At 42.4% G+C, this 272,157-nt stretch overlaps 1 protein-coding gene and 1 long non-coding RNA gene across 4 annotated transcripts; one reads left to right on the top strand and one right to left on the bottom strand.

The window, feature by feature from the left end:
- Positions 1 to 35,256: 35,256 nt before the first annotated feature.
- Positions 35,257 to 44,559, bottom strand: LOC133381248 (uncharacterized). The gene is made up of 3 exons (XR_009761650.1): positions 44,487 to 44,559; positions 40,486 to 40,637; positions 35,257 to 35,446 (listed from the first exon to the last, which is right to left on the bottom strand). It is a non-coding gene; the product is annotated as an uncharacterized LOC133381248 (long non-coding RNA).
- Positions 44,560 to 93,043: 48,484 nt separating this feature from the next.
- On the top strand, positions 93,044 to 223,224 carry SLC44A1 (solute carrier family 44 member 1). 3 transcript variants are annotated; one of them, XM_061633159.1, is made up of 19 exons: positions 93,048 to 93,496; positions 103,350 to 103,721; positions 104,698 to 104,786; positions 107,497 to 107,563; positions 135,211 to 135,300; positions 137,738 to 137,880; positions 158,308 to 158,444; positions 175,125 to 175,218; positions 183,078 to 183,247; positions 186,410 to 186,499; positions 194,033 to 194,172; positions 196,710 to 196,896; positions 198,281 to 198,446; positions 201,729 to 201,885; positions 202,864 to 202,947; positions 204,386 to 204,523; positions 208,717 to 208,953; positions 210,387 to 210,467; positions 218,673 to 223,224. In XM_061633159.1, the coding sequence occupies exons 4-19, from the start codon at positions 107,522 to 107,524 to the stop codon at positions 218,688 to 218,690; spliced, it is 1,974 nt and encodes a 657-aa protein (XP_061489143.1). In that variant the 5' UTR covers positions 93,048 to 93,496; positions 103,350 to 103,721; positions 104,698 to 104,786; positions 107,497 to 107,521; the 3' UTR covers positions 218,691 to 223,224. The 3 variants fall into 3 exon arrangements, with proteins under 3 accessions (XP_061489127.1, XP_061489135.1, XP_061489143.1); XM_061633143.1 differs by lacking the exon at positions 218,673 to 223,224 and having other exon boundaries at positions 93,044 to 93,496; positions 210,387 to 210,674; XM_061633151.1 differs by lacking the exons at positions 103,350 to 103,721; positions 104,698 to 104,786; positions 107,497 to 107,563; positions 218,673 to 223,224 and having other exon boundaries at positions 93,045 to 93,496; positions 210,387 to 210,674.
- The last annotated feature ends 48,933 nt before the right edge of the window (positions 223,225 to 272,157 follow it).

The following is a 272,157-nucleotide window of genomic DNA, read 5'->3' as shown; positions in this document are numbered from 1 at the left end:
AAGGGATTGTGTGCAGCAGGGGTTCGTTAACCTGACATTTTGTGACACTAACAACATGGCGGCTGACATAATGACCAAGCCGTTGTGTGAGGAGAAATTTGGCAAACTGGTGACAAGGCTTGGAATGAGTTGAAAGTTTGATTGAATAAAGTTCTAGCTAAATGTACAGAGATGTTTTGAACTGTACTGAAATGTAAGCTGTATTGCAAGATGTATTGGAGAAATGTATTGTTGTTATTGTTGTAATGAGTTACAGACATGATGGGAAAAAGGGGGAATTGTTGACCATTGAACCACACTGTCACTGAGTCTGTTTTCCATCAAGTCTGAAAAACTGTAGCTAGGGGGAGTTATGTCTTTGCCCAGTCTGGGAACGGACTGCCAAGGCCGTTGCTATGGTAACCATCGCGCTAGACGGGGAAAAGTTCTAGCAGCTATCTGTGTTAAGCTGAGTTCTTCTGTGTATTGCCTCTGAACTGAGAGGTTGTCTTCTGTGTTTACCTTTGGAGAGAGAGGTACCAGAAGGGGGGTGACTGAAGAAACTCTACATGTATTTACACTTAAGCCTTTGGCCATAATGTCTTAATAAAGACTCTTAACATGATCTAATACTCTGAAGAAGTTTCTTGCTCAACTTAACTCCAACGTAATGTATGCTGTTTCACGCAACAACGCACACACGTCAACAGGTTACCCAATCAAAAAATGAGATGAGATTAGTTTGGCAGGATTTGTTCTTCATAAATCCATGTTGGCTCCTAGTAATCACTGCATTGCTTTCAAGGTGCTTACAGATTGACTGCTTTATAATCTGCTCCAGAATTTTTTCAGATTGATGTTAGGCTGACTGGTCTGTAGTTCCCTGGTTCCTCCTTCTTGCCCTTTTTGAAGATAGGGACAACATTAGCTCTCCTCCAGTCATCCGGCACTTCACCAGTCCTCCATGATTTCGCAAAGATAATAGACAGCAGCTCTGAGAGTTCTTCAACCAGTTCCTTCAATACTCTAGGACAGCCTTTCCCAACCAGTGTGCCTCCAGATGTTGCTGGACTACAATTCCCATCTTTCCTGACCATTGACAATGCTGGCTGAGGCTGATGGGAGTTGTGGTCCAACAACATCTGGAGGCACACTGGTAGGAAAGGCTGCTCTAGGATGCAGTTTATCAGGCCCTGGAGATTTGAACTCGTTCAAATTGATTAGGTATTCCTTGACCATTTGTCTATCAATCTCAAGCTCCAATCCTGCCCCTTCTACTTCATGTTTCCCTTTTTTGGGAGAAGACTGAGCCAATTGAGCACTTTTGCCTTTTCTTTGTCATCTGTTGTCATTTTGCCATCTCATTGAGTAGCTGTGCCACCATTTCTTTTCTCTGTCTTTTACTATGGACGTATATGAAGAAAGCTTTTTTGTTGCTTTTAGCATCCCCCGCTAGCCTCAGCTCATTCTCAGCTTTAGCCTTCCTGACACCATCCCGGCAATTCCGTGATACCTGCCTGTACTCTTCCTTTGTGACCTGGCCTTCTTTCCACTTCCTGTATGTGTCCATTTTTGTTTTCAGGTCATCTCTAAGTTTTTTGTGAAGCCACATTGGCTTCTGTTGTTTCCTTTTTGGAATTTTTTCCTTGTTGGAATTGCTTGCCATTGTGCTTTTAGAATTACCTTTTTTAGAAACTCCCACCCATCTTGGACTCCTTTTCTCATTAGGGTGGCTTGCCATGGAACCGTACTTACAATTGTTCTGCGTTTATTAAAATCAGCTTTCCTGAAGTCCAGGGTGCACATATGGCTACTCTCAGCTTTCACTTCTGTTAAAATCAAGAATTCAAGTATGGTGTGGTCACTTTCCCCCAGAGTTCCCTGTAACTGCCACTTCATCCACCAAATCATCTCTATTGGTTAGAATCAAGTCAAAGATAGCTGATCCTCTGGTTGCTTCCTCCACTTTCTGTAGGAGGAAGTTATCTCCAACACAAGTCAGAAATTTCTTGGAGGGGCCGTGTTTGGCAGAATTTGTTTCCTAACAGATACTGGGATAATTGAAATCCCCCATTACTACTACATCATGCCTCCTCGAAACACTGGCAATTTGCTTTTCAAAAGTTACATTCTCATCTTCTCCTTGATTGGGTGGTCGGTGGTAGACTCCAAGCACCACATTCCTTTTATTACTTGCCTCATTAATTTTAATCCAGATACTCTCGGTGGAGCTATCAAGCTCATCTTCCTGTATTTCTGTGCAGGGATATATATATTTTTATATATAGCGCAACTCCACCTCCCTTTTTATTCCTTCTGTTCTTTTTGAACAAGTTGTATCCTTCAATTGCTGTATTCCAGTCATGGGAGTCATCCCACCAAGTTTCAGTTATACCTATCAAGTCGTAATTGCCCTCCTGTATTAAGAGTTCAAGTTCGTCCTGCTTGTTTCCCATGCTCTGTACATTAGTATACAAACATCGAAGACCATGTGATTTATGATTTGGCTTCCTTACTACATTTTCTGAGGACTGTTACTGGGCCCTATTACAGCCGATCTCTCTGGTCCTACTACTGTGCACAAGCCTTCATCAGTCGTTACCACCAAGTTTACGTCTCCCTCCCCTTTAGGATTCAGTTTAAAGCCCTCCTGATGAACTTCTCCATACTGTGGCCAAACACATTCATCCCAGTCCTTGTGAGATGCAACTCATCACTTGCCAGCAGTCCATCTTCCAGGAACCATAGCCCATGGTCCCAGAATCCAAATTTCTCACGTCTGCACTACCTTCGTAGCCATTCATTCACACAGAGTATTTTTCTTTCCCTTTCTACTCCTCTTCTAAGTACTGGAAGGATGGATGAAAAAACTATCTGGGCCCCAAAGTCCTTAAGTTTCCTTCCCAGAGCTTCAAAGTCTGATGTGATTTCTTCATAGCTCCGTTTGGCAGTATCATTTGTTCCCACATGGATGAGGAGAGAGGGATACCTGTCGGTGGGCTTGATGAGTGATGGCAACCTTTCCGTTACATCTCTAATCCGTCCTCCTGATAGACAGCATACCTGGCGAGTCCACGGATCTTCTTGACATACTTGGGTTTCAATCCCATGCAGTAGGGAGTCCCCCACTACTAGTACTCTTCTCTTCTTGTTGTGAGGCGTGATTTCATTGTCCCTGCTTGACTGAGCTTCAGCCTCTTGCTCGTTGTCGCATGGGGTCTCCTGTAATTCTTCCTCCACAGGCTGTCCTCCAGTCTCCTCCTTGAGTGGTTGAAAGCAGTTCCATAGCTCCACTGGTGAAGGGTGTCTTCTAGCTCTTCTGCTCCTGTCACCCTTTCCCACAGAGTTTCCTCCACTTTGTTATTCCTCTCCAAAACAGTCTCCTCTTCTGCTACCACATGCTGTTGCTCCTCCACCTCCACGTCTCTTTGCTGCTGTTGTTCCAGTGTTCTGTCTAAGAACTCTTCATCTTTTCTTATAGTCCTCAGTGGGGCCACCTGCCATTCCAGGCCTCTCACTTTTTCTTCCAACAGTGCCACAAGCTTGCACTTGTTGCACATGCACGCCATGTTGTTCTCAGGCAAGAAAACAAATATGGCCACATCTTGCAGGTCACCACCACTGGAGTATCCTTCCCGTTCATTCTCTCTTCTACCTTTTGTTTCTTTCTAACTACTTGTTTTGGAGTGGCCTGTGCTTTGTCCTGTCCTACTTCAGGGTAAACTTGAGAGTCCCACTGGAGAATTAGTAATTTGTTTGCTTTGTTGTTGTGTGTGTGTTTTGTAGGGACCTCCACCTTGACCTCCCCTGTGGAACTCCTTTGTCAAACTCCTGTTTGCTCTCCCTGGTCACTCGCTCTCTGAAAGCTGGCTTGCTTTTATGTCCTCACCTATAGACCAACTGAGACAGCTCCCTCTGCTCTGCTCTGTTAGGAGTGTTTGTGGATAACTGCTTCCTTGCAAAATGTCTGTATTAAAAAGAAAAGAAAATATTGTCCTCTGAGGATATAAATTGGAATTGGTAGCCTCTCCTTCGCCCAGATTGACTCTCATGAAATTCAGCCTCCTGTCTTTCAAGCTACAAAAACCCCTGCCCCCTTCCTTCCCCATCCTCCTTGAGTTAAAGCTTTTCACAGCATTGGTGATTTCTTCTTTTTTGTAGACGGGATTCCCAGAAAGAAGAAAAAGACCCCAAAACAGCAGCTTGAACTGCATATATGCCAAACATTCCCCCCCCAAGAATCTTGGGAACTGTAGTTACCCCTTACAAAGCTACAGTTACCAGGAATCTTTGGAGGAAAGCCTGAAAATGAGTCTGGTTGTTGACAGCAAATTAAGAACTACTTTGTGGAGGAAACAAGGGGGTGGGGGAAGAAACAGTCTCAGACTGAGAGGGAGACAATGTTGGGTTGTGGGGCTCTGCTTTCATTGCCAAAGGCAGACAAGTTGCAGCCAAACCAGAAGGAAGATCCAGCCAGTACACACTTTTTCTTTAAAAAAAATAAAAATCCAAAATTATTTTTTTGCACAGTAAATGTTGGGTTCAGGTCAGCAGCTGAAAATATATGTGAGGTGGGGTGGGGTAGAGAAAAGGACAACCAAATGAAGAACAATAAAGGAGGGTTATTGATTATGGGAGGAAAAGGGGGATGCAGGGGCTGTAAGCTGAGCTGTCAGACCACACCGGCCAGGCAAAAGGAAGAAGGAGCTGAGACCTGTAAGACAGAACACTCACAGTGCATCTTTATATCTATTGCTCACCAGTATTGCGCAAAACTGCTCCAGAGCAAAATGACTGCATTAAAAATAATATAACCTGGACGGCCAGCCTAGAGAATGGCTGTGGCTGTGGCAAGGGTGGGTGGGAGAGAAGTGTTCGGGAAAAAGGAGCTCATGTAATGGATTCCCCCATCTCCTCTCCCTTTCTGCCGTGTGCAAATACAGTATGCAAGGCAGGCAATGCACAATCCAGAGGGCAAATTATTTTTATTAGTATTAATAGTATTAGTAGCATTAATTACCTTCATCATCCTTCTTTCCTACCTCCTTTCTCCCTACCCATTCAAAATAAACTACCTTTCATTTTATTCATTGTGGAAAATGCTGATAGCATTTGCTATTGTGTACAGTACTTTCTTTGGAGTTAAAAAAAAGGTGGCTGCATACATTACAGAAATACCTGTTTGCATGCCCAGAATGTAGAAAAGCAGTAGATGCTAAGGGAGGAGTGATTGAAAGGAGGGTCAAAAAAACCCTGAGAATATGTCAAGCTCTATTCACTGATGTGGATGTCAAGCAATGGAATATGTTTATGTTTTGACATTTAATTAATTAATTAATCATTATATTTATGTCCCAAGGAACTCAAGGTGGCATACATGGTTCCCCTCCCCTCTTCATTTTATCTTCACAACAACTCTATGAGGTAGGTTAGGCTGAGAGACAGTGACTGGTCCAAGGTCATCCAGTGAGCTACATTGCTGAGTGGGGATTTGAACCCTGTTTCCTAGGCCCCAGTCCAACATTCTAACCACTACACCACACTTGGAGACCTTTGGATAAAAAGCAACTAACAGGTCTAATAAAAAAGTCTAATAAATAACAACAGCAGCAGCAATCCATATAGTGACCAAAAAAACTGGGTATGGATACACATAAAAATTGCATCTGAATGACTCATTTACAAGATGTCAGTATGTAAACATGGCCTAATTTCAACCGATGCTGAAAGCACAAAGATCTTTTGTTTTCAATTTTTTTAAACAATACAATCTGATATGTAAAAAAAATATAATGAGGTATAGACAGGGAGAGTCAGAAGTATGCATTCTGAGACTTGAGCGACACATGCATTAGTTGGAAGAATGGACTGAACCATTTCAGAGACAGGAGGTGAATTCATGTTTGAATTCTTTCCAGATAGTAGAAAAGTAACATGCCAGAAAGAAACAGTCTAGCCTAGGCTAGCCTTCTTTCTCTTTTGCTAAATTTAGACTTCTAGGGGAATGTTCAAATATAGTCTCTTTCACCTGCATTCTGAAGTGGTCTCATTGTGCTGCATCTGTGGATCCAGATTTGGTGAGAATCACGCTACATGCCATGGAACTCTGAGTGTTCAAAGCACATTCACCTACATTAGTCCCCATGCTCTTGTGTGGGATCTTCATCACTCAGCGACTTCAACAGAACTATATATTGCCTCTCTCTCTCTTTTTTTTTTTGCCAGTGGTGTTACCTCATACGTTCAGTTATCAGATATGCTGAAAAAGCAAGTGATGTCTACGCCTATGTGCAAAACCCCTTCATTTCAGAGGCCCATCTGTAAAAATGGGGATATTTTTGACCTGTCTCAAAGGGCACGTCACACTGATGAATAAGAATGAATAAGAATAAGTAAAATTATGTATATTGGAGCAAAAAATCTTAATTTCACATATACGCTCATGGGGTCTGAACTGGCGGTGACCAACCAGGAGAGAGACCTCGGGGTTGTGGTGGACAGCACGATGAAAATGTCGACCCAGTGTGCGGCAGCTGTGAAAAAGGCAAATTCCATGCTAGCGATAATTAGGAAAGGTATTGAAAATAAAACAACCGATATCATAATGCCGTTGTATAAATCTATGGTGCGGCCGCATTTGGAATACTGTGTACAGTTCTGGTCGCCTCATCTCAGAAAGGATATTATAGAGTTGGAAAAGGTTCAGAAGAGGGCAACCAGAATGATCAAGGGGATGGAGCGACTCCCTTACGAGGAAAGGTTGCAGCATTTGGGGCTTTTTAGTTTAGAGAAAAGGCGGGTCAGAGGAGACATGATAGAAGTGTATAAAATTATGCATGGCATTGAGAAAGTGGATAGAGAAAAGTTCTTCTCCCTCTCTCATAATACTAGAACTCGTGGACATTCAAAGAAGCTGAATGTTGGAAGAGTCAGGACAGACAAAAGGAAGTACTTCTTTACTCAGTGCATAGTTAAACTATGGAATTTGCTCCCACAAGATGCAGTAATGGCCACCAGCTTGGATGGCTTTAAAAGAAGATTAGACAAATTCATGGAGGACAGGGCTATCAATGGCTACTAGCCATAATGGCTGTGCTCTGCCACCCTAGTCAGAGGCAGCATGCTTCTGAAAACCAGTTGCCGGAAGCCTCAGGAGGGGAGAGTGTTCTTGCACTCGGGTCCTGCTTGCGGGCTTCCCCCAGGCACCTGGTTGGCCACTGTGAGAACAGGATGCTGGACTAGATGGGCCACTGGCCTGATCCAGCAGGCTCTTCTTATGTTCTTATGTTCTTAATGACCTTCGTCGTTTTTGCAGCAATAGACTAACATGGCTCAGAGCCCCTCCAGACATCCTTTTTGTTGTGCATTCATTATGGTTTGTGCTCATGACGCTATCGGGAGCGTCACACATGAACCCACTTTCAATACTGTTTGAGCCTGCAAACGTTTTGTGTGGTCACAATTTCCAATCAGTGCATACCACATAACTCCCTGCTGCAATCTCATAACTTTTTTTCCACAAATGCTCTGGTTTCTTTTTGTCCCACTTTTGTTGCACTATATAGCCCCTCCAGGCAGCAATAATGTGATAGCATTGAGGAAGCATCGCAGAACAAACTAAAGCAGAATCAATCCACCGCTAATGCACTATTATTATTTTCAAGAACATGTTGCAGGATACACCTGTCTGGAGGGGCACTTCATCTCCAGAAAAATGTTGCCAACTTTACCAATTGAAAAGGACTCTGTGAACAAATCCATGGTGCGGGTTAAATATATTCTGATCTAAAGAGAAAAACAAAATATGCTGTCCCATTTCTGAAACTCTTTAATTACTGGTGGCAGATCTGGGAGTTAACAGAATGATCTAACATCATGAGAGGATTGAAAGCCAGCATAGGTGGAGCTACAACCAAAGGAAGAGGCATCCTCTTTTATGTTTCAGCTGACTTTGTTTTAAACAGAGCAACTCAAGTCAAAAGCCAAAAACAAAGAGAAGATGCTTTTTATCTTCCACACAAAGCATGCCTCTGTATCCAAGAATGAACTGTTTTTCAGACTTACTGAGCTGATCTTAGTAAAGCAGTTACAGTATAGTCACTTTTTAACATTGAAACTTCCAAGTTCTTATACCCCCAGGGGAGTAACCACTGCCTGCCCACACACACATTCCTGGGATTAAGTGGCAGGGCTTCCAGATCAAAGAGCATAACTTTCTAGGTAGATCCACATTTTTGAAATGAGTCACTGTTTTCTTGTTTGTCTTTTTTACTGTGCTATTCGTGTTGCATAACCACTACCCCCCCCCAAAAGGTTCCCTGCCCCAAGAGATTCACAATATAAGATGGCCCTGTTTTGTGCATAGGCAGAAGAGGAAGGTGAGGGAAGGGCAACAAAACTTCAGAGAGAGGAGAGGAGACAAATCAGCAAGAATTATGAAAGATGACAATGAGGAAATGCTTGTTAAAAGATTAACTTCAGCTGAGAAAATTATAGGCTATCAATGGCTACTAGCCACATTGGTTATGTTCTGCCTTCACTGTTGGAGGCAGTATGCTTCTGAATACCAGTTTATGGAAAAAACAAGATGGGAGAGCGCTCTTGCGCTCAGGTCCTGCTTGCTGGCTTCTCATAGGCACCTGGTAGGCCACTGTGAGAACAAGATGTTGGACTACATGGGCCGTTGGCCATAGCCAGCAAGCTCTTCTATCTACTGGGATAAAGGGACTATGGCACAACACCAGAGCTTGGAAAAGTTACTTTTTTAAACTACAACTCCCATCAGCCCCAGCCGGCATGGCCACTGGATTGGGCTGATGGGAGTTGTAGTTCAAAAAAGTAACTTTTCCAAGCTCTGCACAACACAGATGTTGTGCATAAATGACATCATGGCCTAAGGTTGCCAAGTTGCCAGCTAGAGAAAATGTGTCTGTCTCTTACTACCCTGATGCTTGCTTATTGTTTCTCCTTCCCTGTTATCTGCCTACTTTCCCCTCCCTCCAGTGTGGCAATCTACAGTCTTGGTAATTTTAAGGGGAGATTTAATATGCCTACCATGCTGATTGGTGTTGGGCCAATGGAGAAAAATAATGGCTACCCCAGAGCCCAAGGTGATGTTGCTATAGGAAAGCACATGCTTGGAACAATCATGGGCAGACCAGGTCAAAAACTCCCCAGCTCTTCAGATACCAACAATCAATCAATCAATCAATCAATCACAAGAACACAACTGGTAACATGGAAAGCAAATTTAATATCTCCCTTCCTGACGATTGCCGCATCACAGGCCTTAACAACTTTCACAGCAGCATCAAAAGACATACATCAAAGGTGGAAACCAGATGAGGTGTCCTGAAGCATTCAGAAGCTCAAGCTTGCATACTGTTTTGTAACATTTTGGTTGCTTTAATAAAGGTATTGCCCTAGTATAGATTTTATAATGAGAAAGATTGCTATAATCAGAGCTTGGAAGTAATTTGTTACAAGTAATTACTTGTAATTCATTACTTTTTTGAGGAACGAGTGGGTAATTCCTTTCCATTTTGATTGTAATAGAACTAGGAGTAATTTTGTTATTTTTGTAGAGTAATTGTAATGTTTCCAGCATTACTTTTGGGCATTACTTGGGGAGAGGGAAGCAGGAGAAGTCTTCTGCTCCTATGATTTGTGGATGAAAATCATGTGCCTCAAACTGGGCTTCTGTGCAGCATTGCTCTTCCCTCATGCTCTGTGGGTGGGTAGGAGGCGACGAGGGAGGAGATGAGAGGGGGGGGTGTGGAGTGGAGAAAACAATTGTTTAAAAACATGGATAGTGATGGTGAAAAATGGAGTGGAGGGGAAAAGGAGCTGGAGGGCAAGAACATGGATAAAGGAGGAGAAGGAGGCAGCAGCAGAATGGAGATAAAGAACTGTGAAGGTGAAAGATGACAACATGTGTGTGTGAATACTGTGTTTGCACTTGGCACAAGTGCACTTGCAAGTGGCCTCCACCACCCTCTCTGGCTACTGTGCTGCATTTGCAGTATTTGCTTAGGTAAGCGTCCCTTAGTTGGGCATGGCAGGGTCCGGGAAGTGGTTAAGTGAGAGAGATTATGCTTGCTGGCTGAGAGGGGTGGGGGTTGCACTTGGTTTGACATGCAAAGATCTGAGTAGTGGCCTCTGCCTCCCTTACCAGCGGAGAGGTCACCATTGCTATCTTATGGATAAAGAGAATTATTCTACTACCTCTGTATGTGTGTGTTTATTTTTAATGTTGTTTTAGGCTACTTAAATGTGCAGCAGCCAAGGCCAGCACCTTGTAGCTGTTTTTTAAAAAAGTAACTGAAATGTAATTGTAGTGATTACTTTTGAGAATAAGTGATCAGTTACTTTCAGAGCAATTGTAATTGTAATGGCAATTACTACTTTTTTGGGCCATGTAATTGTAACTGTAATTTATTACTTTTTAAAAGTAATCTTCCAAGCTCTGGCTATCATAAGGAACATGCATAGTTCCTCACCTTTCTTTTTAAAAAATGGCCAGAGGATACAAGTAACCCCAATCCTGGCCAAACTGTCTCTGCCAAAATTAGGGTTGCCAGGCTCAGGGCCTGAGACTGATCCTGTATCTTTAGGAGTAGAAAAAGTCAGCCAAGTGCAGGTGTTCTTGCAGCACTGTAATGGGAAAAATACTGTAATGGGCCTGGCAACCCAGAGGTCTTCTGTATCTTTAAATGTTGTGCAGGGGGGAGGGAGAATTCCACCTTGTGGTTTTTCCCATTACAGTGTTGCAAGAACACCTGCACTTGGCTGACTTTCTCTTCTCCTAAAGATACAGGATCAGGCCCTGAGCCTGGCAACCCTAGCCTAAATGTATTCAGGAGACGCTATTTCTTTACTAAAAAGGCTAGTCATAAAAGCACAAAATGGATAAATATAGTAGTTATTTTATTCCATTTATGACTCGCATCCCATAAAATATCTCAAAGTGATTTCACAGTAAAAAACAACAATCAAAACAACAAAAGACAATTCCATGTGTAAAATATACATATACATATATATAAAGTTCCATATATAAAACAATTAAAATAATTATATATAAAAATGCAAACCATTTAAAAACAATTCCAACACAGATACAGACTGAGATAAAGATCTCTACTTAAAAGGCTTGTTGAAAGAGGAAGGTCTTCAGGTGCCAAGAAGACAGCAGTAGCAGCTGTTGCTGGGACTGTGTTGCTGTCCCGGCTTCCCACCACCAGGGGACACTGCCGCTTACCGAGAGGGGCAGGGAGTTCAGCAAGGTGAGGTGCCTGGCCCCAATCTGACTGCTGTGCATCACAGGTTGTACTATAAATGTTTTTAATTACTTGTTTTTAATTCTTTTTACTAATAATTTTTTTGTAATCTCTTTTATACTTCGACATCTGGATTCAATGGTAGAAAAAAGAATTTCTTGCATTGCACGGAATGCAAATGGTCACACACTAAAACACAATCGAAGAAATAAAAGAAGCAATTGAAAATACAATTAGAAAGCATACAGCATTTAGCACAGTGCATGACAATTGCTACAAGGGGTAAAAAAAATGATGAAGTGGTCCACCAAGACCATCTGCAGTTTTGAAGTGGTCAGCAGAAAAAAGGGTTTGGGAACCCCTGGTTTAGAGTTTTTTTAGACACACTCTACAGATAGTGCTAGTGCCAGGCTTTATGCACATAGAGTCAAATCCTTGGAAAATAAATGTGAAATATTCTGTGGCCTTTTGGAGTGTTGAATGAAAAGGATGGAGGGCTGGAAACAAAAGGGAAAATAACTCAACCTGCCTGTTTCCTATGCAAAAGACTTCCACCCAGTGTTTATGTTCTGCCAAAACCATACAGCTTGCCTTTCATTCAGAACAACCAAGAACCCTCTCCACCCCCAAAAATAAATCCAAGCAATCTGTTTTGGTCATACTTGCAGTATTTGTTGATAATAGCCATGCACCTGTACCTGCTCATGAGGGTGTTTGTCAGGAGTGTACTCATCCAGGGTCTCAGAGGGTCTTAGACCCTTTACTTTTTGGGGAGCAGGGGCCCTATCTCCAGCATCATGTGAGCCAATCAGCAGGAAAGGGGATGTATCTTAGCCACTGCTTCCTTGAACTTTCCTGCTGTTTGAAGTTAATGAGAGTGAAAGGAGGTGAGTCAGCCATAGAAGAGGCTTCTCAGTAGCTAACACTCTCCCCTTTCATGCTTATTGGCTCCTAGAGATGTCTGTTGTGGGAGAAGGCATTCTCAATCCCACAACAAAAAAAGAGGGAGGGGCATGGCTATGACTAGCATGAAGGGACCCTGCACTTTTGAATTTGCCACTACACTACTGGTATGTTGACATACCAAGTGAGATAAGGAAAAATGGTCTGCCATGTTTTGTATGCCTTTGCGATTAAGATCTGGACGTTTTAATTTTGCCCCATGCACATCTAATGATTCCATGTGAGCTTTCCTGAGCTGGGACTCTTCCTGCAGTAAGAGGCGTGCACACAGGGCTTATTTGCACAGTACAGTAAACTACAGGACTGAATATCCTGTGATTTCCAGTCAGAGAGAAACCACAGACTTCTGTCCAGTCTCTGCCAAGAATGTGCTTTGCATGGACTTTTACCATAGCCTCCCCTTTGATCTGGAACAGGCAGCCCATGGCTCTTCAGATATCGTTGGACTCCAACTCATCAGCCGCAACCAGCATAGCCAACAGTCAAAGATTATGGGATTTGTAGTTCCATTGTGTCTGGCTGGAAGGCCACAGATTGCCTGTCCCTGCCTTAAATGCTTCAATGCATTCCTCTAATAAGGGTTATAACCTTTGTTTGTTTATTTTTTTAATGCCCCTCTTGTGCTTTTAACAGCAATACAACAATCAGAAATGAAATTAAATAGGCAGGACTGCCTATTGTCCACTAACAACAACTGAAGTGACTTACTCTTGCACCTTTGATAAAGAGAAGTCAGCAAGTGGTTCTTTTCACAGCATTATCACCTGCTAATTCTTGCAGATAAAATACCCATTAAATGCACAACCAGTTAGAAAGTTGGCAACCCTACAAAGGCTTACTCCCATCTTGAAGCAATGACAAAAATTAAGCCCTGATCCAAGTACCACTGCCATCTAGAGGTCAGACTGAGAACTGAAGAAACACGGCTTTCTCAAATGGTGGTGCCCTCGCTATGGAATTATTTCTTCAGAGAAGCCCACTGTGGTTGTATCAATTTTTTTAAAAGTTTTTTTTTAAAAACTTGTCTGTTAAACACACATTAAAAGAGAAAGAGCCATGGGTCTCAATAATGCTTTCTTCTTTCTTGTTGGCTTGTCTCTGTGCTGCATTTCAAAATCTCTTTTTAAGTTTGCTGCTTTTGAACTACATCTCAATTTTTTAATGCTTCCTTGTTTAAACTTTATGATTAGTTTGTATGTGATTCTGATGTTTTGTTTGTATTCTAAGCTACCTTGGGTGCCTGATCTGAGTTGAAAGATGGATGTGAACATTTAAAATTAACACAAAAAAACATGCAAGCAAAACCTCACTAATCCCCATCAGAATGTAATCTGTTCCTGTTTAGTTTGTTGAATGAAATTTGTCAGTACCCTAGGCTAGGGACTGTAAATTGTGTCTTCTGTGTTAGGGTTTGTGTGTGTGTGTGTGTGTGTGTATGCGCACCTGCGTCTGTGTGTAGTGCAGCAGAGTGCAGAAATAACTGGTCTATTAAGGCTAGTAATTGAAAGAATAAAGAAACTTAAGGTTTATTACTACAAAGAAGTAAAGTCATACATGCTGAAGCAACCATGTGGCTTCCACTGGGGGTGCCATGACTAACTGAGAACAAAGACAGGAAGAGAAGGGAGGAGGGAGAGGAGCAAAGCCTGCAAAAACAAACATTTTAGAGGAAGAATCAGCAGAAGGAAGAATAGACTGTTTTTCTGCCTATTCCCCCCCCCTCCCGATTCAGGTCACTCACAACATGTGTTGGTGGTTTACTCCAAACATTCTGTACAGTACAGCTGTTGCTTAATGGGAGGGGCGAGGTGGTGAGGATGTTGGTGCAGAGCTCTGGATTGACTCTTCTGGTGCATCTTGCACCATGCTGACCTCCCCGCCGCTGCCTCCCTTCCCGTAAGCAATAGCTTACCTCACAGAGCGCCTTCAACGCCACCAATCATGCCGCCCGACAAGATCGGCCACACAGGGCCTTCTCTCAATCCCGCCAACAAAAACAACCAGATTGGCAGGTACAAGAGAGAGGGCATTCTCAGTGGCGGCCCCCACTCTTTGGAACTCCCTCCCACAAGATCTCCGGCACGCCTCTTCCCTAAATGTATTTCGGAAAGCCTTAAAGACCTGGCTCTTTCAACAGGCCTTCGGGGTATCCGGGGAGGGTTAATTGTTATAACTGTATGCCTCCTGCCCAGTTTTAATATTGTTGTTGCAGATGTATTGTTTTTATATTGTATCACTGTATTTTATCAATTGTATCTTAACGATTTTGTAAGTCGCCTAGAGTGGCCATTGGCCAGATAGGCGACAAAGAAATTAAATTTATTATTATTATTATTATTTATAGCAACCCCTCCTGCTGGGAAGCTAGCTTAGCAGCTCCACCCCACACTGCTGTATTAAAACAAACAAACAAAAATGATACCAAATGTAGAGTGACAGGCTCTCTCAAGTACTCTGAGAGCTGATGGCACAAGCTCCGTAGCTTGGACTTCCTATCTTCTGCCTCCCCTCAGGTCACATGGGTCTTCAGACCCCCTCAGAGAAGGTAGGGAAAGGGTAGGGATGGAAGGGTGGATGGGTCAGAATTGGTTCTCTCCGTTTCTTATTTTTCCAATCTCATATTTGGTTCTTCAATTTGCTATTTTTTAAAAAACAAAATCCTCATGAAAATGCTTTAGCATTTTAGGGCAAATTTTTGCCTGCAGTTTTGACAAATGTACATATTTGTGCAAGCAATCTCTCCGCATATAATGCATTTTTGTGTGTTATTTTTCAAGCACATTTTCCCTTAATATATCCACTTCCGTAAACATTGTTTGGTTAGAGAACTGCATCACAAAATTCAGACGCAAACACCAAAGGATGGCTGTTTTCTTATATTGTTTTGGAAAGTGTAGAATTCATAAATTTGGCTTTAAATGTGAACTGAGTTACATTTCTTCCCCGGCCCTAGGGAAGCTGCTGCCACAGCCAGTTCTCTCAGGCCATCTATGGTTCTGTCAGGATCTGAAGGTATGTACTCCCTGGCCTGGTCTTCCTCGCTCCTGCTTTAGTCACACACTTTGAGGCGGTCTCAGAGATGACAAAAAAGAAAGAAACATGGAAGAGTCAGAGGCTTCTTTGAAGTTATATCCTGAAGAGGCAAGACACATTTCAGATCAAATTTTAAAGTTTCACCTGAAATAAGGCAGATCAGGTGTTTTGCTTTATAGAGGACAGTTCTCTACTTGAAGGAGACATCTGTATGAAGACCGTCTGGTCTAAAGATAAACGAACCCTAAGAAGAGAGAGGAGGGAGCTTTGAAGTTGCCCATCAATGGTTAGCACCTGGACAGAAGACTGAGCAGGCACATAAATGCCCGCTGTGGCGATTGTGTTGCTATTTAAAAATCACCATAACTACAAAAGTTCACTGCTTCTTGAGCTGTGCAAGCAGCTGTATGCAAACATCAACTCTACCTGCAAGGTATGTATGTGGTTCTCTCCCCATATATACAAATAACCTCACTTGATCACAATCTCTGAAGACTCTGTTTTAACGTGCACAAGTCTTTTGAACTTCTGTTTGGTGGTTGCAAGGCAGAAGCTCAGAAAAGTTACTACGTATTTTTTTTCATTACCCTTTCTGTGCGCAGATCCTATCTTTACTAATTTGTTGCATAAAATAAAAGAAGAAAGTTTTGTAAAGTTTCCCTGACTAGCTGCAATTCATATTGACACTGGAGACTAGGCAACTGCATGTTTAAAAAACACCAACTCCCGCAGATCAGAATATAGCTTGCACTCACACCTGCCCGCTTCAAACAGTAGTTTTTTCCAATGGTATTGTTCAGTGGGAAATGACGTCTCATCTGCACCTTCCCTGCTGCCAGTGCCACTGCAGTAGTGAAATGCTCTACTTCACTTCTGCGCATCCACACCTACTGACATGAAGTGCTGCTGCTGAAAATACTGCTCTTTGGACTGGTATGAATGCATCTTGACTTTGAGATTCATGGGTTCAAGGCTTTTAAAGTATCAAAAAGAGCCACAGCATGAGGCGAGATATTGCGTTAGATTTTGAAACAAAACAACTTGCTAAAGGTGGCAAAGCAAATCCATGTAAGCTGGAACGGTTTTTAAAATTGTTGTTGTTGTTGTTATTGTTATTATTATTATAAAATGCAGATAACAGCTATTTATTCTTAAATGTTTTCTCTTCCTCTTGCCAGCTGAAGATCTCCAAGGGTTAGAGATTAGAGTGATAACTGCTGATCTTCTACGAACTCTAGTAACCTCCCCTGCCAGCATTTGCAACTTGCTGTTAATCTTCCTCATGCAAAACATTTTATTCAATTGTCTCAAGGCCTCAGTCAAGGAGACTCGGTTCACAAAAATGCATTCCAAGAAAGTTTGCTTTTAATTATGGTCTTGGTACTGCTGTGTTGGGAAATAATGGAGAATACAATGCTTGATGCAGAGGAGCCCTTTTGCCAGCTTGTCTTGCTTGTTTGTTGTAGCCATGAGCTTCATAGCTACTTATCCATGTGCTGGTGTGCATTCCAGTCAGTTTTACTTCAAATGGCCCAGCTTCCCATGCAGTGGAGGCTGACCCTTTACGCCCAACCAATCTTTGCCTGCTTGCAGCCACTTGCATCCAGGGCGTGGCTCTGGCTGTGTCAGCTTCCTCTTCCTTAGTCTCAGTGTTTCCATTATGGAACTCAGTAGAGAGGGCAATAGAGGCAACATTGCCTGTCATTGGCTCTGGCTCCACCTACTGTTGGCATCTCTGCATTCCGCCTTATGAGCCCCAATGGACACCAGCCACCACTGTTTCCACTGTGTTACTGTTTTCAGTTTGGGTTTTTTGAACTACTGTGTACAACTCAGGTACCCTTCTACATATTTTAGATCAAACTGAAACGGGAACTAGATGTGAAGGGGATTGTTGGGTTGCTGCTGAAAATGGCAACCCTATGACAGGTTCCCCTTTATTTTCCCACGAATGTGTAAAAGATAAAGGTAAAGGTAAATAGTTCGAGTCGTTTCCGACTCTTAGGGTGATGTCTTGCGACATTTACAAGGCAGACAGTATGTATGGGGTGGGTTGCCCGTTCTGTCCCCGGCCTTTCTTTACCCCCCAGCATATGCCGGGTACTCATTTTACTGAGCACGGATGGATGGAAGGCTGAGTGAACCTCGACCCCTTTTACCGGAGATTCGACTTCCTCCTTCTGTTGGAATCGAACTCCGGCCATGAGCAGAGTTTCAACTGCGTTACCGCCGGTTACCACTCTGCGCCACTGTGTAGCTAGCTATTTTTCTTCCTTTCTTCTTTTAGAAGAAAGTGGACCATTAGTGTTGTGGCACCTACCCTTTGGGATTTCCTCCCTTTAAATATTAGACAGGCACAATCTCTGTAATCTTTTCAGTGACTACTGAAGACTTTCTTCTTTCAACATGCCTTTTAAGGTGTTTTTAAAGCTTTTTTTAAAAAAGATTTTTTACATACGTTTTGTTTTAATATTTATTTATTTTATTTGTTAAATTTTTATACCGCCCCACTAGCATAGCTCTCTGGGCGGTGTACAACAGAAAGTATATACAATAAAATCACATAAATTGGTACAAAAACATATATATAAAAATCCACAAATCTAAAACCAAATTGAACATATTAAACTAAAATGCCTGAGCAAAGAGAAAGGTTTTAACTTGGCGCCGAAAAGATAGAAATGTCGGCGCCAAGCACACCTCAACAGGAAGACTATTCCACAATTCAGGGGCCACCACTGAGAAGGCCCTGGTTCTTGTAACCATCCTCCGAGCCTCTCTATGAGTCGGAACTCGGAGGAGGGCCTTCGATGTTGAACGTAGTGTACGGGCAGGTTCATGTCGGGAGAGGAGTTACAGGAGGTATTGTGGTCCCGCACCATATAAGGCTTTATAGGTTAAAACCAGCACTTTGAATCTGGCCCGGAAACATATAGGTAGCCAGTGCAAGTGGGCCAGAACAGGTGTTATATGTTCGGACCTCCTGGTCCTCATTATTAGCCTGGCTGCCGCGTTTTGCACAAGCTGTAGTTTCCGAACCGTCTTCAAAGGCAGCCCTACGTAGAGCACATTGCAGTAATCCAATCAAGAGGTTACCAGAGCATGGACAACTGAGGTGAGGTCCTCCCTGTCCAGATAGGGACGTAGCTGGGCTACCAACCGAAGTTGGTAGAACGCATTCCGTGCCACCGAGGCTACTTGAGCCTCGAGTGACAGGGAAGGATCTAAGAGTACTCCCAGACTACGAACCCGCTCCTTCAGGGGGAGTGTAACCCCATCCAGAAAAGGGTGCATATCTACCATCTGATCAGAGAAATCACCCACCAACAGCATCTCAGTCTTGTCTGGATTGAGCCTCAGTTTATTAGCTCTCATCCAGTCCATTATCGCAGCCAGGCAACGGTTCAGCACATTGACAGCCTCACCTGAAGAAGATGAAAAGGAGAAATAGAGCTGTGTGTCATCAGCGTACTGGTTGCAACGCACTCCAAAACTCCTGATGACCGCACTCAGCGGCTTCATGTAGATGTTAAAAAGCATGGGGGACAGAATATGTTTTGTTTTAATATGTGTTTAAAGTCTTTTGTTTTTAAGAAGTTTTAGAGTGCTTTTAGTGTTTTTGTTTGCTGCTCTGGGCTTCTTCTGGGAGGAAGGGTGGGATATAAATTTATAAATATAAATAAATAAAGCCACTTTTCGGCCCAAAAAGGCCCCCAAGGCCCTTTTAAAATGTATGTTTTAAAACATTGACTTAAAAGTGACAGAATCACAAATTGATAAAGAATGAGGGAAAACATATTTTAAAAAGAGCAGAATTAATTACATTTACAATCATCAAAACGCCATATAAAACAAAACAAGGTTTGAATTGCCTGCTTAATACTAAGCCAGTGGCTTCATATAGATGGTGAAATGCTGAAGGAACAAAATAAGACCCTCAGGTACCCCATGGGCCAATGGCCAACAGGCAAAGCAATAGAAATAGATCCCCAGCACCACCTCCGGGGAGCATTTAGCCAGGTATACAGGAAGCTGCCATATACCAATTCATACCATTGGCCCATCTATGCCTACACTGACTGGTAGCAACTCTCCAGAGTTTCAGACAGAGAGCATTCCCATCCTACCTGGAGATGCCAGAGAATGAACCTTAGCCTCCTGCATGCAAAGCAGATGCTCTACCACTGAGCTACGGCCCTTCCTCTTAGTTTTCCTAAATTACTGTAAAACAGTCCTCACAAGTCCTGTGCAGGCCAAACAACCCAGAAGGATACCATGGTTGAGGTTATTGAACGTCACTGTGAGGTCCAGCAGAATAAACAGGGACATGCTCCTCCTTTAGGCCATCCACCAAGACAACGAAGGCTGTTTCTGTCCCAAAATGAATCCTGAACTCAGATTGGAAAGGATTCAAATAGCCAGCTTCATCCAAGAGAGCATGAAATTGAGTTGCCACTGTTCATTCTAGGAACTTGCTCAGGAAAGAAACATTCAAGCCCAGCTAATCATTATCTAGGGTCCAGGATCCAATTCCACAGTCAGAGACACTATGCTTCTGAAGAGCAGTTGCTGGAAACTAAAAGGTGGGGGAGAGTGCTCTTGTGCTCAGGTCCTGCTTTTGGGCTTCCCCTAAGCATCCAGTTGGCCACTGTGAGAACAGGATGCTGGTCTAGATGGGCCATTAGCCTGATCCAGCAAGCCCTTCTTTTGTTCTTATGTCTTTATCAACAATGGTTTCACCGCAGTCTCCTTTAAAAGAATTGGGACACAGCCCTTCACCAGTCAACTGGGTAGTCTCCCTCTGGCACTTTCTTTACTAGCCAGGATGGACGAGGATCCAACAAACAAGTGACTGGCCTTACCCTACGAACATCCTCAGGCTAAACAAAATGAAACTCATGTATCAAAATTGGACACACAGCTGCCTCAGTCACTATCCCACAACCTGCTCTCAGTGTACAGTTCAAATTGGAGAAGATGTGAGTAGTTTTGCATACTCATCATAGGGGGCTGGTCAAAGCTCACCTTAACCCTTGTTACGACAGGACCTTGAACTTCCTCATGAGCATAGCTCACTAGAAATCCAAGTCCCCAAAAGAGAGCAGCACGATCTTTTGCTGGAGTTACCTGCACGTCACCCCTAGAGCATGTATAATTTTACCCTTAACCCAATAACACATACACTGAAAGTAAAATAAAGAGTGGTTTTATTAAGAGAAGGAACAAGGGAAAATATTGCAGTTTTACAATTGCAGTTAACAATGAGCAGCTTTCTAACTATTGTTCATTCATTCAACAACACTGGATAGACTAAAGCAAAGAGACTGACCCTATGAACACTTTCACCTTAAGCTCACCCATACAGGAAGAAAAAAAAGGAAAGAAAAAGGCCCAGATAGTTGCATATACCTACCTTTCCTGGAGAGTTGCTGCAAGCCTAAAGCTGAGAGAGACTTTCGTATCTAGCCCAATGAGCAAAAGCTCCTCCCTTTGTAACCAGCGCCAGATTTGAAAGTTCTCACCCAAATCCATAGCTCTGAAATTGTCCCAAAGATGCTAGCGTGCGTTGTTGGAGCCCTCCAGAAGAGGAACTGCCTTACCCCTCTCAACCCCTCATGTTTTACAGCTTTTTCTAACTAAACTCCGTGGCGTTACTACGGGGGTGCGGGTGGTGCGGGCCACACCCGGGTGACACCATGAGAAGGGGGTGACACCAGGAAGCGGGGCAGGCGGAGAGCTGCCCTGCCCACGCTAACACGGAGGCGTGGGGGAAGAGCAGGGAAGGGCGCTGACGTGCCGGCTGGATCTCCCGCGGGGCGGGGCCTTGAGCGGCATTGCAGCCGTTACCAGGCAGGCTAGGCTAAAGCCTGAGGCTGCTGCACCACCCACCACCACCACCAGGGGTGACTGTTTTGCACGCCACGTGGAAGGGAAAGGCGAGTTTCTGAGCCGGCTGGTCGTTTCCCTCTCCCTCTCCTACTCAGCTACTTGAATACTATAACAGCTACAGCTTTTATCTGTTTGGGTCCGATTAAAACTCAAGTTGAGGTACAACTAATTGATTGTCGCTGAACATTTTAGATTAGTCATGCAACACTACCAATATTATTTATCTCCTAGCCAGGTCTAGAACCACTGTTGATTTAAAAAAACAGGTGTGTGTGGGGGGGGGTAGGAATTGGAGAGGAAAAATCTAACTGCTTTTCCTTTCTGTAATTCTAAAATTTTAGTGAGCAGGGCTAAACTTTTCAAGTATCATGTTATGATCTCCAGTCATTTCCTAAGAGACATGGAAATGTTAAATCATTTCACAAAGTGGTTGTGGGGCAATAATAATTTCATAAAAAAGAATAAAAATATGAAAAAGTGCTGATTTCACTAAAGTCAAGTGACACCTTAAAGGCTAACCTGCAGTACAATCCTAACAAGGTCTACCCACTTTTATTTTAATGGATGGTAGTTGTTTTGTATGTTTTTAAAAAAAAAAATGGAAAAAATTGTCTATGTTTATGTTTTTAAATGTGTTGTAATTGCTTGGAGATGTTTGGGTAACATGCAACTAACAAGTCGAAATAATAATAATTCCTGTTGAATCAATAAGGCTTACCCCTAAGTAAACGGGGTTAGCTCTTTAAGGTGCCAGAAGACTCTCTTATTTTTGTTGCAATTTACTAGAATGGTACCTGTCTGGAAATGATTTCACAGTATATCCCAATCCAAATATGCCTTGCTGTTTGTAAGCATTCCACAAATATCAGCTAAGCCACTGTTGCAAACAGAATGCTTGACTTGATGGGTCTTTGACCTGATAGATAATCATCAGTGATTCAGAGCAATGTCACTGGTAATATGTGATTTGATTTGTGACAATAATTAGAACAGATTTTAATTGTAGCCTGACTGTTGAAATAGATACCCATCATAACAGCTTTTTAAAGTTTATTCAAAATTATGTTTATTTTTTTAGTGTTCATAGCAATGAGTAACCAGAGGATAATTTCTGACTGTAAATAATAATAGGAACAGCCTAACTATTATAGTCTGGATATGTTCCTTATGAACACCTTTCCCCCCTGAAAACCTGCCTTTGAGAATTTTGGAGACAGAAGTAAGATAGGATTGTAATTTCCTAAGTATCACCATGCTTTTTTCTTACTTTTTTTTTTTAAGGAGATGGAAGTTATTTGTTAAGGGAAGAAGTAGAGCTTTTTTAAAAGAAGAGATAACATAAATTAATAGAAATAGAAAAAAAACAGGAAAGTAGAAAATAATATTTTTGAAGGAACAAGAAAGGCACTTACAGTACCTATCACCAGTAATGTTTTTATGTCCAGCAGTCCAGGTTGATCTGACCTGCATCACTACCTCTATGCTTAGAAAGAGAATGTTATTTTATCTTTCCAAAGTTTGCAATAGCCGGTCTTCTAGAACTGAGAAACTATGAGACTTAAGTAGAGTGAATGACCAGGTGGTAAGAAGGACATGGTTTGGGCTTTTGACTTATTTATTTATTACAATTATATTGTGTATCCAGCAGCGTCACTAAGGGGGTGCGGGCAGTTGCCAGAAGCCTCAGGAAGGGAGAGTGTTCTTGCACTCGGGTCCTGCTTGCGGGCTTCCCCCAGGCACCTGGTTGGCCACTGTGAGAACAGGAGGCTGGACTAGATGGGCCACTGGCCTGATCCAGCAGGCTCTTCTTATGTTCTTATGTTCTTATTTGCAGAAGAAAGTGGTGGAGAAGCACTAGAACCAGCAGAACAGTGAGTGTTTTTCTACCCTATATCTTAGTGGTAGGCTGAGCATGTGCTTTGCATGCAGAAGGTCCTGGGTTCAATCTTTTGCATGTCCTTGTGAAAGGGAAAAAATGTTCTAGGTTGTTCGTGTGATGATACATTTAGGCTGTGCATATGATATTGTAATTTAAAGGTGTAACTTTAATTTTGCTAGTTGTTTATGTCACTACTATTGCCATTACATTCAGTGATATATGGGAATTACAATTTACGAGTAACATTAGTACAAAAAACATTACTAAGGATTCTGTATGGTCTGGTACGGGAGGAGGTCCATGGAGGTGACACCATGAGTTACCGCACCGGGTGACACCAACCCTAGTGACGCCACTGACTAAACTTGACCCCAAAGTAAACCCAATGTAAATGTCTCCAGGAGGATGTGGACCCACTCATTTCCTGATAAGTTCCCAGATAATAGGTGTGATCTCCTGCTGTAGATTCTTGATGATTCCCCAAGCTTAAGTTTATCATAATCCTTGTGTAAAACAGTTCTTTGTTTGACAGGAGTTTATCCTGTCTTCTCCAAAGGCTTAGAAATGCACAACACCTCCTAGTTTGAAAGGAGCTATTCTGTTTCCTCCTGATGGCCTAGATTATCATAAGCATTTCCTTTGTTTTAAAGGAGCGCCTATTCTTACTGGGTGACAAATCCAAATTTCCATGGGAGTCAGGAAGTCTATACCTTCAGGCATTGCAAGATATGTACTCAGAGGTCACAGAGGGGCTGTTTCCCAGGAATCTTTGCTGTTGTAGGCCTTTTCAAACTTTGGTTCACTGAGATGAATCAAAGATTAAAAATTCCAAATATTTGATACCTCATAACACCCTCTAGGGCAGGGGTTCTTAACCTGTGGTCCCTGGATCTCTGGGAGTCCATGGATGGGCTTTAGGGGGTCTGTGAACCTAGGTCATCTCCCTGTTCTACAGCTCAGCTAGAGCTTCTACAGGATGACCTGCTCTAGCAGCTGGGAAATCCCCCAAAGTATTCAGGAATCCACCTGGATCCATCAGTTTCTTCTGTTTATTGGGAGGGTGAGGCAGCAGCAAGGTAGGGCCTGTGCAGGCATGCCAGCAGAACCAATCTGGCACTCCTTCCAGTATGCCCATACAACCCCAACCTCCTTCCTGGTAAGTGGCAGCAATGCTGTTGCTGGGAGGCAGATGTTGTAGTTCCACCCCCCCCTCCCCGGGTGAGCCACTCCTGAGTACCAGCCAATTTGCATCTTACTAGGTAGTGTACTGTCCATGACAGTTTGCCACTCACAGATCACTTTAATCCTGGCCAGCAAAATCTAGATGGAGAGTATATTTATTGAGACAGGACTATGGTTGCCATGGAAGTCCTGAAATCCCGAGCTTCTCCTGATGGGAGGGCCTTGGCCTACACATTCGAGTCTCCCAGTGCAACAGTTTGGGGAAAGTCACATCATGTCTGAGACCATCTCGATCAGCTCAGGCAGGGAGATGATTGGGAAGCAGAGTGATCAGTACATCAGCAGACTCTGAATCCTGTCTCAGTGCCCCACCACCAGTTGCACACCTTGCTGGTCAAGGTATCTCAATAGTGGGATGGGTTTGCAATAGATCACAGATTCCACCTTCCCCCCCCAACCATCAGATCTAGCTTGCTGCTGCACTAAAAAAAACTGGTGGGCACAGTTGAGTCAAATTGACCTCCCCCCTTTGCTCATCCTTGCCCAACTAGGTTTTAGTCACACATGCCAGGTCAGCTTGTTTATCCAGGATTAAATCCTGGATCAAGGAGCCCCCAAAGAGCCGGGCACCAAGCAGCAACATTTTATGACCTGATGGATTTCCTGTAGAGCAGTCAGGGCTCTGTTGCCTGGATGGTAAACCAGAAGGATGAACAACCACAAGATGCCACCTCCTCTATTGGCTTGGTCCACCTCCACCACCATATCTTCCCCCTGATCGTTACAGTTTCTGCATTTGAACACATATCTTATAATCGTCAATGTCATCTGGATATATCTTTGGACTGCTTAAAAAAGGTGTCCCCGCACTTATAGTGCCAGTTGTTTCCGACTCTTAGGGTGACGTCTTGCGACATTTACTAGGCAGACCGTATATATGGGGTGGGATTGCCAGTTCCTTCCCCGGCATTTCTTTACCCCCATTTTACCGACCACAGATAGATGGAAGGCTGAGTGGACCTCGACCCCTTTTACCAGAGATTTGACTTCCTCCTTCCGTTGGAATCGAACTCCGGCCGTGAGCAGAGCTTTGGCTGCGTTACCGCCACTTACCACTCTGCACCACGGAGGGTCTGCTTATATGAATATAAATGTTTTAAATTAGGATTGCTGGATTATTTCGGTTGTCAATCTGAACTGAAGCTGTTTCTTTTTGTTACATTTGCATTTTAAAATAAATAAATAAATGGATGAAAGGGGAGCATCCCCCCTCTTGACTCACCCCCAAACACATGGCAGCCCCAACTTTAAAAAACAAAAGGCAGCCAAGATTTCAGATAAATCAGGATCTCATACCATCCCCCAGAGACCACGGAGCCAAGCCCATACCCCCAAATCAGCAGATTAACCACAATAAAGTGGCTGAAGGATAAAGCAAATGGGTCTCTCCCTATTACAGCCCCAGGTTGTGGCCCCTGGCCAAGGCTAGCTCTAGTTATGCAACTGTTGGGAGGGAAGAAAGATGACCCGGCACTGATTCTGCAGTCCTAATTGCTATCTCCCCCTCCAGCAGTCAAATGTACAGTGGCAAGATATCATGTCATCTGTCTCATCACTTCAGCTCCATTTGCCCTGTGTGTATATTTAATTATGACATTACATAACACACGTTCTTAACTACACATTGTGGGGAGAAGGAGAAGGAACTGGACACAGGGCTGCCATTTTTGACAGCAACTCTGTGATTACTGTCTAGTTCCAGCCATAGTAGCTTGTAATGGGCAATACTGATTAACATAGTAATTTCCAAACGTTGTGCCACAAGACAAATGCTAATTAAAAAGTGAAAGGCTCCTATGAGCCCAAGGGACTCATCCCAGCAGAGATGCTTGCTGCAACTCTTTGTGATTTCATAGTTCCGGCCTTGCCTTCTTCCAGTCTTCACTGTGTGGATGGGGTGGGTAGGAATCTGCTGTTTCTCAGCATTAAATATGGTTGGATTGTACAAACACTCTCAATGCAGACAGCAGCAGAATGGCATCTTCTCAGATGGTGCTGCATGTTGCATCTCTGCATGAGCCTATGGCCTGGGCTTGCCTCCATCCAATCTCAAGGCATGCTCGGAACAGTACTATGCAGGTACACAGAAGATGAGCTTTCATGAAGATGGATGAGGCCATCCCAGTGGTGGCACCCCACTTGTGGAATGCTCTTGTCATGGGTGCTCATCTGACACCTACCTTGATGTCATTTCAGCACCAGGCAAGTTTTTTATGCTTTCCCAGGCTTTTGAATCTGGTTTTATGCTGTTTGGGGCTTGTTTTAATTCCCACTGACTGCTTTAATACTGCTCATTTATACTGTGGTTTTTGAATATTATTGTTTTATTGTGTTTGTTGTAATTTGCTTTATTATAATGTTAAATTTTTGTAATCAACTCTGGAAACCTGTTGAATTAGAAGGGTGATTTGAAAATCAAGTTAAGTAAATGGGCAGTTTCTCTCAAACAAGCTCTAAAACGAAACCTTTTCATTTGTAAAACAAGGGTGGCTCCATTCAGAAAAAAAGTCTGCTTCTACCTCAATTATAAGAAGTTTGGGGTGTAATAGAACAGTGAATAGTTTGTCTCTGGTTCCACTAGAGGTCGCACAACATACAATCAGAATGAACAAGACAGAGGAAAAGAGTTTGTTTTATTATAACTTCATACAGATAAGATCTGGGATAGCCCCCCTCCCCCCATTTACTTATTATTTCCATTACAATATACGAAATCATGACATTCCACATAAATGTCTATTCAAGGATTTAATAAATTAATTTAGATGGCGATTGTATAACCACTCACCTGGGATTAAGCTCCATTTAACTGGATTTATTTATTTCTTTATTGCATTTATATACCGCCCCATAGCTGAAGCTCTCTGGGTGGTTTGCAACAATTAAAAACATTAAAAACAAATACACAAATTTTAAAAACATATTTTTAAATAGCAATTTAAAAATACATGCTAAAATACCTGGGAGAAGAGGAAAGTCTTGACCTGGCACCGAAAAGATACCAGTGTTGGCGCCAGGCATCAAGAAAATCATTCCATAATTTGGGGGCCACCATTGAGAAGGCCCTCTCCCTTGTTGCCAGCCTCCCAGCTTCAAGTAGGCACCTGGAGGAGAGCCTTTGATGTTGAGCATAGTGTACGGGTGGGTTCGTGTCAGAAGAAGTGTTCCATCAGGTATTGTGGTCCCAAGACATGTAAGGCTTTATAGGCTAAAACCAGCACCTTGAATCAGGCTCAGAAACATACAGGCAGCCAGTGCAAGCAGGCCAGAATCGGTTTTATATGTTCGAACCATCTGGTCCCTGTTACCAATCCAGCCGCTCCATTTTGCACAAGCTGCAGTTTCCGAACTGTTTTCAAAGGCAGCCCCGCGTAGAGTGCATTGCAGTAATCTAACTTGGAAGTTACCAGAGCATGGACAACTGAAGCCAGGTTATCCTTGTCCAGATAGGGGCGTAGCTGGGCCACCAACCGAAGTTGGTAGAAGGCACTCTGTGCTACCAAGGCTACCTGAGCCTCAAGTGACAGAGATGGTTTTAGGAGAACCCCCAAGCTCCTGAGGAAGGAGATTTCTGATGTATAATTGGTTGCATGATTTTAGGGCTTCTGTCTTTAAAAGAAAACTCTTAACTCATGGTTTTTAAAGATGAGTAAAGACAAAGATTTTTTGTATTGCTAAAATGCAATGCTATGAATGAGATTTTAAGGAACTATGTGAATGATTAAAAATGAAACTAACAGATGCTTGGAGTTTGCAGTGAAGCCTGATGAGCAGTTATTATTGCTCATGCGGCATAGAGAAATGCAAGGTATGAAGAAATATTGATGTAAAAATGTTTGGTGACCTTTATGATTCTTTAGTGTCAGCAGGGTGGCAATAAGGTCTAAATGTATCATATGAGGATCCAAACAGTTCAAGACCTATGCAAAAATATCAGCTGATGGGAAGGGGGCTGGACATGGACATGAAAAGTTTGGATGTATGATGTGAAAATGCCTTTATAAAATTATGCATTGTCTGGTGGGTCTTCAGAGTTTGGGTTGCACCTGCTCTCCCATCAGCGCTTTTGGTTTTTGTATCAAACTCTGTTCTTTGGAGCACCATTGTTTGCCTGGAAAGTTTTTCCTTCCACAGTACGAACCTGCTCCTTCAGGGGGAGTGCAACCCCATCCAGGACAGGTTGGACATCCACCATCCAGCCAGAAGAACCACCCACTAGCAGCATCTCAGTCTTGTCTGGATTGAGCCTCAGTTTATTAGCCCTCATCCAGTCCATTGTTTCAGCCAGGCACTGGTTCAGCACATTACAGTCTCACCTGAAGAAGATGAAAAGGAGAAGTAGAACTGTGTGCACATAAGAACATAAGAAGAGCCTGCTGGATCAGGCCAGTGGCCCATCTAGTCCAGCATCCTGTTCTCACAGTGGCCAACCAGGTGCTTGGGGGAAGCCCGCAAGCAGGACCCGAGTGCAAGAACACTCTCCCCTCCTGAGGCTTCCGGCAACTGGTTTTCGGAAGCATGCTGCCTCTGACTAGGGTGGCAGAGCACAGCCATCATGGCTAGTAGCCATTGATAGCCCTGTCCTCCATGAATTTGTCTAATCTTCTTTTAAAGCCGTCCAAGCTGGTGGCCATTACTGCATCTTGTGGGAGCAAATTCCATAGTTTAACTATGCGCTGAGTAAAGAAGTACTTCCTTTTGTCTGTCCTGAATCTTCCAACATTCAGCTTCTTTGAATGTCCACGAGTTCTAGTATTATGAGAGAGGGAGAAGAACTTTTCTCTATCCACTTTCTCAATGCCATGCATAATTTTATACACTTCTATCATGTCTCCTCTGACCCGCCTTTTCTCTAAACTAAAAAGCCCCAAATGCTGCAGCCTTTCCTCGTAAGGGAGTCGCTCCATCCCCTTGATCATTCTGGTTGCCCTCTTCTGAACCTTTTCCAACTCTATAATATCCTTTTTGAGATGAGGCGACCAGAACTGTACACAGTATTCCAAATGCGGCCGCACCATAGATTTATACAACAGCATTATGATATCGGCTGTTTTATTTTCAATACCTTTCCTAATTATCGCTAGCATGGAATTTGCCTTTTTCACAGCTGCCGCACACTGGGTCGACATTTTCATCGTGCTGTCCACTACAACCCCGAGGTCTCTCTCCTGGTCGGTCACCGCCAGTTCAGACCCCATGAGCGTATATGTGAAATTCAGATTTTTGCTCCAATATGCATAATTTTACACTTGTTTATATTGAATTGCATTTGCCATTTTCCGCCCATTCACTCAGTTTGGAGAGATCTTTTTGGAGCTCTTCACAATCCCTTTTTGTTTTAACAACCCTGAACAATTTAGTGTCGTCAGCAAACTTGGCCACTTCACTGCTCACTCCTAATTCTAGGTCATTAATGAACAAGTTGAAAAGTACAGGTCCCAATACCGATCCTTGAGGGACTCCACTTTCTACAGCCCTCCATTGGGAGAACTGTCCGTTTATTCCTACTCTCTGCTTTCTGCTTCTTAACCAATTCCTTATCCACAAGAGGACCTCTCCTCTTATTCCATGACTGCTAAGCTTCCTCAGAAGTCTTTGGTGAGGTACCTTGTCAAACGCTTTTTGAAAGTCTAAGTACACTATGTCCACTGGATCACCTCTATCTATATGCTTGTTGACACTCTCAAAGAATTCTAATAGGTTACTGAGACAGGACTTTCCCTTGCAGAAGCCATGCTGGCTCTGCTTCAGCAAGGCTTGTTCTTCTATGTGCTTAGTTAATCTAGCTTTAATAATACTTTCTACCAGTTTTCCAGGGACAGAAGTTAAGCTAACTGGCCTGTAATTTCCGGGATCCCCTCTGGATCCCTTTTTGAAGATTGGCGTTACATTTGCCACTTTCCAGTCCTCAGGCACGGAGGAGGACCCAAGGGACAAGTTACATATTTTAGTTAGCAGATCAGCAATTTCACCTTTGAGTTCTTTGAGAACTCTCGGGTGGATGCCATCCGGGCCTGGTGATTTGTCAGTTTTTATATTGTCCATTAAGCCTAGAACTTCCTCTCTCGTTACCACTATTTGTCTCAGTTCCTCAGAATCCCTTCCTGCAAATGTTAGTTCAGGTTCAGGGATCTGCCCTATATCTTCCACTGTGAAGACAGATGCAAAGAATTCATTTAGCTTCTCTGCAGTCTCCTTATCATTCTTTAGTACACCTTTGACTCCCTTATCATCCAAGGGTCCAATCGCCTCCCTAGATGGTCTCCTGCTTTGAATGTATTTATAGAATTTTTTGTTGTTGGTTTTTATGTTCTTAGCAATGTGCTCCTCAAATTCTTTTTTAGCATCCCTTATTGTCTTCTTGCATTTCTTTTGCCAGAGTTTGTGTTCTTTTTTATTTTCTTCATTCGGACAAGACTTCCATTTTCTGAAGGAAGACTTTTTGCCTCTAAGACCTTCCTTGACTTTGCTCGTTAACCATGCTGGCATCTTCTTGGCCCTGGTGGTACCTTTTCTGATCTGCGGTATGCACTCCAGTTGAGCTTCTAATATAGTGTTTTTAAACAACTTCCAAGCATTTTCGAGTGATGTGACCCTCTGGACTTTGTTTTTCAGCTTTCTTTTTACCAATCCCCTCATTTTTGTAAAGTTTCCTCTTTTGAAGTCAAATGTGACCGTGTTGGATTTTCTTGGCAATTGGCCAGTTACATGTATGTTTAATTTAATAGCACTGTGGTCACTGCTCCCAATCGGTTCAACAACACTTACATCTCGCACCAGGTCCCGGTCCCCACTGAGGATTAAGTCCAGGGTTGCCGTCCCTCTGGTCGGTTCCATGACCAACTGGTCTAGGGAATAGTCATTTAGAATATCTAGAAACTTTGCTTCTTTGTCATGACTGGAACACATATGCGGCCAGTCTATGTCCGGGTAGTTGAAGTCACCCATTACTACCACATTTCCTAGTTTGGATGCTTCCTCAATTTCATATCTCATCTCAAGGTCTCCCTGAGCATTTTGATCAGGGGGACGATAGATCGTTCCCAGTATTAAGTCCCTCCTGGGGCATGGTATCACCACCCACAACGATTCTGTGGAGGAGTCTGCCTCTTTTGGGGTTTCGAGCTTGCTGAATTCAATGCCTTCTTTCACGTATAGAGCGACTCCGCCACCAATACGTCCTTGCCTGTCCTTCCGATATAGTTTATATCCAGGGATAACCATATCCCACTGGTTTTCTCCATTCCACCAGGTCTCTGTTATGCTCACTATATCAATGCTCTCCTCTAAGACCAAGCACTCCAGTACTCCCATCATGGTTCGGAGGCTCCTAGCATTAGCGTACTGATCAGCATCAGCATACTGATGGCCACACACTCCAAAACTCTGGATGACCGCACCAATGGCTTAATGTAGATGTTGAACAGCATGGGGGACAGAACTGACCCCTGCAAAACCCCATACTGGAGAGTCTAGGGTGCTGAGCAATGTTCCCCAAGCACCACCTTCTGGAGCCGACCCTCCAAGTAGGAGCGGAACCACCACCATGCAGTCCCTCCCACTCCCAACTCAGCCAGTCTTCCCAGGAGGATACCATGGCTGATGGTAAAACCGTCAGGGAAAGGTCGCCCAAAAGGTTTCAGACAGAGGCACTTCCCAGTCCTACCTGGAGACACTAGAGATTGAACCTGGAACCTTCTGCACCCGAGACAGATGCTCTGTCACTGAGCTAGTGTCTTTCTGCATTGCTGGCATTGGAAGCTATGCAGCTTTGTGGCACTACACATAGTCTGTCAGTGAATCAGGCCTGATTTTGAATGAATGAATGAATGAGTCAGGCCTGATTTTTTGTTTGTTTGCATGTTCTAGTTAAGAGGGAATGAACAAATTCATGCAAACATAACATGGAACAGGCCCAAATGCGACAACTATATATATATATTTAAAGGTATGCACTCTGCTATACAGTTTTGTAATGAAAATGAGATACATATCTCCCCCAAAGGGAGATCTCTTAAATGTTCTGCTCAGAGAGGTAGCGCTACCAGCTGCCGTTGTAATGCAGTGTAATTGTCAATGCACCTGGAGGGTAACATAAAGAATGGATTAATATATCTCCCTGGCATCAATCAGGAGGACATGAAAAGGTTTTCTAACTCTTGCACAAATCATTAATTGCAGGTAGCTTTGTTGTCCACATCTGCATGTCATTTGCATGTAAAGAAGTAGCCAATGTTGTCTAGATCAGCCTTCCCCAACCTGGAGATCTCCAGATGTTTTGAACTACAATTCCCATCAGCCCCAGCCAGGATAGGCAGTGGTCAGGGATTATGAGAGTAGTAGTACAATATATCTAGAGGGTACCAGGTTGGGGAAAGCTGGTCTTTGATTAAGGTCTTTAATTAACTGCACATGTGCCACCTTGAGTTTCTACAATGAAAGAAAGGTGGGGTATACATGTAATAAATAAAATAAATAAGGCTGATGCGCAGTGAATATTATTATTATACATTTATATCTCACATTTCCTCTAAGGAGCTCAAGGTGGTGTACAAACATGGTTGTCCCCCTCCTGATTTTATCCTCACAACAACCCTGGGAGGTAGGTTGGGCTGAGAAACAATGGCTGGCCCAAGGTCACGTAGCAAACTTCATGGCTCAGTGGGGATTTGAATTCTGGTGTCTCAGGTCCTGGTCCAACACTCTAACCACTATATCACACCAGCACTTATAAATAGGGTGGCTGTCACTAGACATTTTCCTACCCCCCCTTTATTATCTCTTTTCACTGACACCAGCTGAACAGCACCAAGTCAAACATAGGAAGGGTAGATGGGAGCAACATCAAAAGACTTAGCAGCATGTGGTCTGTGCTCAGACCTGCATTTCCTCCCCTCTCCACTTCCATGACCCTTCCACGTCCCGCTGCACATACCACCATACTGAAGATCGAGACTTATGAGAGTGAAGTGGCTTTTATAAAGTACAGTAAAGGCTTTTGGGGTGTGTGGCTAGCCACTGCCAAGATGGTTGCTTAACCCTGGATCTCAGTGATATTCCTCATTTCTTTCTTTATACTTTTCATGGCCTGTGAGTAGCATCTCACAAATGCTCTAATTTTAGTCCTCCTAGCTTTTAACATCCCTGTTCTGTTACATTGCAACTTTTGACAGCTGGGGGGGGGGGTTGAAACTGACACGCTCAAAATGGCAACTAATAAAGTGAAGGTGGGAAGACTGTCAAAGGCTACTGCTGAACTCTCTCTGGCAGATTTAGCTGCACAAATGCAACAAATGCAGATTAACCTTATGGAGAGTTGGCAAACTGCTCTCAAACCCCTTGAACAGTCATTTAAGGATTTGACCACTCAAGTTGCAGAAATTGCTACAACCGCTGAAGAAGCTTTTGAGCTGGCTTTAAGACAAAAAATCAGAACAGACAAGTTAACAGATCAAGTACTAGATCTCCAAATTAAATTGGAAGATCAGCAGGATCGTAACTGCAGACAGAATCTGCGCGTACGTGGGTCCCGGAAAGGACTGAAAAAGGAGATATGATTTCTGTTATTGTTGAATTACTTATGCAACTGCACCTCACAGAACCTGTAGCAGAAGCTGATATTGAAAGGGCTCACCATGCTCTGTACCATAAATCACAGGATGGTGGTCCCCCTAAGGACATTATTTGCTTCAAGCAATTTTGCAAGCGAGAATTAATCTATTCTGCACTGTGAAAGCTTAAATGGATCTCATATGAAAATGGTGAATTACAGATTTTTCAAGATGTCTGCCCCAATACCCTGCTGCATGGCAAGGGTTTCAGGCTGTTCATTGAGATTCTGCAAAAAGCTAACATCCCCTGCTGCTGGTGTTACCCTTTCAAGCTTATGGCTCCTTGAGGATACCATTTTCATACAGCTTCAACAATAGGTCAAGCATCTGTTTTATTACATGATCCTGGGCTTGAGCTCCTGAACCTACCATCTGAACCCCACACAACAGAAATACACTCCCACCTTCAGCCAAATGGTCTAGCCGAAGGAGGCAGGGCTCTTCTAAAATTACACCTCCTACCCCTTCTGCAGATCAAACTGCTGACTCCTCTTCCAAACGTGACTGATTTTTCTATCAGAAAACCTCTATTCTTTCTATATGTTTGCTATTCTGAGGAATGTTGCTACTTTGGACTCTTTCTCTTTTTCTGCCGCTATCCCAATGTTGGCAGAGTCAACACGTGGGCAATCCTGGGATGTATTTCCCGATGGTGAGGGTGCAAAGTCTCCCCCGCAATATGGGTTGACCAGTTGTTCTAATTGTTTAGGTCTTGTTGTGTTCTTAATTTTTTTTTGTCATTCCATGCCCTCTCAAAGTCACATTATTCTTCCCATTCTCACCAATCCAACCTCCAGCTATAACAAACTTAGGAAATGTCTGGATTAAAACAGTTTTCCCTTAACATGAATGGATTGGGGACTCCTGTGAAGTGTGCTAAAATCGGAACTTTATTATGGAAGGCAGATCCTGATATCACCTTTTTGTAAGAAATTCATCAAAAAGATGTACCCTCTAATAAACTTAAAGGTTGGTGGATGGGCAATTATTACATAGCTTGTGGATCATCCAAATCCAGAGGAGTTGCCATTATTATAGCTTCTAGATATCCTTTCCACATGGCAGAGTCGCTTTTGGATCCCAAAGGATGCTACTTATTTCTTCGCTGTTCTAGAGGAGACTCAAAAATAACTCTGGCATCTATCTACTGCCCAAACACTCAACAACTCTTCTTCTTGCTTGATCTCTTAACTTGTATTGAAACATTTGCTGAAGGTGATATTGTTGGAGGGGATTTTAATGATGTTCTGCACTATGGTAAAGATAGGAGTGGAGCAAATCGCCCCACTCCCTGTCCTAACTCAGATTTCTCCCATGTAATAGATAAATTAGCTTTAATAGACATTTGGCGGGAACATAACACAACAGAACACAATTACTCTTTTTACTCAAAAAGGCATAAGGTTTATTCACACATAGGCATGTTTCTGATCTCCAAAACGCTGCTCCCTGCTGTTGTTGATGCAGACGTTGGTCCAATTCTAATGTCTGATAATGCCCTTCTCTCATTGGTGGTAGATTTGAGGCAAAATGGCTCCCACACTGCCGCCTGGAGACTCAATACATCCCTCCTACACCAAAGAGATTTGGTTAGCAAACTTAAGGAGTCACTCTCTGAATATTTTAAGCTCAACATCTCCCTCGATCTCACCCAGGCGACAGTGTAGGATGGTATGAAATAAGTAATGAAAGGTTTTTGTATTAAAGAAACTTCCATACTAAAAAAAAACAGAGGGAAGCTGCTGGAACAGCTCTAATTGCAGAAATCTCTGCCGTTGAAACAGTCCATAGAAACAAGGGTGGCTCTAAGATATACCGCAAGCTAATAGCAAAACGTACAGAGCTGCAGGCTTATAACATAGACACTATTCATAAGTCTCTCATTTATATAAAACAGTGATACTTTGAAACAAGAACACTAAGCTGTTAGCCAATGCAGTGCTCAAATGGAGATTGAGAAATGTTCTTTCTAGTGTGCTCTCTCGTGAAGGCAAAAAATGTACCACGATTGATATTAGTTCTGCATTTGCTGGTTTTTACACTAATCTGTATGCTACAGATGCACTGGAAGATTTTTCTATTGACACATTTTTAACAGACCTTCAAATTCCCCTGTTGAGCCAGGAGCATATACTTAAATAGTCCTATTCTTTCTGAAGAAATAAAAGTCTCTATAACGCATCTGTAAAATGGAAAGATTCCATGTCTTGATGGCTTTGGTGCAGAATTTTATAAGACATTTAGTGAAATTCTCCTTCCTCATCTACAAGCACTGATTAATGGAATTATGAAGGGAGATAGGATCCCAGAGACCTGAAAACAAGCTAGAATAGTTGTCATCCCTAAACTTCATAAAGATCTGTGTTCTCTGGGCTCCTATCGCCCAATAGCTCACCTGAATCAAGATGCTAAGCTACTTACTTCAATAATGGCTCAGAGACTAAATGTATTTATCTCTAGATACATTTGCACCGATCAGACAGGTTTTATTCCTAAGCAGCAACTTTCAGATGCTGTAAGATGGGTTCTTAATATTGTCCATCACAGTTCATGAATAGGCGCTCTCTTGCACTACTTTCCCTAGATGCTTTCAAAGCCTTTGACCATCTTGAATGGCTTTTCCTACTCTGCTTATTAACTAAGTTAAATTTTGGTCCTTACTTCCTTGATGTCATTCATCAGTTTTAATCTGGTTCCCAAGTGACAATTCATATCAATGGATTTGATTCCCCTTTTATTAATTTAACAAGCAGCACCAAGCCAGGATGCCCTTTATTTCCTATATTATTTGTAATTGCAATAGAAATACTGGCTGATAAACTTAGAGCAGACCCTAATAAAAGGTTTGGTTATTAATGGCCAAGAGCCTGCAGCATCACCAATTATGCCGCCTGACGAGATCAGCCGCACAAGACATTCTCTCGGTTCCACCAACTAAAACAGCAAGGCTGGTACGGACCAGAGAGAGGGCATTTTCAATTGTGGCCCCCACCCTCTGGAGTTCCCTCCCGTTTGATCTTCATCATGCCCCCTCCTTAATTGGTTTCCGCCGTGCCTTGAAGACCTGGCTATTCAGGCAGGCCTATAGGATTTCTGAGATGGGTTAGTTGTTAGCGTGTTATTAACTGGAAGAATGGGTTAGATGATTGACGGTCTTATCTATTTTATATTGTATTTTATTCTTTTAATGTACGTCGCCTAGAGTGGCCGTTAATTCGGCCAGATAGGCGACTCAGAAATAAAATTTTATTATTATTATTTTTATTATTATTATTATTATTATCATCAACCTCTTTGCAGATGATGTACTCCTATTTTTACGAGAACCTCATGACGTGCTTCTCAGACTCTTGCCTGCTTTCACCCCTTTGTCAGGCCCCTTCCTATGGCTACCACTTTATCACGGTCCCACCTCAGGGTCCTGGTCTCAAAATGGTTCTCTCACCAGCTCTAGCACAGATCTCACAAGATCCCACTGCTAGGCAGCACCACCAACCACTCCCTGTTTCACAATATTGCCTTGAGACTTTGTCTTAGTCTCCTTCTGGCTTATTGTTACTTTGTGTCTGGGTGCACTTGCAGGCCACAACCCCCCTGTATCTTTGTGCCTATAAAGCATACAGCCCTGGGTTGCTTTGGATACTTGATGTTACACTATCTCTTCACCGCTGCCACCATTTGATACTGTTTCTCCACCTTGGTAAATATCCTGCCCACCCTTCTGGTCTGTGAAAGCCCCAGCCAAGGATCAGGCCTTTGGTAAACCAAGAAAATATTTATTTATAAACATAGGGAAATAACAAAATTACTTAAGGTATATTTAACAAGCGTATGGCTTCATACATTGTGTTACTCTTTATGTTTCTAGTCATATATAATCTGCCTCAATACCAGCCTAATATAATCCAAACCTCCAACCAACTCCTCAAGACTCCCCACAACCAACCACCCTCAGAACTCCCAAACTCCACCTCTTCTCAACTGTCATCCTCTCATTTATACCTTCAGCCACTCAAATGCTCAGCCAATCATCATACAGCATTCTCCAGCATTCTATCCCATGTACTCCCCCCTCTCACTCAGTCCACTTACCATATATACTTTAATAAACCTGCACTTACCATATTTACAGTAATATCTATATACAGGGACATCACAGTGCTCCCATGGCTGCAAATCCATTTAGCTAATTTTGAAGAAGTGGTGGGGTTAGAAATCAACTAGAGAAAGTTGGGATTTTTGTTTCATCAATTTCCCTTTACGAGCACAGGCTCACTTGAGTTATATATTTGGTCTCCCACGGGTGTTTGGTGACTTTAAATATCTAGGGGTAACTACTATCAAAGACTTAAAACAATTTAAAAAGCTTAACTTCGATCCATAATATGAGCTATTAAATCTGAGCTTTATTCTTGGAAAAACCTTTCCCTTTCTTGGCTTGGCAGGTGGCTGCAGTGAAAATGGCCATTCTGCTCAAATTCCTCTTCCTCTTCCAAATTCTCCCCATTTATCTCCTTGAGACACTCCTACAAAAATGGCACAAATGTTGATTCTTACTCTAATGGCGGTAAATGTTCTTGCTTAAGTAAAGCAAAAACTGTGTACAGTTCTGGTCGCCTCATCTCAAAAAGGATATTATAGAGTTGGAAAAGGTTCAGAAGAGGGCAACCACAATGATCAAGGGGATGGAGCGACTCCCTTACGAGGAAAGGTTGCAGCATTTGGGGCTTTTTAGTTTAGAGAAAAGGCGGGTCAGAGGAGACATGATAGAAGTGTATAAAATTATGCATGGCATTGAGAAAGTGGATAGAGAAAAGTTCTTCTCCCTCTCTCATAATACTAGAACTCGTGGACATTCAAAGAAGCTGAATGTTGGAAGATTCAGGACAGACAAAAGGAAGTACTTCTTTACTCAGCGCATAGTTAAACTATGGAATTTGCTCCCACAAGATGCAGTAATGGCCACCAGCTTGGACGGCTTTAAAAGAAGATTAGACAAATTCATGGAGGACAGGGCTATCAATGGCTACTAGCCGTGATGGCTGTGCTCTGCCACCCTAGTCAGAAGCAGCATGCTTCTGAAAACCAGTTGCCGGAAGCCTCAGGAGGGGAGAGTGTTCTTGCATTCGGGTCCTGCTTGCGGGCTTTACCCAGGCACCTGGTTGGCCACTGTGAGAACAGGATGCTGGACTAGATGGGCCACTGGCCTGATCCAGCAGGCTCTTCTTATGTTCTTATGTTCTTAAAGCAGTTCCAAATTGCTCGAATAATAAGGAAGTTTTTGGCATGCCATATCTGCAACTATATTATGAAGCATCGCAGATTAAACACCTTGCTCAAATGATTTGTTTTGATCTAAGTATACCTTGGATTTCAATGGAAATTACTTCGCAAGTGAAATGCCCATCGGCATGAGCACTCCCTTTGATATCACTGTTTAAATGTGCTCTTTCCTCAATCACATACACTTTCTTGAACACCACCTCGAAAATCTGGACTCATTGGGTCTGCAAACTAGTGCCTTGCCCATCCCCTTTTCTTCTATCACCCCAAATTTCATCACATTGACAAATATAGGCAATTTGAAGGTTGGAAGCAGAGGGGATTGCTAATGATGCAAGATCTGTTTGACCAAGGACATCCTTTACAAATTTCTCAATTAGAAAAACGTCTCTCTGGGTTAAGAGTCAACTGGTGTAGCATCTTACACGTATCCTCCTTTATAAACACAATTTACAAAGCAGAAGGTTTGCCACATTCTTTGACATCCTATAAAGCCCTATGTAAACAGGGAACTTCTAGCTAAAAAGGCACTATATAATTTATAGCCTCCTATTGGACTTTAAATATGGAAAAGAAAATTTGGCTCGTAAAGCTTGGGCTAAAGATCTGGGGAAGGAAATCACAGAAGAGGGATGGAGTGATATATGGGCAGGCCCACACTCAAGAGCTATCTCAGCCCTCATCAAAGAAAATGCTTTGAAAGTTATCCATCGGTGGCACCTCACTCTGGTCAAACTGAACTATATCAACTCCTCCCTCTCCCCTCTGTGCTGGAGGGGGTGCCCAATCTGTGGCTCTTTCTTACATTTATGGTGGGACTGTAATAAAGTTAAACAATTCTGGAGTGATGTTTTTCAAATTGCTAGTAAAGTTGTTAAAGCTACAATTATCCTGGATCCGTCCTTTGAACTTCTGTTCGTTAAAGGGGGGTTCCATTGTTCCTAAAACTCAGATGTCTCTCCTATCCAGATTCCTACTTGCAGTGAGGCTTGAAATAGGCGTAAACTGGAAGGGGGCAGAATACTTATTGATAAAAAATTGGTTTACCAGACTTTGGCAACTTGCACTAGATGAAAAATTAACTCAAGAACAAAAAAAAGCTTGGGGGGAGACATCCTCTGATAAATTTACTCCAGTATGGTATCCCTTTTTATGTTATGCTATGAGAGCCGGTGTGGTGTAGTGGTTAAGATATTGGGCTATGACCTGGGAGACCAGGGTTCGAATCCCCACACAGCCAAGAAGCTCACTGGGTGACCTTGGGACAGGTCACTGCCTCTCAGCCTCAGAAGGAGGCAATGGTAAACCTCCTCTGAATATCACTTACCATTAAAACCCTATTCATGGGTCGCCATAAGTCAGAATCAACTTGAAGGCAGTCCATTGTTGTTGTTGTTCCATCAAACATATCGATGGGGCAGAAGTGAGGCCATGTTCATCATTAACTTCCTTTTGGTGAGATGCTTCTTAATGCAAGATCTGTAAATAGGAAATCTGTGATTATCCAAGATCTTATTTTGGATGAACAAGCTGATTTATTATGCATTACCGAAACCTGGTTAGATGAAGCTGGCGGAGTGAACTTGATCAGTCTTTGCCCGCCCGGCTTCTTGGTTTTACATCAACCCAGGCTTGGGGATCCTGGAGGTGGAGTAGCAATAATATACAGAGAGACCATCTCTTTTACTAGAATGCCGCTCCCATCTCTCCCTGGGTTTGAAGCCCTTAGTCTAAAATCTGGCAGTCAGAATGGTTTGGTAATTTTATTGATCTATCGTTCCCCATGTTGCTCTATAACCACCTTGCAGGAGTTGTCGAATTTGATTTTGGAACTAATGCTGGTGTCCCCTAAACTGTTAGTATTGGGAGACTTCAACATTCATGTCAACTCCTCTTTATATGGTGCGGCCCGTGATTTTATGACGACTATGACCACTTTGGGACTATCACAGTTAATTAAGGAACCCACACATAGAGCTGGTCATACTCTTGATCTTGTTTTTTATACTGGCTCTGATGAAGAGGGTTTGACAATTAGTGACTTATCTATTCGCCCACTACTTTGGACAGATCATTACTTGATTAAATTCAAAATACCACCATTACATACTCCTTTTAGAGGAAAGAATCCTTTAAAAATGATTCGCCCAAAAAGATTATTAAATCCAATTGTTTTTTTATCTACTGTTGGAAAATTTTTCGTTCCCCGAACTAGTGATTCTATTGTTGATTTAGTAGATTCTTGGAACAATACAATGTCCAGGACTATAGATGTTATTGCCCCTTTACGTCCACTTACTCATTCTCGATCTAAAGTTGCCCCATGGTTTTCTAAAGAGCTGGCAGATATGAAACGGATTTACAGGGGCTTAGAGCGTCGTTGGTTGAAGACACGGAACCTTTTTGACCAACTTCAGGCTAGGAATTTTTTGAAGCATTATATGACATGTAGACTTACGGCACAAAGAGCCTTTTTCTCGGCTGCCATTTCGTCTGCTGACAGCCGACCAAAAGAACTCTTCCAGGTGGTTAAGGATCTGCTTAATCATGATCAACATAAGCCGAATTTTGATCATTCTGCCTCCCGTTGCCAAGAACTAGCCACATATTTTAGTACTAAGGTTGCCCAGATTCGTTCTGATCTTGACACTAATAACGTTGTAATCGATGCTATGCCCTCTACTACTGTTACTGTCTGCTCTTCCATTTTAGACTCATTTCAGCTTGTCCATCCTGCTGATATAGATAATCTTTTGGAAGAGATGAGACCCACCACGTGCTTACTGGATCCGTGTCCCTCCTGGATTATAAAACAGTCCAGAAAGGGACTTGCAAACCGGATCAGTGAGGTGATCAACGCTTCCCTTCAGCAAGGCCACCTTCCAGGAAGCCTAAAGGAAGCAATCGTTATTCCCTTATTAAAAAAGCCTTCCTTGAACCCGTCCTGCTTAGACAGTTTTCGTCCTGTGTCCAACTTACCTTTTTTAAGTAAAATTATTGAGAAAGTGGTGGCCTCTCAGCTCCAGAGTTTTCTGAAGCTGACAAATTACTATGACTCATCTCAGTCTGGCTTTAGGCCGGGTCATGGAACTGAGACTGTATTGGTGGCCTTAGTGGATGACCTCCGGAGAGAGTTAGATAGGGGGAAAGTTTCTCTGTTAGTCCTTCTTGATCTTTCAGCAGCGTTTGACACGATTGACCATGATATTCTCTTGGGCCGCCTCTCTGAGATAGGCTTACGAGGCACTGTTTTTCAGTGGCTCCGCTCTTTCTTGGAGGGCAGATCACAGAGAGTACTATTTGGGGATTTTAGCTCTGATCCCTGGCCATTGTCATGCGGAGTACCACAAGGCTCAGTGCTTTCACCGATGCTGTTTAATGTTTACATGAAACCGCTGGGAGAGGTTATCCGGAGGTTTGGAATTCGATTTCATCAATATGCTGATGACACCCAGCTTTATTTTTCCTTCCCTCCGGATACGAGAGATGCTATCCTCCCTTTAAATAACTGTCTAACAGCAGTTAAGACCTGGATGATGCAGAACAAGCTGAAATTGAACCCAGATAAAACAGATGCTGATGGTTGGGAACCGAACCAAGTTGGAAATAGGGAATGTACCGTTATTAGACAGAGTTTCACTCCCTTTAAAGACCCAGGTTCGTAGTCTGGGTGTCCTTCTGGATTCGGCCTTGACTTTGGAGGCCCATGTCTTAGCAACTTCCAGAAGCGCCTTTGCCTGCCTAAAATTGGTTCGCCAATTGCGCCCTTTCCTGGAACTCTCTGACCTAACCACGGTTACCCATGCCTTGGTTACGTCTAAGTTAGACTACTGTAACTCGCTTTATACTGGACTTCCCCTTAAAATACTTCATCAACTGAAGCTAGTCCAAAGAGCAGCTGCCAGGATGCTAATAGGAGCAGGCTGGCGAGTCCATACTACCCCGCTCCTAAAACAACTGCACTGGCTTCCAATTCCTTATCGAGTTCAGTTTAAAATTCTAGTCTTAACGTTTAGAGCTTTATCTGGTTCAGGCCCTAGTTATCTTTCAAATCATCTTTCGTTTTATGAGCCTGCTCGTTCTTTAAGATCTTCATTAGACCCCGGCCTTAATATTCCCTCTTTTTCCCAAATTCATCAGACTGGCATTAGGAATAAATTGTTTTCGGTGGTAGCACCAACCCGTTGGAATTCTCTTCCGCAGGAAATTCGTTCTTCCCCCTCTCTAATTAGTTTTCGTCGCCAAGTTAAGACCTTTTTATTTCAGTTAGCTTTTGAATTGTAGCGTGAGAGATAATTTATATTTTTTATTTATTGTATATTGTATGATGTGTTTGCACTATGTTATTGTTTTTGGCCGCTTAGAATTCTTTGGAACTGAAGCAGGATATAAACTTTTTAAATAAAATAAATAAATATGTACCCTGCTTTTTAATCCTATTATTTTGCTTTCTGGTATTCTTTTTATTTCATATATAAAGCTTCTGTTGCTGAATGTACTATTTTTTATTTTATATAGAGTGACATGTTTATTGTACTTTGATTGTTGTTTTACTTGTTTGTTGTTACATTTCCTAGAAATCTCAACAAAACACCATTCACAAAGTAAAGGCTTTGATTTTAAAAAAAGAAAGCATGAAAGAAGTTATTTTGCCTAGCTTAGCAAAACTTCCAGTAATTTGGGTAAGGGGCATAGCTCAACTTTCGAGTCAGTCGCACTTTGGGGCAGGACTTTAGGGCAGATGTCTAGGGCTCCACTCAGCAGAATGAACAAGAAGGCTCCCAAATGCATCAGGGCTGGCTTACCACACTTTGAAATATAAAAAGGAGGTCAAAAACCAGAATGCTGGAAAGATATGGCTTTATTCTGTGCACAAAGGCATCTAATAATTTCTTGTGTATAAAAAAGATGAATTTCTGTATAAAATATATATATAATATATATCAAAGCCCAACGCATTTCAGCCTGTGTAGTCAAGCCTTCATCAGGGGCTACTATATAAAACAATGAATATTCTTTAAAAAAACATACTAACAACTGAAACACACACATTCATTTTTAGAAGGACACAGTTACAATTACAAAAATTGCTTTCATATTTCTCAAAATATAATTACAAAACTCTAACAACTTAAATGCATACTGACAACTTAAACACACTCATTTTCATTTCTAGGAGGATACAGTTACAGCCAAATGTTACTTTCATTATATATCAAAATATGGTTGCAAAACTTTAACAACTTAAATACATATCTTATTCTGAAAGACCAATCACAGAATAATATTGCAGTCAATATTGCTTCAATATTTTCAAAATATACTTACAAAATAAATTCTTCTGTGAAGTATTATGACAACCTGGTATTTTCCTTATTGCTGTTGTCATGTAAAGCAAACTGAAACCCAAATTCAAAGAAATATAGAACTCTATAGCATGTAATGAGTTGAACCTGCTTGATAATTACTTCACCACACCTGACTTGAGTTGACTATGTTTGTTCTGAATTAGAGTAGAGGTAACAGATTGAATTCCTCATTTAACCCATTCTTATTGCAATCTTCGTCCTTAAAAAAACAGCTATGGAATAGAGGATATCCATCCCCTATTATTGAGAATAACTTTAAAAAAGCAGCTAATAAGAAACGGGAGGAACTCTTCATAAAATCATCACAAAGAGATTACAGGCCAGTTAGCTTAACTTCTGTCCCTGGAAAACTGGTAGAAAGTATTATTAAAGCTAGATTAACTAAGCACATAGAAGAACAAGCCTTGCTGAAGCAGAGCCAGCATGGCTTCTGCAAGGGAAAATCCTGTCTCAGTAACCTATTAGAATTCTTTGAGAGTGTCAACAAGCATATAGATAGAGGTGATCCAGTGGACATAGTGTACTTAGACTTTCAAAAAGCGTTTGACAAGGTACCTCACCAAAGACTTCTGAGGAAGCTTAGCAGTCATGGAATAAGAGGAGAGGTCCTCTTGTGGATAAGGAATTGGTTAAGAAGCAGAAAGCAGAGAGTAGGAATAAACGGACAGTTCTCCCAATGGAGGGCTGTAGAAAGTGGAGTCCCTCAAGGATCGGTATTGGGACCTGTACTTTTCAACTTGTTCATTAATGACCTAGAATTAGGAGTGAGCAGTGAAGTGGCCAAGTTTGCTGACGACACTAAATTGTTCAGGGTTGTTAAAACAAAAAGGGATTGTGAAGAGCTCCAAAAAGATCTCTCCAAACTGAGTGAATGGGCGGAAAAATGGCAAATGCAATTCAATATAAACAAGTGTAAAATTATGCATATTGGAGCAAAAAATCTTAATTTCACATATACGCTCATGGGGTCTGAACTGGCGGTGACCGACCAGGAGAGAGACCTCGGGGTTGTAGTGGACAGCACGATGAAAATGTCGACCCAGTGTGCGGCAGCTGTGAAAAAGGCAAATTCCATGCTAGCAATAATTAGGAAAGGTATTGAAAATAAAACAGCCAATATCATAATGCCGTTGTATAAATCTATGGTGCGGCCGCATTTGGAATACTGTGTACAGTTCTGGTCGCCTCATCTCAAAAAGAATATTATAGAGTTGGAAAAGGTTCAGAAGAGGGCAACCAGAATGATCAAGGGGATGGAGCGACTCCCTTACGAGGAAAGGTTGCAGCATTTGGGGCTTTTTAGTTTGGAGAAAAGGCGGGTCAGAGGAGACATGATAGAAGTGTATAAAATTATGCATGGCATTGAGAAAGTGGATAGAGAAAAGTTCTTCTCCCTCTCTCATAATACTAGAACTCGTGGACATTCAAAGAAGCTGAATGTTGGAAGATTCAGGACAGACAAAAGGAAGTACTTCTTTACTCAGCGCATAGTTAAACTATGGAATTTGCTCCCACAAGATGCAGTAATGGCCACCAGCTTGGACGGCTTTAAAAGAAGATTAGACAAATTCATGGAGGACAGGGCTATCAATGGCTACTAGCCGTGATGGCTGTGCTGTGCCACCCTAGTCAGAGGCAGCATGCTTCTGAAAACCAGTTGCCGGAAGCCTCAGGAGGGGAGAGTGTTCTTGCACTCGGGTCCTGCTTGCGGGCTTCCCCCAGGCACCTGGTTGGCCACTGTGAGAACAGGATGCTGGACTAGATGGGCCACTGGCCTGATCCAGCAGGCTCTTCTTATGTTCTTATGTTCTTATTACTTTAATTGCATGAGATGGGCATAGGTGCCATTTAATAATAAAGAATACAGGTCATGTGTCAGCTGTCATGAATAATATCATAGCACCTCTACTCAGGGGTCTGCACTGGTTGCTGATTACCTGGGCGTTTTCAAGGTGTTACTATTAGTATATAAAGCCCTTAACAGCTTGGAACCAGTTTACTGGAGGGATTGTCTTATCCCATATGTGCCCACTCGAGCACTTCAATCTGTGGAACAGGCACTGTTACAGATGCCACATAAAATCCATTCCGCACTTGTAAAAAATTGTTCTTTTAATGTGGTAGCACCTACTCTTTAGAACTCCGTGCCTATTGACAAGAGGCAGGAGCCTTCACTCTATTCTTTTCAGTTCCTGCTTAAAACTCTTTTGTTTAGGCAAGCCTGTCCAGACACCTAGATGTTAATGTGCTTTAATCTATTTAATCTGTTGCTATTTTGTTTTTAAAATGTTTTTTTTTAACAATTAAGCAGTATATACGTTTAATTAAATAGAATGTTGTGATTCATGGTCAAGTTTCAGATCACTGCTGAGAAATTCCCTATGTACTCACTATGGGAAGATTTTTGGAAGGAAACACTTGGGCTTTCCCTGTGCTTCGTTTCAGCTTCCTCCGATTACATGTACTATCACTATGTTCAGAGTGACACTCACATTAAACACATGAGACATGTGCAGAGTTCCAGTTGACCCATTGGTTTCGGTAACAGTGGGCAAAATTGAATCTTGCCTTGGAGGAATCTCGGAACGTCAAGAAGTCTGCTCTCCTGGATAGTTTGCTTGTTCTTTATCCAAGTCTTTTGTCCCAATGCTGTTTTCCAAAAGTGAATCTATGGTTCAGTTTTCTGGATCATTGCTCCGTTCAATAGCCTCCCATGGCATCTGTTTCTTTACACTGATAAACATCTCCTGGGTGCTTGAACACTGGAATTAATTCCATTTACTTTTCATCTGGCAGCAATTCAAATGCTTTGTTACAAGACTCGCATTCATTTGGCTCACTTTTCATTACCTGTCTCTTCTGGTCTGTCTTAGTGACAGTCTTTATCTCCTGAACAGTGGGGGTGGGGTGGGGAACAGAGGCGGGACTGAGGAGAAGTAGCCTCTATCAGGACCAAACATATTTTTGGCTGACCTACATTGATCCTATAGGGTTGTTTTTTTACACAGAAAAATCAGTCCATCAACTTTTCTGACTTTTTTCAAAACAGTTTTCAGAAGGTGAAACATTCTTCAGAGCATGAGATCACTGAGCATATTTGGAAAAGCTGGGGGAAAGGAAATAAGAAAACTCAGATCTGTGCATATCTACAAGGCTGGCCCTTCTCTTAGGCAGAGTGAGACAGCTGCCTCAGAGAAAAATGCTAGGGAGTGGGGATCATCACTTAGGTATTAGAGGTCAGAGTAATGTGTGCCACACAGCCTGCCCTATGGCCCTTGTTGTCCTCCAGTGCCATAGAAAATGCTCCCCCAATGCCAGTATTGAAGTAAACCCCTCACTGGATCGTCACCTTGTAGTGGTGAGTGGGCTTGTGTGTTCCAATGAACCCTGTGAGCGATGCCGTCGGGAGTCATGTGCTCCCAGCAGGGTCACCCATGGCGGTAAGGTCAAGGGAGAGGAACCAGACAAAGAACGATCCAATAATGTCCTCAATGGCAGAACAGGTGAAGGATAACAATGTGTACGTTACAAAGGCTGTGAAGGCGGATGAGGGCTGCAGCACATAAAAGACTTCCAATCATCGTGGTATCCATGCCGTTGGATCAAAGCAATTTTCTGTCAAGATTGTGTGTTGATCGTTGTGCACCATGGAACATCTTCCATCTGGAAACCTATATCCTCACTGTGGGAGGCTGTGTGGATCCAGAATTGGCCTCCACAGTCGCTTACTGGCCCACTGTTAAAGACCTTGTCTTGGAAGACAATCTTACTCTGCCACAAGTGATCGCCAATGATTGAAGTAAGATTCACCTGCCAGGCCTCTCTGCTTTTATTCATAAGTGGGGGAGGGGGAGAGATGTCATTTTGTCCTTTCTCAGAGCTTGGAAAAGTTACTTTTTTGAACTACAACTCCCATCAGCCCAATCCAGTGGCCATGCTGGCTGGGGCTGATGGGAGTTGTAGTTCAAAAAAGTAACTTTTCCAAGCTCTGTGATGCATATTAGCATAGGTTGGGAGGGGGCAACTGGACCAGAACCCCATAGACCAACCATTTTTACCTTGCTCCTGGCAAACCTGTGAAATGTTAATCAAGGTACCCTCAAAGGTTTAGCCACATTGTAACTTGTAAGGCAACCCACTCTCCATCCAGGCGAGCAAGATGCATTATCGCATTTCAAGAACACATTTGGCCAGGCAAAAGCACCGGAGAAGGGCATGGAGCAGGGGTGGTGAGAGGTATGGCCTAGGGAGGGAGGTGCGGGCTAGGCACAATCCTAAGGGCCAAACAGAGAGATCTGTAGACCTGCATTCAGCTCCTGAGTCTGAGGCTCTCCATCTCTATGGTAAAGAACAGGCATATTCTTCACATTACTGATTGAAGGTGTTTTTGTTTTTGTTCCGACAGGCTTTCCCAGCTGAATGAATGGCTCTCCGCCATGGGCATCAATTTGGTTTAGTTTGAAATAAACCTGCTGTCCTCTATGCTTTTAACTTTTTTTTCTGTTTGTATTATACATCACCATGAGATGATTGTAGAAAGTGATTAATAAATTAATAATAAATGCGCTAACTCAACCGCTATCACTCTCCTGTCAGGGTACTAAGCCTTGGTTTCAGTTCTGTTCTATGCAGTATGTTTACAGTGCCTCTCATGCTCTCTTCAAAGCAAGCAGGTGCCTAATTAACTCCAGTCCCATATATCGGAACAACAAGAACTTCACCTTTGATTCAAAGTAAATGATGGCTATCTACATGCAATTATGCAATGGTTTATGAAAAATTGTGCTAACTCCTTGATTAGAGGCTGATGCAATAATCTGGTTCTGTTTGACACTTTTATTAAGAGAATTGTATTGATATATTCAGCATTCAATACAAGTATGAGTTTGGAGTGTGGCCCATAGTAGATCCTGGAAGAAATAATGATTTCAGACTATAGTCCTACACATTCTTTTTAAGGAGTATCTTCCATTGAATTCAGTCAGATTAACTTCTGAGTAAACATTTTAGGATTGTGCTGCACGTGAGTTAATCTACACCTGGCTGGTGAGAGTTTTAAATATCATCTGTCAATAGGTTCTATTGTGCTTACTCTTGAGTAAGTGCATGTAGGATTGTAGCCTGTGTTTTCTTATAAAATAACTGCACACTTTTATCGGAATAATTTCCTCCGAACACAATGGGACTTATAAACGTGGTCAGAATTTTATACTGATAATATAATACTCTCTGGACTATTCCATGTAAAAAAAAGAAATTAATAGTGTCAGCTACAAAAAAAAATAGGTGTAACTCCAATGGCAGAGGGGATTATAAGATTGTTATATTGCAGGACAGTGGCGACTGGTGGCAATATGTCAGTGGGGCAATGGAATCCGCTCCGGGCTTTAGTCCTTTTCAAGGAGTTTCTTGAAAGTTTGGACTAAACCCCAAAGTGGATTCCACTGCCCCACTGACATGGAGCCTCCAGCCGCCACTGTTGCAGAGTCTTTCTGCTTCAACTAATGAGGGAGGATGTTCTGCCCTGCACCTCTGCTTTTAACATCTGTTTGATCTGCAGAAATCAGTAGGCGAAACTTAACAACAAAGAGATAAGTGTTGTTACACCTTTAATGGCGGAAGATCACACCACTGTTAAAAGTACAGCTGCAGAGGCCAGTCCAAATGCTGGCAACCTTATTCTCACCCCAGCCAAGAAAAAAAAACTTGCTGCCTCAGTATTTTAAGAATATGGCTGAGGAGGTAGGGAAGCTGTCACACTTCTATAAATTCATGTTGTCAGTGGGTAATGATCCTGAAAAGACTCATTCACACTGACAACACAAACACACATTTACTAGATGATCCTCTCTTGAGAGGAAATTTTGAACAGAAAATTTAACAGGCAAAGCATTTCCTAGCATGATGATAATGTGGTGAGGAACATTTCACCTGCTAAACTCCTGTGTGTCAGGCTGCTGTTAAAGGCACAGAAGCAGGACCAGTTTAGAAGTTCACTTCATAAACAGTTCTGTCACAAAACAAACCGAATTTAATATGAAGTCCATGTGTAGGTGTTTTAGTTGCTTAAATATTGACATCATACCAATGACAATAAAATTAAAAACTGTGGTAGATGAAATACTAAATATAAATTTGTGACAAATACAGGTGTGGTTGCCATGGAAGATGATCAAGGCAAACCTGCCTAATGGAATTTTCAGCAGATCTGTTAAAATTTATGATGGCCTTAAATAAGACTTTCAGTAAGTGTTGTGAAGGCAAAAAGAAGGCTATAAACATTGCATCTGCAGCCTGCTACTGATTTACAACAGAGCAGTGCTACATTTGCAAGAACAATTTGATGTCAGATGAAACTGCCTCACAACGCAGCAATTCTGTGTGAGCTTCTACAGTCAGAGAACCAAGGCACATAGCATGTCCTTAGGTAGGAATAGTATAATCTGGAGCCATCATCATTATGCCACATTCTTACAACCAACAGACTCCTATGCAAATGAGCAGAGCAGGAGAAGATGGCTGACTGGCTACATCGCTAAAGAGGGTAGGCCTAGCATTAAGTTATGTGAAACAAATTGCTCAGGCAGGAAATTTGGGGCACCATGGTCAATTTTTGAGTATATTATTTTTGGCAGTAGTCAACAAACTTGCTCCATCAGTACAAGGAACTCTGCTTCTGCAATGAAACTCCCCCACCCCAGCCATCTAAATCTATTCTGGACATTCCCTTAACCCACTGGAGCAGATTTGGGGAGGGTGCATGGTACACAGGTAGAGGGGGGGAGTTCCTTTGTGCAAGCAAAAATCCTTGTGCTGACAGAATGTTGGATACCACCATATGTTTCTACAATAATGGACAGTGCCATCTGGATTTGATGCCTCTTGCATTGAAACAAAGTACTAAAACATAGGCATAAAACTTATCGAGCGCCAGGTAGTTGGTCCATCTAGCCTAGTACTTGTACTGAAGCTCTCTAGGGTCTTCAGAAGAGGACTTTCCTATTAATGTTCTCTGTGCTTCTGGAGGTACCAGGGACAGGACCTAGGTAGGTTTGCATAAAAAACAGCTGTTTGAGTCTCTGCTTAATAAACTGAGATATGCATGTTCCTTTTGCCTACACACCATCCTTATGCCACCTCTTCCCCTTCCAGAGCACCATAATTAACTCAGGAAGTCTTAATTTAACCATATCTTCTTCCCCTTACATCTAAACTATGGTAGCCATAGTTTTTAGGTTTGGATTCAAGGGGAACATATGGTTTATGGAAGATTTCCTGGGTTCAGATAAATGCTTTGAGAAGGGGTGGTGCAAGGACAGACTATGCAGGCACAAGGCTTGTGCACATCTCAGCTTATTAAACCAAGATTTGTATGTCTGAATCCGCTCCACCACCAAGCTACAAGTCCCTTCCATGTCTTGGACCATCTCTGATTGACATCTGTCACCAAGGTGAGGGGGAAGGCTCATTTCCATATACTGAGGTCTTCATGCAGACCCTGGCCTGTCATCTAGTGGGAATGCTCTAACAATTTCCTGCAGGTGATTGGACTAGACTAGGTAGGCCCTCTCTAACTTTATGAATTAAATAGCTGATTTTTTTTAAAAAAGACTCACCAATGTAGAGTTGACCCCCCTCCATTCCTCCCTAAACCTATAATTAGAAAAGAGATGTATAACTTAGACTATAAATATGGCGGCATTGCCCCCTCTTTTTACTAATCCTGTTCCTGGGCCATTAACAGCAGCTTGCTATTGAAAAATCTAACAAGAGAAACTTTTCCCCAGTGTGGAGATAAAATGAAAGGGAAAGCTTAACCTGTTTGCTGTTTGGTCATAGCTAGCTGTGGTTAAAGGCAGAGTACCAGGATCGGGGTGGGGGAGGCAGGAGGACAGAAGCCGACAGCTTCAGGTGACAGCAATGGAATAAGAGCGTATGATGAGCAGTATGAGATTCAGACCAAGGTCTCCATTTCCTCCCATTCTACAAGAATACGTTAACATGATAGATGCTGATGTGGTAGCTTCTCCTTGCCATTGATGTCTGTTTGGATGGCTCAGTTTCTTGACAGTTCCATTCCCAGGAGTTAGCTTTGTGAGCCTGTGGTTAAACATAAGAGGCCATTTCTCCTGAGTGGTAAGGAAACACAGCCTGGCAACCAAGAGGTCTTCTGTATTTTTAAAAGCTGTGGAGGGAGGAGGGAGAATTCCACCTTGTGATTTTTCCCATTACAGAGTTGCAAGAACACCTGCACTTGGCTGACTTTCTCTTCTCCTAAAGATACAGGATCAGGATCAGGCCAAGAACCTGGCAACCCTAGTATATATAGCCTTTAGGCCCAACACACATTTTATGACAAATCTATGTGAGGATACTGCTGAAAATGGCAGCTATATTATGTTGTCCTGATGACAAAAAAGTCTTTGTTTCTCTTCTCCCATTAAGCATCATTGGCTTCTGCTGGAATGGAAATGTGGAAAACCGAGGCATCAGGATGCAGGTAGGTTCTACAAGACATTTTGGCAGGTGTGGAGAACCTTTGGCTTTCCAGAGGCTGCTGAACTACAACTCCTATCAGCCCTAGCAAGAATGGCCAATGGCTGGGGATGATAGGTGCTATAGTTCAGCATGATCTAGAGGGCCAAAGATTATCTACACCTGTAGAGAGAGAAGAGGGAGATAAATATGGGGCTGCTTTGTTTGTTTTGCAGCACCACATTTTTTGGGTGCAATTCCAAATTCCACATTCACTGGGAGTAAGTCCCATTGAACTCAATGGGGTTTGATTCTGAGTAGACATGTATAGGATCACAACAGGGGATCCCCCCCAATATGTCCATGCTGCTGATTTTGCATCTGTTGAATTTTAACCTGTCTCACAACTGTTTTGGAATCTTGCTGAAAATGGGGTGGCAATACTTTTCATGGGCTAGAAGTGTCTTTTATTGTAGGGTGCTGAATTACACGAAAGTGGTACTTTTCAAGTACCCAAATCAGATTTGAACAGTCAATTATCCAAATTAACGTGGAGCACTTTAATTCAAGTTAGTGCTTATTAAGATAATTATACTTTAGTTTTATAGCTGAGTAATTAATGCATTTAGGTATGCCAACTTTTTATTGTGTTTTAAACGGCAGCCTGGCCTGCAGAAATTAAGAGGTGATGATTTTCCTGACATGGAAAGAAGTGGTAAGAGAAGCTCCACCTGTATGCTACAAGAACAGGGCTAAGGGGGGGGTGAGCAACCTGGGTAGAGCAATCCTATGCTTGGATTAGGATTGGAGGCATATATCCTCATATGCTGGCACCACATGCAAGGCCTGCTCAGCGCGGGAGAAAAGAATCAATGAAAAAATGAAATAGTCAATGGGAGGGAGATTTATTGTGCCAAATCCAGGACTAGTGTAAAGTTGTCCTGTTGATAGGATGTTGCTGTGATTTGAAGGGGTATAGAATACAGTCATTTGAAATGTGGTGCTGGAGGAGAGCGTTGCGCGTACCATGGACCCCGAAAAAGACAAATAATTGGGTGTTAGAGCAAATTAAACCAGAACTGTCACTAGAAGCTAAAATGATGAAACTGAGGTTATCATACTTTGGACACATCATGAGAAGACATGATTCATTAGAAAAGATAATAATGCTGGGAAAAACAGGAGGAAGTAGAAAAAGAGGAAGGCCAAACAAGAGATGGATTGATTCCATAAATGAAGCCACAGACCTGAACTTACAAGATCTGAACAGGGTGGTTCATGACAGATGCTCTTGGAGGTCGCTGATTCATAGGGTCACCATAAGTCGTAATCGACTTGAAGGCACATAACAAGAAGAAGAATACAGTATAACTATGCTCTTCCCCTATGCTGTCTATGATTATACCCATTCTGCAGGTGTATCTGGGGGTGTTCCACCAGCATATTATTAGCAGTAATGCAGCATATCTGGACTTCTGCCAGTGTAGTGGGTTTCTACTGAATCCTGTATGTCTCTCAGTTGGCAAATCTCCAGTACAGGATTGTGCCCTAAATATGGGCGGGCGGTAGCTCTGGGGCAGATTCTTTGCTTTGCCTGCAGAACGTCCCAGGTTCAATCCTTGGCATCTCTGGTTAAGACCAAGAAAGACCCTGTTTGAGATACTCGAGAACTGCTGCCAGTCAGTCAGTACTGAGGTAGACGGATCAATGATCTGACTCATTATAAAGCAGCTTCCTATTGTGTGTTCTTCAATGTTTGATTACATCTTTCCTTATGACCCATAAGGAAAATAATCTAATCATTCAAGACATTACAGTGTCAAACCCTATTTTCAAAGTTATATATTTGCCATATTGGCAGCCCCTTCAAATGCATGTTGAATACAGTCCAATGAGACATATATCTTGGTACTTTTCTTTTTCTGGTTTCTTTGTTTCTGTCATAAGCTGCAACAGAAAGATAAAATACAAAATAATGACAACCACCACAATAACAGCACTAACGGAACAAACAAAGGAGGATTTTAAGGCTAAAAGTGTCTGCAAAGCAGAGGCTTAAAAAGCATCACATCATCATATGCGTTCAGCATGCAGTCAACAACCTGGGAGCAAAAATATTTTTATCAACATTTCACAGTAACCATGGCAAATCTAGCTACTCTTTGAGGGTTCTCTTTGTTATTATTGGAAAACTTTGGCTGATCATGTTCCTTTAATAGCAGCCTCTTAAACTGAAAGGGCTGTTACAGTAGTGCCCATCTAACACGCAGAAGCCAATTGCCGGCATCTTAACAACCTAAGAGCTTTTCTCAACACAAAGGTGGACAAATCAGCTAAATTGTTTTCCAGGCTGTGATGAAACTGTATCATGTATTCTGATTTAATATTGGTCACTGAAGATAAGTCATGCCGCACAAAAATATCCCTTAGCCCATTTTTAAATTCCAGTTTAACATCTGACATTTTAGACTGTAAAAAATAATTTGAGAAAAAGCCACATAATTGGATCAGCTGAGCTATTTTCTGGGACCAAATGGACAATCTGGCGGAATTTGATTGTAATTGTTCTTGTAGACAGTTTCTCAGGAGCCTACCTTCTGGCGTGCATGTTAATTTAAGCCAGTAGTTAAATGGGTATACATATATTCTAATTTCTACTGAAAATATTCCTACTTCGCTTCTTAGTAGTGCCAAGAGTGGAGCCGCTAGAACACCTGAAACAGTCTTAAATACTTTATTCTAAAAATCACTCCACATTAGATGCAGGGGGGGAAAACACACTTCAGCACCAGATACAACCTGTGGGCATAAGGCCTGTGCTCCTGAGATGTATGTTTTTAGAACACACCCTCTTCTTGTGACTGAAATGTGTTTTAATTTTTTAAATTGTATTTTAGATTTTGTAACCTGCCCTGGGCCCCATTGGAGAAGGATTATTATTATTATATAATAATTTTGTTTCTAATAATTTTTATGATTTTCACAACTTGCCTGGAGATGATCTTTGCAGCAGCAGCAGCAGCAGCAGCAGCAGCAACAATAATAGTAATAATAGTAATAATAACGATACATCACTTACACGCAAGTTGTATTATTTTAGTTTATTAGTTGCTTGCCGCATAAGGAATGTTCAAACAACTTATTAAATTTTAAGGGTGTGAAAGAATAATGAACTTTGACCTTTCTGATAAGGAGGATTCTATAATCAATATGCTTATATCTGCTTATAAGAGCTGGGAGGCTTTCTGTCGCGTCTTAAGGTACATTTTGCAGGCACAAGTGGAAATGAGAATGTACTGTGCTCTGCCAGCTAGCAGGAGGAAAAGAAAAGTTGTGGTCAGACAGGGAAATATTTCACAAAAGGGTGTCAGTTTAAATGTCAAGCTGCAAGCAGCTGGTATAAGCTGGTTTTTAGGATGGCACAAGCTGGACTTTAGAATAGCAAAGTTTTGGATTGGGGCGGGTACCAGTTACCTGGCACATGGATGGGCAGGGTGATAATGTGTAAGGTCACCCATAAAGGAGGTAAGATATTGCTATATATGGTTATGTACTTTTTGCTGTGATATCTGTATGACGTGTAATCACTTTATAAAGCTCTGCTTGGCATATTTTGGGCAGAGACGGTCCTTGGTGACACCTCTCCCAATTATCATTGGCCTTCTTTAATAAACTCTGTCCTTTGGAACACAATCAAATGTTTGAGGAGTCTTCCTTCCATAAGGGCATAAAGCATAACAAAAAATTTAAGAAAGAACACTATATTACAAAAACTGCAGCAATAAATACATATAATCAATAAACAGCAAAATCATTATAATGCATCAAATATCTGGGAGAAGATTTTTTACCTGGTGCAAGGTGGACCTCATTGATTGATTGATTTACTGACTGATTAGCAGGCTCTCTGATAGAACATAGTAGCAGGTACAACAGAGGACAAGGCTCCTGTATCTTATAAGTAGGGTTACCTCTTGGTCTTCTGTATCTTTAAACGTTGTGCAGGGAGAAGGGAGAATTCCAGCTTGTGGTTTTTCTCATTACTGTGTTGCAAGAACACCTGCACTTGGCTGACTTTCTCTTATTATTATTATTATTATTATTATCTTTATTTATACCCTGCCATTTTTCCAAAACTGGAACTCATGGTGGCTTCCAGATAAAAAATACATATAATTAAAAACATACAAAGTCTACATTAAAATAAGATTAAACTATTTCCAATATTAAAACCATACACACATATAGCTAAAAAAGTTCAAACTAGTTTAAAAATGATATAATAGACATTAGCAATGCAGCACCCTTCACGCCCTATCCTTAGCCTTCAATTCCAAAGACTTGTTGGAATAGGAAGGTCTTTGCTTGTCGGTGGAAGGACTGCAAAGAGGGGGTCATTCTTACCTCCCTAGGAAGGGAATTCCAAAGCCTAGGGGCAGCCACCGAGAAGGCCCTCTCACGCGTCCCCACTAGTCGTACTTGAGAAGATGTGGGTATTGACAGAAGGGCCTCTCCTGAGGATCTCAGGGCCCGGGCAGGCTCATACAGGGAGATGCGGTCTGATAAATAGCCTGGACCTAAGCCGTATAGGGCTTTATAGGTCATCACCAGCACTTTGAATTGTGTCCGGAAACAGACTGGCAACCAGTGGAGCTTTTTTAACAGGGGGTAGTACGGTCCCTGTAATCAGCCCCAGTTAACATTCTGGCTGTAGCACATTGTACCAACTGAAGTTTCCGAACAGTCTTCAGAGGCAGCCCCACGTAGAGCACCTTACAGTAATCTAAATGAGATGTAACTAAGGCATGTGTCACCGTGGCCAGATCAGACAGCTCAAGGAATGGGTGCAGTTGGCGCACTAATCTTAATTGTGCAAAAGCACTCCTGGCCACTGCAGAAACCTGGGACCCCAAATTTAACGCTGAGTCCAGGAGCACACCCAAACTGTGAACCTCTGTCTTCAGGGGGAGTGTAACCCCATCCAGCACAGGCTGTATCCCTATTCCCTGATTCGCCTTACGACTGACCAGGAGCACCTCTGTCTTGTCTGGATTAAGCTTCAATTTGTTCACCCTCATCCAGTCCACCACTGACGCCAGACACTGGTTTAAAACCGAGACAGCTTCCTTGGAATTAGGTGGAAAGGAGACATAGAGTTGGGTGTCATCAGCATACTGATGGCACCGAACCCCAAACCCCCGGACAACCTCTCCCAGCGGTTTCATGTAGATGTTAAATAGCATAGGGGATAAAACTGAGCCCTGAGGGACCCCACAGGTCAATGGCCAAGGGGTCGAACAGGAATCCCCCAGCACCACTTTCTGGGTTCGTCCCTCCAGGAAGGAATGGAGCCACTGCAAAACAGTGCCCCCAAGTCCCATCCCAGCACGGCGGCCCAGAAGAATGCCATGGTCGATGGTATCAAAAGCCGCTGAGAGGTCCAGCAGAACCAACAGAGATACACTCCCCCTGTCCAGTTCTCTGCGTAGGTCATCCACCAAGGCGACCAAAGCCGTCTCTGTCCCATAACCAGGCCTGAAACCAGATTGAAATGGATCCAGATAATCTGTTTCATCCAAGAATCCCTGGAGCTGGGAGGCCACCACACGCTCTATTACCTTACCCAAAAATGGAATATTGGACACTGGCCGGTAATTATCCATTATGGAAGGGTCTAGGGAGGGCTTTTTTAACAAAGGCCTTACAGCTGCCTCCTTTAGGCAACCTGGAACTCTGCCTTGGTGTAAGGAGGCATTAACCACTCCCCCCACCCACTCAGCCAGTCCCTCTCTGACACTTTTTATAAGCCAGGAAGGGCAAGCGTCTAGCAGACATGTGGTGGCTCTCACCTCTCCAAGGATCTTGTCCACATCCTCGGGCTGTACAAATTGAAAAGAATCCATCATTATTGGACAGACAGGAGCCAAAGTTACATCCCCTGAGACTGTATCAATTATAGTGTCTAAGTCGGAACGAATCTGAGCGACTTTATCTGCAAAGTGCTGTGCAAACTCTTGACAGCGGGCTGTTGAGTGATCTATATTACCCTCTCGGGGGCCAGAATGTAAAAGACCCCTGACCACTTGAAACAGCTCCACTGGACGGCTCCCTGCAGATGCAATGGTGGCAGAAAAGAATGATTTCTTTGCTGCCCGCACTGCCACGGAGTAGGCCTTCAAGGAGGCTCTAGCCCGTGTTCGGTCAGACTCGCTCCGAGTCTTCCGCCAATGTCGCTCTAGTCTCCATCTCATTCGTTTCATCACCGCCAGCTCCTTGGTAAACCAAGGGGCTGGTTTGGCTCCACTTCGTGAGAGGGGATGCTCAGGAGCTATCATGTCCACCGCCCTGGCCATTTCCCCATTCCAGAGGTCAATCAGAGCTTCGACAGAATCGCCTGCCGAGGTGGCAGGAAAATCCCCAAGAGCCATCAGGAAACCATCCGGATCCATCAGCCTCCTGGGGCTGACCATCCTAATCGGTCCCCCACCCCTGCAGAGGTTCCGAGTCCCAGTGAGTCTAAACCCCACCAGGTAGTGATCTGTCCATGACAAAGGAACTACAGAAAGTTCCTCCACACCAAGATCACCATCATCCCCCTCCACACAGAAAACAAGGTCCAGGGTGTGGCCAGCAACATGAGTGGGGCCAGATACTACTTGGGACAGACCCATGGTTGTCATGGAGGCCATGAAGTCCTGAGCCACTACCGACAGGGCGGCCTCGGCATGGATGTTGAAGTCCCCCAGCACCACAAGCCGAGGGGACTCCAACATCAGCCCCGAGACCACCCTGGCTAGCTCAGGAAGGTAGACTGTTGAGCAGCGGGGTGGGCGGTACACCAACAGAATCCCTAATCTGTCCCGACCATCTGTCCTGACCACCCAACTTCAAATACACACACTCACACCCTGGACACTGTGGGGTAGGGCACCTGGTCAGGGAGACAGTATCCCGATAGATCACTGCGACTCCACCTCCCCGCCCCCCAGGTCTTGCCTGCTGCTGCACAGAGAAACCTGGTGGGCAAAGCTGAGAGAGATTAACCCCCCCCCAGCTTCATCTCTCTCTTCTCTCTAAAGATACAGGATCAGTCTCAGGCCATGAACCTGGCAACCCTATTTATAAGGTAGAGTAGGGCTAGGGACAGTACTCCTTCAATAGGTATGCCCTGCTTCTGTGCTTTTTAACAGCTGCCAAACAGGCATATAAACATAGAAGGTGGAGCTTTTCCTGGCAAGGAGGCAAATGCTGCCGTGTCATTTCCGGCTATAAGGATTCTATGAAAGGTATAGGAGCAGGGCCAAGAAAAAAGGGTGGTAAATGCTAAACCCTGAGGCCAGATCTACAGGTGCAGCAGAACAAAATGGTAGAACAGACTGAACCACTTCAGACTGCAGGTGGATTCCCCCCCCCCATTTTTAAATACCCTACATTAAAAACCACCCCAAAAACCTTCAGTGCAAGCAGAAAACTAGCACATCAAGCAGAAAAGTTCCAGCCCAGGCTGCTCCCTGCTGTAGCCTTTTTCTAATGAGGATTTGTTTGGGTGTTGCTGGAGTGGAGGTATGTAGGTGGTTTGTTAGTTAAAGACATAGGCTGAGTATTCAAATATGGGATATCCTGCCTTCACTCTGAAGTGCAATATTTCACTCTACCATATCCAGACTCTTCCTCCTAATTCTGCTGTATATGCAGATACAGCTATAATCAGTACTCGAATTACAGGAGAGGTAGAAGGGGGCTGGTTTTGTGATGCCCCCCTCCTTAACAACTATATTTAGGAGGCTTTGGGGGTATGATTTTACCAAACTGGGGAGGAGTCAGGGGTCCGTGATCTTGTTAAGGCCCCTCTATGTACCTCCCCATAATTCAAGCATTGCCTTAAATTCCAGAGTCACTGATCAAAAGCCATTACTGATCGGAAGTTATGCTGTCAGTATAATGGGCCCAAGCCTGAGAAACTCCCCCCCATCTGAGATTAGACAGGCACCGTCCTTGTTGGAGTTCAGGTGTATGACTAAAACTTCCTTGTTCCAGCAGCCAGTTTAAGATAATGTTTGGTTTTATGATGATTTTATTGTTCTATTGCTTATCTTATGTACGGTTTGTTTTTAGGTACACAGCTTAGAAATGCATCTGATTAAGCGATACATAAATGTTTTACATGAATAAATAAATTCCCCAGTGAATGGGGTGATTACTTAATGGATTGCCACAAAAGAGGAAATACATCTCCAAAAAAAAAGGACATAGACTTGCATATGCCAAAATATGTCTACAAATGTAAATTTCGGAAATAATTGCTGTCATTGAAATACAAATGCAGTACATCTCCCCACCACCAGATGGCCTCTGTCTGCTTGGTCTGCTGTCCAGGTGCTCACTGTTGATAGGCATCTTCAAACCACTTTCTCTCTCAGGTTTTCTTTCTTAATCTTTAAACTGGACTTCAATCAGACAGCCCTCAAACAGAGAATGCCTTCAAACATTTATTTATTTATTTATTACATTTATACCCCGCCTTTCTTTTTCATGAAACTCAAGGCGGCTTACGTATGGTTACCAGGCGGGCTCCCATGCAAGCACTGACCTGACCTGACCCTACTTAGCTTCATCAGGGAGCTGGCCTTATATGCCTTGCTGGGTTGTCCTCTTGAAAGCCCTTCATATAGAGGAATGTCCTCTGTAAAGTAGGACACGAGGCCACCCTACCAATCAGTCATTGAATGGTTCCTTTGGACACCTCCCCTCTTTTACAGTTCTATGTTTACTGCAACCCCTCTCTCATTAATTATACAGGCTTTTGCTGCTAAATATTAGATCTCTCTTTAAAATCTTTGCACACCCTCATCTCATTGGGTATGACTTTTCTGCAAGCAGCAAGGGCTGTGTTCTGCTTCAGCAAAACAAATGTTGACTCTTTCAGTGGCCTGTGCAAGGGGAGGGGGCTGGGAGAAAAAAAATATATATGCAGGGACACCCAAAGCGACAATAAAGTCAAGCGTGGGGCTGTGACGTTGTCACATTAAGATATTTGCACCATTTTTCCTCTTTTGAATCCTCATGGAGAACTCCGACTCATGAATCTTAAGCAGAATGCTTGACGTGCCTCGCATTATTTTTGTGCTCCTGGACTCATGAATTCATAATAAAATAATAATAATAATAAAATTTTATTTCTAGGCCGCCTATCTGGCCGAATTAACGGCCACTCATTCAAGTCAGAGAAAATAAATATTGTGATACTTGGTAGCAGATCTCCTTGCGGCTTTGATGCCCTTTGAAATCTCCTAACTTTCATACCAGAAAGAGCAATTACTTGTGCTATGAAGGCCACAGAAACATCAGAACTGATACACCCAAGGCGTGGCAGCTGATGTTTTGTTGAAAGCAGAAAAAAGCACCACATTTGATTATGTCTTCAAAGGATGGGGCTTCATATGTGTTTTCAGTAAAGCTTCATCTTTCACAATGCCTCAGTCCCTTCCTTGTTCAGCACTTTCAACCTCATCTTAATAAAGACTGCCAACCTTTCAGTGAGCCAATGTGGTTGTGCTTTAAACAAAAACATGATGTGCAGATATTGGCAGATTATGATGGTTACATCTATGCTATGAAAGACTTCACCTTCTGATTTTTGCACATCAAACCGCTGTTAAAAGTGTAAGAGCAGGCTAGGTCATTATTTCAGGTCAGCTGGCAAACCTAGTCATGACTCTTGAGTTAATTAAGTCCAGATGCTTATGAATGATAAAAGAGAAGACACAGAGCTTGGAAAAGTTACTTTTTTGAACTACAACTCCCATTAGTCCAATCCAGTGGCCAGGCTGGCTGGGGCTGATGGGAGTTGTAGTTCAAAAAGGTAACTTTTCCAAGCTCCGGAGAAGAGTAACTTTTAATACAAGTGAGCAGGAGTTCCTTCACTGCAGTTGGTACTGCCAATTTCAGGTGTTTTGTCTTCAGCTGCAAGAGAAGCTATATTCACTTTTTTTTCATTCAGGGCTCCTGTGCTTTTAATAGCTACCAAACTCTTGCCAAATTATCCTCACAATTCAGAATCACACTGTACTCTGCATTTTTAGTCTTGGGAAAGACTAGAATAATTAAATTCAAGGGCATTTTTCGAACAGGCTAGCTCCCTGACCACTGTCTGAAAGACAGAGTGACTTCAGGAATGCAGAAGGTTCCTGCTTTAACTTTACTTAGCACACACCCCTCCAAACTCCTTAATCAACAGTCTACCTTAAAGGTGAACATCAGATCAGTGCAATGGACATTTGGATATACTCGAAGTGTTCAGCTGGCTGACTCTGTATCAGCCTAGATGTAGATTCTCCTGCTTAAGTATTATTCACATATTCATAAATTGTCTGTGCCCTGCTGAGTTGCAAAATTAATGTAAAACAATTAATTTAGGTAGGGCAGGGGTGGGGAACTGGATCTGGTGGGCAGCTTCCTCTAACATCCTCAGTTGCTGATTGTTAGGGCATTGGCTGTGCAGGGCTCTCTTCAAACCTCAACAATCAGCTGAGTGATGGTGTTTGCAGAGAGTCCTGCGCTGCGCATCAAAGCCCCAACAGTTGGTGGGCAGTCGGGGCTTCCAAACACCTTGCAAAGAGGTTTGTAGGGGGCACTGATTAGCTGATCAGCAGTGCCTGAAAACTGCTTTTTGGCCCAGCCATGACTTTACCTGCCCTATCCCTGATGTATAGCATCAGGTGTGGGGTAGATGGCATGGTTGGCAGGGCCAACTGGGGAGGCCTGGCAGGCACATTTAGGCCCATGGGCTGAAGGTTTCTACACCTTTGGTGTAGGGGAAAGATGATACTGTTTGGTTGAACTGGTGAAAGAGATAGGAGTTGGCAGGAACTCTCCCAATGTACCTTGCAGGCACTCACTCCTTTTCCTTTTATTTCTTTTCTTTGGAGGCATGTGGTTTTGACCGGAATTGCTCTTTTGCTGGTGTGAAAGATAGATTGTTCAGTGTGCATTGGCATCTGTCTTAGTGTTTTATAGGCAGAGCATGACCAAGGGCATACCCCTTTTTGCTGTTCAATTCTCTTGATACTTAAACCAGTTTGAGCCTGTATCAAGCCATATCAAGGTGCAGCATGATCCTATGCATGTTTGCTCAGAAATAAATCCTGCTGTGTTCAATGAATGAGAATTACTCCCTGGCCAATGTGCACAAGATTGTGGCCTTAGAAAGATGGCAGACAGGAGACAAGTTGGAGCAGTGTTACCTGTTAAGTGGAAGTTGTTGTTGTTGTTATGTGCCTCCAAGTCGACTGCGACTTATGGCGACTCTATGAATCAGTGACCTCCAAATTGAGTCTCCCTACAGTGCAGAACTTCCTTTGAAATATGTGGAAACAATGCAATTCTGAGAATATTGTATTGGAAATAAACTTCATTGATCTTTGTTGCATTCACTTCTATGAAAACATGTGTAGGAATTCAAGCCAAAGCAGGAAAGGGCAGCGAACCTCAAATATGGCTTGCCCCCTCTGACAACTGTACATTTTAGGCTGGCAGCCACCTGCCCCAACAAAAACTGATGATGGATGAGGACTCATCTCTGACCTTGATGTGGCCCAGAGCCTCCAATGATGAGTGTGATGTCAGAGAGGAAACGCCCTCCATAGAATTAGGGAGTGAGGGCTGAGGGCAACTACAAAAACTGATGAGCTACCAAAGCCATCCAAAATCTGTGGACCCTCAAAACCGATGTTTTCTTGCCACAGTTTCTTTAAAGTGAATGGTTACACTACTGAGCAGCTGTCTTTTGGATGTGGTTGTCCTAACAAGGGACATCTGTGTTAAGAAGCAGGGTTCCACACACGGTTTCCCTGCTGGATCTGTGTTGGGTAGTCTAGATGTCCTCCAAATTAGCTGCTGCAATCCATACTTATAATGTGAAGGGTAGATTCATCTGTCTTCTCATCTCTCTTGCAATGTGAACAGGGAATATGCATCTCTCATTGCTGCCCTGGGCTCCTGCTGGGAGGAAGGGTGGGATACAATCAAATAATAAATAAATAAATATAATAAAAATTGACCACTAAAGTAATTGGAAACGGACTGCAAGATTCAAAAGAAAATAGGGTTCCTTTACTTTATTTGATGAGTAGAAGAGGAAATTTTGTCCAGTGTAGTTTGCATGACAGATTGCCCTGCTTAAATTCTTTCTTCTACGCAACTGTCTTATACCTGATTTACTTTATTAAGAACCCTGTCCTTTTTTTCATCTAGTCATCCTATTGGCCAATAACTGTTCTTTTGGAAGGCAACTAAAGCTGGATTAGGACCCATATGTCTTAATTTCTGGTCCAATATGGCAATGATAATAGAATAGTAGAACTGGAATTGGAAGGGGCCTATAAAGCCATTGGGTCCAACCCCCTGCTCAATGCAGGAATCCAAGTTAAATATTTAGTATCACCTTCTTGTAAATGCAGTGTTAGAGAAATTCTGTATTCTTGGGGGCCACTTTATTCCTCAAGATTGGCTGGGCTCTATAATGAAGCCAGCATGACCTCACAGTAAAAAATTGGTAGGGAATCGCGTGTGCTTTGACGTATAGGAGTTGTTGGTTGAGAAGGTTGTGGAACAAATGTGTGCACTCTGCATGATCTCCCCAAGAGGCCAATTTGCAGTGCTCCTTTACCTCAGCAGAGTATGCACAAGATGTGGTTCAGTGGTAGTTGTAATCAGGGCTGTGGAGTCGGTACACCAAACCTTCGACTCCGACTCCTCTATTTTTCTACTGTCCGACTCCGACTCCTCTATTTTTCTACTGTGCGACTCCGACTCCACCCAAAATTGCTTCTTGTCAATTAAAATTAATTTGGAAGTCGGAGTCGGTACATTTCTACCGACTCCGACTCCTCCCAAAATTGCTCCCAACTCCAACTCCGACTCCACCCAAAATTGCTTCCGACTCCACGACTCCGACTCCACAGCCCTGGTTGTAATACACATGGAGACTCATTGCTTTTTCACACAAGTGAAACTGAGCAGAAAGTCTGATCATAACATGCATACAATTCAGCCAAGCACACTTAGAATCCCCCTTTAGACCTTTGGGCTCAGCTGAACACAGGAAGATCTGAAGTGGAGCTGGTGTGCTCAGGGCCATGGGGGGGTTGTGTGTGTGTATGCCCCTCCCTCTCACTTTACGCCTCACATACATTCTCCCCAGACACATTAATAGGGTAACAATCTCTGATTTAATTTAATTGAACAGTTCACAAAAGTCCAAAGATACAGTAATTTGCTAGCGTTTCCCCATTTGTGAAATGCCCTCCCTAGTGAGATGCATCTATCTCCCTCATGATTAACTTTCCAGAGGAACTTTAAAACATTCCTATTCACCCAGGAATTTGATAGCTTTAAGAACATAAGAACATAAGAACATAAGAAAAGCCTGCTGGATCAGGCCAGTGGCCCATCTAGTCCAGCATCCTGTTCTCACAGTGGCCAACCAGGTGCCTGGGGGAAGCCCGCAAGCACGACCCGGGTGCAAGAACACTCTCCCCTCCTGAGGCTTCCGGCAACTGGTTTTCAGAAGCATGCTGCCTCTGACTAGGGTGGCACAGCACAGCCATCATGGCTAGTAGCCATTGATAGCCCTGTGCTCCATGAATTTGTCTAATCTTCTTTTAAAGCCATCCAAGCTGGTGGCCATTACTACAGCATCTTGTGGGAGCAAATTCCATAGTTTAACTATGCGCTGAGTAAAGAAGTACTTCCTTTTGTCTGTCCTGAATCTTCCAACATTCAGCTTCTTTGAATGTCCACGAGTTCTAGTATTATGAGAGAGGGAGAAGAACTTTTCTCTATCTACTTTCTCAATGCCATGCATAATTTTATACACGTCTATCATGTCTCCTCTGACCCGCCTTTTCTCTAAACTAAAAAGCCCCAAATGCTGCAACCTTTCCTCGTAAGGGAGTCGCTCCATCCCCTTGATCATTCTGGTTGCCCTCTTCTGAACCTTTTCCAACTCTATAATATTCTTTTTGAGATGAGGCGACCAGAAGTGTACACAGTATTCCAAATGCGGCCGCACCATAGATTTATACAACAGCAATATGATATCGGCTGTTTTATTTTCAATACCTTTAACAGAACTCTCCTGGCAACCTTAAAATGATTGGCTGTGGGGGGTTGGGTTGTAGTTGATTTACATGTTTGCACTGGTTTTTAAATGTTGTAAATGTGTTTTCATTTTATTTTTAATTGTATTGCTGGGTTTATTCTAAGCTTTTTTTGCTACTGCACAATCAACCACCACACTGGCTGCCCCGAACTAGTCAAGTAATTAGTCCCATAATATACTGTTAGGTATGAAGATTTGAAAGGAACCAGTATTTATCTTCATTTTCTATTTATATTTTGCCATCCGTTTCTTTTTTAAAAACTACCTAGCTCCTTATTAAATCCCATATGCTCACCTCACAAAAACTTATTTCACACTGCACTTGTTTTGGCACTGCACAAAATGTGTCTAGCTGCAGATTAGAATAAACCCTGTTGTATTATTTTATCACTTTGGTGTTTGCTACCCTGGGCTCTTTTGGGAGGAAGAGCAGGATAGAAAACAAAATAGCAAATGTTGTTGTTAACTACTTGTTAGTTGCTTGTTACCCAAAGACCTCCAAGTGACTGACAACACATTTAAAAACATAAAGATAAATATATTATATCTTTAACAAATTCATACAAAGTGCCTACAATTCATACGCAAAACCAACCCCCTCCAAGAGCCACAGGAAGCTTTGGAGGCATACTCACACAAAATAATTCAGTCCATCAAAAGCCTGGGGGGAAAGGTCACTTTTTACCTGGTTCCAGAAATATGTCAGTGAAGGTGCCAGGTGGACCTTGCTGTAGAGAGTATTCCACCGATAGAAAGCCGTAACTGACAAGGCTTTCTTCCTTGTCATCACCCTCCTCTGAGCCTCCCTCAGAGGAGGGACCCTGAGAAAGGCCTCAGATGAAGACCAAAGGCCTAGGTAGGTTATATCAGGAGAGATGTTCCAGAATGGGGTAATGTTACAGACTCCTACCAAATCTTCCATTCCTGCTTTGCTGTCTCCTCCCTAGCTTCCTCCACTGCTAACCATAGCACCTAGAGGGGAAATGCCTGAATGTGGATATAGCTATCAAAGCTAGAGTCGACTCTAGAGTAGCAGAATGGCTATACCTGATGGCATTGTTGGTTGAGTTTTGATCTGCGCTGTGTCTAATTATCTCTTTTTGGAAGAATAGCTCTTATGCTGTTTTAAGTTTCTCTGTATGGCTGCTTCTTTCTTTTCTTTTTTGACATGAGACAAAAGTGCCTGGAGCCAAAGGCTGGCACACACTTAACACTCTGTCTTCTCAATGAAAAAGGGGGTGTTGAATACTGAGTAGTGAGAAAGTTCACTGAAATCAACATTCTTTTTCTTCTCTTATTTTTACAAGCAAACGAAAGAAGGTTTCAAAGGGCTGTAGCACGCATGCCACATTTTTTTCTGATGTGCACTCAAGATCTTAGGAACGTAGGAACCTGCCTTATACTGAGTCAGATCATTGGTCTATCTTGCTCAGGACTGTCTATAGTGACTGGCAGTGGCTCTGCAGGTTGTCAGATTAGGGTTTCTCCCAGCCCTACTCGGAGAGGTCAGGGACTGAACCTGGGAGCTTCTGCATACAAAACCACTGAGCTACAGCCCTTCCGTAAGTGAAGACCTGAAACTAATGTGGGGATGCAAAAATGCCGGTTTTTAAAAACACTTATATGAGACGAGCACACTCCATAAGGAAATAAGCAATAAGGGCAGCCTAAGGTCACCCTGAGCTAGGAGCCAAATCCTGAAAGAACCTATATCTTAGGAGACAGATCCTAGGAGAAGGAAGCCTATAGAAAGCTAGTATTCAACACTACCCTAGCAGGAAAGCTTCAGGGGACACTGTAAACAAGGCTAAATTCCAGTCGGAGAGAAGGGGGAAAAGGAAACTCCACCGATACATACAGGGAGAGAGTCAGCTCAGTCCTTGCTAAAAAGGGCAGCTTCAGCCTTCCTGAAACACAACCACAAGCTCTGTTTCCCTAGGTTAAAGAAAGGTCAGGCTGTTCTAGGTGGGAAAACAACAAACACAAAAGACTTGCCTGGAAGTCGCAGCCCCTTGCTGAGATTAAAAGCAGCCAAAAGCTTAAACAGCCCCGCCCCTCGCTCAGGAAGGAAGCCTGCCTTCCTGCCTTCAAAGGAAGGAAGCCTGAGATAATACTAAAGAGTTAAGCCCCAGCTGATAGTTGAGCCATCAGCCTCAAGTAACACATCATTGGCTGGCAGCAGTAGCTGGGAGGAACCAGCCACACATATAAAGTCAGAGCACCTAGCGTGGGAGCCTGCTCCACGAGCTAGAGGGAGCCCCAGCTGACAAAGCGTCAAGGCCCCAGCTGACAAAGCGTCAAGGCCCCAGCTGACAAAGCGTCAAGGCCCCAGCTGACAAAGCGTCAAGGCCCCAGCTGACAAAGCGTCAAGGCCCCAGCTGACAAAGCGTCAAGGCCCCAGCTGACAAAGCGTCAAGGCCCCAGCTGACAAAGCGTCAAGGCGAGTTGACAAAGCGTCAAGGCGAGTTGACAAAGCGTCAAGGCGAGTTGACAAAGCGTCAAGGCGAGTTGACAAAGCGTCAAGGCGAGTTGACAAAGCGTCAAGGCGAGTTGACAAAGCGTCAAGGCGAGCTGACAAAGCGTCAAGGCGAGCTGACAAAGCGTCAAGGCGAGTTGACAAAGCGTCAAGGCGAGTTAAGCAGCAGAGCGAGTTCGGCAGCAGGGCAAGGAGGCCAGGGCCCCCCACTCTGCCCTTCTGTTCCCTGACCTCAACTAAACCACAGTCTCCAACCTATTGACGTAATAAACCTCAAACAAAACTATGCAGGTAAGAAGCCAGCAGGCGTGTGGGGGCTTTCCAGTGTTTTGCACAGCCTGCAGCATGTACGACTATCTGCCTGTTGGACAGCAGTCGTGGGTGTGCTCTCGGTGCAATGAGCTCCTGGCTCTCCGGGAACGACTTCATTTCCTTGAGGCCAAGGTGGCAGACCTGGAAAAGCTGAGAGAGGCAGAGAGGTGTGTGGAGGAGGCCTTCAGGGACGTTATAGCTGTGTCCCACTCCAGCGATGATAGCTCTCCTGCTATCATGGAGAACGATGGTCTCGGGGAAGGAGAGCATCCAGCTGAGGAAGAGGGAAACGATCCCTTAGAAGGGACCCATTCCTTGGGGGATGAGCAGCTATCCTGTCGTGCCGAGGATATATCTCCAGGGGGTGGAGGGATCCTTGTAGTGGGTGATTCGATCATTAGGAACATAGACAGTGGGGTGTGTGATGGGCGTGTAGACCGCAAGGTGTTTTGCCTGCCTGGTGCGAAGGTTGTGGATATCACCCGTTGTTTAGATAGTTTGGTAGACAGTGCTGGGGAGGAGTCAGTGGTCGTGGTGCACGTTGGCACCAACGACATGGGGAAATGCAGCCGTGAGGTCCTGGAAGCAAAATTTAGGTTGCTAGGTAGGATGCTGAAAGCCAGGACCTCCAAGGTGGCTTTCTCTGAAATGCTACCGGTTCCACGTGCAGGACCAGCCAGACAGGCCCAGCTTTGCAATCTCAATGCGTGGATGAGACGATGGTGTCGGGTGGACGGGTTTAGATTTGTTAGGCACTGGGGAACATTTTGGGACAAGCCGGGCCTGTACAAAAGGGACGGGCTCCGCTTGAATCAGAATGGAACCAGACTGCTGGCACTTAAAATTAAAAAGGTAGCAGAGCAGCTTTTAAACTGACTGAGGGGGGAAACCCGACAGGAGCTGAGAAAGGTCCGGTTCAGAATAAACCTCCCCCCTGGGATAAAAACCAAAGAAATTATGAAATTTTAAAAGGGGTAGGCCTAGAAGTAGGCATTGTGAGAGCAGGGGCACAGGATATAAATTCAGAAGAGCAAAATTACCACAGGCCAAACCACAAGTGCCAAAGACACTTGAAGAGAGACACTGCTTACAAGTGCCTGTACGCTAATGCTAGGAGCCTGCGAACCAAGATGGGAGAACTGGAGTGCTTGGTCTTAGAGGAGAGCATTGATATAGTGAGCATAACGGAGACCTGGTGGAATGGAGAAAACCAGTGGGATATGGTTATCCCTGGATATAAACTATATCGGAAGGACAGGCAAGGACGTATTGGTGGCGGAGTCGCTCTATACGTGAAAGAAGGCATTATTATTATTATTATTTATTAAATTTATATACCGCCCGACTAGCAATAGCTCTCTGGGCGGTGAACATAAAACAGCATAAAAATACAATAAATAACAAAACAATACTAAAATACAAGCAACAATCCAACACAATAAACATTTTTAAAATTAAATCAGTGTAACTTAAAATGCATTGAATCCAGCAAGCTCGAAACCCCAAAAAAGGCAGACTCCTCCACAGAATCGTTGTGGGTGGTGATACCATGCCCCAGGAGGGATTTAATACTGGGAACGATCTATCGTCCCCCTGATCAAAATGCTCAGGGAGACCTTGAGATGAGATATGAAATTGAGGAAGCATCCAAACTAGGAAATGTGGTAGTAATGGGTGACTTCAACTACCTGGACATAGACTGGCCGCATATGTGTTCCAGTCATGACAAAGAAGCAAAGTTTCTAGATATTCTAAATGACTATTCCCTAGACCAGTTGGTCATGGAACCGACCAGAGGGACGGCAACCCTGGACTTAATCCTCAGTGGGGACCGGGACCTGGTGCGAGATGTAAGTGTTGTTGAACCGATTGGGAGCAGTGACCACAGTGCTATTAAATTAAACATACATGTAACTGGCCAATTGCCAAGAAAATCCAACACGGTCACATTTGACTTCAAAAGAGGAAACTTTATAAAAATGAGGGGATTGGTAAAAAGAAAGCTGAAAAACAAAGTCCAGAGGGTCACATCACTCGAAAATGCTTGGAAGTTGTTTAAAAACACTATATTAGAAGCTCAACTGGAGTGCATACCGCAGATCAGAAAAGGTACCACCAGGGCCAAGAAGATGCCAGCATGGTTAACGAGCAAAGTCAAGGAAGCTCTTAGAGGCAAAAAGTCTTCCTTCAGAAAATGGAAGTCTTGCCCGAATGAAGAAAATAAAAAAGAACACAAACTCTGGCAAAAGAAATGCAAGAAGACAATAAGGGATGCTAAAAAAGAATTTGAGGAGCACATTGCTAAGAACATAAAAACCAACAACAAAAAATTCTATAAATACATTCAAAGCAGGAGACCATCTAGGGAGGCGATTGGACCCTTGGATGATAAGGGAGTCAAAGGTGTACTAAAGAACGATAAGGAGATTGCAGAGAAGCTAAATGAATTCTTTGCATCTGTCTTCACAGTGGAAGATACAGGGCAGATCCCTGAACCTGAACTAACATTTGCAGGAAGGGATTCTGAGGAACTGAGACAAATAGTGGTAACGAGAGAGGAAGTTCTAGGCTTAATGGACAATATAAAAACTGACAAATCACCAGGCCCGGATGGCATCCACCCGAGAGTTCTCAAAGAACTCAAATGTGAAATTGCTGATCTGCTAACTAAAATATGTAACTTGTCCCTCGGGTCCTCCTCCGTGCCTGAGGACTGGAAAGTGGCAAATGTAACGCCAATCTTCAAAAAGGGATCCAGAGGGGATCCCGGAAATTACAGGCCAGTTAGCTTAACTTCTGTCCCTGGAAAACTGGTAGAAAGTATTATTAAAGCTAGATTAACTAAGCACATAGAAGGACAAGCCTTGCTGAAGCAGAGCCAGCATGGCTTCTGCAAGGGAAAGTCCTGTCTCAGTAAGAATTCTTTGAGAGTGTCAACAAGCATATAGATAGAGGTGATCCAGTGGACATAGTGTACTTAGACTTTCAAAAAGCGTTTGACAAGGTACCTCACCAAAGACTTCTGAGGAAGCTTAGCAGTCATGGAATAAGAGGAGAGGTCCTCTTGTGGATAAGGAATTGGTTAAGAAGCAGAAAGCAGAGAGTAGGAATAAACGGACAGTTCTCCCAATGGAGGGCTGTAGAAAGTGGAGTCCCTCAAGGATCGGTATTGGGACCTGTACTTTTCAACTTGTTCATTAATGACCTAGAATTAGGAGTGAGCAGTGAAGTGGCCAAGTTTGCTGACGACACTAAATTGTTCAGGGTTGTTAAAACAAAAAGGGATTGTGAAGAGCTCCAAAAAGATCTCTCCAAACTCAGTGAATGGGCGGAAAAATGGCAAATGCAATTCAATATAAACAAGTGTAAAATTATGCATATTGGAGCAAAAAATCTGAATTTCACATATACGCTCATGGGGTCTGAACTGGCGGTGACCGACCAGGAGAGAGACCTCGGGGTTGTAGTGGACAGCACGATGAAAATGTCGACCCAGTGTGCGGCAGCTGTGAAAAAGGCAAATTCCATGCTAGCGATAATTAGGAAAGGTATTGAAAATAAAACAGCCGATATCATAATGCTGTTGTATAAATCTATGGTGCGGCCGCATTTGGAATACTGTGTACAGTTCTGGTCGCCTCATCTCAAAAAGGATATTATAGAGTTGGAAAAGGTTCAGAAGAGGGCAACCAGAATGATCAAGGGGATGGAGCGACTCCCTTACGAGGAAAGGTTGCAGCATTTGGGGCTTTTTAGTTTAGAGAAAAGGTGGGTCAGAGGAGACATGATAGAAGTGTATAAAATTATGCATGGCATTGAGAAAGTGGATAGAGAAAAGTTCTTCTCCCTCTCTCATAATACTAGAACTCGTGGACATTCAAAGAAGCTGAATGTTGGAAGATTCAGGACAGACAAAAGGAAGTACTTCTTTACTCAGCGCATAGTTAAACTATGGAATTTGCTCCCACAAGATGCAGTAATGGCCACCAGCTTGGACGGCTTTAAAAGAAGATTAGACAAATTCATGGAGGACAGGGCTATCAATGGCTACTAGCCGTGATGGCTGTGCTGTGCCACCCTAGTCAGAGGCAGCATGCTTCTGAAAACCAGTTGCCGGAAGCCTCAGGAGGGGAGAGTGTTCTTGCACTTGGGTCCTGCTTGCGGGCTTCCCCCAGGCACCTGGTTGGCCACTGTGAGAACAGGATGCTGGACTAGATGGGCCACTGGCCTGATCCAGCAGGCTCTTCTTATGTTCTTATGTTCTTATGTTCTTAAAGGGAAATAGATCAACGGTACAGCACATGCTTTGCATGCAAGAAAGCTGAGCTTCAGTCCCCATCCTGTCTAGAACATGAGGGAGCTGCTGCCAGTCAGCAAGACAATACGGAGCTAGATGGACTCATGTTCTAACTCAATATACAAGGCAGCTTCATATGTTTCTGTTAGGAAGCTAGAACTGGCTATGACTTCATGTACGTTTGATAGCATGCCTGTGTTTATCATGGTGTAATGTGGGAAACAGCCCTGCATAAGATGGAACAGTGGCGCTAATTTATAAGCAAAGTATTTACTACTCAGCATGAACAACATCTCACATAGATATGTGTGTGTATTTATATATTTGTATATTTAGATTTCCATCCAGCATCTCCTAACTATCACTGAGCAATCAGGGAGAGCTGCCCATTGCTGGCAAACTCTGAACATCTTACTAGAGCCATCAGCAGGCCTCCTGTTATAGCATTTCGCCAACCTCCTATTTTGCGCAGACTGTTAGTGAGAGCTGTGCTTATGCCACCTATCACCAATCCAGGGTCTCATCCTTGTCCCTCCAAACGCTGTATCACCTGTGTGTATCTCAGGGAGACAGCTACTTTTTCAAGCACTGGGACAGGCAGGACATATTACATCAAACAGAACATCATCTGCAGGTCCTGCAATATAATTTATGTAATCAAATGCAAAAGACCAGGATGTCATATCCAATACGTAGGAAAAAAACACAACTGACCCAAGCACAAGCTTCAGGAACCACAAATCTGCAATCTTCACAAAAAAAGTGGAGCAACCAGTTACAAAGCATTTCAACATTGAGGGTCACAGCCTGTAGGACTTTTCTATAACAGCGATAGAGATGCCAACGGATCCAGCAGCATTGACTAAAAGGGAGAACTTTTGGACATACTCTCTGGACACATTGGCACCACATGGCCTGAACCTGGAGGACAGTACCACCACTACTTAGCTTCTGCAAAGGAAGCCCCTCTGAGCATTCCATCCTCAAAGCTCTATAACTGCCACCTTGGTAACAGCATTTGTATGTTAGCAGCTGATGAAGGCGGAAGCTGAAACATTTTGGTATTACAAGAAAAACCTCTGTTTTGTTAATCACAATTACGCGCATATATTTTTAGGTGATTAACGGAATCCCTATAGGGATCCAGAGCAAGCTTGGGTGAAGTTCTGTTTGTTGCTTTCAAAACTATCTGTATATTTATATGTATATATATTTATAAAGTGCCCAAAATTTTGTTGGCACTGATCAGCAATATAAAAACAAGGCAGGTTCACCACTGAATAGATGAGATTTTTAAAAAGATTTGGAAGAGAAGAGGAAAATAAGCAAATTCAGGTAGTTCCAATTCCAAAAGCCAGTGGGCTGCTGAGGAGAGGAGGAGGAGCCAAATGGCAGCTGGTCTCAGTTAGGCTGATGGAGTGGGTGGCCTCAGTATCTGTCTGCTCCCTCAGATGCAGCCAGGTAAACATAACTTAAGAGCCTTGGATCAGATCAAAGGCCCATCTCAGCTAACATCCTGTTCTCACAGTGACCAACTAGATTTATTTATTGCATTTATATACCGCCCAATAGCCGAAACTCTCTGGGCGGTTTACAGCAATTTATTTATTTATTTAATTTAATTTATATACCGCCCTAAGCCCGAAGGCTCTCTGGGCGGTGTACATAAAAGTAACCAAGATCAATTTCCCTCAAATTCATTACCCACCCAGAAACACCGGGGGCCCTTAGAAAAAGATGTAGGAGTTGACGCCCCATAGTGTCGGCCTTACACGGCCCCAACACTCATTGTCCTTCTCCTCCGTGCATTGTCTCTACTCATCGCTGCTGAAATGTTGATTGTAAGCTCCTGGTAGACAGGGACCTGTCTTTTGTGTTCACCTTATTCCAGTAAAGCGCCATGTATGTTGAGGGTGCTGTATTTTTATTTCTGCAAGCGTTTCTAGAGGGCCATCAGTAATTTGCTTTATGCTGCAATTGCCTTTTAGTTCCATTAAAAACATTAAAAACAAATATACAAATTTTAAAACACAAAAAACAATTTAAAAACACAATTTAAATTTTTAAAAAAACAATTTAAAAACACATGCCAAAATGCCTGGGAGAAGAGGAAAGTCTTGACCTGGCGCCGAAAAGATAATAGTGTTGGCGCCAGGCACACCTCGTCACAGAGATCATTCCATAATTTGGGGGCTACCACTGAGAAGGCCCTCTCCCTTGTTGCCAGACTCCCAGCTTCTCTCCGAGTAGGCACCCGGGGGAGGGCCTTCGATGTTGAGTGTAGTGTACGGGTCGGTTCATGTCAGGAGAGGCGTTCCATCAGGTATTGTCCTAAGCCGTGTAAGGCTTTATAGATTAGATGCCTGTAGGAAGGCCACAAGCAGGACATGAACGTAAGCCGTCTTCCCCACTTGCGTTTGCCAGAGGCATCCTGCCTTTGATAAGGTCAGCCAAGATTTTACTAAGGCTATGTTCTAATAAGGGGACAAGATAAATTAACAGCGGCTATGAATGGCAACTATGTCTAGCCCCCTTATTAGGTTGAAATGGCTTTGGTGCTTTACTGGCTGATAAGACATGCATGAAGTGACAGGCATGCTGTTCTATTGGGCAAAGTGCATCAATAGTATTTTCCCTAGGTTTTTGTGTAGCCTGGTGGTTGATGATGCTCTCTTAATGACACTGATTAAATATGAACTGGTGGCGTTTTTATGCTTTGATGTCTTTTTAGCCATTTATCATGTGGTTTTATTGTATTTTAACATTTTAATTGCATGCCACCTTGGGAGAGATGACTATGAAAGGTGGTGCCGTGTTCTGGTCTGATGCCAGATCTCACAGAGAAGGCAAGTAATGAGTTGGGGGACCATAGATAACTCTGAGAAGGCAACTTGCTCCAACATGGAGCAGACTGAGGCCTCCAGACCACCTCTTCTGTCTTGAAGGTCCAACCCTCTGGCCTGAAGGCAGGCTCTCCTCCTCTGTTCCATACCCTCCCACCGCTAGACTGGTGAGGCACTGTGGGAGGCATTTGGTTCTCAGGCTCAGAGAAAGTTGTCCATGAGGGTCCTGACTCTGGCTCTGCAAGCCTTGGTGGTACAGGAGGATCTTCTGTGAGCTTCTGTCTGACAACCTCAGTAGCCTGTCAGCCTGATCTCCAGCAGCCAGCTCAGAGCCCTGAACTTGGTCCGGCTCCTTAGCTGGTGCTTCTGCAGTCTCTGACTCTGGGTCTGGAATGCTGCTGGATTCAGGGGTCATGACAGGTGGCTTATAAATAATGGGTAGAGCAATCCTAGACTTGCATTATTTCAGGACTGGAGAGGTGCTGTTGCTGCACCAGAAAAATGGCGACTGTATCCAATTTGTGCACAGCCTGGGCATGGAAGGGGGAAACATGTACTGTAACTGGAACCAGGAAGAGGAGTGGTAAACAGGAGAAGTAGCCTGAAGGTTGTTTGCATCTCAGTTCTTGCAAAATCCCACCAGGGGCTTGTGAAGGAGATAGCCTCTTCTTGACCAGTTATGCAGAGAAATAATATGAAGTCCAGAGGTGCTTGGTAGTTCCTGAACCGCAAGAATGCTGGCGGGGGGGGGGCAGCCTCCAGCAATACTCAAAGCTGGCCTCACCCACAGCCAGCAAAAATAGGCAGCCAGAGTGTTTGGAGTGTAGTTTCCAGGAAGAGTTTATTATGCACATGATGGAACTGACGGAGAAGGCACAGAAGTGCTTGAGGGAAGAGCGGTTTGCCAGTCACTCCTTCAGCATCGCAATACTCTCCATACAACCACCTTACTGGAGTTAGGCATACAGGAAAGCTAGAGTAGCTTCCTTTTCTGGGGGAGCTTTTCTTCCCCATTCTTGGCCCATGAGGGGGGTTGCTACAATGGCTCCCTTCTGTCATCTCTTGGCAGGGCTGGCCCTACAATTAGGTGAAGCAAGGCAGCCGCCTCAGGTGGAGAATGGCAGGGAAAGTGTGGGAAGTAAATGTTGCAATCTTTGACTTTTTCTCCTGATCTCCCCGCCCTGCACTTTGTAAGCTGCCCTCGCGTGCAGTGGAGGGCATTGTCCTGTCACCAGGGTTGATGTAACATTCAGCTGCCAGTCCTGTCAGCTTTTGTATGGGGAATGGAGAGGGCCCACCTTGACCTTCGCCTCATACAGAAAAATGTCTTGGGCTGGCCCTGTCTCTCAGACAGGTGGGAAAAGGGAGAGAGACCTAGTTCACATCCATGCCATACATTTAAAGTGCATGGCTTCCCCCAAAGAGTCCTGGGAACTATAGTTAAGGGTGCTGGGCATTGTAGCTCAGTAAGGGGTAAACTACAGTTCCCAAGATTCTGGGAGGGGGGGAAGCCATGACTGTTAAAATGGTATCAACAGCAGACAGAGAAGAAATTAGCTGAAGGACAAGAGGTTGTGTGCCTGTGACATCCAGTTGAAAGGGGGCACTGAAGAACCAGTTACCCAGGCAGCAGCCTCTGATTCCTGGAAGCTTATCTCACTCACTCGCTAGCCCCATGGCCTGACAATTTATTAAAGTGCCAGTGAAGTAATCCAAGCTGAGCACTAGATGAAAAGGACATCATCTGCAGCCAATGGAAATTTATGCCTGCCTCCCTTTTGGCTCCCACACGGATGCTGTGAATGTATTTGTATTGTCTTATGCGCCTTACAAAAGCTCCCATTGGGAGAACAAATACTAAGGTGGAGAGGGCACAGCTGTGCTGGCTGTTAAAAGGAAACGGAGAATATTTTGGCATTTGGGGATCTTTCTCGAAACCAAAATGCTGAGGTTAAAATGATTTGTTTCTGCAGTCATGCCTTTGGCAGAATTCCAAGCAGAGAGTGGCTAGGAGGATGAAGCCATTCCTTTCATTCTGCTGAGAGCTTCTTTGGATTGATGGTCCACAGCACGGCTTTGATGCAGAAGACCATTTAAACATAAATAAGGATTTTTGTTTGGGCAATAGTAGTCACGCCTCTGACATATTTTCCAGTGCACCGATATAAAATGTCCAGTGACTTAAAGAGATTATAAAGGGGCGCAACCCAGGCATTGTGAAGAGGTATATGTGTGGGGAGAGGGTTGTGTGAGAGAGCTGTAGAAACCTCTAGCTTTTGGGCGGCTGGAATGTAGCTTATTGTGTAAAGCAGGGGTAGCCTTTTCGGTGGCTGCCCCTAGGCTCTGGAACTCCCTCCCTAGGGAGGCAAGAATGGCCTCCTCCGTGCAGTCCTTCCACCGACAGCTAAAGACTTTTTTCTTCCAGCAGGCCTTTGGAACTGAAGGCTTTAAGGGTAGTGACTGAAGAGGATGCTGTATGTTATTGTTTTATTGTATGCTCCTAAACTGGGTTGCAGTATTTTAAGTGTATATCTAATTGGTTTTAACATCTTAATGGTTTAATTCTGTTTTAATGCTGATTTTATATGTTTATATGTTTTATATTTTTATAGGTTCTTAATGATATGTACTTATTTTTATCTGGAAGCCGCCTTGAGTTCCAGTTTGGAAAAAGGGCGGGGTATAAATAAAGATAATAATAATAATAGCCAATGTGGTGCCCTGCAGATGTTGTCGGACTCCAGCTCTCATCACTGTTCACCATTGGCTATGCCAATGATATGTGAATAACTTGCAGAGGGCTAGAATTGTGTATATTGCAAGAAAACTGGGAAACTGTCACACTAGAAAATAAAATCCAAATCAATAAAAATCAATTTAAAAATCAGTAGAAAAACCAACCTATTATAAATAATTATCTGAGATAAGCAAAAAAAAGGCTTTTTTTGGCATTCTTTCCCAAAATGTTCCCTCCCCATTGCATAAAATTATTGGGTGGTAAAATTTTGATTCTCTATTTTTGAACGCATATAGTTTGAATGAAAGAACTGTCATCTATCCCCTCCCCCGCATCAATTTTCTTTTCCATTACCCAACAGGCCCTCCTTGACTCCCCAACTACCGGGACTGGGGGATGGAAATCTTCCAGCCAAAATGACAATGTGTGGTATTCAATGTTAGTCCTAGGCCACATTCACATCATATATTCCACTATTTTTCCACTTTTAACAATCAATTGTAATGGAAAAAAACACAAGGTGAAATTCTTCCTTCCCCCTGCACAACTTTTAAAGATACAGAAGACCTCATGGAGGCTGGGCAAAGGAAGTAAATATGTATGTCCATAGTACAAGGACTTAGGCAGCAACACTAACCAGGTCTACTCAGAAGTAAGTCCCATAGAATTCAATGGAGCAACAGCCATATGAGATAGGTTAGCTGAGAGTTAGTGGCTGACCCAAGGCAGTAAATGAGCAAAAAAAGGATGGGTAAAGTAAGTCTTAAAAATGTGAAATTGCACATGCTCAGTGTATTTTTGTTGCTGTTTATCAAGCCTCTGAGTGTTTTTATAAAGTTGTTTATGCTCATTTTAAATATATTTTAAATATTTTAAAATACATTATGTTACCCAACTTTTGTTGTTTTTACGCTTGAGTTCTTTCGTACGGTTTAGGGTTGGCATTGGGGGAGAGCAGAGCATTTGTGCCTTTAACAGCTGTGTGGTAGGCAGAAATTAAACAGAAATTACATTAAGCCTTTTCTAGTAAGGAAATACAATTATGGGGAAAGCCTCACCTGTTGACATTCTGTCTGTTAGACATATTGTTGTTGTTGTTGTTGTTGTTGTCATAGGGAGCTTCCTGAGCTGAGTGCTGAAGAGGAGGCATCATTGTATACAGGTGGAACACTTAAACTAGAGTCCAAATGCCCTGGCATCAACCAGGTTCTGTTCATCACTCTGGGTGGTTTACTTTTTTCTCCTTCCTTTCACTTCCTTCAAAATTTGTTAAAAGGTATACTGCTGCAACCTGCCCTGGGGCCTTCTGGTGAAGGGCAGGTAATAAATATCATAATCATCATCATATTTGTTTTTGTGATGAATAAAAAGTGATATTATTTAAAACTTCACTATTTTTTTCCAATTAACAGAGACTAAAACTTCAACAATCAGCATGTGGGTGTCATGAAAAGTTTTGAGGATATAAAGGGGGTCTTGTACTCATAAAGATGGGGAACCATTGCATTATATGACAACTGAAAAAATCATATTCTTAGTTATCGCATGCTAAATGGATTCTATGAGGAAAACATCCTTTCCTGAAAAATTAAGTGTACCAGATTTCTCACTTCTGGACAACAAAATTTGTTCACTGCTTTTCTTGCCTATTTCACTTACCTATGCCAAACAAAATGCAGGTGAATGAACAAGACAGATACGAGGCAGGATAGAGTCCTTTAATTTCCTGGATTTCAAGCTTCCTACCCTCAAGGGACTATTGTGCAGAAGATTCTGGGGTGCATTCTAGGGCACATTCTCAGTGGAGCATCACCTGAGATTGTTGGGGATGCATGAACCTAGAACATGCCAAACATTTCCCTTCAGGGGAAGAATGACTATGGTGGACAAGTTGCCTTTCATACATAGGGAGGGACCACAACTTAATGGTAAGAGCACATGCTTTGGATCCATCTCTGCTTGACATGTTGGACAATGGCTACCGCAAGATGTTCACCAATAATGTTCACCAGTTTGCATGGCTTTGATTAGACAAATTCATGGAGGATAGAACTATCAGTGCCTACTACAGTAGTCATGATGGCTCTATATTACTTCCAATATCTGAGGCATATGGTTCTGAATTCCAGTTGCTGGAGATCACAAGTGGGAGAATGCAAGCTGTCCTGCTTGTGGGCTTCACATAGGTATCAGGATGACTACTGTGAGAACAGAATGCTGGACTAAATGGACCTTTGGACTGATCCAGCAGAGTTCAGCAGCAGTAGATAGTACTGATCTGACAGCGTCACATTTGCTGTGGCTTGAATATGCTTACTTATATTTTCATTGAGGAACCTCCCATAGGCTTCCTAAGGACATCCTTTGAAAACCGCTGTTTTAATTCCACAGACAAAAGCTATACTGCTGTCATTTTTGTGAGCAGGCACACCAAAGAGGGGATGACGGATGATTCTTTGCATAATTCCGTAGGGGTGTGTGGGTGTGTGCAGCTTCGCAGTGTCAGTAATAACTAAATCACTTGTGGTCTTCAGCACAGCTAATAAAAGGAAAAGAAATGACTCCATCAAGAAGAGCCATCTATTTCACAGAACTGTGGGCAAGGGGGCTGGATATTATTTTACCTCTACACTTGCCCTCCACCGAGAATGTTGAGTTTGCAGTGATGAATGCTGCACCTTCTGCAGTGTTAAGAGCATGAAGTGGTACATGGTGTCCCTTCACAGCTCCTTGTCCCCTCGTCCTTAAGAAAACAAATGACAGTTCTCCTTGTGTCATCCTTTTTTTAAAATGACTTTTCTCTTAGAGATTTATTGCAAGAGCTTTGTAAGAGATTTGTAGCAAGTAGCGCTCAGCCTGTAGTCTTACATCCTCAGTGCCACCACCATAATTCTCCCAGGGTGGAATGATAGAAGATCACAATGGCTAATAATGTATTATGATGATACTGTCTGGGCAAGAAAGATTGCACTCAGTTTTCAGCGTCTCATTTGGGTTGCGTGGAACTTTTCTCACAAAGCTGAAACAAATGGCATTTTCCTAGTTGTTGAATGCAAACCAAGAAAATTAACCAACAACAAATACATTAACATAATACAGATTTCCTGTCACTATCAGGTATGTATTTGCTGGAGACTGAATTTCACAAGGAGCTGCAAAGAGGATGAAAAAAAAATTTCTTTTAGTTCTTGGAGCCTTGGATTCATTCTATTTCTGAATGACAGATGCTTAGTGGTCTGTTCCAAATGAATCACATAAAAGAATGTGGCCTCTCTCATTCCAGCTGAGGCCTTAGGAGGGGCCAGGTGAAGTCTCAGAGTGATGAAATGGGAACAGTGCAGAAGTACAGGGTTACAGGGGTATAGCCATTCGGGGTTTCGGGCAGGGGTGTCCCTACCGGGGTGCAGAGGGTGCGGCCCGCACCCGGGTGTCACCATGAGGGGGGTGACACCCAGAGCCACCCCGCCCCATGCCGTTGCCCGGCAAGGCTGCGCCGACTCCTCTTCGGAGGAGGGCGGGCGGGCGGGCGGGTGGACGAGAGCGGGAGCGGGAGCAGTGTCGGCGGGGCGAGGGAGGTGCGGTGGCATTCCCAGGCCTTCTGCAGCTGGGTGCCCCTCCGGCGCGCGTCCTCCCAGGGGCATAGACAGGGTGGTTGGCCTTGAGTGCGCACAGGCAAGCCCAGCCACCTCGTCCATACCCCTGGGAGGGCGCGCACCGGAGGTCCACACCCCCCCGCACTCCCGCTAGTGACACCACTGGTTTTGGGTGTGTGTGTCTTAGACCTCTTACTTTTTGGGAGCAGAGTCCCAGCAGAGTCCCTATGTCTCCAGCATCCTACAAGCCAATCAGCATGATAGGGGAGTGTGTTAGCCACTAAGAAGTAACTTCCTTGTCCTTTCCTGCTAATTGAAGCCAATCAGAGTGAAAGGAGGTGAGTCAGCCACTGAGAAGACTCTTTTCATGAGCTAACACTCTCACCTTTCATGCTTATTGGCTCCTAGGGATTACTATTGTTGTGGAAAAAGGCATTCACAAGGATCTCATTCTCAACCCCCAAGGAAAAAAAGGGGGAGAGTGTGTGGCTGTGACTATCATGAAGGGACTGCACTGCTGCACTTCTGAATTTGTCGCTACACTAATGGACAGGTAGGTAACAGAGAAACAGAAGCAGCTCATAAGGACCTAGCAAAGCTGCCAAGGGGCAGATAAATTGTTCTAAGAGCCAGAGAAGGTGTGTTGACTTACCAAGTCCTGCCCCTCAAGTTTCCACAAAGAGAATGTTGTGAATCAGTCACCCAGAAGTAAGTTGCACTGAGTTCAGTTGGATTTACTTTCATGTAAGTATAATTAAGGGACATAGCTTGGCTTTGAGCCTCACACTGCACATCTGAATGGTCCCAGGTAGAGACTTGTGGGGAAACTTCAGGTGGGTGGTATGTTGTCAGATGTTCAGGCTTAGCATTGAAAGAACCAGACAATTGTGGATACAGAGTCGGATATTGCTTTTCCTTCCATAGGGTGACCCTATCATCTTCAAAGTACACTGTGTGCAGAATTAAGAATCATGTGACTCCCAAAGCTCTTCTATTTCAGATTTACTGTCTTCGGTTTCTAAGGTGGAAGATGTGATGCTGGAAGATGTTGAGATAGAATGAGGGCAGCTGTTGAAACCTTTGGCAGATGCATAAAGCCAACTTTATCACCTCCATTTCTCCAGCCACAAAAAGTGTTAGCTAGATCAGACATGCAGGCCATGTCCTGGATGCATGTTTGGGGTCAGTCATGCATGAATGTGTTTTTCTCATATATTGTGCCCATCTATATGCTGGGAGGGGGACTATTTTGCTTATTGTAATTTCGAACCAAAATGTTGACAGCCCTCTTGGTCACACAGAAATAAGAGACGGGATCAGTGATATAATAATTTATTGGATCAAACAGTAGTTTGAAGATGATGCAGACTGTAGAATTTTACTGAACCCCATTATCAAAGTGATTCTTCATAGCATAAAATGGTAGTATAAAGTCTTACATGCCCATTTTGATCTGTTCCATTGTTCTTCAGTTAAACACTGTAACAGAATACTATACTATTAATCTTCTACTGTTTTCAGACCCAGGACCCACCTTTAACCCAAATATGCATTTGAAGACCCATTTCTTCTCCCCCCCTTCTTTTTACCATATATATGTACAGTGGTGGTAATGGTACTGTTGTGACCTTAGATCACACCGTGACCCAGTAAGTTGAAGACCCATGCCCTATACCATTCAGAAATATCAGAGTGTCACAACCTGGTGAGATCTGTACCCAGTGTGCCCCATGTGATCAGCTGAATTGCGGCATTTTATCCATACATTCAGACCATTGATTGTCTCCACCCACACAGACTGGCCATTTGATCCTCCTGGACAGGAAGGAGTAAAAGCAGATTTCCTACTCCAGCTGAGCCTTGGTTGAGGGGGGGAAAAGGACTCCCTGAGCTCTGCTGTGTTCTTGCATTGTCCTTCATTTACTCCTTGACCTGCCTTCTGGTTTCCCTTTTGTTCTCACTTACTCTTTGTTCCTGATTCATAGTTGGTCCATGGCTCCTGGGTCTGGGCTAACCATATACTGCTCCCTAGAAATGCCAGATGTCCATGCTGGATTTAGAAGGGAAGAGGCACCAGAGATCATATCGCAAACATATGTTGGATAATGGAACGGACCAAAGAATTTCAGAAGGAAATCACCCTGTGCTTTATAGATTACAGCAAAGTCTTTGATTGTGCAGATAATGAAAAACTATGGAATGCTTTAAAAGAAATGGGGGTGCCATAGCATCTGATTGTCCTGATCCACAACCTGTATTCTGGACAAGAGGCTACTGTAAGGACAGAAAATGGAGAAATGGATTGGTTCCCAATCTGAAAGAGTGTGAGACAGGGGTGTATTTTATCACCTTATTTGTTTATATGCAGAACATATCATATGGAAAGCGGGATTGGGCCAAGATTAAGGTGTGAAAATTGGAGGGAGAAATATCAATAATTTATGCAGACAAATCATACTCTTAGCAGAAACCAGTAATGATTTGAAAAGAATGCTGATGAAAGTTCAAGAGGAAAGCACAAAAGCAGGACTACAGCTGAACATCAAGAAGACTAAAGTAATGACAACAAGTTTATGTAACTTTAAAGTTGACAATGAGGACATTGAACTTATCAAGGATTATCAATACCTCGGCATAGTCATTAACCAAAATGGAGACAATAGTCAGGAAATCAGAAGAAGGCTAGGACTGGGGAGCGCAGCTGTGAGAGAACTAGAAAAGGTCCTCAAATGCAAAGACATATCACTGAACACTTAAGTCAGGATCATTCAGACCATGATATTCCCAATCCCTATGTATGGATGTGAAAGTCGGACAGTGAAAAAAGAGGATAAGAGGAAAATCAACTCATTTGAAATGTGGTGTTGGAGGAGAGCTTTGCAGATACCATGGACCGCGAAAAAGACCAATAATTGGGTGTTAGAACAAATCAAACCAGAACTATCGCTAGCATCTAAGATGATGAAACTGAGGTTATCATACTTTGGACACATCATGAGAAGACATGATTCACTATAGAAAAGATAATAATGCTGGGAAAAACAGAAGGGAGTAGAAAAAGAGGAAGGCCAAACAAGAGATGGATTGTTTCCATAAAGGAAGCCACAGACCTGAACGTACAAGTTCTGAACAGGGTGGTTCATGACAGATGCTCTTGGAGGTCGCTGATTCATAGGGTTGCCATAAGTTGTAATCAACTTGGAGGGACATAACAACAAATGGTTCAGCCCTAACTCAAAGTCAGAACTGGGCAAAACTAATAATTCTCAGTGTACGTCTATTTCTATTTCTTCTTTTAAATAGGAGCTATAGGTAGATCATCTGTTTTAAACCAGGTCATTCATGTAAGATACTTTAATAAATAAGCTGATGCCCATTTTCAGGTTGTGCTTCAGAATATAACACAAAAATATGACAAAGCTTTTATTTCTGGACTCTCCCCGCCCCCCATGTTCGTCATCTTCTGCTTTCTTGAATAAAAATAGCTGGGAAGTTGTTCAGGGCACAGTGGGAGAATAAGATCCTTTCTCCTGCCCACGTACGCAGTGCACATGAAACATGCACGTACACAAACATGAAACATGAAAGGTGCTTTATATCATTCCAGTATTTGGTCTCTCTGGCTTGTTGGCACATTGTGTCTCTCTGACCAGATGAAATCTAACCTGTTATTTAGTGGCTAGGGAAAATAAATGGTAAATGATGACACCAGTTTTCTTTAGGCCCATCAGATTAGGGCAAGCAAAAGTCATTGAATAAGAAGGCCTCATTGTCAAGTATGCTAATACACTGGCAGCAAAAATATAGCTATTTAGCATCCTTGTCATACGGATGGCAAAGCACTTCAGTACCCAACCTCATGTTGACAGTGTTTTATGTGCAATATAAGCACATACACTTTAAAAAGGAGAAGAGATGCTGCATCTTGTGAAAAAGTGCCAGGGCTAATTCCAAAAAGGTAAAGGCACTTGCTATTAGTAGCTAAGGCTTCTTCTCCATGATTCATTCCTCACATGCAAATCTGTTCTATTTAGGATGACTGCAAAATGATTCTATCATCTTGTCATCTGGCTTCTTTAGACTTCCATTTGTTCTGTATTTATAGGATGGCTATACTAATACCAATCTGTCTTCTTGTTCTGATTAAGTGCATTTCTGATAAGTTTGTCTGAGTTATTCTGCCATAGAGCCAAATGAATTACTTGTCCTGTGTTCCAGCCTGGCTGTGAACTCACAGGCTGCTAAGCATCTCCAGAGTCACCCAGCAGCAAGAAACAGGTGTTAGAGGTGGCATGGAGAAGCTCTGACAGAAGGAGGGTGCTGCTTCAGTGCTGTCCAGAATCCTATTGAGGTCTTTATTTTATTATTGCATTTATATTCCACTTTTCCTCTGAGGAGCTCAAGGTGGCATATGTGGTTCTTCCCACTCCCCATTTGACCCTCACAACAACCCTGTGAGGTATGTGACACTGAAGGACAGTGACTGGGCCAAAGTCATCCAGTGGAGCTTCATTGCTGATTGAGGATTTGAACCCTGGTCTCCCAAGCCCTGGTCTGACACTCTAACTACTACACCGCACTGGTTCTTGAGTAGTAGTGCCTGTCTGATTTAGTATTCAAACCCCAGCCTTCCATTTTTTTTATTTATTGTTTTTAGTACATCTGTACAGATACAAAAGGTAAGCAATATACAGCATACACAAACAATACATACCTATAACAACAACAAAAGCAATATAACTGTGTTCTTCCTCCATAGCGCTATTCCGGGTGATAAGACTGTGATGGTCAACAACCAGGTAAATAGTGTCCCATCAAAGAAAGCAAGAAGTGATAGGGGCAGTACCAAAAGGTGCAACAGGCTGCACCAAAAGAAAAGAAGTATCTTATAGAGTGATGCCAGATTAAGTCATACTAGTGTGATACGTAAGTCCAAAATGATAGTTTGTTCATATGTGTTGTGAAAGTCCATCAGATAATATAATAAATAATAATAATAATAACCACAGTGTCCTCAGGATCCACCCCACCCCTTAAAACTTTCAGATAATGGCTCAGTTTTTCTGAAATTGCAATGTACTGGGCTTTCTTATGCCATCTGCCTATGGTAATGTTGGCAGGGTGTCCCAACCTTCAGCTGAAAGCTAGCAGGAATTTAAAGGAGAAGCATCCTGGCTTGGAGACATATACTCTAGCTCCACTTGTCTTCTCAGCTGAGGACTTATAGCGGACCTCAGATGTTTGGTGAGGTGTGCTAGTCATAGAGTAGATTCATTGAAACTAGCAGACATAACTAACTTATGTTCTTTAGTTTCAATGGGTCTATTACTCCAAGTAGAACCTGGTTGGATACAACCCACAGATTCCAGTTTATAGTTTAAGAAATGTGAACTCTGGGCTTAAGAGGCAAAATAAGGCACTAATCAGTAGGGTTGCCAGACTCAGGGCCTGAGACTGATCCTGTATCTTTAGAAGAAGAGAAAGTCAGCCAAGTGCAGGTGTTCTTGCAACACTGTAATGGGAAAAACCACATGGTGGAATTCTCCCTTCCCCTTGCACAACTTTTAAAGATACAGAAGACCTCTTGGTTGCCAGGCCCAGCCTCCAAGAGGCCTTCTGTATCTTTAAAAGTTGTGCAGGGGGAAGGGAGAATTCCACTTTGTAGTTTTTCCCATTACAGTGTTGCAAGAACACCTGCACTTGGCTGACTTTCTCTTCTCCTAAAGATACAGGATCAGTCTCAGGCCTTGAACCTGGCAACCCTACTAACCAGTGGAGATCCTCAACACGCTTTAAGGCAGCCTTTCCCAACCAGTGTGCCTCCAGATGTTGTTGGACCACAGCTCCCATCAGCCTCAGCCAGCATTGCCAATGGTCAGGAAAGATGGGAATTGTGGTCCAACAACATCTGGAGGCACACTGGTTGGGAAAGGCTGCTTTAAGGCACCATCTGCACTATACACTGAAAGCAGTTTCATACCACTTTAAACAGCCAAGGCTTTCACCAAATAATTTTGTGTACTGTCATTTGTGAAGGGTGTTGAGAGTTGTTAGGAGAGCTCTATTCCCCTCACAGAGCTACAGTCCCGAGAGTTTCATGGGAAGAGAGACTGATTGTTAAACCTCTCTGGGGATTGCAGCTCTGTGAGGGGAATAGGGGTCTCCTAACAACTCCCAATCCCCTTTACAAACTACAGCTCCTAGAATTATTTCGGGGAAGCCATGACTGTTTAAAGTGGAATAGTACTGCTTTAAATGTGTAGTACAAATGGAGCCCAAGTAGGGAGTTGAATCCACTGACCACAGTGGAACTTACTGCTGAGTGAAGATATGTACTAGGAGGATTCATTATGGTACCCTACAGTGCTTTAGAGAATAAAGGATCTCTAAGTCAGTTTTCTAGTAACCTGCATTTTTGTAGGCTTCCACTACCTTAGGCTTAACTTCTAAGATGTCTGTCACAAGGACACTATTAAACAGAGCTCTCAGTCAAAGAATGTGCTAATTGACTGATCAATTAATCAGCTACAAGACAATCAGCAGTTCTATATCTCTGCATATAACCCGATGCTGAATATTTATGTCTTTTTCAGGTGGATGCTGGAAATTTAGAAGAAATTTGTTTTTTTAGCTATTTACATTTTGGTGACTTACAGTAATAAAAAAGGTATGATAATAATTTATTACATTGCAAATTTCACACTTCTTTCTACATTATAAGTGTAGTGTTATTTCCCCCCCAAAAATTCTAGGAATTTTTGTTTGGTGAGGGTACTGAAAATTCTCTGTTAATGCTTCCTAGCTGTTCTCACAATATGAGTTTCTAGGGTTCTATATCTAGACAGAACAATTGGGACTTCCTTCTGAGTTGACATGTGTAGCGTTGTGCTAAGGTTGTCACATAGATGTGCCCAAATGTCTGATTCTCATGCAGTCTAATCTTGACTAATATGGCCCTGACTTGCAGAGCAATCCTATACATATTTACTCAGACATAAGTTCCACTGTGTTCAGTGGGGCTTTTTCCCAGGTAAGTGAAGAACCTCAGCCTTAATGGATATTTTTTAAACAATGCTTAGTATTGTCTCTCAGAGAAAATGTGCATAATTATCATAGGATGAAAGAAAAGGTAGTGGAATTGTCTTTTCCTGAACATTTTTTAAACATGTGCCTGGGCAGGGCTTCTTTGCTTTATAATGGCAAAAGGTTGCTCCTTGATGAAAATGCAAAGCGCACAACTGACAGGTATCATGGAAAGTGAGATAAAGAAGGAGTCTCCTGGCAGAACCATTAAAACAAATATAGTGTGAACATGAGCTTTCATGTACATGTGTCTGTATATTAATGATATGCACAAGCTCTGGCTTGCGTCAGAGACAGATGAAGAAGTAACTTGGATTCATTTTTGAGCCAATTCTATACTCAGAAAATAATTTCTCCTCCCTACCAGCCCTTTTCTAAAAATGGGAGCTATACATGGATTCCCAGCTCCCCACATCTCCAGATACCTGCATTCCCTTTCCCCTAAACCTTACTTATCTGGCTGGCAATAGTGGGAGCAGGTGCAGCACACGTGTGTAACTTGTAACCTATGTGGTAAGCCTCTTATGTTGGATTGTTATGTTATGTAAAATAAAAATTTAAGTAAAAAAAAAGTTTTTTCCTTCACCCATACCCTGCATTATTGCAGTAGACTCCATCCTCATGTGCCAGCACTGTCACTGGGGACAACTTCATCAGCCCTGGGTCACATACTGTCTCAGTGCACCTGGGTGCTAAGATGCCGGGAGGAGGGGAACAAATACTTCCTCCCCCTGCATGTGCTGTCACTGCTCCCACCACTGTTCAGTCAGATAGAGCTTTAAAGGGAAGAGAGGAAGGAGTTTGGAGTGGGTGAATGGCAGGGAGAGGAGGGAAACTTGGGAATTCTTATCTGGCTCAGATTTAATTTGTGCTGGAGAACAATTCTGGTGCTTTATTTATTTAACCAGAGTTATATAGCACTTAACAAAAATCTCGAAGCGGTTTACACCAATGCTTATCTCTTGGGGTGGACTTTCAAGAATTCATTTTTAAGCCTGGCTCAGGGGAACTTTGCTGGCATCCCGTGTCCATGTGTGAACTCTGTGCAGTGCAACCATGTTGGAGCGTCCATATTTTTTTTTGCATATTTTTTATAGTAGTGGTTCTTAACCTTTTTTGGGTCATGGATCCCTTTGAGAATTTGATGAAAGCGATGGAAATAGAAATGAACTGCCTTCAAGTCGATCCTGACTTATGGCTACCCTATGAATAGGGTTTTCATGGTAAGCGGTATTCAGAGGGGGTTTACCATTGCCTCTCTCTGAGGCTAGTCCTCCCCAGCTGGCTAGGGCCTGCTCAGCTTGCCACAGCTGCACAAGCCAGCTCCTTCCTTGTCCGCAACTGCCAGCTGGGGGGCAACTGGGCTCCTTGGGACTATGCAGCTTGCCCATGGCTGCACAGCTGGCAGGGGACATAACCCCTGAGCCACTCACTGTGGGGGTGTTCTTTAGCTGGCCCTTTATACCCAGGAGACATGAGCGGGGATTTGAACTCACAGCCTCTGGACTCCCAGCCAGGCTCTCCTCCCCACTGTTGCTATACCAGCGCTCGATGAAAGTGATGGACCCCCATAAATAAAAGAATACAATTAATTTTATTGCATTGGAAATTGACTTTTTTTGTGTGTGTGCCCAGTTCAGGGAACCCTTGAAGCCTAGGGGTCCATGGACCACAGGTTAAGAACACCTGGCATATAGGACTGCAGAGTTTCATGCTCCTTTGAAAGATTCTGCCCTTTTCCCCATGCTGCCCTTTAGGCTTGGAATTGCCTCCCAGAACACCTCTGTGATGTCATCTCTCCTCACCTCCGATTTCCCTTGTCAAAACCCAGCTTTTCTGTGAAGCCTTTCACAAACCCCGTATCTTATAATTGTAAGGAGCACAGGCAGCCGCCTTAAACTGAGCCAGACAGTATTGTCTACACTGACTGGCAGCACCTCCACGCGGTCTCACCCAGCCCTATCTGAAGAAGCCTGGGATTCAACAAGGAAACTTCTGCATGCAAAGCAAAATCAAAACCAAACAATCTGATTTCTGGTTGTTTGGTTCTCAGATTCTCATGGACTGTCTCTGTAGGTTCTCCACTCCAGCTTTTCCAATCAGTCTAGAATACAAGAGATATAAAGGACATACCAAAGGGTATAGGGAAATTATATTTGTATGAATAATGACAGGAACAGGAAAGAGCGCAAGGGACTTGACCAAGGTCATGTGAGGACCAATATTAAAGATTAAAAACGAAGGGCTCCTAAGTTAGCATACTAAATACTTTGCTGCACCCTCCACTCCTGCTGAGAGGCAATCACAGGAGAGCAGAAAAAAGAAGAGGTGCGTCAAAAAAAATTTTAAATGTACAGACATGCCGGAAGCGAGCCGGGTTTTTTTAACGTATGGGACAGCACTGTCCGCGTACGGTCTATAACACTCCATTGCGGTAGTGCAAGCAAGCCCTTCTCCTTGCCCGCAATGGTTACCCAAAGCGCTCTGTGCTCTTCTTAATTCGGCTCGGTTCTATTTCGCGTCCCCGAGAGGGAGAGTTCCGGGTCTGTTTCTAGGTCGCGAGGCAGTCTGGTTGGTTGGCTGGCTGACGGAACCGAGTCGAGCCGGCTGCTGCGCTGCTGCTTCTCCCTCCTCCCTCCGTTCGCGCCAAGCTCCGCCCCAGGAGCGCTGCGCGACGCTGCCGCTGGGATGCGAGAGGACGGCTGAGGAACGAGGAGCCGCCTCAGCGAAGGGATTCGTGGCGCCTCTGCGGACATCGAGTGACTGGTTGAGTGGCTGACTGGCTGACTGAGCGGCACTCGTAGCGGCGCAAGCAGCCCCTTCTCGTCCCTCTCCCCATCTTCCCCAGCCGCCTTGCTGCCGCTCCCGCCGCCGCCGTCGCCCTGGGGCCGGGCGGGCGACCGGGAAATCTCGGCGCTTGGATGCCTGGAGCCCGCGGCAGAGACCCAGCCCCGAGCCCGCCATGGGCTGCTGCGGGAGCGCCGCCTCGCAGGTGAGGAGAAAGGAAAGGACAGGAGGGACGGAGACAAGAGTGGGACTGCTTCGTCTCAATAGCATCCTAATGTCGTCTTCTCTTCCCGCTTCTCCCCATGTCAATTTTAGATCCTCCGTTTCAGATTCTAAGTCTTCCTCTGCCTCGCTTCTGTATACTCCCTTCCAATTTGAACCCCTCCATCCCAGTCTGCACCGTGGCATGTTTTTATTTATCAAGATTATTTTTTATCTTCTCCCTTTTCCCCTCCCTTTCATGTTGGAGGGTCTGGAGTGGGTTGCCATAAACTTATACAACCGAAATAAAATAGAATTGGAGGGGGAGAAAGCCCCATCCCTATTTCTTCTCATCCACGCCTGCTCCTCTATGCTGTCGAACGGCTCCTGGCTGCAACCTGAAATATAATATAGCAGTCAGACTGCCCCCACTGTCGCCGCCACCATCCTCCAATCACGACCATTCTAACCCTGGTATTTATTTATAAATTTATCAGTTGCAGCCTCTGCTGTAAAAGTGTTTGAAGCAAGGGGGTCACATCAATTGAACATTAAGGGAAATAGCAGAATTAAAAGGAATGTTGTAAATGCATCCCTCTTAAAATTGCCCATTTCCAAGTGTTTCTTTGTCAACTGGTAGGAACAAGAGTGTATAACCAATCCCTCTCCATCACAAAACTGGTGCCTGTCACCCCTCTGTTTTTGTTGTATTAGCCTCACTGCAGTTCTCTGCCTTTCCCTGAGTCGTGTCTGAACTTTTGTTGAACTATTGCTCTGCTGACCTGCATCCAGTTCCACATGTATGTACCCCTTGGATTGTTTTGTGGTGCCTCAATGAATCCTTTACACTCTGGAGACCCTGCCATTGAAATGTCTCATTCCAAGTCTAATTTCCTTAGCAGCCTGCCTAAGCTTCAGCATTCTGGCTAAACTCTACACAGCCTTGCTGCACACTGCCTGATGAACTCAGAGTGCCTTTCTCTTTTTCTCCACTCCCATCACATCTGCTTACTTTAAGATCCATAAGAAGACCTTGCTGGACCAGGCCAAAGGCTCATCTAGTCCAGCAGCCTGTTCTCACAGTGGCTAACCAGATGTGTGTGGTGGGACCTGAGCACAATAGCGTTCTCCCCACTTGTGATTCCCAGCTACTGGTATTCAGAGGCTTACTGCCTCCAACAGTGGAGATAGAACATAGCTGTTATGGCTAGTAGTCACTGATAGCCTTATCCTCCATGGTAGCCTTCATAGCTTTATTTTCCACAAGACGTCCCTTGCTTCATTCTCTGCAGTAATACTTGTAGTTCATATACTGAAATACTCTACAATTCTATGTACACCCCACTGCTTGTTCTTTCTTAATCTGCTTCCATGCACTCTATTCTTTATTGCAGTTGCCTCTTGTGATCTTCATATCACCTGTGCTTGCTTTAAAAAACAAAGAAATTCCTTATCCATCCTATATGAAAAGTATGCCTCCATCCCACCATTTATTTCATCCATATCCTAGCCTTCCTCTAAGGGGACATGTGGTGTTATCCTATTTTATTGTTGCAACAGTCCTGCGAGGGAGGCTAGACCGAAATACAGTGATTTGCCCAAGTTGAACTAGGATTTCCCACATCCAAGTACCACTTCAACCACTATACCATATTTCTTCCAGCAGGAGTCAAGTTGTCTACCTTTATGGGCACTCTGGAGGCATTCACTTAAGATTTCTTCACAAGGATTAATGATCTCTTAAGACATTTTGATTTTTCTACACATAATTGTGGTGGTGGTAAAAAGGTGGATTAGTTCCATTGTATTTTTGATACTGGAATGATGCTTATTTGCCTTAGTAATTGTGAAGATAGAAATAATTAGAGAGGCACTAATAACTTTTCCAGGTGGAGTAATCATAAGTAAAACAGTTGATTTTGTAGGTATGTTCTCCAAGTATAATATTCTTGCTGTATTCTGTTTCCTGCCACACACTGCATTCTTGAGGGATGGGTGTGAAGTTTTCATTGTCTAATGATAGGCATGGCTAATTTGTTACAGTTGTGTTCCGACTATTTTCTGTATTCTTTTTGTGTCTATATGAGTAAGAGGCAATTTGTCACTGTATTGTGTTCTGTCTCTCCCTCTGTCAATACTTATGTATTCCTTCTGTAGAATAACATCTTTTTCTAGGCCCTAGCAAGAGAGAGACTTAAGTACCAATGATGGGCCTGATAAGAGTGCTATATAATGGCAGCATTTTGTGAATAAGCGTGGAAACATAGGATTCCTGTTGAAATATATGTTCCACATAATGTACCAATTACAATGGTACCACCCAACCTATCAAAATCTGGATTTTTAGGCATGTGATAAAGCAGTGTTGTGTTTTCTGATCTCCGAATTGATCCATTTGATCATGTGAGTTTTTTATGGGTCAGAAAATCTAGTTATGCGTGATCTGTTCCAAGCTGTTTGGGGTTACTTTGTATTTTAGTCTAAATAAGAGGGGCATACTGCCCTACAACTGTATTGATTTGTTGTACACTCCCTCTTCCTTCTCTTGCTTTCTCTTAGCTTTAGCTGTTTTTTATTTGCCAGGGTTATATTGTGGTTTTGTTAGATTCAAGCCACATTAAATAGCTCCACCCACCATTCCAATTTGCTGCTTTAAAACCTCCAGTTTTAACCACTAAACAAATTGGAACCAGTCTGTTGTTGTTCTTTATTATTATTTTATTATTTATTAGATTTATTAGTTGCTTGATACCCGAAGGTCCCCAAGTGACCTACACAATGTTAAAACAAAACAAATAAAACAGTCTATAAAAGCACAACAATAAACAACAACAAAACAAATAGCAACCACAGGAAGGTTCAGCAGCATATTAAAATAAAACGTCTGTTTTCAGTCTGCTATCATTTTAACCATCAGTCTTTGAGGGTGGTATCCAAAATCTTTTTCTCCTCTTCCTTTATCACCTCCTTCTCATAATGTTAGTTAGCCTATTTTTGCCTTCCCTTGTCCTGTGTAGTTTGATTCACTTGTGTGAACCTTCTAAAATTATCTGCTTGATTGGCATCTGTTACGCAGTGTGTCTGCTCTCTGATTATGAGACCATGTGCCCTGTGATTTGGATTGATCTGCAGATGGCCCTGCATTGTGGCAGCAGCAGGCATTCGATCGCTAAATGGCTTTTTGGTTCTATTCAACTCCATAACTCCATATTTTTGAATCAACGCTGTTGAAAAACAGACATGGATTAGCTTAATGAGTTTTAACAAATTCACATTCCTGATAGTGGCTTAATATTAGCAACTAACGTTGTTCAGTTTGTTCTCTTTTCTAACTGTTACATGGTCTTTACATGGCCTACATAGTTTTCAACATTTTGGATTTTCTTTTTCTGTGTGGCCTTCTTCTCTGATTGAATCTGCTGTGTGCCTTTTGACCACTTGTATCTGTTTCTTCCATCAAGCTGCTAAATTACCCTTTTCCTAATTTTGACTATTGAAATATTCGTCTCTCACTAGCTTTCTTACATACACTCATCTGGAAGAATTTCATTGCTTTTGGCTCTACTGCTTTGTGAAAGTAGTATTTCCCATTATGCTTGTTTGCCCATAACCTTTTGTCCAAGTGTTTAAAAACACTATATTAGAAGCTCAACTGGAGTGCATACCGCAGATCAGAAAAGGTACCGCCAGGGCCAAGAAGATGCCAGCATGGTTAACGAGCAAAGTCAAGGAAGCTCTTAGAGGCAAAAAGTCTTCCTTCAGAAAATGGAAGTCTTCTCCGAATGAAGAAAATAAAAAAGAACACAAACTCTGGCAAAAGAAATGCAAGAAGACAATAAGGGATGCTAAAAAAGAATTTGAGGAGCACATTCCTAAGAACATAAAAACCAACAACAAAAAATTCTATAAATACATTCAAAGCAGGAGACCATCTAGGGAGACAATTGGACCCTTGGATGATAAGGGAGTCAAAGGTGTACTAAAGAACGATAAGGAGATTGCAGAGAAGCTAAATGAATTCTTTGCATCTGTCTTCACAGTGGAAGATATAGGGCAGATCCCTGAACCTGAACTAACATTTGCAGGAAGGGATTCTGAGGAACTGAGACAAATAGTGGTAACGAGAGAGGAAGTTCTAAGCTTAATGGACAATATAAAAACTGACAAATCACCGGGCCCGGATGGCATCCACCCGAGAGTTCTCAAAGAACTCAAAGGTGAAATTGCTGATCTGCTAACTAAAATATGTAACTTGTCCCTCGGGTCCTCCTCCGTGCCTGAGGACTGGAAAGTGGCAAATGTAACACCAATCTTCAAAAAGGGATCCAGAGGGGATCCCGGAAATTACAGGCCAGTTAGCTTAACTTCTGTCCCTGGAAAACTGGTAGAAAGTATTATTAAAGCTAGATTAACCAAGCACATAGAAGAACAAGCCTTGCTGAAGCAGAGCCAGCATGGCTTCTGCAAGGGAAAGTCCTGTCTCAGTAACCTATTAGAATTCTTTGAGAGTGTCAACAAGCATATAGATAGAGGTGATCCAGTGGACATAGTGTACTTAGACTTTCAAAAAGCGTTTGACAAGGTACCTCACCAAAGACTTCTGAGGAAGCTTAGCAGTCATGGAATAAGAGGAGAGGTCCTCTTGTGGATAAGGAATTGGTTAAGAAGCAGAAAGCAGAGAGTAGGAATAAACGGACAGTTCTCCCAATGGAGGGCTGTAGAAAGTGGAGTCCCTCAAGGATCGGTATTGGGACCTGTACTTTTCAACTTGTTCATTAATGACCTAGAATTAGGAGTGAGCAGTGAAGTGGCCAAGTTTGCTGACGACACTAAATTGTTCAGGGTTGTTAAAACAAAAAGGGATTGCGAAGAGCTCCAAAAAGACCTCTCCAAACTGAGTGAATGGGCAGAAAAATGGCAAATGCAATTCAATATAAACAAGTGTAAAATTATGCATATTGGAGGAAAAAATCTGAATTTCACATATACGCTCATGGGGTCTGAACTGGTGGTGACCGACCAGGAGAGAGACCTCGGGGTTGTAGTGGACAGCACGATGAAAATGTCGACCCAGTGTGCGGCAGCTGTGAAAAAGGCAAATTCCATGCTAGCGATAATTAGGAAAGGTATTGAAAATAAAACAGTCGATATCATAATGCCGTTGTATAAATCTATGGTGCGGCCGCATTTGGAATACTGTGTACAGTTCTGGTCGCCTCATCTCAAAAAGGATATTCTAGAGTTGGAAAAGGTTCAGAAGAGGGCAACCAGAATGATCAAGGGGATGGAGCGACTCCCTTACGAGGAAAGGTTGCAGCATTTGGGGCTTTTTAGTTTAGAGAAAAGGCGGGTCAGAGGAGACATGATAGAAGTGTATAAAATTATGCATGGCATTGAGAAAGTGGATAGAGAAAAGTTCTCCCTCTCTCATAATACTAGAACTCGTGGACATTCAAAGAAGCTGAATGTTGGAAGATTCAGGACAGACAAAAGGAAGTACTTCTTTACTCAGCGCATAGTTAAAATATGGAATTTGCTCCCACAAGATGCTGTAGTAATGGCCACCAGCTTGGATGGCTTTAAAAGAAGATTAGACAAATTCATGGAGGACAGGGCTATCAATGGCTACTAGTCGTGATGGCTGTGCTGTGCCACCCTAGTCAGAGGCAGCATGCTTCTGAAAACCAGTTGCCGGAAGCCTCAGGAGGGGAGAGTGTTCTTGCACTCGGGTCGTGCTTGCGGGCTTCCCCCAGGCACCTGGTTGGCCACTGTGAGAACAGGATGCTGGACTAGATGGGCCACTGGCCTGATCCAGCAGGCTCTTCTTATGTTCTTATGTTCAAGTCTTCCTGTCCCAAGTACTCTTCCTTCTCCTTGCTTTAAGAGTAGTTAAAAACAACAACCTACACTCAAATTTATTTCCTTACCCTGATTGTGTTGATGTTTGCTCAACTTCTCTTTAAAAATATTTAATTTAATGTGTAGTAGAAGAAGATAAGAAACTTTGGCATCAGTGTTTGCTTACCCTTATTGTCTCCTAATTTTCCTTATCATTTCATGTAAAGTTTTCTGCTCCATACTTCATTCTGTTTTGTTTTCCTCACAGTATGAATATTCTTGGCTTTTTTATATCTTGTCTGCTTTTTCCAGCTACCTTAACTTATAAAATGCACGTTTGCAAATGTGTTTTCAGGCATCTTCGTTTCCCAAGGAAAGAGCAACCCAAACCACTGATCTGCTGCACTAGAGAGAGCTTGGATGTGGTGGAGGTTTTCCTCTGTCGGCAGGGACCTCTCTGGAGGGCTCCGCTATGTCCACTGAAAACTCAGACAGATGCTACCATGGGCAGTATCCCTGTTGGTGATAGCATAAACTTTTGAAATGGGTCAGTTCTGGGGTGAGGAAGGGGTGGAGCTGGGCCAGCCCACAGCCTATTGGATCCTAAGTCAGTCCAGCTACTGGAGATCCAGTCTGGAGCAGATGCAGCAAAAATGGGGGGAGGTGTCCTCTCTCTTGCCTTCTATCCTGGCCAGAGTGAGCAGCAGGTCTTTGGATGAGGTGATGACTCCCACCACTCCATTTAGGCCAAGTCTATAGTTTTTCCCCCCAAAGGGGAGCCTGTTCATCTGTTGCAGCAAAAACAGCAAAGAGTCTTGTGCCACCTTAAAGACTAGCAAATTTATTATGGCACAGTCTTTTGTGGACAATATTCCACTTCATCAGATATAAGTGTTGTCCTGAGTTACAGGTATATATTTACAAATGGTGTTGTTGTTTTGGTGGTGGTGGTGATGGTGAATTGTAACAGTTGCATCAGATCTTTTTCTTTGTGTCTTCTCACACTGAATCCATTGTGTGCGTTTTGATCTGCTTGTATCTATTTCTTCCATCAAGTTGTTAAATGCAGAAAATTACAGACAATGAGGATTAACGGTGGTCATTCACAAAACAGTTGTTGATAACACAACCATCCTTTGGTAATTCTGCAGCAGACCCAGATGCCAGCTCTGTTCCCAAGTCTACTCTGGCAACATTATTATAGGACTTTAAAATGTGATTCACAACATCAGGGGGTCATTCGCCTGTTCATCTTCCAATGTGTTATATGCCATTTCCTGACAGCAGTGCTTTGTGCATTCTACATAGGACAAACAGGCCATGAACAGACATAAATCTGGCTTTGGAAATGGTGGTATTCAAAAGCCAGTGGAGGGGCATTTCAACCTGCCTGGACATTTTATAGGTGGTCCTAAAGTGGCCATACAGGGAGAAAAGGAACTTGAAAGGGAGGCTATACTGCGAAACTGCTGAATTACAAGATGTCAAGAGGTTCAGTGTTATCAATTGTGGATTGAATTGAGATAAACGATTTCTATCACATTCCATGTGTTGAATGGCTTACAAATGCCAGTGTATCTCTGTTATCAACAACTGTTTTGTTGATCACCACAGTTATTTGCATAATAGTCAGTGTCTGTACTTTTCTGCATTTCATTTCTCTCTGACCTCACTGTTCGTAATTTCGAGCAAACCATGCATGCATAAGCTAATAACTCAGAAGAGCACTTTGTGAATCCAGTGCAGTCCAGGAAAAGCTTATGCGATAATAAATTTAAGTCTTTGAGGTACCATAGTCTTTGTTCTATAGTCTTGTGCTCTTTAGTCACTACTTTTTAAAAAAATAACTTGCTTGTAGGTTCCTTCTCTGAAGGTTTTTTTTAGTTTTAATGTTTTTATTATATATCTCAGGAAAGTGAACACTTAGCATAATGACATGGAACCTGAATAACAAGATAGCAGTGCACCATCTTCTCTGATGTTTTTAACATTCTTTCATTTTCTCCTGACATATAATTTTCCTTTCCTACGTAGCAATATTTTATAATGTCATCTTTCCACTCTCTAGTAAAATTTGTGAAAACCTTCTTTGTTCATCTTTACCACCAGCAGATTAACTCCTTTCCTTTCCTGAAAATGCCATTCTTTATTTAATCATGATGTCTCTTGCATAAACCTATTTAATGACTAATACGAGAGGTGACAGAGCTCAATTCTGTGTGGACATAATCTTTTCTTTGAGAGTAAATTCAGTGGTCAGGGAAAAACAATTTCAATTGTGAAAGAGCAACACCCTTGAAGAGGTTAAGGGGGATATAAAATCTTGCTCCTTCTCCCTTGATTAAGAGTCCATAGTCCAAGGTTGGCACTTAACATGGGAAAATTAATTTGTGACAGGTTAATAGGATATATATCAGTGTTTTTGTACTAGGGATGGGAGACTATTTATTTATTTATTTATTGCATTTGTATACCGCCCCATAGCCAAAGCTCTCTGGGTGGTTTACAACAATTAAAAACATTAAAAACAAATAGACAAATTTAAAAACACATTTTTTAAAAAGCAATTTAAAAACACATGCTAAAATGCCTGGGAGAAGAGGAAAGTTTTGACCTGGCACTGAAAAGATAATAGTGTTGGCACCAGGCTCAGCTCATCAGGAAAATCATTCCATAATTTGGGGGCCACCACTGAGAAGGCCCTCTCCCTTGTTGCCAGACTCCCAGCTTTCCTCCGAGGAGGCACCCGGAGGAGGGCCTTTGATGTTGAGTGTAGTGTACAGGTGGGTTCGTGTCAGGAGAGATGTTCCATCAGGTATTGTGGTCCTAAGCCATGTAAAGCTTTATAGGTTAAAAACAGCACCTTGAATCGAGCTCTGAAACATACAGGTAGCCAATGCAAGCGGGCCAGAATCGGTTTTATATGTTTGAACCATCTGGTCCCTGTTACCAATCTGGCTGCTGAATTTTGCACAAGTTGCAGTTTCTGAACCATCTTCAAAGGCAGCCCCACGTAGAGCGCATTGCAGTAATCTAACTTGTAGGTTACCAGAGCATGGACAACTGAAGCCAAGTTATCCCTGTCCAGATAGGGGCATAGCTGGGCCACCAGCCGAAGTTGGTAGAAGGCACTCCGTGCCACTGAAGCTACCTGAGCCTCAAGTGACAGAGATGGTTCTAGGAGAACCCCCAAGCTATGAACCTGCTCCTTCAGGGGGAGTGCAACCCCATCCAGGGCAGGTTGGACATCCACCATCCGGTCAGAAGAACCACCCACTAGCAGCACCTCAGTCTTGTCTGGATTGAGCCTCAGTTTATTAGCCCTCATCCAGTCCATTGTCGCAGCCAGACACCGGTTCAGCGCATTGACAGACTCATCTGAAGAAAATGAAAAGGAGAAATAGAGCTGCGTGTCATCAGCATACTGATGGCAACACACTCCAAAGCTCCAGATGACCACATCCAACAGTTTCATGTAGATGTTGAACAGCATGGGGGACAGAACTGACCCCTGTGGAACCCCATACTGGAGAGTCCAGGGTGCTGAGCAATGTTCCCCAAGCACTACCTTCTGGAGCCGACCTACCAAGTAGGAGCGGAACCACCACCATGCAGTCCCACTCCCAATTCAGCCAGTCTCCCCAGAAGGATACCATGGCCGATGGTATCGAAATCCACTGAGAGATCAAGGAGAATCAACAGAGTCACACTCCCCCTGTCTCTGTCCTGACAGAGGTCATCATACAGGGTGACCAAGACTGTTTCCATGCCAAAACCAGGCCTGAAACCCAACTGAAATGGATCCAGTTAATTGCCAAATTGTTTAGTTAATTGCTAAATGTTCTAAGGGTGGGCTAACTTCAGTCTCTCATTACTGCCTCTGTTTTGTTTTTCCTAGAACCCTAACTGGCAACGTGTCCAGAATTTACAAAACAAGAGTACATATGCCGCATTTTAGTTATGACATAAATAATCTGTGTGAGGTCTTGCTTATGAATGTCGTTTTATTTTTGTTACAGCAAGGGGTCCTCTGCTAGCAGTGGAGGAGTGAGGGTGTGTGTGTTTTTCTCACACACTACCTATTTAAAAAAACTGTTAATGTGAGGCGACTGATCTATTCATCCCCTTACCATCTACGGACTGGAGCCTGCTGTCAAGGCAGAGATCTTTCTCAGACCTGTTGCTTGAAGTCCTTTTAACTGGAAATACCAGAGACTGAAGCTGAGACCTTCTGCATGTAAAGCATGTATTCGACCACTGAACTTTTCCTTGGAGCTCCCTCCAGAATGCTTCTGGTCTTTTCCTACACAACACCTCTTCATTGCCTAATTTGTTCTACTGGTCACTTGCTTTATTTCTGCAATCTATGGACAGGAACACAGGGCTTAGGAGTAAGTATGAAGGAAATACTCACCAGTCTAGTATTGGCAGCTGCTTAGAATTTTACAGGGGGTTGTAGGTGGTTTCCAGATCATTTCTGGACTCAATTCAAGGTGCTCACACTAAATAAGTAAATGGATAATAACCAATAACTGCACTGTTATGCACACTTTTGTTGTGAAGGCTTTGTGCTATGAATGTGAGTACAGTCACATTGTGCTCTTTCATGCAGGTGTGCCCTTTGAGGACTGTGTGATGACTGGTTCCACTTTGCAAGGGCTATTCAGGAAAGCTGAATGCATTTTGTTGGTCTCCCATATGCTGTGTAGACCAGTAGGTTTATCCAGACAGAATAGAACTAGGTACAAAACATCAATTTCTATGGACAGCTGAGGAGGCATTCATCTAACTAAGGCTCTCTGCATATGCTCAGAGGTGCTTAGGCCTACTCAATGGGCAACCCTACACAGGTTGTAAATGTCAATGAATTAGGACTATTATCAAGCCAATTGAACATGTTATTGGGAGGAGGGGCCTCCAAGTAATTTGTAAAGTTTTTGAGGACACCTCAACTTCTAAAAAAAAAGTAATTTTTGTAATGAACGTAATTTCCTTTTAATAAATTAATACTTGATTTATTTGACTACTAAGAGTTTATTTAGACAGACAGACATCAATTTAAATTTTTGACTGGGACAGTTGCATAAAATTAAAAATACAGAACTAATAGTATACCTGTAGAGTAATGTGTCAGTTTCTAGATAGCAGGTATTAATCTAAATTTGAACGACTTCATTTATCTACTCACCCCTCACCCCAAAAAAAGGTTCGCTTGACTACTTAGATACCAAATCGGTATTCTGTTCTGGCATGTTGCAAGGCTATTTGGCCCTGGACTGATAGTCTGTTTTCTTGGTGCTTCAAGGCTTGAGCTATGTGATGAAGCTGGCTGATAAAATCAAATAGAGGTTTTTTTTGTGTTCCTAGGAACCCTGGAGTTCTTCAACTCTCCGGAAGGTCAGTTTGCCTAATTGTACAGATCTTCCCCTACAATACATATCTGCAGGAGTTATTGGGTATGTCTCTGAATGCACTTCAATGTGTCTAGGGCAATGGTGAGACTCAGCAGGCATGGCTGATGTCCCAAATAAACTGAAGGTGTGCTTTAAAATGCATGTCCGAATTAATCTGAAACCAACGGGTTTCCATGGGGTTGGAAAGCGTTCCCTGAGGGTATGAAGCTTAAAACATATGGATCTAATGTTTTATAATAAAAGTTGGAATACCTCATAACTTTTCTGATGGATGTGTGGGCATTACAAATTTAAGTTAAGTTGCATATTTGAGTCTTCTGTCCTAGATAGTCAAAACTGAAAACTGAAACGTAAGGAAAAACCAGCACAGCATGGTAATGCAGGGGAGAGGGCATGTTTTGCCTCCCCCTGCTTGCATACTCCTTTGCATGTAGATCCACACCTTATTTATATGTGAATGGGGAAGACACCTAGATGGCTGCCCATCACATCTAGTTTGGCTCTAAAACTCTCAGTCTTCTGTGGAATGAAACAGTTGTTACAATAGAAGATAATTGAAGGAGATTTTAATGGCTTAAGCTAGTCTAAACTGTTTTCCTTAAGACTATTAACACTGTGTCAATCATGATAGCTTCAGGGTGCTATCCACAGTATGGTAGCATCTGCTGTTCAGCTTCCTTGTGTTCCCTGACAGATATAGATTCCACAGCAATCAACCAAACTTATTTCATGTAATCTGTTCAGGGGTGGAGTGTTAAACTTTGAAAATATTTGTCAATCCATCTTTTTTGGCTTTAGGTGGTAGTATTTAATTGTTGATTTAATGTTTGAACCTTCATAGGACATATACTTCACCTTTTAGGTTGAAATGTTCTGAGGGAAAATAGAGACAAAATGTTAGGTAATTTTCTTTACCCTATTTTGAGAAGTTGCTGGGGATAGAATGGACCACAATTAGCTTAATTTACTTTTCCATTTATTTCAATAAGGGTAAATCCAGCCCTTCCTAAATTAAATTTAGCCCTTACTAAATTAAAGGAATTAAAAAAATAGAAAAGTTGGGATGAGGAGATGAAATGCTGTAGGACAATTGACCCTATAATTGTTTTACTTCAATTTTTATTGTTTGAATAATACAACTAAATAAAATAGTACCAAAAAACTCACAACATCCCACTGGGGTCTAAAAGAAGATTCAAGAGTACACACCACAAGCATCAGTATACACTTAAAATCAAATTCCAAGGGGTTGAGGAAATAGTGCGAGATTACCATGTTACATCACATAGCATAATAACTAAATATTTCTACGTTTTCCATTTCATTAAGCATTCCAGATTTAAAGGGATACTGCTGGCAACATATTTTGTAAATTAATGCTATAAGCATATATAAACTAACCCCATAATTGTACAGGAGTACATAGAGTATGAAGCAGTTCAATTTTTCTAAAAAGTTTTTAGAAATATTTCAAATGGCTAATGGGGTCAACAGCAACCTCACTGGTTGGGATGGTTAAACAGTGTACATTTTCCCATTAGTGAGCTGTTCCAAGTTTCTACTCCAAGGGATGGCTAAAACACAAAATTACCTTATTAAATTAGAAAGTTGGGTTGATAAAACAATGATCAACCAGGAACAAGGAAATGTGCATGTTACATCTTTAGTTGTACACTTAGAACAATCTTAGAGGTACCTAAATAAACTTGGTATTAGTGAGACAAACATGTTTGGAAACAATGTCATACAGGTACATTTATCAGATCACAAGCAGCTACAACCAAATTGGGTTGAATGTACTTTCTGTGGCAAACCCAGGTTTGTTCCCCCAAATGGAGAATAACTGATGAAGCAGTATCATTGACACCTAGGATTTGCAAGTTGCTGAGTTACTGAGCAAGCTAATAAGTTTTAGATTGCATTCATAGACACATCTGATCCAGGTTTTAGAACACCATATTTCTGGTATATTTAGCACTGTTCCAAAGCTTCATTGGATAAAGTAAAAGAATCTTACTTTGTTCCCCAAACTCTAGAAAGATTTGACACATTGGTCATATTTCAGCAAAGGAACAGAACAGTGACAGAAAACTGGGGAAAAAACTATGTTTAACAGAGAGTAGAAGAAATAATAGGTCAACAGTTTTCAACTATTGAAAAGAGTGTGTCAGAAGAGAACGATGTTCACACTATCCAGCGATGACAGCAAGAATTGTTCTTCAGTGGAGCTTTGTCCTGCCTGTTTTGTAAGCCTTCTGATCAGGAGCTCTGCTCTGTAAAGGACATGATTAACATTAAATAACTGTTATAAAACTCTGCAACAGTTTTCACTCCCTCCCCTCAACCTCCACTTGAAATAAACAGCATTGTTCATCAAATTGCAAAGTCTCCAGTTTTTGCCCAGAGACTATGAGTTTTTGGGGTCCTCTCCAGACTCTGAGCTGTGAGTTACATTAATCTCCGGACTCTTAGCTTTCATTTTTTAAAAAATTAAGTTTCTAGGTAGTCTGGTTCAAAAGATATAAACCATAATGTCAGACACACAGCCCCGCAACTTCTGTTAATACCAGCTGCTCTAATCTCTGCCCTTTCAGATTTCTAGCCAATAAGTGAAGTCAAGGCTGTGATTGACAAGATTTGTTAATCCCCAGGCAATAGCTAGATGCACAGTTTCCTTTTCCTGCTTGTCTCACATCAGGAATTCAGTAAATATATAGCTTTCAACAGCATAAAGAGTACTTTCTTTCTACAGGATTGGAACTTGCTTCTGAGTAAACATGGGTGAGATTGCACTACAAGAAGATCACAGCAGGATCTTGGTAGGCATAAAAGTTTACATGCAGGGGTTTTTTATTGCTTGCAAAAATGGCATGCATTTTATCTTTCAAATAATTTTTGAACAGAAGTTTTAAAAAGTGCTACAGTGTTATACTTCCCTAATTAAGGAGTCAAACAAGTTTAAATTTTACTGGACTGTTGAAGAGGGCAGTTTATTTGTCTTATTCATAACCTGTTTTGAAAACCTTCCCGTTATGAAGCTTTTCTGGGAGTAAAGCTGCAATGCTAACTCCACATACCTGGGAGCTAACCCCATTGAATTCAGTAGGACTTACTTTTGAGTAGACATGGTTAGGATTGTGCTGAAAATCAGTTGGACTTTTGAGTGAACATAGAAATGAACTATGTTGTAAATCCTTCTCTCTCTCTCAGATCCTTTTCTTTATTTAAAGCAGTTAGGCAGGACTTACTTAAGTGTCACTACTTTTATTTGGCAAGAAACTAATACTTTTTAAAAAAATGTTCTGCGATAGCCAACTGATTTTGACAATAAACTATTATATAGGGTGTACTGTATGTATTTTTACATCTTCAGTGTATGTGTATATGGAATATTTCCAACAACCCTGTGAGGTAGGGTTGGAAACCACGGCAGCTCGCAACAAGAATTAAAGCCATTTAAAATCCAGTAAAAATAAAACAAGTATAAACAGTTGCAAAACAGCTTAACGAGCCATGATTCTGAATTTTGGATTGGGTGAGTGAAGTTCCTTATGACTGAATTGCAGTCCTGTGCATGCTTCCCTGTCTGAATAAGCCCCATTGAATACATTGGGACTTGTTTCTGAGTAAACATGCATAGGATTGCACTATAGATACCTTTACACATTGTGTAAATAGTAAACATCTTTGACATTCATGCTTATATAAACATTTCTTCATACTCTGTCTTGATATGTATCTGATTTCACACTGGTTGTAAATTATTTACAAATTATTATTTCTGCTACATTTTAAGTGTGCCCTTCTTCCTGGTCCCCCTCTGTTGTTTTCACCTTGAGGGGCAGATTAGGCTGAGAGATGGTGCATAGCCCGTGGTCACCCAGTAAACTGTGTGGCTTATTTCCATTTAAAAATTTAATTAAAATGATTTATATGTAGGCAAAGTTTATGAAGTAATGCAGATCCACATAATACATTTAAAGCACATCCAACTAGCATTTAAAGCGCATGACTTCCCCAAAAGAATCCTGGGAAGTGTAGTTTTCCCCCTCACAGTTATAGTTCCCACGACCCTTAACAAACGACAGTTCCCATGATTCTGTGGTGGGATTCATGTGCTTCAAATGCATGGTGTGGATCTGCCCTAGTTATGCTGTGCATTCATTAGTAAATTGAAAAGAACAATTTTAAAATATACTTTTTAAAACTGGGTCGTAGCTAAATGGTAGGGCACATGCTTTGCACGCAAAGGACCAAAATTCAATATCTGGAAAAGACTATTGCCTGGAATTCTGGAGAGCCAATGCTAGTCCATATCATCAGTACTAAGCTGTTGTTGTTATGTGCCTATAAGGCGACTACGACTTATGGCGACACTATGAATCAGTGACCTCCAAGATCACCTGTCATGAGCCATCCTGTTCAGATCTTGTAAGTTCAGGTCTGTGGCTTCCTTTATGGAATCAATCCATCTCTTGTTTGGCCTTCCTCTTTTTCTACTCCCTTCTGTTTTTCCCAGCATTATTATCTTTTCTAATGAATCATGTCTTCTCATGATGTGTCCAAAGTATGATAACCTCAGTTTCATCATTTTAGCTTCTAGTGATAGTTCTGGTTTAATGTGTTCTAACACCCAATTATTTGTCTTTTTCGCGGTCCATGGTATCCGCAAAGCTCTCCTCCAACACCACATTTCAGATGAGTTGATTTTTCTCTTACCCGCTTTTTTCACTGTCCAACTTTCACATCCATACATAGAGATTGGGAATACCATGGTCTGAATGATCCTGACTTTAGTGTTCAGTGATACATCTTTGCATTTGAGGACCTTTTCTAGTTCTCTCATAGCTGCGCTCCCCAGTCCTAGCCTTCTTCTGATTTCTTGACTATTGTCTCCATTTTGGTTAATGACTGTGCCAAGGTATTGATAATCCTTGACAAGTTCAATGTCCTCATTGTCAGCTTTAAAGTTATGTAAATCTTCTGTTGTCATTACTTTAGTCTTTTTGATGTTCAGCTGTAGTCCTGCTTTTGTGCTTTCCTCTTGAACTTTCATCAGCATTCGTTTCAAATCATTGGTTTCTGCACATAGTATGGTATCTTCTGCATATCTTAAATTATTGATATTTCTCCCTCCAATTTTCACACCTCCTTCATTTTGGTCCAATCCCGCTTTCCGTATGATATGTTCTGCATATAGATTAAATAAATAGGGTGATAAAATACAACCCTGTCTTACACCCTTTCCGATGGGGAATCAATCGGTTTCTCCATATTCTGTCCTTACAGTAGCCTCTTGTGCAGAGTATAGGTTGCGCATCAGGACAATCAGATGCTGTGGCACCCCCATTTCTTTTAAAGCATTCCATAGTTTTTCATGATCTACACAGTCAAAGGCTTTGCTGAAATCTATAACGCACAGGGTGATTTTTCTTCTGAAATTCCTTGGTCCGTTCCATTATGTGTGTTTGCGATATGATCTCTGGTGCCTCTTCCCTTTCTAAATCCAGCTTGGACATCTGGCATTTCTCGCTCCATATATGGTAAGAGCCTTTGTTGTAGAATCTTGAGCATTACTTTACTTGCATGGGATATTAAGGCAATAGTTTGATAATTACTGCATTCCCTGGGATCCCCTTTTTTTGGAATTGGGATGTATATGGAACACTTCCAGTCTGTGTGCCATTGTTTAGTTTTCCATATTTCTTGACAGATTTTTGTCAAAATTTGGACAGATTCAGTCTCAGTAGCTTGTAGCAACTCTATTGGTATGCCATCTATTCCTGGTGATTTGTTTCTTCTAAGTATTTTAAGAGCAGCTTTCACCTCGCATTCTAAAATGTCTGGTTCTTCATCATATGATTCCTCTGTGAATGAATCTGTGATCCTGGCATCTCTTTTATAGAGTTCTTCAGTGTATTGCTTCCATCTTCCTTTTATTTCATCTCGGTCAGTCAGCATGTTTCCCTGTTGATTGTTCAACATCCCTACTCTTGGTTTAAATTTCCCTTTCATTTCTCTAATCTTTTGGAACAGGGCTCTTGTTCTACCCTTTTTGTTGTCCTCTTCTATTTCTATACAGTATCTACTGTAATAGTTCTGTTTGTCCCTATGTACTAGTCGTTGTATTGTTGCATTTAGGGTTCTGACTGTGTTTCTATCTCCTTTTGGTTTTTTCCTTTCCTTCTCTCTTTAACCATTTTAAGAGTTTCTTCATTAATCCATTGGGGGTCTTTCTCTCTTTTTAACTAGAGGTATTGTCTTTTTGCATTCTTCCCTGATAATGTCTCTGACTTCATTCCATAGTTCTTCTGCTCCTCTGTCAACTAAGTTTAAAGCCTCAAACCTGTTCCTTATTTGATCTTTATATTTTTCTGGGATGTTATTTAAATTGTATTTTGACATTATGATTGCTTTGTTGTTCTTCTTTAGCTTTACTCTGATTTTTGATACGACCAGTTCATGATCTGTACCGCAGTCTGCTCCTGGTCTTGTTTTCGCAGAAAGTATGGAACTCCTCCATCTTCTGCTACTAATTATATAATCAATTTGATTCCTATATTGACCATTGGGTGATGTCCACATGTACAGTCGCCTTTTTGGTTATTTAAAAAATGTGTTTGCAAGAAACAAATTATTGGCTTCGCACAATTCAATAAGTCTTTCTCCTGCTTCATTTCTGTCTCCTAAGCCCCATTTCCCCACAATTCCTAATTCTTCTCTGTTCCCTACTTTTGCATTCCAATCCCCCATGATTATCAGCACATCTTGTTTTGGTGTGTGATCAATTTCTTCCTGTACTTCTGTGTAAAATTTCTCCAATTCCTCCTCTTCTGCATTTGCCGTCGGAGCATAGACTTGGATGATGGTTATGTGTATAGGTTTCCTGTTTAATCTCATTGATATAACTCGCTCAGACCTTGCGTTGTAGCTCCTAATTGCTGTTGCTACATCACTTCTCGCTATTAAAGCAACCCCATTTCTTCTTAATTTCTCATTTCCTGCATAAAATATTTTGTAGTTGCCTGATTGAAAATGTCCCATTCTCGTCCATTTTAGTTTGCTCACACCAAGTATTGTAATGTTGATGCGTTCCATTTCTTGCTTGACAATTTCTAACTTTCCCTGGTTCATGCTTCTCACATTCCTTGTTCCTATTGTGTGTGTCGTACAACTCCGGACTCTCCTTGAGCATCAGCCTCTGGGCTTCCTTTTGGCTTTGACCCAGCTGCGTCATTAGCCACAGAGATATTCGTACTTGTCCTTTGTTCTTCCCCAGTATCTCGGTGAGTGCCTTCTGACTTAGGGGTCTCATCTTCCAGCACTATCTCGTGTTGCATTTTGGATACTCTGTTCATAGGGTTTTTGTGGTAAGAGATATTCAGAGGTGGTTTACCATTGCCTTCCTCTGAGTTTGGATGCATCTTAGTCTGGCGTTTCAGCTTTGACCATTCTGCCTTGGGTGCCCCTGCTCGGAGTCTAGCCTCTTGGTCAAGACTCGTGACGGCATTGCTCTTAGCTTCTTCAACACTCTCAAACCCCCTCACCATGTTAAGGTGTGCATCCTAGAGGGGGAGTACGGAGCTAGATGGTAACAAATGGCCTGACTAAGTATAAAAGAGGAAAGAGACTCAAGGGACATAGTGACTCTAAAATTTATTTATCTATTTTATTTACAACATTTATATACCGCTTTACTGTAAAAAAAACCCTCAAAGCGGTTTATAGAAGGAATTAAAACAATAAAATTATTGGCAAAAACAGTTAAAGACTGGTATTTAAAAAAACATTCAAAATAATAAAACACACAATGAGTTAAAAACCAACATAATGGCTTCTACATGCCTGGGTAGGTTTGCCTAAACAAAAATGTTTTTAGCAGGTGCCAAAATGAGTACAATGAAGGCTTCTGCCTAATGGAAATAGGTAGGGAGTTCCAAAGTATAGGTACTGCCACACTAAAGAATCAATTTCTTACAAGAGCAGAACAAGTACTGTGTGGCACCCGTAACTTGGAAAGCACACCATGAATTTGGCTTGATAGTAAATCGGCAACCAGTGCAGATTTCAGAGTAGAGGTATTATGTGCTTATAGGGTCTCACTAATGTCAGCCGTCGTGCTGCAATATTCTGCACAAACTGCAGCGCCCGGCTCAAGTTGTTCTGCATGTGTCAGGCTATGGTCTGAAGGCACATGAGGCCAGCATCCTGCTGAAGCTAAGCAGGGTCAGGTCTGGTCAGGTCAGTGCCTGGATGGGAGACCATCTGGGAACCATATGTAAGCCGCCTTGGGTTTCTATGATGAAAAGAAAGGCGGGGTATAAATGTAATAAATAAATAATAAATAAAAGCAACAAAAAAGCTTTCTTCATATACGTCCATAGTAAAAGACAGAGAAAAGAAATGGTGGCACAGCTACTCAATGAGGATGGCAAAATGATAACAGATGACAAAGAAAAGGCAGAAGTGCTCAATTCCTACTTTGGCTCAGTCTTCTCCCAAAAAAGGGTCTATGACCCTCCCGGGAAACATGAAGTAGAAGGGGCAGGAATGGAGCTTGAGATTGATAGACAAATGGTCAAGGAATACCTAACCACTTTGAATGATTTCAAATCTCCAGAGCCCAATAAACTGCATCCTAGGTATTGAAGGAACTGGCTGAAGAACTCTCAGAACCGTTGTCTATTATCTTTGCGAAATCATGGAGGACTGGTGAAGTGCCGGATGACTGGAGGAGAGCTAATGTTGTCCCTATCTTCAAAAAGGGCAAGAAGGAAGAACCAGGGAACTACAGACCAGTCAGCCTAACATCAATCCCTGGAAAAATTCTGGAGCAGATTATAAAGCAGTCCATCTGTAAGCACCTTGAAAGCAATGCAGTGATTACTAGGAGCCAACATGGATTTATGAAGAACAAATCCTGTCAAACTAATCTCATCTCATTTTTTGATCAGGTAACCTCCCTTGTAGACTGTGGGAATGCTGTGAACATAATACATCTGGACTTCAGCAAAGCTTTTGACAAAGTGCCCCATGATATTCTGATTAGCAAGCTAGCTAAATGTGGGCTGGATGAAACAACTATCAGATGGATCCACAGTTGGCTCCAGAATCGTACTCAAAGAGTGCTTATCAGTGGTTCCTTTGCAAACTGGGTGGAAGTAACAACTGGGGTACCACAGGGCTCAGTCCAGGGCCCAGTGCTCTTTAACATTTTTATTAATGACTTGGATGAGGAGGTACAAAGCATGCTTATCAAATTTGCAGATGATACAAAATTGGGTGACACAGCTAATACCATGGAAGACAAAAACAAAATTCAAAGGGACCTTGATGGGCTGGAGCATTGGGCTGAAAACAACAGAATGAAATTCAACAGGGATAAATGCAAAGTTCTACACTTAGGAAAAAGAAACCAAATGCTAGTAATAAGATGGGGGATACTTGGCTCAGCAGTATGACATGTGAGAAGGATCTTGGAATTGTCATTGATCACAAGCTGAATATGAGCCAACAGTGTGATGTGGCTGCAAAAAAGGTGCTATATTAGGCTGCATTAACAGAAGTATAGTTTCCAAATCGCGTGAAGTACTAGTTCCCCTCTATTCAGCACTGGTTAGGCCTCATCTTGAATAATGCATCCAGTTCTGGTCTCCGCACTTCAAGAAGGATGTAGACAAACTGGAACGGGTTCAGAGGAGGGCAACAAAGATGATCAGGGGATTGAAAACAAAGCCCTATGAGGAGAGACGGAAAGAACTGGGCATGTTTAGCCTGGAGAAGAGAAGACTGAGGGGAGATACGATAGCACTCTTCAAGTACATGAAAGGTTGTCACATAGAGGAGGGCCGGGATCTCTTCTCGATCGTCCCAGAGTGCAGGACATGGAATAATGGGCTCAAGTTGCAGGAAGCCAGATTTCAACTGGACATAAGGAAAAACTTCCTAACTGTTAGAGCCATACGACAATGGAACCAATTACCTAGAGAGGTAGTGGGCTCTCCGACACTGGAGGCATTCAAGAGGCAGCTGGACAGCCATCTGTCGGGAATTCTTTGATTTGGATTCCAGCATTGAGCAGGGGGTTGGACTCGATGGCCTTATCGGCCCCTTCCAACTCTACTATTCTATGATTCTATGTGGATTTCTGTGACCGTGGCTAACTGGCTGCCAGGATTTTTTTAGTTCTGGTTAGGAACCCTGGCTGTTGTGGAATGCTGAGCTTTCTGTCTTACTTATAGGAATCTTGTTGTGGTTGATATGGTATTGCATTTAGGAAATCAATACTGTATTTTGCTTTCCTTTTTCTATTTGCATTTCATTTATCTCTGACCTATTCTCTTTTATCCACTGAAGCAACAACAGTGGTTCCATGTGGTCAGCTCAATCCCCTTAAACCCACTGATGATGCACTTTGTCATTTGCATGATGGTCTGTTTCTTGCCCCAAAGTGGTAAAAGAGTATTCACATACTGGGAAGTGTGGCTTCAATTGCTGTTGTTCCTAATCTACTGCCTGTGAAGGTAGACCAAACCATGTGTGTTTTCTCTCTGTCAGTTATTACTCACTGGAATTGGGTTGGCTGTGAAAGCAAGTTTATAAGCATCCCACAGAGTAGGCAGGAAAGAGTTGAGAATCATCTTGATTCTTACTCTTACTCATTTCTGAAACTTCTTTCGGCAGTGAAGGGTCAAATATGTAAAGATGTTTGGAGCAGTCATGTTAAAAGGGCAGGGCATTCCAGGCAGCGGGTTGCCAACCCTGCTTTAAGATGGATATCGTTGCAGAGGATCCCTAGTCAAGCCTTACCAACAGCACAATCATAACAATATCTACTCAGAAGTAAGTCCTGTTGAGATCTATGGGGCTTAGTCCCTCAGTAAGTGTATTTAGAATTGCAGCCTTCAGGGGCATCCATCTTTACTCCTGAGGGCTCCCATCTAACATCTCCACAACACTAGGCTTTCTTGCTACAATGATCTTCTGGTGATTGGCCTGGCTTGAGGGCACTTAAACCCTTCTTGCCAGAAGCAAGTAGGTAAGATTAAATGTTCCTTACCCAGGCTCTCTATGCAGGTAAGAAAGAATGATCCCGTCACTTCAGCTGGACATGGAAACACCCTCATTTAGCTTAAGTTGAGTGGTATGCTCCAAGTAACTGTGGTTGATGCTTAATGTATCATGCTTAATGACATCACTAGAGCAAGCTCCATGATATCACTAGGGCATGCCTCTGAAATCTCAGGGTTTGGGATGCTTCTGACCTGGCAATCCTAAATATGATTGTTACTACTGTATGAATATTAACCAATTTTAACATGCTAGATTAGGTGGTTAACAGAAAGACAGAGAAAGGATTTGGGACTTCATATCTCTGCAGTTGCTCTGAGAGCTGTTTCAAAATAATTCATCAAGGGAAGAATAGTATGAATTATTTTCAACTGTAATGTTGTGTCCACTCTCAACATCGTTTAGGCTGCTATCCTATATCTACACATCTGCGGCTAGGCCCCATTGAACTCAAGCAGAACTTACTTTTGAGTAAACATGTATAGGATTGCAGTGCTAGTGTTTTATTGTAGACTGGTTACTATCTTGATCCATTGTAATAGATTGTGGTCATGTTATGATCATAAAGCTGCAATCACTTGTAGTAGAAAATACAAAAATTACAAGTCCTTATTTTACAGTCGAGGTTCCATGTAATGTCTTAGAACTGTTACCATGACACACTTCACACTACCAGTCTCAGGTAGCAGGAATAACAAAATGTTCCCTGAATTAAAAGTTCACAGCCTGTTTCTAAAATTGTCAGGTTTTATTCAGCATTCTCTTCCCATTGACAAATTAGTTTAAGGACTCTACTTAAAATATTACTTTGAAAAGAACCTGCTTTTGGTGGCAAGATTATTACTTCTTCTGCAGTACAGAATGGGTCATGAGGTCTTGCAAGAACTATAGTAGTTTGTTTCTTTAAATTTTAGCCTTAAAAATTGTAAAAGAGTGAGAAATGTCCCCAGATTGAACAAGTGACTCATTCAGCTTCAGGAAGAGGAGAGCCATCATTTTGTTAGGAATTTTCTTTCTAGTCTTTACCCTGAGGGTGAAATTGCAGTGTTTCTTATGTACCTTTGAATTAAAATGTCATCAACTTGTTGATGTTACTCTTAAATACGTTATTTAACAACATTCCTAAAATATTTTCAAGTTCATTTGGTGGAGGAGTGTTACAGTTTGGGTGGTATTCAACTAATGTGTCCTGTCAGCAAAAGGATTTATATTTGTGCAACAGGACTCCTCTCCTCCCCAAAACTGCTCCAGGGGTTTGAGGGGGAATCCCTAGAACAAATTTATGGGGTGTGCAAGGCAAAGAAGACCTGTTGCATAAGTGGAAATCCTTGTGCTGACAGGACCATGACTTAGTGCTATGTTGGATACAATCCATAACCTCCTATCCTGTATCTTTGTGCATTTTCCATTATGAAAAGGTTTTGAATCTACAGAACCATACTTATCAACCTGTCTTTTGCTTAAAAAATAATACTAATATTACCTGCACGGTCTGCAATTTTTAGCTGGTCTTGGTAACCATATGAAAAATTGTGATTTTTCTAATTCTTCCCTTGCTGGCTTTGTTGCATGCCTGAGTTGCTCCAGGCAGCCTGGAATTCCCCGTCCTTTTCCCACGGGGAAAGGAAATATCAGGATATAGCAGAGCTTGCCCATTTGGCTGTTTCTGAGTTGAGGCTTGCTGTGGAAAGCAGTCTGATAGGGAGAAGGGATGGTGATGATGATGATGATGATAATAAATGTCTATCCTGCTCTTCCTCCCTAAGGAACCCAGAATGGCAAACATCAGCAAAACAGTTTAAGAAAGAAAGAAAAGCATTCTAAAAGTAGTTTAAAACATTCTAAAACACAATTACAGTTAAAAACATTCCAAAGCACAGCTAGTCCTTCTCTGATGTCCCTTTTAATTAAGGTCTCTGCTGTTAAGAGTTGGGCCATTAATTAGACTGAGGGGGAAAACTATAAGACACTTACACAGACACTCCATGGGGCAATCTGACAGGAATTAGGAAATTCCTCTGTAGTACTTACGGAACACTCAAACTGTTAGTATCCCTTACTTAACAGGAAATGGGATGAAATGGGAAGCTGAGGCTTTTGCCTGTTGCGTAATAGATGCTTTTCGATGAAGAGAGATAAGCTAATAGCTGCTTGTGAAAATAGTTTCTGTTTTTTGGGCTTTGTGAAAGATGGAGGTGGTCAGCTCCTGTTGACCCACTGTTGGAAAACTAGGTCCGTTTAGAAGCATGTTATTTTCATCACATGTTTGAGTAGTCAAATTCAAATATCAGTCTTGAATACCATTGCTTTCTGAGTGATTTATTTCATGTTAATTTTTATTTGGGGGGTTGGAGAAGGGAATATTTATTCAATATTACATAATTAATGGTGTGCTCCTGCCTATTGGCTGCGTGAAACAGCACTTTCAGGCAGAGCTTGGAAAAGTTACTTTTTTGAACTACAACTCCCATCAGCCCAATCCAGTGGCCATGCTGGCTGGGGCTGATGGGAGGTGTAGTTCAAAAAAGTAACTTTTCCAAGCTCTGCTTTCAGGCAAGCTGTCTGTAACTTTTAATAGGTTCCAAACGTGCTTCATCTCCTGCTGTTTCTGCCAAAGGGCAAGGATGAGTATCTGCTGCTTTTCTTGAACAATTTCATTATGCTAAAGTTACCAAATGTGAGCCCTCTGCGTTGCTCTTTGCTGTGTTACCCTCTTCCTGTTGTAGAGTACCAGTTGCTTCTGTGTGTAGGAGCAGTGAAGTACACATGAAGCTATAGGGTAAAGACATCCCTATTCATTTAAATACATGACTTTCAGGGTGTTCCTAAAAACTCCAGTTCCTTTGAAGATTCTTCAAAGAGATGAGGAATGCTAGACAGGTCTTCAGAAGACATCTTTTCTTCCGTTACTGTTCTTCCTCTGCAATGTACATATGTGTTATAATGATGGGTGGGTTTTAGGGAAGACTTGCAATTTGCAAGGGGCAAATGCAAGGCCCATGAGGCTTGGTGAACGCTCTCCTAGTAAGTGCCCTGTGTGTACTGTGAGTGCAGCCTAGAATGTACCCCAGCAATTCACTGCAGCACCCAGGAGTTCCTCAGCAGGGGTTTCCTGTGCTAGGAAATTTAAGAACCACTGGCTTAAATAAAGAAATTGAACCTGTGCACACAGGAGCCCTTGTGTTCAGCAATAAGAGCTATGCTTCATCCAGTGGCTACTTCCTCACTAGCAAATAGAAAAGATAATTTTGAATAATGTCTTCATCAACAGGGGGGCATCTGTGCCTAAATGAATACATAATTACTTAATGCTGTTTGGCTTAAATTTTGGGACTATAGCTCTTCTACACTGATAGAACTGTTCTTTCTCTCTCCCCCCCCCCCACGATTCTTCAAAGTCACAGGGCAGAAGTATGATGTCATTGTTTCATCAAGATTACCAGAACTGTTCATTTCAGTGTGTTGAAGATGGCTTAAGTGCTGTTTTCTTCCAAATTGGTACAGACAGTCATACTTTGTCATACCTGCTATTGGATGGAGTAACCTGGTGAGAACAAAATAATGTGACTGACTCAACTGAGAGGCTGACAAGCAGGTGGTGTATGGAAGCACAGGGTGATCAAGACAGTAACAGATGAATAAAGAAGCCTAGATAGTAAACATGCTTTCCCACTTTCATTATCACCATTAATTGTCGAGCCCCAGCTCCCTCAGGAGGATCAAAGAGGGGGGCTGGATAAGTGTCAGTGCCAGCTGCTAGGGCAAGGGGAAGAATCAGAGGGTGTTAAAACTTTCGGAGTGTTTGACACTGTGCCAGCTCCCACGGACAGTCCTCCCGCCGAGGAAGACTGTGCTCAGCTTTCAGACGCCCCCATAGAGCTGTTGGGGGATGTCTTGGCGCACGCGCCAACTCCACCCCCCTGAGCTCCCCCCTTGGCACATCAAGCGCTTCCCAACCTCCTGAAGCTGAGTCGGCACCTATCGAGGCTGTGTTGTCGGATGAGCCAGTGGAGGCACGCCCCCTTTTGCCCTGCGCCAGATGCCGGGAGAAGCGCTTCGGTCAGAGGGAGGTTCTTCGGAGGAGTCAGAGATTACGGGCGAAGACCTTTCGTACTTAAGCCTGCTCCCTACTGACAGGGGTGCTGACTCAACTTCCTTCACACGCTGCAGAGTTTACTTAGGTAGCCTAGTTAGGGACTGCAGTATAGCGTGCCTATGAAACGTATTGCCTTCGATGTTACTTTAATAAAACAGGAATTGATTCCATCCTCGTCTCTGTCTCGTGAGTCTCGCTCTGGGCAGGACATTAATAATACATTCTTGAAGCACAAGGTCATACCTTCAAAATGCCATTTAAATGATGCCAAGTATTTCCCAAAGTACAGTAGTGTACAGAATAGGGGAAATTTCACATGAATAGGTGCAGTGCTCTGTAACAGTCATTCGTTCAAGACTTGTGTGTTGAGGAAAAGTACATGGCTTGTTAGTTGCCTTCCTTTAATGCATTATTCTCTAAAGCTATTTAAAATATTGGAGGTTGCTTAGCATCTCTTCATAGCATGAATTATGTAATAAATCAAAGCACATACACCTTTCCAGTTTTGTCACTTAATGATTCCTTGTGCTTCTGAAGCACTGCCTCTGGATAGTACTTGTCTTGTTAACTTCAGCAGAAATTTGTAAAGAATGAACTTTTTTTGATTGACAGTGGAGTGATCTATACAGTTAAAAGTAGCACCTGAAGCTTTTTTTCTTGAGAAAACATTTATAGATGAATACCCTGGCATAATTTGTATTGCCCATCAAAGAGCAAGACTGTCCTTGATGAAACATACTTGATACTTGCAGCATGTCCCAAAGATAAGTGAATTTATGAAGCAACTGCATTCTGGACTTCTACTTGTCTCCATTCTAACAAAATAGCTGTATATTATTCACATAGTTTTGGGTGTTGTTTAGTGCTAGAGGGAAAGAAATGCAGAGTCAGTGAAGAACCATAAAAAGAAAAGCTGGGTGCCATGGGAGAAGGCACCCTTGCTGGTGTTCCCAACTTCCTTAAAAAAAAGAGATTACTTGAAAATTCCCATACTGAACAGCAAAGATCAATTTTTTAAAGGCACATAGGTAAAGGAGAAGGAAGGCTGTGTTACCTGTCACTATTCACCTTGCAGGCATTATGTCATGTTCACCATTGAGTTTTGCACAATCCCATTGTATGTGGCAATTGTAATATGGATGTGTTATTGGCAGTACACTTTTCCTCAGTACAAAATTTGGTACATTTACTGTGGGTGAAACACAATATTCCTTGCAACTGCAAGGGAGCACATCCAGGTAAGAATGGAGCATTTATTGCACTAAAAACTTAACTTGGAAAGGCCCTTTATTGTGTCGTGCTTCTCCTAAAAGCTGTGCTATAAATAGATTCCCTTTATAAATATATTCTCTTTATGTGGATAGATATTTTTTGTACACGTTGAAATGTTAAATGTAGCTATACAAATTGAAAACTTTTTTCTTTGCTTTTCAAAGAATGTAGGTGTATTCTGTCCCTTACTGACTGTAGCCCTATTCAGACACGCACAAGCATGTGAGGGCTCAAACTAGAGAGAGGGGTGAAGGTGCACATGCTGGCCTCACCTACTCCACCCTCAGCTTTCCCATGCATAAGAACATAAGAACATAAGAAGAGCCTGCTGGATCAGGCCAGTGGCCCATCTAGGCCAGCATCCTGTTCTCACAGTGGTCAACCAGGTGCCTGGGGGAAGCCTGCAAGCAGGACCCGAGTGCAAGAACTCTCTCCCCTCCTGAGGCTTCCGGCAACTGGTTTTCAGAAGCATGCTGCCTCTGACTAGGGTGGCAGAGCACAGCCATCATGGCTAGTAGCCATTGAGCCACTGAGCAGAATGATCTGAAGAGAGTTTGTAAGCATGTTTGTCTAAATGTGCTTAGAAGCCTCGCTACAATCAGGACCTCTGTGATAATATTGCAGTGTCATAGAACCCCAAAACTTACTTACCTTCCTACCTACTTACCTAAGAGTTTTGCATTTCTATAGTTTAGCTTCATTGTGGGGTTACTAGAAGGCAATTTGAGTCCAGCTTTCCAGGCTGTAGTTGATAACCAATTTTGTGATTTTATATTATACATTTGAAGCATCAGTCTTATTTTTTTATTGGAACACATTTCTTCAAATTGCTTGAGATTGATGTTGGGTGTCAAAAGTATCTGCCATGTCCAGTAATTTTGCCCATAGGACAGCAGAACTTTGGAAGCTCATGTAGACATCTTAGTTTGCTTTGTCAAATTCTTCTTTCTAGTGCATTTGTTTTCATGCCAATCTATCTTGTTTTGCTAAAAAAACTAATTCTTTGAGGAATGATTCCCGTCGCTTGCATAGTAAGTGTTGGATTCTTAAGCAGCTATAGAGTATTCTTATAATTTAAGTGAAACTAACAGTCTTAACTAATTCTTCCATAAGAAAGGGAGGTTGATCTGCAAATTTATTAATGGAAAAGGGGCTTCATACCCTTATGTTGTTATCTCCTTGTTCAATTTTGCTCGCTGTTTGAAACATGCAAAATTGATTCTTTCAGAAAATGATATTTTAGAAACTGCCCCACCACAAAAATTGATTGTGTTGTGTTTATACTTTGGCATCCCTCCTCATTTTGCATTTAACTGTTCTTTAATGTTATTTGTATTCTCTTGTTTATGTTCTGTTCCACTCTGTGATTTTTTTTTCATGCCTGTGGCCCACTAATTTTTCTGGTGTCCCCACCCACTTCTATTCTTCATACATTTTTGGGATTCAATTCCTGCTTTTGTGAAGGGAGGGGGAAATATTAGCAGCATCTTTGACAACTGTGATAAGTTTCCAAAGTGCTATCTCCACTCTTTACTATGCAGTTTCAGTAATCTCGCTGTTAGAATGCTTTATTGATCTATCTGTCTTCTGTATCTACATTTTGGGTCCAGTAAGTACTTTGCTTATTAATATGATGGTAATTATTCTCTTATTTCTACCTTCTGTAACTGATAATAGGTAGTTTAAAAGTGATGATTTAAGAACTTTAACCTGCAAGTTCTCTTTCTAACTTAATCCCTAAGTGTTTATCAAGGGAAAACAATTAAAAGGAAGACTAAAAATATATTGGCATTCTTTGTGCTATATATCCCAGTGTGTAGAACAACTGTGAGAGCAAGCATCTGTGCTGAGAACCATGTTGCTATTTATTTTGTACACACAAATCACTCCCATTTCTGGTACATTTGCCGAGAACAAAAAAGAGTAACCCTAGTGTAAATCCAATGGCTAAAATGCACATTCACACTAGGCTCCACTTAAAACTTTGGAGAATGTGGAATATATAGCTCGTAAGAGTGTGCCTGGAATAAAGAAATGTGTCTGCATGTGCAGCTGGCATATGATTGTGGCACTTGTGTAGCAGAAAAAGATGGAGACATTAAGATTAAAGCTGATTAAACAGCGTTTTAGCTACATACTTCAGCCATATTTTATTTTAAATACTTATATGCTGCCTAATTACAGAAGTTCTCAAAGTGGCTTACAACATATAGCAACAATAAAAATAGATGTTCATGTCTCTCAAGGGGCAGGAATTCCTCACCCGGGCTGCCAGTTATGTTTCTCATAGCTCCTGGTAGCAGATGCAGGAGGCACAAGGGAAAAGGACAAAGATGTTTACAAGCTTCCCTTCCCCCAACCCTCAGATGTTCCAAATGATGCTGTGCTGCTAAATCTCTGGGCCATGGCAAGCAGGGGATGTAAGGGTTATCTTCGGATGGCACTTCCACACCCAGACTGCTGCTGAGGTCTTGTGGTTCCCCCAGTTTGTCTAATGGGTTATAACAGCCACCTATCTTTTCACAATTCCTAGATACCTCTGATATGCACAAGTGATCTCCTGTTTTTCCCGGCTGACTCACCCACATAGCCCACATTGGGTTATCAGCCTCCTCTAGCCCAGGCAGGAAATCTCTCTTGTTGATTTGAATGCTCCTCCTCCTATCCCTCTCAGCGTCTCCTCAGTGTCAGTTTCCTGCCAGTCCAATTAGACGTCTCCTGGCTTCCTGGTAGGCTTTAGTTGGTGTTTTCCCCTCAGGTGTTTCTCTATTATCTTATCTGTATTCAGACTTTATTCCCTCAAACTCGAATTCTCCTCCCTCCCACACCATCGCTTCTATCCCACACCTTTCCCCAAGGATCAGATCAAGGCTCACAACATGACTCAACAAATAGAACAGCTCCTATCAGCAGGAGCGGTAGAGCCAGTTCCAGAGGGAAAGGAGGGGATGAGGCTTTATTTATTTATTTATTGCCTTTGTATACTGCCCCATAGCTGAAGCTCTACTCCCACCTGTCTCTGGTCCTCAAAAAAGCAGGGGTGCTTGGGCAGTTTTAAACCTTTGAACACTCAGTCAGTATGTTCTATACAGGACGTTCTGGATGGAAATGTTAAAGTCCATCACGGAGGTATGGCAGTTATGGGACTTCATTGCTTCCATAGACCTCAAGGAGACTTCTTTACCAGCCCTAGTTTTTCCAGACCATTGCAAATTTCTCCGCTTTGCTTATGCGCATAGACAATTTCAGTACAAGGCCCTTTGGTCTTGCTTCAACACCTCGAGTTTTCACCAAGCCCATGATAGCATTGGTGACATAACTCAGGCAACAGGAAATACACAAGACGACCTTTTGATCAGGTCCCCATCACTACTTCAGGCACAAAGTGATATTCAGCAAACTCTGCTTTGTCTGAGGAGTCACGGATTCCTCATCACTGCCTGTAAGAGTCATCGGATCCACCTAGGAGCCTTGATGGACACCTCCACAGGGATTATTACCCCTGCACTAGACTCATAGCCAAGATCCAGGCCTCAGTCCAATCTCTCATAGTACACAGATTCACAGACCTGATCAACCTACAACATGTACCTGGCCTCCTAATCCCTTGTATGAACCTAATTCCGTGGGCCTAAGCTCATACCAGACAGCTACAGTGGCTTCTGCTTCCCCACTTGGATGCAATTGCAGTCAAAATGGACAAGTCGATCTTGCTGCCTGCAGCTCTCAGACAATCTCTCCAGTGGTTGTTGCCTCTCAGACATCTTCTGAAAGGAGTTCCACTCCTTTTCCCCCAGCGAATTCTGGTCATAACATAAATTGGTTGGAGCTCAGGGCAGCGGCCCTTGCCCTCAAACACTTCAGGCACATACTCCGTCACAAACACATATTAGTCTTCACCGACAACATTGCAACCAAATGTCATTTCAACAAACGAAGATTCAGACCTCACCCAGCCAGCAGGGCATCACAAAATGAGCAGAACCCAATTTGGCCTCTCTGACAGCACAACGCATCACAGGGGCACCCGAGGGAATGCACTCTCGGCAACAGAGCATTTGAACTGTTTCAAGTCCATCTGCAGTATCTAGTCCTCAATTTCTTTGCATCTTATCTCAAGACCCCTCGCTTTTACTCAGGGTGCCAGATTTGAGGAGTAGAAGAGACAGATGCGCTCAACCCTCTGTGGCCTCAAGCATTCCGCTTTGCCTTTCCTCCGGCTCATGTTCTTGTGAAGGTACTTCAACAGGTCAGGCTAGAACAGTCAGAGAACATTCGGGGTCCTCAACGGCCCAGGAGGCCGTGGTTGTCTGAAATCCTACATCTAGTATTATCTTCTCCACTACCATACCATCTCTCCACAGAACTTCTCACGCAGCTTCCAACAATAATCCAGATCTCGGATGGCTCAACTAAGCTGCGTGGAGACTGACTGGCAGATTTGCTGCTAAGCGAGCAGGCATATTCAGTAAGCAGGCATCTACTAACAGGATTTATGAGGCAACGTGGAAAGCCTTTCTCAGTTGGTGCAATAAACAAAAACAAAAACAAAAAACATGGACTTTAAGAAGCTGGTGATTCCAGTCACTTTATGTCTTTTCAAGGATGGCTTAGACCAGCCTTTCCCAACTAGTGGGCCACCAGATGTTGTTGGACCACAATTCCCATCTTTCCTGGCCATTGGCAATGCTGGCTGAGGCTGATGGGAGTTGTGGTCCAACAACATCTGGTGGCCTGCTAGTTGGGAAAGGCTGGCTTAGACCAACAGCGTAAGCGCAATTCCTTGAAGTGTCATCTAACGGCTCTGTCATCAGTTTGTTCCAGGCCTGGATGAGTGGCGCTGTCAGGCCACCCACATGTTAAACATTTTTTACGAGGGGTAACTACTTTCTCCTCTCATGATTCACAGGTTTCCTTCATGGAACCTAAACAAGGGGCTCAACGCCCTTACTAGACATTAATACTAGATGCAAAGAAAGTCACAGTTTTGGTGGCTATTATTGCAGCCAGGAGAGTGGCAGAACTCAGTGCTCTGTCCATCCAGCTGATCTCTGCATTTTTTCATACAGACAAAGTAGTATTCAGGACAGACACACCTTATATTCCTACAGCCCTTCTGTCTTTCAGAGGTCTGAGGAACTGATCCCCCCTTTCTTTTCCCCTAGCCATCACTTTAATCTGAACAGTTATGGCACAAATTTGGATTTGACGTGGGCACACCATTTGCCATGCTCACTGGGGCTGATGGGAATTGTAGTTGAAAGCATCTGGAGGACATCAGTTTTGGGGAAGGCTGATCTACAGCTAGATTTTATGTCTTGCCTTTATGGGGTTGGGAAATTGGAATCATATGAAGCTTCTTGTTCTGGTGAGGAACTCTTTCACCTGCCACCACCATCTGAGGCATGATTGGTGCAATATGTGAGGGTGCTTTTTATGTGGGAGCACCCTATATGTTCACCTCTCTGCCCCCTCCAGCTTTCGTTTGAAGCGTATCTACCTCCTCCAGCTGGCGTTTGAAGGCATTTCTTTTCCAATAGGCTTCTGATTTTATTGTTTAGATTGTGATGCTTGTCTTTTAATTCTGGCTCTTTTGGTTTGGTTTTATGTTTCAGTTTTGTTTCTTTTATTTTTTATTTAACAGAATTTATATATCACTTTAATGTAAAGACTTCGAAGCGGTTTACAAAACCCTTTCTTTTCTTGCATTCTTGCATTTTAATTGATGGCAATATTTTTTCCCCTGTGTTTTTGTTAATCGCTTTGAACTCCTTTTAAGGGAAAATGTAGGAGAAAGATTTTATTATAATTAAATAAGTAAAAGTCACAGTGTTCCATCCCTTTGCAAAATGGAAGGAAGGGCTTTGGTTGAAGTTTTCTGTAACTCATATATGTTTATATGTATTACAGTACAGCTAAGATCAAGTGTAAATGTTATTAATGTACAGAAGAAGCTGTGTTTATATATGTTAGTAATTGGATATTCAATTCAATTCAATTAAGTTCCGTAAAAATAAAGTTTTTTAAAGAATGGGGATGAAAGCAAACTATGCACCCCAGAGGATGTAGAGGACTTTTGTTTAAACAATAACCTTACTTTCAGGACCCAAGTATGATTTTGGGGGCTCATTACAAACTTTTAACATGGGCTCGTTTCCACACACGTACTGCAATCCTATCCCATCCTATACATACAGTCTCATGAAAGAAAAGTTTATATTTTAATTCTGAAATTGCACATTGCTGAAATTTTACCATGACACATCCTGGGAGATGTTCTACCATGCCTTACCCCCCTCCCCCATGCCTTTTGCTATTTTTATTTAATATATAGGCTAGAGAAGAATCCTACAAAGCTTGTTGACTATTTTGTAGTTTTTTGGTTGGTCCTAATAAAAGGTATAACCCTATCGATGTTTTTTCCTTATAGACCAACATGAATGAAAAACAAATTATCGTCTAATGCACTTTAAGCTTTATTTTTCTAGCCCTTTTTATTGCAAAATCATGAGTTAATGGTGCTTATGGTGATATTACCTATTTTTTGAAAATATAAATTTCATCTGGCAACTTTTCTCATCATCAGTTGCCATAGATACAGTCTCTATATTGAAATCATTTTCATATTGTATTTGTTCGTCTACTTCCCTAGTTAGTACATTGCCTGAGCCAGACTGCAGAAGGGCTTTGTCTGTGTTGAAAAACTGGAGTAGAGTAGGGCCCTACTTATACAGCGGGTTAGGGACCAGGCCCCTGCCATAAAGCGGAAATCGCCGTAAAGCAGAACCCATAGACTATAATGGGGCCGTCGCACGAAAATGACACGAAATTGTCGCAAAATGCTGCAAAATCGGCTTTAAAAGGTGGAATTTCCCGCCGCCTCATTAGCGGAACGCCGGAATGCGAAGCGCCGGTAAGCGGGGCCCTACTGTATTGACTGGTGGCGCTTAGCTTTTTTTAGTTTCCTTTGTTTAGCTTCTTTACGTTTCTGGCTGCCTGATTTGTATTTATAACTTGATATGGTAGGGATGTGTGCGTGTACATTTTCTACACATTTACACACTGTAAATACTGTTGCTGGGATCAATGTCTCTGGTGATTGTGGTGCACTGACTCTCCTGCCTGTGCACAAGGAACTCTGGGACTGGTGGTTCTTCATAGAGCATGTCATGTACGGAAGGACAAATCTTTCAAACTACAAGCCTGTTACCTACACATGTACAATCTCTCTGTTCTAGAGAAGGGCCTGGGCCAACAATGGTATTTTCATGGTGCTTGGTATGTTCTAATGCTGCTTCTGATTGGCTCCAGCAAATCTCACAAGACATGGACAATGGATACCTAGATACAAGGAAACAACTTTCCATAAACATTGTCAGTCATGATCTATAATTTAGTTGTTTTTTTCCTCATGGTAATGGGATTGCCTCCTGGATTTTCAGTCCCAGTAAAATGTCCCCCCCCCCCATGCTTGGGCTCTTTATACTTTTAAAGAGAATCAGTTGCACTGTGGCAACTGGCAGGGCAAACTCTGGTCTTTGTCGAGAGGAAAGGCTGAGATCACTATGGGCAGCAGGCCAGGCTTGTCAGCTGCAGCTTTTATGGTGCTTTAGTAAGGATGGGGCAAAATGAGCTGCTGCCAGATTGCAGAACGAGTAATAATAACACTTGGAGTAAAACTATGTTTTTCATAAATGAAACATTAAAAATGCTCAGATGATCATCTGCTGGAAAGTATTTTCATGTTTATTGCATACATGATTTCATTTAAGCACTTTTGATGTCTTGGGGAGTAGAGGGAATAGTGGTTAAATTGTTTGGCTTAGCAGTGTTATCTACAGCTTTAATCATACAGATGCCTTTGTCTTTGTGTGGAGTGATGAGGTTTAATGTGATGCGTCGTTGAAAATCTGTGTAAAGATCATGGGTATGGATTTAATTCAGCCATGTGACCTTTCAGCCACCTGTTTGAACCATGCCTTATCCCCCAGCCCACTAGAAAGCAATCTGTTGTCTATGAACCAAGCAAAATGAAGCTCAACACAAGGAATAGTGCAGAAGAAAGGTTGAAAATGCTAAAACCTAAATGCTTATTAAGCTTATACAATACATGGGTTGTAAAATGTGGGGGTTTAATGAGGACATTTTCATTGTTCCAGTTGCTCAGATATGCCCTACTTCATGATATTCCACTCCATTCTTCCTTCCAGCTGGTTTTTCATCCCCATCTAACAGTCAGTCAGCTTTCTGTGGTCATGGAGCACACTCAGTCCTTAGGCTTTCTCCCCTCCCTTAGGGTTTTCCCCCCTACATTTTTTTTTTGGTACATCTGCAAATATGCCTGCCGATACCTTGCCTCTGTGCTGGGGTGGTGCTGTTGGCTGCATAAGCAATGACACTCTCACCTGAACTTCAGAAAAAGATGGAAGGAGTGAGAGGGATCCAGTGTGGCATAGTGGTTAGTGTGTTGGACTAGGGCCTGGGAGACCAGGGTTCAAATCCCCACTTGACCATGAAGCTCAGTGGGTGATCTTGAACCAGTTACCATCTTTCAGCCTAACCTATCTCGCAGGGTTTTTGTGAGGATAAAATGGAGAGGAGGAGAACCATGCGCATCACCTTGAGCTCTTTGGAGAAAGGTGGGATAAAAATATAATAAAATAAATAAATTGCCCAGTGTTAGATGTCACGGTGTTCAAACAGACCAAAAGCGATGTGGACCAGGTACTTGTTCCCTTTTGTCTGTACCACTGTGTCATTGTACGCGAAGAGATCTGCAGCATTTGAAGCTAGGCAGGAGGCATTGCTAGCCAAAATCCTTGTAAACGTTTGAGTCAGGTGATAGAGAGCCAAACATGCTCCACTTCTCCTATTTTGAGACCTGCTTGCACTCATTCATTTTTGACAGCTTGTTGCTACCTTCGCCTGCCTGCTGCTTGCCTCCTGCTCTGCACACGACCTGTGACCATGGCTTTGGCTCCTGTCCTGTATTACAAACTTTACACCTCTCCTCTACTCAGGCCATCTGAAGCTTTTCTGATTGCATGACATGGCCTGCAGCATATCCTGCAATCTATAACATACAGTAACATATGAAGTGGAACTGATCCTAAAGGCTGATCTTTACCAAGAAGAGGTTGGATGGGCTGTACTCAAGGAGCTTACAATCTAAATACAGACACGAAGAAACAACAGTGGGGCGAATGGAGGCAGATGTAAATAAAAAAACCAGGATTATTTCATTTAAGCAGCCCTGTGACTTAGTCACAGAATGGTATTGGGGCTAGGGGGTTGCCTTGCAGATAATAATAGTGGAGTTGGTAATTGGGCAAGGGGAATCACAGGCAACATGGAACCATGGTGTATAGAAACAGGAGAAATAATAAATAGCATTTGCTTTTGTGAAATCATGCTTTTTGAAAAGTGAAAACTGTTGGAAAATACCATGGCTTATTGCCTGGGGTACAGTCAACAGAGAAGAGCAAGCTGATGTTCACTTAGCAAAAATCTAGTGCAATAGGTTCTTACTGAAGTTTACATTGAGGCCTGTTTTGTCAGGTATATTATATGATATGTGTATGTGAAGAATTAACTTGGGTTGGTTGGAGTAGGATTTGCATGTTTGCTGGTTCTCGCAGACCTGGAGCTAGCTGAACTACATCTTGCCTTAACACTGAAATAAAAATTAATCCTCCTACAATGCATCCACTAACACTGTCAGCCACCACTCCCATTGGAGAAGGAACTTGCTTTCTCCCTCCCTCGCTCCCATTCTGTCAGCACCTGCTGATCATCATTTGCTGATATAGGAAAAGGCTTAGGAAAATATGAAGTAAGAAATGCCAGTTCTTAAAACATCTTGATATTTTAACTGTAATGTACATAATCTCTTATCTAACATGTGGTTCTCTAATTATCTTAGTAAAGGATTTTAGAGTGTGTATGTGCATGCATGCGTAAATAATGGGAGACAGGTGGTCATGAAAGTGAAAGCCTCGTAAGGTGCTTGTTAGCTAGCAGTTCTGCAGACATATACCTTTTGGGCAGGAGGATAAAGTGATTGGGATTTATTGAAATGGGATTTGAGTTAAGATTCCAGCTCACGTATTGACTTGCCAAATGGCTTCTGGCTAGTTGGATGTGCAAATGTTGAGCATGCCCACTATTTGAGGTTCCCTTGAAGTGTGTCCTTTCCTTATGTCCGCAAAGAGCATTTTAAAAGGCAGTTTGGAACTTTGGTGTGAGTGTTACTTAAAAGGAAACATAGATAAAGCAATATATTTGAGGCATCAGAAGAATTTAAAATGCAGTTCAAACAAGTTAGATGATTGGTGTGTGCTTTTGCCTCTGAGCTGTGGTGACTCAGACCCAGTTTCTTCATCTGTAAAAGTAATAATGATCATTTGCCTTTTGATCGCTATCTGTCTCTAGAGCCTTATTTTACCTGTCTAGAGCCTTATGCAGTGGACTATAAATCTAAATAAGCTCTATTGGGGAATTTCTGTCTATCACAAATGGTATGAATTCAAAACCATGCAAGCCTACGGTGAAACAATAAAGGTTTTTTTGAGGTTGAACGTCTAAGTTTTTAAAGTGTGCTCTTTCCTGCAACTTTTTAAATTCTAATTGGAAACTATGATGCATGGCTCTGGGAAATTGCTTCTTCTAAGATTGTTTCCAAAAGCATGGGCAAATTCAGATGACTTTGAGCTCACACTCTAACTATTCATTCAGGGAGCGCCTGCCACGGATCCAAGCAAAGTTTGAGTTTTATATTGTCTATTTTTTCTCAATTTCATCTTGCTATTAAGGAAAGATAGTTAAAATCATAATGAGCCTCAATCTAAATAGTGCTGAATCGATTATGGATGTCCTGATCTAAAACCACAGCACAAGCTGTTTTCAATCTCACCCCTTTAAGCTTTGATCTCCTCAGTTACTACTTACCTAAATAGCAAAACCACCCCTGCCCTCAACTTCAAGAATGGAAAACAATTCCTTTTTATTAGTTGTATGTATCTGTTTTGTTGGTATTGTAGCTAATCCTGGGTATAGTATTTAAGGAGTTTGTTGAATAGCTTATTTGTTTTTCCTTCTTGTAAGGAAGATTACTGTGTATACAGAAGGTGTGGAAGGTTACTGAAATTGCTAATGGCTTGATTGGCCAGGCTAGTTTCCTGTTTTCTGCTCCAGCCACAGATACAGATACATAAATTAGGTCTTTTGTCCCTGCCTTCTTTTCCCTTACTGTTTTTGTATGTTCTTTTGTATGAGGAAATATCCCAGCAACAGTTGTCCAGGTCACATGTTTTAGGGTGTGAGTTAGGTGATGGTATAATCATGATATTTGTTTTTCATGCACCTTCAGGTAAGATTTAGCCTAAGAACTGATGGATGGGTTTAAAACTCATTGTGACATGTGACTCCATGGCTATGTTCACATGTAATATTTTATACAGTAGGGCCCCGCTTATCGGTGCCCTGCTTTTCGGCGTTCCGCTAATACAGCGCCAGCGGGGCAATCAGCTGGAAGGGGGACTGGAGCTCCCTGCTTTCCAGCTGATCTCCTCCTCTTCTGGCATGATCAGACTCCCACGCTTGATCTGATCTCGCCGCTACAGCTGATCTCTTCTGATCACACTTGATCTGATCACACAGGAGGAGGGGAAGATCAGCTGTAGCGATCTACAGCTGATCTCCTCCTCTGGCGTGATCAGCGGGTTAGGTTCCAGATCCCCGCTCTACAGCTGATCCACTTTTCTGTGGTTTTTGTTTTTCGGTGGGGGTCTGGAACCTAACCTGCCATATGAGCGGGGCCCTACTGTACCAGAATAGTTACATTAGGGTTTCACTACTCATGCAGTGCTTCTGATTGATCACTGATGTGCTTACTCTACCATGTGTAAAAGAATCTCTGCAGGTCAAATAGATAAGGGCAGTGGCTAAGTGAAAGAGCATCTGCTTTACATGCAGAAGATCCCATGATCAATCCCTGGCATCTCCAGATAGGTTTGGGAAAGGCCTTTGTCTGAAACCCTGGAGACCTGTTGTGAATGAGTGCAGATGGGGAGTTGCCAACCCATCACCCACAGGTGCCATGGCACCTGCAAAGACCTTCAGTGGCACCCCATCTGGTAGCCCAGATGCTGAGCTTTCATTTTTTTTAAAAAAAGTAAGTCTCTAGACCTCCTAGAAAGAAAGTTGTGGAGCAAAATGTGCAGCTACTCTTCTAATTTATATGAAATGAACAAGCCTGGCTGCTCTTGCCTGTCAGTGTTATTGGTGAATGAGTGCGGTCAGAGCTATGATTGAGAAGTACGTTTTTTGGATACTAAATGTAAATGTACTGCCTTCATGTTGATTCTGACTTATAGCGACCCTACGAATAGGGTTTTCATGAGTCTGAGAGGCAGTGACTAGCCCAAGGTCACCCAGTGCGCTTCATGGCTGTGTGGGGATTCGAACCCTGGTCTCCCAGGTCATAGTCCAACACCTTAACCACTACACTGGCTGGATACTAGGCAATAGAAATCTCTTGGGTCCTAAAGAACTGCTGTTTTGCCCTCCCTTTTAGTGCAGTTTTCTGCTTCTGACTTTTTCCCTAGTACTTGGAATTGCCATAGTTTGCCCTTCCTTTTTTCTTAGCAACCAGAACACATCTTTCCTGTGCTGGGTATCCCTGAGATCAGGTAGTACCTAGAAGTTATTTTCTGCAAATAGCGTGGGTGAATGTTAAAGAATCCCCGCCCCCAAAAAAACTTGGCAAAGAGGCTTAGGCATGTCTCCTGCTTTGCAAGAGCAAAAGATCAGCGACTAATTAAGAATTCATTGTATAATTAACTTACAGTGCAGTGGTATACATGCCTACTCAAACACAAGTCTCTTTGTTTTAATGGGGTTTACTTCTAGGTAAGTGGGTACAGGATGGCAGCCTAGGCTTTGGTTTAGGGTTACATTGGGGGAAAACAGCGTTATTGTGCCTTTAACAGCTGTATGGCAGGCAGAAATTCAACAGGTACTCCTCAAGTACATGAAAGGTTGTCACATAGAGGAGGGCCGGGAGCTCTTCTCGATCGTCCCAGAGTGCAAGACACGGAATAATGGGCTCAAGTTGCAGGAAGCCAGATTTCAACTGGACATCAGGAAAAACTTCCTAACTATTAGAACCGTACGACAATGGAATCAATTATCTAGAGAGAGGTAGTGGGCTCTCTGACACTGGAGGCATTCAAGAGGCAGCTGGACAGCCATCTGTCAGGAATGCTTTGATTTGGATTCCTGCATTGAGCAGGGGGTTGGACTTGATGGCCTTATAGGCCCCTCCAACTCTACTATTCTATGATTCTAGGTCAAACTTATTCTAATATGGAAATAAAATTATGGAAAAGTCTTCACCATTACTACTCTCTAGTTACGTGTTATGACATGCCCCTATGGCAGCTATTTTGTGACGGGTGCCCCCCAGGACCCACTCAAATTTTTAAATGTGCCCTCTGGTCCAGAAAGATTGGTGACCCCTGGAGTAGACAATACTGAGCTAAATGGAGTAGACCAATGATCTGACTTGTTATAAGGCAGCTTCCTGTGACACCTGCATTTTCAGGGGAGGCAGTTCACACATTCTGTTGATAGTTAAGTGCTGTGTGATCAAGAGAGACACAAAAACAAGAATTCAAAAAGAGATGCAAAAATATCTAAGACAACTGTACGATCTGTTTTTTATTCCCATGAAGTGATATGCATGCATGTCTGAACTGGTGTCTGGCTGTTGAGCTATTTATTGCTGCTCCTGACAATGATAAACACCATAGAAATTAATTTCCAGCTGTTGTGGGATGCTGAACCTTAGCAGCTTTAGAGCCCACCCAGCAGGAAGTCTATAACAGAAGAAGCAGCGATATTTCCATTGTCTCAGAATATTATTTCATTTTTTTGTTTTGTGCAGAACAGTCTTACTGTGACTAGTCTTGCATAACCATTGTCTTTTTCTCCTCCCCTTTCTCTCCTTGTCCCATCCCAAAATACCAGAGTTCCAAGCGAGAGTGGAAGCCTCTGGAGGATCGCAGCTGCACAGATATCCCATGGCTGTTGCTGTTCATTCTTTTTTGCATTGGCATGGTAAGTGACACAGCTCCAAAGGGGAATCAGTGCAGGTCTTTCTTTCAGGGATTGGTTTTTGACTCCTTTTCAGAAGATTCGTTTCAGGAGCAGTGTGGTATATGTATGTGGCCATGTAAAATACTACCTTGATTGGTTTCGGCACATCTCTGAGATGAGTGTATTTTAAGTATTAGACATTGCACTAGTTTTGTTTGCTGCCCTGGGCTCCTACTGGGAGGAAGGGCGGGATAAAAATTTAATAAATAACAATAATAAATAGTTCCCCTTCTGCCAACATATTCCTGCTGTAGAATGGTGACCTACTTATCTAAACACCAATTTAAAACATGCTGGCACCAACCATTTTTTCTTCTTTCCTCAACCCTTTGTTTAAGTACAATTTGTTTATTTCCTGCCTTTCCTTAAGTGCTCAAAGTAGTGTACATATCACTAACAATGTATATTTTTGTAAGCCTCATGCTTGCTGTAAGTGCTTTTGCACAGGCATGCGGTAGCTGAAGTGTTCATGGCGAGCAGAGTGGGCAGGCGACTGAAACGAGTGAACTGCACCGTGAACACTTCAGCTGCCTGCCTTGCCTGCTGCTCCTGTCGCCGCCACCACCAAGAGGGGCAGGAGGTGAGGGAGCAAGCAAAGTGGGAGAGCGATGCGGTCCAGGCAAGGCATGGAGGAACAGTCAGGACAGCCCTAGATAGCTCCTTATCAACTGCCCTGCTCTGCTGTTGCTGGCCCCCTCCACGGACAGCCTCAGCGACAGGAGGCAATAAAGAGGGAAGTGGAGGGGGAGGAGGACGGTTGCTGAGGCGCTGCCCCGGTTACTCTGCACTGTTCCGGTGCTTCCCACCTTGGCCATCCGCCTCCCTCTTCCTCGCAGAAGAAGGTCTGAAGGAGATGAGAGAAAGCCTGGCAACCTGTGGAGGGGGGGCGGAAAGAGGAGAAGCTATGGTGGAATAGGAGTCCAAGCACAATAGCAGCCACACTGGCAAGTCACAGCAGCTGGGTGCATGACCTGGACCAGCTTGCCCTGTCACAGCTGCTAAGCTTGGTGGAGGAAGGCAGGTGTGACCAGTTTGAGAGGGAAGAAGAGAGACAGGATTCAGCAGCCCAAATTTACTTCCCCCAAATAGCATCAAATAGTTCCAGTTTCTGCCTGCCCCCCCGTTGTAGTCCTCAGACACCCCTTTCCTTACTCCAGGAAGAATTGTTGTGGACATAGGAATGATCTGTTGCAAGGAAGAGTTGAGAAAAGGAGGGAGGATGAGGAAAGGGAGAATGGGGAGAAGACAAAAATGGGGGTGGGTGCAAAGGGGGAATGCAGCATAGGAGGGAGGGGGGAAGGGGAAGGCAAAAATGGTATGTGTGTGCAAAGGAGGAATGTTGAGCAGAGCAAATGCAGGGGGTTGGTGAGCACAGCAAGCAGGGGGGCAGAGCCCCCCCTAGTTAAAATATAAAGTTAAAAACCACATACCAATAAGCACAACTGCCAGCACTGTTGCAATACAATAGCCCTCTCCTGGTCATCATGCCAGAGTTAACACTTGAATATTAAAAGCTGTGGAGGAAAGGCATTTACTTGGTGACAAAAGCTGTACAAGGATGTTGCCAACTGAGACTTTTCTGTGGTCCTGGTGTAATCACAGAGGAACTTCCCTTGAGCACTCTTAATTTTTCCATCCCTAATGGAAAACTTATGGAGCAGAGCCTTTCCAGTAGTGAGGTGGTGGTACTCAAGTGATATATGGTATTTACGTGTTTAAGAATGATCACCAGCGCTTTGAATTGGGCCAAGAAGCTAATGACAGCAAGTGCAGTTTACTCAGTGTCAGTGTAACATGATTGTTGTACCTTGTACATGTCAAAAGACTGGCAGTTGAATTCTATAGTAGCTACAGTTTCTGAAGTATCTCCAGGGGGTCAGCCCCATTTAGTGTGACAGTGGTGCAATTTGGAAGTCACTAGGACAAGAATGTCACTACCGCCAGATGCTTATTCAAGAGGAAGAATCACAGCCAGTGTATTAGAAGTAACTTAACAAATGTACTTCTGGCCACCACCACTTCTGAAAACAGCCCAGATCTAAAAACTCATCCAGATCGCAAACCTATTCTAAGGAGTTTGTGACTACTCAGACCAAGATGCACTCATTGTATCTCGATTTCTCCTGCATCAGGCTCTTTTTTTTTAGTACTAAAGAAACAATGTTAATTTCACAGATTTTATGTAACTGATATGTATTCATACTATGTATGATGCTACAGTGTTCTTTTGGGCAATCTGAGTTTTCCCTCAAAATCTGAAAGAAGATGAAAGTGGAAGAGTAATCTCTATTTTATACATCTCTGAGAGGGACATATTGGAAGGATGTTGTTAAAAAGAATGGTATTTTTAATACAGTCTGCCATTGAAAGTTTCCATTCTCATCTTATTTCTTCCCAGGGTCTTATTTGTGGCTTTTCAATAGCTACTGGAGCAGCTGCAAGACTGGTTTCAGGATATGATAGTTATGGAAATATCTGTGGACAGAAGAATGTAAAAGTAGATGGAATAGACAACAGTGGCTTAGACCTCACAGAAAAGAAGTGAGTATGTGGTCCAAGTACTACTACAGTTTGAATAACTGATGAATATCAGCCACCCTGGGCTCCTTCTGGGAGGAAGGGCAGGAGATAGATAGATAGACAGACAGACAGATAATACTAGAACTCGTGGACGTTCAAGGAAGCTGAATGTTGGAAGATTCAGGACAGACAAAAGGAAGTACTTCTTTACTCAGCACATAGTTAAACTATGGAATTTGCTCCCACAAGACGCAGTAATGGCCACAAGCTTGGATGGCTTTAAAAGAAGATTAGACAAATTCATGGAGGACAGGGCTATCAATGGCTATTAGCCATGATGGCTGTGCTCTGCCACCCTAGTCAGAGGCAGCATGCTTCTGAAAACCAGTTACCGGAAGCCTCAGGAGGGGAGAGTGTTCTTGCACTCGGGTCCTGCTTGCGGGCTTCCCCCAGGCACCTGGTTGGCCACTGTGAGAACAGGATGCTGGACTAGATGGGCCACTGGCCTGATCCAGCAGGCTCTTCTTATGTTCTTATTAGATAGATAGATAGATAGATAGATAGATAGATAGATAGATAGATAGATAGATAGATAGATAGATAGATAGATAGATAGATAGATAGATAGATAGATAGATAGATTGATTGATTGATTGATTGATTTCTTTTTTGGCTGTGGATTATAAACTGGATTATAAGGTTTTGCTTTGTATATTTGGACACTACAGTTTTATGCCAAGTAATCACTTTCTCCTGAATATTTCCTGTATGTGGATACTTGTGCACACTTAATGTGTAACTTAACTTGCATACCTGTGACCCTTGTACTCTGTAGTTTAAAGTTAGAATCCCTTTGATGCTTTTGTGTGCTTGGATAGAAATTGCTTCTTTTACAAATATGCTGTGTGCTTGGTACCTCTCCAAGGTTGCTTGTGCTGCTTACAAAATGATGCCATTTCTGTTTAGGAGAATGTCCCATTAGGGCACATGTACACTACACACTTGTATAAGTGTTATACCAGTTTATCTGTCCATCTTCTTGCAAGAATAAAGGGAATTGGTGCCAGTGAAGCAGTGATGTGATTTGGGGTGGAAAATTTTCCAGTGCTTAATTTTTCTGTGGAAAACTTTCTGATTCATAAGTTAATTAGTAACTATGAATGAATACCAATTGCGTATACAATATTAGATAAGCATGGCAGTTTCAAAGATTTTAGCTTTAGTAAATATAAGTAAAATAAGCATGCTAAATTAGATTACTCTCTAGGGCAGCCTTTCCCAACCAGTGTGCCTCCAGATGTTGTTGGACCACAACTCCCATCAGCCTCAGCCAGCATTGCCAATGGTCAGGAAAGATGGGAGTTGTGGTCCAACAACATCTGGAGGCACACTGGTTGGGAAAGGCTGCTCTAGGGCATCAGAAAATGTTCTGATTCAAATGACCCTAATTTGCAGAGGAAACATTTCCAATTCAAAATTTTCTGGAAAACCCATATCACTTTGAGAATACTCTGTTTCTTACATGACTGCAGTTCAGTGGGAATAGGGAATGACTATTTAACGCTTGTGTCTGTGCCGTAGATAAGCCCTTAGATGTTTTAGCATTACAGGTGCTGAGGAATATATTTTCAGGCTCATGTGATGCAAGGCAGAGTTTATATACCTCATGAGCATTTAAAGGACTCTTGAATATCTGAAGTGTAAGTGGACCGTTGGGGAACAAGAATGATGTAAGAATGCATATTTCCATTGCGAATATGAAGGACAGCTTATTGAAAATTAAACACTGGAGATCCTATAAAGGAACAGTGATAAATACTGTTGGACATGTGGAGACAGTATTGATTGCAGTCAAAGAGAACCACCCTATTGATATTTTCCATTTAGTCCTATAACTGCTTGTCATTGTTAGCAGGTCCAGATTTCACCAAAATTAAAAGAACAAGGGAGCAGCAACAAAATGAGAATGGGAGGCAAAGGCCAAAGGTGCAGATTCAATAAATGGTAAAGATGGGTTACAATTAAGTTGGATTTTATCAGTTTTCCTTGTTAGATGTGTCTTTCAGTTCTTCTTTCTCTAAAATTCACATAACTTTGAATAGCAAGATATAGATTCAGAGAACAAGAAATGGAAATTTGATGGAAGCCATATGAATCTGGCTATGGATATAACTTATTGTACCTTAAGGGCATTGACAAAGAAAGCCATGAGACTTTGAAGGGAAGAAACAAGATTTGCCTTTGAGTCAGTGAAATTTCTGCTTGTGCTACACTTCGTTATGGTATAAATTCCCAGGGTCCCAGGCTATGGTCTGAAGGCACATAAGGCCAGCTCCCTGCTGAAGCTAAGCAGGGTCAGGTCTGGTCAGTGCCTGGATGGAAGACCGCCAGACAACCATATGTAAGCCGCCTTGAGTTTCATGAAAAAGAAAGGCGGGATATAAATGTAATAAATAAATAAATAAATAATGGTACTAGAATACAGCTCCTTCAGTCAGGTTTTGTGCAATAATAGTACTGTATGGCTACATTGACTTTTACCTGTGCGTGGTTCAGATGTTGAAAGTAAACACACTCAGCAGACAGCATAGAGAAGTCATAAAAACTACCATTGTAGGTAGCAAGAACCTGACTCTCAATCTAAATTCAGACTAACAAAATGTACTCTCATGGTCTAAAGTGCTTGAGCTGTCAAATCTGCAACCTCCCAGAATTTCTCCCTGATGCGGCTGCAAAAAAGACAAATGCTACTTTAGGCTGCATTAACAGAAGTATAGTTTCCAAATTGCGTGAAGTTTTGGTTTTCCTTTATTTGGCACTGGTTAGGCCTCATCTTGAGTACTGCGTCTAGTTCTGGTCACTGCACTTTAAGAAGGATGCAGACAAACTTGAACAGAGGAGGGCAACAAGAATGATCAGGGGACTAGAAACAAAACCCTGTGAGGAGAGACTGAAAGAACTGGACATGTTTAACCTTGAGAAGAGAAGACTGAGGGGAGATATGATCACACTCTACAAGGACTTGAAAGGTTGCCACACAGATGAGGGCCGGGATCTTTTCTTGATCGTCCTAGAGTGCAGGAACTGGCATAATGGGCTCAAGGTGCATGAAGCCAAATTTCGACTGGACATCAGGAAAAACTTCCTGACTGTTAGAGCGGTACGAGAATGGAACCAATTACCTAGGGAGGTGGTAGGCTCTCCAACACTGGAGGCATTCAGGAGGCAGCTGGACAGGAACCTGTTGGGTATGCTTTAATTTGGATTTTTGCATTGAGTGAGAGCCAGTGTGGCATAGTGGTTAGAGTGTTGGACTACGACCTGGGAGACCAGGGTTCGAATCCCCACACAGCCATGAAGCTCACTGGGTGACTGTGGGCCAGTCACTGCCTCTCAGCCTTAGACGAAGGCAATGATAAACCACCTCTGAATACCACTTACCACGAAAACCCTATTCATAGGGTCATCATAAGTCGGAATTGACTTGAAGGCAGTCCATTTCCATTTTTTATAGACCCCTTCCAACTCTATGCTTCTATGATTTTATGAAAGGATACAACCAAATCTAGACAGGCATACAGATAAGAGGCTTTAGCAGCTCCAAGCTGGAGGAAGCAAGCAAAGTCTCACACATGTTGATTCTGGGCTTGCCAAGGTGGGTTGCGGGGGCACTGAAAGCTTCTTTCCTCTTTACCTTTCCAAAAGAAAAACAGCCTGTCTGAAAAGTGGCTAGCCTCAGTCACATCAGAGGAGATGAAAATGCTTTCATTTATCAGTATTTTCTTTCAAATTATCAGTATTTTCTTTCAAAATATTGATTTTTTTCAAAATATCAATACTTTCCAAATATTGATGTTTTCTTTCATTTAGATATTTCCTTTCAAAATACCAATATTTTGAAAGAAAAATCAATATTAATATCACTGTTTTGGGAGAGAGGAAAAGCAGTGGATAGTGAACAAAGAACGACCTTGAATCAATGCTGCCTGTGAGGTTGACAGAATGCTTTTGAAGTGACACCAGCTAATAGATCCCATCCCTAGTATAGTTAAGTGATAGGGTTCCCTTTTTAGGTCACATTTCCTCCATGAACAACCTTCCGGGGGTTGCATGCCAGTGGTGAGTGAAGCTGGAGCCAGATGTGGGGAGACCAACAGATGTGATTCGTACCTTTGCATAGGAGGCTACATTCCAGTCATGCAAAGGTTTCTATGCATTCTACCTCCAGGCAAGCAAGAAATGTTATCACAGTTCAAGACACATGCAAGCCAGGCAAAAGCACTTGAGGGAGGCACATATCAGGGCTCGTGAGAGGGTGTGGCCTGGGAATGGGTGCAGCCTGGGGGTTTAGACTGGGGAAAGGGACATGGCTTAGGGAAAGTCACAAGAGCCAGCTAGAGAGGTTGGAGGGCTGATTTCAATTATGGACTACAGGTTTCCTATTCTCTGTATTGATATAAACTTGTTTAATTTCTGTTTAGAGGACCCATCTCAAAAGACGAGTACTAGTCATTTTTTACTGAATTATATATCACATATCAGCTTTCCACGATACACAGCTTTTTGGTCCATAAGTAATAAAACGTACTGCTGTAAAATAGTACAAGCAATTAATACCTTTTACATATATATATTTCAGTTACTTGTGATGGCTAGAAAAAGCTGGCCATCTGCTCAGCAGCTGACTTAGCAGATGGTTTTACTGCAGCATTGGTATTGCACATAATTTTTATTTCTATTATTTTTTGTCCAAATGTTTATTAAAAATCTTTTTTAAAAAAATGTCGCCTTTTCCATCAAAAATGTAAAATACTTATTTAGGCAATATGTAAAACATTTTTTAAAGAGATAACTCTACTTGCAGCTAAAGACAGGCAGGAAAAGGCCACAGCTTTTTTTTTTTTGCAGTTTCTTGACTCACTTCCCATTTTTTAAAATGTAGAACAGTTAAATGAGTAGAATTTTTCCATTCAGAAAATGTAACGTTTCAGAATGTTTAATACTTAATTTGAACTATAACAAACATATTTTTCTTCTTAAAAATAAAATAAAAAGGTTTCTATCTGAAAAATCTTCTAATTCAATTTTAAACTTAAGTACAACCCCCCCCATCCCTTGCACCAATCAGGTGCCTTCTAGATATTGTTGTACCCTTCATCTCTGACCATTGGCCATGCTGGCTGAGGCTGATGGGAATTAGAGTCCAACAACATCTAGAGAACCAGGTTGGGCAAGGCTATCTTGGACAGTCTCCTCTTCCAGTACCTTGGATGAGTGTGATCACGTTCCCTATTGTCTTTTTTCCTCAGTTCAGATATTCTAGTCACAGGCCTATATCTAGGATATGTGAAGCTGACATGCAGTTTGATTCTATGAGAGCTAAGAGTGTCAGGAATGACCTGTGAGGAAGATCCCAGTTCAAAGCTCACGTCAGTTGGGAACACACTAAATGGCTTAAGTAACAGTATTGTTCTCTCAGTCTCAGGCCCCCTCTCCCCTGGCAATATGGCGATAATATTATTATTTATTTATTTTTATTACAGTTGTATCCCACCTTTCCTCCAAAGCCAATCTCACACACCTGTTATGGAAATGTCAGATGGCCATAGCTTCCTTCTGGGCAGAAGTTAAACCCAGAATTAACATAACCCTAGATAAGTTGCTCATAACCGAGGATGTACCTAATGGGCCATATACACAATAAATGGGACTTAATAAGGGAATGGTCCACCAAAGCCATACTTTTCATCACATGCATTTTCTTGCAAAACTGGGAATCCAAAACCACTGAGTATTGACATTTGGATTTATGACTTTGTAGTTTTAGCTGCCCACAAAAAGATCTTCTACATCAAACTACAAAAAGTCATGGCAATATTACCTGTTGAGCATTCTACCCGTCTTTCTGTCAGGCCCTCTCTTGGATTTTATTTTCTATAAACAAAGAACTTTGATTCTGATTTTTCTGCTTTTAATATAATTAGATACTGCTCTTTACCTTACTTTATTTGACATTTGCTACTTACTGCTCTATTTATTGTAGTTTTAATGGTAGATTATTGTATTATATGTTACAAGACATCTTGTGAATCTTTTTGGTTAAGAGGCAGGGTAAAATATTGTAAATCATTTATACATAGATAAATTGGTAACATCTATCTAACATGATAAGCCAGAAGACCATTGGTATATAATAAATTAGCCACTGTGTAATGCACAACGGTGGTTTAGTGCTATGTGAATGAGCCTTAGCAAACCTAAGCAAAGTGTTGGACTCACAAATTGTCACTCCCCTCTCCTTCTCCCACATGGTCAGGAGGAGGTCTTTTGCCAAGCTTATAGGGCCGGTGCCAGGCATGCCAGGGCCCCTGAGCACCAGCTTGCCCCAGGCCCTGGCTTGCACGCACACGCACCCCACCTACCTGCCTCTCCTTCTGTTGCAGCTGTGCGTGCTGAGCTGCCATTAACCAAGATGGCAGCCAAGGTTCCCCTAAGGGGATGAAGCCTCGGCTACTGTCTTGGTTGATGGCACGCATGCATGCTACGCGCACACATCCCTGCCATCAACCAAGATGGCAGCAGGGGCATCAGCACCTTAGGGAAACCTCAGCCACCATCTTGGTTAATGGCAGCCCTGCATGCGCAGCCCTGCATAGCCGCAAAAGACAGGACAGACAGGTAAGTGAAGCCAGCGAACAAGCAGGCGGCTTGAAAGCTCCCTTCCTGCAATCTGTGGCAGCTGCCTTGCCATGGATCACTGAAGAGGAGCGCTACTCCTTCCCCACCCTATAGAGGGGCCCCTCAGGGGCCTTCGGCCAGGGCCTGACTGGCTGCCCTTTAGCACCAGCCCTGCAAGCTTACTTTCGGTTTCAGAGAATCTTGGCATAGTGTTATGTGCAAACCAGGAATCCCGACTTAAAAGATACAATGGTTGGTTGCTAAACAAGCTAACTTTATAACCCATGGTTTAAAATTGGCTTGTTTAGCAATTAACCATTGTTTGTTTTAAACCAGGATACTTGGTTTGCACATAACAATAAATCAGGAGTCTTTGAAACTGAAGGTAACTCTCCAGAAGTCCTCTTCCTGGCTATGCAGAGGGAGGAGAGCAAAGAGGAAGTATGCAAATCCCACACTTCACGCAGGCTTGCTAAGACTCGTCCACATAGTGCTAAATCATGGATTAGTGTTGTGTGCAAGTCAGTTCTAAGTCATATTTAATTGAAGTATAGAGTTGTCTAGTGGAATTGCAGGATATCAATGAAATCGAGAAACCTAGGTAAGCATGTATCTTAACACTCTAATTAAAGTCTGATTTGGTCGCTTCAGCAGCTTTTGTGGCTTATAACAAGCAAACTCTGAGATGTTTAATGTGGAAAGGTTTTTGATTCCTGATTTGTATGTGCATAAGATGTACATGCGGAGATGTTCTCAGTAGCTTGACAGTGACAGCTAGTTAATTAGCTAAAGAATTCTTTTCCTGTCTTTGTTAGGACTACCTTTATTAAAAGAAATGCTTCACAATAAATTTCTGCCACAGATGCTCTCTCCCACAAACAAATTACACCATAAATAAATACTATATCTGTAGGTGAAAGGAAATGTGCAGGCTATTGAGAGGGGTGGGGAGGGGGAATTGAATATTGTAGACAAATACTACAGTCAAAAAAGAAATAATCTATTTGAACCGCAGTGCTCTTCATAGTCCATAAATAAACTGGTGTAAACTCTCAGGTACACTACAGATCTCACATACTACTTCATGGCACAGATGGGCTTAGTGTTTACTTAATAAGATTACTGGAGGCAAGGAGGCTCTGCTTTCTGCTGCTGTTGTAGTCAAGGTCTTGTACACTGGCTGGAATATGCACTGTCTTGATCAACAGAGTCCAAATGTGTAGTCTGTTTTAGGACCTGTTGTGGTGGAAAAGGGAATGTACTCAGGTAGTACTCAAGGTACATTATTGTTACAAACTTAGGGATATGGACTGAAAGTGACTAGATCTTTAATACAGAGGATGAAAAGCAAGTAGCATTTCGTACATTGATTATTAGGAAGAGCAAAACTAGATAGTCATCTATCTTCACATCCATATTATTCATTTTACTAGATCAGAAGAATCCCAAACCCTGAGATTTCAGGGGCTGGCCCTAGTGATGTCATTAAGCATGATACAAAAGCATCAACCGCAGTTGCTTGGAGCATACAATTCAAACAAAAACCTTTCTCTGATTGGAAATTAATATAGAAATTTTAGCTAAAGGATGGAGTCTGAGTAGGGAACATTTAATCTAGCCTACTTGCTTCTGGCAAGAAGAGTTTAAGTGCCCTCAAGCCAGGCCAATCACCAGAAGATCATTGTAGCAAGAAAGCCTAGTGTTGTGGAGATGTTAGATGGGAGCCCTCAGGAGTAAAGATGGATGCCCCTGAAGGCTGCAGTTCTTAACACACTTACTAAGGGACTAAGCCCCATAGAACTCAATAGGACTTACTTCTGAGTAGATATAGTTTGGATTGTGCTGTTGGTAAAGCTTGACTAGAGATCCTCTGCAAAGATATCCATATCCAAGCAGGGTTGGCAACCCCCTGCCTGGAATGCCCTGTCTGCCTTTTAACATGGCTGCTCCAAACATCTTTACAGATTTGACCCTTCACTTCAGAAAGAGGTTTGAGAAGTGAGTAAGAGTTAAGAAGATTCTCTATACTTTTCTGTCTACCCTTTGGGCTGCTATAAACTCACTTTGGTAGCCAGCCCAATTCCAGTGAGTAATAATTGACAGAGAGAAAACACACATGGTTTGGTCTACCTTCATAGGCAGCAGCTTGGGAAAAAACAATTGCAGCCATGCTTCCCAGTATGTGAATTCTCTTTTACCACTATTGCGCAAAAAATAAACATGTAACAAACAAGGTGCATCATCAGTGGGTTTAAGGGGGTTGAGCTGAGCGCATGAAACCACTGTTGTTGCTTCTAGGGATGAAAGAGAGTGAAGTCAGAGGTAAATGAAATGCATATCGAAAAACAAAAACAAAAAGACAGTGATGATTTCCTAAATGCAATACCATATGAACCACAACAAGATTCACATGAGTAAGGTAGAATCTCAACATCCCACAACCAGTCAGGATTTCTAACCAAAAACCCAAACTAAAAAACTCCTGACAGCCAGTCAGCCAAGGTCACAGAAATCCCCTTCCAGCACAACCTGATTCAGGGGCTGCAGTTAGTACAGAATGTTGTGGCACAATTTCTAACATGAGTGAGGCCCTATCAGCGCATAATACCTCTGCTCTGAAATCCGCACTGATTGCTGATTTGCTACCAGGCCAAGTTCAAGGTGTTCTTTCCATATTATGGGTGCCACATAGTACTTACTCTGTTCTTGTAAAAAAATCCAGTCCTTTAGTGTGGCAGTACCTACATTTTGGAACTCCCTGCGTATTGACTTTAGGCAAATGCCTTCATTGTATTCTTTTCAGCACCTGCTAAAAACATTTTTGTTGAGACAAGCCTACCCAGCCATGAGCTTTTGTGTTTTTTTATGTTTTTAACTCATTGTTGGTTTTATTATTTTTAATGTTTTAAATACCTGTAGTTGCCAATAATTGTATTGTTTGTATTGTTTTAATTCCTTCTGTAAACCGCTTTGAGATTTTTTTTACAATGAAGCGGTATATAGATGCTGTAAATAAAATACATAAATAAATTTTAAAGTCACTGTGGCCCTTGGATCTCTTTCCACTTTTAGGAAAAAAGGAATCTACCTTATACCAACTCAGGCCATTTGGTACCATCTAGCTCAGTACTGATGACATGGACTAACATTGGCTGTCCAGTATTACAGGAAATAGTCTTTTCCAGAAATTGAATTTTGGACCTTTTCATACAAAGCATATGCCCTACCCCTGAGCTACAGCCCTTCCCCTGTTTAAAAAAAGTATCTTTTAAAATTGTTCTTTTCAATTCACTAATGAATGCACATCATACCTAGGGCACATCCACACCATTCATTTAAAGTACATTCAACACACATTTGAAGCACATGAATCACAGAATCCTGGAAACTATAGTTTGTTAAGGGTGGTGGGAACTATAACTGTGAGGGGGAAGCTACACTTTCCAGAATTCTTTAGGAAAGTCATGAGCTTTAAATACGACTTGCATGTGCTTTAAATGTATTGTGTGGATTTACTTATGCCTGCATGTAAATTGTTTTAATTAATTTTTTAAAATGGAAATGAGCTATTAAGTTTAGTGGGTGACCATGGGCTACTCACCATCTCTCAGCCTAATTTGTCCCTCAGGATGAAAACAACAGAGGGGAACCATGACCACCCCAAGGAAGAAGGGCACACTTAAAATGTAGAGGAAGTAATAATGTACAACCATAGTGTAAAATCAGATGCTTCTTGGGACATAGTATGAAGAAATATTTATATAAGCATGACTGTCAAAGATGTTTATTATTTACACAGCCTATAAAGGTATTTATAGTGCAGTCCTGCTTGTTTACTCAGAAGCAAGTCCCAATGTATTCAATGGGGCTTGCTCAAACAGGGAAGCATGCACAGAATTGCAGCCTCAAGTAATAAGGAACTTCATTCACCCAACCCAAAATTCAGAATCATGCCACTTTAAGCTGTTTTGCAACTGTTTATACTTGTTTTTATGGTTATTGGATTTTAAAGGAATTTATTTCTTATTGTGAGCTGCTTTGGTTTCCAATCACCAACCCTACCTCACAGGGTTGTTGGGAAGACTCCATGTGCACACACACGTGCGTGCGCGCACACACACACACACACACAGAGTGAGAGAAAAAGAGAAAGAGAGAAAGAGAGATTTAAAAATATATACACCCCAGATAATAGTTTATTGTCAAAACCATTTGGTCATTGCAGAACATTTAAGAATGGTATTAGTTTCCTACATAATAAAAGCTGTGTTACCTAGCTAAGACCAATCACAATTCCAACCATGTCTACTCCAAAGTAAGTCGTATTTAATTCAGTGGGGTTTACTCCGGGTATGTGGGATTAGCATTGCAGCTTTACTCCCAGAAAAGTGAGTATTGGATTAAAGTTTCATATTGGGAAGGTTTTCAAAACACTGCCCTCTTCAACAGCCCAGGAAAATTTAAACTTGTTTGACTCCTCCACACAAGAGCGAAAAAGACTTTTACTACTGCTGAAAGCGATATACTCAATTTATGAGATTTTCAGATAAGCAGGAAAAAACAAGTTTTCTGGCCTTGCAGGTGGGGTCTATCTATTTCCTGGAGGTCAACAAATCCCTTGTCAATCACAACCCTGACTTCACTTATTGGCTACAAACCTGAAAGGGTGGGGTTAGAGCAGCCAGCTATGAGCTCATTTAACAGAAGTTGGGGGGGCTGACAATTGATGTACATCTCTTGAACCAGACCACCTAGGAACTTATATTTTTTTTAAAAAAATGAAAGCAGAGAGTCTGAAGATTAAGGTAACTCACACAGAGACCTGGAGAGCACCCCAAAAATCCAGAGACCTGGCGACTCTACGTGGTACACTTACAAAGTACACAAAACGTTGTAGTATTTCTGTATGTTCAGGTCCTCACATCCATTGTAAAAAATGGCTTTGGATGATAATCTGAGACTTGATTTTTTATATATATTCAAAGATTTGGAACACTGCATATGTTGTGTAGTAATAGGTTGTGCATATTTGCATAAAGTGGGTAATGTAATGGTAATTTTCTGAAACCTTAACTCCCTTAAAGGAAGCACAAAGCTCTGTGAAAAAAATCCTTTCTGCCACTGTATACTTTATAACAGGTTCTCAAACTATCCACCCCCATGGCCTACTTGAGAGAGCTAAAAATGACTGGGGCCCACCAGTCACAATACAGTGTTGTAAGGGCAGAGCCAGTGACAAAATGGAGGTGGGGGTTGGCATAATGAGTTCACATCATTTTCTATTGATATCTGATCCCACTCTGGAAATAGTTAAATTCTTTTTATGGCAATTTCCTTATGGCTGGGAGTTCCATAGTTCAGGTTTCTTCAACTTAAGTTCACACAGAGTTTCTTGAACCAGAGGCTTAAAGCTGAGAAGACATTTTATATTTTCCCTTCTGTCTGTATCTCAAATCATTTTAGTCTTCTCCTGTCATTTCTTCTCCTCTTTCACACTTAATTTGTGCCCTGTCCCTGTGCCCACTCCCATGCTTCCAATTTCCTTCATCCCTCCTTCCTTCACCTTTACATTCACTTCTTTCTTTTACATAGCTTGCCTCTCTTACCCTCTTCTTTTCTTTTCTAATTCAAGTTTATTATTATTACTTCTGGAGCTGCTGTGATTGATCCAGATTTACCCGTTCTGTGGATAAGTAAAAATAATCAATTAAACGTCCACAGTTACTGCTAGTGTAGAAGCTCATTAGTGCTCTTTTTTGGTGGGCAATTTCTCATGTGTGTGGCCTCTTTTGCCACAGCCTTATTTGTGTGCTCCTCGCCTGAGCATATCAAAGTCATATATTCCATCAAGCTCCTTCCACATATTTGCTAGGTCACAAGGAAAGGTCTTTCTGTGGAAAAATGTTTAAGCGCTTCATGTTGGTAGAGAAATTTTGTAAACCTGTGTGTGTCAGGCCCAGGATGTGACTCAGGAACCAGACCAGCGGTTGTAGTTAATTCGTGTTTTATTAGGGTAATGTCCAAACAAAGACTGCGTTTTCTCATGAAGCAATACAGGGATACAGGTCCTGTGGCATTGGGAGAAAGTTGACAGAGCAAGGGACTTCTTCCCGCCTGTTCTTTAAGAAGGGGCCAAACGGGCGCGCAATCTTTCGCTCCTCCTTAACTGCCCCTCAGGTACTGCCCGCCTTCCCCCCTTCTCTCCTGTCTTTTCAGCTGTCTGCGTGTGCGCGGTGAGGGGGGAAGCATCACCCCCTTCTCTTCTGAAGTTTCCGATTCCAGGATGGGGGATAGGGGAGGGGCTGATGGTAAACTGCCTCCCCGCTTTTCGGCTGTGAGCAGCCCTCCCTCTTCCCCCTCTTGCTCTGAGCCTGAAAGAGGGGGAGGCGTGAGAATGTCCAGGGAGGGCTCAGGCTCCCCGTTGCTAAGCGACCTTATCACTGGCAGTTCCTCTGTTTCGTCTTCGCTCCAAAGGGGGGAAGTTCCTCCCCCTTCCCTCTGCCATCCATCCGAATACTCTTCTCCCAACTCTCCGGGATCCAGCTCCCCGGGATTGGGACCCCAGCTCTGCCTTCCGACACCATTCCCCCTCCCAGGCTGTGCCCCCCTCCCCTTGTCTGGCTTGGGACGGTGGGGAAAACGTTGATGGAAAAGTTTTACCAATTCTGGAGCATGCACATCAGCTGCATCTTCCCATGATCTGTCAGCCACCCCATAGCCTTTCCAGTGAATCAAGTACTGCAGCTTGTGGCGTCTGATCCTGGAATCTAAGATCTCCTCAACTTCAAACTCAAGCTGCTCATTTACCAGGAGTGGAGCTCCGGGAGGTTCCTCCGGCCGTAACTCACTGGGAGGGGCGGCTTTCGTTAAGAGGGATCGATGGAACACAGGATGTATTTTAAACGTGTCAGGCAGCTTCAGTCGGTACGCCACGGGATTAATTTGAGTTTCTAGTTCGAAAGGACCCACCCTCTTGTCTTGTAATTTTCTACATTTGCCCGGCATCTGGAGGAAGCGGGTGGACAGCCATACCTGGTCTCCCGGTTGAAGGGGGGGGCCCTCCTTCCTGTGCAGGTCAGCAACTCGCTTGTACTCCGTTTTGGCTTCGTTTAACTGCTGTTTCAGTGTCTGTTGCGCCGCTTGCAATTCCTTAAGGAAGTTCTCAGCTGCCGGTACCAGCATTCCTTCTGAGCTGCTTGGAAAGACTTTAGGATGGAATCCATAATTAGCGAAGAACGAGGTTTGTTGAGTGCTGGAGTGCAGAGAATTGTTGTAGGCGAACTCTGCAAAATGCAAATATGATACCCAGTCAGTCTGTTGATAGGACACATAACTTCGTAAATATCTTTCCAAAACGGCGTTCAAGCATTCCGTCTGCCCATCTGTCTGGGGGTGATGGGCGGAGGAGAGTTTTAATTCCGTCTGCAACTGTTTCCACATTGCTCTCCAAAATTTGGCTGTGAACTGAGTTCCTCGGTCTGAGACTATGCTGTTTGGCAATCCATGCAGCCGGTAGACTTCTTTTATGAATAACTTGGCCGTTTCTTTAGCCTCTAAGGCCCCTGCACAAGGAAGAAAGTGTGCCATTTTGGTAAGTAGATCCACCACTACTAAGATGGCTGTCATTCCTTGGGACTTGGGTAGATCAGTTATAAAATCCATGGAGAGGTCCTTCCAGGGTTCGTGTGGGACAGGCAACGGTTGTAACAGTCCTGCTGGTGTCCCTGTTTGTGTTTTTGTCCGCAGACAGACAGAGCAGGACTTTACATAACTCAATATCCCGACGCATTTTAGGCCACCAGAAGTCCTTGGCCACGTTCTGAATGGTCTTGTAAATCCCAAAGTGTCCCGCTATGATGGAATCATGACACTGGCGTAGGATTCTGAGCCTTAATTCCCCTTCTGGCACGTATCTGGCGGTTTTGAACCATAACAGTCCATTTCTCCAGTGAAAGGTTACTTCTGAGTCTTGACCTTGTCCCGTCTCCTGCTGATATTTTAGCATGTCTGCATCTTCTTGTTGTGCCTTTTTGAGTTCCTCTTCCCATGAAGGCTGGTATACTCCCAACGTTAATTTCTCTGGCGGGATTACGTACTGAGGCAGGTCCTCGGATTCACTTTCTTTGTATTGTGGCTGTCTGGATAAGGCATCCGCTCTCTGGTTTTTGGCTTGGGCATGGTAAGTAATCTGGAAGTTAAACCTAGTGAAGAACTGGGACCATCTTATCTGTCTCTGGTTCAGCTTTCTGGCTGTTTGGAGGCTTTCAAGATTCTTGTGGTTGGAGCGCACTTCAATTCGATGAGAGGCCCCCTCTAGGTATTGTCTCCAGTTTTCAAAAGAGTCCTTGATGGCCAGCAGCTCCTTCTCCCAAACTGTGTAGTTCTTCTCTGCAGGCTTTAACTTCCGAGAGAAGTACGCACAGGGGTGCAGCTCCTTCCCTTCTTGGTCTAATTGTAGCAGGACCCCCCCGATGGCAAAATCTGAAGCATCTGCTTCCACTACGAAAGGGCGGTTCGGATCAGCAAAGCGCAGAATGGGCTCAGTAGCAAACCTTCTCTTCAGCTCCTCAAAGGCCTCGGTGGCGTTCTCTGTCCATTGAAACTTCTTCTTCCCCCTTAAACAGTCAGTCAGAGGAGCTGTTAATTTGGAAAACCCTGGAATGAACTTTCTGTAATAATTGGCAAACCCCAAAAACCGTTGTACATCCTTTTTGGTGACAGGTTGGCCCCAGTCCAATATGCAGCTTACTTTCCCTGGGTCCATCTCCACGCCTTCCGCTGAGATTCGATATCCAAGGAAGTCTAGAGACTTGAGGTCAAATCCACATTTCTCTAATTTAGTATACAGGTGATTTTCTCTCAGTCTCTTCAACACCGTCTTCACATGCTGGTCATGGTCTTCCTGGTTCTTTGAGAACACCAGGATATCATCTAAGTAACAGATTACATACGTGTCCAACAAGTCTCTAAACACGTCGTTCATGAATTTTTGAAAAATTCCTGGACTTCCACAAAGCCCGAACGGCATGACCAGGTATTCATACTGTCCGTAAGCGGTCAAGAATCCTGTTTTCCATTCATCTCCCTCCTTCATTCTGATCAGATTGTACGCTCCTCTCAAATCCAACTTCGTGAAGATTTTTGCAGAGCGCAGTCGGTCCAGCAACTCTGAGATCAGGGGCAGCGGGTAGCTGTTGGGGATGGTGATCTGGTTCAATGCGCGATAGTTGTTACAGGGTCTGAGTTCCCCCCCTTCTTTTTCACAAACAATAGTGGCGCTCCAGCAGGGGATTGTGAGGGGCGTATGAATCCTCGCCTCAGGTTTTTATCCAGGAATTCCTTCAGGGCCTCCCTCTCATTCTCTGTGAGAGAGTAGATTCTCCCTGATGGGATGCTGGCTCCTGGCACTACATCAATCGCACAGTCGTAAGGGCGGTGGGGGGGGTAAAGTCTCTGCCTCTTTTTCATCAAATACATCTTTGAATTCTTCATACTTTGGCGGCAGGGTCACTTGCTCGATCTCTTGCACTGCCCCCGCTAAGGTGTTCTTGATTCCTTCAGGTTGACAGTTCTCCTGGCAATACTGTGAGGTGAACCACACCACCGCCTCCTTCCAACTTATTTTGGGTTCATGCTTTGCTAGCCAGGGCATTCCCAGAATCACCTCAAAGTTCGAGAGATCTGACACGTATAGCGAAATGAACTCTTCGTGCCCAGGGATTTGAAGTTTCACTTCCTCCGTGGCTTGTGTCACCCCTCCTGACTTCAGGGGTCTCCCATCGATAGTCTCCACAGCTAGGGGAGCGTCCAGTTTCCACCAGGAAATTCCATGACGCTTGACTAACTTTGCATCAATAAAATTTGTGGAGGCTCCACTGTCAATTAAGGCAGTGGAATTAAACACCACTCCTCTGGAAGTTGTAATCCAAATAGGCAAGACCAACACCCCTTTGAGGGAGGTTGGATCGTTGGGGGGCCTTTATACAACGCTGCCCCCAGTCCACCGGCCTGCACGTGGACTGGGTGTTCTAGTTTCCCGACGGCTCAGCTTTCCCCCCTTTCAGTCCACAGTCTCTGGCCACGTGGCCCGGCTTTGAACAATAAAAGCATAAACGTTCCCGACGGCGTCTTTCCTTTTCTTCTTCCGACAGTCTTGGCCTAGCCTCTCCCTGTCCCTCAGTTGCATTACCTGCCATCCCTGCAGAGGGAAGGGTCTTGCTGCGGGATGCCGAGGCTGAGTATCTCGGGACCTCCTGCTTCCTTTCCAGGCACCTTCCTTCCATCCGGTGATCTATCTGTAGGCATAGCTGGATGAGCCCTGGTAGGTCAGCGGGGGGGGGAGGTCCTGGCCAACTCATCCAGGATTTCAGCATTTAATCCACTCTGGTACATAAACATCAGGGTGGCGTCATTGTAACCAGTTTCCTGGGACAGAATTTTAAAAGCGTTAGTGTACTCGGAAACAGTCCCTTTAGCTTGCTTCAGAGCGCCTAGTTGCCGCGCTACTGTTTCAGCTCTTTGCGGGTCTTGGAACATCTTGGTCATCTCCTGTATAAATCCTCTGTACCTTCTTAAGACAGTATCCTTTCTCACGAGATACGGAGTCACCCATTTTGCAGTTTCTCCCTCCAGGAGGCTAATCACGAAGGCCACTTTAGCCCCATCGTCTGGAAATTCCGTGTGCCTGACATCCAGATATAACTCACATTGAGCCACGAAAGTTGCCAACTGATCACTTTGTCCCGCGTATTTTGGGGGCAATCCAATGGGAACCTTTACTACGGCAGCTGGGCTGTTCGCATCTGGTCTATCGTGGCCTTCAAGGTTTGATTATCCGTCTTCAGCGCCTTGACTGCTGCTAGCAGGGCTTGAACATCCGTCTGCAAATCAGCTACCTTAGTCCTCAAGAGTTTCACTTCTTCCGTCTCAGAAGTGGGGTTTGTCCCCCCCGCTGCTCCCTTTGACATCTTGTCCCAGTCAAGTGAAGAGAGCGTTGAGGGTGATTTAGGTGGCTCTGTCAAGCTGTCAGGCCCAGGATGTGACTCGGGAACCAGACCAGCGGTTGTAGTTAATTCGTGTTTTATTAGGGTAATGTCCAAATAAAGACTGCGTTTTCTCATGAAGCAATACAGGGATACAGGTCCTGCGGCATTGGGAGAAAGTTGACAGAGCAAGGGACTTCTTCCCGCCTGTTCTTTAAGAAGGGGCCAAACGGGCGCGCAATCTTTCGCTCCTCCTTAACTGCCCCTCAGGTACTGCCCGCCTTCCCCCCTTCTCTCCTGTCTTTTCAGCTGTCTGCGTGTGCGCGGTGAGGGGGGAAGCATCACCCCCTCCTCTTCTGAAGTTTCCGATTCCAGGATGGGGGATAGGGGAGGGGCTGATGGTAAACTGCCTCCCCGCTTTTCGGCTGTGAGCAGCCCTCCCTCTTCCCCCTCTTGCTCTGAGCCTGAAAGAGGGGGAGGCGTGAGAATGTCCAGGGAGGGCTCAGGCTCCCCGTTGCTAAGCGACCTTATCACTGGCAGTTCCTCTGTTTCGTCTTCGCTCCAAAGGGGGGAAGTTCCTCCCCCTTCCCTCTGCCATCCATCCGAATACTCTTCTCCCAACTCTCCGGGATCCAGCTCCCCGGGATTGGGACCCCAGCTCTGCCTTCTGACAGTGTGGTACTATTGACCCCTGATATCGTTCGTGGTGATATTAAGGAGGTGGTATATTATGAAAATAGACAAAATATTGTTTTTTATCCTCTACCCTCCTTTCTCATACAAAATGGCCAGAACAGATTCTAGGCTAAGCATCCATAAAAAGGTAAAGGTGTCCCCGCACTTGTAGTGTGAGTCGTTTCCAACTCTTAGGGTGATGTCTTGCGATGTTTACTAGGCAGACCGTATATATGGGGTGGGATTGCCAGTTCCTTCCCCGGCCTTTCTTTATCTCCAGCATATGCCGGGTACTCATTTTACCAACCACGGATGGATGGAAGACTGAGTGGACCTCAACCCCTTTTTCCGGAGATTCGACTTCCTCCTTTCGTTGGAATCGAACTCCGGCCGTGAGCAGAGCTTCGGCTGCATTACCGCCGCTTACCACTCTGTGCCATGGAGGATCCATAGGCATAACTAATTACACTAAGCAGGATTTTGTGTAGTTGCTTTAATCCCCTAGCACCTTAATGTGCATGGATGGGTCCCCCCCCCGTGCTCCCCCTGTCATTCCAACAGCGATGAAATTCACACCTCATCATGGTTGAGGATCTATGTAGAGCAGCCTTTCCCAACCAGTATGCCTCCAGATGTTGTTGGACCACAACTCCCATCAGCCTCAGCCAGCATTGCCAATGACTGTGGCTGATGGGAGTTGTGGTCCAACAACATCTGGAGGCACACCAGTTGGGAAAGGCTGATGTAGAGTATGGAGCTGTAAAAGATTGACAACCTCACCTTCCACCTTATGCTTTCTGGGTTCTTTGACCTTTTGAGAGAGTGTTAATCTGCATCATCTTTGCTGAGGTGACACAATTTGCTGCCTTTGGGTGCGAGCTCATATCTATGCACATTTATTTTGTAGCAGAAATTACATGTAACATTTTATAGATCCAATGCATTCCATTTGAAATTAGATGTTGGGACATACTGCTGGTTTCCCAAAAGTTGTTAAACAAGGGAAATCACAACATTGGATAATATATTTTAAGTTATTGTGAACAAAATCTGATAACCTGAATTTATCTTTCTAAAAAACGTGCTGAAGCTGTCCACTGAATTACAGAGCAGTCATGTGGAAAATCTAGTTAAAATAAGCTATTTTCAGTAATGTTTATCCTTCAAACACACTGAGATCTCTGTTTTGCTTTCAAGCTACCAATATAATTTTACTAAGCTACTTTTCCTTGGTATCTTAATATGTGGGTGAGGTGGGATGATAGTGATCATCCTGCAGATGTCATTGTGGAGTAAAAACTCAGCATATAAGTTGTGACTGTAATGCACATATTACAATGGAAATCCTGAAGTTATATAGAACGATACCACTTTAGTGTGCTAGAGAGCAATCTGTAACTGTGAGCAATTGTTGAAATAAGTTGCTTCTTTTCTGTATCAGATATATCACATTACAAGCCTTGCTTCTATGAGTCTACAGTATTAGGGAACCATTCCCTAAACTCAGCACTTGCTGAATCCATTCTCAGTAAAATGAAAGGTATTTAGGAAATACTGTGATCAGATTTAGGTATGTATGGATACCAAGCTTTGTTGCTGAAGCCTGATGGTATACCCTAAAATACACTTTTTAGTTATGATGTTCCTAGCCAAATGTAACCAGGAAAAAAACCTGAGAGCTCAAGGAGAAATTAAGAAAGAGGGATAATGGTGTACTTGAGCAGATGTGATGTAAGTTGCTGGCTGTGCCTTATTGTAGGCAGTCCTTTTTTGTTTTTATATTTTATCTCTTTGGTTTCTGGTATTAGTTTAGGGCTAAATGTTGATTGTCGAGAACTTGTGTGATAGTCGAGCATGCATCCATCATTGTAGAGGGGCTCTACTTAATCCTACTAAAATATTAGTTCAGTTTTAAAAAACACTGCTAATAAATTATGTGTTAAGCGAAAGAGTGTTTTTTTAAAGGAAAAGGTCACAAGTTTTAAAAGAAACAAAATCATGACATTTGTTCAGATTTGGGAGTTTCTTTACCAGTAGAATATTTCTTAACAGAAATCCTATTTTCATTTCTCTTTTATCTATTCTGAATTTTGGGGTGTGTGTTTTCTTAAAGGTATGTGTTCTTTTTGGAGCCATGCAATGTAGATCTGGTACAACGGAAGATCAAGTCCATTGCTCTCTGCGTATCAGCATGCCCACAGAATGAGCTGAAAACGCTGGCTGATGTTCAGAAATTTGCAGATATTAATGGTAAGGCAAAGAGCAACTCTGTTTCTATTTCTGCTCAGTATTGTATAGGGCTGTGATGTTTAGTTCATCAACCAGAGAACAGATTTTTTTTAAAAAAAAATATTAATAATACAAATTGTGATGTGTACTGTCTTAGAAGTTTTCTAATTTCTAAGATGGCTCCTCCTAATTTTTTTTGTTTTTCTTTTGTACACTGCTTGGTTTTATTTGTGATATACAGTTGTGTGTTTTTTATCTCATTTTCAGGAACCTTTATTTAAAATTACTGTATTTTTATTGTGTTTATGTACTGCTTGTAGTTCCCCCCCTATATTTAGCAGTATAATTGTTTTATAAATCTTTTTCAAAAGATATTTTTCTTCAGAACTATTTTTATTCATATGCAAATATATATGGATTTCATTAAAATACACAAGATTAATTGAGCAAAATATCCTTAATGGGGTGTCAGTCCCTTTATTGCATTAACAATAGATGTGCAAAGGACAGAGGTGTCTTAGAATGATTGGTTGGAATCAGTCGACAGAAGAAAATGTTAATTCAGTTGTATCTGCTATTTAAAGGTGCACAATTTTTTCACAATTTGTGCAGTAAATATTGTTTCTTATGTCGGTTCTGTGGGATTTTTTTTCCAAACGGGATCATTAACTTTATTTTCATTCTGTGCCCCTTTGTCTGACTATTGTAGGAACACTTTGAAATTGATGCTGTCCATAATTTTCCTATTCTTGTGAGGGCAGAATTACATAATATGGGTCAAACATGATGTTTCTAATTTCTAGTTGGTCGCCCTAAGAACGCTTTGCAAATCTATCACTCCAGGCTACTGAGTGGTTAGCTATTCCTATGCCCAAGATAGCCTTCATTAGCTCACTACTTGAGAAAGCTCTGCTGGGTGGCTTACTGAGGACACAATGGTAGTGGAAAAGCAAGCCTTCTTTGCAGCCTCCACCACACTGTAGATGCAGTTATGCTGCCTTACCTATGTTTGGTCATATTCACTGTAAGATTTGCACCACACGTACGTCAACCGTCCACTAGCCCGCTTCATTGCCTGCAGTTCCCCAGAAAATCAAGGAGCTAGGTGGGCTGTGTTTGACCAGAGAAGGTACTCAGGAGTGATTAATTCAGTGACCCTACTCATCTCACAATTCCACAGGAAGACCAGGGCCTTGACATGAATACCAGCTATGCCATCTGGAAAATTCCCCCAGAGTATTCAGGAATCCCTCGTATTCCATAAGTCTCCAGGGGCAGACTATCTTAATAGGTCCTGCGCCCTTCCAGGGAGGGTTAGCCATAATCAATTCAAATCTCACAAATTCAAACCTCATCATGATGGGTGACACTAACCTCTCTAATTGTCTGTTTGCTTACATTACATTCTGTAGCAAAAAAAAAAAAATCAAGAGTGCGACCTACACCATGTGTTGGGTCCATAATCTGTTGTGATAGCCCCATAGATGTAATGGAAGCCATGACAACTGGGCCCAGACACCTATGCTCCCTTTGCCTGGAGACATTCTTGAGCTAGACCTGACAAGACAGAGCCAGCATGATTGCTGGCCTGGGCTGCACCAAAACTATACCAAAAGCTGTCTCTGCCAGGTCAGTCAGGGAGATTGTTGGGCAGCAGGATGGGCAGTATACTTATGAGATTCCTGTTCTGTCTCTCCATCCCAGTCCCATGTACAAACTTGTCTCATCCGTCTCCCAGACTGATTGGTTTCCTAGTGAGCCAAATGGAATGATGGATCATTGCAATTTCCTGCCCCCCCCCCTGGAATGAGAGCTTTGGGTCATAGTGGATAGCTTGATGAAGATGTTGACCCAGTGTGCAGCAGCAGTGAAAAAAGGCAGATTCCATGCTAGGGGTAATTAGGAAAGGTATTGAAAATAAATCTGCCAATATCACAGTGCTATTATACAAATCTATGGTGAGGCTGCATTTGGAATATTGTGTTCAGTTCTGGCCGTCTCATCTCAAAAAGGATATTGTAGAGCTGGAAAAGGTTCAGAAAACCAAAATTATCAGGGGGATGGAGCGACACCCTGTGAGGAAAGGTTGAAGCATTTGGAGCTTTTGAGCCTAAAGAAAAGGAGAATAAGAAGTGACATGACGATAGAATTGTATAAAATTATGGTGTGGTGAAAGTGGGTAGAGAAAAGTTTTTCTCCCTCTCTCGTAACACTGGAACTCATAGACATCCAGTGAAGCTGAATGTTGGAAGATTCAGGACAGACAAAAGAAAGTACTACTTCACACAGCAGCATACAGTTAAACTCTGGGATTTGCTCCCACAAGAGGAAGTGATGGCCACCAGCTCCAATGGCTTTAAAGAGGGTTAAACAAATCTGTGAAGGATAAGGCTATCAGTGGCTATTGACTCTGATGGTTATGTTCCGCCTGTTGGAAGTAGTATGCCTTTACCAGTTGCTGGAAACCACAGGAGGGGAGAGTGCTAATACTCTCAGGTCTGATTGTGGCTTCGCATGGGCATCTGGTTGGCCGCTGTGAGAACAGGATGCTGCAGTAGATAAGCTACTGGCCTGATCCAGCAGGCTCTTCTGCTTATTCTAGTGTTCTTATTGTTCTTAAATGGTAGCTACGTGTAAAATTGACTGTTAATAATGGAGGCTGTTCAGCTTCTTCATGTAATTATGAAAGATGTATGCAATTTCTTTAATTTAGCATGCTAAATCCAGTGATATCCAGTGATAGCTTTACACTACCAGAAAGCACTTGCATTTGTACAAGGCAGGATGTCCAGTTTTCTCCAACCCCAAACTTTTTACAGACTCTGTGCCATATCCTATATAGTAGGGCCCCACTCATATGGCAGGTTTTGTTCCAGACCCCCGCCTAAAAGCAAAACCTGCTGAAAAACGAAAGTCCATCAATAAAATGGTGCCCGACGCCCAAAAAACTCCATAAAAGCTGAACAAGTGCCATATGATTGGGGCCATACTCTAATTTTAGCGCCCGTATTAGTGGAACGCCGAAAAGCAGAACGCCGAAAAGTGGGGCTTTACTATACTGTTCCAGAGGGTTCCCCAATTGTGAGGAACAGCTTTTCTGAGTGTGGGGGGAGTGAAATGGATGAAAATTGAGTGTCCTGATTTCTGTAAGCATGTTCTTCCAGTGCAAAACCACTGCTGGATACAACCATATATTCTTTACAGTAAGAATATTTGGTAAAATGTGTGATAGTATAAATCTTCCTTTTTCTCTTCCTATTTTTAAAGCTTCCCCCCTCTGAAGTTTTATTGTCAATACAATATGTTTATTGCTTAGTCCAAAGACCATTGCAGAACAATACAAAACGTGTAAATACAAAACATTAAGACATTAAATGACTTTCATACAATGTCAATAATCACAATTAAAATTAATAAAATTGTTAAGTAAAATATATAACTAGTCTTAAAATAAATAGAGCTTTACTTGTAAAACAGTTAAACATTGCTATAACAGCGTATGAAATGATACTTAACATTTAATATGTCAGGGGGCATCTTATGCACTCATATCTCCAAATCTCTGTGACACCTTACAGAGATGAAATCCAGGAACTTTTCTCTGCATCTAGCTGCCTTCACCGCAAATGCAGCAACCCTTCTGATTACATACTGATTTGTTGTCTGTAACAAAAAGGCGAGTTTTTCTTTCACACCACAATATTTCATTTTCTTTAGGAATGGCTCTAAGTAACTTTCTCTTGTGTCAGTACATAACCGACATTTGAGTATGTAACGAGCCAAGTCCTCCAGAACTGGGTCTCCACACACACAACCTATCTTGTGCTGGTATACCATAAAATCTCCCCCATTTCATCATTGTATCCATTTGTTCAAAATGTAGACCTGTAAAAGCTTTATGAAATCCCATTGTGATGGGGAATGACAGGAATGTTTCATATTGGTGCTCATGTTTTACACTGGCCAGCCATTTTGCTGTTTCTGAGGATGTGAGGGCAGTTTGTGCTCCTACATCAGACACTCTTTGTTTAAAGATATTACTGGTAACGTTCATCCGTGGATTCAGTATCTGAATGGAGAATCAAAAATGTGGAAATAGTTTAAAAAGTTTCTGCAACCAAAAGTTTCCTTGAGTGAGTGCCCTCTGTTCCTCCAGGCAGATCTTAGGGAGCCTTTCTTCCATCAGGTTACTTATTCTCAGAGAGGGCATTCTCAGAGAGGGCATTTTCAGTGGTGGCCCCCACCTTTTGGAACTCCCTCCCACAAGATCTACGGCACGCCTCTTCCCTAAATGTCTTCCGTAAAGCCTTAAAGACCTGGCTCTTTCAACAGGCCTTCGGGATCTCCGGGGAGGGTTAATCACTATGATTGGAATGCCTCGTACCCTGTATTAGTATTGTTTTTGCTGCTGCATTGTTTATATTGTATTATTGTATTTTTGTATTGTATTTTAATTGCCTACTTGTACGTCGCCTAGAGTGGCCATCGGCCAGATAGGCGACACATAAATTAAATTTATTATTTATTATTTATTATTATTATTATTATTCTGCACCAGTAATTTACCATCCTGGCATATACTCACCCGGAGATCTTTTCCATGCCCAATTCAGTTCTAGTTAAGCAAGCTGGGGTGGATTTTGAAACCCCTAAGATTGTACACAGAAAGCGGCTTTGAATTTTTCAATTTTAGAAAGATTTGCAAGGCCCCAGATTTCAGTGCCAAAACAAGCATTGTTACCATCTTTGCTTTAAAGATGTTTGAAACTGGGCGTAGTGAGCCTGGATATCTGTAATTTAGCAGTCTGCTTAAAGATTGTGAAAAGGCAGCTGGTTTCATTTCTTTTTCTTTTTTGTAAAGCCCAAGATCCTGAGGCTAAGAAGATAATGCCAAGATAACAATACGATTTTATTTGCGCTATGTCTTTGGAGTTAATAAACCATCTGTGCGATTTTGTCTTTCTACCCAAAACTACTACTTTAGATTTATTGTTATTAATAACTAAGTCGTTTTCTGCACAGTAAGAGCTAAACTGTCTTAGAAGTCTTCTCAAGCCCACTTGGGATGTTTAGAATAGGACCGTATCACTTGCATACAGCAGTATATTTACTGCTCTAAGATTTTAGGCATATGATATTTCTGATTATGAAGAAAAGCAACTATATCGTTAATATAAAAATTAAAAAGAAATGGTGCTGAAATGCAGCCTTGGCATACATCTTTATAGGGATTATGTCTGTGAGGGCAAAACTTGAACCTGTTCTAACTTTCAGATAGGTTTCTGAGTAAAGTACTTTCATTAGAAATAAGAGTCTCAGGTCTTTATCTGTGTTTGACAGCTTTTCCCAAAGACGCCGTCTATTTATAGAATCAAAAGGTGCACTTAAGTCAATGAAAGCTGCAAAAAGCTGTCCACCCTTTGTGGAATACTCAGTTATCAGATGAAGTAATGTGTAGCAGTTATTATCAATGGTAGATCGTCCTTTGTTAAAACTAGCCTGTTCTTCAGCTAGAGTAGAATTTTCATCTACCCAGTCCTCTAGCTTTTGCAAGAGGTATTTTGCATACATTTTGGCTGGGATATTAATCAGACTAATTGGTCTGTGATTTCTAGGTTCCTGCCGATTACCTTTCTTAAATATTGGAACTACTATACTAAGATTCCAGCCTTTGGGGATGCAACCTGTAATATTTATATGGGTAAATGAAAGGAAATGGACTGCCTTCAAGTCAATTCTGACTTATGGCAACCCTATGAATAAGATTTTCATGGTAAGTGGTATTCAGAGGGGGTTTACCATTACCTCCCTCTGAGGCAGAGAGGCAGTGACTGGCCCAAGGTCACCCAGTGAGCTTCATGGCTATGTGGGGTTTCGAACCCTGGTCTCCCAGGACGTAGTCCAGCACCTTAACCACTGCACCACACTGGCTATCATATGGGTAAATAGATTGTCCAATAGTGAGGCCCACCAGTCAGCATCACTCTTAAACAATTCAAGAGGCAGGAAATGAATTTAGTATGGTATAGGAATAGCAAATGTAAATTTTACTTCTCTGAGTCTGCCAGAAACTAAATGCCAAAAATAGGCAGAATTTCAACCTGTTGCTGCCAGTTACAGATCAGCCCAGAAAAATTTCCGAAACTGTGATTTGTTGACTGAGATTAATGTTTTATAATCACTTTTAAGTTGCAGATAATATTCTGTGCCTCAAGATCAGATGAGGCGTGCACTCTTTGTGTCTGTCTTCTTAGTTTTCTTCTCAGTACTCTGCAGTCTTTATCAAACCAAAGGGGCTTCACTGGCTTTAATTCATTTAAACTTGTGTTAGTTTTGAAAAAGGGTCTCAAGGTATTACATATGTCTTGGTATGCTTCCAGTACCAAATTAATACTGGAATCGGGGGTTAAAATTATGTTGCCTAGTGATCTGCCCATAATTGAGTTCTAGAAGTCTTTAAGTTTGATCACATCTACCTTTTGCCATTTTAATCTCCTTTCCCCCTGGACTCCCAGTTTCTGTGATGACCATTGATCTGAATAGGTCACTGTCCTAATACCAGATTCCACAGCTATCTTCACTATTATGGGTTGATGATCACTGTCTTCCCTGGAATTAACTGTTACACCAGAGAATAAATGAACTTTTCCTCTGGAGATGCAGATATAATCAAGCACACTTCCTGCAAGTGCAGAGAAATAAGTAAAAGTATATGGAGTGTTGGGATAATTACTACCTACTGTCTGGAATCCAAACATATTTATTAACCAAAATAGATTGGCACTAGCCTTATCCCTGGATTTCCAGTAACTCAAATCTAATCATCTTCCAAAATTCCACACTACTCAGCGGCCTTTATCAAAGATGGTCCTATTCTGGCATTAAAATCACCCAGTAATATAAGCAGGGCATTTGGAAATCTTGTGCCTAGCTCCTCCAATAGTTGTTCTAAGTGCAGCCATACATCAGGCAAGTAATACTGAGAGGAAGTTGAGTGTATATACAGGGCTGTGGAGTCGGTACATCAAACCTTCAACTCTGACTCCGACTCCTCTATTTTTCTACTGTCCAACTCCGACTCCACCCAAAATTGCTTCTTGTCAATCAAAATTTATTTGGAAGTCGGAGTCGGTACATTTCTACCGACTCCGACTCCACCCAAAATTGCTCCTGACTCCACGACTCCGACTCCACAGCCCTGGGTATATAAACACTTACCAGGATTAGCATCATACCCTGAACCATAAACTTTACCACCAATGAATTACTAGTCAAGGCTCCTGTGTCAGCAAATTCTCCTCCCCATCCCAGCTCTTCCTTCACCAAAATGGCTAATCCACCTGTAGCTTTACCCCTATCATTTATTCTCTGTGCTGAGTTGACCCATGTTGTGAATTCTGGTAACACTAACTCGTCCTTTGCCATGAGCCATGTTTCTTGCAGCGCTATCACTGGATATTTAGATAAGTATTTAATAACATCTTTGTCGTAAGCACTAGCTTTCCACCCAGCTATATTCCAGAATATAATGCCTACAGACCTATCAGCATGGTTGTAGATTGCAGTATTTTACTTTAAAAATCCTACTGCTGATACAGCTTTTAGTGCGTCTGGCAAACACAAGGCCTGCTGTTTATGGTGTCAATTTATGTAATCCAAGATTTTGTTCTGCTTCCCACCTTTTTCTAATTCCTCCTCCAGATATTCAGTTTCATCAGTTTGTGGGCTCATCCTGCTAAAGTTTGAGATCACAGGGTACATAGGATTAACTAAGCAGAGGTCATTGTCAGCTGGCTTCTCTGGGGATCCCAGTTCCATGTCTTCCAGATATCTCATACCAAGCCATGTAGAAGGCTTTGGAGTCACAGAGTTTGCATTTAATACTGTAGGGACTATGTCATTCCCAGTGCATCTTGGCTCAATTTTGTTTGCTAAAGGGTTTACCTCGTGCTGTAACCACACAGTTCCTAGTACCCCTTTCCACACCAGGGAACTCCTGTGCATCTCCCACCCCTCCCTTCAGCCTGTTTTCCTCTTGAGCTAGGCCACAATCTGCCACGGCCTGTTGTGTACCCACTTTATAAGTCCACCTCACTCTGCCTGCCTGTTTGTCAGGTGATCTTTTAAGGAGTCAAGTCTCCTCACTATTTCATTTTGTACTTCTGGGGACAGAGCACAAAAGGAGTCTAAGAGCACTATCTCCTCATTATCATAAAAGTCCTTTCCCTTAGAAGATATTTGCCATTTTTGAGCTTGAGCAGGTAGAGAGCCAGTTGTATTTGTAAAGCTCTTCTTCGAGAAAATATCTTTTTCAGAACACTCCATCTCTAACTGCTCCTCTTGCAGTACTTTATATTTTCTGTCCTCTGATTTCTCTAAATCCTTTTTATCTTGGCAGTCATGGGAAATATAGATAACTTCCAGATCATTCAGATCTATTAGAGCTTCCCCACCTCTAATCTCTTTATGCGTGCATAGCTTTTCATATTGGTCAACTCTTACTTTCTCCTTTGCTAATGGCATGAAAGAGGCTGTATTCTCATATATTCTGGAAACGTATAGTCCTATTTCTGGAACCTCGATCTTTCAGCAGTATATCTTCCTGGCCATTTGCCATTTCTGAGAAGAGACCACAGCATGGGCATTTTTGTAATTGAAGAATAAATATTCAATATGGATAATATCTAGAGCAGAATTTTTTCCAGGGGCTGTTAGTTCTAGAGTTTGTATTAGATGGAGTTTGCCCTGTAACTGGGTTAGCAACACCCTTTGGCTTAGGATAATTTGAAAAGACAAGTTTGTGGCATACAAGCCTCACCTTCCAGTTTTGTTCATCTTTTGGAACTATCCAGTTAGATGCCTCCTCTGGACATGACTCTGGTCATTTCCCCCCATTACAGAGTTTACTCCCTGGTTATTAAGCACATGTTGCCATCGATCATGCATTTCCATCAGCCTGCAATTCCTATCAATAGAGAGAGGGAGTCCATCTGATGTATTAGTTGGCTGATCAAATAATAATTTGTTTTCAACCTTCTGTATTCTGTTCTTTTTCCCTTTAGACAACTTTCCCCCCTTAGATGATGTTTTAACCTTTACTTTCTTAGGTTTCTTATCTACCAATTTGAATAATTTCAATTCATTTTCCTGTCCAAATGTATCACCTTTGGAACTGCCTTTCTATTTTTATTTTTTGTATACTTTATATTTTTACTCTTTTCCCCCGTTGTTGTTTCCTTTTTTAATTTTCTTCAAACTGGGGTTAGGGCATACTTCAGTCTCTTTTATACTCGACCTATTGACATTTTAGGCATTCTGTATCAATCCAGACATATTTTTCTGTTTGTATAGAGCCAATATTCCCCCTTCTACAAAGCTCCACCATTGTAATTAGCAACCCGTTACACTCAGCAAGAAATGATTTAATTAAGCCTAAGTCCTTGAGCATATCATTTGTCTGTTTCTCAATTTTAAATATCTATTCAGTTGTCAATTGTTCAACCTCATTTCTTGGGTGAATCACTTCTTGAATGGTAGAGTTCCCATTTTGGACTAGTTGGGGAGGACACATTGCTAATTCATTTACCTGTTTAACCAGTAGCTCATCTAGAGAGGTTGAAGGCTCTTGTTCTCCTAACCATGAGATGCTCTCAGCAAGAGCCAACTCAGATGCTAATCCCTAGCCCCATCCAGTACTACATCTCCATACATGGCACATCTAGGGTCAATAGCCAAGTCTAATACATAATTTTACAGAGATTTGTTCACTACTTCATCCTCTCTTTTAGGAGAGAAGAATTGCAGAATTATGGCCTGGCGTTTCTGTTTCTGCTTCTGTCTCTCAAAATGTGCCTCCTCTGCAAGTGCCAGATTTTTATAATCTTGTTTAGTAAGAACCATTTTCTTAATTTGAATTAAAAATCTGATGAATTCCACTTACAATTAGCAATTTTAACCTATGTACCTAATTGTATAGATGAAAATTATGGGCTTAGCATTTTCCCTAACCTCTTTACATTAGCTAAATAAGTCAAAATCAAGATGGAGAACAATCTATTTAAAATTTGCCAAACTAAAATCTAAGTACCTTCTTCTTACAAAACAGAACCCTAAGTGACAGGCTCATTTGGCTCATTTAGGAGTCAAAGGGTTGCCAGTTCCCGTGGTCAAATGGGCAGAGCGACCGGCTTTAGCAGGTCCTCCTGGCGCTTTCTCCCTCCATGGCACTTTTTCTCGCCTCCCCTCCAGCTATAATTGCTGTCACTCTTTCTCTCACTTTCAGAGGAAATTGGGAGGTGCCAGTTCCCACAGATATGGTGGAGAAAGTGGTCAGGGTTGGAAAATCCTCCCAGTGTGTTCTCCCTCCTCAGCGTTTGTGTCAGCTGCTGTTAACAGTTGGGGGGGCAATCCAAAGGTCCGCTTCCCCACCTTCTGTATCTGCTGCCACTCTCTCTCCCTTTGCCCAGAGACCACTGTCAAGAGAGTCAGGGGTCTGCCAGTTCCTGTAGGCGGGCTGGACAAGGCAGCGTTAATGGATCCTCCCAGCACTTTCTCCTTCAGCCAGCACGTTCTCCCTCTTCTGCCTTAAGGTGGTATTAACACTGTGACATCAACCACTCCAAATCACACATCAGAGTGCCAGCCAGTGCCTATGGATATCAGCACAAAGGCTGGGATAACCAGAAAAGGAAGCCTGCTCTCAGTGCTGCACAGAATCTAGCTGTCCCTGCAACTAAAGCCAAATATCTCTTCCACCTAAGCAACTTGATATCAGTGGACTTCTTCCCACTCAAAAAAACAAACCAAAAAAAAAAAACTGGCAATGATTAGCAAAAGGCTGTGATGGAAAAGTTCATATGAAATCTGCAACTTGTGTGCAGAAAGCCCATCAGAAACGGTCAAAACACATTTTAAATGCTGAATGTAGCAGACAGTAGCAGTATCTCCCATGCAGCTGATATCAGCTTGGGTAGATTAAGCCTTAAAACGCTTTGAAATCACAAATGGAAGAAACAAAAAACACATCACTCATCTGACTTTCACTTACTGTACACATGATAAGAAAAAGAGTTAAGAAGTTAAAACAATTTAAAAACAATTAAAAGGTTAAACTTGCAACAAACTTAAAACAAATTGCGTAGCCTGAACACGCTGCTACTGCTTAGGTCGCCATCTTTCTCTCTCTCGCTAAAGTAAAAGTTTTATTGTACTGTGCCAACCCTCTCAGGTTTTTAAATTAGCATTAGTGCATTAATCCTAAACCAAGGCATTGAATTTTATCAGAAAATACACTCTAATCTCTCTTCATTTTGTGTGACCTTGTGGGGGTGAGTGCTTGTGTTTGAAGTAAGCATATTACAAAATAGATGCAAATGCTGACCATTGGGACAAACTAGTGGTTGTAGATAAAGTAATAAGAAAAAGTAACTTCACTGAAAGATTGCTGACGGACATTATTGATAGGGGAGACTTAGTTAAATTTTCATAATTAAAATACGTTGTCATCTGATTCATTTAACTGGAAACATTTTGTCAGTCTAGAAATTAGCAAATTTCTAGTTTGGGTTCTGTAATTGAACATTTAGTGGCTTTCTGATTAATATACATGGGTACAATAAATAGTAGGTCAGTTCAGACATTATGCTTTGGTGCAATGTGAAGGGTCCTTGCTTGAGTATTCTCTTCCTCCTCCCATTCTTCTTTCCCCCCCCCTTGCACAGCCTGTATTACATCTGAACTGATTAAACATGCCAAAGGACTCCTGCACTTTCCTATTCTTCCTGCTTATGCATCATGCAGTCTGCACTTTCTGGTTCTCAGAAAAGCATAGTTTGCCCACAAACCAGGATTTGAACAAACTTTTTTCCACTTCAGAGAAAACAACAAACCATGGTTTTCAGAGAACCACAAACTGTGTGCACAAATCACATCCCATGAGGGAAGGAGGCAGCAGTTGAACCCAAGGCTTCAGCCTGTCTTTTCATATAACACCAGAACATGGTTTGGCATTATTTTTGGACCAATTCAGTGTCTCCTATTCCAAAATGGGGGGGGGGACTATTTGAACATCATTTTTTTTAGTTTCAGTTAATTGTTTAACAGCATTTGATGAAATTTGGTTGCAGATTTTTTAAAATGTGGTATTATATTTATTTCCTTGTGCGCTTATTTTATTTAGGATATTTTAAAGTATTTTAAAATTTTACTTTTCACTTACTTTGAAGTATTTTGTACAGGGCTCACAGCAAAAATAAAAAGGAGTGAAATGTAATTAAACATTTAAATAATGTGTTGTAAGTGTGGCAGTGACTGCACAAGTGTATGTGCATATGTATAATTACCAATTGCAAACTTTTAAAATGTGCACATTACCTGCCACCACCCACTTATCATATGGAGAAAGTAATTAGTAAATTGGATTGTACCATCTTTATCTGACGAGGACTTCACTCCTGCCTTTCAATCCAAGTGAGGGAGATCCCACATTTATTTCAGACCTACAGCCCATATTACTTGCTCTCTGTGATAAGAGGAAGGACAGAATTTTTGGATACTCTTCTACTGTGTGGAAAAAGTAATGAGTGAAAAGGGCCTAGATAAACTTTGTTAGAATCATTCTTTAGGTATCCATTTACTCAGTGTCCTCTCTAGTGATCTATAACTGTGTTTCATGATCAGATGAAAGTTGCTGAAATGCCCTTGTGCTGCCTATCAGTGTCCCAAAGAGTGATGCTGCTCGTTAACCACTACTTTCTAAAAGTATCAGTCTATGTTTGTATAATGAAAGTTCTCCCAAGTTATTAAGAAAATGGGAATCCAAAATTAGACTACTAAATAAGTTTGGAACCAAATAAAAGACTTCATCCTAGTAATTGCTGAGTCTGCATTTGCTTCCGTTGGTGTTAGTAGAACTGCTATGCTGCAAGTGCCTTGGAAAAATGAGGCCTGTATACATGACTCAAGAAATAAAAGACGAATTCTAGGAGTATTTGTCCACATGATGCTCATGACCTCTTTGTATAGAGTTCTGAATGCATTGAAATGGCAACATGTGTGACACACAGCTGAACTGAGAATAGGGATGGATGAATCTGTCAGTTTTGGTTTCCCCCAGTTTCTCCTTTTTCCAGTCGTCAGTTCACACAGTTTCCATATCAGTTTGTGATTTTTTTTAACGTCCTCATGAAAGTTCATCAGCATTTTGGTGTGTATTTCTCCTAATACATTTTTGCAATTTTTCCTGATGTAATATTTTATGTTATTTTCACAAATATGCTTATGCACCCTTTCCCCTAGTTTTGGTTGGAGAACTGCATTGCAAAATTCAGAGTTCTCATATTGTTTTGGGAAGTGTGGATTAGGTAAGTTTCCTTCTTGCTGGCATTTGATAACAAATGTGTGAAACAAGCTGTAATTTGACTTTTGTAGGGTAGTGGTTTGAGTGTTGGACTACGACCTGGGAGACCAGGGTTTGAATCCCCACACAGCCATGAAGCTCACTGGGTGACCTTGGGCCAGTCACTGTCTCTCAGCCTCAGAGGAAGGCAATGGTAAACCCCCCTCTGAATACCGCTTACCATGAAAACCCTATTCATAGGGTCGCCATAAGTTGGGATCGACTTGAAGGCAGTCCATTTCCATTTTCAATTACGAAGTGACAGTTGTGACAACTCTGGCTAGGGCATCTGCGTGTATGGGTGAGAAATCAGCTGAGCATCTTGAAATTCAAAAGGAATAGAGTAGCATAAAGCATTATGAATAAATACACTTACAGATTGGAAAATATGTCTTTTGATTCTGCGGCCAACCTCATGTGTTTTGACATAGGAATAAATTAAACTATGGTCTGCACAAAACATTTGCCTGCAAACCAGGAGGAAACCCTAACAGTTGTGGAGAGGGATTCTGTCCATCCTTTGCTATTGTAATGCAAACATCCCTGATTATCTTGACTCATAAAAAAATGATTTTGCTTCTTAATAATTTTAAATATTTTCCATGCCGTGATCCAAATCATTGCCATGTTAAATTGAGCTGTGGTTGATACTCTAAAAAATATCCAATTTAAACTTGGTGCCTTTAGCAGTTTGTCTACCAACTGAGATTTGAAACTGAAGAAGTTGGATCTTTGCCTCCTGCATTTGGCTGCAGAAACACCATTAAGGTTTCTTTGTGAACCAAAAGAGTTGGAAACTTTCAGTGAGAGTTGTATTGGTCTTAAGTGGGATGCCCGAATATCCCATACTTCTGGTTTACTCTGTTAAATTAACTGAAAATCCTTTAGATGTAACATACTAATGCCTAAAGAAGTGTTAGTGCTTCTATATAGAAAAAAAATTACTGTGGCTTCTGGTTTAAGAAGAGAGAGACTGAAATGTGTGGTAGATTTAGTATGACATCATCTAGACCTGAGTATCCAAAGCAGAACAGCAACTGCATGTTAATCAAATTTAACATCATAGCCAAGAAATTGTCATTGGAGGCAATTCTTATCAGTCCAATGCTATCCACATTTGTTTTGAAGTAGACCCCACTAATTTCAGCAGTATTTATTCATAAGCAAGTGTGAATGAGATGGCTGCCTAGGACAAGTAGTCAAAGGTGCTATGGAAAATGGCTTCTTGTAACCCTTGCGTTTCTTCCAGATGACTTGTAGCCCAAAGCTGTTATTTCAATAGAAATTCAATTTTTAAAAGCCATAATGGATACATAAGATGTTTTGGTTTGATATTTCACAGTTCAGCAGTGTTGTGGGGGGATCTTTGGCAGTGTCCTTTGTAAGAGCCTAGAACTGTCTGTATCTGTCAGTGTTGTCATGTACATTTATAGAGATAATATAAAAAGACTTCGGGGAAAAAAGAAATATGAAACAATGTGCTTGGCTGCTGGGAGCTCAAGGACCTTTCTTCATGAATCACGTTTACATCAGTGACTGTCTTATCACAAAAAAGCCACTTTTGGGCACTGCTGAGACCTATAAGAAATATACAGAGGGATTTGCCGAGGAGAGAAAGAAATGGAACTACTTTATACTGAGAAGCTCAGACTACAAATGCGTTTTGATAGCTTAAATGACCATAAGCCTTGCAAAGATGATTTTCCATCATCTTTCCAGTTGATATTCTCCTATTTTTTTCTGATTCTCTGTTTATTGGTAGCTAGGATTTAGGTTCTTTGGCTAATCAAAAAAGGATTACTTTTTAGTATTCTGGGTATAACTTTTGGCTGTTCTTAATTTTTCTCTTTGTATCTACCTCTATTGTGAAGATAGTTTTTGAGTCAGAAGTTAACTAGCAAGTTTAAGTTGACAACTGTGACAGTAATTTCTTTTGCTAAAGTCAAAGGAATCAAGGACTGTGTAAAAAGAGAGAAATGTTGCCCTGTGGTAAAGCTTTCTCCTTGGTAAAGCTATGTTGTGAATACACACTAGCAGAATTGGGCTTATATTTGGTCACTATCTGAACAGAAATTTAAATAAGTAAATATTTTCAGATGACTCTTAAATACAAATATGACCATGCCATTCATTTCAACAAAGCTTCACCATGGAAGAATGATAAAGAAGAGCTGTCATTTGGTTAAGTGTCCTATGTCGTATGTAAACTCATTCTAGGTCAGTGGCTAGGATCATATTTCTGGGAACAAGGGAGCTCCTTGGGAATTTGTCAAGATTCTTCCAGGAGAAGATTGGTAATGGCAAAAATTAACTTGTCCACCATAACCAATCTTCTACCAAAATGCACAGTTCCTTGAAGAATGGTGAGTTTTCTTAGGTTGTGCTCTTTGTTAATGATGTCCCAGCAAGTCTGAGAGCACCCCCCCAAAAAAAATTCTGAATACACCCTAGTATACATGTCAGAATCACTTGTTATGTGCAGGGTTTCAGGGTCAGGCATGTAGTGGTTCCTGCATAAATAAATAGATATAGAACATGTTCCCAAAGGGTAGGAAGTTTAAAATCCACTTCTAAGTGGTTGGAGAGTTCAAAGTGTTTGTAGTAGCCATTGAAAGTTTTCAGTTGAAATATGGAAGTTGGAGAGCTGGCAGGACAATACACTCTAAATATTCAAAAAGAGCATACCATACAATTTTTTCCCCCACAGAGGACTTGTTGCTCAGGGAAGCCTTTCCAGCAGCTTTCTTACAACCCAGAAACAACTGCCTCCAGATACGCATAGTAGGCCTTGGGGCTCTAAAAGTGATAAAATGAAATGCACTTAAGATGTACAGTGCCAATAAAATATCTGATGTACTGTGATCTCTTCAGCATGAATCTTTAATGTACTGATGTCACTCTTAGTTATAACCTGTCACCCACTGATATAAGTTTAACGCTATAGGATTAAATGACTTGTTCTAATTCACAGTGGGTGATATTATATAGGAGAGCCATTCTGGTTTATTTCCACTAGCTATGGGGCGTTAAGCACAGCTTGCAGAATTGAAAGTTCCATAATCTTTTGATCTGTTATGTTAGATCCTCATTCTGTTCTTCACAGAGGTGGATGGGCAGCTATGGCAGGAGTAAGCAAGTACACCAGTTCCTTCTTTAGGAGAACTAGGCTTTATCTCTGAGAAATTGGTATTTTACAGATCCAGCTTTTCTGTCAAAAAGCTGTTCATGCTTATAATGCCAATGGATATAATGGATCATTCCTCCCCAGGTCATGTTTTCCATTTTGTTTTTTTTTCTTTAAACAGGTTCTACTTTATGTAGTTATGAACTAAAGCCATCTGAATACACTACAGATTCAAGAGCTGCCAAGCTTTGCCCCAAGCTCCCAGTTCCAGACAGGTAAAGAAATCACTGCTTTATGTCTTATTCTTGTGTCAAAACATTTTGTTTTTGCTAATATGAGATAAAATGACTCTGTGACCATATTGATGGTTCAGCATGAAGTGATAGGGTATCTTAAGTCCCCTTTAATATGCTTGTTTAGTCAAAGAACCTATTCCTCATTTCATACACTTTATAAGTTAACGTAGCACCTAAAAATACACTGCCAATTGTGCTCTATTGATTTTGCCGCTGCCACTCAGCCTGCAACTCAAAGGAGTTTGTAGCTTTTAGGGTGTTCTGCTATAAAGCAGCTTGTGATTGTGTTTGGTGCACATGCGTGAGGTTTTTTTTGTCAGTTGATACAAAACTGTGTTTTCTCTTGTATTTCACTGAATGACACTTGTTTTGTTGGTTAGTGCTTGTTTGAGTCCTAACTTCTTCTTTCTGAGTTTCCCAATCTAGGATATAAAAAAAACTAGAGTTACAACTATGCAGGGATTCCTTTATGCCATTGCTTAGCACAGTGGTTCTCAAACTTTTTTGGTTCGTGGCGCACTGTAAAATATATTTTAAAATTTCTGGTGCACTTCTTGTACAAAATTAAAAATATATTAATATATTTTAAACTATGAATAAAAATAACTTAATAATAACGTACTTTCATAATATTCACGGCACACCTAGCCACCTCTTGCGGCGCACCAGTGTGCCCCGGCGCACCGTTTGAGAATCACTGGCTTAGCATCTAATCTAGAAGCAACCTTTTAAACTGCTCATAATTTATTGAGCTTTTCTGATCATCATATAGCTTCATAACTGAAGGAAACTGCAGCCACTTAATGAAAATTTATGTGGTTGTTCAGTCCAAACATTCAAACAGTTAATTTCTGACTGTATCTGTGCTTCTTATCCAAAAATCTTAAAAAATTGGGAGTACTTGAATTTCATTTGCATTCAAGGCTGTCCTTCGTCGGTATAGAAACATTCCACAAGTCAAGTAAACAAAGCTTTTATATATTGTGAGACCTGCAAAACTCAATTTTAATTGGGAAACTTTTATTCCATTTTGCCTTCCTGTATACATAATTGTAAAGATGGACTCAGAACTGAAGAACCATCCATCATGAATACTTGTCAATACGCATAGCATTTATCCAATTATATATTCCCCCTATGATCAGGCCTATTGTCCTATGTTTGGATTAAATTCACAAATCAATGGGAGGGGAAGTAATTAGTACCTCACGTTACTCTTTAAAATCACCTCTTTGGGGATAGATTTGTACAGGGATTTTAGCTTACATACTGTTAAATTTGGAAAATTCACTGTGAACTGGAAGTTAAGCCAGTTATTCATTTTGGGTTTTACAGTTTATTTAAACCAATAATTTTGATTAAACAAAACCTGTTAGTAAAAGTGACAACAGGTTGCATTAGATTTTTCCTGCAACAACTGCAAAATAGTATGATAAAGGGTCAGCTGTGTGGTGTGTGTGTATTAAAGTAGAATCACTCAGGGCCCTATTGAGTTCAGAATGTTATTAAATGAAGGATTATACTTGATAGAAGTTGCAGTTCTATTAAGACATATGATGTCCCTGGATATAATCAACAGCAATTAATAAAAGAACAGAGGGTCACTTTGAATAAATTTATTATTCTGCTCCTTGTTACAAAAGGGGCAGTACATCTCACACCTACTTAGGTCAGAACTACTGAAATAGAAATTGGTCTCATATGCTGGATTCTCAAGAGTCCCTTTTATTCTAACACATGTAGTAACGACTGACCTCATTTTTTATTCATTATAACAAAGTTAGATTCTGTCTTCTACCCTTAAAACCAGGTAATTTCAAATGTACTAGATAATCACTCTCTTCAGAGAAAGGGAGTTCAGTGCAAAAATGATTAACTGTGCTAAACATGGGATTGTGAGGTAGAGAGAACAAGGCAAACTCTTTTCCAGGCAATGCATTCTATCTTTAAGAAAAGGTTGTCCAGGGCTGGACCAAGATTTTGTTGCCTCAAGCAAAAGAACTAGATGGTGCCTCCCCCTATTCCATGTACAGGAGCTGGCCAGACTCGCAGTTGAATCTTATTTCAACGCTAGTGACAAAATAGTGTCCTCCACTGCACCTGAGGAAAGCAGGCACACTGCTTTTGAAATGGAGGGAAGTTTCAAAAGAGTTTGTGATTTGGCATGAAGCAGCAGTCAACCATTTTCTTTGAAAACAAGCCCAAAATTCCAGTGTGCTGGCACAAGCTGCTTGCATAAACTGGAACAGCTCCCTAGCTGCTGATTTTGATTTTTTTATCGATAGAGATAAACTTTAAGTAATATTCTGATTCAGACCCGTGCTGGTTTGAAAATGTTTGTGTTCACGTAAAATTGTACCAACATACAAATAGTGTAAAAAAAAATTCACCGGATGGGCCTTGGCCAGTGGCAAATCTTTGATATCTTTAGAACAGAAGTTGCTATTCCTGTATCTGCTGTTCACTTAGTTAACACAGAAAAACAAAACCATGTTTGTGAGCCTTTGTTCCCACTCCCCACTCTATAAGTGTTGTATCATAAGTTTTATCTTGTATGGTATAATTTTGCTTTCTCCAAAAAATCCATTGTAGAGGAAGGAAATTGTGACTACTTTGCTCTCAGCAGTGAGCATTTCCATTTAGATTGGGTGGAGAAGAATCCTAAGTTTTGGTGCCCAGTGTTTCAACTCATGTGCCATTCTTTCAGTCAAGCACCACACACTGAATTCATAAATAAAACATTTTGTTGTTGTTGTTATCCTAGATGCTGCAGAAAGATTAGGAAACAAGACAGTTGCCTTCCCATAACCTTACTATATAATGGACATGACACATTTCATTTTATTGATTTTGATTTTTAACTCATTCATTTTTATGTTGTTAGTTGCCTTGAACTTTTTGTTGTGGAGTGTCTTATAAATATTGTAAATAAAACAAATATATTTTAATAAAGAAAAAGGGAATGGAGAGAGAAACCTAGGCACCAAATTTTAAGGTTCCAAAATCCTTATTATGATGACCAGCTCAAACAGAGACAGTTTTCCTCTCTCCCTCAAGTGTAGCGAGGTGGAATGCAGAAAAAAAGATGACAGTTGAGTGAGGAGAGAAGAGTGAAATACAGCTAGTTTCTTAGCCAAGACAGTGGAATGACACCCACTGGCCCATCCTTTCCTTGGCTGTTTCCAGGTGGAACGATTGCTGATAGGTAAGACCTAATGCTACCATATTTTGAGGTATTTTTCTTGAATGTTATACAAATGTTTGAGATTTCTTCTACAAAAACTAGGATAGAATATCTCCCAAAGTCCCCCCAAAGTATATGTTTCCTATATATATCAATTGTTAAAAACTGTAAGGTGTCGCAGAAGGAAGTGGTAGAAATGTACCCATTTTACTTGAATTCAGTATTAACTGAAAGGTTTGGAATAATACTTATGGTTAAAATCTGAACACCAACACCACCTTCATACACAGAAGAACATTGGAAATACTACATATGCTGGACAGGCTCCATTTAGACTGAGATGATCGTGTGTTGGCTGGGGGATGATATTGGTGCATGGAGCAGGGATAACCCCATATGTTCCCATTGGCCCCTTCAGATATTTGGGAATTAATGCCTGAATAGGGCTTAAATAGAGGGTCATTCAGGTACAATTTACTGTGTGGCCTCATTTGCAATCTGAAGTTGTACAAGCTAGAGAAGTTTTACCACATCATTTGCTATTTACATGAACTATGTTCAGCTCACTTGAGAGCTTGTAGTTTAGAACTGCTTGTCAGTCATATAGAAATGTAAGCTCTAAAAATTCTCCAGATATAACAGGTTGTTATTTCCCTTCAATTTGGGTCTAGTAATTAGACAATGAGTGTTTTATTTATTATTATTTATTTATTATTTCAATTTATATACCGCCCTTAGCAAAATAGCTCTCAGGGTGGTGAACAAACAAGATAAAATACAATATATCATAATAAAAATACAAAAACATATACAAACAAACAACAAAAAGCACAGCAAAAACAAAATAAATACTACAAAAATTAAAAATACAGATTAAAAGATTAAAAAGATTAAGAAGATTAAAATGCCTGGGAGCATAAAAAGGTCTTTACCTGGCGCCGAAAAGATGGAAGTGTAGGCGCCAGGCGTACCTCTTCGGGGAGGCTATTCCACAACTCAGGGGCCACCACAGAAAAGGCCCTAGATCTCGTAACCACCCTCCGGGCTTCCCGATGGGTTGGTACCCGGAGGAGGGCCTTAGATTCTGAACGAAGTGAGCGGGTAGGTTCATAGCGAGAGAGGCGTTCCACAAGGTATTGAGGTCCCACGCCGTGTAAGGCTTTATAGGTCAAAACCAGCACCTTGAATCTCGCCCGGAAGCAAATAGGAAGCCAGTGCAGATGCGCCAGGACAGGTGTTATATGCGAAGACCGACTGGTCCTCGTCAATAATCTGGCAGCTGCGTTCTGCACCAGCTGAAGCTTCCGAACTGTCTTCAAGGGCAGCCCTACGTAGAGCGCATTACAGTAATTGACATGAGCTTATGGGAAGCATCAGAATGGCATGGGGGTATTTTCAATTTAACATTGTGGAATGAGAAAAATCCATGCTGACTATAGTATACAGCCACTCTCGTGGCTGAATAAGATGCTATTTTCAAATGCATATTTTTTAAAAAGTGCAGTGATTTTACTGCTACCAGTAAAATACCAGAACAGTACAGAATGATTGTTACAAATCTATCCATAATGTATATCAATTTACATTATCTGCCCTATTTGATCTTTAAGTGTGAATTACAAGAAAAACATTTCTATTTTTTGTTAGTAAATTGTAAATGCTCATTATTGTTGTAAACGTTGATTGTAGTTGTGAACACTAATTTTTCTTATCTTTGTTAACTGGAATCTTAAGAGCTTATTTTGTTCTTGCAGTTTTTTCAAGATCGTAACAGACACAAGCCTTTCATGACAGCAGCATAGCAATTTTTAGTGGTCTCCTAGATCTAGGGATGTAACAACAATAGGGGGAAGAGTCACTCTGATGTTCACAAGGCCCTTTGTTCTCACACTGTTTTTTTGCCCAAAAAAGCAGTTGTCAGAAGGAACTACCACTCTCAGAGGCACTGTATCTTTGCATCCGTGTTTTAAAAACAGATGCCCACCTCCCTTCCAAAGGAATGGCACCCCGCACATGCTCACAGCCATTTAATCACAGGTGCCAGATTTAAAAAAGAAAAGACTAAAGGGGAAAGATCTTTATACCTCTTAATGGATCTCAAAGAACAACCAAAACTTGACAAAAGCAGAGGTCAAAACTGGGGTCATGTCTGTAATGCCAAGTGCTCAGCTTTGGAAATATGGAGCTATATTGATTAAGAGTACCGCTGTACAAAAAGCCCCCTTCCTCCCCCATACCATATTTATTTTAGGGATCTTAAAAGCTGCTTTTTCTGCTCAAAAGGGATTGAAAAGCAGCATATAAGATACGCTCTTCCTTTGGGGCTTGTAAAACGAAGTATATATATATCCGGCTTAGATGGTTTTGGAAAAGGATTGAACACATTCATGGGCAACAGATGGCCTATTAACAACTATTACGATATTAATAACTATTATTAATTATTTTAGTATGTTTGCAAGCGATAAATAATAACTCAAAAAGGGATCTGTTGAAGATCTGTTTGCTTGAAGTGAAGGGACCATTAAAGACCCAAAAGGCATTACATACTCTGCTTGTCATAGCTCTGCTGAACCTGGCAAGTAAGACAACAGGAACTGATTCAGAGAGAGAAGAGCCTAGAGGTTAAATCAAACTCCTTTTGAATATGAGAGAGTGATTCTGTTCATTGACTCCAATTAGAAAGATGAGTGTCTTGTGAATAAAATGCGAAAGATTCTCTGTGTGCAAAGATAATTAAAAATAGGCTTGACAGACTGGTATAAATTTTGGCAGCAGCAATGCAGCTGCCTATTGAGCTACAACGGGAAAATAATTAACATGGCAGGAAGTTGCACTTTAATCAGTGGGCCTTAATTTCATGTAACATGTTGATGATTCAGGTGTGAAGCTTTCCTAGCAACCTTTGTGGTAGAGAGCAATAAATTGGTATTTTAGCACTACTGTTGGACAGGGGGAGCACAAGGATTAATGTTATAAACTGCACCAAAATTTGTATATTAGCTATAGTGTGTCAGAATAGGGGTCTCCACCATCAAAAAAAAATTGTCATTATTATTTAGAGAAGGTCTGATTGTGGTATCCGCATTAGATTTCAGCACAATTGTTTCTTGGTATTATGTTGCTACAAAGGTGGCCACTTTTTTGTTCTAAAGTCAATGAAAGTATTTCTGAAGCTAGCGTAAAATCAGCATGGACTCTTATGACCAGGTTCTAAAGTACATGTGAGCAATCCATGACCAGCAGGCCTCATGCGGCCTTCAAAGGCCTACCCTGAAGCCTGCCATGGTTGCCTAAGCCTCCTCCAGTGCTCAGTTTACTAGTCTTCCTCACTGCTGAATTTGGCTGTCCTGGGGTGAGGTGTGGGTGTCCTGTAAATGGCATTCCCTGTAGTCCAAGCTGAGGGGAGCACAATTGCAATGGAGAGGAGGCAGCACAGGGAGTTGTTATGTGTAGGGCCACATGTAAATCATGCTCCTCTCAGTCTGGCAAACAATTGCATGGCAGGATGGGAGGAGGCCAATACCTCCACACTAGGGTGGAGAGGAATCTGCCCTTCTCTGCCCCAGAAAGAGAAGTCTTTGAAAGCCCCATTGTGATCCCTGCTTTCGAAGGCATTTTTCCCTGGCTGGGCTAGAGAGGAGCCCAAACTGACACAAACACTCTTTGAGAAAGCATTAATGTGGATTAAATACAAATTATTAGGTTTGCACAATTTAAGACTTCAGGTTTGGTGGCTGCAGACGTATGCTTGTTAAGCGGAAATTATAGGTAGACAGGTGGCAGATTGCATTGGGGCGTGTGTGTATGTGCAGGGTGTTTGAAAGAGTGAAGGAGGTTATGTCTATATGATGTGGTGTGCGTGTGTGTGTGTGCCCAGGCCACACGATTGGCATGCGGCCTCTGTGTGCTCTCCTACTGCTACATATGACCCCCAAGGGCAAAAAGGTTGCCTACTGCAATCTAAAGAGCTGCATACAGTGATCTAAGTGTGCATCAAGACCTGTCAGGGCTCCCTTTTCACCCCATATCTGTTTTCTTCCCTCCTGCATTCTGCTGCTGAAAATTGACAGTGTCTTCAGAACAGCATTCAGTATTGTATGAGTTGTTGTAAGTGAAGATGTAGCAACCTCATTGTACCGCACACAAAGAGACTGTCTTGGTTCCTGGTATATACGTGTAAAGCACCCAACTCCTTTATGCTGTGCCTCTTAACTGTTAACATCTGTGAGTTATGGCAATTTGTTTGCTAGAGGCTAACCGCAGTCTGAATACTTTCTGGAAATCTCTCAAAATGTCTTTGTTATACATAATTATTTCTGATCCCTGACATATTGGACTAGTTGAGTATTTTTTAATTTTGTATCTTGGGCTGATGGTTTTTACTTTGTCTTTTGAGGTGACGGGATGGGAAACATCAGAATGTGCACTCCACCCTCTTCTCAAGATATCTTGGTTTTTAACAACAGCATCATGACCCATTACAGTCATCTTCATTTATAGCAGCACCTTTATGTTAATGTTGCCGCTCCTTGGTTAGAGTGTTTATGAGGGTGGAGTGTACTGCATCAATTCACCTTCCATTTGTGTGTTGATGTGGCATTTATACTACCTAGGAGTAATTTTTTTCTGATTTTTTTTCTTGTATCACCAGTGCACCTATTCCATTCTTCCATCGCTGTGCTCCTGTGAACATTTCCTGCTATGCCAAGTTTGCAGAGGCCCTGATCACCTTTGTCAGTGACAGTAGTGTCTTGCACAGGCTGATTAGTGGAGTAATGACCTGCAGAGAGATTATATTGGGACTTTGCTTATTATCACTAGGTAATTGTTTTTCTCGTTCTTAGCTATTTCTACGTTACTGCAACAGGAGAATGTGAACATCTTCTGTCCCCACAATATGACAATAAAGCATGTTTAGTATTCACTATCATAGGAGATTATTCTAAATTATATTTCCTATCCAGCAGCTGAATTTAATGTTTTTTAAATATGTATGTGCATTGGCTCTCCTTATATATAACTAATGTGGGGATTTTGACTCTGTTCAGTGTTGCTGTCACTGAACCCTCTACTTTCCATTAAACAACCTCCCGAACCCCAATAACCCTTGTGCTTAAGCTTCTGAATGTGCTTTCCCATTACTTTAGGTTCATACTGCTAAGCGAATATAGATACTTACACCTTAATATCTTCAGGGACTTGGGTTAAAAGTAGGACCGATAATTTAAAGAATTTTCAGTTGATTAATCATCCATTTTTAACTGATTAAAACAGATTGGTTTGAAGGCACATGACATATTTCTTCAGCTGGAACTAAAAGGGTCAAGCCCTATATGCCATTTCAATGGGTGACCACCTGAGAACCACATGGAAGCTGCGTCAAGCTCATAGTGGAGTATAAGTAAAATAAACAAATCGATAAAATTTGAACATTATTGCAGCTTTAGTACAGGTTTTCTGTTGTCATTATTACATGAAATTCCCTAGTACAGAAACATACCAGAATCCAACTTAAAAAATAAAAGTGTAAATGAAACTTTAGCCCCATTGATAAAAATTTCTGAACAGAACTAAATTGAGGGGCCATTTACACACACACACGCCCATGCCCACAATGACCTCGTTTTCAGTGGCTTCTTAGGGGACACATGGAAGAGTCCAAACAAAATCGCTTAAATGTAGTAAAATGGGAGCATAGACCCAGATCGCAGATGCACATCAGGATGTGCATTGCAATGTTCACCTAAGCTTGAATGTTATCTGCCTGCTTTCAAAGGGATACAGCATACTTGAATGTCTAGACTACAGCTGGATCAGGACTTAGAATGAGGGCAGCACACCTTGTTTACTTTCACTGACATCGCCATGTAGTCAAATCTAATTGGCTGTATGATGTTACCAAGTTACATGATCCTTGATTGGCTGAAGTTATGTAGCAAAGGAGAAAGATTTTTTGAAATGGCATAAAAGTATCAACAGATGAACAATGATGGCAAAAACAACAGAAAAGGGGTGGGTGAGAGCATAGTGTTTTTCCCCACTCCATAAACATTTGCTTTCACTTTTAATGTTCTAGGGTGAAAATTTAGTGCAGTTTTAATTAAAATTGGCCTTCACTGATTGAGCAACTAAATAGTTGATCAATTAATGGATTAACATATTGTAGCTCTAGTTAAAACCTTTCTATAATTTTGTGTAGAGTTGATTGATAAAAGTTAACATGATAACAGAAGATCTTAAATAAGAGTCAGCTCTCCCCACTATGTTCTCATATTGCGATATATATTACAGGTGGGAAGCCAAGGCAAAGTGATTTTTTAAAATCATCTTTAAGGAAACAAAACTTGCATTAGATGTCTTGCATTATTACGATACACATACTGGAGTTTTGCTATAAATGAGTTTTGCTATAAAAGTTTTAGTCCTTTGCCAGAACTTACTGGGTGATATCCAATTGTAGCCTTCTGCCGGCAGAGCAGACTTCTGCTTGTACAATAGGACTTCTCCGTGCACTCTTCTCAAATCTGCTCCAGAGAGTTGGGAGACCCCTTGAAACAGATCAGGATTTGGGGGGGGGCTGCTGAGGGGGGAGGAAGAACAAGTCCTGTTGCACAAACAGAATTTCATCTCCTATAATAACCTACACCGCCTACATTAATAATACTAACTTGAAAGTTTCCATTTAAATATATACAAATCTGATGATTGTATATAATAGAAAAAGCCAATTGAAGATTCCATTGATTAAAAATGAAACCAAGGTGCCTAAGCTCTGTGTACACCCATAGAAAAAATGTATTTATTGATTAAATCAAGACCTATTAACAATAGGATTCATAGACAATTAAAATGATGAAGAAGCCAAAACGTTTTTAAAGCCATCAGTTTGGGAGTAATAGTGGAAATGTAGAACTTTGAATGCAATCAACTTGGTAATTAAGTTTAATTGATGTTGCATGATCATTGTCAAGTTATGGTTGCTTGGTCAATGCAGCAGATTTTATTCTTTTTCACTTCACCTTCAATGTGGCAGTGAATGGAAAATGAAATTTTAAATATTGGTGAATGTTGGCATTCATGTGTGAATGTTGACAATCTCAGCTGGTGTTGCTGAATGTCTGAAAATATATAGGTATTTTCTCACTTGATCAGTATTCACTTGTGTATGTTCAAAATCAGATTTAGGTGATTGTCAATATTCACAAGTGCTTCTGTGTTTTCTGATAGTTGCTAAATTTTGAACATTCACCGTGCTTTCCATTTACATTTGCACACACATACACACACTTTTAATACAAATCATTTTCTGTGAATGGCCAACCAGGTTCATTCTGAAAACAATAGCCTTCCCAATCATACCTGCAGTCTGGAAACAACTAAAGCTCTTCAATGTAGTTTGTAGCAGGCATCTTCCCTATGATGCCGTTATGATACCAAGTGAGTGCTAAACAGATGAGACGTTCAAGCTCCAAAGCAATGAAGAGCTAGACAAGTAGAAGATTGACAATAAAATCATCTTATTAAATGAAAAAGGCAGCTGAAACATAAAGTAGCATGTGGTTCTTATCACAGTCTTAACATCTGAATTCATACTTGTCATAATAATTGTGCTTGTTGAGCATGTGTGTCTGCATGCAACATTTTGGGTTGTGCTCACCATGAGTTGTACAATATTTTTTGCAACTCATGACAATAAATTTGCAGTTCTATCATGTCACATTTCTTCTCTCATTGTGTGTGTCTACATCTCTGTATTAAATACATATATACCATGATATATAAATGTTCATATAGGGTTGGTTTGTTTAACTGTCAAATCAGAAACTGAATAGAATGGATAGTTTATCTTGTATGTTTTAGTACAAAGCGATAATAGTCAGTTCAAAAATAACACTAAGATACAATTGTATTAATGTAGTCATATATCTTGGCTATTACTGCTTTGAGTAATTACCCTACTTATTTTCTTTTGTTTCTCTGCAGTGCTTTCCATGATTATGATGGTGATAATAAGATATATTTCAAGAGTACTTGTTTGGATCTTAACAATTCTTGTTGTTCTTGGGTCACTTGGTAAGTTGCTGAATCTAGTCTCTCTCTTTAGACTGTGTGTGTGTGCATGAGCTCGTGTGTGCATATGCCAAATATTCATTTATTAAATTTATATTCTACCTTCCTCCATAAAGGGTGTCTAGGGCAGCTAACAACATGAAATCTGATGAAACTGTATTCAATATATTATAATTAAAATAATATTTACTGTTCCTGCTTTTACCCACATTTTGAAAGCCTTTGGCCATTTTTGCTGTAGAAATATGTGTTTCACCTATTTTTTTATCTTGCATGGTAGTTGCCTTTCTCTCTGCTCTATGAAAGCTGAAGTAGATCAGAAAAAGCCTTGTGCTTGGTGATTTAAGCTCACATATTTACCTAATCGCTTCATCATGATGCAGAGAGACCAGTATCCTTTATGTTCATTTAAAGGCTCATCTTTACAGGCCAGCATTAGGAAAATATTAGAAGCCAGCTCTGGGGTTATTTGAACCACCGTCAGATAAGTGGCACAGACTTTGTTAGGTAGTCCTAGAATTCAGGAACAGGGCACCTCTAGATGGCACCTTCTCGCACATACACTGCATCAGTTACAGCCATTGTGTTGTGAATTTCACCACAATCTAAGTCAATGGTGTTTACTGGTAAGGGAATTCATGACGTGATGGTCAGCGTTCTACAAGTCCCTTACCAGAGACAAGGATCCGACCTTAAAGTTAGCAGAATAACCTGTGCCACACAGAATTCCTCTTCAGAGCTTTCATTTGTACCACAGTTTGAAGGAATTAAGAAGCATTGACAGCAGTAGGAGAGACTCTTGCTATTTCTTACCTTTTCTTTACCCCAGTTTAAATGAATGAAGCCCCTGCCTCTCTCCCATGCCAGATTATTTGGGAGATAGAGTGGGTTTAGTTACAACTACAAGTCAAACCAGGGTTTATGAGAATGGCTCAACTCACATGGCTAGTTCTGAACATACAGCCCAGTTGGGGGGTTGTAAATTGTCACAAGGACACTGATCTACATGGCAAATGTAACATTTAGTTTAGATTTAATTTTGTGGATTAGGAGTACATCATACAGTTTTAATCCTCACTGGCCCATGTAAGACAGAGAGAAACAAAGCCCTGTGAGGAGAGACTGAAAGAACTGGATATGGTTAGCCTTCAGAAGAGAAGACTGAGGAGATACTGCATATGATAGCATATGATAGGGCCAGGATCTCTTCTTGGTTGTCCCAGAGTGCAGGTCACAGAATAATGGGTTCAAGTTACAGGAAGCCAGATTTTGGCTGAACATCAGGAAAAACTTCCTAACTGTTAGAGTAGTACAACAGTGGAACCAGTTACCTAGGGAGCTCTCCACTGCAAACTGCAGCTGTGGCTGTAAAAGAAGAATCTTGTGCCATTCTCTGCCTGAAGCAGGACTTGCATTCATTGATGAATTCATCACTGAAAAGCAAGCACAGCTTGCAGCAGCATGGATGTAATTAGAGTAAACCCAGTTATTTTGGCTGTACCATGTTTTTTGGCTGCTGCACCTTTATGTTTTAAAAGTGAATTCTCATCCATTGAAATAATATAGTGATATCTTTGATCTGTTCTCCTAATTTTCCTAAGTATTACAAATGTTTAACGTTTATGATTGACATTAAAGCACATTAAAAAAACGGAGGAAAAAAGATTAAATCTTGTGATTTGAAGTCCTGTGTGTTACCACATGTTAGAATTAAAGCTTTTGCAGCCTTGTCATTTCACTGGACAGTAAATATACAGTTGTTGAGCTATTTGCATGATCCAAAGTCTTTTTCTGAGCTAGTACATATGTTGAGAAACTGCAGTATTCCCAACTCTCGGACTAAATATGAAGGCTCCTGCTGGATTCAACTAAAAGTTTCCAACATTGCTCAGCCAGATGTGTTCAAGCCAAAGCAGGGCATGCCACCAATAGGCTTTCCATAGTTTGGCTCCAGCATCTGATATACAGAGGCATACTGCCCCTTAACATGCAGTTTTAATTTAACTGTTGTGGCTGACAGCTATTGATACTCCTGTCCTCCAATAATCTTTTAAAGTATTCTGAGGCTACCACAATCTTAGCTACCAATCCACGCTGCTGGTGGGATTGAGGAATGGGTGGAGGTATTCAGCAGTTCCAGTAGAGACCCCCACTACACCCACTGAAGGCGCTGGTTAGGAAGCTACTGCTGGGGGGTTGCCTGCCAGTGGTAGCCAACATAAGGCCTCAAATGAGGTATTAGGGGGACAGAGTGGTGGCAGAGCAGGGCTACTAGTGCATCTCCTGCATACAAAGCCAGTCCACTTTGGGCCTGGAGATGGCGCACAAAAAAGAATGGAAAAGTTTCCCCTCTGCCAGTGTGAACTACAAGACTTCAAATGCGGTGATGGATCCACCTCTCCCTTCTACCCTACTGCTCCAGCCAGGGCTTTGGATGCTCCGCCTGCCAGCGGACAACACCACATCTTGTATCAGAAAGGCTCATACATTAACTACGGGTTGCATGAGTTACACTTGCCTCCATTTGTGCTGTGCAGTTTTCCAAACATTTCAAAAAAATGTCTTCCTCTTGTTATGTCACCACCCTTGCTGTGGACAGTTCGCATAGAGAGAGAAAACATGGTGCGTATCCCTTTCCCACTGCAATCCTTTGTTATTTTGGAAACATTTCCCCCTGTCCCCTTACTTATTGATAGTGTTGTCATAAGAACATAAGAAGAGCCTGCTGGATCAGGCCAGTGGCCCATCTAGTCCAGCATCCTGTTCTCACAGTGGCCAACCAGGTGCCTGGGGGAAGCCCGCAAGCAGGACCCGAGTGCAAGAACACTCTCCCCTCCTGAGGCTTCCGGCAACTGGTTTTCAGAAGCATGCTGCCTCTGACTAGGATGGCAGAGTACAGCCATCACGGCTAGTAGCCATTGATAGCCCTGTCCTCCATGAATTTGTCTAATCTTCTTTTAAAGCCATCCAAGCTGGTGGCCATTACTGCACCTGTCCAGTGCTGAAGTGCACAGTTTCAAAGATCCTGGCAAACAGGTTATCTGTATATATCTTCTGTCATTGTGTGGACAAGGTATGCCAGTGTCAGATCAGGGCTCTTCCTAGTATTAACACTGAAAGAAACACTTGGACATACAAAAATCAGTCCAAAATGCATTCCAGAAGAAGTGTAACTGTTGATTGGACAAATCTCTTCTGCCATGTAACAGAATGATCAGGGGCACACCAGAGAATGCATTGATGTAACATGATTTCTTGAATAAAATATAAGGTTTTCCATATTGCTTCAGAGAGCCCAATTTATTTATTTATGTTTGTTTATTACATTTACATCTCATATTTCCTCCAAAGAGCACAAGGTGGTATACATGGTTCTCTCCTCCCAATTTTATCCTCACAACAACCCTTTAAGGTAGGTTAGGCTGAGAGACAGTGACTGGCCCAAGGTCACCCAGTAAATTTCATGGCTGAGCGGAGATTCAAACTCTGGTCTCTCAGGTCATAGTCAAAAATACCCTAACCATTACACCACACTGGCTGTCAGTGTAGACCAATGAAGATTGGTCACTCATAAATGTGGAATTTTCCACAGCAAGTGAAATCCAGGAATAAATATTTTTGAAACAAGGGGAGAACATGTGTTGGGGGAAGAACCAAATTTGTAGCTGCAGGTGAGTGTATTAAGAACATAAGAAGGGCCCTGCTGGTTCAGACTAAAGGCCCATCTAGTCTAGCATCCTGTTGTCACAGTGGCCAACCAAGTGCCTCTAGGAAGCCCACCAGCAAGTTAAAATGGATCGCATCAAGAGTTCATATAACTGAAGACTTATTTCTTCTCCCTTCTTTTTAGAGCAGGTGCACATATAGTATTTATCTAACCAAGATTAAGCAAATCAGAAGAAAGTAGGCCATAAGATTGCTGTCTCCCCTCGCATTCTCTTTAGCTACAATTCTGTCCCATTTTCTTCAAGGTTTTCTTTTAATGCGCCAAAAGTCTCATTTAAATTGTACACATTCCCCTCTTATATGTGCATTTTTGTATGCACTTTCCCATAAAATATATATTTTAAAACATGTATTTTTGTATGATTTTCTGTGCATTTTTGCCTAAAATACAGGGGTTTTGTACATATATTTCCTGTAATACACACATTTATTCTTAAATGGCTTCACAAAATTTGGAGGAGTGTGCAGTTTGATTGATAATTGTGTTCCACTCGATCTGTAAGTTTTGGAACTGCGAATTTAGTTCTGTTTAAAATGCAAACTAAATAAAATTCTCCCTCATCTATTTTAAATTCAGATAAAGAAGAATTTTGGTTAGTCCTAATTGCCATTAATGTGAAGTGCCAACATAGTGCTTAATCACAATTAAGGCAGAGGTGTTGGATTTATGCTCCAGAAAGGACATATTGGGAAAGGGAGAGTGTGATCATGAAATCCACTCCTGATTAATTAACCATAGTTTTTACTAGCGAGCCTCTGTCCAGATGGCCCCTTGGACTATCTGCCAGAATCCAGATCACATGCAAGCCCTATTCCTAACATCACCACGGACATTACCCTTGTTTGGTCCCTGGCCGTCCCCATGTTGTGCATGGAAGGTCTGCATGGAGCTCCTACTTGTGCATGTTTGAATTAGTAGAACCCTCTTTGTGATCAAGGCCCCTGATTGCATGGAAGAGTCTACTTACGTTCAAGCAAACATGAGTCTAGAGGCCCCACACAGACCTTCCCTGTGCAACATGGGGAAGGTCAGGAACTGAGTGGTGTTGGTGCACATTATGGCAGTGTTGGAATGGGGCTTATATGTGTTCCTTCCTTCCCTCCACTCTTTGGCATTGGCATGTTCAGGCAGATGTTCCGGGTATGTCTAAGGAATGGGCCCATATGTCCTTCTGGATTTGACTCATTAGCATTGGAAGGTTGAAACATAATTCTTCCTGCTAGAGACACTGGAAGAAATAAGTAGGAAACTGATGCTTTCCGTTATCATTCTTGCTTCCTTTAAAACCATTCTCTACTTTAGAAACAATTGATTTGCAACCATTATTACACCATTAAAGTTATGCCCTTGGGAGCAATATCAATTTGTTTTAAGGATTTATTTGACTGAATAAGGATACAGCCAATTATTAGAAAGAGAAATAAAGGGATAAACATTGGCAATATTTACACTCCAAAATTACTTCACATTGATGATTTCAGGGAATGACTTCATGTAAGATATTCACTAATAGGCAAAAAAACCTTTGCGGTTTAAGAACATACCTATAGCCAACAGATATTTCTATCAAACTTTAAAAAGCAGGGAAATTGGGCAGCTATAGTGAATGCACCAGGGGAGCAGGAGACCTGACCTCTCTGAGATATTGTACTGCCCTACAAATCTGTAAAACTGCAAACACAATTTGGGTTGGTCTTTCACAGTCCATTTCTTGTGTAGCTTGGAAGAATTTGGTAACATGGGCCTCTGAGCATATAGTGAGTGGTGGCAACACCTGCCATCTTCAAAGATGGAGAATTACATTTTTGTGGTGTTCTTACTTTGCTTCTTTCCTGTGTTACTGCCGTTTCTACAGAGAATCTAACTTAGAAAATTATATTGCCCTCATTATTCATCCTAGAAATCTGTGTCAAATTTATTTTTATTAATTTCAAAGCTTTTTTATTGGTCAATGCCATTTTTGTGTTTCAAATTGGAGGGTATGCTCTATTTCTATTTTGGGTGCATTAACAGTTGAATCTGAAACTGCAGTTTGATGTGAAATCAGACTGATTAAAATATGTTGCTACTTCAGGAATGACTCTAGAGCTGTTGGAAAAAAACAAACTTAGCCTGCCCAAGATGTATGTTTTCAGCCTGCTATGCTTAAATCCCTCCACTGAAGGAAAGGTGGGCATGGTAATTAAAAATATAGAGCACACCTAGAATTTTGCTAGAATATATTTCACCTCCCACTGTTTTATCTTGTACAAACTGAGACACTCCTCATGTCCATTGGAAACTATTCTGCAGAATAGTCATTATTCCACAATTTTTTTGTGTGTTGCAAAGAGTTGTTGTACTTCACATATTCACAGAAACAGAAGCAAAAGAAAATGATTTACTATAGGACACTTCACTAAAATTGCAAAGTAAATCAAACATATTTAAAGTGACTATCTGAACTATATCAACTGTCTTAATATTGTTGCTTCCTCCCTGCTAAAACAAGATCAACACAGCACATATCTTGTTTCTGTTATTTGGGCTGATTGCAGGTGTTGCCACCACTCACCATATGCTCAGAGGCACATGTTGCCAAATTCTTCCAAGCTACACAGGAAGTGGATTGGACTGTGAAAGACCAACCCAAATTTTGTTTGCATTTTGACAAATTTGTAGGGCAGTACAATATCTCAGAGAGGAGAACAGGTCTCCTGCTCCCCCGGTGCATTCACCATAGCTGCCCAATTTCCCTGCTTTTTAAAGTTTGTCTCGTGCAAAAGGAGCAGGCAAGGAAAAAATAGTGCTACAAGGCAAAAAGATACAAAATTACAAAAGTGATATTGGCTGTCTTTGCCCTAATTGCATCGATACCCTCTAGGTAGAAAGCTTTGTGAAGCCTTGCTCTTATAGTAATTGTGGCATGAGGCATTGATGAAAGGGCTTTGTGAAAAGAAATGAAATATTTCTCACAGGACTGAATCTGAATTTGCAGATCAGGCATTGGCTTCCATCCCCCAAAGCAGCAGTTTTCCTCTAGCCTGCAGTAGTAGTAGAGGAAGGCTCCCTAACCGCTTTCCACCTCAGGATCCTTGGGCAAGTTGACCTGGACGTAGGAGAAGACAGACTCGCTTTTGATTTTCTGAGCTGCATTTTCCTATAAATAGAATGCACTCAAAGCAGCATATAAAGAATCTGTAAAAACAAGAACTAAAACAGTAGTAATTCATTTACAATGGCTGTCTCCTGCTTAAAATGGATACTAACACCTGTCAAGTTATCACTTCAAAAAAGCAGTATACACCAAAGGGAACTGAGAAATTCAGCTAGTGTTATAAATGTATTATGAGGGAAAGACAAACTGATGCTCCACTGGTCCCAACTGAAAAGCCGCCTTAGTTCTCACCAGTGGTAAAGCTGGAATATAAAGCAGGGCCTTGTTTGCTGATCTCATGGAATAGGGAGAGTTGTATGAGGAGGCTTCAGGGAGAGGCGCCAGTTGGGATTCTGGTTAAAGCTGATCAATATCCCAGTCTGTTGGGTGTCTTATCTCAGTTAATAATTCCTACATATAACTTTCTCTTGCCTTAAATTCATTAACTCCTTCTTATGGAACAGAAACATAGCTCTTTAAGATGTCTTGTAAACTTGTCTTTTGAGACCTCAGAATACCATATCGTCCTCACATTTATGTTGCGGCATAACAGCTAAGTCTCAATCTAGCCTGGTAAAGAATGAAAATCATGGAATTAATTGTGTTCTTTCAACATCATTATAGGTATGTTGTGAAATTTAAATACACGATAACTGTTTTTTTGTGAGCACAGGTGGCACAGGAGTATTGTGGTGGTTATACGCTACACAGCGGAAGTCTCCCAGAGACACTCTTACTGTTGATCAGCTTCAAATAGCCAAAGACAATCGTCAGGCCCTCCTGATCTATGCCATTGCAGCTACAGTCTTCACAGTAAGTATTTGAAGGCTGTTGAGTTTGGGGTGCTTCACACATGAAATATGTATACGTAGGACAAAGTAGGAAGCAAAATGTTCAGCTTTGTGTTGATTTTACTACATGCACATGCATTGGGAAATAGCTGCAAACTGCAGCTTTCTCGTACATGCACTAAAGGGGACATTTGCGATGCTACATGTGTGATGCTGTATTTCCTTGTAGGAAAATGTGAAGGAGCCTTTGGAAAATGCATGTTGTAGAGTAGCATATAGGTTTTCTATGTCAGAGGAAGGCAGGCAGGCTGCCTCCCATAATGCCTGGAGCCTGTGGCATAAATCAGGCCATAGAGTTGAATCCAGCATTGGTCATACTCAGAATTTTGAAATTAATGGGCATGACTAATGTAGGTACATCAATTTCAATGGGTCTAATCTGAGTAAAGCTTGCTTGGATGTGACCCATAGTATGTATATCCCTCTCATGCCACCCATCTGCCCCTTTCTCCCAATTGACATTACAGGCTATACACCTGGTAGACAAAGAATGCAAATTCAAGGCTTGCTCCTCTATTTTACCTTATATGAAACTAAGCATTGAGATCTTATGCAAACCAGCCCATATAAAATCATTGACCAAGTGATAAACTTACTGCAGTGTACATTTTAACTATGTTGTTGTTGTATTCTTTGTGTGTGTGTGTGTGTGACAGACAGACAGACAGACAGACAGATATAGAATGTCACTGTAGCCTGACATGGGATGTATATGGTTTGGGTTAAGGGGAGGGATGCCTGTGGGTTGTATCCAAAATGCTGTGCTACTGTTGGAACTCTGATGATTATAAAATAATAAAAGCTTAAATTTACATACAGAGCTAGTGGTAGTGTCCATCCATGTACTGAGGTCAGTGTTACCATTTGTTCTTAAACCAATTAGAGATTTTGCGAAGTGGGAGTGTAGTGAAATTTCCTTGCCATTTGGATGGATTCTAAATATAACCAGCTTTCTGTGTGGCTATATATGCACTTCTGTAAGTTACCACAGTCTAAAACAATGGTAGAGATTATTTCTGGCCCCAAGGGCTGCATGCATTGGTGGGCAGTGTGTCAGGGAACACACAGTTGTGTGTGAGTGTGCGCACATGCACATATATATCCTCCTCACTCTCGCTCATTTTTTAACCTGCACCAGGAATGGAGGGGGGGAAATAAAACCATATATATATGTATACATACATACACACAGTCTCACACTCTTTAATCTGCTCCACCCAGCCAGGGGAGCAAACGGGGGCACTGCCCCCCTGAGCTGTGCTTTGCTCCCTCCTAGGATTTTTTGGGCAAAAATTGTCTTCTTTTTAATTTGTGCATGACAGACAATGACAGCCTACATTTAAAGTGATGGGTTGGATCTCACAAGGACTGGGAAGAATGTGTTTGGCCACAGCATGGAGAAGTTCATCAGGAGGGCTTTAAACTGAATCCTAAGAGGGAGGGAGATGTAAACTTGGTGGTAACAACTGATGAAGGCTTGTGCACAGTAACAGGAACAGAGAGATCAGCTCTAATAGGGCCTAGTAACAGTCCTCATAAAAATGTAGTAAGGAAGCTAAGCCACAAATCACATGGTCTTCATGTCTGTATGCTAATGCGCAGAGCATGGGAAACAAGCAGGACGAACTTGAACTCTTAATACAGGAGGGTAATTACGACTTGATAGGTATAACTGAAACTTGGTGGGATGACTCCCATGACTGGAATACAGCAATTGAAGGATACAACTTGTTCAAAAAGAACAGAAGGAATAAAAAGGGAGGTGGAGTCATGCTATATGTTAAAAATATATATCCCTGCACAGAAATACAGGAAGATGAGCTTGGTAGCTCCACCAAGATTATCTGGATTAGAATTAATGGGGCTGGTAATAAAAGGAATGTGGTGCTTGGAGTCTACTACCAACCACCCAGTCAAGGAGGAGATGAGAATGTAACTTTTGAAAAGCAAATTGCCAATGTTTCAAGGAGGCATGATGTAGTAGTTATGGGGGACTTCAAATCCTGATATCTATTGGGAGACAAACTGCCAAACACTGCCCCTCCAAGACATTTCTGACTTGTGTTGCAGATAACTTTCTCCTACAGAAAGTTGAGGAAGCAACCAGAGGATCAGCTATCCTTGACTTGATTCTAACCAATAGAGATGATTTGGTGGATGAAGTGGCAGTTACAGGAACTCTGGGGGATAGTGACCACACCACACTTGAATTCTTGATTTTAAGACAAGCAAAAGCTGAGAGTAGCCATACGTGTACCCTGGACTTCAGGAAAGCTGATTTTAATAAACTCAGAACAATTATAAGTACAGTTCGATAGCAAGTGACCCCAATGAGAAAAGGAGTCCAAGATGGGTGGGAGTTTCTAAAAAAGGAAATTCAAATCGATAGCAGCCTGTTAGGTTGACAGAATACTTTGGCACCAGCCAATGGATCCCAGCTCTACTGGTGAGTCTGCCTCAGTAGATAATATTAATCTAAAATTAATATTACTTTTGCAGGTTATCTTATTGTTGATAATGTTAGTTATGCGCAAGCGAGTGTCTCTCACCATTGCCTTGTTCCACGTGGCTGGCAAGGTCTTCATTCACCTGCCACTGCTCGTCTTCCAGCCATTTTGGACATTTTTTGCCCTCATACTCTTCTGGATATATTGGATTGCGGTCTTGCTCTTCCTAGGTACCACAGGTATGTGCTGTATAGTTTCAGAATTTCTTTCTTTCTTTTTGTAGTCTCAGAAAACTATTGGTGTTTATTAAATTAAATGAAATTTAGCTAACTGAGTCTACATTTAAAATAAATGAAAAGAAAATAAGGCATGAGTGCTTGTAAACACACCATGGCTGATCTTTATGTATGAGCTGACTGTGCTGTAGTTCTGCAGCAAGTGCTGATCTTTCCCACTCTGTATTTGCAAGAAAAGTATTTGAAAACTTTGGCTAATTCAGAATATGACAGCCAGTTTTTTAAAATCAATATCTGCCATAGGTGAATACATTTCACCAGTATTGAAAGATCTTCACCCATTCCTAATTTGTTTCTTAGCCCAATTAGAGTGTTGATTTTAATCTTTAAGGACCTTAACTCTCTGGTACTGGGATATCTGAAGGACCATCTTTTCCTATATGTACCTACCCAACCACTCAGATCAGAGGTCGAAAACTGGATCCAGCTCATAGGCCAGATTATTATCTTCCCCACAGGTCATATTTGACAGGTGGACAGGGTGTTTTTGCCTGCACAGTTTGAAATCAAACTGTGTGGGCAGTGGCACAGCCTGCAAAGCACAGTGCAACTGGGCTTCACAAGACCTGATGATCAGCTGACTGTCAGTGCTTGTGGACTGCTGTGCATAAGTATTCGCAAGATGTGGCAATCAGCTGATCATCAGAACTTGCGATGCACAGGGCTTTGCAGGAGCCAGTGATCAACTGATTGGCAGTACCTGCAACCCCCCGTCTGGCCAAGCCATGTCTTTCCCTGCCCCATCCTTGGTGTCATTATATGGTGTGGTATAGGGCAGGTGGGCATGGCTTGGATGAACTAGGAGTCCTGGCGGGCTTCATTATACCTGCAGACAGGAGATCTCTGCCGCTGATTTAGATCAGCATGAGAACCCTCTCTACGTTCCCCCCACCACTTAAGAAATAAGGGGTTGTTACACGGAAGAGGATTTTTTCAACTGTGGTGCAAAAATTGTGGAATGGCCTCTTGAAAGAGGCCCATTTGCACCCTTTACTGCTGGCCTTCCACCATGTTGTAAAGATAAGGCTCTTCTATAGAGTGTAGGGAAGGGCTGTAGGATAATGTAGTATCCTGGCTACTTTAACTGTCATTTGGCAAATCTTAGTAAGTTTTGGATTTGTCATAATTCCCCCCCCAAAATTTGTTAGCCACTTTAGAGCTCTTTTTTAAATATACACACATATCCGCCTGTTGCAAACTTTGTTGGCTTATAAAGTGAGGAGCTGCTTTGTGAGCATAATACTCTTGTTCCAGTATTAAAAATGCTGTGCACTGTGGAATGAATATCTTAAATGCCCACCTTCCTTCTCATTATTTCTCCTTCTAGGTAGTCCTGTCCCAAATGAGCAAGGCTTTGTAGAGTTCCGAGTTGCAGGCCCACTGAGGTACATGTGGTGGTATCACCTTGTGGGGTTAGTTTGGATCAGTGAATTTATCCTTGCCTGTCAACAGATGACTGTAGCAGGAGCTGTTGTGACATATTACTTTACAAGGTGAGAGATTGGGGGGCAGTTTAATCATGAGAGGCTGGGTTTCTAAAATCTCAAAAATAACTGGGCATAGGTAGATGCTGTAATAAGAAAATGAAACGAAAAGGCAAAGCGTCTACTAATGTGCTTTGGCTGGCTTTGAACTGTTACAAATGCACTTGCTCCAGTACAGTTCAATCATTTGCTTACTTAAGGCACAGTTTATATGTAAACAACATCTTGGTCAATATCGGATCTGATACATCTGGAGTGGCTGTTTTGTATGATTATGTAATTACTTGTGATCAGAGTTCAAAACTGCTGGTGTGGTGCGTTGTTTCTTTGGGCCTTTATGCTAAATATGAAAAAATGACATGTTTGAAGTTTAGATGAGCAATAGAAAATACTGACTCCACACACACACGCCAAATTACACAGTTCTGAACAGTGTACCACCCATATAGTATGTCAGAATAAGCCTCCATAGAGAAGGGGATACAGTTTGCATCTCTACTTGTTAAGGATCACCGTTGTTCAGATACTTAAATCTTGAAGGGAATAGTCTTCTGTCTAAATTGAATAAAATTCAGTGTAGAAGTAGACAACAAGCTTTGTTAAATATTATCTAAATTATATGAATAATTCCAAATAAAAACTTTCCTTATTTTTATTAAAATACAGAAATTATCAAAAATGCCAAACTTGATCAAGAAGGGCATTATTTAAAAATCTTTTAAAGCTTACACCAGTATTCTTAAAAAGTAAAGGTGTCCCTGCACTTGAAGTGCGAGTCATTTCCAACTCTTAGGGTGACGCCTTGCAATGTTTACTAGGCAGACCGTATATATGGGGTGGGATTGCCAGTTCCTTCCCCGGCCTTTCTTTACCCCCCAGCATATGCCGGGTACTCATTTTACTGACCATGGATGGATGGAAGGCTGAGTGGACCTCGACCCCTTTTACCGGAGATTCGAATTCCTCCTTTCGTTGGAATCGAACTCCGGCCAACTGAAAGTATTTCCCCAAACTGAAGTGATTTACTCTTCCAGTCTGTTCATAAATTTAAGCATCTTAAGGTATCACCAGAGAGGGCTGTTTTTGCTAGTTTTGACACTTATGAGAGCGGTATGTGTCAGCTGTGGCATCTTCCGTGTCTCTGAAGCTCTGGCATCATGTGGCATCATACTTCTCATGCAAATGGACCACTCCCAAGTGAATAAAGTGGATGAAAGCAAGCCCCTAAGACAACAGGCTCCTAGTGGTGCCTTGGTATGGTTTTAATTTCTCCCCCTAAAGGAACAGGTTCGTAGTCTGGGAGTCGTTCTAGACTCTTCCCTGTCACTTGAGGCTCATGTAGCCTCTGTGGCACGGAATGCATTCTACCAACTTCGATTGGTAGCCCAGCTACGTCCCTACCTGAGTAAGGAGGATCTTACATCAGTAGTACATGCTCTGGTAACCTCACGTTTGGATTACTGTAATGCGCTCTATGTAGGGCTACCTCTGAAGACGGTTCGGAAGCTACAGCTACTGCAAAATGTGGCGGCCAGACTGCTAACAAGAACGAAGCGGTTTGACCATATAACACCTGTTTTGGCCCGCTTGCACTGGCTTCCAATACGCTTCTGGGCCAAATTCAAAGTGTTGGCATTAACCTATAAAGCCCTATACGGCGCGGAACCTCAATATCTGTCGGAACGCCTCTCCTGCTATGAACCGGCTTGTACACTACGGTCTGCTACGAAGGCCCTCCTCCGGGTCCCGACTCATAGGGAGGCCCGGAGGGCAGTGACAAGATCAAGGGCCTTCTCAGTGGTGGCCCCCGAACTATGGAATAGTCTCCCCGAGGAGGTTCGCCTGGCGCCGACACTATCATCCTTTCGGCGCCAGGTTAAAACCTTTCTCTACTCCGAGGCATTTTAATTTTTTGTTAATGATTGTAATGTTTGTAATTTGATTTTAGCCTTTGCTGTTTTTAGATTGTGAAATTTGATTTTAGACTGATGTTTTGTATTATATTGTATTTTATTGTATCTATGTTCACTGCCCAGAGAGCTATTGCTAGTCGGGCGGTATATAAGTTTTAAAAATAAATAAATATCAGAATCCTTCTCTCTCTTGAATTCAAGCTTTGTTCACAGGTCTGTTTGTAAATAAACATTTTTTGTATGTTCTCTGCTATTTTTGTCATGGACATTTTTTGTGCTCATCTAGAATATTTGCATAATTACACAATGTATTAAGAGAGGAATTGCAACCCTGTCTGAAATGAGAAGAATTGGCAAGGAGCCAGAGCAGGGGATAAAGACTACATGAGATGTTTTAACCACAGGTGAAAAGTAGTATCCAGTTTGCAAGATTTTTACCCAAGCATGGGTAAAAATGGTTTAAATGGTTAAGCTGACAAGTAGAAGTTCACCATTCATCAAAACTGCTTGTTTATTTTTAGCTCAATAATATGTGTACACTGATTCCCTGAATGTTTTTTGTCTAGATTGCTAATGTCAGACACATGTTCTTTAGATCGAATTTGATCCTGCAATAAAATCATTGTACACCCAGAGCTTCATTAAATACCCTTCATTAGAGCAAGACACAGATGCTGCAATATCAGCTTAATAAACTATGGTTTATTAAGCCGAGAACAGCTGTCCTTTGTCCTTCTTCCCTCTCCCTTCACATGGGTGCTCCAGCACTTCCGTTAAGGATAGTCTAAACCACAGTTTCCTGTTACATCTGTACTGGGAAGTTGAGGCTTGATTTCAGTTTACTAACTAAAATCTAAAATCCTAGTTTCAGATCCTGGTCAACGTGGTTTTTGTCTTTTGAGACTTTTGCACAGGTTTGAATTGGTGCCTTCATTTAGACTGCCTTAGGATGTGCAAAAGATTGCATCAGTTTTACGTGAAATAAAAATCTTATTTCTGCTAATGAAACAGGGCTTCAGAGCCAGTACAAAGTCAGCAGGAGGTTACCATGAGACGATAAAGACTCAAAACTGAACAAGAAAACATGTAAGATCAGTTAATACTGTAATAGACAAGACATGTTACTATTTTATCTGCCGCCTTTATCATGAGTGCCTTTAGTCTCTTTGTTTTTTGGGCCTTTACGGACAGGAGTTTCAATTATGTCTGAGACTTGTTACAAAACTACTCTTGTAAGGGTTGAATGAGTGCAGGACTGATGGACTTGCAAAATCTAGGGTCCTTCACATATTAAGATGCCCTCTGAGTAATGCCATTTTTGTCTGCTGATGCTATCGGTTATCACTGTTTTTATATTATTTAATATTTTTCTCCATAGAGAAAAAAGGAATCTGCCATTCACACCTATTCTGGCATCTGTCAATCGCTTGATCTGTTACCACCTGGGAACTGTGGCTAAAGGGTCTTTCATTATTACCTTAGTGAAGATTCCACGAATGATACTAATGTATATTCATACCCAAGTCAAAGGAAAAGTAAGGAGAACACTTTGCTATATAAGTAATGGTATTTGGTGGAACTGTCAGATGAAAAACATAAATAGAGCGTAAGAACAGCCCTGCTGGATCTCCAAAACATATCCAGCATTCTGTTTTCTACAGTGGCTAGCCAGATGCCTCTGGATTAAAAAGGGAATTGCCTTTTCTTCCTTATGAGTAAAACACCCTTCTCAAGCACAGTTGGTACAAGCACCTATTTTGGGATATATGGAGTAAGCACAGAAAATAGATTGTGGTGTGGATGAATATTTTTGCTTGGTTTAACTGCAGTTTTATAATTGCATGAGTGTGAGAACACTTGTGTTACTTTCTTAGACTTCTGTGATGATTTAAAGCTCAGCCTGTTTCAAAAAGGAATTATCACAATAAAGGCTGTGTTCTTGATAATCCTAGCACAAACACTGTACCTCAGAGAGTTTCTAACCATTTTGAATACAAAGGAGGAATCTTAATGTTTGTGTCAATACTACAATATTTTCAGGTTGTTCATAAAGGAATAAAGCCAGACTTTAGAGCATCATTCAGCAATATCTGGAGGGCCAAAGATTCCCAAGCCCTGCTTTAGTGGATTCAGCAGTGTTTCTTCACAGAAGCAGTCTGTCTTGTAACAACTTTATTCAGGGCAGTGAATAATGAGGTGCTTGGCCCTTGCCAGAGTCTCGTCAGTGAGTGGGATGGGTCCAAAGATCTTGTCCAATATGATCTGTTTCTCCACATGGAGACAGAAAGCAGCTGGTCTGCATGTGTGACTATATGTAGCCATGTAGTTACAGGAACCATCATGTTAAAATTGGTGCCTCAACCTTTTGTACAGGGGACGCATATGTGTAAAATGAGATTAGTATATGAAACATCCTACAATTTAAAAAGCATCCCATGTCCTAGCACTCATGCAATTTAACATTTCATCTGATTATTATTTCCTTTTTGTTATTGCTGCTCTCCTCATGTTAGGAAAATGCCTGTGCTCGATGTATTTTGAAAGCCTGCATTTGCTGCCTTTGGTGTTTAGAGAAGTGCCTGAACTACTTAAATCAGGTAAGATTTTATAGTTCTCTGGCAGTCTTTCTCAAAGGCTGGAAAGTTTAACCTCAGCCTTCTTGCAATTAGATTTAAACTGAAAGATGAAATATTTTCCCTCAGGTTATCAATTTGTATGTTAACATTTGAATGCACTTTTGGACTGCAGGCACAGAGCCTTTGCTGAAATTAAGGTGCACTGTAATCTCTCAGAGGTCTCTTGGCTGTAAACAAGAGCAAATCTAATGTTTTGGATGAGAAGCCATTGTGATGGTATTGCATCTGAGCACTGAAGCAAATTTTGTGCAACAGTTGAATATGGGCCTATTTCAGTGTGTGCCTATTGCAGCAAGAGTGAAGGTTTCCACCATTTTTGGACTTCAAAGTCCCATGCATTTTAGAAAGCAAGCATCCGCGATTGTCTGGCCCTTATCTGAGGGCATCTGCAGTGAATTGCAGTGGACTAACTATAATCATAACCTGTTTTGTAAAGATTTCCTTTGATAGCTAATGCTGTAATTTTACCGTTTCCCCCGTTTTGCTTATAGTATTATTTGTCGGTTTTATGAGAACAGTTTTATATAATGATATTCTTGTATATTCTATTTCTCATAGCTATGTAGCCTTGAACCTATCTATCTTCCCTCCAGTCACTCTTGGGTATATATATAAAAAAAAGCTTAAGCCCCAATATGTAAAATCTATCCTAGGCCCTCCAAAAATCTGGAGAGTTACAAGATTTTTCCAAACATTAATGCCACTACCTTCAATCTATTTTGTCCTCATATAAATATTCTGCATCAGGAGTTAAAAGAGAATATGAGATTTGGAAATGGGATTTGTTTCCCCTTTTACTGCATCTTTACTAAAAGCAAACAAGCCCAACACTCTCAATCAACATGATTATCTTGACACACTAAGGTCTGGTAAACTCTCAGGGAGATTTTTCAAACATTAATGGTTTTCTATACCCCAGTAGCCAACATTATGCCCTCCAGATGTTACTGGACTATAACTCCAATCTTTTGTGGCTATTGGCCATACTGACTGGGGCTGCTGGGAACTGAAGTCCAAAAATATCTGGAGGGCACCACACTGGCTTCCCCTCCTCTGTACAGCATAATTCTATTTTCAGAGGATCAGTGCAGAAACATGGAAATGAGAGATGGGCATGTGTTCAGAGACAGTTTAATGGCAAACATGACATGTTGTGTCCTGTTGCCTTCTGTGTGCAGAAGGGCCAGAGATGAAATTTTCCCCAACCCCTTTTTCCAGAATACCTTTTCCGTCTATTTATCGGATCTGCAGAAACCTTCATTGTTTGCTATGACAGTGACTAAGTAAAAGGATGTGTTTGTCAAAAATAACATAAAGGTCTGTGAAGATCTTAGATGGGAGGTGGGGAGTTTGGGTGGAAGAGGATCTGACCAGTGGAATTCTGCCTTTCTTTGCCCAGAATGCATATACAGCCACAGCTATCAACAGCACCAGCTTCTGCACCTCAGCAAAGGATGCCTTTGTGATACTAGTGGAGAATGCTTTGCGAGTAGCTGCCATAAACACAGTGGGAGATTTCATGCTCTTTCTAGGAAAGGTAGGCCTGTGCCAAAAATGTTGGGAGCTCTCCTCAAATACTCTCTTTTTCTTTACCTACCCTTGGAGCAATGTGTACTCTATGTTGGGGGGGATTATAATTGGTTGTGTGCAGAATTCTAATCCTATGTCAAGAAAAAAAATATTGTTTATTAGAATAATTTATGTCTTGTCTTTCTATCTACCAGAATAGCATTCAAGGTGGTTGACAACATTCTAGGAACAATAAAGCAAATAACCACTAATTAAAAAATGAAAATCAAGAAACAGAAATAGCATGCAGTTGCTTAGTCGAGCCCAAAGGAGGAGCAGGATTTCTGATAATCCTGAGAGGGGACTGGTTCAATTCTTGAACTCATCAGTTGACAGCCAGTGTGGTGTAATGATTTGAGTGTTGGACTAGAACCTGGGAGACCAGGGTTCAAATCCCCACTCAGCCATGAAGCTCACTGAGCCAGTCACTGCACCAGTTACCTTACAGAGTTGTGAGAATCAAATGGGAAGGGGTAGAGCCATGTATGCCACTTTGAACTCCTTGCGAGAAAAATGTGATGTAAATGTAGTAATAAATGAATAAACCCTAAGAAGATTTCCTACAGGAGAGAGTTCCTCAACTGGGAGGCAGCCATAGAAAAGGCCTTCTCACACGTCACAACCACCCTAGCATCCATCCATGTGAAGATACGAAGATGGCCTTCTCATACTGGAGTTTAGGGTGCAGGCAAGATGAAATGGGTGGAGGTGGTTCTTTAGGTACCCAGGACCCAGTCCATTTAGAACTTTATGGATAACAGCAACCACTTTAAATGGTACTTGGAAGTGTATTTGTGACCAGTGCAGATGCTATAAAATGAATGTTTACACAGCCATGTTCCGTGAGCAGCACCCTAGCTGCCAAGAGCTTCTGAGGACTCTTTGAGGTCAGCCCCACACAGAGTGCATGACAGTAGTGCACTCTTGGTGTAACAAAGGTAATTTTTCTTCTTTTGTATGACTTATTCTGAGGAGGACTTTTTAAAAAACTAAATCTACATAATTTATTTTGATTCTGCTAGTCATAGGAAGAAGAAAACTTGTCTCCTGCTGGAAATCTTATTCTTCCAGCCTCTGGCTTCTCAGTTTTCAGCAGCTTTTCCTTTCAAGTCTATCCACAGCCATAAGGGGGAATGGTTAATTGAAAACTGAGATTCGTAGGGAGCTGAATTCTTCACCTGACACCACATTCTGCACTTCTGCAGAATAACAACATGCCCTTGCTTGCATTCTTATGTTTTTCCTTTCCGTTTTGAAGAGGAGCCAAAGGAGGAGCAAGTCTGACCGTTTCAATTGATGCAACTAGGAGAAACTGGCCAGGAAGGAGGGCCATAGGAATGTGTTGAGGGGTAAAAAGGAGCTGTTATTTTTATACATATTTGACAGCTTATGATTTAGGCTCTGCTTCCAACATAGTTTCCCTTTCTGAAGTCCCAGTTGGTTCAGTTTTGATCTTAACTTTTGCTACTAGGTAACCAGTGAACAAAGCATATTTTTAATATTTCAAAGCACATTTTCTTTGACTGCAGTGCTCTTTGCACCAGTCCTCAAAGACAAATATGTCTAAAGCCACCTCATGGCACTAGGGTCCTAGTTATGCATTCTTTCCTTTCAGCTCGTTGTGCATTAATTCATACTGCATCCAACTGAGCCTCCAAGAGGAGACTTTGTAATCCCCCAAATAAACAAATCAATAAGTCACAGTAGGAGTGAGCGCATAATTAGATATAATGGCCTTAGGGGGACTGGAGTGCACAGTGAGGTTTGCTTAGAATGGATTTGACATGTACCATGAAGGTCTCCCTTGGGGACGACGACATGTTTTTCGGATGGCTGAAAATAAAAGAATGATAGTAAATGCTGACATTAGCTCTGCGGAACACTCTCCCTTAATGTCAGTCAAACATGGCTGCCCATACCAAACTAGCTCTGCTTTTTAGCTTAAGTGAAGATACAGATTGAAGAAAGATGCAAAGATCAATTTTTGCATGTAGTGGTCATGATAAGCAGGATTCACACAAGACAATACATTGAAAATCCATTTTTTATGTAACTGCCATACATTTCTAAGGTAAACATATATGAAAGAAGCATTGAAATGGCTTACATTACTTTTCTAAAACATGCTAAGGATTCTTAGGAACTGTACAAGAGAAGATCTTTCCTCTTACAAATGAGGCAAGAGATTGAAAGAATCTGATGTTTTAGAAAATAGCAATGTTGTCATTTGGAGATATTTGCACCACACATACCCTTTTTCTTGCTACTGCTCTATACAGTAGGGATGGCTCCAAAGACAACTTTAATTAGTTCCTGGTGTGTGTGCGTGTAAATGCTCACAAGTTCCACTTGTTTTGAAATAAGTAATGAGATCTCTGTGTGTGTTTCATATCATTTTATGACGTGTGGGCAGTACCTCACACCCATTCTAGAAAGGCAAAGGGCCACAGAGGATGTCTGTATCCCCTCAGTTCTCCACCCCTGGTTGATGTTCATGTCATCCAAATATCTCTGAAGCCCTTACCTAGAGTTAGTTCAAACAAGCAAAGACCAAATTGTTGTTTGTGATCTTGGTTCATTCACTAAAAAAAGGTTAAACCAAGGCCCAAATAACCTTCTGATCTGGCCCACAGTCTTGCCTCTTGTCAGTCTCACTCTCTCCATTGCTCCTGTTATGATTTACTCCAGCCAGTAGCAGTACAGGTGTGGGGAACCTTTAGCCTTCTAGATGTTGCTGAACTAAAACTTCCATCAACCCTGGCCATTGGCCATACTTGTTAGGGCTTTTGGGAGTTATAGTTCAGCAACATCTGGATGACCAAAGGTTCCCCACACTTGATAGTGTGTGGCCAGCTACAATGGGGTTGGAGAGTTCCAGGCCCCATATAGATGTCTGGAGAACTGAATGGTCCCTAAGAATTTAGAGGTTGGTCATTTCTACCTCTGCATCACTCCATTTTGTTCAAAGGCAACAATTTCAAAATTTCAAACTGCTACTTTTTGTTTTGGGCTTTACTGTTTTCTGCATGAGCATGCACTTGCACATGCGTGCACACACACACACGGAGGTACGATTACACTCTTAAAAGTTGCCAACTGGGAAATTGTGGATCAGGGTTAGCACTGATAACTAGGATCATTGATTCTTTCCTTGGAGTCAGAGTTGGAATCAAACTCACCTGAGCTCTGCAACAAAAGAGGTTTGTGGGCTATAGCCACACTTTGATCAGCTCTCTTCTTCAAAACTGTGGCAAAGGCAACCCGCAAAGTCCTTTTATTCTATTGCTCAATTATGCATATTGCCAGCAAGCATTTCTTGATAGCCAACCTAAATGTTTTTTCTATAACTTAAATCTCTGTCCTTTTTCAGTGACAGCCCTAAGTGCTGACATATATATTTACTCCCTCAGAAAGTGCTGGGGAAGGTAGAGATGACTCATTATGGGTACTTCTCAAACCATGCAGATGTCTTAAGGGCCTCTTCACACACTATGGTTTTTTTAAGGTGTACAACTAGAGTGTGACTACATGTATTGTGCAGGTATGCAGAACTAGGATTAGATGTGGCTTCCTGTCAAAAGTACAATCAGTGGCAAACACAGGTTTGTTGCTGTGTAATGTGTTAAAACAGGAGAGAATAGGAACTGTCCTATAGGAACAAAAGACTTTCTAATTAATTATATAGTTAAATAGGTGCATTTTACCCAGCGCAGTTTGCACATAACACTATGCAAAACCATGGTTTAGCTTAAATGAGCAAATGTGAGGGCTCCCAGAAAGAAGATCACTGATGGTTTGCTCCATCCTGGTTGTTTTACTGCTGCATGTACTAAGCCATGGTTTTGGCTGCCTGTTGTCCAAACCCAGGTTTGTGGTTTAGCTCTCTTCAGATAAACCACAAGATGTAACCAAGGTGTGTCCCGTGGTTTACACAGCTTGTCATTTGTCTGGGAACACTAAACAAAATTCAATTAATCCCTGCTATAAATCTACTTGTAGGCCACTAAAAAATGAATACATAAATCGGATTTTAAAATCTTTCTACTAAATAAATACTTTAAATAGAGACTTGGCAGCATTAAGCTTCCTGTGGTATTTCACATCAACTGAAACCTGGATGCAATGTGGCCTTTGGCAGTCAACACTCTCTTTGCTCTCTAGATTCTCATAGTGTGCAGCACGGGCTTGGCAGGGATCATGCTGCTGAACTACCAACGAGACTACACAGTGTGGGTGCTGCCGCTCATCATTGTCTGCCTGTTTGCGTTCTTGGTCGCTCACTGCTTCCTATCCATTTATGAAATGGTAGTGGATGTCCTTTTCTTATGTTTTGCCATTGACACTAAGTATAATGATGGCAGCCCTGGGAAGGAGTTCTACATGGATAAAGTTCTTATGGTAAGCTCTTTATCATTTTCTGTGAATCTAAATATGAGGAATCACAAAGTGATACTTGCAGTAGTGATACTAAGGACTCTAGTTTGTCTTGTTTTTTTGTGGGCCGCTGCATTTGCTTACCTTGCAGTGGGTAGAACCATGCACTCGAGCAGGTGTTTCTTTGAGGGTTCTGTGGAGTAGTTGCTCAGCTGTACTGAAGACGGGGGGCTGTTGCTGAATCTTGGGCCACAGTTTAAGAATCACTGCTTTAAGAGTTGTGATGTTCCATATTTCTATGTAAATAATAGTTGTGTATTTATTTCATTGTTTATGGTAAGTGAGGTTTTAATAGGGAGAGTATGGTAAGTAGTGAGAGTTGGGAATGGGGAAGGTGAGTATGGAATGTTGATGAATGCTGTGCGTGATTGGCTGGGTGAATGTGGAATGATTGATATATATTTAAAAGGTTTGACAGTTGGATAGGAATTGTAGTTGGAGAGGGACAGGGTTTGACATTTGGAGGGAGAGGGCTGGAGGGTGTGTGGGTGTGTGGGTTGAAGAGGGTTATATAGGTAGGTTAATATTAACTGACAATACAGTAAAGACTGTTGGAACTATATAAGTAAAAACATGTTTAGAAAGGACATGCTTGAGTACTTGAAACATAAATAATAAATTTATTTGTTCTTTTGAAACATGCCTGGTTCTTGGCCAACTATTACAAGTATACAAGGGTGGCAAAACAAAAGGGGGAGACAGTATCAACGGTGGCTGTGAAGTACCTGAGAAAGTAACTGTAGCAGATTACAGAGGACCAACCAGGGCTGTTATCTTTGAGAGTCAAAGATACATGGGGGACGGGGCATTGAGGCTTGATTGGAAACCTGGATGTTTATAGCAAGGGACGGGGGAAATAGGCAGAGTCCCTAATAGCAGCTTTGTTATAAAGGGAAACCACGTCTTCCTCTGCTAAAAGTGGAATGTTGGCAGGGTGCTGACATAACAAGGGTGTTAATTGTTTAATCTTGGTTTTCAATCCTGTTTTGCAGGGCAACTGCAAACCATGGTTTTCCAGTTTAGATGTAATACTAAACTGTTGTTTGACACAAACCAGGAAGTAACTAATTGAGAACCAGTGTGGCATAGTGGTGAGAATGTCAAGATAGATGCAGGGGCAAACCGGTTCAAATCACCACTTGGCTGTGAAGTTCTCTGCGTTCTCTCTACTACTACTCTGCTCCAGTTTTCCAAGACTGTCTGTGGCAATATTCTTCAACCATTTCAGACCCAGGGCCCACCTTTAACCCAACCATGCATTTGGGGACCCATTTTGTAGTGCTGTTGTTGCTTTAGATAATGCTATGGCTCGGCATTGGATCCCACCCCAACAGTTGAAGACCAACGGTCTTTGGTATTGAGCCATGATGGAGGACCTTTTCCTTATTGCCTTTCAGGAATTTGTGGAGAACAGCAGAAAAGCAATGAAAGAAGCTGGCCGGGGAGGTGGAGCTGAAGGCAGAGAGCTCAAACCAATGGTAGGTCCAATGAAAGAGGTGGCTGCTCTCTTCCAAGAGTTTCACTTGTACTTCTTGTCCCTTTCTATTTCCACTGACTATGCTTCTTCAGGAGAAGTCTTTGTCATTTGTGTCGCTCAGGATATTTTGCTTTTTTTGTTTGTGAGCTTGCCTATCACCTGGAAGGCAGAGTTTTTGTTACAGCTGAGACCATCTCCCATAAAGTAAGCTGGAAGGAACTGTATCTTCATTCTTCTACTGTGTTTCTGTAACCACAGAGCACACCCGAATTCTCTCAGTAGTGACATTATTTGTACTCACAATTTCCTTGGGGCTGTATACACACAGGAGAAAAATAGTCCTTGTCTTGAAAGCAATATCAAACATAGATAACAACGTGCTCAGGTATCCTTTCTGTGGTGTCTCTTTTCATTGCAGAGTGGTTTCAAAACTTGCCTATGGACTTAACATAATATTTACTATTCTTCTGTTGGGTAATGTGACCCTGCACTGAGTTGCTAATAGGATTCTGGAAGGCACAGTGGCTATGTCTGTGAGTCACTTGACCTCCCACCTTTAAAGTGGTGAAGATTAGCCTTTTGCCAGCACATTAGCAGCCTCCACTCTACTTTGCTGCAATTGGGTACCTGATATATCTGACTGAGGAGTTCAGAGGTGATTGGGAGTGATTCTGGCTAATTCACTTCCCTGTTTTTAAGCATACAAACCAGCTCACTGCAGCATGATTTGGACAATCACTCATTTTAAAGTTTCCACACATTACCCTGTCACCAAGGAAATGGATACAGTTACTCCTTCCAACCTGCTAAAGTAACATTTTTCCCAATTCTACTTCTTCTCTCCCCCTCCCTTCTCTCTTTGTCATTGCTCCTTCCGTGTTTAACATTGTGTCTAGTGGACAAATGTGGATTTGAGCACTTTCCATTCGACACTTCCTTGTTTTATTCTGAAATGCAATTCCTTTTTCATAAAGCATGAACGTCCTGGGAATAAGAAGAAGCCAGGAACCAGTATAAGAAAATAATTTCATTACTGTACATAATATATTCTGTACTGATACTGAAGTGGCAACATATGTGTAAATGCTCCTTCCCTCCCCCACCACGCAGTTGTAATACTTGTGTCTGGTTTACGTGATACATTGCAGCAAATGTTTGCAGTTGAATACATTGACCTGGCATGAGTAAAATATACAAATGAGCTTGTACTTCTCAAAGATGCTGACGCTGTCATCATCTCCCTTGAAAAACTGAGAACAGGAAGTGAATTTGTGGAATGGGAAACCTATTCTGAGGAACAAAGGAAGCTGGAAAGCATAGGTCATACACTTGACGGTTTCTCAGGGAGAAGGCTTTCCTTTCTCATTTAATACTTTTGAAAATGTATTTTTGGTGGCAGCCCAAGTGGGTGTTGGCATAGGGAGAGTTTCCCTGACAGCATGTTGATAGTAGCATGAAGGGATGTGAGTAAGCCATCAGCTTTGTGATTTTCAACTCTTAACACAATCTTCTTCAACTGTGACTCCCCCGATGGTTGCTTGACTGCAACTTCCTTTTTTTTTTTTCAATAATTTTTATTCAGATTTTCATAAAACATACAAGACGAAATCATAAAACATTCAAAGACAAAAAACAAAATCAAAAATAGTTAAACAAAAAAAAAAAAAGAAAAAAAAAACAAAAATAAAAAATAAAGAGTAAAATATTGACTTCCCATTTGTCAAAGATCAAATCAGTTATAAGTCTATAATATATAACAATCCTGTCTCTTAAGTCATATTATAAAATCACTTTCCTCCAGTAGTTATCTTACTTAATCATCAAATCTCATAAACATTACTTTATTCTTTCCACAAAAAGTCAAAGAGAGGTTTCAATTCTTTAAGAAATATATCTATCAATTTTTTTTTCCAGATAAGCATATCGATTAATCCATCTCATTACTAATTATGATAATCTTATTGTCATAACCATAGTCAAAATAAACATTTCAATTAATCCATCACATCAGAATCTGTTAGATTCAGTAATTTCAGTAGCCATTGTTCTATTATCCCTATTAGTTCCATTTTCCATCTTCCATCTTCAGTAGTCTTGTTAAGTCCAGTAATTTCAGTATCCAATCTTCCATTATCAGTATTCCATAATAATCTTGCTGTCAAAGCCATAGTCATATAGTAAGAGTCTGATGGGAATTACCTCTATCCCAAATATTTTCTTGCCATCCATTCTGAATAGGTTGCTGAAATACTGCTGTAAAATCATATCTCTGTTCTTTTTTTCAAAATACACTGGGTCATCTCTTGAAAGTTTTTCCATTGTCACATGGCTGCAGTTAATTCCATAGATTTTCTCTATATTGGGCTCCATCACATCATTCCAGTCCAGAAGATTATCCATGCCATTGATAACTTTATCTCTAGAATCTTCATTAATTTCTTCAGAGATAACATTGAGTTCCAAACAATAGATTTTATTTCTAAAGTCCATAGACTCCAAATCTTGTTCCTGTTCCACGTTTGTTCCAATCTCCGGGATCTCCTCTCTCACAGGGACCCCTGTTCCAGTCTCCAGGGTCTCCTCTCTCACAGGGACCCCTGTTCCAGTCTCCAGGGTCTCCTCTCTCACAAGGACCCCTAAGTCTTTAATCTCCTGTGTCTCCAAACAATAGATTTTGTTTCTAAAGTCCATAGACTCCAAATCTTTTTCCTGTTCCACGTTTGTTCCAATCTCCGGGGTCTCCTCTCTCACAGGGACCCCTTCCAGGGTCACCTCTCTCACAGGGACCCCTATATCTTTAATCTCCTGCTTCATTTTACTCAATTCAATTTTCAGCTCCTTACAACCCTGTCGCAGGTTTTGTTTCGTTATCTCAATCTCATCCATTATTTTCTGAAACATAGTTATTTCCAGATTCTCAGCCACTTTCTTAATTGCCATTTTAAAAGAAAAATATAGGAAAACCACTTCTTATTTCAGCAACAATTGGGTTAATACTCCAAACTTGGTGACATCACAGTATAAACAGAGCAGACAGCCTTATCTCTCCATGCTTAAGTAAACAAAATGCAGTTCCCAGGATCGAAACAATTAATGGCGGTCGTCAGGAAACAGATTCGTCAAAATAAAATAGACCAAAAAGAGAGTAGTCTCAGACAATATAATATTCTTCAAAATAAAAATCTGGAATAGAAATCCCTCTTCTGTGTATATCTTTAGAATGCAAATCCAGGACAGCTTTTTGCAACAAAAACAGAGATAAGCTATTAATTAGTGAGTAGCAGAGAGAAGTTATGGCTCCCCAGTGAGATGTCAAAAACCGATCAATCTGGCAAATCTCTTTTAAACAGCAACAATTTAAGTCAAGTAAAAGAAAAATATAGAAAGAAGGGTGCTTGCCTGTTAGTGCGTTCTCTCTTAGAAGATAAGATGAACGTTCGCTTTATCAGATAGAGCTTGTTGTTGAAAATCCGTCCCACCTTCGTCGGCTGGACCTCGTCCCATAAATTAATGAGATCTGGTCGTCCCAACAAAAATAGGCTTTGAGGTTAATCTCTTCGTTTCTCCCTACCCGGGAGAAGTTTAATCAGTCAAAAAAAAAAAAAATCTGACTGATATATCTGAATAAGCTTCTTTTGAGGCAGGAGCCCGTCTCAAAAGCAGGCACAGGCTAAGTCACCCTTCCCGGAAGTCGCTTGACTGCAACTTCCAACATGTCAGCCAGCATGGCCAATGGTTAGGGATGATGGGAGCTGGGTCCCCTGATACTGCTGGACTACAAGATTAGGGAAGACCGTCTTAACTGATTCCTTTTTACCAGTGTTCTAATGGGAAGGGAGTGGGGGCCTGCCCCCCCTAAGCGACCGTTCTTCTCATTCCCAGGTGGCCATGATTTGACTAACATTGGGGAGGGAAGCTGGGGCTTGTGAGTTTCACTATGGACCCCTGACATTTCCCCTCCATAATTTGATCACTGCTTTTCACTGGAGACAGTTCAAACATTTGGCTGAGTCATCAAGAAATGAGAGATTAAGTGATATAAAGCATTTGTAAACTAGCTCTTAAGATTAGTTCACACATTCACTGTAAATGGCACTCATCACAGTTTGGTTCTGAGGTGGATATTCGAGTGAGGCAAGAAGAAGATACTTTATTTTGCTGTTTAATTATCATAACCATGTCTGAGACTTCATGAGGCTTAAATACGAGTTGCTGGCTAGATAAGCATATAATAGAAATATTAAATATAATACTTGCTAAAAGTGTGTGCGTGTGCTGATGCCCATGTGACCAGCTTGTCTGAAGTTATAGGGGACCACTGAATAGAACTCACAATAGAGGGCAACACAAATGTATTTGTATATTTGTTTTTATTGTTTTTAATTGCTGTGAACCGCCCAGAGAGCTTCGGCTATGGGGCAGCATATAAATGTAATAAATAAATAAATAAAATGCATGTTTATAAAAAGATGAGAGTCTCTCAGGAAACCGAACTTCTAGTATCCTAAGATCAGTGGGAAGTTCAAGTCAAACACATGGAAGTATTACTTCACACAGTGCATAATTAACACATTGCTATAGATGTTATAATAACAACAAGCGTAGATGTCTCCTGAAAAGAATTGGAGAAATTCATAGAAGTTGGGTTTCTCAAAGACTACTAGTAATAAATGATAACTCAGAATGGGACCTCAGTATTTAGAGCCTGTAGATCTCTGATTACCATGTGCCAGTTATTTGAGGGTAGGCAATAGGGCAGGGGTGGGAAAGTGGCCTTCCCATTTGGTCCACAAGGCCATTTTCATCAAACCATGCCCACCTGCCCCACACCTAACGTAAGAACATAAGAACTTAAGAAGAGCCTGCTGGATCAGGCCAGTGGCCCATCTAGTCCAGCATCCTGTTCTCACAGTGGCCAACCAGGTACATCATATGTATAGACACAGAAAGCAGGATCGACGCTTCCCCGCCAATCAACCCTGCATGGTTCACATGTCCAGACTCTTCAGAAAGCAGTATTGAAACACATATGCCCTGCATATCAGCTGATGTGCAGGGAATTCACTCCTGCTTAGTGACTATCCTTATGATGTCAGGTGCTTGAGAGACAAGTGGTCCTGCCCACCTGTTAAAGTTTGCTTGTGAGGTGGGGAGAGATAAAGATCTGGCATGCTTGGTCAAAACGATTCTGCTATGCTCTGCTTTCGAGCTTTATGGGGGCTTCTGGGTGATCAAGGTTGTAAGCAGAATGTTTGAGTAAATCCTTGGTCTGATTCTGCAAGAAAGTTCTGGTATTCCTTTCTTAGACAGGGTGTCTCAAGATTTCTTTTCTCCCTTTTTTTTTTTTTTGTGTGTTTGTCATAGGCCAGTAAAAGACGCCAACTGAGCTTAATAATGATGGGGAAGATTATGAAATATAATACACAGTAAAACAGTAGAACAAGAAATTACCTCTGCAATTAACACACCCTAATCCAAACCTTTTGCCTGGTTTTTGCTGCCACTGCTAAAAGGGCCGCTCTGTGCATAGTATATAAATCTCCATCAGATAGATCCAAACTGTTAGATCCAAACTCAAGCTGCCTAGAGTTGGTTCAACCAAGCAAAGATAAAATCATTGTTTATGATCCTGGCTTAGTCAGTAAAAAAAGGGTAAACCAAGGCCCACAACACTCTCTGATCTGTCCCATAGTCTCTTCTTTGTCTGTCTGCCCTCCACTGCTCCTGCTATGATTCCCCCAACAAGTGGTAGTACAGGTGTGGGGAACTTTTTCCCCTTCAGATGTTGCTGAACTACAGCTCCCATCACCTCCAGCAAGCATGGCCAGGGATGATGGAAGTTGTAGTTCATCAACATCTGGAGGGCCAAATAGTTAATCACTTCATCATCTGTACTGCTCTGCCAAGCAACGTGAAGAATTTTCTGACACGTCTCTGCTTTTGCACAGATCTGAGGGAGCAATGAAGTGTTCAAATTCTTTTCATCACTTGGCAGTATATTAGCAGATCATGTGTTTACATGTATACTGTAGCAAGTGTCATGAGGTAGACAAGAGTGTGGGATTTGAACCAGGGACACCCTGTTTTGTCACAAAGCTTATTTGCATGTCTTTGGGGACCACCCATAATCTTTCAGCCCAATTTAGCTCACCTTGAGCTTCTTGAATGAACAGCAGTATACAAATGTGAAATGGAGTATAATAAATTGCCTTCAGGAGTTCTGAGTGGCTATTGCATTTAAAAATGAGGGTTTGTGTTCTTCAGGTCCACTTGGTTGATTAGTAGAGAATCTGATCCAATTATTCAACCAATGCAGACACCAAAGAAACTGAAACTTCATATTTCCTAAATGTTAGGGTGATAAACCTTTTTAATTTTATAATTCTAAAAGCTTGTTAGGCTGTTGTTGATGAGCTTTGATTCTATAAGAACTTGAAGTATTCCTATTTGTAGCCCTCTACATTTATTAAAATTACCTATTTGTAAACTCTGAGCAAGATTCAGAGAAATAGTTCTATGCACTCCAGGGATATACAGGCTTCTGTTTCTTGAAAAGCATCCCCCCCAAATCTTTGTGGCAAGCTGCTTTTGAAACTCTGTACACTCAGAGCAGTTTGAGATCTGGAGCAGGAGTCTTCTGTTTGAAAGAATAAAAGTTTTTAAAAATCCCACCAGACATGCTTAAAATAGCTCTTTGGATCCTGGCCTTTGACGTGGCTTTGGAAAGAAGTGCATATGAATGATCTAATTTCTGAAAGGGGGGGTCATACTTTAATGGAATTTTATTTTGAAATAGAGATGAAAATAAGGCAAACACCACACACACACACACACACACACACACACAAAACAATACAGCAAACATACTAAACATAGAAATTCACTGATTACAATCCTTAGTATATCATACTTGTGGGAAAGCTAGACCACTATTATTATATATAAATGATATGACATATCAATCATAGCAACATTTTGCCACCTGTTCTTTATTGGAATTAAGTTAGATGTTTGGAAAAGATTAGATGTTAGGGCTTGGAAAAGAAATAGTAACCATGGTGCCATAGTATATATATATATTAATGAGGATTTCTTGCTTGTAGCACTTGAGTAAGTTTGTATATAACCTGTCTCCCAAATTTTATCAGTCCACTGTTGTTGAGATGATTGTTTTAGATTCTTCAAATTACATGCCATATGAAAGTTTGTCACTATATGCAATTGTTTGAGAGAGTCTGTGCAGGAAACCTTGGCCATTAGGTTCAAAATTAAGATGCAGCATAGTTTTGGGAGTTATTGGTGGTCTAATCTGGAGAAATTTCTGGCAGTAATCAGCAGCCATGTTCCCAAACTCCCACACAGTTGGGCATTCTCATCCAAGGTGGAAGAATGAACTAATCTGCCTACATCCTTTCCAGTAATCCTGACAATAGTTTGGATGCAGTAGTGATCAGCAGAGAGGGGCAGCAATGCTTATCTGACTTCCTGTCATGGGTGCTGCTGCAGCTTACTGGGAGGAAGAGGAGAGTTGTTGAAGTTAACCGGCAGAGCCAATCCAGCACTTCCCACCAGTGTTTACACCACACCACACCTCACTCCTGGTAAGCCACAGCTACACCAGTGATGGGAGGTCAGGTCAGGTAAGTTCAAAAAAGTAACTTTTCCAAGCTCTGCTGCTACCCCTCCCCGTTGACCAGCTTCTACTGTTTGCGTATACTAGATGGACGCTTGCAGGGTTACTGTACCTTCTGCTGAGCACTTTGTATTTATGCTTCCTTTACCACGGCGTTGATTGATAAAGTTTGCAAAAGAGCTCCAGAGAAGTATTTTTCTATTTATTTATATTTAAAAGAAGCTTTTCAGAATTATTGTTAGCTTTTAAATATCAAAGTGCAACACAAGATCAAACAAACAGAATTAAATGAAATGCATTATATCTACACAGCACATGTTACCAACACACTAAATTAATGAAACATTACAGATTATTCCAAGGACGTATTTTCTTGAGGATATTCTCTGTTGCAAAAACCCATAATCTTTTCTGGTTCTTTAGTAAATTGTAATACTTCATTAGATTTGCCTGCTTGAACCGCAGATATCTTTTCAAAATGATAGTACTATTTGTATTGATGCTTTTCTGTCTGTAAACATCACTTCCTTTTTTACCTTTTCCTAACTTTATTTATAACTTCTTATTTTCTAGGCCTCTGGAGCATCTTGAAGCTGGTCAACCATTAAGGAAACCATTGACATTCCAAAACAATATCTATCTTATCTAGCTATCTCTCTATATATATCTATATATATTATTTAAAAAAGCAGCCAAAATCAGAGAAAAGGAACAGGGATTTAATACTTTTTTAACGATTATTTTTGTGAAACATGTACTCTTTTCATACGGGTGGCTTTTACAAGCAACTTTTATCATTGTTCCATTTAAAAATCTAATCATTGTGGCTTGTGGCAATGTTATGATTGTAATCTGATGGAGATATTCCATAAATGGAGATGGATTCCATAATATTTAAAAAGGATCATGTAAGATTACAAATTTGGAATAACATAAGTGGGTCAAGTAATTTCCCCTCATAGTTATTTTTAATTAGCATAAATCTTTAAAATGCAATGGATAATGACTATTCTGGAGGGGGAAACCCTTCATAGATTTTTTTTTAAAGAACTGGAATGAATAATACATTAATCATGTTGGGAGTTTGCTTGCTCTTTTGCAATGGGATGCTAATGGGATCCAGTAAGTTTAACATATTCAGTTTGTTTTCCTCATTAACCCATTAGACAATTTATATCTAAAACGTTTTTTTAAAAAACTAACCAACTCCTCAGGTATTTAGATATTGAAACAGCCCCTGAATCTGTGAAGGACAAACTAAAGGCATATGAGGGAGGATGAGTTTTATATGCAACTTTTGTCCTGTGTTATCTTATTATTTCCCCTTGAGTTCAATTTTGTCCTTTGCACATCGTCATTCTTTTGAACTACGCAAATTCTTTAAATAAGCAGTTGGAGAAGAGGCTTCTAAAGTTCAGCCTTACATATACTCCGTTACTGTTCAGCCATGACTACATGGAAAGATACTTGGGAGTATACAGAGACAAACCATATAACTATACAAAAAAATTTAAGTACTGTAAGTCATTTGTGGGTTTATTTGTTTTTACTGTTGAAACCATTTATTTGTCTTGGTTTTCATTGTATGTTTGGTAATTAGTGGAATATGGTGGGAAAGAGCAGATGAACATTGTTTTTAAATGTCTCTGCCTTAGTATCTAAAGTAGTTCTTGAAGTGGCCTCTGTGCATGCATTGCTTATGGTACCTGAGTGCCACATGAATACTTCAGAAACTTCCAGGTAGCACTATCTGTGTCCTTTTCTACTTTCCTACACTTCAAGAATGAAGCTATAAAAAGAAAGGGGCAGTCTGCTATTTCAGTTATTGTAGTGGCAAATTAGATGTCGTGGTGGCACAACCTGTATGTTTGAACATGCCAAGTGCCTATAAATTGGGGGGATATTTAAAGCATGGCATCAGCATGTGGAAGGGGCTTGATGAACTCTAACTCCTCCCATGCTCCCACCCCCCAAAAACCCAGTTTCATTCCAGAAGTCCCCTGCCCCCCCCCAAAAATCTTGGACTCTGCCCAGAGAAAAGGGGGTGAGTGAAAAAAGCACTGGGGGAGAAGTGTCCAGTGGCCTCTGCTGCCCACCCATATTGCACTTTAAATCCCCTCCCATCCCTCCAGTTTACAGGAAGTTGGGACAGCCTCCATTTTAACACACAGGTCTGCTGCTGTTTATGTCCAGTTGCTCTTTAGTGTAAAGTGAAAACATATGGAATTCTCTCTTAGGTCTCTTCATTCAAAGAGTTTAGAACGTTCCAGATATTATCCAAAATCAGAAGCAAGGAGCCTCCAGCCTGCAGGCCACTGAATTTGGCCTGTGATGCCATTTTGGGCAAACCACACATACCTGTCAGTCATTTGATGGCATATGACATCAGGTGCAGAGATCTATAATCTCCAGTCTGAGCACTAAGTGTTAAGTTCTCTTAGCGCTAAGGGATCTCTTATCTCTGTTCTTGGTGATAAGCATCACAGCACTAACATCAGAGATATGCCTTGGCTACTGCCTTTTACTGTCAAAGAGCAGGCAGATGCTTATCTCTGATCTTAGCGCTATGGCTCCACACACTAAGATCAGACTTTGACAGTAAAATGCAACATTTCCACCCATCTCCAAGATTCTTTGCATCCCTAGCTTGAATTCAAGAATTTTCCTTTGCAATCGCAGCTTGAACTTTGAGTCACCTGACATCAGATGATTTGACAGGTGAATGGCCAGTTGTCAAGATGGCCCATGAAGGGCGGGTGAGTTCTGGACCTGGTCCTCCAACTGGATCCAATTCCCCACCCCAATGTAGATTCTGGAAAGCATTTCTTATTCTTTTGGGTTTTGCAATAATACAAGTTTTTGATCATGTCTGTTTCCTACCAGTGCAAATATGTGGAGCCACTTGATGCTTCATAAAAGATTTCAAAATTGATCTGACGTCTTCTATCCTATGGTATGTGGAGATTGATTTTGAAAGTGGATTCTATTGATGCTGGAGATATTCTTGTTCTAATGTTCTCAAAAGGAAACCTTTTGAACTCTGGGATCATTTTCATTCCACACAATAGAAGTGAAGCTTATGTTCTCTGCAGCCCTTTATTTTGTGTTCCTGAGTTGCTTTCAAAGCAAAGAGTAGGAACCAGTGCTGTTGATTCCTTAAAAGGTTAAAACCTATCCTACATCAGCTATCTAGGTAATTGGGATGTTTTAAGAGATAGCACTTTATGTAGAAAAGCTTCTTGTTAGATGTATGTCCTAGTTAAGAGTGCAGGGTTCTTGTAGAGGTTGGAAAGAATTAAGAGCACTTTCTGAATTCCATTACATGGCTTTCACATACAGCAGATCAGATAGTAAGACTGCTTTTGAATTATACCACCTTAAGCAGCAAGTGTAGTGTTTAGGTTGCATGTTTGAATATACACCACCTACACATACAAAATCACTACATACAGAAAAGTATCATGTTAGACAAGGTTAACACCCTTCTCCTTACATCTAGTTTTCTTCTGAGCAGAGGTGTTTTTTTTAAATGGGGAAGCATTAAACCATGCTATTCCTCACCTTGTAGCCTGAAGGAGTACATTTCCAGAACAGATTTAGCCCTCTCCTCTGCTATTTGTGTATACCAGCCCATAGAGTGCAAAAAGTGTGGCAATGGACAGACATTGCTTCCCAGAAGGTTCCAAAGTTTGACAGGGCTCAATCCCCATTAATGCAAATGCACAGAGGCCTCTTGAAGAACTTCATTACTGGTAAGTAGCTTTCATTTATCCAGTAATAAGAATGTGTCCGTTTCTATGTGTGTTAAATTACTTTCTTCATTCCTGACACTTACTACATAATGAATGCTGATACTCCATTGTTTCGCTTATTGTAATGGTAAATGCTTACAGTGCAACTGCAGAGAATAATTTCATGATCTGTTTATGTGATATATTCAGTTTTGTTACAATTTTTTTAAAAGAACTATTTTTGTTAATGTAAAAAATATTTCAGAGCAGAATTTTAAACTTTATTGCACTAAATGCAAATGTGGAGAGAGAGAAGTAATGCCTCAACAGTTGGATCACTCCTTAAGGGAACCTTATTTTGAAAAAGAGAGCTAATGTTCTAGATAAGCTTAGCTAAATGGGCGCAGAGACACCCAGGAGATATGAATGGCCTCCAGTGTTTTTATAAATGGCTGTTTTGATTCTGTGCTTCCTTTCAAAGGATCAGACCTTTTAAAATTGCTGCTAAAGGAAACATACATAGCATTCTGTAATTAATTGGTGGTCTTTGCTGTGTAACTAAATGCTTCAGTTTCATTTTTTATAAATCATCTGACATCATAATCTTTTAAAATACTTGCAATAAAATTCAGGACAAGTAAAAAAAGGGGGGCATAATCCTTTCTCTATCAGTCACAGAAATCAATCATGGAAGTACATTTTAAGACTAGCAAACTAGATTAGCCTGCGTTCCTGCTAACACTTTAACCCAGTCTGCTTAACTTTTCTGGCATGACTAATGCCATGTAACTTCATTAGGTTTGTTGACATGAATCATGTTTTGAATGCATGTGTGTTAGCAGGAACCAAGGCATTAGTCTAGGCTTAAACTAGAGCACTGCTTTAAGTCTCTTTTAATGTATATATTACATGTTACTGTAAGGATATTTAGGAGGAGAATTAAGAGGAGCCTTAATTTGTGGGAGGAAGTGAGTGGCTCTGCCCTGGCACTGAACACAGTTTGCTTAAGTCCCTGGGGTATGACAACAAGAATGAAAGAAACCTGGGCTCAGCAGGTTGAAAGCCACAGAAACTGGATCCCAAAGCAAGGAAAATGGGTCACGTGGATGCTGCTCCTCTGAGGTTAACTGCTGTTATAACCTGTTCTAGAAATCATCACTCAAGATGGGAGGCTTGGATTTGGCTCACCTTTGACATCATCACAACTCCTGCTTTGCCATGTTCCACCAGCTTGTGTTCCCTGCTTGTTGGAAGCCTTGGAAAGAGAGATGTTTTTGGTTTGAACTTGCTACTAGAATTGTAATCAGAAACAAAAATTTTGTATTTTTGTATACCTTGATTGTGCAGCATTTTTATATACAGGTCCTGTTTTACAAATAAATTTCGTTTCTTAACATGGTGTTTAAAAAGTTTTATGGGTGTTACTTCCCTCAGGCAGATTGTAGTTTCTATAGAAGCCATGCCCAAGTTTTCGTCCATATGCATATACTCTGGTCAAAAGTGCATTGCTACCTGAAACTTCTCAGATAGTCTATTGAACATAGACTAATCAATATGCTTGGCCAAGTGTTAATGCATGAGAACAGTAACCAGTGGAATATTGACCATTTCAAGAGGGGCTCTCTTCTAGAAGATTCCAGCCCCTCCAAGAAGGATTGGATCACACAATTGCCATGCATTTGATGCTAGTCCTTTTAAAAATCCTTATTGCAATCAGATACCTTAACCTTAACCAAAACAACCTCAAGAAATGTGTGCCCTTCACTGTCATCCCCTTCCAATTAATTGCCTGAAGTTTAAGATGTCTAACCTACTGATTAAAACAATTAAAGCTTGCGGCCTCATTGCGGTTTCTCATTTATTTATTCATTGTATTTGTATACCACCCCATAGCCAAAGCTCTCTGGGCGGTTTACAGTAACTAATTCATTCTCACTGAAGCTGACGTAGAGAAGAGGCAACTCTTCTCAAGAGTTCTGCTACAGTTTGGGGATATATTCTCTCAGAAATTCTCACCATTGTATTCTGATCTCATTTGCTTTCTGCCCTGCCCCATGTATCCAGTCGTAACTGCTAGGTGCCATGACTCTGATTTCCTGGGAATCTCAACCAGTTCAACCTGTCAGGTATGCTTTAATTTGAATTCCTGCATTGAGCAGGGGGTTGGACTCTATGATTCAATCTCTGATATGAGCACTCTTCAGGGAAGGGTCAGTCATAGAGCATTTGCTTGGCATGCAAAAGGTCCCAGGTTCTATCCCTGACATTTCTAGGTAGGACTGGGAGAGACCCTTGTCTTGAAACCCTGGAGAGCCACTGGCAGTGAGTGTTGACAGAATAAAGCCGCTTCCTGCGCTCCTCTGAAGAGTGGAAACTTGAAACCCTGCCTATACAACTAGCTAACCACACACTGAAACATTTCCTAGACTAAATCATTTCAGACTGCTGGTAAAGGATGATATTTTCATCCTTTTCCTTGTAAAATAAACTCTGTACATGTAGAAAACGAACATGTTGGGAAGAAAGCTAAGCTAAGTTTAACCATTCTCTTTCACATCTAGTTTTCCACGACTGGATTTGTTTGTAGTATGGAGAATAGCTCACGTACGCAATTGCCAACCTTCAGCATGAAGCAGTCCAGCCCAGGAACAATTTCATCACCTGATGAGCTGCTTGCCTTGATTGGATCTGAGAGTGTGGCTCCATTTTCTGCATTGGCAAAAAATATTGAGGAGGTGGTCTTTTAGCTGTTTTAAATCAGCTCCGTGAAATAACTTTGATTCATTTTGTGCTTCATCTTTAACATAGGAAAGCCTGCCTATCTTCCTAAGGTCTCTCATGAGTTTGCAAGGAGGCAACTCTTTGCCCCTAGAGAAATTGCAGATGGCGTCAAAAGCCCATCACTCTGCAAGGGACCCATAGGGTAAAAGGTTCCCCCATGGGTCCCATCTAGGTTTTTGCAGGTGGCAATTTTTCAAAGCAGTCCATTAGCAAAGTGCCAGAGAACTCTCTCCATTGCTTTGCTTTGATCTATTTTGAACATCTACCTGAAGTAGTTCAGCAATGAAGCCAACTATTTACTGATTTGGGGATAAATAGCTTGGCTCTGTTTCAGCCCAATCAGAGAAGAGCTCACTTATTTCTCTGTAGGTGTGTTACTATCTGTTCTGCAGGTATTTCTGTTCTCTCTCCTAGTGTATGCTTGCTCCTTTTGTTTCTCCCCAGTTGTCTAATTAACTGGAGCCAGTCGAGCAGAGTTGTTTCCTGACCTTGTTTACTGCAAGCCACTTAAGCAATGATTTTTCACAATGAGCGTTTTAATTTATCTGAGAGTGTTGCATGAAGTCCAGACTATTGTGAAAATCCACTGAATTATGGATGGGTTTCATCAACCAGGCCTCCTGCATATGTTTGGAGCCACATGCTGTGGAACTAACTACTCCTAAATGAGTTTATTTCAACTGTCAAATGTCATTTTTCAGGTGACAGTTTGCGGCACAGAGCATTTACCATGCAATTACCCCGTTTGGGGGGGGGAAGCTGGTATTTTTATAAGCTGCAATGCTAAGAATGTTCTTTAGGCTGGAATGTCTTCTTTGCATACGTCTTTAATATGAGATAGAAAGTGTAAGTGAACCGTTTTTAAAATGAACTAGCAAAATGTCAAGTAATGATTGGGAAAGTGGGAAAACAGGAATGGGTAACTAGCAGCCTGTGGCTTAATTTCAGAAGCCTCCTGAAAGTGATTAATTCCGATCTCTAGCAAGAGTGAACAACCTCTCCCCCAACTGCCCACAGGGTGGGAAAGGAGATGAAAGGGAGGGTCCAGAAGACTTGCATGCACCCCATACATTTAAAGCCCCAAAGAATCCTGGGAATTTTTAGTTTATTGTGGGTGCTATGAATTGTAGCTGTGCAGGGTAAACTACAGTTCCCTGGATTCTTTGGGGGATACCATGTGATTTAAATGTATGGTGTGTATGCAGCCAAAGAGCGAAGGTGAGCGCACCCACTTTTTGCTGTAGTCCCACCACTACGAGGTTCAGCCCTGATGCCAAACAGATCACTCTCCCCACCCCCAAGAGAATGTGGCCCTTGAGAGAAAAAAGGTTGCCCACCGCTGGCATACAGCAAGGGCCAGTGTATGGCAGAGAACCTGGAGCATCTAGTATGGTTCTGCGCACAGATATATGCTGCAGCCCTCTGTACTTTCATGCCAAGACAGAAGATAATGATGACCAGTTAGCAGTCACGCTTGGAACAGAAATGATTGTCCTGCTAGAAGTAATAGGGACACATAGCATGTTAGTCCTGCTAAGTGGACTGTATAAACGCTTTGTATAAGGAATGGAAGATGGTCTGCTGATAAGAATGATGAAGTCCCAGTGGAGTCTGGGCAATCCGGTGTCGCGGAACAATGATTTATTTTTAGTAGGTTTTACCTATGTGGTCTAGAATATACTCCCCCCCCTTCCCATGAAAGATTATATTTGGGACCAGCATTGAGATGGGCACTAAACGGGCATCCTACCCCTTGGGACTTCAGGGACTGCAGGTTTTGCCCATCCTCCAACAGTCTTAGAAAGGAAAGAGGGTCTCTGAGAATCATGCTTGCTCCTTCACCTTTATGGCTCCTTCATTTTTATGGCTCCACTGTGGATTCCACTCTTTTGTTGTTGCTAGAATGTGACAGAACTCAATAATGGGCCTTTCTACGCCTATGGACATTTTACATTCAGATGACAGCCAGAAAAAATGCAAACATTTAAAATAAAGTTAATATCATGATTACTATTAAAATAATAAAATAGGTAGCAAAAACAACAACTTTGTGACTCCTTAAAGACTAACAGACACATTGTGACATTACCTTTTGTGGACTAGAGGCCACTTCATTAGATGTTAGACAGAGGATTATAGCTTCCACACAGCCCCATCATAGTCCAAGCAATGCCATTTATTTTTGCTTCAAGTCTCAGTGCTTTCTAATTTATACAATCGTGCCCTGGGGAGGTTTTTTTTTTTTAGGTTTGAAAGTCATTCACAGTTTGTCAAGGCTGAAACCACTTGGCTCTGTCAGCTTCGTAGAAACTGAACAGCTTATCAGGTACCATTAAATTACAAAGGCAATGTTTTGGAAGGCAGAGCCCGCTGGACCCATAACAGGCTAGAGGACCGTAGGCTGTAGTTCTTAGAACTTGTTGACATACTGCATTTGCTTATGCTCCTGGTTCAATGGCTGGCAGTGAAACCATACGCTTCCAATTTATTTTACTGCTCAAGAACATAAGAGCCCTGCTGCATCGGAGCAAAGGCCAGCCTAGTCCATTCTGTTTTCATAGCGGCCAACCAGATGTCTATGGAAAGCCTGCAGGTGTAACCCAAGTGCGACACAAATGCCCCACAATTGGTATTCAGAGACATACTGGGTTGTATTTAACTAAGCTGTACTCAGAGCAGACCCATTGAAATCAATGAATCTGTGAAGTCATGTCCATTAATTTCAATGGGTCTACTCTGAGGATAGCTAGTGTCGAATTCCACCTGCTGCCTCCAGCAACAGAAGAGGCATGGCGGTCATGGCTAGCAACAAGGTGGGGGGAGCCATTTGCAGGGCAGGTTTCAGAGACTGCAGAACTTAGGCATTTTAAGGCACCCCAAGACAGGCAAAGGGCCAACCACTTGCCAGCACTGCCTTTGTCCTTTCCACAAATGCCAAGTTCTCAGCTTGTGGGCCCTGTTTGTCCAGGCTAAGGAGGCCTGTCGCTGATGCCTTCCAATGCTTGCATTATCGGGGGGTGGGGTGTTCATGAATATCTCAGTCCCTATCCCTGTTGCCTCACTGCAGTCAAACCATGCCTTCCAAAAACAGGAGCGAAGGCTAGACATTAAAAAAGAAGAAGATAAAGAGCCAAGGCTTTTCTGGCCCTGCTGTCGGGTGAGCATTGACGCATATGAGAAGCCCAGGAGAACCTCCCCACTCCGGAGAATCGTCGGTAAAATCTGGAAAGGTCTGTCTGCCTCAAGGTTGTTGGTTTTTTCTTCTTTCCCTGCCAATAGTGTTCAGTAACTTAATATGCTTTACTGCTTTAGGCTGGAAGCCAACAGCAAATGGGAAAACTACAAAGATGTCACTCAGCCAAGGCTGCTTTTCTTACTAAGTCTGGTAGCAAGCTGATGGCTGTCCTTTTCATCTGCCGCCTTGAAAACATGCTGAAATAGTTTATCTTGAAAATAAAGTATTATAAATAGCTGGTTTAATTTCTAATTACCTAGTTGTTATTTTGATGCTTAACCTAAGAAAGACAAAAAGCTACCCTCAGCTCCTTGTTTACCTCTCAGTCTCTGAGATCAGGAGAGAAGCTGAACGAATCCTCAAAAGCTGGGGAAAACATCAGTGTGTGTGTGTGTGATATTGTGGAGGAGAAAGCAAAGCAGCAAAGTGAATTGCTGGAGAAATGAGCCCTTAGCAAGTGATGTACTAAAACCAAGTGATAAGAATGCCCGTTCAAAACAATGGGAGTAGGGTTGCCAGGCTCAGGGCAGGAGTTCTTGCAACTCTGTAATGGGAAAAACCACAAGGTGGAATTCTCCCTTCCCCCTCACAACTTTAAAGATACAGGAGACCTCTTGGTTGCCAGGCCCGGCCTCCAAGACGTTACAGTGTTGCAAGAACACCTGCACTTGGTTGACTTTCTCTTCTAAAAATACAGGATCAGTCTCAGGCCAGGAACCTGGCAACTCTAGTCCCAGTCCTTTAAAAGTTGTGCAGGGGGAAGGGAGAATTCCACCTTGTGGTTTTTCCCATTACAGAGTTGCAAGAACACCTGCACTTGGCTGACTTTCTCTTCTCCTAAAGATACAGGATCAGGATCAGGCCCTGAGCCTGGCAACCCTAAATGGGAACTATCTGAAGGCTCATGGGAAACAATGGGAGCTGTGAATGCCGATTGATGCTGCTGCGCTCCACTGAAATAAATGCAAGCTGCAAATAAAGCAAAGAATGAGAGGAAATGGAATAAGATTCAGGGACAGACCACAATAACCACATTGATAGGGAGAAATGTTGGGGAAGAGGAAGGACAGACCATGCAAGACTGGAATGACCTCTCCTAGGGGCTCCTAGAGCTGGAATGATGGTCTGGAATTGCTAGTCCCGGGACTGAAACAGTGGCTCCTGGGTGTGTGAGACTGGAATGAGCATGCCTGGGATTGGCATCCCTCAGACAACCATTGGTGTCTTAAATGAAATATGCATACATGAGAATGGAAAACTTTGTCCATCACTAACAGCACAATTCCTATGCAGGTCTACTGAAAAATAAATCCCACTGAATTCAGTGGGTCTTACACCTGGGTAAATGGGTTGCAGCCTTACAACTACAAACACAAAAAAGAACACAATACAAAATGTCATTCCTTATTTAAGATTCACAAATCCCTCATTCCCCATTACTACTGAACAAGCATTTAGTGCTTGGCACATGTTCAGTGGTACCCCTATGCCACAAATTCCATGATCCCTAGATAAGTTATTGGGACCCAGATTTCCACCTCATAGCACAGAGTCTGGTTTCAGGTCTGGTTATGGGACGGAGACTGCTTTGGTCGCCTTGGGATTGGAAGGGGAGGGAAGGGGCAAAAGGGAGGGGATAAGAGACAGGAGGAGGGGAGGACAGGTTTGATCATTTGCATGCTTATTGAATTCAATGGGATTTACTCCTGTACAATCATGTTTAGGAAAGGTGAAACTGATCTGGGAGAGGGGCAGAGAGGTGGGAGGAGGGGAAGGGAGAGGGAGGGAAAGGGGAGATTGGATAGGTGGGCAATGGGCAGAAGGGAAGCCCCTTTCCTTTCCAAAACAAAAATATTGTGAACCCTCACCTTTATATTCTACAGCAGACATGTGTAGTCTCCCACCCAAATTTAAACCAAACCTGTCCCTGGCCAGATCCACACCAGATCTTTATTTTGCTTTTGTTTGTGTTTTGCCCAATAGTGGTAAAAGAGAATTCAGATACTGGGAAGTGAGGCTGCAATTGTTGTTCCCAAGCTGCTGGCTGTGTAGAACAAACCATGTGTGTTTTCTCTCTGTCAATTATTACTCACTGGAATTGAGTTGGCTGTCAATGGCCACATTCACACTGTACATTTATTCCACTTTAAACAGTTATGGTTTCCCCCAAAGAATCCTGGGAAGTGTAGTTTATGAAGGGTGCTCAGAGTTGCTAGGAGACACCCTATTCCCCTCACAGAGCTGCAATCCCCAGAAGAGGGGCTGACTGTTAAACAACTCTGGCCACTGGAGCTCTCAGGTGAATAGGAGTCTCTTAACGACTCTCAGCACTCTTCACAAACTACACTTCCCAGGATTCTTTGGGGGAAGCCATGACTGTCTAAAGTGCAGAGCTTGGAAGATTACTTTTAAAAAGGAATAAATTACATCTATCTATCTATCTATCCATCTATCCATCTATCCATCTATCCATCTATCCATCTATCCGTCTATCCGTCTATCCGTCTATCCGTCTATCCGTCTATCTGTCTGTCTGTCTGTCTGTCTGTCTGTCTCGCGCTTCCTCCCAGCAGGAGCCCGGGTCAGCAACCAAAAGCACTATAAAAACTTTAAAATATCATAAAAACAGTTTAAAATACATTAAAACAAAACATATTTAAAAACATTTTTAAAAAAGCTTTGAAGACATCTTAAAAAAGAAAAAAAGGTTAAAAACATATGTTTTTTTAAAAAAAGGTTTAAAAAATCATATTAAAAAGCAATTCCAACACAGATGCAGACTGGGATAGGGTCTCAAGTTAAAAGGCTTGTTGAAAGAGGAAAGTCTTCAATAGGTGCCGAAAAGATAACAGAGATGGCACCTAATATTTAATTACTGTTTGTCGGAAGGCAGAGCTGGGGTCCCAATCCCGGGGAGCTGGATCCCGGAGAGTTGGGAGAAGAGTATTCGGATGGATGGCAGAGGGAAGGGGGAGGAACTTCCCCCCTTTGGAGCGAAGACGAAACAGAGGAACTGCCAGTGATAAGGTCGCTTAGCAACGGGGAGCCTGAGCCCTCCCTGGACATTCTCACGCCTCCCCCTCTTTCAGGCTCAGAGCAAGAGGGGGAAGAGGGAGGGCTGCTCACAGCCGAAAAGCGGGGAGGCAGTTTACCATCAGCCCCTCCCCTATCCCCCATCCTGGAATCGGAAACTTCAGAAGAGGAGGGGGTGATGCTTCCCCCCTCACCGCGCACACGCAGACAGCTGAAAAGACAGGAGAGAAGGGGGGAAGGTGGGCAGTACCTGAGGGGCAGTTAAGGAGGAGCGAAAGATTGCGCGCCCGTTTGGCCCCTTCTTAAAGAACAGGCGGGAAGAAGTCCCTTGCTCTGTCAACTTTCTCCCAATGCCGCAGGACCTGTATCCCTGTATTGCTTCATGAGAAAACGCAGTCTTTGTTTGGACATTACCCTAATAAAACACGAACTAACTACAGCCGTTGGTCTGGTTCCTGAGTCACATCCTGGGCCTGACACTGTTACATGGCCCCAAAAAGGAAAAAATTACCATTACAATTACAATTGCTCTGAAATGAATTGATTACTTTGCCGTTACTCAAAAGTAATCACTACAATTACACTTGGACTGCCTTCAAGTCAATTCCGACTTATGGCTACCCTATGAATAGGGTTTTCATGGCAAGCGATATTCAGAGGGGGGTTACCATTGCCTTCCTCTGAGGCTGAGAGGCAGTGACTGGCCCAAGGTCACCCAGTGAGCTTCATGGCTGTGTGGGGATTCAAACCCTGGTCTCCCAGGTCGTAGTCTAACAATCTAACCCACACTGGCTGTCTACAATTACACTTAAATTACTTAAAAGTTACTTTAAAAAACCTAGAGTGCCTACAAGGTGCTGGCCTTGGCTACTGCACACTGTCCCCTAAAACAACATTAAAAATAAACACACACAGAGAGAGGTAGTAGAATAATTATTTTTATCCATAAGGTAGCAGTGGTGGAGGTGAGGAGGGAGACAGAGGCCACTATTTAGGTTTTTGCAGTCACACCAAGTACAGTCCACACACACACACACACACACACACACTCAGCCAGCAAGCATAATCTCTCTCACTTAACCACTTCCTGGACCCTGCACTGCCACCAACTAAGGGACACTCACCCAAGCAAACATTTTCCCGGGAGATGCAAAAAAGTTAAAACACTGCAAATGCATTAAAGCAGCCAGGGAGGGTGGCTGCTTTGCATGCACACACCCAGGGCCAGCCCCAGACACTCTGGAGCCCTTGGGCAAAAGCCTGCCCCAGGCCCCAGTGCTCCCCTTCCACGATTCGCGCACGGTGAGAGCTTCGGGACTCTTGGTTCATGGCAGGGATGCGAGCGCACAGCATGCATGCATGCCATCAACCAAGATGGCATCAAAGGCTTCAGCCCCTTAGGAAAACCTCAGCTGCCGTCTTTCTTAAGGGCACCTCTGCGTGCGCAACCGCAGAACAAGGTAAGTTAAGCAAGGGAATGGTGGAGCCCCGAAGCTCTCGCTGTGCAATCCACGGCAACGATCCTGCTGCGAATCATGGAAGGGGAGCAGAGGGGCCCCTCAGGGGCTCCTGTAGCCTCAGGGGCCCTCAGGCCAGAGCCCCACCTGGCCGCCCCTTGGAACCGGCCCTGGTTCTTGCCCTCCGGCTTCTTTCTCCCATCACTCCATTCTTCTCCACCACTGTCCATTTTTTTCTCTCCACTCCACCCCCGGTCATGCTCTCCACCTCCTCCCTCATCGCCTCCTACCCCACCCACAGAGCACGAGGGAAGAGCGATGCTGCACAGAAGCCCAGTTTGAGGCACATGATTTACATCCATAAATCAGAGGACCAAAATATTTCCCCAGCTCCCCCCCAAGTAATGCCCAAAAGTAATGCTGGAAACATTATAATTACTCCTCAAAAGTAATAAATTACTCCTTGTTCTATTACAATCAAACTGTAAAGGAATAACCCACTTGTTCCTCAAAAAAGTAATAAATTACAATTAATTTGTTTTTTTGTAACTAATTACTTCCAAGTTCTGCTAAAATTAAATAAATGTCTGGCCTGGATGTGGCCCCCTGATTAGCCAAGCCCAGCAGCTGTGAGTCTGGCTTTTAGAACACTGACAGTTGGTTCTTATTGAGCATACCCGACACTATAATAAACTTTAATGTTAAATATCTTAAATTAATTAAAAATCAGCCATGCATTTTTTTTTAACTTTTAAACTGCAGAAGATGAAGGTCAGAGTATGGGGCAAGGTCAGTAATAGGATTACAGGTACTCTGTGAACATGGCTGATTTTTAATTAATTTCAACAAATTATGAGACCACTGACAGAAAAAAAGTCCAACAGGGACTTAGAGGGTTGTTATTAAGCAAGTGTTTCTGAGTTCAGGACTATGTTTTGTAAGGTTTTGTTTTGAAATGAGCTTCTGGGAAGCAGCAGAATGACACAGGGGGCATTTTCAATTTAACATTGCAGAATGAGAAAAATCCATGCTGGCTATAGTATACATATAGCCACTCTCATGGCTATATAATCATTAAAGTGCTGGAATTCCACACATGCTATGTCAGGTGGCAAATGCACAGCCCAAACCTGCCTGGCCTAGGCTCACACTAAGTTTCATTGTTCCTGGCTGATCACAGGCAGAGCAATATGTATCAACAGACATAAATATATGTATTATTTTCATCACCTCTCTGTGATCAAAGGAGGCTGAGCAAATTTTGTTGGTTCTGGGTAACACTTTATTTGGCTTTATAGTTCAACATATCCCAGCAACACTGCATAGCTCTGTTTCTCATTCAACTTTAGACATGATTCTTGGACAGGAAATTTCCATGAATAAAGCAAACCAATGCAGAGCACAAGTGAGGAGATGGCGGCCTAGAAGCGATATGATCTGGGAGCATCTCTACAGAACAGACTTAAAGGGTAACGTTCGACTGCATTCTTGTACGAGCACATAGATTAGAGGTAGCACAATGAGATTTTCCCCTTTTCCTCCCCCCATGTGCACACACACCACCTTAAAATCTGCTCCAGAAATTTGGGGAAAACCCAGGACAGATTTTGGGGGCATGCAAGGGGAAGAGAGGGGGAGAATGTTCTGTTGCACAAAGATAAATTATTGTGCTGATGGAACATTCACTTTAGCGGTACACTGAATACAACCCATAGTGATTTGTGCATCCCACACTTTTCAATGCATTTCCCCGTCACTTTCCAAACTGCAAAAAGTTCAGGTTTTCTTAAAAGTGGATTTGTGGTGCTAGGGCAACAGAGTGCTTTAATCCACTTTAATAGCACAAACTTAAAATTCTGGTATGTCCTTGAATCTCTCCTGCAAAATACTGACAGTCTGGAATCACCAATAGTGAAGCCATTTGTAAGCTATCAGTTACGATTTGTGCTAGTGAAGGGGGATGGAAAGCTGAAATGAAGGGAGGGAAGCAGAGAGACAGAGAGAGCACTATGCAATGCTGCAAGCCTCACCTACTTTTGCCTTTAGCCCCACCTATTGCCAGCATTTTATATATTTATATATTTATTTATTACATTTATATCCTACCTTTCCTCCAAGGAGCCCAAGGTGACGTACAAACATGGTTTCCCCCCTCCCAGTTGTATCCTTACAACAACCCTGTGAGGTAGGTTAGGCTGAAAGACAGTGACTGGCGTAAGATCACACAGTGAGCTTCATGGCTGAGCAGGGATTTGAACCCTGGTCTCCCAGGCCCCAGTCCAACACTCTAAGCACTACACCACACTGGCTATCCATACCATGTGGCATGAATCTAGGAAAGCATGTGGCTCTCAACGTATTTCCTTTAAGGGAATGCAGCCCTCAGGGGAAAAAAGTGCTTCCCCATTGTTGTCTTATAGAAGAGGGAGCAGAGCATTTTTGTCAAGGGGAACACAACATTCTGATTATAGAATCATAAAATCATAGAATAGTACAGTTGGAATGGGCCTATAAGGTCATCGAGTCCAACCCCCTGCTAAAAGCAGGAATCCAACTTAAAGCATACATGCCTCCAGTGATCACTCTGAAATTGGAAATGTTTGCCTACACATATCCCAAATGAAAGCAGTATAAACTATCTCGCTTACTTACAACTAGCAATTCTTGCTCCATGACAATCACAAAAGGTTTGACTGAGAATCCTTACCTTGACATTTTTGACTTCTTGGTTTGCAGTGTTCTATTTAGACAAATCTAAAACAAACAATTCCTTTGGAAAAGGAATTTGTCCTCTCTCACATGTGAATCTTATAGTAAAAGTGAAAAGAAGCCAATAGAAGATGGAATGTATCTTCTGGCCAGGACAGGAATTACATTCAAATTACAGATCCAAAAATGCAAACACTGACATAGGGCTGGTTCACATATGAGCCAAGATCCGCATTAAAAATGCTGCTTTTTCCACTCGCGATTGATTTTGACAGTTCACATACTTCTGCCCTCGCTATGAATAAATTGGCTGTTTTTCTTTTTAGCATTTACATGCATGTGCGTTTATTGCTATCAACGTTTCCTTGTTGTCTCGCCCACACATTAGAATGATAACTGCGGAGGCGGGGAAGGGGTGGTGTTTCCCTAAACGAAGGGAGGAATAGGCGCTTGAGAGAAAGGGAATCACCTGCAGCCGCCTCCCGTCCCCCCTGCTCCCACCCGTGGCTGTTAGGCTGTCCCTGCGTGAGATTGGTGTGCCTTTGGCACCCCGGGACAAGCCTCAGCATGCGTTCTGGGAAACATAAACAAACCCAAACAATTATCTTTAGAGAGACATTAAAACCAGCTACTAAAGGAAGCATTGACCATTTAATATTATCGCTGTCTGTGAGTGGGATGAGTGGAGCAGATACTGGGATGAGACACCAAGGCAGCTCCCCTTTCCCCTGTGCTTTTGGGCTCTTATAAATTACCCTAGTGGTGCCTTCGCCAGCCTCCTCTTGGCGTGGCTGCGCACATGCCAAGCCTGGGTGTAGCTCCAGCGAGCGGCGCGTAGCGGCTTGCGGAACCCCCCCTGCAGCTCAAGCAAGAGAGCCGGCCAAGGCTGAAGGGGAGTCTCCCTCTCTGGTGGCCAGGAAGGAATTTCCGAAGCTCCAGCTCTTCCCTGCTACCCTTGGGGAGTTGTTGGTGTCACTGCAGAAGAGAGAGAATGAAGGGGTGGGGAAAAACCTGCTCATCACATGCAGAGAGCTTTCACAGAATTAGATATTCTAGGATGAATAATTTGGATGAATGTGGTTTTGTTTAAAGGAGCGGGGGAGGAAATGTATTGGGGGGGAAGCGGGAGAAAGCAGGAGAAAGGAAGGCAAGAGTGACCGAAAGTTGCTTTGTCAATGGCAGGAAACAAAATGACGCCCAGAGACAGTTAAAGGGGCGGAGAAAACGGAGGATCAAATGGTGAAGAAACTGTGCAGCCAAAAAAAGGCGCTTAAAAGGCAATACACGATAGAAGCGCACCAAAGCAGGTGCGGATTTTAAAAGCAATTTTGGGTTTTTGTCGCATCGATTTAATCCGGAGTTAAAGGCAAAAGCAGCTGAATGGAATCGCGTTGGCAAAAACGTCATGCAAATTGTCAAAATTAAAAGGATCTACAAAAAACATCAGATCCACATTATATCGGCATCTGATCAGACCCATAAACACTGTGTGCAGAAAGCAGCATTTAGTGACTCATATTGAGGTCCTTGTCCTGGAAGCATTCAAACTAAAAAAATTTTAAATGTTCCCAACCCCCACTTCATTAGGTCCCTCAGATATTTATTAAAGCTGATCAATGCAGGCTGGGGACTTTAGAAATAAAAATGTTAATTATAATGGCACACAATTTTCTGATAGACAGGGACAAGAGCAACGGAGCAGCCAGTATTATTGGTAGGACTGTGCCATCTGCAGACTCAGCAGTATCTTGTACAGTATATTCTTCAGAGTCATTAACCAAATTCCTGCCTACTCTCCATGCTTTCCATTTTAGAACAGCTTGATAATTGTCAATATTTGTTTCCCACTGACGGTTGTCCGACTGCCTGACCTAATCCCTTACCAGACAATCTAGGACCTATGAGAGCTGGAAGCATCCAGAATAGATAAGATACTGCTCATTGACTGGCCTAACAGAAGATCAGGAGATAATTCATCACTCTCCTTGCAATAGCTCTGTGGGGACATGACCTGGCCCCTTTACTGTCCTTGACTAGGTCTGTTAGCTTATCAGCAGACTGCATGGTCTCTGGATACCTAAATCAACACCATCAAGGTTACTGTTGCTGTGTGACACTGAAGTCACAGCTTGCCCCCCACAGGCTATAGCAAAGATCCTTTCATCTAAACAAAACGGATCCGCTCCTATAGTGTGACATTTCCTTTCTGCTTCCTGCTCCTGTTATGTGGGAGAATCTCTCTCTCCATACTGTCTTGCCTGTGCCTTGAAATCTGCTGGGGAGGATCCTCTTTGCTATGGCGTTTTAATATGTAATTTGTTTTAGTTTTAAATTTTGTTGTAATTGTTTCTGATTTCTTGTTTTTACATATGTTTATGCTGTATTTATTATGAGATTTTGAGATGTTTGTATTTTTATATTTTGTTGTACACCGCCCAGAGAGCTAATGCTAGTCGGGCGGTATAAAAATCTAATAAAATAAATAAAATAAATAAATAAATTTAGTGAAGTCCGGGGAGGGTGGGCTGGGTCTGTGACTAATCAAAGGGGCCTTCTTAGCAATAGCATCCCAAATCTTCCTAGAGGTTTGAGTGGCACTAGAACTGTCTGTCTTTACCTCTGAAGGCCTGCCTTCCCCCCCCCCCCTTTGTCAGGCCCTTTGAATGCTAAAGAACTGGCCACAGTAGTAAAAAATGACAAATTGTTGATATTTTATTTAACTCGATAAATTGTTACTGTATTTTAAAGGATTGTTTTTATATGTTTATTGATGTAACCCACACTGGGGTCCTATGATGAAGGGTGGGATGTAAGGTAGACAGATATATGCTTCATTCCTGGTGAGCTTAACTCAAGCATGCCATGATTACTCACATTCACCCAGGCAAGAAACATGAATTCGGTTAGCAGCAGTATATAAACTTAAGTATTATCCTACTGATAATTCTGTTCCTCACCAATAAAGATTTGGTATCTGATAACCATGGACTTCCTAAAACATATCTATATTCACTAATAGGCAAAAAAAACCTTGTGGTTTAAGAATGTACCTATAGCCCACAGATATTTCTATCAAACATTAAAAGGCAGGGAAATTGGGCAGCTATAGTGAATGCACCAGAGGAGCAGGAGACCTGACCTCCTGTCTGAGATATTGGACTGCCCTACAAATTTGTCAAAATGAAAACACAATTTGGGTTGGTCTTTCGTAATCCAATCCACTTCCTGTGTAGCTTGGAAGAATTTGGCAATATGTGCCTCTGAGCATACGGTGAGTGGTGGCAACATCTGCCATCTCCAAAGATGGAGAATTACATTTTTGTATGTTTGTTGGTGTTCTTCCTGCTTAACTTCTTTCCTGTTTTACTAATGTTTCTACAGATAATCTAAACTAGAAAAGTTTATTTCCCTCATTAGTCATCCTAGAAATCTCTGTCAAATTTATTTTTATTAATTTCAAAGTCTTTTTATAGGTCAGTGTCATATGATGGTGAAGACAGACTTTTGTATTTCAAATTGGAGGTTATGTTCTATTTCTATTTTGTGTGCATTAACAGATGAATCTGAAACTGCAGTTTGATGTAAAATCAGACTGATTCCAATATGTTGCTACTTAAGCAATTACTCTGAAATGGAAATGGACTGCCTTCAAGTCGATCCCGACTTATGACTACCCTATGAATAGGGTTTTCATGGTAAGCGGTATTCAGAGGGGGTTTACCATTGCACTCTGAGGCTAGTTCTCCCCAGCTGGCTAGGGCCTGCTCAGCTTGCCACAGCTGCACAAGCCAGCCCCTTCCTTGTCCGCAACTGCCAGCTGGGGGGCAACTGGGCTCCTTGGGACTATGCAGCTTGCCCACGGCTGCACAGGTGGCAGGGCACATAACCCCTGAGCCACTCACTGTGGGGGTGATCTTTAGCTGGCCCTTTATACCCAGGAGACACGAGCGGGAATTTGAACTCACAGACTCTGGACTCCCAGCCAGGCTCTCCTCCCCACTGTGCTATACCAGCGTAAGCAATAACTCTAGCTGTTGGAAAAAACATACTTGGCCTGACCAAGATGCATGTTTTCAGCCTGCTATGTTTAAACCACTTCATTTAAAGAAAGGTGGGCATGGTCAATTAAAAGCATAGAGCACACCTAGAAATCTGCTAGAATATATTTCATCTCCCACTGTTTAATCTTGTGCAAACTGAGACACTCCTCGTGTCCACTGGAGACTATTCTGCAAAATAGTGAGTGCTATTATTCCACAATTGCTTTTGGAGGTTTTTTTTAGTGTATATTTTGCAAAGTCTTGCTGTGCTTCACATATTCACAGAAACAGAAGCAAAAGAAAATGATTTCCTCTAGGAAACTTCACTAAAAGTGCGAAGTAAATCAAACATATTTAAAGTGACTATCTGAACTATATCAACTGTATCTTAACATTGTTGCTTCCTCCCTGCTAAAACAAGATCAGCACAGCACATGTCTTGTTTCTATTATTTGGGCTGATTGCAGGTATTGCCACCACTCACCATATGCTCAGAGGCACATTTTACCAAATTCTTCCAAGCTACACAGAACATGGATTGGACTGTAATTAGCCAAGCCAAGCCAAGCAGCTGTGAGTAAGGGTTTTAGAACACTGACAGTTGGTTCTTACTGAGCATGCTCGGTCTCATCATTGAGTTCAATGTAAAATTTCTTAAATTAATTTAAAATCAGGCAGACATTTTTTAAAACTTTTAAACAGCAGAAGATGGTCAGAGTATGGGGCAAGTCAGTGATAGGATTACAGGTACTCAGTGAACATGGTTGATTTTTAATTAATTTCAACAAATTATGAGAACTCTGACAGGAAAAAGTCCAAAAGGGGTCTGGGGGCTGTTTCCTCTCTTTTTACACTTTGAACCCTCGATTCTCTCTGACTGTTTTGTGTATTGCCATGAAAATTTAGAGGGCTGTTAAACAAGCATTTCTGATTTTTTTGTACCTTTTTGTTTTGAAATGAGCTTATGGGAAGCATCAGAATGGCATGGGGGATATTTTCAATTTAACATTGTGGAATGTGAAAAATCCATGCTGGCTATAAGTATACAGCCACTCTTGTGGCTGTATAATTACAAATGCATATTGATTATATACCATGTTCAGTGTCGTGGCTTCCCAAGGAATTCTGGGCATCAGGAGCAGCTCACCCAGTGGGCTGGAGCTGTAATAATAGCTTCCTGGCAGCAGCAAGGTTTATTCAAACGTGCAGCTAGACACATTTTGTGCATTGTCAAAAAAAAATGTGCAGTGTGAAATAAGTTTTTTTGCAGGTGGGCACATGGGAGTTACTAAGGAGCGAGGTAGTTTAAAAAAATAAATAATGAGAAAAGAAATAGAAGGAAGGGTGGGATACAAATTAAATAATAATAATAATAATAATTAATAATAATGATGAAGATGAATACTGGTTCCTTTCAAATCTTCAAAACTCTATATTAATGGTATAATAATAGTCAAAGGCACTTGATTCATATTGAACTTTACTTAAACAGTATTTAGGTATACAAATGTTACATACCAGTACAAAGCAAATAGAGAACTTATTTGTTGATGGGGGCACACACATATTCAGTAGGTGTTGTATCAGATTCTTGATGTTCATTAGCAGGTGCCAATGGGAACATTGCTGCAAATATGGTATTGGTAGCAGTGCATGAGGAACATCGGCTTGCAGAGCCACTGTAGGTAGTGATTGTTGCAAACTGTTGGATGAGACTACCCAGGGCTGTTGGGAGCTGGTTTTTCACCAGCAGTCTTGGATCGATATTTGTTCATTCTGGTACAAAGTTGTATAGCAATTGACTTGGGAAAAGGAACTTTTAGGTTGAAAGGATATACAAAAGATTAGCAACTAAAGCAGCTGAATGGAAAGCAGGGGTTTCAAGAAAGCTGTAAAACCATTTCCCCCCTCTGTCCCTCTCTAACCAGGCCTACAGACAAGCTTTGCGCTTGTCCTAGGCAGCAAGCAACTCTTTCCAAAGGCAAAGTGGTGCAGTTTAGTGCTCAGCAGCTTGTGGTCCAGCAGCTACAGTTTTCCTCAGGCCTTGAAGTACCTCCTTCCTATAGCACAGTTAGTTCTCTCTCTTGCAACAGGCAGCTTGGCAAATCACAGAACAGGCCCCCAACTCTCCTCTCAGCTCTGAGTGAAGGGCAGCTGCAGCGTAGCGCAGGTCTCTGTTGTGTCATACTACAGTTCCCAGGATTCCTGGCTCCTTGTTCTTCTTTGCCTGTATTAGTTTTATCCTTCCCCTATGCTGGAGAACTACTTCTTGAAGACGACTCATCTCGCATGACATGACTTCTATAAAGGTCAGCTAAATTGAAGGCAACATGTCAGAGAGACTCCCAGACTCAGACAAGGCCTCTCTCACTCCGCTAGGCTCAACAGATTGCAAGGCTGTATTGACTGACAAAGGTAGGCCGAGACTCCAGACAAACGGAAGGACAGGCAAATATTAATAAGGTTGCGGCACCACCCCAATATCTGAGTGGTGAGAGATTTCCAGGGGTCCCTGCGCTTACCCAGGTTTTGGTTTCCGTGGAAAGAAGAGAGTCTGTGGTGTCTTTATGAAATACGGTTTATTTATTTACACACATTCCCAGAGCCGGCTGCAGGCATGCCGGGGCCCTTGGGCACCAGCCTGCCCCAGGCCCCTCCGCTCCCCTTCTGCGATCCAAGGCAGAATACAAATTGCAGTACAGGAGGAGCTTCCGAGCTGCCCGCCATCCCCCTGCTTCACCTACCTTTCTCTGCTGTTTTTTTGCAGCTGTGTGCACTGTGCACACAGGGTTGCCATCAATCAAGATGGCAGCAGAGGCTTCCGCCCCTTACGGAAACCTCGGCCGCCATCCTGATTGATGGCAACCCTGCGTGCACTGCAAAAAACAGCAGAGAGAAAGGTAGGTGAAGCAGGGGGATGGCGGGCAGCTCGGAAGCTCCTCCTGTACTGCAATCCACAGCTCCTGCCTTGGATCACGGAATGGGAGTGGAGGGGCCCCTGTAGCTCCAGGGGTCCTCGGGCCAGTGCCCCACCTGGTGGCCCTTCAGAACCGGCCCTGCACATTCCAACCTGAGCTTGAAATGAAGGGGTTCAAAGCATCAGCAGTCCAATAGATCTTTCTTTTCTCTCAGGCTTACAGGAGGCACCCTAAAGCCATGGTGCAGAGAGCCAGCCTCTCTGTCTGCCTCCAGTTCCCAGCCTTTCCTCAGATTCAACTAAAAATCACAAGTCTCTTCTTGGCCTCAGGAAGGGGAGGCTCTCCTGAAGAGTTTCAGTAACTATAGGATCTCTCTGGCTCATTTACCATTTAATGTGCCCTTGATAAACCCATTAACTCACCTGGCCACTCTATTAGATTAACAAAAGGGGACTCATCTGACCAGCAGAGTGGGTTTCTCACCCCCAGGTGTAGGGTTCCAAATCAGAGGCTAGAAGCGGACTCATAGATATCATCCATCTCAACTTCAGACCCATAACAATACGTTTGTGTTTTGGGCCTTATTCTAGACAATGTTGTAAATAATACATGGGTTAGAGGCAGCAAATATGCATTTTCTGAGTATCTATTTTATGAAGCTCCTGCATTAACCTTTAGTATACCATAACAGTACATACTATAAACAGAGCCTTCTACATATTTTACAGGGATAATAGCCATTTTGTAACAGAGGGCAAATCCTAGTTAGAAAAGTTATAATTTGGAGTGGAGGCTCAGTTTCATAGTTATGTTTTGTGGGGGAAGGGAATCTCAGTACCACTATAGGTTAAGGAAGGCCGATTATCTCTTCCCCTAAATAATTGAGGGGCATCCCCTTACTCCCCCATTCTTTTCAAGGCACCTCTATTTTTCTTGCTCCCACACTGTCTTTTTCATTCCCCCCAATTTTCCTTCCATTATTTTTCTTCCTTCCTGTCTCTCACAAAACAGTAATTCCCAGAGTTCCCTGTGTTAAACCAGTTTAAGACTGCAATGTACATATGCCCTAGGAGACTTTTGCATTGGACAAGGCAGCTGCAAAGGCAACAAACATAATCCAGACCGAGGACAACATGAGGATGGAGACATTTTCTTTTCCTACATCAACTGAGCTTGAATTTTGTAAATGAGTTGAAGTATTTAATCCAGGTGAAAGTTTGCTAAAGGAAACAATCAGTGATAGCCAACCAGACATACCATTGGTACTGATTTCAGAGAAACCTTTTAATATTCCTAATGTTTTTCAGATCATCGCTGGGAGTCAACAGACTGCTAACTACTTGCCAAGGTTACTGCAGTAATCTCATAGCACCCTCTGCTGGACATTTATTTTACTAATTGGATATTTTATTTAAAATGTTTATATCCCACATGATCTCAGGGCAAGGAACAATAAGATTTATGTAAACAAGCAAGTGCATAATGCCAAGCATACGGGCAGATAAAATTATAAATCTGCTTAAAACTACAGAGCTTCTCTGTTTAAGATCCCAGCTGCACCCTAGTTGTTTCCAAAAGTATGGGTAAACAACCATGTTTGAACCTGGAAAGAGAGTTGGCAGCAGGCGAATCTTGGAGGGAATGTCTACTATGGAGCCCAAAAAGGATGCCATGCACTCTCTAATCTCAAACACTGAATCTACAATATGTTTCCAGAACACACAAATAGTTGTCATAAAGGCCACCAACTTGGATGGCTTCAAAAGAGGAGCAGACAAATTCATGGAGGGATAAGGCTATCAATGGCTATTAACTCTGACAGACTACCTCCACTGTTGGAGACAGTATGCCTCTGAATATCAGTTTCTGGGAGTCACAAGTGAGAGCACTGTTGCACTCAGGTCTTGCTTGCAAGCTTCCCATGGGCATCTGGCTGACCACTGTGAGAACAGGATGCAGGACTAGATGGACCTTTGGCTCTTCTTTTGTTAGTTTATAATAAATATATCATTTATGCTTTTTAAAAACACAACCCTGAACTAAATTTGTAAAGCAATATGCATATGGGTGTCTCCATCTTTTCTACTCTGTTGCTAATAGGAGATCCAAGAATGGGGAGTTGCACTGGGGAATGGGGCAGTTAACAGCTCCCCCCTGTGCTGCAGCCCAAATCCACATCCCCTTTCTTGCAACTGCTTTTAGGAGAAGAAAGGAACACAGGGAATTTTTATAATGGATCTCCCTTATAATGTGTAGAAGGAGCTTTAATGTGTGGCATTTTCTGAAATAACGTGAAAAACACATTTTTGCTCTTACTTGTGTTGCGTGCCTCCCCAATCTCTGAGCGGTGAGATTTCAGGGGTCCCTGCACTCGTCCTGGGCTTGGTTTCCTTGGGAAGAAGGTCAGCAGAGACTGTGGTGTCTTTATGAAATATGGTTTATTTATTTACACACATTCCAACGTGAGTTTAGGATGGAGGGGTTTGAGGCATCAGCAGTCCAATATCCAGCTTTCCCATCGGTGTTACAGGAGGCATCCTAAAGCCATGGTACAGAGAGATAGCCCCTCTGCCTGCCTCCAGTCCCCATCCTTTTTCCAGACACAACTAAAATCACAAGCGTCTCCTTGGCTTCAGGAGGGGGGGAGGCTCTCCTGAAGAGTTTCAATGACAAAAGGGTCTTCCTGGCACATTCACCAGTTGCTGGGCACCTGAAGGACCCATTAGCAAACTGGCCACTCTATTAGCTTAACAAAAGAAATTCATCTGGCCAGCAGAACCAGCCCCTCACCACAAGGCACAGGATTCCAAATCAGAGGCTGGAAGGGGACTCACAGGGACCATCCATTCCAACCCCCAAATTCACAACACTTGTTTCTTATTTGAACTTGTGAATATGATTAATATGGTATGTATTACATTATATACAATGCAGCCACTTTTAATTTGAATGATAGTTCCTAGAGTTGCAGTTCTTTAGCTTGAATGATGTGATAGAGAGGGGTGGCCCTACCATTAGGCAGAGTTCCTCCTGAGCTCTGTAAGCTAGCCTGCTTCACAGCCCCTAATCTGGGGAGGGGGGCACACACAAGTAATAAAATGTCTGACAGCTTTCCACACAACTGTATTTCCATAGTAGAAAAGGCTTACTCCATTTAATTTCTGCTTGCCCCACAGCTGTTAAATCCATAAGAGCCTGATGTCCTGCAATGCCACCCCTAAACCATGCAAAGAACTCAAGTTAAAAAAAAAACCCACAGAATTTGGGCAATTTTGTTAAAAAAAGAACATCTGTAACAGTATGAAATATGACATTCTCAGGCAAAAAGAAGCTATGAGCCAGTAAACATAAAAACCCACACACAAGGCCTTGACAAAGAGCAACAAAAATACTCTGATCATATTTTAAATTTTTACTCATCAATGTTTTTGCTTATTTACTGCCTTGGACCAGTCCCTAACTCTCAGCCTAACCTACCTCACATGGCTGTTGTGAAGATACAGAAGACAGAATTACAATGGCTGCAAAAGGAAACCAAGGCTGCAATCCAATAAATCTACTCAAAAGTAAGCTTTATTGGGTTCAATGGGACTTACTCTCCAGGTAAGTGTGTACTCCAATACACACTTGCCTGGGAGTAAGTCCCATTAAACACAATGCAACTTACTTCTGAGTAGACATGTCTTAGATTGCAGGTTAGTCCTTGTATTATAGGCATCAAATTTTACTTACCTTAACCAGATTGATGCATCTTTGTACTATAAAGTGTCATATTTTCTCTCTCCCCACCCCCAAGTTAGTACAGCTGCAAGGCTTCAACCAGTCCTTAATCAGAGCTTGGAAAAGTTACTTTTTTAAACTACAACTCCCATCAGCCCCAGCCAGCATGGCCACTGGATTGGGCTGATGGGAGTTGTAGTTCAAAAAAGTAACTTTTCCAAGCTCTGTTTCTCCTAATTAGTGCAATCCTATACCCAATTTGATTTACCTGGGTGTAAGCTCAATTAAACATAAAGAGACTTACTTCTGAGTAGACTTGTATATTGTACTGTAAGCTAATAGTACAATGATTTTTAACAAGTTCCTGGACAAGTGCCTGTTTAGAACTCTGCATTTGCCTTGGGGAGGGGGATTTCAGGGAATACCTTCCTCAGAAGATGAAGAGACATCCTGGTTGTTAGGAAGAAAGGAAGGACAGGAAAGAAAACTGGAAGCAGTAGCTCTGTAGGACCCTGGCTACCTGCTGCTGCAACTTCTGCCTGCCCCTTGCTCACCCCCAAGCTGCACCTGTGAGAAGGCTTTTGACTACTCTTTGCTCTCTCAGCAGCCCTGCTACTTCTGGGCAGCTAGCTAGCAGTGGTGGTCTGCTGTAGGGTTGCCTGGTTCATCTCTCTGCTGTAGGGTTGCCAGGTTCAGGGCCTGAGACTGATCCTGTATCTTTAGGAGAAGAGAAATTCAGCCAAGTGCAGGTGTTTTTGCAACACTGTAATGAGAAAAACCACAAGATGGAATTCTCCCTTTCCCCAGCACAACTTTTAAAGATACAGAAGACCTCTTGGAGGCCGGGCCTGGCAACCAACAAGTCTTCTGTATCTTTAAAAGTTGTGCAGGGGGAAGGGAGAATTCCACCTTGTGCTGGTAAGAGAGAGAGGTGGGAAGGGAGGCAGAGGCCACCGCTCAGAGCTTTGCACGCCAAACTATGTGCATACCCTCCCTCAGCTAGCAAGCATAGTCTCTTTCACTCAGCCACCTCCCAGACTCTGCCCTGTCACAAAGCAAACATTTTCCCTTGGGATGCAAAAAAGTTAAAACGCTGCAGATGCAGCAAAATAGCCAGGGAGGGCTATTCCCTTGCACCAAGTGCAAACACAGTATAAACCCACACACTTAATATCATCTCTCACCTCCACAGTTCTTCATGTCCATTCTGCCGCTGCCTTCTTGCCCTTCAGCTCCTTTCTCCCTCCGCTCCATTCTTCTCCACCACCATCCATTTTTAAACCATCCTTTCTCAATTCCACCCATTTTGCTCTCCACCTCCTTCCTCATTGCCTCCTAAACACCCACAGAGCACGAGGGAAGAGCGATGCTGCACAGAAGCACGCAATTTTTATCCACAAATGAAAGGAGCAAAATGTGTCCCCTGCTCCCCCCCCCCAAATAATACCCAAAAGTAACACTGGGAACATTACAATTACAGTGCAAAAGTAATGAAATTACTCCTCGTTCTATTACAATCAAAATGTAAAGAAATTATTCACTCGTTCCTCAAAACCGTAATACATTACTTCCAATATCTGATACAAATAATGTATAGGGCCTTTGCTCAGCTAAGCAAGTGTTACAACTAGGTTCAGCATTTGCTGACATATCTAGGAAAGGTTACACCCATTTTCATTTATCACCTGAGGTCTAGTTTAGGGTAACAACAGGATCAGAGGCATGAACATGTCAAGTACACTGGCAAAAGCTGGAAGGAATTGTACAAAAGTTAGAGCAGTCCAAGCAGAAGTAGCTTCTTATGTGACATATTTGTTAAGACAGTCTGAATTTACCCTAAGGGTTTAGCTACAATGTTGGTTGAAATGTTAAGCAACAGTTCAAGTCTTGGAAATTACCAAGGACCTGTGGAAGGAAACTCTCTTTAAAATAAAATTTAGGATAAGCAGTCAATTGGACAAGTTTATTGCAATAAAGAAAATACTGATGTACATCAGGAGAGAGAGTAAGTCTCTGTCCCTATGACATAGTTACACACAGTTATATACCCATGGCAAACTAACATATTCATTAACATATTAACGAGAGAAGGGTTTTCCAATGCATGTGATGAGTGCTTTCTAAATGCCACATAGGCATGTTCTTATAATTCTAGCTGATTCCAGTTCAAAATGTACTTTAACAGTTATAAAATCTTTCTCTAACCGCAACTTCTCCTTTTCAGGAGCTAGCTGACACAGTGTCTTATTTCCTCAGCAGCTTAGCAAAATGCACCTTAATATGTGAGCTTAAGAAAAATAGAAATAGACTGCCTTCAAGTCGATTCCGACTTACGGGCAACCCTATGAATAGAGATTTCATGGTAAGTGGCATACAGAGGGGGTTTACCATTGCCTTTCTCTGAGGCTGAGAGGCAGTGACTGGCCCAGGGTCACCCAGTGAGCTTCATGGCTGTGTAGGGATTCGAACCCTGCTCTCCCAGGTCATAGTCCAATACCTCAGAAAAGCCCTTTAATTTTTATTGGCGTATTGATTAATGAATCCCTCTTATTGGCAAAAATGAGAGTGCAGCTTTATTTCCTCACACCTAACAATTGAACCTGAGTTACCATTATGAAATTACAGCAGTGACAATGTCCAGAACTAACTAGTACTCTGTGAGCCTTGCAGTAGCTGCTGCTTTATCTGCCTCATACCTGATAAAAGGTGGGCGTGGCTTGGGAAAAACAGCCTTATATGTCAGATTAGGAGCCCTGGTTGACTTAATTTGGCCTGCGGGCCAGAGGTCCCCCTTGCCCGTTATAAGAATGGTTGGCACCGTTTTTGGCACAAGACAGTATTATTATAGAGCCACGACAGTGGCTGTATACTATAGCCAGTGTGGATTTTTCATTCCGCAATGTTAAATTGAAAATACCCCCATGCCATTCTGATGCTTCCCATAATCTCATTTCAAAACAAAACCTTACATAATTTATAGTCCTGAACTCAGAAACACTTGCTTAACAACCCTCTAAATTTTCATGGTGATACACAAAACAGTCAGAGAAAATACAGAGTTCAAAGTCTAAAAAGAGAGGGGAAAAACCCAGACCCCTTTTGGACTTTTTTCTGTCAGAGTTCTCTTAATCTGTTGAAATTAATTAAAAATCAGCCATGTTCACAGAGTACATGTAATCCTTTTACTGACCTTGCCCCATACTCTGACCGTCATCTTCTGCAGTTTAAAAGTTTAAAAAATGCCTGGCTGATTTTTAATTAATTTAAGAAATTTTGCATTGAACTGAATGATAGTGTCGGGCATGCTCAGTAAGAACGGAGTGTTCTAAAAGCCAGACTCACAGCTGCTGGGCTTGGCTAATAAGGGGGCCACACCCACACCAGACTTTGATTTCACGTGAGACAGTCATGGCTTCCCCCAAAGAATCCTGGGAAATGTAGTTTGTGAAGAGTGCTGAGAGGAGACTCCTATTCCCCTGAGAGAGCTCCAGTGGCCAGACTGGTTTAACAGTCAGCCACTCTGATTGAAGGTCTGTGAGGGGAACAGGGCATCTCCTAGCAACTCTCGGCACCCTTCACTAACTACACTTCCCAGGATTCTTTGAGAGAAGTCATGACTGTCCAAAGTGAACTAAAGGCCTGGTGTGGATGTGGCCAGGGAGAGCTTTGGTTTAAATTTGGGTGGGAGGCTACATGTGCCTGCTGTAGAATAAAAAGGTGGGGGAAATGCTGAAAAGCAATGATACTTTTCACAATGTTTTCCTTTTGGAAAGGTAAGGTGCTTCCCCTCTGCCCAGTGCCCACCGAGCCAATCTCCTCCCTCCCCCTCCCCTCTTTGCCCCTTCCCCGGGTCAGTGTTGGACTACAACCTGGGAGCCCAGGGTTCGAATCCCCACACAGCCATGAAGCTCTCTGGGTGACCTTGGGCCAGTCACTGCCTCTCAGCCTCAGAGGAAGACAATGGTAAAACCACCTCTGAATACCGTTTACCATGAAAACCCTATTCATAAGTCGGGATTGACTTGAAGGCAGTCCATTTCCATTTTCAAACATGATTTCACGGAAATAAATCCCATTGAACTAAAAAAGTATGCAAATGATCAAACCCACCCTCCCTTCTCCCTCCTATCCCCTCCCTCTTTCCCCTTCCCTCCCCCTTCATTTGCCCCTCCCCATCCTCATCCCCTTCCAATCCCCTCCTTTCCCCTTCCCCTTCCCCCTCCTGCCCCTCCCCTTCCTCCTCCCTATGGTCAGTTTTACCTATCTTAAGAATGATTGCACAGGAGTAAATACCATTGAACTCTATAAGCATGCAAATGATCAAACCTCCCCTCCCCTCCTCCTCCCTTTGCCCCCCTCCAATCCCCTCTGTCCCCTTCCCCCCTCCCTCCTGCTCCCCCATGGTCATTTTACCTATCCTAACCATGATTGCATAGGAGTAAATCCCATTGAACTCAATAAGCATGCAAATAATCAGACCTGCCTTTCCCCTCCTTTCCCTCTCCTCTCCCTTCCTCCTCCCCTCCCCTCTTTCTTCTTCCTCCTCCCCTGCCCACTTCAGTCCTCCCTCCCTCTCCCCATCAGTTTTACCTATCGTAAGCATGATTGCATGGGAGTAAATCCCATTGAACTCAATAAACATGCAAATGATCAAACCTGTCCTCGCCTCCCCCTCCTGCCTGCTCCCATCCCCCTCCTCCTCTCTGCCATTCCTCCCCTCCCTCCTCCTTCCCTCCCCATCCCCTGTGGTCAGTTTCACCTACCCTAAGCATGATTGCAGGGGAGCAAATCCCACTGAACTCAATAAGCATGCAAATTATCAATCCATTCTCAGCAAACTTGCACAGGGTCCCATTTTTTACCTTCCGGATTAAAAAGCAGAGAAATTCACTAATAGTCACAAAACCTTGCGGTTTAAGAACGCACCTATAGCCCACAGATTTTTTTTATCAAACTTTAAAAAGTAGAGAAATTGGGCAGCTATAGTGAGTGCACCAGGGGAGCAGGAGACCTGACCTCCTCTCTGAAATATTGTACTGCCCTAGCACATTTGACAAAATGCAAACACAATTTGGGTTGGTCTTTCACAGTCCAATCCAATTCCTATGTAGCTTGGAAGAATTTGGTAACATGTGCTTCTGAGAATATGGTGACCACAAGGTTTTTTGCCTATTAGTGAATCATATTGGTTCTTCATTAGCTTATCAAGGAATCTGTGAAACAAACATCTGAAATGATGAAACAGCTACTCTAAAACAGGGGTGGGCAGAAAGAAGATCAGTATCTAATATTAGATCTCTTAGTGATTAACAGCATGTCACCAAAGATTTATGACTCCCAGCTGTTTAACAATACCAACAACTTTCCCCCAACATTAGACTGCTAAAATGAAGAAAGCTTGAGGGTAAAGTAGGAATGGACTTTTGTGTGAGAGGATTGTGAGATCAATTCTGGTATTGAAAACATATTTCTGGCCCAAAATATACTCAGAGGAGCTCTATCCTTTAATTCTAAGTGTCTCCACCCAGCACCCCCATATTTCTAAGCCACTGTTTTGCACTTTACAGCTGGTGGATCTTGAGTTTCTATAAAAAACAAAGTAGATCCTGCTAGCTTGACATCTACCCACATGTTAAAATAGATCCTGCCAACCATTACCTATAATATGCAGTTGCAGAGATTAATCGTGAATGTGTTCTAGATTAGTCTAACAGCCAAAGCCTATATATGTTTACTTGAACATAACCCCACTGTGATCAAGGGGGATTACTCCCAGATGAGTATGCACAGGATGGCTGCTCCAGTTTACATGGGACTATGGTGAAGCCCAACAAGTCTGGTCACTTCTCAGATACTTCTCAGACATTTGGAAGTTCTGTGGCAGATGTGGAGTCATCTAGTAGACAAATTAATGTGGATAGGATTCAGTGAAAATAAGATATTTATTGTTACGCATGTGCCAAAATGTTTCAAGCTTTACAGACTTCTGCTTTATCTATTACAGCTTGATGAGAAGTTTTGTGAGGCTTGCCCCAGGCACTCTTGAGTGCAAAAAAGGCATCCTACCTTGCCTAGTTTGGGTGATATCTTAGCTAGCTCAGTCAATGAGTTCCAGGGCAAAAGAGCTCTTTATGTGTCCATTTTTCAAGAGGTTGAGGAACTGGCCTGCAGGGCAAGAATAAGATTAGAATGGCTTGAGCTTGTTAACAGGACAGCAAATAATCCTTGTTGCATAATAGCTTTAGGAAATCCTGTGTTCTGATTGGTTGAAACATTTGATTCTATAGTCTGGTAATGCAGCAGCATCTGGAGTCTGTTTATTTACTGAGGCAAGCCACAAATAGCAAGACTGACCCTGCAGGAATCGACTTGAAGGCAATCCATTTTATGTCTGTGAAGATCCTTGATGCTTTCCCCTGAGATGGAAGAATAAGAGGCATGCAGAAAGGCACTTATGACTAATGTTAGCATGTCTATTTTATACTACAACACACATAACCAATAGCCACAGTCCCTTTGTTCGATCTTTCTCAACACTCACTAACATTTGGTCTTGTATGGAAACCAAAGTCCTACGCATCACAGATATGTGTCATCATTGCTGAAATACTACTCTGTTCTGACTGGGCCCCTGTGCACATAATCAGGCAGCTTCTTATGACTATTCATACATGTGCTTGCATGCATGCGCACACTCATATACATGTGTAGGGTTGCTGTGAAGATAACTGAAATAACTTGTATGAAGCATTTTGTCCACTTAGAAAAAGTGGCATGTATATAATTATCAGCCATCTAGTACATTTTAGGTGTTCCAAGTTTCTTGTATACATAATCTCAATAATCCTGTTTTAATCTCTCTATATTGCAGATAGAGGGCTAGGAGGAAGGCCAGCAGATCTACTTGCAATCCTGTTAACGTTTATTAGGAAGTAATCCACCCTGAAATCAGCATAAACCCCAATGAATATTCCCAACAGCAGAATATGCCCAACAGAGGGCAGTGTGCAGGTAAGAATACATTTGTTTGTCCCGTCCCCCAATTGGGTATTAAGACTGCAATCCTAAACACGCTGAGATCAAAGGAATTAATTTTATATTTAGATCTGCATGTTGAAATTAATATATAATGCCATTTTTATTTTTATATTTGCTTCCAGTGTTATAAATATATGCCGCTAAAACAGTCTGCATGCTTTCACTGGTACATGCTTCTGGCACCAAATATTAGAATAACCTTCTGCTAGAAAACACATTTTGTTGGGAAGCTTATGCTTACTTATGGAGTATGTCCTGGCTTTGCATTAGAGATCAGTTGCTGAGGGCCTGTGAAACAAATCCAGATCACTGTAGGGTATCACCTTGGTCTCCTACACTACCTCAGAACAGGGGACACTTATAATAAAGGGTATTGGCAGAAGGCCATTTTGGAAGAGAGGAATTCAGACCTTGGCCCCAGAGCTTGGAAAAGTTACTTTTTTTAACTATAACTCCCATCAGCCCAATCCAGTGGCTGTGCTGGCTGGGGCTGATGGGAGTTGTAGTTCAAAAAAGTAACTTTTCCAAGCTCTGCTTGGCCCACCATGCAGCCCAATCCCATTAATGTTTACTCAGACGTCAGACCACTACAGTCAGTACTGCTTACTCTTTAGTAAAAGCACAAAAGACTGGAAGTCTACTGCAATGCATGTGCTCCATCTGCCCCTGTTTAAGAGACAGTCCTGATTTTCTGGTACATGTTTGTGGTAAATTACTATCCCTACTTTTGCCTTTAGGACAGGTGTCAGGAACCTTTGGCCCTCCAGATGTTGCTAAATTACAGCTCCCATCAGCCCCAGCAGGCATAGCCAATGGCCAGGGGTGACAGGAGTTGTCGCTTAGCAACATACAGAGGGCCAAAGCTTTCCCACAGCTGCTTTATGTTATGGGATGCCTTATTGTGATAACGTGAATGGCTTGATTTGCCATTCTTCAGGTTTCAGTTGTCCCCCATCCTGTGAGTTGCATTTCTGAACATATTGTCTTTTTTGTTATTAACCGTTTTTATTTGATGTTAACATTTTATTTGAGGAGAAAGAAAATATATAATAAACAACACACAGGGGGTAGGGAAAGGGAAAAGGTAAGGGAGGGAAAAGTTCAGCCAGTGTACCTAGCAGTACCACTATGAAGTATGAGTGGCACTGACAAGCTAACTTTGCTTTATGCAAAGAGGTTTGTCTAGGAAGTCCATATAGCAACATTTTTTCCATCTTGTCATAGATGGGTGGTCCGCCCGCTCCTGTTTCTGTCGCCGCGGCAGATCAGGCCCTTGTTGCTGCCCCTGCTAGGAGCTTCACCCTGCATTGCAGCCTGTGCCCCGTGGCGGTGGCGGCTTTGTTCCTTGCTGCTTCTGGCGTTTTTGCGGCTGTGTTTATGTTTTTCCATCATCGCCGCTGCGGTTGTTGCTTCCTGTTGGTGGCCTATGTCTTTTGTCACCACTGCCATCTGACTGTTTAGGAGAGATCTCGGAGCCTGCTCCTACGCGCAAAGAGTGCCGGACTGCGTTGGTGTGTTGATCTGGTTGAGATGAATGGCTATCATAACCCGGTTCCTGTTTTAAATTGGTGTATGTATGTATGTATAGTTGTATGAATGTGTGAATGTGTATGGACTGAATTGTATTGATTTAGTTAATTAATTTAATTTGATGTAATTTAATTAATTAATTAATTAATTGGTTTAATTACTTTATTTTAAATTAGTAAATACTGCTGCTATAGGGTACGGAGGCGGGTCTCCGGACTAATTTTATTAGGGTGGGTGGCCTGCTGATAAGCAGATAGGGATTGAGGCATGTGCAAGCCGGAGAGGGAGGTGGGGGGCCAAGTTATAGGAAGTTTGGGCGGCAGGCACTGGAAGGGTGCTGCTAGCAGACCATGCTGGAATAGGGGAACACGGGACAGATGCATTATATCCATCCCATGTTCCGGGTCTGCTCAGAACCAGATGGAAACTGGGGGATGCAAGGTTCCTACCGACCTTCGACTGCTGTTATGTAATGCCAGGTCTGTGGCTCAGAAAACCTCGCTCATCCATGATATGATCTTGGATGGGCGCGCAGACCTGGCATGTATTACGGAGACTTGGCTGGACGAAGCCTCTGCTCCAATTCTTGAGGCCATGTGTCCGCCAGGTTTCCGTTACGCACAGCAGCCAAGGGTAGGAAGGCGGGGAGGGGGTGTGGCAGTCATCTATCGAGAGTCCTTGGTTTTTGCCAGACCTCCCCTCCATAGGACTCAATTTGTTGATTATATGTACTGGAGGTTGGGCCCGAAGGGCAGTTTAGGGATCTTGCTGGTGTACCGCCCACCCCGCTGCACGGCAGATTCCCTGGCCGAGGTGCTGGAGGTGGTCTCGGCTGTACGGGCATTGTCCCCAGAGCTGTTAGTGCTGGGTGACTTTAACGTGCATGCCGAGGCCGCTCTCATAGGAGCCCCTCGGGATTTCCTGGAAACCATGGCTTCCTGGGAACTGTACCTAAGTAATACTGGGCCCACCCATGTAGCCGTTCATGCTCTCGACCTAGTATTTGTCCTGGGAGAGGAGAGAAGTGGTCTGAAGTTGGGAGTGATTCTTGCCACTCCTGTGTCATGGTCAGACCACTACCTGGTAAATATGGACTTCTCGTTGCCATGCCCCCTCCGCAGGGGTGAAGGACCTATTAAAATGGTCCGCCCCAGGCGCCTGATGGTTCCGGATGGATTCCTGACTGCGCTTGGGGAATTGGAACCTGCTGAAGGTCGCCCGGTCGAAACCCTGGTGAAGGAGTGGAACGTGGGGACCACCAGGGCATTAGACCAGGTGGCTCTGAAACGTCCTCTCCCCCTGAATAGAACTCAGCTAGCACCATGGTATACACCGCGGTTGCGTAGTCTGAGACAGGAGGTGAGACGACTAGAGCGCCGGTGGCGGAAATCCCGCTCTGAAGATGTCCGGACACAGGTTAGAGCAGCAGTAGCTGCCTACCAAGTGGCAATAAAGGTAGGAAAGAAGGCTTTCTTTGCTGCCTCTATTGCGTCTGCGGAGTGCTGTCCCAGGAGGCTGTTCCAGGTGGTCCGAAGCCTGGTCGGTCCAGTTGCTCAGGAACCCTTGGAACAGTCAAAGGCCTCCTGTGACTTATTAGCAAAACCACTTCGCTGATAAAATCGAACACTTACGGAGCTCGATCCCGTGCGCCGTGGACACAGTGGATGAACCAGAGTTGGCCAGTTGCATGCCGGTAAATTGGGATCGGTTTCGGCTTCTCCCTTCTGAGGAAGTGGACAAGGTGCTTTCATCTGTGAAGCCAACCACTTGTCTTACTGATCCTTGCCCTTCGTGGCTCCTTGTGAGCTGCAGAGAGAAATTGGGCGAGGGGATCAAAGCGGTGGTAAACGCATCCTTGAAAGAGGGTGTGATGCCATCAGCCTTCAAGGAGGCAATTGTAAAGCCCATCTTAAAGAAGCCCTCCTTGGATCCCCAAGTATTCGATAACTTCCGCCCAATTTCGAATTTACCATTTCTGGGCAAGGTCATTGAGCGAGTGGTGGCCAACCAGTTGTCAGCACACTTGGATGAAACGGATTATTTGGATCCATACCAATCGGGTTTCAGGACTGGTCACGGAACTGAAACAGCCTTGGTCGCTCTGGTAGATGATTTGAGGAGGGCATTAGATAGGGGAGAATCCACCTTTCTTGTCCTCGATCTCTCAGCGGCTTTTGATACTGTCGACCACAGTATCCTTCTGCTTCGCTCGCCTGGAGGGATTGGGAATTGGAGGCACTGTATTACAGTGGTTCCATTCCTTTCTCTCCAACAGGTACCAACAGGTAGCGTTGGGGGAGGAGGTATCAGACCCTTGGCCTCTCAATTGTGGTGTGCCACAGGGCTCTATCCTCTCTCCCATGCTATTTAACATCTATATGAAGCCGCTGGGGGCAGTCATCAGGAGATTTGGGCTGCAGTGTCATCAATATGCGGATGACACTCAGCTCTATCTCTCGTTTAAATCTTCACCAGAGTTGGCTGTGGAGACCTTGTCCAAGTGCCTGGAATCTGTGAGTGGATGGATGGGAAGGAACAAGCTGAAGTTGAACCCTGATAAGACCGAGGTACTACTTGTGGGGGACAAGAGAAGGTTGGGCGACATTGACCTGAAGTTCAATGGGGTGAGTCTACCCCTAAAGGACCAGGTCCGCAGCCTTGGGGTTGTGCTTGATTCCAGGCTGTCCATGGAGGCTCAGATTTCGGCAGTGAGCCGGGCAGCCTGGTACCAACTACACCTCATACGAAGGCTGCAACCCTACCTTCCTGTTCACCAGCTCCCACTAGTGGTACACGCCCTGGTCACCTCTCGTTTGGACTACTGTAACGTGCTCTACGTGGGGTTACCCTTGAAAACGGTCCGGAAATTACAACTGATACAAAATGCGGCGGCTCGACTACTTACGAATAGTCGCTGCCGAGATCACATCACACCAGTGTTGTTCGACCTACACTGGCTACCAGTTGTTTTCCGAGCCCAATTCAAGGTGTTGGTATTGACCTTTAAATCCCTACACGGTTTCGGCCCAGTTTATCTCACGGAGCGCCTTCAACGCCACCAATTATGCTGCCCGACAAGATCGGCCACACAGGGCCTTCTCTCAATCCCGCCAACAAAAACAGCCAGATTGGCGGGTACTAGAGAGAGGGCATTCTCAGTGGCGGCCCCCACTCTTTGGAACTCCCTCCCACAAGATCTCCGGCACGCCTCTTCCCTAAATGTGTTTCGGAAAGCCTTAAAGACCTGGCTCTTTCAGCAGGCCTTTGGGGTATCCGGGGAGGGTTAATTGTTATAACTGTAATGCCTCCTGCCCAGTTTTAATATTGTTGCTGCAGATGTATTGTTTTTATATTGTATTATTATATTTTATCAATTGTATTCTAACAAATTTGTAAGTTGCCTAGAGTGGCCATCGGCCAGGTAGGCGACGAAGAAATTAAATTTATTATTATTATTATTATTATTATTATTATTATTATTATTATTATTATTATTATTAACATGGATTGTCACCTTCCCCGGAGGTTCCTGGAGGCCAGTCATTGGCCTCAGGATGGCACCTCCCTCTGGTTCAGCAGGCAGGGTCCACTTCAGATGACCTCACCTTGGGGGAGGGGCCATCCTGCTGTCCCCAGACCAGCCCTGCCTGCTGCAGCTATCGGTCAGGTCCTGCTGAACTCCTTAAGAGCTCAGTAGTTTCTTTTTCAAAATCTCACCTTTTCTCTTTCTTCCTTTTCCCCTCCTTACCCCTCCTGCCCAGCCATCCCTAGCCTAGAGCGGGGGGAGGATTCCACTTAGGTGCCAACACGGGCAGCGTGAAGAGGGATTTATCTGCAGGTTGTGTCTTCTCTTCAGCAGAGACACGGCCGCTTTGAAAGCAAGCGGCTGCTGCCGCACTACCGTGCCTGTTCCCGCCTTAGCACAGAATGTGGTGAAGGGCTCTATGGCGGCCACGGAGGACAGGAGCGGCTTGTTTGAGGGGTCCAACCCCCACCATAGGATCGGGTGGGGCCACAGCACACGTGGGCGCCATGGTAGAGGAAGACCTGGGCTGCCTTCCAGAGGAACCAGAGGCATCAGCCCCATGCCTTATAGAAGAGGGGTGGGGCCAAGGTTTGGCGCCAAACGTGCACAGTTCACAAATGGAGTGAGTGAGTACTGAATGTATGCATTTCCCGGGGGAAGAGGAGTTTCCTAAATTCCTTGACTGGATTAAAGGCATAGTGGTTAGAGAAGTACAGGGAGTGGAATCCTGGCAGTCTGCGGGTCCGTCCTCCACTGTGGGTTCACCACCCAATGCCCCCCTTTCACAAGAAAAGAAAAGTGGAAAGAGAAAGCACTCCCAGAAGAGTGCACAGGCAAAGAGGAAGAGAACCAGGTCTCCTTCTCCAGTATTCTCCTTCATCATCCTCTTCCTCCTCCCATACTCCCCCCTCCCACTCTCAATCGTCCCCAGAGCCCTGGAGGAGGAGCAGTAAGGGCTGGAAGCATATTCCTAAGGGCAAAACAGTGGCCAAGGACAAAAACTTACTGGGTAGGAAGACGAGGCATAGTAAGGCGGTGACTACTGCTTTGGGGTTACTGCCTGACTCAGGGAGCCCATCTTCCTCTGAGGACAAGGAGGAGGGGGAGCTTTCAGAGGAAGACCTGGAGGCTCCTTCCTCCAGAGGCAGACTTTTCCAGGAATAATTTTTTTCCAGCAGTAGTAGCTAAGGCTAGGCGTATCCTGGAACTTCCAGAAGAACAGGAGAAGGACACAGAAGCCTCAACACTTTCTTCTTCAAAAGGCTCCAGTTCAGCTTTTCCAGGTAGCCAACCACAAATGGCTACCCTTCCCTTTCCAGACTTCTTTCATGACCTGTAGAGACAAGAATGGACAACCCCTACGAAGCACAAACCGGTGCATAGCCTTGTCAACAAGCACTATTCCTTTCCAGTGAAGGTGATGGAACAACTGAAGGTTCCAGCAGTGTACCTGCCTGTGGCCACTTTATCATTGTCACCTGTTAGAGAGAGAGGGGAGTTCTAGAGACGCTTGTGATTAGCGTATAGAGGTAGCTCTGCGGAGGGACTTTGAAGTGGAGGCAGCCGCCTTTCAGGCTTCGGCAGCTACATCAGTTATGGCACAAGCCTGCAAGCTTTGGGCAGAAGAGCTTGCCTCCAGGGAGGATGTTCCCAAACACATTAAAGATAGGCTGAAGCAGCTTTCTTTAGCTTTGGCTTTCCAAGCAGATGCTTCCAGGGATGCCTTACAGTTCAGTGCTAGAGTGACGGTGGGTCACAATGGCACGTTGCAACATTTGGCTGCGCAGCTGGGATGTGGATCCTGCGTCTCAGAGCCGTCTTGCAAGCTACTCTTTTGGTGGTTACAAGCTGTTTGGGGATCCCCTTGACAAGGTGCTGGTGGAAACAAGAGACAAACAGAAAGCTCTCCCAAGTGCCAAGAAAGATGGCCGCAAGTACAGGAAACTTCAGTCCTTTCGGGGGCCCAGGCCATTTAACAAACAACGTTCATCCAGAGGCTACAAGTCTCGTTGGGGGAAGTCAGACAGATTGTCAGGAGCTCCTTCCTCATACAACCAGCACACACCCTCCTACTTTTTGGGAAGCAAATTCCAGAAAGGAGCAAAGAAGGAACAGTCTGCCTGATGCCAGGTCCCCAGCCTCGTAGGGAGCCATTGGGGGCAGGCTTCTTCAGTTTGCACATGTGTGGGTAGGGACTACGATAAACAGGTGGGTCTTCAAAACTGTTTCCTAGGGCTACTCCTTGGAGTTTTCCATAGAGCCAAGAGACAAATTTGTGGCCACACCACGGTCCAAGAAACCGGACAAACATTTAGAATGTCAATAGTACCATCAGTCATCTCCTGGCAATCCAAGCAATCAAATCTAGTATTAAAGAAAAACGGAGATACCAGGGCCATACTCAGTCTCAAATGGCTCAACAGGAGGGTGGCCTACAAATGCTTCCGGATGGAAATACTCAAATCCATTTCAGAGGCCATCAACCAGAACAACTGGATGGTGTCCATAGATCTATCTTCACATCCCCATCCACAGGAGACACAGCAGATATCTGCACTTCTGTTATGGTCAGCTCCATTTTCAGTACAGAGATCTTCCCTTTAGGCTCACCTCCTCCTCCAGGGTCTTCATCAAGGTCTTGGTTGCCCTGGTGGCACACCTAAGGACTCTGGAGGTGAGGGTGCATCTGTATCTAGACAATCTGCTCATCAGGACACCATCAAAGGCTCAGTGCAGGAAGGATGTGGAAACAACTCTTACATGCCTTCAGAGGCATGGGTTCATAGTAAACCTGGGCAACAGCGTATTGAAACTGTCACAGGTGATCACACATCTTGGGGTGCTGATAGATTCAAGGAGCTTCCGGCTCTGGCTTACCGATGAGAGAGACTCCAAGATTCAGGTGCTCACACAGGAAGTGATTGCTTCAGGTTCAAAGGACCTGATGGTTTTGGCCAAGCTGCAGGGCATGCTAGTGTCCTGTCAGGATTTGGTAAGTTAGTGCCGGTTCCACTCTTGTCCACTACTTCAGAGTCTAATGCCATTACAATTCCAGATTTCTGAGTCAAGACACATGATGATCCCAGTCTCCCCGGTTCTGCGACAGCATCTGATGTGGTGGCTGGAACCCCATTGGCTGGTACAGGGGGTGAGCCTATAAACTCCGCACCACAAGGTGATCACAATGGATTCCAGTGTGCTGGGCTGGGGAGCACATTTGGAGATGTTGGTGTTTCAGGAAGTGTGGTCTGCCAAGGAAACCAAATGGAGTATCAATTCGCTAGAGTTACGGGCAGTGAGACTGGCGCTGCTGGCCTTCGCACCACACATCAAGGGATTCCAAGTCCTCGTGAGGACAGAAAATGTTTCGGTCAAAGCGTACATCAACCATCAGGGAGGTACAAGGTTGAGGTCATTGATGGGGGACGCCCATCACCTCTTTAGTTGGGCAGAGTCGCAACTGTTGTCCCTGAGGGCAGAACATGTGGTGGGACTTCAGAATGTGATGGCAGATTGGCTCAATCGGACCACAATGTCTGACTTGGAGTGGCAGCTACATCTGGAGGTATTCCTTCAGGTGGCCAGGCGGTTAAGTTTTCCAATCATCGACCTCTTTGCAAATCCACACAACACCCAGGTCGACAGGTTTTTTTCTTGGTATTAGTCTCAAGGGACACAGGGGCTGGATGCCCTATTGGGGGCTTAGCTGGAGGGCCTGTGTGACGCCCTTCCCTGGCTCTCCCTGTCAGGTTCCTACCTGCTCGTGGTTACTGCCTGTCACTAGGCACCACCAGGGACTCCACCAGTCCGGACTGTCCTTTTTTATGGTTTCTCTCCCCGCTCTAGCATAGACCTCACCAGATCCCCCTGCTAGGCAGCACCACCAGTCACGTCCTATAACCCGTATTCCCAGAGACTCTGCCTGAGTCTCTCTATCAGGTTACCTCTGTGACTGCATGCTTAAGCTGTCCCAATCCCTTTGTATCAATGCAGATAATCCTGGTTTGCTCTGAATACTTGTGGTGTTATTCTTCCCTTCCCCGCTGCCACCATTTGTCACTCTTCAGCCTTGGTATTTACCTTGCCCTCCCTTCTGGTTTGTGAAACCCCAGCCAAGGATCAGGCCTTTGGTAAACCAAATACAGTATTTATTAAATAACAAAGATAACAAGATTACTTTATAAAGGCACATAAGCATATGGTTTCTTCTATTGCTATGATACTTGTCTTAGTATTAATCCGAACGCCACACTCTCCTCACATCCACCAACTCTCCACACAATCTCCTCTCCAAACCCACCAAAACAACCCTCTCACGTCCATCAACTTCCACCCAGATTTAACTGTCGTCCTTCCATTTATACTCTCAGCCATTCTAAACACTCAGCCAATCATCCAGCATTCTACTGCCCATTCACTCCCCCCTCCTCTTTCATTCCACTTACCATGTATCTCCTATCCAAACAGCACTTACCATATATACATTAATACAGGAACATCACATTTCCCCCCCCTTAAAATAACGGCAGAGTATGATTCCTGTTCCAGGATTCATACGCCGCATTAACAAACAAAACAAGTCTCTCTGGGGAAAATGTCTTTCTTTGTTCCTCCGTCTGGTCACGTCACTGGAGTCCCAGCCACCTGCCTTGACAGTCCATCGGCCAATACATTGTCCTTGCCTTTGCTGAACTGGAAGTCCACTTGATAGTCTTGTAGGGCCCAGGACCACCTCTGCAACATAGTATTATGGTTTTTCATAGTCTGTAACCATAACAAGGCCCCATGATCCATTGTTACCGTGAATCTTCGTCCCCACACGTATGGGCGCAACTTATTCAGTCCCCACACGACCGCTAGGCACTCCTTTTGGACCGACGAATAGTTTTTCTCCCTCGGTGTCAGCTTGCGACTCAGATATGCCACTGGATGTCTGGTGCCTTCTCTCTCCTGCAGCAAGACGACTCCCAGCACGAGGTCTGACGCATTTGTAGCCACGATGAATGGTTTCTCATAGTCTGGTGCTATTAATATAGGTCCTTGGCACAAGGCTTGCTTCAGCAGATCAAAAGCCTTCTGACATTCATCCGTCCATACCACATGCTCAGAACACTTTTTCTTTGTCAATTCATGCAAGGGGGTTGCGATTTCCCCAAAATTTCTCACAAACTTCCTATAAATACCAGCCACACCTAGAAATGCCCTAACTTGTGTTTTGGTTAAGGGGATAGGCCACGCTTGTATTGCCTCCACCTTGCTCCATAAGGGGGTGATTTTCCCACTCCCCACCTTATGTCCTAAATAGATTACTTCCTTTAGTCCAAACTGGCATTTCTTAGCTTTTATTGTGAGGCCTGCTTTTCTTAAGGCCTCCAATACTGTTGTCAGGTGTTGGACATGCTCAGGCACCGACTTGCTAAAAATGGCCACGTCATCGATATAGGCCACTGCAAAATCTGACATGCCTTGCAACACAGTATTGATTAGCCTCTGAAACGAACTTGGTGAGTTCCTTAGTCCCATGGATAAGGTCACAAACTCATATAACCCATCTGGTGTACTGAAGGCAGTTTTGGCTCTAGATTGCTCGTTTAGTTCCATTTGCCAAAATCCCTTACAGAGATCTATTGTAGAGATAATGGTTGCTGCCCCCAATAACTCTAACATTGCATCTACCCTGGACATAGGATACGCATCTGGGACAGTAATTTTATTGATTAGCCGATAATCAATGCAAAATCTTGTCGTTCCATCTTTTTTCGGAACCAGGACAATACTTGAGACTGATGGATTCCCTGATCACTCCTAGTTCCAGCATATCTTCCACCTCCCTTTTGATTTCACTCAAAACTTTCCCATTCACACGGTACGGCACAGATCGGATTGGGGCATGATCTCCAGTATCAATGGAATGTTTGGCTATACTGGTTCGTCCAGGTTTATTGCTAAAGAGATCCCCATAGTTTTTCAAAACTCTCAGAATCTCTTCTTTTACTTCCTCCTTCACCTCCTCTGACCATTCCACTTGATCTACCCCTCCTTTGTCTTTGCTTTCCTGTACCAAATCTGGAAGTTCAGGCCCACTTCCCTCAGGGAATAAGGTAACTTGCAACACCTTTGCATCCCTGGTATGGTAAGGTTTCAACATATTTACATGAACCACTTTGTTTTTGTTTAATTGGTCTGTGGTAATTACATACGTCACTGTGTCAAGCTTTTCTCTTATGATATAGGGTCCCTCCCAGCTGGCCTGTAATTTGTCATGTTTCCTGGGTATGAACGCCATAACCATATCTCCCACATCATACACACGTTCCCTGGCTGTTCTGTCATACCAGTAACTTTGCTTCTCCTGAGGTTGACTTAAATTCTCTTTCACAATTTCCATCATTGATGTTAATTTATTGCGGAATTCCAATACAAAATCTACTGCAGATGTTTTGTACTCTCCCAGGGTTCCTTCCCATGAATTTTTTAACAATTCCAAAGGTCCCTTCACTTTTCTAGTAAACATTAGTTCAAAGGGTGAGAAGCCTGTTGACTCCTGAGGGACTTCTCGGTACGCAAATAAGAAGCATCCCAAACGTTCATCCCAGTCTTGTGGGTGATCTTGAACATAGCTTCTTATCATGCCCTTCAAAACTCCATTGAATCTCTCAGTTAGCCCATTAGTGGCGGGATGGTAAGTAGTGGTCTTTAGATGTTTTAGACCACAACACTTCCACATACATTGCATCACTTCTCCCATGAATACACTTTTGTCACTCTTCAGCCTTGGTATTTACCTTGCCCTCCCTTCTGGTCTGTGAAACCCAGCCAAGGATCAGTCCTTTGGTAAACCAAATACAGTATTTATTAAATAACAAAGATAACAAGATTACTTTATAAAGGCACATAAGCATATGGTTTCTTCTATTGCTATGATACTTGTCTTAGTATTAATCCGAACGCCACACTCTCCTCACATCCACCAACTCTCCACACAATCTCTTCTCCAAACCCACCAAAACAACCCTCTCACATCCACCAACGTCCACCCAGATTTAACTGTCATCCTTCCATTTATACTCTCAGCCATTCTAAACACTCAGCCAACCATCCAGCATTCTACTGCCCATTCACTCCCCCCCTCCTCTTTCATTCCACTTACCATGTATCTCGTATCCAAACAGCACTTACCATATATATACATTAATACAGGAACATCACAGCCTGCTCTATGCCTTTCCCCCCTTCAGTCTCCTATTATAAACAATCAGGAGGATCAGGAAGGACTTGTTGAGACAGGGTCCTGTGGTTCATCCCAGGCCAGAGATCTTCCAGCTGACAGCATGGCGGTTAAGTAGATCTGGTTAATGGAGTTAGGTTTTTCAGGGGCACTTTTGGATACCTTGCTGTCTTCCAGAAAGGCATCCACCAACTGGGCATACTATTCTATGTGGAGGGCCTTTCTTACTTGGTGTCAAGCTAAGGGGAGGGATTCCTCCTCCAAAAACATAACAGATGTCCTGGGGTTTCTGCAGTCCGGGTTGGACAAAGGCCTTAGCACTAATACACTTAAGTGCCAAGCAGCGGCCACTGGGAGCATTCTAGGGTGCAGAGGGGACTTCTCAGTGTTGTCACATCCACTCTTTAAACGATTCATTGGGGGGGGCTGAGGAATCCTTCAGTGGTTCATCGCTTCACCTCTTGGAACCTCAGCAGGGTCCTGGCAGCGCTTATGGGTCCTCCCTTTGAGCCATTAGCGACATGTGAGTTGAAGTTTCTTACACTGAAGACGGTTTTCCTGGTGGCAATTACCTCCGCTCATTGGATGTCAGAGCTCAGTGCTCTTTCCTCAGATGCACAGTTATGTGTTTTCCACTTGGATAGAGTGGTTCCTAAAACAGACCCTTCTTTCATTCCAAAAATGAACTCCCTGTTTCATAGGGCACAGGAGGTGGTACTCCTGTCATTTGCCCAAATCCTTCCTCCTCAAAAGAGAAGGCCTGGCACACTCTGGATGTGCATAAAGCCTTCTGCTTCTACTTGGATAGGATGTCAGCTTTCCGAAAGTCTGAGGCATTGTTTGTTTCCTTTGAGGGGCCAGCTCCGGGGTGTAAGGCTTCTTCCTCCTCAATTTCTTGTTGGCTTAAGGAGGCCATAGTTCAGACCTACCAGGCTCTTGGGAAATCCTCAAAATGGCCTTCTGTTGTCTTTCATGCACTGGGCATTCCAGTTCACTACTCCACCCTCAAAAATTGAGGTCAACTTTAGTCCTATCCAAAAGGGCTGTATATAAATATAGTACAGTTTTGGAATGCTGAGGCAATTAGGTCCTGCAATGAAATGGGGAATGCAGAGGTACTATAAAGGCCCCAAGATCATATAAGATGGACAGAATTTTTTTTTTTTTAGCAGAACATATTACCATTCTGCAAACTACCTCGGGAGGGCATATTTCTCCAGCCATTTTGAAAAAGGAAGAGATTCATCATTTGTGCATATCTACTGATGCATCTTGTCTTAAATGAACAAGCATATAAATGCAGAGGCATGGCCATTAAGAGTGCTACGAAGTGCACAACCTGCCAGTTCATGTGCTGCATTGCCCTCCAGTTGTCTCCATATGCCAAGGACAGTCCCTCATTTCTGATTCCTGTCCCTGGTAAATCTATTTCCTTTGCTTTTGCCTTTTGGGGATACCTCATTAAAAACTTATTAGTGTGAGTTGCTCAAGTTATCATTCATCAGGGTTCAGCTGCCTCTCAGTGTAGGCTAGAAGTTAAATTTCTGTGAGGAAGGATTGGGTTGTCTTTTCTCCAAAGCACACACATGTAAATGGATGTGCACAAATACAAAGACATTGTGCAGTCTGCCCTTTCATACATTGCAGCTGACAGGGATGTTTTTTGAACAATTGATAACACATTGTAGGACAGTTGTTTTACAATATTTTTCAGCTTCCCTTCATTGTAGATACCAGGGTGGTATACAGAGGTATAAGCAAAACACAACATACAAAAAAATCATTTAACAACCAGTAGTGTAGCCCAATCAGTCAGAGCAATGCGGGGAAGCAACCAGCCCTTCATTGTGTCCAGAAACAAGCCCAGCCCAGAAATCCACTTCAGCAGTCTATTCAAAAGAAATATAATAAAATAGGGAAAAATGGAAGAAAAGCAGGTACAAAGATCAAAATGGAAATAAAACTATATACCAGAATATTGGTCTAACTGTTCCTACACAAACCAACGTAGCGAAATTAGTGGCTACTCCTGGCAGTTTCAGCCTCATCTGCAGATTGCAGGAAGGACAAAGGATGTTGGCACCAATCCTGTTTTGAAAGAAAAGGTTCTCATTGACAGGTGGCTCTGTCCAGCCAGTAGAATGAGTGCCAGGAGTGTGGCCAGAAGCTAGAGGATGAAGCAAGCCAGGTGGCAGGGGCAAGGAGGGGGTCTGTTAAGGTAAAAGACAGCAGACTCTCTTCAATGTAAGTATTGGGAATTTAAGGGGACTCCTCCACTTGGAGGGAGAGACATTGGACAATCCTAAAGTGACAGGAGGGAAGAAGGGGGAGAGTGGGAAGACTCCGAAGGAAATTTCTAGTAAGCGGAAAAGGGACGAAGCAATCGCACACAGATGCACACGTTTTACTCAGCAGTGCTCGGGCAGCCAAAATAGGCAGGAGGGCTCACAGCGGTAAGAGCCCGGATGATCCAGCGTTCGAAACGAGCGCTCTTCCCTACACAAAACAGAAAGCTCACCGACTGGAATCCCTCGAGCCAGTGACCGTAGGTGCCAACCGCTCTGCTGAGCAGTTCCAGCGGCCCTTGTATGGATGATAGCTCAGCCGAACAATACCAATAGCTTCTACCTGTACCCTTCCCTGGCCAGTGTTTGGAGAAGCTAATAATTTGTACTCTGTTTTGATATATAGTTAAGACCATTATTTTCTGAGTATCATAGTTTTCCTCTTCCAACTTCTCTGTGCCCATCCAGATTTTTAGAAAAAGAAATTAGGGCCATGACAAAGGTCAGGCACAGCTCATAAGTTTTGGCAAGTTTGAAGACTTTCCCCCCCTCCCCTTGCAACTACTCCTCCTCCTCCTAGAATGTGTTCAAATAAAATATGTGTGAGGAAAAGGTCCCTTTAAAAGCAGGTAAGACTTAAACATTCTTATGGAAGGTTTTCTTTTTTCCACCTTCATCTTCGTTTTTCCTGCGTACGTGATATCTTATTAAGGGAACATTCAGACATAAAATGCAACCCACCTACCCCTAAAGTTTGGAAAAGCAGTATTGGCTTGCTTATTATATTTCTTTACTGCCCCATGACATAAAGTTCTCTGGATGGCTTATGATTTCATATCCAACAACGAGGCTGAAAGAAAACTAACTGGCTCTTTTCAGTTTTGCTAGCTCTTTACAAATTGGTAGATCAACATTTTTTCATTCAAAAATATTTTAAAGCACATTTACAATGAGCCGATCAAGGTTCTAGATTTATTTATTTTTTCCTTCAAGAGGTTGCTGTCCCCCCCCCCAGTCTTCTTTTGATGATGGTATTGAGCCACTGTGGTGTAGTTGTGAGAGATTGCCTGACTAGGACTGGGAAAACCCTGGTTCAAATCTCCACTCAGCCACTAAGCTCACTGGTGATGTTGGATCAGTCACTACCTCAGCCTAACATATCTCACAGGACTGGTGTGAGCTTAAAAAGAGTGACAACAAAATATATTACTTGGAGCTCCTTAGCGAAAAGGTGGGGAATAAATGAATAAATATGTCTGAGCAAGAGCTGTAGCTCAGATACAGAGTGCAAGCGTTGCACACAAAGTTCAATCCCTGTCTGAAACCTTAGGGCAGGGCTCACCAACCCAGCACTGCAGACACCATGTCACCCACAGAGGTTTCTCTGATGCTCAAGAAATCCAGCACTTTGCATACGCTCATGACGCACGGGGCTTTTTTAATGCCACAAAGGCCATCTATGGACCAACAAATTACGGTACAAATCCCTTACATTCAATTGATAGTAGCAAACTTCTTAAGGATAAAGAGGAGCTGTGTGGGGCTAGTGCAAAATGCAGCGGCAAGACTGCTCACTGGGGCAGGGTATTGCCAACATGTCACCCTGCTGCTGAAAGAACTGCACTGGCTGCCCATTTGCTACTGGGCCAAGTTCAAGGTTCTAGTTTTGGTGTGCAAAGCCCTATACAGCTTGGGACCAGGATACCTGAAAGACCATCTTACCCCTTATATACCCAGTCAATTTCACTGCGCTCTGCAGGTGAGGGCCTCCTGCAGATACCATCTTATCAGGAGGTTCGTTCTGTACAATATAGGAAACGGACCTTTAGTGTGGCGGCACCTACCCTGTGGAATTCCCTCCCCTTAAATATTAGCCAGGCGCCATCTCTGCTATCTTTTCGGCACCTTTTGAAGACTTTCCTCTTCCAACAAGCCTTTGAAGTTGAGAACTATCCCAGTCTGCGTCTGTGTTAGAATTGCTTTTAATGTGTCTTTTAATATCTTTAACCTGTTTTTTTAAAGATGTTTTTAACGTATTTTAAATGTTTTTAACGTTGTTTTGTTTTAATGTATTTTAAGGTCTTTTTATGATGTTTTAAAGTGTTTTTAGTGTTTCCATTTGCCGCCCTGGGCTCCTGCTGGAAGGAAGGGCGGGGTATAAATAAAATAATAAATAAATAAATAAATAAATAAATAAATAAATAAATAAATAAATAAATAAATAAAATAAAATAAAGAGTCTATTGCACTGCGCTGGAAAGGCATTACCACGACCTCCTTAACTGCAACTCTATTTTGGCTGATGAGGTCTTCTCGCAAATTCCACAACAAACTAGAGACGAGCTTGCAGTATCCCCTACTTTGGATGAAGTCAGTAAAGCCATCAATCAAATGAAGAACAACAAAGCTAGTGGACCTGATGGGATTCCTGCTGAAGTCTTTAAAGAAGATGGGCCTGAACTTACACAACAACTTCATAAGTTCATCAAAAAATCTGGATGAGGGAGGAGATCCTGGAAGACTTTAGGGACACCATAATTATCACCCTTTTTAAGAAGGGTGATAGAACAGATTGCGGGAACTATCGAGGTATCTCTCTTCTTGCTACTGCAGGTAAAATCCTTGCAAGGATCCTCGCAAATCGCCTCCTACCTATCTCAGAGGATGTCCTCCCCGAATCTCAAAACGGTTTCCGCCCTTCCAGGGGGACAGTGGACATGATCTTCACTGCACAACAGCTTCAAGAAAAATGCCGGGAGCAGAATCGACCTTTATATATGGCGTTTATTGATCTAAGGCCTTTGACACTGTGAATCGAACCGCTCTCTGGACCATCCTTCTGAAAACTGGGTGACCTGATAAATTTGTGAATATTTTGCGACTCCTTCATGACAACATGACAGCAACAATTTTTGACAACGATGGCTTTCAGAGCGATCCATTCAGAGTCGGATCAGGCGTAAAACAGGGATGCGACATTGCTCCTGCCTTATTCGCTATCTTCATTGCTATGATTCTACACTTTCTTGAGGGGAAACTTCCTACTGGTGTGGAAATCACATATCGAACAGATGGAAAGCTTTTCAATCTCAGTAGGCTGAAAGCAAAAAGTAAGGTAATGTCAACCTCTGTCATAGAACTTCAATATGCCGATGATAATGTAGTCTCTGCACATTCAGAGAAAGATCTTCAAACTATCCTAAATGTCTTTGCAGAAGCATATGGAAAGCTTGGGCTCTCACTTAATATTAAAAAAACCGAAGTGCTTCATTAACAGGTGCGAACCAGTCCCTCTGTAGCACCATCAATCCAGCTTAATGGTGTGATGTTGGAGAACATTGATCACTTCCCCTATCTCGGCAGCCATCTCTCTGTAACAGCTGACATCGATGCTGAAATTCAACATCGTCTGAGCTCTGCGAGTGCTGCATTCTCCCGAATGAAGCGTAGAGTGTTCGAGGATTGGGATATTCACAGGGAGACCAAAATGCTTATTTACAAAGCCATTGTACTACCAACCTTACTGTATGCCTGTGAAACATGGACCATTTATAAACACCACTCCCAACTTCTTGAAAGATTCCACCAACGCTGCCTCTGGAAAATTCTGCAAATTACTTGTGAAGAAAGATGGACTAATATTAGCCTTTTGGAAGAAGCAAAGACTACCAGTGTTGAAACAATTATCCTTCAACATCAACTTCGCTGGACCAGCCATGTTGTTCGAATGCCTAATCACCATCTTCCAAAGCAGCTACTTTACTCCCAACTTAATGATGGAAAACAGAACATCGGTGGACAGCAAAAGAGGTTTAAAGATGTTCTTAAAGCTAATCTAAAAAAATGTAACATGGACATCGACAACTGGGAAGTCTTGGCCCATGAACATCCCAAATGGAGGTTGGCTATTATCAAAGGTACTGTGGACTTTGAAGAAGCACAAATACAGGGCGAACGGGACAAACAAGCTAAGCGGAAGGCACGTCAAACAAATCCTCATCACGACCATCTTTCATCTGGAAACCTATGTCCTCACTGTGGGAGGCTGTGTGGATCCAGAATTGGCCTCCACAGTCACTTACGGACCCACTGTTAAAGTCCTTATCTTGGAAGACAATCTTACTCAGCCACGAGTGATCACAAGTGATGATGCCTCCTGGAATGAACCATAACCCCCAGATTCCCAGCTTTCATTAAAAAAAAAATACAGACACAATTCGAATCAGTTTTTGTGAGAAATCAGTCTGTGTCACCCTTTAAATGTTTTACTCCCCCCCCCCCCACAGGCCAGAAAAAATTCTGTGGACACCCATGTGTGAGAGGCTGTGTGTTTATGTGTGTTCTCTGAGAGAGAGAGAGGAAGATGTTTATATGTAAAGTGTGTGTGAGAGAGAGAAAGAGATGCATGTGTGTCTGGTCTGTAGGTGTGCAGTGAGCATGTGCGCGTGCCCAAGAGAATGACTGCGGTACGGCCACCCTTGTATATTTGTCCTGGTACTGGGGAATGTTTCATGTTTTTAGACAGCAACAGCATCAGTGCATGCGTGTGCAACAGAGAGACACAGAGATAAATCAACTTTGGAAACTTCCCAAAAATGACTGAATTGGTAAAAAGAAAGTTGCAAGGCAAATTCAGGAGGGTCAAATCACTCCAACATGTTTAGGAGTTATTTAAAAACACAATATTAGAAGCTCAACTGGTGTGTATATCGTGGATCAGGAAAGGTACCACCAGGGCCAAGAGGATAATAGCATGGTTAACAGAGTCAAGGAAGCTATTAGAGGCAAGAAGGCTTCCTTCAAAAAATGAAAGTCTTGTCTGAATGA

This window comes from Rhineura floridana, chromosome 1, assembly GCF_030035675.1.
Source record: "Rhineura floridana isolate rRhiFlo1 chromosome 1, rRhiFlo1.hap2, whole genome shotgun sequence".
Lineage (NCBI taxonomy): Eukaryota > Metazoa > Chordata > Lepidosauria > Squamata > Rhineuridae > Rhineura > Rhineura floridana.
Note: the sequence above shows the minus strand (reverse complement) of the source record. Positions and strands in the feature narration are given on the sequence as shown.

Excerpts from the sequence above, each read along its gene's own strand:
- SLC44A1 (XM_061633143.1), top strand. The coding sequence starts at position 107,522 with ATGGGTGAGATTGCACTACAAGAAGATCACAGCAGGATCTTG. Across the intron at positions 107,564-135,210 it reads AAGATCACAGCAGGATCTTG|AGTTCCAAGCGAGAGTGGAA; the intron begins GTAGGCATAAAA and ends CCAAAATACCAG. Across the intron at positions 201,886-202,863 it reads ATACCCAAGTCAAAGGAAAA|GAAAATGCCTGTGCTCGATG; the intron begins GTAAGGAGAACA and ends TCCTCATGTTAG.